General features: G+C 37.7%; 2 protein-coding genes across 8 annotated transcripts; one reads left to right on the plus strand and one right to left on the minus strand.

Annotated features, from left to right (window-relative positions):
• Window positions 1–1,121: 1,121 nt before the first annotated feature.
• On the minus strand, window positions 1,122–25,583 carry DHFR (dihydrofolate reductase). Of its 4 annotated transcripts, none has more exons than XM_067731138.1 (6): window positions 25,445–25,583; window positions 24,745–24,794; window positions 22,165–22,270; window positions 15,299–15,425; window positions 10,286–10,401; window positions 1,122–2,349 (listed from the first exon to the last, which is right to left on the minus strand). In XM_067731138.1, exons 2-6 carry the CDS (start codon window positions 24,767–24,769, stop codon window positions 2,271–2,273), a joined length of 453 nt encoding a protein of 150 aa, XP_067587239.1. In that variant the 5' UTR covers window positions 24,770–24,794; window positions 25,445–25,583; the 3' UTR covers window positions 1,122–2,270. The 4 variants fall into 4 exon arrangements, with proteins under 4 accessions (XP_067587239.1, XP_067587236.1, XP_067587237.1 ...); XM_067731135.1 differs by lacking the exon at window positions 25,445–25,583 and adding an exon at window positions 25,116–25,320; XM_067731136.1 differs by lacking the exon at window positions 25,445–25,583 and adding an exon at window positions 25,134–25,315.
• MSH3 (mutS homolog 3) lies at window positions 25,476–206,543 on the plus strand. 4 transcript variants are annotated; one of them, XM_067731131.1, is made up of 24 exons: window positions 25,476–25,715; window positions 26,933–27,053; window positions 38,183–38,403; window positions 42,409–42,615; window positions 44,250–44,366; window positions 44,767–44,884; window positions 46,520–46,665; window positions 56,556–56,722; window positions 83,667–83,779; window positions 86,391–86,505; window positions 92,139–92,223; window positions 94,657–94,766; window positions 113,091–113,223; window positions 126,988–127,175; window positions 127,905–128,073; window positions 133,622–133,686; window positions 136,085–136,201; window positions 141,647–141,754; window positions 147,488–147,599; window positions 172,233–172,390; window positions 191,484–191,670; window positions 196,487–196,616; window positions 203,287–203,458; window positions 205,793–206,543. In XM_067731131.1, exons 1-24 carry the CDS (start codon window positions 25,476–25,478, stop codon window positions 205,899–205,901), a joined length of 3,408 nt encoding a protein of 1,135 aa, XP_067587232.1. In that variant the 3' UTR covers window positions 205,902–206,543. The 4 variants fall into 4 exon arrangements, with proteins under 4 accessions (XP_067587232.1, XP_067587233.1, XP_067587235.1 ...); XM_067731132.1 differs by having other exon boundaries at window positions 83,667–83,773; XM_067731133.1 differs by lacking the exon at window positions 25,476–25,715 and adding an exon at window positions 25,822–25,896.
• The last annotated feature ends 52,863 nt before the right edge of the window (window positions 206,544–259,406 follow it).

The following is a 259,406-nucleotide window of genomic DNA, read 5'->3' on the forward strand; positions in this document are numbered from 1 at the left end:
TTAAGTATTGGAGAGAATGCCACATCTGATGTGTATGGATGGTACCTTGCTGTAGTTTCATTTATTTTTTAAAAATTTATTTATTTTTCTGTTTTTGGCTGCACTGGGTCTTCGCTGCTGCACGCAGGCTTTCTCTAGTTGTGGCGAGCGGGAGCTACTCTTCATTGCGGTGCATGGGCTTCTCATTGTGGTAGCTTCTTGTTGCGGAGCACGGGCTCTAGGCATGCAGGCTTCAGTAGTTGTGGCATGTGGGCTCAGTAATTGTGGCTCGTGGGCTCTAGAGCACAGGCTCATTAGTTGTGGTGCACAGGCTTAGCTGCTCCGAAGTATGTGGGATCTTCCTGGACCAGGGCTTGAACCCATGTCCCCTGCATTGGCAAGCAGATTCTTTTTTTTTTTCTGCAGTACGTGGGCCTCTCACTGTTGTGGCCTCTCCCGTTGCGGAGCACAGGCTCCGGATGCGCAGGCTCAGCGGCCATGGCTCATGGGCCTAGGCGCTCCACATCATGTGGGATCTTCCCGGACCGGGGCACAAACCCGTGTCCCCTGCATCGGCAGGCAGACTCTCAACCACTGCGCCACCAGGGGAGCCCCAAGCAGATTCTTAACCACTGTGCCGCCAGAGAAGCCCTTGCTGTAGTTTTAATTTGCATTTCCCCAATTACTAGTGGGAAGGTAAAACTTTTTATATATTTTTGGCCCCTTGAGTTTCCTCTTCTCTAAATGGCTTGTTTCTTTTTCTTAGCAGTATCTGATACCTATAAATTCTGGATACTAATAGTTTTCTGGTTATGTTCCTTGCAGAGAGCACCACTGTCTTCTTGTGGTTGTAAGTCTTAGTCAGTATTGATTCCTATTCTTCTGTGTGATCTGTTTTTTTCCCTCTATGGAAGATTTTCGGACATTTCTTTTTATTCCTGATGTTCTGTAACCTAATTTTACTGCTAAGAGTAAAGGGCTCAATTTATCATTTTAAGTAGTTTTTCATGAAAATAAGTACATAATGCTATAAAAAATCTAATCACAACAGACATACCTAACGCAGAAAATAACACTCCCAACTTTGATACTGTCAACAGTTTGCAGCACGCTTTTTCCCACACATGAACACTGATTAAACGTTTTGAGTATTATACACAATTTGCTTCTTTTATTTAGCAATTTTTGGCATTTTCCTGTCAGTACTTCATTCTTTTTAACTGCTGCAGATGTTACATTTTATAGACATATTGGTTAGTTATTTCTTATTAATCAACATTTGGGCTGTTTCTAAGTTTGAAAAAAAAAGTTGCAACAAATACTCTTGGGTCCATATCTTTGTTCAGGATTAATTTCTAGAAGTGGAAGTTCTGGGTCCAAACCCAGAATATTTTGAATTTTAATTGATATTGCTAACTTACACTCTAAAAAGATTGTACCAATTTATAAGGCAGAAAATGCTATTTTTTTTGGATACTTAATCTAAATCTTTGCTCACGTGATGGGTAAAACATGTTTTAATTTTCATTTTTTAATTCTGTGAAGTTTAGTTTCTAACTTACTAATTTTGGTTTCTAGCAATATTCATTCTCAATTTATTACCTCTTTGAATTTTTAATTTTAGATATTATGTTTGATATTAGATTCTTTTTTGTAAAGAGCAGCCAATTCTTGTTCTATCATTGTAACATCCCATGCAATCTCACTGAAGATCAGGAACAAAGTTTTTTAAGGTCTCAAACCTTCTCCTTTATCCACTGAAAAGGTAGTCTCGCACCTGCCTCTTTACTATCCCTGTGGAATATCCTGGATTTTTCAACTTACTGACTCCTAGTCTAAGTGAAGGGAATGTTTTTCAGAAGTGTGATATAAAGTAATTCACAGTCCCTCTTTTGATCTAATTTAAATAACTGAATGCTAGCTCTTCTGTTTATAATCCATTTCTGACCTTTGGACCCATCTACCTAGCTCCTAGCGCTATATATAGGCTCTGGTTTCAGCTCATGCTACCAGGGCACTTTCCTACTTTGGGCTGTCTTGGTAGATATTCTATCCTAGGCAGGTGCTGGTCACCTATTCTTGACTCTTGATGGGCATTCAGGAAGTTACAGCAAGAAATGTTTCACAGATGGTATCTGATACAGTCTAGTTAAGATTAATGGGGAATAAAAGTACTTTGCTTAGAAATAATTATCCATAGATCTAAAGTCAACAAAAGTCTCTACAACAAAAAATACATAATTTTGCTGGGGGAGGAGGAGGCTTGAAATAGATCAGAAAACACTTTCACATTAATTGTTCTTTTCATATACTTCAAATTTGTACTTAATGCCTTTCTCCTCCTGGACATCAGAAGGAACACCTGGATATCTGTAAAAGAAAAAGATGTATAATTAAATATTATGCAAATACACTACACATGCAAATAGTAAGAAAAATTTCAAACTACAGAAAGTTAGAAAATAAAAAGTATAATTCTTCCTTTCCTTCTAACTCCTAGTTTTTCTCCCCCAAACTAACCACTGTTAGCAGTTTCTCTTTTATGTTCCCACTCTTGTCACCCAGCTAATATGAAATTTCTTAAGAACTTTTTGCAAGTCTTACATATGTTATCAAATTCTTGTGTGAGCAAAGAAAAAATAAAACACAACCTTTAGCTGTTAGAGTGGAACTGAAGTTGTGTGTGGTGCATGGGGATTCTTTTTTTTTTTTTTTTTTGCCGTACGCGGGCCTCTCACTGTTGTGGCCTCTCCCGTTGCGGAGCACAGGCTCCAGATGCACAGGCTCAGCGGCCATGGCCACGGGCCCAGCTCCTCCGCGGCATGTGGGATCTTCCTGGACTGGGGCACGAACCCATGTCCCCTGCATCGGCAGGTGGACTCTCAACCACTGCGCCACCAGGGAAGCCCGGGGATTCTTGATTTGTTTAATCAGTGGACGCCACACTGCTCTAATTCCCCACTGTGTGGCTTATTTCATATCCTTTACTAGAATCACTGTTTATCTGATCTTTTCTACTCCTAACACTCACTTAGGTGTGTGTTTCCTTCAGCTTCTAAGTCAAAACCCAGGCCTTCCTTTGGGTATATACTTAGACGTGGGATTGCTGGATCACATGGTAGTTCTACTGTTAGTAATTTGAGGAAACATCATACTATTTTTCATAGTGGCTGCATCATTTTACATTCCTACCAACAATGTACAAGAGTGCCAATTTCTCCACATCCTCGCCAACACTTATCTTTTGTAGTGATATTTGCACTTCCATGTTTACTGCAGCATGATCCACAATAGCCAAGATATGGAAACTACAGTGACAGATGAATATATAAAGAAAATATGTATACATACAATGGAATATTATTCAGCCTTCAAAAAACAAGGCAGTCCTGCCATACGCAGCAACATGGATGAACTTGGAGGACGTTATGCTAAGTGGAATAAGTCAGTCACAGAAGGACAAATACTGCATGATTCTACTTATATGAGAAATCTACAATGGTCAAATTCATAGAAACAGAGAGTAGAAGGGTAGTTCACAGGGGTTGAGGGAAGGAGGAAACAGGGAGTAGCTGTTCAAACGGTATATAAAGTTTCAGCAAGATGAGCAAGTTCTGGAGATCTTCTGTGTAACGCTGGCCCTACAGTTTAAAATAGTATATTGTACACTTAAGCATTTGTTGAGAGTAGATCTCATGCTGTGTTCTTATGACAACAAAAAAAATTATTTTTCACTGAACACCACTGCCCGCCCCCAACAAAAAAAAACCCCAAACCCGGGTCTTCCACTGAAGGCTGTTCTGACCACTCTTGTCCACAACCCTAATCTTGGTGCACTTCTGTAGGCTTGTGCTGGCTGTATCCACTGTGCTGGAGGTGAGGGGTCAGGAAGACTTGCTTTAGTCAGGCTTGTGTTTGAACCTGGTTCTGCTGTGTGACACTTAGCTATCAATAAAAAGTCTTCATCCTTATAGAGAATTTAGCACTGTGCCTGATATATTAAGTGCTCTACAAATGTTACCCATTAATGATATTAGTTTGTTTTGTCCCCCTAACTATTTTCTAACCTCATCGTAGGCAGAGATAACATAGAAAACAAATTTAAGTCTCTTATGATACCCAACAGAATGCTGAGTAATAATAGGAATTAACCTTTTGTTGACCAATTAGAGATTATGCCATTTTGAAAAAATATATAATTAGAAACATGAAATAACAATAGCATAATAATAGGTAAGAAAAAAAAGGAGAATATATTTCAGAGGAAGAAGGTATGTTTGTATTTACTAACCATTTCCTAAGCTGTTTCTGTTCTACTGTTTTAGTAGCAATATAGTTTTTTCTCTGTTTAAAGAAATGATTTTACTAGGCCAACTTTAAACCACAATTTTACTTTCTTAGATGAGTCACCAAAAGCAACATTTACATTTGTGTGTGTGTGTAAAATTCTCAAGAGTATCAAGATTGTCAGCTAACAAGATAAAAGCAAAGTATCAAATCAAAGCTATTTCTAAAACCATGAATAATAATGATTTAGAAATAACTATGCTATGGGCTAGATATGCTCACTAGTCATGGTAATAATGTTTATTTTCTCTGTGAAACGAAAATTGAATTCTGCTTAAGATTAATTTTACTTTCCACAATATTCACATATTCAGTCTGTTTTAATAATGATAACTACCTCATAATCATAATTCCAAACTTTTCTGAAGAACAAACTGTCTAAGAGCAACCTTTGAACTCCAAGTTTAAGTCTAACAGGATTTGGAAATACCACCTATTTATTATGAACCACCCAGATAGATGGTCTTTTCTAGAATCTTCAAGCACTAAAGAAGCAAATGAATACAAATAATCATAAGATCTGAACTGACAAAGGAGCATGAGAATAATGCAGAGGTGATTTGATGGAAGGTCTAAAATAGAGGTAAACAGAGTTCCTGGAACAGGTATCCATAAGAACCAAATCATAACTAAAAATGATGACTCTATAGGAAGCACAAGCTCAGGAGGAGAGGGATCCACAAATAATATGGACAAATACACCAGGATCCTGTTGGACAGTCAAGAAATAATGGGAACAGAAGAGGAAACGTCAACCCATCTAAATCCTACTTCAAGTGTCTACTGGTGAGGGGCATCTGTCCCAGCTCTGGAGCCAATTACTGCCTCAAAGGCCTCTTCTGGTCTTTAATCCTATTTGACTACATGGTCACATGAAAGGTTGTTAACTAGAAGGAGAAGTCTGTTTGGGGCTCATTAAGTGGGAAAACTGCTGCTATAAAATATTTTGCTCTGATGGTTTGGTTGGATCCTAGTGTGAAATAGTCTGAGACAGAAAGACTTCTTCCAGGCAAGATGAATAAGGGCAGATTAATGGACAGGCTGGCATGGTGCTGTCAAAAAAAATGATTGCATTGACAATGACCCACTGGGAGAAAAAGGGAGACACAAAGTAAAACCATCTTACTTCATTAATATTCTGCTTTTAGACTTCTACCACTTGTGGCTTCATCTACATTTTAATTTATTCTCTTCTTGCTTCATAGTAGTCCTCTTTCATTTTTATTTCATTATACTGGTGCTTTTATTACCAGGAATTTTGGTGTTAATAAAAGATACTGTGTTTGAACTGAAACCTATGTAACCACAGAGGCCTAGGATAGGGATAATGGAAGACTAAACGAAGTGGGTAGCTGTGGGGAAAGAATGAAGGGGAGTAAAGAATGATCAGAACTCATTTCTGGACAGTAGGGAGCAATTCTAAGTTGCCCAATGTAGAGAGATTTGGAAAGAAAGCTCCAGAATTGAGCAGTGTTACAGATGTCCAGGGACAAAGCATATTCTCTTTGCTTCAGAGGTTTCCTTTTTCTCTATTTCATGAAAGATTTATACTGCTTCATATTTCCCTTATCCCTTAGGGGATTCCCTCCATCCCATGTTAAAGAGGCTGTTACTACGTTGCTACAGGCTTGAAAGTACAGATGACTATGACGTGCTGCAGTGGAAGAAAGGACTTTCTGTTTTCTTCCATAGCCTTGTTTAGAATGTCCATTTTGGAGCAATTTCTTTGAATTTTGGCTTTGGATAGCAATTTCCTATCTCAGTCTATTCACCATTAAAAATTTCTCAGACATTTAAAGAAGAATTAATACCAGTCCTTCACAAACTCTTCTAAAATGTAGAAGAGGAGAGAACACTTCCCAACTCATTCTGTGAGGCTAGCACTATCCTGATAGCAAAACTAGATGAAGACGTTACCAAAAAAACCCTACGGACCAATATACCAATATCCTTATGAATATAAATGTAAAAATCCTCAACAAAATATTAGCAAATGGAATTCAGCAACATATAAAAAGGATTATACATTACTACCAAGTAGGATTTATCTCAAAAATGCCAGATGGGTTTAACAGAAAAATCAACTGATGTCATATACCATATTGATAGCATATTAAGTATTAATTATATATTTTGTCTTATTAATGACAAAAACCACATGATTATCTCAAGAGACTCAAAAAAAAAGTATCTGACAAAACCCAATACTCCTTCATGATAAAAACACTCAATGAATAAGAAATAGAAGAGATCTTCCTCAGTGTGATAAAGGGCATGTATGAAAGACCCACAGCTAACATCGTATTTAATGGATGCTTTCTCTCTAAGATCAGGAACAAGACAAGGATGCCTGCTTTTGCCATTTCTATTGAACATCATACTGGAGGTTCTGGCCAGGACAATTAGGCAAGAAAAAGAAATAAACAACATCCAGATTAGAAAGGAAGAAGTAAAACTATCTCTATTTGCAAATGATATATTTGGTATCTAGAAAATCTGAAGGAATCCATTTACAATCAGAATAAATGAGTTCAGTGAGGTTACAGGATACAAGCTCCATAAACAAAAATCAATTGTATTTCTATATATTAGCAATGAACAATCTGAAAATAAAATTAAGAAACAATCTGATTTACAATAGTATCAAAAAGAACAAAATATTTAAGAATAAATTTAACAATGAAGTGCAAGGTTTGTACACTGAAAGCTACAAAACATTGCTGAAAGAAATTAAGATCTCAATAAGTTGAAAAGACATCAAATGTTCATGATTTGGCAGTTAATACTGATGTGATGGCAATACTCTCCAAAGTAATTTACAGATACAGGGCAATCTATCAAAATCCTAGCTTGCTTTTTGGCAGAAATTGACAAGCTGATCATAAAATTCATGTGGAAATGCAAGGAACATAGAGTAGTCAAAACAACAAAGAACAACAAAGTTGGAAGACTAGTACTTCCTGATCACAAAAGTTATTACACGGCTGCAGTAATCAAGACAGTGTGGTTCTGGCATAAAGATACACATGTAGATCAGTGGAATAGAACCGAGTGTCCAGAAATAAACCCTCACATTTATGGTCAATAGATTTTCCACAGAGGTGCTAAGACAATTCAGTTGGGGAAAAGAACAGTCTTTTCAACAAATAGTGCTAGGACAACTAGTGTGCTGCTTACCGAAGAATGAACTTGGACCTCTTCCTTATAGCATATATAAATTAAATCAAACAGATCATAGACTTAAGAGTTAAAACTATAAAACTCTTAGAAGAAAACACAGGAAAAAAATCTCTGTGAGCTTGGATTAGGTAATGGTTTCTTAGGTATGAAACCAAAAGGAAAATCGACAAAAGAAAAAAATAGAAAAATTGGACTACATAAAAATTAAAAACCTTTGTGCTGTAAATGATTAGGAAAAGTGAAAGTCAATCAGGAAAGTGAAAAGACAACTCAGATAATAGGAGAAAATATTTTCAACTCATATATCTGATAAAGGACTTGTACCAGAATATTCAAAGAACTCTTAAAACTCAGTAATAGAAAGATAAATAACCAAATTTTAAAAATGGGCAAAGGATGTGAATTGGTATTTTTCCAAAGAAGATACAGTATATAAATCTCAAATAAGCACCTGAAAAGATGTTCAACATCATTAGTCATTAGGGAAATGCAAATCAAAACCACAATGAGATACCACCTCATCCCTACTAGGATAGCTTATAACCAAAAAGGCAGACAATAACAAGTGTTGACAAGGATATAGAGAAACTGGAACCTTCGTATGTTGCTGGTGGGACTGTAAAATGGTACAGTCACGTTATCAAAAGTTCAGCAGTTCCTCAAAATGTTAAACCATATGACCCAGTGATTCTTCTCCCAGATTATACCCAAGAGGAATGAAAAATAAATCCCCACAAAAACTTGTACATGAATGTTCAAAACAGCATTACATTAACCAAAAAGTGGAAATAAATCAAATGTCTACTAATTGGTGAATGGATATATATAATGTAGTAAATCTATACAATGGAATTCTTTTTGGCATGAAGTACTGATACATATTACAACATGGATGACCTTGAAAACAGTATGCTAAGTGAAAGAAGCCAATTCCATGAAAGAAGCCAATTCCAAGAAGGACTTCATATTATATGATTCTGTTAACATGAAATATCCAGAATAAGCATATCTATAGAGATAGAAAATAGATTTAGTGGTTCCTAGAGCCAGCAGGGGAAGGGAATGGAGAGCGACTGCTAATGTGTACAGCGGTTCTTTTTGGATGGTGAAAATGTTCTGAACTTAAGATTGTGGTGATGGCTGCACAACTCTGAATATACTAAAACCATTGAATTATATACTTCGAATGGGTGAATGTTGAGATGTGTGAATCATTTCTCAGGAGATGTTAATATTTTCTTTTCTAAGAGTCAAAGAGCCAGAATTGTATTTGTTTTAAGTTATCAAGGATCTTGAAGGGTCATAGCTTTGGAAAGAGGTCTAATCGAGAGTGACAGGGTTTACAAAGGTATTTAATATGAAGCTGATTCACACAGTAATCTATTCTTTTTGTTAGTAGCAAAAAGAAAGGAAAGAAATGAGGGATAGCAGAGATCAATAGCCACATAATGTGAGAATCAGCCATCTAAGCGGTACAAGAGAAAATAAGGTGGGACAAAGAAACAGCTGATTTAAAAAAAAAAATATATATATATATGAAATCAATGTGATTTTTCTAAGTAGTCACCTTTGGAGACTATAAGCAAAAGCCTGTACTTTAGCTGTTTAGAAACTTTTTAGAGTTCTTAGAATTTCCAGTTTTCCTTAGACCTAGTTAAGAGCCCAAGAAAATCAGTCACCAACTTCATTTGACTTGAGACCATTACCTATATTACTCTGTAAAGTAATATACTTTATTCTAAAGCTTGGCCATCCATTTATTCAGACTTGGCTCTGAATGCTGCTTTTAGGAGGTATTTCCAAAATCAAACTTGCACTCAAAGAATGACTGTTTTCAACTGAGTGTTTGAAAGAATGTGTTAAGAGCTAGTCTAAAAGTGTTGATATAATTAATCTTCTACTCTGCATAGCCAACAGCTGAAAAGCGCTTTTAAACTAAAATGTTTTCAAAAGCAGACAGTTTCATGCTAAAATCAAAGTAAACTACAGAGTAAATCAAGTGTAACATCTTCTTCCACCTCCACCACTAAGTTAGTTCCTTCATCTTTCACCTGAACTACTGTAACTGGTCTCCCTGCTTCACTCTTGCCTCCTCCAGCCCATTGCCCATAAACAGAAGAGTATCACTCTCTATTCAGAACCCTCTAAACCTGCCCTGGGTCTGATCTCTCTTGGTCTCCCCCTCGCTCACAATGCCCACCATGGCTTTCAGGTTCAGGGAACACGCCAGGCTTCTTTCTGCCCTCAGTTCTCTGCGCTAGCTACTTCTGGTTTCTGGAATGCTCTCCTCAGCCCTTTGTGTGGCTGGCTTCTTGCCATTTAGATCTGGTGTAGACATCACTCTTCAGAGAGGACTTCTCAGACTACACAGTATCTACCACATCACAGTATTTCAATTTACCACACAGCGACTCTTTGGATGTTTATCTATTATTTGCCACCCTCCTCCTCTACTATAAACGATGTAATCTCCTGGAGAATAGTGACATCTTCTGTCTTGGTAAACACTGTATCCCCAATGCCTAAGACAAAGTCTGATGCTAAATAAGCACTGATCTTACAGAATGAACTAATGCCTATTCTCTAGATTTCAGTGAAGTCATTAAAACCTGAACATTCCCAAGTCTTCAACATTAAAACATATCCAAAAATTCCTATAGTTTTTGTCTATAAAACACATTGCTACTTCGAATTCAATCTGAAGAGACATTCTCTTTTCTATAATTCTTAAGCAGGAAAGCCAAAGGTGCTTCAGACCAATGAATAACATTTTACTTACTCTGGGATAAGTTTATATTTTTCCAAATCAATTTCTGGAAAAAATGTGTCACTTTCAAATTCCTGCATGATCCTTGTCACAAATAGTCTAAGATGGCCTGGCTTGTTCATGGCTTCCTTTGAAATAAAACAAAAGGCATCAATTTCCTTATTTATCTGTGTCAAAAGTTATAGAAACTCTAATATTTTTGCTTTAATTACATACTGAAGTTTGTACTAGGTATTAGAGACATGCTACATATCTTGTTACCTCCAAAGCATGCTATTTAATTATCCTATTCTTTAGTTTGGGACCCTGCAAAGTATGACTTAGTTGGGAATGGCCCTAATCATTTATCAATAATTACAAGGGTGAGTTCAAACATACTCTGGGCTCTAGTTTGCTTACATGAACTCTTTTTTTCATTTTAAGCATTCAATTTTGTCTTTTATCTTTGGTTGTTGTTTAAGAATTAAAAACCCCAAATTATCTAGTTACCCTTCACAGAAAAATTTACATATGTATATATGGATAGGATAGTAATTTCATGAGACCTTGACTAATGAAAATCCCAAGGACATGCTTAGTACATATACATAAAATTTAATGCCTCAGTTTCTCAGCAGATAGTTACAATGCTAGTAGGTAATTTATTCTGTCTTTTGTTGCTAATGATTGCATTTGGCATTATATTGTTAATGACTTTTCTATTACTGCCTATAGTACTATTGATAGTTTATACAGAAAAAAAACTGCCCTGGAACAAATATCTTAAAATTCGAATACAAAGTCAGGAGTCCCAACTGCAACTCTAAGAAAGCAATAACTCTTGATTTTGAAATAGCTTTTGAAACAAAACAAAAACACATATACATATAAATTCAACTGTGTGTAATCCTTAAAATTCCATACAAAGGGCATAGAACAAATTTTACTTTTTATTTTCAATCCTATGGCTTACATTAAATCATTTATTCTCTTGCCCCGATCAAATCAGTATTCTACCAATTCTTACTATACCAAAAATTAGAAAAATTGAAGGGACTAATCACAGCAGCATTTGAAGATCTGTATCAAAGTTAATGATATATGGCCCAACTTTTCTTTTTCTTTTTTTAACATCTTTATAGGAGTATAATTGCTTTACAATGCTGTGTTAGTTTCTGCTGTATAACAAAGTGAATCAGCTATACATATATATATACCCCCATATCTCCTCCCTCTTGCATCTTCCTCTCACCCTCCCTATCCCACTGCTCTAGGTGGACACAAAGCACCCAGCTGATCTCCCTGTGCTATGCGGCTGCTTCCCACTAGCTATCTATTTTACATTTGGTAGTGTATATATGTCCATGCCACTCTCTCACTTCGTCCCAGCTTACCATTCCCCCTCCCCGTGTCCTCAAGTCCATTCTCTACATCTGCGTCTTTATTCCGGTCCTGCTCCATGGTTCTTAAGAACCGTTTTTTTTTCTTTTTTAGATTCCATATAAATGTGTTAGCATATGTATTTCCTTATTTATTTTCATTTTGGATGATCTGTCCATTGGTGAAAGTGGGGTGTTAAAGTCCCCTACTGTTACTGTATTGTGTTGATTTCCCCTTTTATGCCTGTTAGCATTTGCCTTATGTATTGAGGTGTTCCTATGTTGGGTGCATAAATATTTACAATTGTCATAACTTCTTCATTGATTGATCCCTTGATCATTATGTAGTGTCCTTGTCTCTTTAATAGTCTTTATTTTAAAGTCTATTTTATCTGATATGAGAATTGCTACTCCAGCTTTCTTTTGATTTCCATTTGCATGGAATACCTTTTTCCATCCCCTTGCTATCATTCTGTATGTGTCCCTAGGTCTGAAGTGGGTCTCTTGTAGACAGCATATATACAGGTCTTGTTTTTGTTTCTATTCAGCCAGTCTGTCTTTTGGTTGGAGGATTTAATCCATTTACATTTAAGGTAGTCGTTGATATGTATATTCCTATTACCATTTACTTAACTGTTTTGGGTTTGTTTTCCTTCTCTTGTGTTTCCTGCCTAGAGAAGTTCCTTTAGCATTTGTTGTAAAGCTGGTTTGGTGGTGCTGAATTCTCTTAACTTTTGCTTGTCTGTAAAGGTTTTAATTTCTCCATTGAATCTGAATGAGATCCTTGGTGGGTAGAGTAATCTTGGTTGTAGGTTTTTCCCTTTCATCACTTTAAATATGTCCTGCCACTCCCTTCTGGCTTGCAGCTTCTGCTGAAAGATCAGCTGTTAACCTTATGGGGATTCCCTTCTATGTTATTTGTTGCTTTTCCCTTGCTGCTTTTAATATTTTTTCTTTGGATTTAATTTTTTTTTTTTTTTTTTTTTTTTTTGCTGTACGTGGGCCTCTCACTGTTGTGGCCTCTCCTGTTGCGGAGCACAGGCTCCAGATGCACAGGCTCAGTAGCCTTGGCTTACGGGCCCAGCCGCTCCGTGGCATGTTGGATCTTCCCGGATCGGGGCATGAACCCATGTCCCCTGCATCGGCAGGCGGACTCTCAACCACTGCGCCACCAGGGAAGTCCTTTGCATTTAATTTTTGATAGTCTGATTAATATGTGTCTTGGCGTGTTTCTCCTTGGATTTATCCAGTATGGGACTCTCTGCACTTCCTGGACTTGATTGACTATTTCCTTTCCCATGTTAGGGAAGTTTTCATCTCTTCAGATATTTTCTCAGACGCTTTCTTTTTCTCTTCTTCTTCTGGGACCCCTATAATTTGAATGTTGGTGCATTTAATGTTGTCCCAGAGGTCTGTGAGACTGTCAGTTCTTTTCATTCTTTTTTCTTTATTCTGCTCTGCAGTAGTTATTTCCACTATTTTATCTTCCAGGTCACTCATCTGTTCTTCTGCCTCAGTTATTCTGCTATTGATTCCTTTTAGAGAATTTTAAATTTCAATATTTGTGTTGTTCATCATTATTTGTTTGCTCTTTAATTCTTCTAGGTCCTTGTTAAATGTTTCTTGTATTTTTTCCATTCTATTTCCAAGATTTTGGATCATCTTTACTGTCATTACTCTGAATTCTTTTTCAGGTAGACTGCCTATTTCCTCTTCATTTGTTTGGTCTGGTGGGTTTTTACCTTGCTCCTTCATCTGCTGTATGTTTCTCTGTCTTTTCATTTTGCTTAACTTACTGTGTTTGCGGTCTCCTTTTCTCAGGCTGCAGGCTTATAGTTCCCATTGTTTTTGGTGTCTGTCCCCAGTGGCTAAGGTTGGTTCAGTGGGTTGTAGGCTTCCTGGTGGAGGGGACTGGTGCCTGTGTTCTGGTGGATGAGGCTGGATCTTGTCTTTCTAGTGGGCACGACCACGTCCAGTGGTGTATTTTGCAGTGTCTGTGAACTTATATGATTTTAGGCAGCCTCTCTGCTAATGGGTGGTGTCATGTTCCTGTCTTGCTAGTTGTTTGGCATAGGGTATCCTGCACTGTAGCCTGTTGGTCGTTGAGTTGAGCTGAGTCTTAGTGTTGAGTTGGAGATCTCTGGGAGAGCTATCGCCATTTGATATTACACGGGGCCGGGAGGTCTCTGGTAGACCAATGTCAGTCTCGGCTCTCCCACCTCAGAGGCTCTGGCCTGACTCCCGGCTGGAGCACCAAGACCCTGTCAGCCACACGGCTACTAGTGTTGGAATGCTCCTGCAGAGGCGGGGGGGGCAGCTGGGGCTCACTGCGGGGACAAGGACACTGGCAGCAGAAGTTCTGGGAAGTACTCCTTGGTGTGAGCCCTCCAAGAGTCCACCATTAGGCCCACCAAAGGGCCTGTAGGCTCCATTGCTGGTTTGCCCCAGGCCAAATAATCCTGGCCCACCTTTTCTGTACAGGGTCAGATGGTAAACATTTTAGGCTTTGTGGGCCATATGGTTTCTTACCTTTGTAGGCAAAAGCAGCCATAAACAACACTAAACCAATGGGCATGGTTGTGTTCCATTGAAACCTTATTTACAAAAACAGGCTGGTAGTCCCAAATGTTCTGTAAGTCAATGTGGTGTGAGGCGGATAATGCAAAAACCTACAGATTCTACTTCTTTATTATTTATATAAGTACAGATATATCAAATTATATAAATGTATTTAAGTACTTATATTGTTTAAAGAATACATTTTCAAGTGACTATGGTATTGAATCATTCAAATTGTGATCGGCACTCAGCAAAATAAACAACTTATTTTCTTAGAAATTCATTCTTGGCTGAAAAGATCAAAGGAAAATGTCCATTTTCCCCCTATTACAAATGGAGAATGTTAAAGATTGTAGAAACAGGAACCCAAGAAACAGAGTTTTTATAATGCCACCTAGGATCCTGGTATACTTCTTTCTAAAATAATTTGTGTTCATATATTATGACAAGCCACAAAGGGTAGGGGCTGATTTTTCCTCTCCATAAATGTAATCTTTCCTCAGTGTTATAAAAGAGTTATAAAATTCTATTTATTATCCTCAAAAATGTTTAAAGCTGGAAGTCATCTGGTATCAAGAAAAAGGAATATTTTCTATTTAACACAGTGTCTTCTCTTATGATACGAAATCATGGAACACTTTCCCCCTACCCTCACGTTATATGAAAATTGTTGAGGGCAAGTCTTGTGCTTTGAACAAGTTCACATACATCTAGTCAGTGTATCTCAACAGAGCCTTTCCTCAGTAAGGGACATAATATTTATCCTTGAGGAAAAGATGATAGCTTAGTGTATTTAGGCACATCCAGGGAGGAGAAGACAATGCAGTGCAAGTACAATTCTCAGGAAGGATTTAGAATGTTTTTAAAATTGGAAACATCAACTATTTTGAATTGAAAATAGACTGGTACAGACCTAAAAACTTACTTTTCATTTAGTTTGTATGATAGTATCAAAAAATGAATAGTGCAAATTGGCAATATGTCTAACTTCCAGGAGAAATAACGTGCTTCCTTTGCTCATGGCTTAATCTTTTAAAGTTGAGATGGCAGGGAAGCTGAAAGAAAGAGGGTAGACTATTTCCTTATAGTCACAGATAACGTTACTTACCTTATAAACAGAACTGCCTCCCACTATCCAGACCATGTCCACTGTATTTGTTAATTCTGGTTGCTCAATAAGTTTTAAGGCACCATCCAGACTTTTGGCAAGAAAATGAGCTCCCTGTGGAGGTTCCCTGAGATTACAAGAAAGAATTACACGTAATTTCTATAAACCCCATTCATACTAGTCAAATAATCTGACTAGGAGGCAGTAATTATAAAATTAAAAGCATCATAAATATGAAACCTTTCAATAAAAAGCATTTAACATCAGTATGGCCCATGGCCAATAATGCAACCCACATTTGTGTATGTATGGTCTACAATGAATGAAAAACAGAACCACTTGTGATACTGCATGATATTTGTGGTGGAAAAAAAATCACAACAGTAGTTGTTTCTGGAGGGATGGGGTAAAGATTCACTGGGAAGGGGCTTGAGGCAGCTTTCTGGGAGTGACAGTAATGTCCTATATCTTTGATATGGGGTTACATAGGTGCATATATTTGTTAAAATATAGCAAATGTACATGTAAGACTTGTACATTTCATTGTACATAATATTTATTTCAAAAGAAAAAACAGTAAAGTAATATTAAACTCTAGTTAATGAGATATATAATGAATTATTTAGGGGAAAATATACTAATGTCTGCAGTTTACTTGGAAAAGCATAAAAATAACAAGACTGATGGATGGTTGGATGGATGATAAAACAAGCATAGTATAAAATAATCTATGTGGTAGAATCTATGTTGTGGGTATACAGGTGTTTACTGTAAAATTCTTTCTATAGGCTTGACAGTCTTCAGATAAAATGTTGGAAAAAGAGTGATATGTTTGAGTGACTTTAGTTTGGAATGATATTCAAACTGTTAATAAGTGGTTACCTTTGGGGTGTGGGGAAAGGATTCTCATGTTTCAAACAATATAGAAATAAATGAATTATCAAAAAACGAGCATGTTATTACTTTTGTAATTAAAAATCCCAAAGGGGAAAAGTCAATTAATTTATTGTTTATATTGATTAGCTCAGTCTCTCCCAACCTCCAAAAATGTTATTTTGGTGAGAGTTTGTAATTCCCTTTATAAATGAAGAAACATGCAGAATTGGCTTTCAGAGTAATTAGACACAACAGAAATTACAATTCAATGTCAAGTTCTTAGACTGATGCTTTAAAAAAATAATGTAATTGCCTTTGAACTAGTAGTTCTAACAATGATTAACTAAGAGCTAATGGGGACTACTCATTCTCTTTGCTGCCTCCTTTCTCACCTTCTTGATATCTATTTGACTTACTTCGCTCTTTGTCATCTCTCAAGGAGTTAAGATAGCACAAAGAATGTATTTTGATTCAAAGCTGGAAGAAGACACGGAGACTAGGGTGAAGCTAAAGGAGCCAAGGGATCCCCAAAGGTATCAGGGCAGTTGCAGTGACTAGGATGGACCAGGCCATTCGAGGGGAGAACTGAATTTAGAAGAAACAGATTTGGAGTTGGGGGGAGAAGACAGTCTAGTTAATAAACCAAGTTTACAATGACTTTGAAAGAGTCAAGATGGTTTTAGTAACTGAGGATGTTTAAATCAGGACTGCTGACAGGAGTTAAGGTAGGATGTAAATTGGTGATTTAGGAACTGACATACAAGGAAAACCGGAAGAGGTATTCTAGAAGTAGGTGGATTACGGCAAAATGATTTAGAAGGTGGTATACGTGGTTGGTGTGGACTTCAAGGAAAGGGGACAATCTTTTTGTGAAGACTGTGGAACAATGGCTTGAGAATGATTCAAGGGATTAAGGTAAAGACTACTTCTTTGCCCTTTTGCAGTGAGTCTAAAAAGGAAAACAAAGAACAGATTAAGGATTTGTTTCAGATTTTAGATATAACAAAGACATGGAGGAAATGCTTCAGCACAGTATTGCTACTTAGTGGTATAGAAATGTTTCACAAGAAACACTTGACCCTAGATGGGCAGAAAATTAGCAAAAATTTGAGCCAATGGTTCATCAGCCTCTTCACAGCACAAATCCTAGAAACTAACACAATAAATACCATATGGCAAGCACTCAATATTGTTACTTATTTCATTGCTAAATTTTCTTTCTATAATTATCTCAATCCGATCCAGATTGGATTCCCTTACAAAGGACAGTTGGTATGTGGTAGCACACACACTCTACATCAAGAAGTGTGTGGCCATGCTTGATATTTTGCTCGTTACCCAGAATCTTGAATTCCCTGAGGGTTGGCATGAAGATTAAAAGAGATAATGCACATAGCAGGCACTCCAGTGATACTTCCATCCCTTTCCTTAAAAGCCCTATTCAAGGGAGGCTGCTTTCTACCTGATGGATAGCTGTATTACAAAGAAAATATCTAACATTTATTGAGTGCCTACTTGCTCTGACAAGTAGTAGGGTCAGGCAGTGCTTTATACTCATCATACCATTTAATGTTGCCAGCAGTCCCATGTAGGTACTATTATCCCTTTTTACGGATGAGGATGTTGAGGTTGAGGGATTAGGTTGCCAATAGTCACACAGCTAGGAAATGGTGGACCTAGGATTTGAGTTCCAGCAGCCTGACCTTGGGGCCTGAGGGGCACTTCTTATTCAGACAATAGGCTTTCAACTGGTGGTCATGGGCTACAAAGGTGTTAGATTCTGGTTCCCTCAGGCCTCAGATGGTGTGGCCTAGTTTAGGCAGAGCCCTCAGACCAGTGTTTTCCGGCCTTGAGCTGCCTCATTTGATTACTCTGGGGTATTATATAAACATTATCCTTTCCATTGTGCCTGATGAAAGAGGATGGCAGATAGAATTCTGCCCCAATTTCCCTGAAGACTGTTGGGAAAACAGTTAAAAAGAAAAACCCTAGGCTAGAATCACATCTTAACCAGAATTCAGAAGTATGTTCACTTTAAGACCTTTAATACTCAGTCTTTAAAAATGTGATTTCTAACTATTAAAAATTGATTCAAATATGCTTCATCCTCATAATTGAATACTATGCGGCCACTAAAAATATTTATAGAAATTAATCTTTTAATATATTGAGTGGGGAAAAGGCAGGTTACAAAGTGTTGTTATGTGGGATGATTCTATTTTTATAAACTGACTACAGACCATTTATTCCATGAAAATTCTGGAACCCCTACTTTGCTAGGAGATATGCCAGGTGCTTGAAATAGAGATTTAAAAAAAAAAGCACTTCCTGTACCAAAAAGATTGTGATGGCAGGCAAAGAAATAGCTCAGCAGTGCCCATAAAAGTGAAAAGGACATGCACTGGGGATGTGTGGAGGATGCTAGATGGGCACAGAGGTTGTGCATCATCTGGCTGGGGTGACAGGAAGAATTCTCTTTGGAGTCTGATCCCTTAGCTGAGTCTTGAAGGAGGTAAAAGTATGAGCAAAACACAGAAGTGACAGGCCACTATAAATATTATTGAGGCTTACATTAAGATTATTTAACACAAGAAAGCTCCAGGAAAACTGAGAGAAGAAAAGTAATCTGTGGTGAGGTTTAAAATACTAAAGGGCAGTATAATAGAGCAAGGTCCTGAGGACAGAAACAAAATGGAGTCTAGAATAAAACAGTGGAGGCGGGGGAAGGAATTGATTTTAAAAGCAGGGGATTTTTCTGTCTCAAGATTGAGGGAAGGAAGAACAAAGTGATACGTTAAGGTGGAAATAAGATCATGAGCCTGTCCATTGTGATCTCATTAATATTAATATTTTCAATAAGCTACAAAATTATGTAATTTTGGTAAAATAGCAAGGACTGGGGGAGTAGGACCTGATATCTGTAGGGTACCCTCTGTGTGCCAGAAATTTAACATATAAAATATTAATTAACCCTCAAAATCACCCTAAGAAGTTGTCATTAATCCCATTCAGTAGGTAAGAAAGTTGAGGTTCAGCAAGGCTCAAGGTTAATAGGTGCCAGAACAGGTATTAGAAGCCAGGTTGCTAAGTCTTTGCTACACCAAGTATGTGAGTGGTGGGGAGAGAACTGAAGCTTTATGAAGAGAAGAAAGTTTTAATCACTGTGGAGAATATGATAGCACGACCATAAAAAATTATTCTGCAATGAAATGTTAGACAACTTCATGGACTGAAGACAGTTTACAACATCTTATATCATGCAGGCAATTTTGGATTTTCTAAAGATGCTGCCAAAGCTGCAGCATTGCAGTAAAACTTCTTTATTTGGTTTTTGGTTCCAAAGACTTTAAAGCTTATTCATGTTGTAGCATATATCAGTACTTCATTCCTTTTATTGTGGAATAATATTGCATTGCATGGATGTAGCACATTTTGTTTATCCATTTATCAGCTGATGGACATTTGGGATGTTTCCACTTTTTGGCTACTATGAATGATGCTGCTATGAACATTTGTGTACAAGTTTTTATGTAATCATGTTTTCATTTCTCTTGGTTATATACCAAAGAGTGGAATTGCTGGGTCATATGATGATTCTATGTTTAACATTTTGAGAAAATGCCTGTTTTCCAAATGTGGCTGCATAATATTTCTTTTAAAGCCACAACTTGGTTGTCTAGAAAGCTTTAGAAAGGCATTTTTCCTATACCTTATTAAGGGAACAGTTATGCAAAATGACTAGTATCTGGCAGCAAATTTTTGGATTACTTTGAGGATTCAGTTTCTTTTTACATTGTGGGGTGGTGGTAAAAAATTGAATATCTCTAAAAGCTTGCATGAGCAAGAGATTTACATGTATATATCCCCCCCCTTTTATTTAGGACCTAGCAGTGCCTGGCACATAGCAGGTGCTCAGGATATGTGTGGAACTGACCAGCAAGTAGGGAAGCAGAAGGAAGGACAAAAAATAACTCTAATTTTTTTCTCTAACTGGTATCCCTATTTCCTTGGTGTGCTTGGTGATAAAGATTTTAAATTTTCTCTCTGCCTTAAAAAAAAAAAGTGAAATGCACCAACAAATGTTACATATAAATACATAAGAAACAACTGAATCCAATTACATACACCATAGGGGGGTCATAAAGAAGAAATAAGACTCATCATTTGAGGAGATATGCTGGCCCAACTGAACATCTACCCCACTGAGATTTCTTTATGTTTGTTTTAGCTCAAGCTGGCCATAAATAAACCTTAGTAGTATTCAAGAATATGTTATTAAAGAGTCTCTGGGAATGGCAATATGGTCGGTGAATTTGGATTCTATGAAGTAAAGATATAATCAGAATATCCTAGCAACCAGGAGAAAGAGAACAGCATGAAGATCGGGGCAGATGGCAAGATGCACATCAACATATTCCCCATCACCCAAAGGCAATCAGTGAAATATTCTGGTATACTTTCTTCCAGGTTTTTAACCTATACCATTCTAGGAGGAATTTAGGAGAAAATCTATATAAGCCTGAGTCCCCTTAGGCTACAGCTGTGTAGTGTTTTTCCTTCCGTGGTTGGATAGTCTTCAGGTGTTCACTTGCCTAGGCTATAGTACTGTTATTTAGACACTAATCTAGGTGTTGCTGTGAAGGTATTTTGCAGATGTGATTAAAGTTGATAATTAAATGACTTTTATCTGGGTGGACCTAATTCAAGGGGTTGAAAGGCCTTAAGAACAGATCTGAGGCTTCCTTGAAGAAGAAATTTCACCAGCGGGCAGCAGCTTCAGCCCCTTCTGCAGAGTTCCTCCCTGCCCTTCCTGATGGCCTGCCCTACAGGTATCCGGACTTGCCTACCCAGCCCCACAACTGTGGAATTCCTTGCAATAAAATTCTTTTATCTATCTATCTATCTTCTACTGGTTCTGCTGCTCTGGGTGAACCCTAATAATACACATGGGAAAGGAATACTATGACCACCGTTATTAAGCAAGCAGTGCCCCAGGATGCTGCATTTTTTGTGTGATTATATTATTAGTTTAAGAGAGAATAATTACCATGCCAGTCCTAAACCTTCCCTTATGGTATAATTCAGGCTCCCCTCTCCCCCCCCAACAGTAAACTCCTGCAAAACCCCTTGGGGTTCCAGAAGTTATTTTAGTGGGCTGGGACCAATGTAAAAAATAACAAAAAGAAACAAAATAGCAATCAGTTTGCACTACATGTAGAGTAAATGCCATGGAAGCCTTGGTGAAGGTAAAAGCACTGGAGTTGACTTGATGAAGAGTCTTAATGCTTTTACCTAAACTGCTTCCCCCTCCGCACCCTGCCAAGTCCCCAGGGCATTTCCAGGCATCCAGAACTATGTTACCTAATGTTAAATTGGTAAACAGGAAAATTCCTCCCCCAGGCCAACTAGAGACACTCCCTAGAATTCCTAGGAAATGCTTCCATTTCAAAACTTTGAAAATTTTAACCTTCAGATGCTGGGTAAAGAACAAAAGCACAAAATATTATTTGGCTGTTGTGGTAAACTAGAAATAACAGGGCACAAGACTAGGACCAGTTTTTAGCCCAATCCTAAAATTTACATCTTATTGCATTTAGGGCTAGGTACAGAGAGGGGATAACACTTAAGTTTGGCAAGTTCCATAATATATGTATTTTGATTTTACATGAAACTAGAAAAGTTTATTAAATTACATTATATAACTGATATTTAAGTCTACTGAATAATGGTTCAAGGAAACGTGCAAATCTATTATTACCATAGTTAGATTTAATGTAATTTGTCAAGGTGATGAAATCAGTCACTTGAGTAACAGAATAAGTTACTGTCATATGGCATAAATAACTGCTTATTTTCTGTAATCACCTTTATGATATTAAGTAGCTTCATCCATAGTTACATTCATACTATTTTATTTTGTCCTATACTGACCTCTACCATAAGAAACGGAACATGGTTTTCTTGTGGTGAATTTATGGTACAGTACTTACTTGAGTTCTCTACTGAGAACTATATTAATTCTGTCCTTTAATGGTCGATTCTTCTCTGGAATGGAGAACCAGGTTTTCCTACCCATAATCACCAAATTCTGTTTACCTGTAAAATCACACGCAAAAGATAAATATATTTTGGGAGTATACATATATATTTTTATATATTCATACATATATGCATAGATATGATTGTCGTAGGGACACCTAGTGGATCTGCTTTAAAAAATTAAAATTTAAAACAGCTTTATCAAAATTTACCATTTGTCATCCATTATCTAAGTCTAGTAACTGTTATTTCCTTTGGCTTTAGCCAACTTATAACCAATATATAGTTTTCATCAACTGTAGTCATGTATATTATAGTAGTTAAGAGCAAAGATTCTGGGTTGAAGTGCTCAAATTGAATGTATTCTGTCATCTACTAGGCGAGTCATGTTTATCTCCTGTGTCTTATTTTCCTTATCTATAAAACGGAGATAAAGGTAGTTCCTACTTGTAGAGTTGTTGTGGCGATTGAAGACTTACAATACTCAGCATCTAATATGTACTGTAATAACTGATATAACAGTATTATTCATATTTGCATACTTTATACATTTAGTCATTTTTTAAAAGACAGCTGCTTAATATTCCATGCAATTAGCTTAAAACATTATCAATTGTGCCTCTGTGCATCTAGTTCAAGTATAACGCTTCTATAAAAACTATACACATGTAAAGCTTCCATTTTTGTTTAATTACTTAGGAGAAAAAAACCCTTGGGAGTCAGGTATCTGGATCAAAGGAACATACTCATTTCTATGATTCTTGATATGTTCTGATAGACTATCCAAAGGAGTGCATGTATGTTTTCTTTTTTTAATGTAGTTTTGTTTTATTACTTTTTAAAGAAATTTATTTATTTAATTTATTTTTGGCTGCGTTGGGTATTCGTTGCTGTGCGTGGGCTTTCTCTAGTCGCGGTGAGTGGGGGCTACTCTTTGTTGCAGTGCACAGGCTTCTCATTGCGGTGGCTTCTCTTGTTGTGGAGCACGGGCTCCAGGCGCATGGGCTTCAGTAGTTGTGGCTTGCGGGATTCAGTAGTTGTGCTTCGCAGGCTCTACAGCGCAGGCTCAGTAGTTGTGGCGCATGAGCTTAGTTGCTCCGTGGCATGTGGGATCTTCCCGGACCAGGGATCGAACCCGTGTCCCCTGCATTGGCAGGCGGATTCTTAACCACTGTGCCACCAGGGAAGTCCCTGTATCTGTTTTCTTAAAGAATCATCATTAGTTTGATTTTATTTAAACAAAAACACTAAATTTACAAACTGCAAGTTGTAAGACTAAGCATTTTTCAGGTTTTGCTTCACTACTCTTACCAAATATTACCTCCAAGTGTTGGAAAAAAATTTTTTCCTCCAAGAACAAACAAAAAATCCCCTGTAATTCAGAGCACCCTTACACAATATGCACTATATTTTCAAAGACAGAGTTTTACGTGTTCAATAAGGAGATATCAACTATTAAAGATAATGGAGCTAATAGGTGAGGAATTCTGATGAGGAATATGGCACAGACCTAACCTAACAACTAAGGTAGAGATGATGAGTGAAGGACATAGGGAGGCGTTTAAAAAAAAAAAAAAGCCAAGACATCCTTGGTACCCTTTCATTCATTTATCCAAGTAATACTATATTTACTGAAAACCAGCGAACAGGTCAGGCATGGGATGCTCTTCCTATTAGCAGGCCATACTTGGGATTCATGTCACAATTCTGTAGTTGTGCTTCATTCACATGGTTCATGTCAATTTTTTAGCTTCAAGCTTTTGCCATCATGTCTCCAACTAGTGACTCAAGGGCCAAATTGAAGTACGTTTTATCTGTCCTGTTATAGTTATGCTGCATCTGCTCCTTTCTGATTTACTGTTTCCCTGTTTACTCTGCTATTCCTCCTCTAATGAATAAACACACATGTCTCTTAGGTTTTTTCTCCCTCATGCCCACATTCTTATCCTTGGTTATCCTCTTCTCTCCAGTGGCTCAATTCATCTAGTTCCCCGTGCCTGAAATTGTCCCGGATATACTACAAGCACTTTAAAATCATCATCATTACAGCTGCACACTATTCCCCACTCCTTTATTTTCCATGTCACCCAGACTCTCAAACTGAAAATCTGAGAGTTCATCTTTGATGCCTTCCTGCATCACCTTTAACTTTCTAATCTCCAAATTGAGTATCTTGTAACCGCTTTTTGGACTTTTGTCCTCTCCATTGCCATTCAGGCACTATCATCTCTTCCAGCAGCTATTTCAAAGGCCTGTTCTGGTTTCCTTTGCCAGCGCTAACCTCCACAGAAGCCTCTACCTAGCTTCCAATTTTGACCAATACCTGAGTTGTACGCACGCTCACATAAAATTTCAAAGAAATTAAAAAAAAAAAATGTTTAATGAATCTTGGGAACTGCATCCTCATTTATGTTAGGACAAAAGGTCCCAGACTAACATGAAAAACTTTTAATTTAAGTAAAATTTGCACTGGTAAGCTTCCTTAGGCAAGACCCTTCGCAAATTTGAATCACTTAAAAATCCCACATTACCTTCTACTGAAGAGGTTGTAGTCATTCTTTGGAAATACCTGTATTCATTCCTACAAGTTAGAGAAACACATGGAGTTACTCAGAATGGGATCCCGTGGGCTTCAGTTCTAACGCACCCGACAAACGGTGCGCTGGGGGGACCTCCAGGACTGGGACTTTGCTCTGGGGTAGGACGCGGGGGGAAAAGGCCTAGCGGGGCAGCTGGAGCGGGACGGAAATCAGTAACTAGCCGCCAGGCTCCTGACGCGGAAGGAAGTCTAAGCCTACCTCCCGCCAACTCAGGTCACGAGTCCGACCCCTTCTTTTCGCAGCGTCGACCCGGCCCGGCCCAGGTGCCCCGATTAAGCTCCGATCCAACACAATCGACCCACCTCCGGCCCAGCAGGTACCTGAGCGGGGGCCAGGGCAGATCCCCGTTCTTGCCGATGCCCATGTTCTGGGACACAGCGACAATGCAGTTTAGCGGACGAACCATGATAGCAGCAGAAAACACTTCCAAGATCGCACGTCACACTGACCACGGGGATTACCCGCCAGCTTGGCGCGAAATTTTGGCCACCCCGCCCCCTCAGTCCTATTTGTGCAGGCGAGACCCCGCCCTCGTCCCGCCCCCCGCCCCGGCGCACTGCAGGGTTGCGACGTGCTCGCGCCCGCAGACGCCCTGGGAACGGCGGCCGCGGGCTCGCGCTCCCAGCTCGACCTGCTGCCGGGCTGTGGCTGCGTGCTCCGCGATGTCGCGCCGGAAGCCGGTCTCTGGTGGCGCCGCTCCCGCCGGCCCAGGCCCTGCAAGGCAGGCGGTTTTGAGCAGATTCTTCCAGTCTACGGGAAGCCTGAAATCCACCTCCTCCGGAACGGGTACAGCCGAGAAGGCGGATCCTGACTCTGACTCCGCAGCGCCCCTAGCGGCCACTCTCCCGCCTCAGTTGCCGCCACACGTGGTGGGTTCGGTCCAGGGCGGGGCGGGGCCATCGGTGAGTGGGCGCGACCATACGGCCGGGGGCGGTGCTTGTGGGTGGAGCTGGACGAGGCGGGGACTGTGCGCGAGAATATGCGAGATGGCTGGGCCAGGCGGGAAAGGGGCGGGGCTCAAGAAGGAGAAAGAGGGAAGAGGCAGGGCAGCATCCGTCCTAGGTGCAGTTCAGACATTTTAGGGTAATATTACACTTGGGGTAATAGATTTGAGGCTAAGGTTACACCGGCTCTTAATGGCAGACCTCTCATTCTGATGCGGTTAGAGTCAAAGGATACATATTTTAATCTCCATTCTCTCCCCTCCACCCCGTTTTTTTTTCTGGATTGAGGGTTGAAGAGGAGCATTATTTATTATTTGTATGTGTTTGGTTAGCTGACTAGACGAAAACTGCCGTTAAATCTCTAGTTTTTAAGGCTGCAACAGCCTTGCTTAGTATTTCAAGCGTTTACGGGTCAAAGTCATGTGCAGTTCCCTGGTGACTGTACCCCTTGTAGTTCAGGTTATAAAGTCTGATACACAATTTGGGTGGATAAAGTTTCTTAAGATGATACAGATGTGATGGCTAGTTGTTGTATGCTTCCTGTTGCTTCAAAATCTTGTTCCCTTCATTTATGTTTCTTCCATAGATGATTGTTCCTCTCCTGTCTTTGTTTTTTGACCATAGCCTATATTTTCATGAATTCACCAAGATTTTATTTTATGCCTACCATTTAGAGGTTATTTGGTGAAGGACTTAAGTTTTTGACAGGTTTTCTGCCAGCATATAGTCCATAATCTTGTGGCATTTTCAGTGGTGAACATAAATCAAGTTTGAATGTGAAACAGTTAAATGACAATTAACATTTCAAAAATGATACTGTTTTAAATTATCTGTCTAAATTCAACTTTTCTAAATATTAGGTTTTTTTCTTAAAGGTATTCTATTTAACATAGGTAAGTAGGGTGATTCATAATCTGAGATAGGGGAAGACTGATCGAGTGAAGAAAAGTAGCAGCCTTGGTTCTAATTCTAGGAGGGCTTGAGGTGCTGAGGCTCATGACTTGCCAGTCTCCACCTTGTCTTTGAAGATGGTAAAACAGTTCACCCGTAACTCTAAACAGATGATTCTATGAAGGGTGGATGGCAAGAACTTTGCTGTCATTCAGAAGTAAGGTTTAAATTATTTTGCATACATCAAGTTTTGAGATTAGAGATAATATCATTTTCTAACATAGGTTGCAGAAATCGATAGGAGTAAGAAGAGACCACTGGAGAGTGATGGGCCTGTTAAAAAGAAAGCAAAGAAAGTCCAAGAAAAGGAAGAAGGAAGTGATTCAGTAATGTCTGGGAACGCTGGTGAGTTCTGGGGCAATTTTTCTTCATTCTTACAAGTAATGACTCTGATATTCTCACATTCTCCTGAGGGCAGAGGAGACTGTTGGAGTATTGGGCCATTTTTTCCTTTGTGGAGAAAGGTCTCCATTGTGCTTGAGTAGACTAGCCCCTTCATAAGGGGTGGTGTGGGTAAGAGGTTGGGGGAGTGGAGGTAAGAGATGGAGTTCTGCAATTTGGCTGTAGTTCTCCCAATTTTCTCTCTTATTCCCTCTAGCAAATTTTTGTCTTGATTATAAAAGTAAAACGTTCTTGTTATAAAAATTTCAAACAATACAGAAATGTAGAAGGTGGACAGTAAAAGACCTCATAATCTCTCCCTTTCAGTAAGGGCTACTGCTAATTTTTGGGGGTGCTGTACATTCTTCCAGGTTTTTCTGTTTATACACATCTATATGTACTCAAATAGACCCCAAAATAAGTTAACTAATAATAATATTTTATAAATTGTATTATACTATATATACTAATTTGCAACTGTTTTTTTCCACTTAGCAGAACATTTTAAACAATTTTCAATGTCAGGACATGTAGATCTACCCTGTCCTTTTTAATCATGGAGCTGCTTTTTCTGTATGCTAAAGGGTTTTGGGTAAAACCACTATTCCTGAGCTGTTGGACTTCTAGGGGAGGTATTGGATACAGATGGTTGAGCAGATTTTTCTCTAGTTTTTGGCCTCAGACAATTTGTGATAGGGGAGGACAGAAAATGCTTCTTTCTTCATTATCCCCAGGAATTTAGGTAAAGAAAACGAGACAAAACCAAAAAAAAAAAAAAAAAAAAAGTTTCTATTTAGTGGATCAAGAGGTAAAGTTTGGATTTAGGGTTAACATGAAAGCCTTAGTATGAAATAACTATAGAAATGGAGACGTATGGTTAAAGAGAAGGATAAATCTGATGATACCCTTTTTCTCCTCCTACCTGAAGGGGCCATGGCGAGAGGCATGACTTGACAGAATTTGCATTTTCTAGGGTTTCATTACTCTACATAGATCTGATCTATTCAGTTTTTCAGTAAATTCGTCAAGCTGTTAATGAACCCTCTGTTTGCCTGCCATTGCTGTACAGGTTTTTGTAGTTCTTTTATTCTTCCAAACAACCCTTGCTGTCCTCCAGTGATAGGTGAGGTTGAGGGTTACCACACTTAAGTAACTTTTCCAGGCACCCAGGGGAGCTGAGGTGGAAAAGGGGCAACAGACTTGGAATGTTTTGAAATAAGACCTTTGCTACTTGGTAAAAAATCACACTCAGGAAGAAGAAAGAGCTTTCCCCAGTCGAACGCTGGGTGATTGCTCCACCTCGGGTTTTTTTTTTTTTTTTAAGTAACAGATTATTAAGATATAATCACATGTTATACAATTCACCCTTTACCATGTACAATTCAATGACTTTCAGTATATTCACAGAATTGTGCAGCCCTCATTAAGTCAATTTTAGAGCATTTTCATCACCCTCAAAGGAAACTCAGTACCCAATAGCAGTCACTTCCCATTTTCCCCAAGCAGCGCCTCCCTCACCGACCTAAGCAGCCACGAATCTATTTTCTGTCTATAGATTTGTCTATTCTGAACATGTCATATAAATAGAATCATACAGTATGTGGCCTTTTTGTCTGATTTCTTTCACTTAGCCTAATGTTTCTAAGGTTCATCCATGTTGTAGCATGTATCAGTACCTCCTTCCTTTCAAAAGTTGTTTTGATTTGATTTCTTTTTATTGTGGTAAAGTACACAGAACATAAAATTTTCATCTTAACCATTTTTAAGTGTACAGTTCAATTAAGTGCATTCATAATTTTGTACAACCATTACCTCCATCCATCTCTAGAATTCTTTTTGTTTTGCAGAATTGAAACTCTATAGCCATTAAATAATAGCTCCACATTCCCTCCTCCCCCAGTCCCTGGCCATCAACATTCTACTTTCCATGATTTTGAGTACTCTAAATTACATCATTCCTTTTTATTGTTGAATAATATGCCATTATATGGATCCACTTCAGTTCTTAATTCTTCAATTTATAAGCTCATTTTTATACCTAGGATCCACAGGGGAAGGAAGCTTTTATACTCACAAGGAAACTTGATACATTTGAAAAGTGATTTAAATATGTGTTTTGAAAACAAATTGAATAATAATAAAAAGGTAAAACATACATTTGAAAAGAAATTCAAATATATATCTCTAAAAGAAGAGAAGTCACAGGAAACTAGGTAAAGTATATATTAGAAAAGTCCTATATTTAAGAAGAAAGGGAGTCATAGTATTCCTTGAAAGGTTCTTAACCTTTAACATTTGTGACATCAAGGTGTTTTTGGTGTTTTTTAATTATGGTGTTGATTTCCCTAATATGTCTTTTTTCCTCTGGCTGCTTTTACGATTTTGTATTTATCACTCGTTTGCCCACATTTGATTTTTTTTTTTTTAACATCTTTATTGGGGTATAATTGCTTTACAATGGTGTGTTAGTTTCTGCTTTATAACAAAGTGAATCAGTTATACATATACATATGTTCCCATATCTCTTCCCTCTTGCATCTTCCTCCCTCCCACCCTCCCAATCCCAGCCCTCCAGGCAGTCACAAAGCACCGAGCTGATCTCCCTGTGCCATGCGGCTGCTTCCCACTAGCTATCTACCTTACGTTTGGTAGTGTATATATGTCCATGCCTCTCTCTCGCTTTGTCACAGCTCACCCTTCCCCCTCCCCACATCCTCAAGTCCATTCTCCAGTAGGTCTGTGTCTTTATTCCTGTCTTAACCCTAGGTTCTTCATGACATTTTTTTCCCTTAAATTCCATATATATGTGTTAGCATACGGTGTTTGTCTTTCTCTTTCTGACTTACTTCACTTTGTATGACAGACTCTGAGTCTATCCACCTCATTACAAATAGCTCAATTTCGTTTCTTTTTATGGCTGAGTAATATTCTATTGTATATATGTGCCACATCTTCTTTATCCATTCATCTGATGATGGGCATTTAGGTTGTTTCCATCTCCGGGCTATTGTAAATAGAGCTGAAATGAACATTTTGGTACATGACTCTTTTTGAATTATGGTTTTCTCAGGGTATATGCCCAGTAGTGGGATTGCTGGGTCGTATGGTAGTTCTATTTGTAGTTTTTTAAGGAACCTCCATCCTGTTCTCCATAGTGGCTGTACCAATTCACATTCCCACCAGCAGTGCAGGAGTGTTCCCTTTTCTCCACACCCTCTCCAGCATTTATTGTTTCTAGATTTTTTGATGATGGCCATTCTGACTGGTGTGAGATGATATCTCATTGTAGTTTTGATTTGCATTTCCCTAATGATTAATGATGTTGAGCATTCTTTCATGTGTTTGTTGGCAATCTGTATATCTTCTTTGGAGAAATGTCTAGGTCTTCTGCCCATTTTTGGATTGGGTTGTTTGTTTTTTTGTTATTGAGCTGCATGAGCTGCTTGTAAATTTTGGAAATTAATCCTGTGTCAGTTGCTTCATTTGCAAATATTTTCTCCCATTCTGAGGGTTGTCTTTTGGTCTTGTTTATGGTTTCCTTTGCTTTGCAAAAGCTTTGAAGTTTCATTAGGTCCCATTTGCCACATTTGATTTTGATGAGCCTTAGTCTAGTATTTAAAAAAATTCTTATTTCTTCATTAATCTTTATCCTGTTTGGAGTTCATTTAAAGCTTCTTGGGTTCCATCAGTTTATAGTTTTCATCAAATTTGGAAGAATTTTTTGGCCACTTTTTTCTCAAAATTTTTTTCTGTCTCTTCCCTTTCTCTTCTTCTGAGAGTTTATTAATAGGGATGCTAGATTACTTAACATTATCCCTGAAATAAGGAAGCTCTTTTCATTTATTTTCCAGTATTATTTCCCCTTCTGCTTCATTTTGGATTGATTCTCCTGCTGTATTTTCAAGTTCAGTGATATTTTTTTCCAGTAGTATCTAATATGATATAAATTTAATTCAGTGAAATGTTCAGTTCAGATATTGTATATTTCATCTCTAGAAGTTCTGTATTGTTCTTTTTAAAAAACATCCCATTTTTCTATGTGAATTGTATTTCAGTAAAGCTGTTACCAAACAGAAACCTTCCATTCTGCTCCTCTTTATTTTTTCCTTTTCATTTTTCATTATATGGAACATGTTTATAATATGTGTTTTCATGTCCTTATATGCTAATTCTGTCATCTCTATCATTTCTGGTTTGGTACACCTTGACTGATTTTTCTACTTTTTGCATGTTTAGTAATTAATTATTTGGATTGTGTTTTGTATTTTTGTTTTTTAAATTTATTTATTTTTGGCTGCGTTGGGTCTTCATTGCTGCGTGTGGGCGCGGGGGCTACTCTTGCTTGCTGTGTGTGTGCTTCTCATTGCGGTGGCTTCTCTTGTTGCAAAGCACGGGCTCTGGGCACGTGGGCTTCAGTAGTTGTGGTGTGTGGGCTCAGTAGTTGTGACTCACGGGCTCTAGAACGCAGGCTCAGTAGTTGTGGTGCACGGGCTTCGTTGCTTCACAGCATGTGGGATCTTCCTGGACCAGGGATGGAACCCCTGTGCCCTGCATCGGCAGGTGGACTCCCAACCACTGCGCCACCAGGGAAGTCCTGATAATAAGTATTTTGAACTTTGTGTTGTCGTGTGCTGGGATTTGTGTTTCTTTAAAGAATGTTGAATTTTGTTCTGGCAAGTAGTTAAATTCCTTGTGGATCAGTTTGATCTTTTTAGGGATTGTTTTTAAGCTTTGGAAGAGAAGGTCTAGAGTAGCCCCGTTCTTAAGCCCTGACTTTTCTAGAGTTGGGAAAGGATGGATAGTTGCAATAGCACACCATTATATAGTATTTACACCATAAAGAGACAATACATGTTAATAATCTTTAGATTATAGACAATAGTAAAATGTAATAAAAGTTTTAGGAAGCAATGAGGCCTGAGTATTTATTACCTTTGTTTTTTGTTTTTTTTAAGTAGATAATTGGGGTAGGATTTTTTATTAATTAATTATTATTATTATTTATTTTTGCTGTGTTGGGTCTTCGTTTCTGTGCGAGGGCTTTCTTTAGTTGTGGTGAGCGGGGGCCACTCTTCATCGCGGTGCGCGGGCCTTTCACTATCGCGGCCTCTCTTGTTGCGGAGCACAGGCTCCAAACGCGCAGGCTCAGTATCTGTGGCTCACGGGCCTAGCTGCTCTGCAGCAGCATGTGGGATCCTCCCAGACCAGGGCTCGATCCTCCCAGACCAGGGCTTGAACCAGTGTCCCCAGCATTAGCAAGCAGATTCTCAACCACTGCACCACCAGGGAAGCCCTCTGTTACCTTTGTTTTTAATGTAATTCATTTAATTGTAAGTTTATATACTGTAACATAATAGCTGTGTTTTACAACTGGCTCACAAAGTTCTTGAAGATTTCACTTACCAGTATGAGCTGGCTCCCTTGTCTCTCTGTGTGGGCTAATTTTAGCTTCCTCATAGCAGTGGTGGCTGGTTTCCAAGAATGAGTATCTGTGAGAGAGAGCCAGACGGCCAGACGGAAGCTGTATTGTCTTTCACAGTCTAGCTTTGGAAGTTATATAGTGTCACTTCTGCCATACTCTGTTGGTTGAATTAGTTACAAAGGCCTGTGTGGGTTCAAGGGGAAGGAACATGGATTCCACCTTTCAGTGCAGGAGTGTCAGCATCACATAGGAAAAACATATGGGATGGAATATATATATGTCTGGCTACGTTTGGTAAATAAAATCTCCCCAGATTCAGACTTGACTTTTTGTTATTATTCTTACTTTAATTACAGATAACCAGTGTAGAACTCTGTCTCAAATGCATTTTGATAAATACAAATATCCATTATCTTAATACTATATAAATGTGGACTTTCCAAAATCAATTAAAGATATTATAAAATATAGCCAGAGTATATAAAAATAAGATACAATTTTTTAAAAAGACCCGGGAAATGTATCAGATATTATACCTTTAAACCATATGCAGGAAGTTCAAATTGAAATTTGACTTAAATTCATTTTTTCCAGTTTACCCTAGACCATTTTATAAAAGACATCGATTAATATTTATAATTATTACACACTGCAATTAATATCCTAACATAAAGCTGCTTAGTTATTTAAAATATTTTTTTAATTGACGTATAGTTGATTTACAATGTTGTGTTAGATTCCGGTGTACAGCAAAGTGATTCAGTCAGACATATATATTTTTTTTTTTGGATTTTTTTCCCTTATAGGTTATTACAAAATATTGAGTATAGTTCCCTTGCTATACAGTAGGTCCTCATTGTTTATCTGTTTTATATATAGTAGTTTGTATCTGCTAATCCCAAACTCCTAATTTATCCACACCGTGGCCCCCCCACCCCTGGCCTTTCCCCTTTGGTAACCATAAGTTTGTTTTCTAACACTGTGAATCTGTTTCTGTTTTTGTAAATAAGTTCATTTGTATCACATTTTAGATTCCACATATAAGTGATATCATATGATAAAAGATTTTGTCTGACTTACTTCGTATGATAATCTCTAGCTCCATCCATGTTGCTGCTAATGGCATTCTTTTTTTTTTTTTTTTATGGCTGAGTATAAAGCTACTTAGTTTTAGTGAAAAAATCAAAATTTTTCATGGAATCAAATATGCCATTCCCCAAATTCCCATTTTTGCATTCTGTAATGACTGCCTATTATACCGGGTAAAAAATTTTATCCAGCAAACTTTCCATTTTCATTTTATGCTCTTAAAAAAAGAATCACCTTTTGACGTTTAAAACAACATGCCCCAATTTGGAATGAATATTTAAAAACAAGGGCACTAAGATTAAAAAATAAGTCTTTTAAAAGAAGAAGTTCTGCCCTTTACCTGGGTTTCTGTTGTTAGACAAGATTTGAAACTGCCTCTTAAATCTATTTATTTTTCTTTTTAAGACTCTCCTCCTTGACTTGTGTCTTATTTTTATCTGCCTAAGCTTAAATATCTTCTTTTGAGCTTAAACCCTCGAAAACATTGGGTGTAATTTATCTTCTCAAAAGAGAATTCTTGAGACCCTGAGATCTATGAACATGGATTTGTTGATGTTTTTAATTCATTATAGATGTTTAACACATGTAGAGAATCATAAGCTTGATAAATTTCACAAACTGAAGTCACCTATATAACCATCACTTAGATCAAGAAACTATATTACTAGGACCCCCGGAAACCTCTCTGTGCTCCCTCCCACTGGCAACCCCTTCCCCCCACCAAGGATAACCACTATCCTGACTTCAGTATAGATTGGTTTTGCCTGAACATTGTGTTTAATTCAACTGATTTAAAATATGTTTGTAATATTCCAGAGGTTTTTCTTTTTTTCCTTTTTTTAAGATGAATTATTTTATCTGTAAAACAGATTCTTATACAGATTAAAAAAAATCTGTTTATAGTGGCACATATTTTTATTTCAGCATCTACTCTGCTTCCTTCTAGATTAAAATTCTTTATTTAAAATATGATAATTCTTCTACCTCCTTGATCCTTCATAACCTAGGCCTAGAGGAGGAAGCCTGAGTAGAGAAAGTAACTATTATGTATTTACATTTTATGGTACACAAAAAATTAAAGCTCAAACAGTGAAGGTGTTAATTCAGTGAAAGATTTTTACTGAGAAGTTTTTGGCCTATTTAACGTGTTGGGACAGCAACCGATGGCCTTATTTCTAGGGTATATCCTCTTAAGGGCTCAGAGACTTTAGTGATAATGCTGGCAAGTCTTAATCTCATATTGTGGCAATTTGATAGTTCATTTCATGGCATCTTCAGAAAAGGAAATAGTATAAGTGAGGTTTTAAGTATAGGAGCAGAATATGGAGGTTGTTAAGGTTTATTGGGGTACTGTTAAACTAAAACAGGAGAACAGCCAATTATTTTACCAGCAAAATGGATTTATCTGGGAGCAGGTAAGAACTGCAATTTAGGACATGCAACTATGGCAAACCACATGCAAGTTCAGCAAGGCAAAGGAGAGGAAACTCTTTTATAGAGGAGAAGAGGAATTTGGGAGGGTCATTGGAGGAAACTGGGAGTTCAAAGTATAGTGGCTTTTCTTTGGCTGAGTTGTGACAGTCTCTCATTGGTTGTACTGTTGCCAGGCAAGGAGAAAATCTTCCTCCTGCTGGTGGTAGTAAGCTAGTGTCACTTCTATAGGGGATGCAAGGTAAGTCTCTTCCTGTTGGGATCTGTATTGATGCTGGGTAGTATGTCCAGGAGAGCTCTCCCTGCTGGCCTCCCAACTCCATTTTAGGAGGTTTCCCTTTTAATTTTCATAGTACTCAGTTTTCCATGAGCCAGGTTTTGCACAGTAGTTACAGTCTTCCTCAAGGCCTAATTGAGGGACTGGTGCCTATATCTGTGTCCCTTCTCAGACATGAGGGTTTCGTAGCTCTTGGGGGCTTTGCACTTGAGAAGCCTTCCAATTTAGTTTTTTTCATTGAGGGCCTTATGAGGTGTTAGAATCTCTCTTAGGTATCTGTGAGGAAAGCAATGAAAGATTTTGGTTTTCCTGTGTAAGCTTCATTCTTCCCACAGATAACATGTTCATATTTCCCCCTGGTTTTCTTTTAGATGGCTCAAGATTTGATGGTCCTAGGAGCATTAAGAAAAAATTGTAATTTTGGGTAATCGCTTGTGTACCAGTTCTTTCTCTTATTTTAGAGTTCAGGAATCATAATGGCTTGATAGAAATGAACAAGTGTGGGACACCTTCTTTCCTAACTCTTGAGCTGTGGTGCACTCGTAGAAAGTCATTGTAGCCTAAGGATGAAAGATGGCTACACAGAAAAAGGAGAGAAAAAACTTTAAGAGATGTGGAAGGGTAGCAGAGAGGTTGTACAGAAGCATGGGCTCAATCCAGGATCTTTCTGAACCGACAAAAACCTTTCTGTATTGAGCATAACTCAAGGATGGAGCTTCAAGGTGGAATCTTCCTTGGCAGTGGTGAGAGTAGGGTAGGGTAGGGAAGGATGGAGCTTCAAGGTGGAATCTTCCTTGGCAGTGGTGAGAGTAGGGTAGGGTAGGGAAGGATGGTAAGGAGGAGGGCAAGAAACTGAACAATCAAGGGCTCTTACCACATGCACGCTAAGTCCTTGCTGCACATCCAGCTGAGCAAACCCTGAAGTTTGTGGAAATAAGGCCTAGACATGGAATTTTTTGAAATATGAACTTTACTGTTTACTTAAAAAAATAAATAATGGGAAGAAAAGAGCAGAGCGTTCACTAGCTAGAAGAGTCTCTGGCTACTTCACCTTAGTTTTTAACACTTCAGTTTTAGATATTCTTTTTTCACATGAGTGCAATTCTGAGACTTATACCCCACTCCCATCACGGGAAAGTTTTTTTGAATCGATAGGGGGAAGTCCTTATATAATATAAAAACTTACACTATATGTTTGAAGAGTGATTCAAGTATACATCCTGAAAAGGGGAGAATAACAGTAAACAAGATGAATATATACATTTGAAAAGAGATTTCAAATATACATTTTTCTAGCTACAAGGTTAACAGGAGACAGGATAAAGTATAGATCTAAAAAGAGGTTTGCATATTAATATGAAAATATTTCAACTTTTAGAAATGAACAAAACCCAACTCTTGCCCTCAGAGTGTTTTTGCTTTAATGGGAAAGTAAGAGATAATAAATGCAGTCCCAGTTTCTTTATATTAAATAATAATTACCTAATAGTATTGCTCTAAAGGGTGAAAAGATGTATTCTGGCATATAGTAGATACCCAGTACATGATAGTTTCCCTTATTTTATGGGTTGCTTGCTTATTAATAACTGCTAATTGGCAGAGTGTGATAAGTGCTGTAGAGAGATGCGATCTTGTTATAGGAACATAGAGAAAGAAAAGATGACTTTAAACTGGGAGAATTAGCAGAATTTCATGAAAAAGTAGTTTTGAGATGGGTCTGGACGAAGTGAGTACAATTTGCCATGTGGAAATTGGGGTCAAGGGCATTCTGGGGAGAAAGAATAGCATGAGCAAAGCTGTGGAGGCAGGAAGGCACATGTCCTGGGGGTGGTTTCCTTGGTGAATTCCTGGTGTCAGTATCTTTAGGTCTTTCCCATGGAGCTGGTCAGTTTCCCCAGTCCAGAGTCTTGTGAGCTCCTGCCTGGAGAGAGAACTCTGGCTGCCTGTGTTCTGGGAGCTGGTGAGAAGAGGCTGGTTTCTCCACATACAGTAAGCCTGTATTCCCATCATTCTTATGGCTCAGGCACAGTACTGCGTCTCACCTGTGCCTGTGTTGCCTTTTCCAGAGAAATCTCCAGTCTTCTTCTGAGGTAGAAGGAGGACAGTTACCCTTGAGTTTGGAGTGGGGTAGGGGTCTAGGGATTAAATTGTTTTGAACCAGTTCTGTTTATTTTAGAACCTCCCTTTTTTCCATTTCCAGAGCTACTGGTACCCTGATTCTTGAGCCATTTAATAAGCATTTTGTGTTCTAAGTAGGATTAGTTCCTGGTTTTATATATTACTGATTTAGGATTTAGCTTTCAGGTATGCTAAATTGGTTATTGCTTATCCATTTATCCTTCTAGCTTCAGATATTTTGTTTGCAGTTGTCACCTCTTCTTTTCTGTCTGCCCTGTTGTAGTTTTTGTTTTTTTTTTGAATCCTTTTCCCCCTTTTATTTTTTATTTATTTATTTATTTATTTTGCTGTACGTGGGCCTCACTGTTGTGGCTTCTCCCGTTGCGGAGCACGGGCTCCGGACGTGCAGGCTCAGCGGCCATGGCTCACGGGCCCAGCTGCTCCGCGGCATGTGGGATCTTCCTGGACCGGGGCATGAACCCGTGTCCCCTGCATTAGCAGGCGGACTCTCAACCACTGCGCCACCAGGGAAGCCCCTGTTGTAGTTTTTAATGGGGTTTCAGGACCAAGTGAAATTAGATCTATGTTTCAATATGCCATCTTCACCCTGAACCCGAGGTTTCTTTATTTCCTTATCACATTATAGTTAGATTCATTGCTTTAGTGAGAAGCTCCCTCTTTAAAAATCCTATGCTAATTATGAATTGACATAATGAGATAAAATACTATTGTTATATTTTCTTCTGACTTGCTAAGAGCCAAAGAAACACCTGAGGACCAGGATTGTTTTAAAGTCTCTGGAAAAATTGAAAGAATTCTGCTGCGATTCTGCCCTTCCTCAAAATAGAGTCCAGACAGAGTCTCTTCAGAAGAGATTTGCAGTTCTGCCAAAATGTACTGATTTTGATGATATCGATCTTCTACGTGCAAAGAATGCAGTTTCTTCTGAAGATTCCAAATCTCAAACTAGTCAAAAGGTATGTAACTCTTATATAGATGAATATCCAGTTACTTAGAACTGTAGGTTCTCACGTGCCATTAGGTTTGTGGGTTCACTCAGGGCACTGGTTCCCAAACTTGGCTGATCATCCAAATGAGCTGAGGGAGCTTTTGCTTTTTAGTTTTTTGTTTTTAAATTCCTGGAGATTGTGATTTACTATGTATTAAGGCAGGATGAATTAGTTTTATTAAAACAACAGAAAACCAAGAAAACCTCCCAGCAGATTCTGATATACAGCCTGGATTAGGAGCCACTGACTTGGGGGGATTCTTTATTAATAATTAATACAAGCACAGTTTCTTATAGTCCTCCTTATAGTTTCCATGATTAGTCTGGAAAATCACAGTGAATAATTTGTAGAGATGTTTTGAGGTTTTTAGTTGAAAGCTTGGCTGATATAATAAATTCAGAGTTTAACCAAACGTATATGGCTTCCTTACTTCTTCCACTGTTCGGTGATTATTAGTATTTTTCACCATTGCAAAATCAGGGAATTTAACTCTTGATCCATCATTGAAATCTATTATAAATCAGAATTAGTGGTTCTCAGCCCAGCTTTAAATTAGAATCACCTTACTGTCATAATTTTGTATGGTGACAGTTAGTTATTGGACTTATGATCACTTCATAATGTATTTGACTATCAGATCACTATGTTGTACACCTGAAACTAACGTAATATTGTATGTCAACTATACGTCAATAAAATAAAATACCGATAGTAAGAACCCTTCTTCAGAATCATGTTTAGTTAGTTTTCATGAAAAACTGGGCATGGATATCGTTTAAAAGCTCTCATTTTAATGTGTAGCCATGATCGAAAACCATGGAGTTAGAGAACTAGTTCTTTACTTTTTTTTATGAGTCATTTAAATCTAATGAAAACTATGGATTTGTTACTCAGAAAAATACTCAGACCAACACAATTTTGTATCTAATTTTCAGAAGTTCACACTCCTTCCCACAAAGTCCAGATTCATGAACTCCTCCTTCAGCCAGGCCGTAAGATCCATTGACTTATTTTACATCATCAGAAAAAAAGTTGCTTTGTTTTCATTTTTAATCTGTTTTTAGTACTTAGAAGCAGTTCACCTGAGTGTAGTGGTCATAAAGTATAGAGGTCAAAAAGTTTGTCTGTGTATGTTCACTTTATTAATTGGAGAATTTATCCTAGGGTCTCATGAGATTTACTGTTGGTTTATACATAAAATGACCAACTTGGCATTTCTGATTCACAGCACATTAGAAGTAACCAGTTAGAAGGGACACCGAGAAATAGGTCCTGAAAGTCCCATTTTATTATTCTCATCATCCTCAATTGTCAAGACAAAGTTAAATTGAGTTCAGAATGCTGTCTCTGGGAATATGAAAAAGAGTATATCTGAGAAATATTTTCACCCAAATGGTGGGGAAAAAAAGTTGCCTAATACTCAAGTATTCAGATTGACTTGTTTATTCATATCCCGTATGCTTAAAACTATTTGCTGGATTCCTACTTTCATTCCCTATATGAATAAGGTATAAAGTAAGAACTTTCTTTTTCCAGGAAATATATTTTTTTAAGTATTCATTAAGTTTTGCAATATGTGGTTTTCTTGAATTTTAGATAACAGTCATGGAAACGAAGTAGAAAATCCGTCATAATTAAAAGCAAATGCATTCTCCAACCTGGTATATTGACCCACTTTTCTCCTGCCCTACCTGTCCATACCTTACCAGATCTCATTGCTGATCTTTGGAGGTTTGCTTGGCTTCGCTATTCAGATAAACTGTGTCTCTACCTGCTATTCCAGCTAAGCTGAATTTTTTAAACCTTTAGCAACTGCAACTGTAAAGAACGTGTTTCTGGGCTTTCCTTGGACTGCGGTCCCCTCCCTGGGCCATATAAGACATTTCTCTTTCTCTCTTCTCTGCCTCTGCTGGTCACTAGTCTTTTAGGCCATATTTTTAATCTCAGGGGTAGCTGGTAAGTTTTTAGATGTTGGCAGTGACCCAGTGACAGTTAATTAGAAGCTGGATTTATCCTTTTGACAAAAATAATCAATAGTCAATCTAAGAAAGAAGTGAAAAATTTTATTTGAGCCAACCTGAGGATTATAACCCAGGAGGTAGTCTCTCAGAGAGCTCTGAGAACTGTTCCAAAGAAGTAAAGGGCGGGGAGGCCAGCATATGTGTGATTTTGGTAAAGGGGGTATGTGCACTCAAGCACACATCTCGGTAGAAGGTTGCTGCTAGTCACAAGGAACAGACATCTTAGTTAATGATTTTAGTGCTTTTCTAAGTATGGGATGATGCAAGAATCCAGGTTTATAAAAAAATTTCTCCTGAAAATATCTAACTATCTGAGGGCAAGTTTCACAAAGAGCCTCATCCTGATCTTCCTGAATTCCTTTCAGGGTGTAATATAGGTCAGCAACCACAGTAGCTAATGACTTCATTCTTGTAGAATTGGTTGATGGGCAAACAGTCTTTATTTTATAATCGGTTCCCTTTCGGTCTTAATTTCAACCAAGGTTTGGGAGGCATTTTGTGATCAATTTGTCCTATGGCGCTAGGAATACTCATTCTCAGGTCAGGCAAGGATTTTGTTGATAGGCCACCCACTGTGCTGTTCCTGGACTAGGCCCTGTTCACAGTAGCCGAGAGCCTCTGAACCACCTGTCTTATAGTCTGTTATGGTCTAGAAAACGATTCTCTCTTGTTGATTCTTCCCATATCTAGAGTTACACTATTAAAATCACTGATCATATAGGACTGTATATTTTGTCAATTGTTTTAAGTCACCTAATCATTAATTTTATTGGAGGCTCAGTCATACATTTGATAACGCAAGAAACAATTATATTATAAAATAGGCAGAATACAAGTAATACAGCTAGTAACGTTAATAAGGTCATAAGTAAGTATTTAAGCTAAGAAGACTTCCATTAGGTGCCCAGTGTCTCCCCAGGTCATCTGACCGGTATGTTATGCACCAATGGCTATCTTTAAGGGAAATGGTATGTTGGCATTGTATATAAAGTTCCCCATAGATGTCTGTGTGTACGAGGCGAGTGGGTGGGTCATCGTGACCCCTTAAAGGATTGAGAAAGAAATGTTAGTTTCCAAGGAGTTATAAGGCTGGCACCAGAAGGAGGAAAATTGATCTTCATGGTTGAGCAGGTATTTCTGCTAAACCTAAGCATAAGGCAGATAGATGCACAATGCACACTGAAGGGGAGGGAGGGGCCCAAAATGGGGAGAGAAAAATTTTATGTTTAGATTTTTCTTGCCTTTTCTTAAAATATGAATTTTTATGTCATCAATTGTACAGATTTGTTTCATTTGACCTTAATAAGTCTCAGAAGCAAGGAATTCGCTCTAAGCTGTGAACTGGATTTAATTATGGTTTTCATATAGACAGGTGGATATCAGGAATACTAATGTTGAAAATGTAACCTTGTGCTTTATGCTTTCCAAAAGCTGTTTCTCATCTCTCTTTACCAAACAAATTGTGATTCTTTCTTGGAATAAAGATTATGGAACATACTGTCTTTTAGACTGTACTTGGAAATTTAAACGTTAAGTGCAGGTTTAGCTGCTGGCATGCTTGTTGAAAGTGGTTTTGCCTTACCGCTGAGGGAGACAGATCGATGCCTGATGACTTTTTGTGCCTTATATATATCTGGAAATAAAGAAAAGAAAATGGTTAATTATAATTGGTTTAATGAAATCCAATTTAAAGAGAAGTATAGAAAGCTTTTTTAGTTTAGGCTTTCAAAATTTGCTCAAATAATTATACAGTAGTTTAGTTTGGCTCACTTTTTTAAGTCATTTACTTTGAGAAAATTCCAAACCTGCAAGAAAATATGCCTAATACATGATATACTCTTGTAAACTTTTCACTTGGATTCACCAATTATTAGCCTTGTGCCAAATTTACGTTCTGGAACTATTATTACAGTTAATACTTTTTAAACTATAAAAATCTTTCGGTTGCCAGGACAAGACACTCAGTCATTGTGGATCATCACATAGCAGTTGTGAAAACTTACAGAAGACTTCTGATTCTAAACCATCTAACAAACGGACCAAAAGCATCTACACCCCCTTAGAATTACAATACATAGAAATGAAGCAGCAGCAGAAAGATGCAATTTTGTGTGTGGAATGTGGATATAAGTATAGATTCTTTGGGGAAGATGCAGAGGTAAGTTGTTTTCTCAGACACTGTTTCCTGTTTTTTTGTCCAGCCTTAAATATTTTCCAGTGTTTTTATTTCATTTTCTGACCTCATGGAGAAGCTAATGTGATCAATTACCTTCAAAAATACTTTCATTTAAAGTAAAAACTAAAAATAGACACAAGCAAACTTGGTGGATGCTAGATTTGTGGGGAAGGAAGTGAGGGGTCCCTATTGGAATGTTCGTGCTTATTCTCCATGGTGCTGGCCCAGTACCTTTCATCCATCGAAAGTCAGTTGTGAATGAACCATAATCATGTGAGTATTCCTAATGAAGACTCAAGCAAGAAAAAGAAAATTGAGATGTACAGATATTCCTCTTTTTACCCTTAACTTATGAATTTTCATAGCCAGGAACATAGTTAAATCTCAGTGGAAGAGCACATTAACTCTGCCAGCCACCAACAAGTGTGTGAAGTCTTACAGGTCTCCGTATATCAGCTGTCTTGCTATCTTAGTCTAAGGTGGGTTTGTATTTAATTTGGGGTGTTTGATAATGGCCTAAGTTAAGAAGGTTAAAAGTAAATTTGAGCATTTAGGGGCAAGCTTAGGCTTGGTATTGCTGGTGGTGCTGTTGAAGTCACGAATGATTGTGATGATCTCTTAGTTTTAGGCCTGGTTGGATAGTACATCTTCAGAGAGTGATGAGGTGGCTCGTCTGCCACCTCATGAATGGGGAGTGGAGACCTGGCCAACTTTTGTTCTTCTAGTGTCCTAAGTCCTGTGGCTGGAAAGTGGTGTTCTCTAGTTCAGATGGCATGATGCTCTCTTTTGTGTCATGAAATTAGACTTTGAAACAGCATCCGCGTGTTTCCTGAGGACAGGAACCACGTGGTTGGCCTCTTATAGATGAAGGGGTGAAAGAAGTGCTGTTGTCTGCCCTTCTCTCTAGGTTGAGTGCTAAATTCAGCCTTGACCACAGTAAAGACTGATGTCTTCTTGCCCTGCAGTGATGAACTAATACAGTTCAGAGACAGGTGGTATAGGGGAGTGAGAGTGGAGGAATGACTCCAATTCCGTGGCCCCAGTGGGCAATATCTAAGCCCTGGGACTTTGTAGAAAAACGTAGGGAATCAGGTGGTGCTGCCTGATTCTGCATTCCTATCATTCATGCATCATTAAGTAGCTAACCAGACCAGGGGGTTCTTTTCTCACTTCCTCAAAGATGCCCTCTGTCCAAGGAGGTTCATCATGTATGTATACTCTGTGGTATCTCCTAATTTTCAGTTATTTGCATGTGCTAAGTAGCAAATTCTTATTCTACTTCAGTCTCATGGTCTCTGTGTTGTGCAGGGAAAGCTCAGCACTTTTAAGGTTTTGATAGATCTAAGCACATAAAAGAAAACCTGTCATATTTTTCTGAGTTGTTTATAAATATAGATGTTGGCTTTGCGGTTAGGCCATGGACGCTGTTAAAAAAAAGATAAAACCATAGGCTTGTACACAGTGAATGTCTTTTAAACTTTTTATTGACATACCGCACAGAGAAGTGCACAAATCCTAAATGTATACCTTGATGGATTTTTAACAAAGTGAACAAACACTGCACAGGGAATCTAGAAGTAGAAATTTATTGATATTTTCTTCTTAAATTTTTTTAGATTGCAGCCCGGGAGCTCAATATCTATTGCCATTTAGATCACAACTTTATGACAGCAAGCATACCTACTCACCGGCTGTTTGTTCACGTACGCCGCCTTGTGGCCAAGGGATATAAGGTCAGCTTTGGCTTCAACTTGTGGGAAAAGGGGATTAGAGTCTCTTCCAGAGAGGGAAATGTTTTCTAAGATGGTAGGCTATAACTGGTTTTGGAATTTGATATTTTGGAGAAGTTAAAATTTGTCATAATTATTGGCAGTATAGCTCCATGAGTTTTTAACATACTAGATATTTAGGGTAAAAAGTTTTTTCAACTCTGTGATGGAGGGTTTCATAGTGATTTATCCACACTTGCAAGGTCCTTGTGGTACTTATTACTTAAGCCCTACCTCTGGACATTGTGGACTAATTTGTTTATTTTAAATGTTTCAGAATTAACCTTTCAAAGTCTAGAATTAATGTTTTGTTAACAAATTTTCCATCGTATTTGATATGCAGTATTTCTTACTTTTGTTGAAGGTGGGAGTTGTGAAACAAACTGAAACAGCTGCGTTAAAAGCCATTGGGGACAGCAAAAGTTCACTCTTTTCCCGGAAATTGACTGCTCTTTATACAAAATCTACACTTATTGGAGAAGATATCCTTTTCAAATAGGAATTGTTTTTCTTAAATGTTACAAGGACTTTGTTTTAAATAGCATTTTTTAAAACTGTTCTTTGATTGGGTACCTTTTTGATGAGATGAGGCAGTATGGTTACCTTGACCTGTGATTCGTAAGGTACTGAAGAGAGAAGAGTTGATATTGGCTGGAAAGAAGCATTTTTCAAATGCCATAGTAAAAGGAGAGTTCACTGTATTTTAAGAGCAAGAAAAAAGAGAGCCTGATAAAAGATGATAGCAAGTTAGCAACTGATGTGAAATTGCATCTTTCCTAGGCCTTTGTGGGCAGTGGTTAGGTGCTTAGGGCTTACAAGCTCTTGTAGATCTTCCTAAGATGAGACCTAAAAAATAGCTTATTTACTTCAAAATGTGAAAAGAAAACTACCAAGTTAACACACAGTTAACTGCTTATAAAACATAATAGTAGGTCATCTTCATTAATTGTTAGCATCATAAGAATTTTATTACTTTTCAAAATGGATTGTAAGCTTTCTCACTTGCAAGAACCCTCAGTGTATATAATGATTGCCCCCCAGTTTATAGTCATTGATAAATTCAATGAGTTACTCGAAGCAAAATGATTTTAACAGCAAAGTCATAAAATTCTATCAATTATTTAAAAACCAAATAATTATATATCAAATATGATAAGGAAGCATTTTGTTTACTGTGGAATGGGGTCAGGTCTCTCAGAATAAAAGAATGTAGGGATAAGGTCTTAAATGATACTGTGTGAAGGTATTGCTGTTATGGTTTATTACAGATGTGCTTATTTAGACGCCTGCTTAGCTTCTACCGAAATTCTGAAGGCTGTTTTATTCCATTAATACCATGAATATGGAACGATTATCACTCAGAGTGGACCCCAGACCATTAATAGCTCTTTGTTGTTTTAAGCTGATCAGGCTGTAAGAACTTCGCAATTTTATTGTTTCTTTTGCCTGAACTTGAGTCTCTTTCTCAAAGCCTGCTTCTAAAACAGCACCCCTCCGTGCTTCTCTTTTGCTGCTGCTGTAGCTCTTATCTGCTGATGCCCAAAGTGGATGTTCCCAGACTGACTTTGTCCAAAATCAGCTTTCATCCCTGAGAATTTATGTAATGGACTTACTGCACACACACACACACGCGCACACACACACACACACACACACGTATGTATGTTTCTGTTTTCTTTTTTGGTTTTCTTTTCTCATATCTTTTAAAAATTCTCTTGCTATGTCTGAGAGCTGTTAGGTACTTTAACGGAGGAAAGTAATTTACACTATTTTAGTGTATCCATGCTTTGACTTGTGGAATTAAACATCATGAGATTGTTAAGGAGTCAAGGCTCAGCCTTATCCAAGTAAAGCAGAGGGTTAAACATTGGTGCTTCCACAGGATCTGAGGCATATCACAGGCCCTTTGGAAGTGAGAGGATAATAGTTGTCTGTTCTCATGAGTCTTATATCTTAGGGAAGATAAGTCATGTAACTATGATCAGAATAAATCAGAAGAGTAAATGCTGTATGGAAGAGTTTTGCATAAAGCAAAAATGCCCAGGAAAATGAACCATTATTTTAAGGGAGAAAAGCTAATGGGAATGTAGCATTTGTTTTTCTTTAATGATTATTACATGTAAATCCTTTAGTCAAGCTGGATGATGCTGTTAATGTCGATGAGATAATGACTGATACTTCTACCAGCTATCTTCTGTGTATCTGTGAAAATAAGGAAAATGTTAAAGACAAAAAAAAGGGGAACGTTTTCATTGGACTTGTGGTAAGTACTTTGTAGGTGAAGAATGAATGATAGGGACTTCCCTGGTGGCGCAGTGGTTAAGAATCCGCCTGCCAGTGCAGGGGACACAGGTTCAAGCCCTGATCCGCGAAGATCCCACATGCTGCGGAGCATCTAAGCCCGTGAGCCACAACTGTTGAGCCTGCGCTCTAGAGCCCACGAACCACAACTATTGAGCCTGTGCACCTAGAGCCTGTGCTCTGCAGCAAGAGAAGCCACCGCAATGAAAGGCCCGTGCACCACAACGAAGAGTAGCCCCCGCTCGCCACCACTAGAGAAAGCCAGCACACAGCAACGAAGATCCAACACAGCCAAAAATAAATAAATAAAATTTAAAAAAAGAACAAATGATAGATGTTCAAGGAATCTTTAAATATGTGTAATCATGTATGGTTTATAATGAGGCTATCTGATGGGTTGTGTCCTCAAGTAATTATACTAGAAAAATATTTTCCTCCCAATTTTATATGTTAAGTTACTAGTTATAATTTTCTCAGGTGGCTACTTGGCACTCTGTGCTATGGAGAGATCCAGATAGTTTCTGTCCATGGGCTCTAGCAGTTTAGGGTTGAAGATTGACCCAGTGACAGGCATGCATGTGGACAGTGTACAGATAGCAGAATAAAAGTCAACACATGCATGGATAACAAAGGGTTTTACAAATTTCCTCTAGGGATTTGAAGTTAAACACAAATGATTATGGGATTGTCATATCTAGTTTAGAGGAAAGTTTGAGAGTTAAAGGGAAATGATAGCTGGCTAGTACAAAACTCTTTTTAGTAAGGATTAGGAATATTTATAACCAGTCTTCCAGGTAAGTATAATTTGTGAATCATAGTTTTATTGATTTTGCCTTCTGGCAATTTGTGAGCAGATTTGCCCATTTATAGACTTACTTGGACTCTGCTTAAAATCTTAGGTTTAAGGACCCTTTGGAACTATTAGACTCCCTTGTTCTGTTAAGCACAAGTAGGATACTTTGCCTAATAATAACTCATTCTCTTTGTTTTTTGCAAACTTCTGCAACCAGCTACAATATCAACAAAAATTCTTACAACCCAAATGTCTCCAAAGTACCTTTTAATAACTCATTCTGACTGCATAACTTTGTGCTAACTTGACATTTGCTTAATCAGTAAGCCTTTCTCTCTGGACTTTGCATTACTGTTGGATGGCTCTAAATGATTTTTTTACCCTTGAGAAGCACTTTTTATCTAGCTGCAGGCAATTGAACCTACCTACAAATAGTAAGGTTACTTGCTTTTAAGCTTTATCAGATGTAATGTGCTATTTTATATTTACCTGGAACTCAATCTAAGGAGCAGAGCTGATAGTATACAACTCCTACTTTGTGCGGTTAGAAATATGCTCTGGCCTACTGCCAAAGTTAACCGTAGTGTATGAACTGGCATGCAAAAAAAAAAAAACCAAAGAAATGATAGTTTGCATCTCAGGCATTTTCTTGGGACCCATTCTTTACCTCACCAACCACTTTTGGGCTGATGACATCCAGAGGTCTGGTCCAGGCTGCACCTCTCTTGTGAGCTCCAGGCTCTTGCTTCCAACTCTTCATTGGACAAGGCACTCAAATTCAGTGTGGCTGAAACGGATCTCATCTTCCTTTACCCTGTTCTTGCTGGGTTTTTCCCTGTTGTGGTGAGTGTCACATGTTCCCCAGTCACTACCTAGGAGTCATCCTTTGGATACTGGTAGTTAGTCTGAAATCAAAGGCTTTTGTGTTGTAGTGCCACTGCCATCAGGCCCGCTACCGTCAGGCTGGGCAATGCACAGCTTTATACAGACTGACTATGGGTTTATCAGTGTTACATATCACACAGAGTAGTACATGTTGCAGGTTTTATGACATAGACCATTTCTCTGATTTAGAAAAGCAGAGGGGAATTTATCTGGCTGATAAATTTATTACTTGAACTTCTGTTAATAGCTTTTGTAAAAATTTGGTTGTAGATTGGGAGATAAACTTATATGTGTATGCTAATGTACTTACAGTCAAGCTATCTGGCCACTAGAGAAGGCCTCTGGACTAGAATTAAGGAACTTCCTTGAGCCAAAAATGAGTGATTTTTTAAAAAGTTATAGAATAATCAAGGAAAAAATGCATAAAACAGAAATTTACAGTGTAATATTGAGACAACCACCCAGGTTAGGAAATACAGCACTGCTCACAGAAGGGCCCCTTCCCTCTGGAGGTAACCATAATCCAGACTTTAAGGTAATAATTCCCTTGCTTTTAGATACAGTTTTACGTCCTTAAAAAGTATATAAATGTAAATATATTGTATGTATCCTTTTGGGTCTTGCTTCTTTGTTTACCATTTTGTACATGGGATTTATCAGATATTACATGTGTTACCTTAGTAGTTTTTTTGTTATCATTGCTACATTGTATTTCATTTTACAGTTTTTTTATTCTTGTGGATTCTTTCCAGTTTTTGCTTGTACAAAGGATACACTGTCAACCTTTTTGCACATGCCTTATACATGTGCCTGAGTTTCTCAAGAGTATATAGGTAGGGGAGGAGTTGCTGAGTTATAGGATGTGGATGTTTTCAGCTTTCTTAGAAAATGCCAGGCAGTTTTCTGGAGAGGCTGTGTCAGTTGACTTTCCACCAGCCATCCATGAGTGTAGGGACTGGTTGTTTTTCCTCCTGTTAGCTCATGCAGTCTGTTACTGGCCCCATGCCTTTCGTAATTGTCAGTAGTGAGTAAGAGTGTGGCTTGTGGAGTCAGACTATGTGAATCTTGCCTCCACCACTTTATTGCCCCTTGACCTTCAGTAAATTACTTAATCTTTTTCTTCTCTTCCAAACGATGATCTTTTCCAGGTTATCTTGGCTATTATTGGCTTGGGGTGATGGAGATGGCTTTTACTTATCATAGTTGTTTCCCTGGATAGACTATGTACATAGTGTTTATCAGAGTTTGTTATATTTGATTTTTTTTGCAAAAATTATACTTTTTTTTCCTTCAACGTTTTTATTGGAGTATAATTGCTCTACATTGGTGCGTTAGCTTCTGCTGTATAACAAAGTGAATCAGCTGTATGTATACATATATCCCCATATCCCCTCCCTCTTGCGTCTCCCTCCCACCCTCCCTATCCCACCCCTCTAGGTGGTCACAAAGCACCGAGCTGATCTCCCTGTGCTATGTGGCTGCTTCCCACTAGCTATCTGTTTTACATTTGGTAGTATATATATGTCCATGCCACTCCCTCACCTTGTCCCAGCCCACCCCTCCCTCTCCCCATGTCCTCAAGTACACTCTCCATGCCTACGTCGTTATTCCAGTCCTGCCCTTAGGTTCTTCAGAATCTTTTTTTTTTTTTTGGATTCCATATATATGTGTTAGCATACAGTGTTTATTTTTCTTTTTCTGACTTAGTTTACTCTGTATGACAGACTCTAGGTCCATCCACCTCACTACAAATAACTCAATTTCGTTTCTTTTTATGGCTGAGTAATATTCCATTGTATATATGTGCCACATCTTCTTTATCCATTCATCTATTGATGGACACTTAGGTTGCTTCCATGTCCTGGCTATTGTAAATAGTGCTGCAATGAACATTGTGGTACATGACTTTTTGAATTATGGTTTTCTCAGGGTATATGCCCAGTAGTGTTATTGCTAGGTCATATGGTAGTTCTATTTTTAGCTTTTTAAGGAACCTCCATACTGTTCTCCCTAGTGGCTGTATCAATTTACATTCCCACCAACAGTGCAAGAGGGTTCCCATTTTTCCACACCCTCTCCAGCATTTATTGTTTGTAGACTTTCTGATGATGGCCCTTCTGACCAGTGTGAGGTGATACCTCATTGTAGTTTTGATTTGCATTTCTCTAATGTTTAATGATGTTGAGCATCCTTTCATGTGTATGTTGGCAATCTGTATATCTTTGGAGAAATGTCTATTTAGGTCTTCTGCCCATTTTTGGATTGGGTTGTTTGCTTTTTTGATATTGAGCTGCATAAGCTGCTTGTATATTTTGGAGAGTAAACCTTTGTCAGTTGCTTCATTTGCAAATATTTTCTCCCATTCTGAGGGTTGTCTTTTTGTCTTGTTTATGGTTTCCTTTGCTGTGCAAAAGCTTTTAAGTTTCATTAGGTCCCATTTGTTTATTTTTGGTTTTGTTTCATTTCTCTAGGGGGTGGGTCAAAAAGGATCTTGCTGTGATTTATGTCATAGAGTGTTCTGCTTATGTTTTCCTCTAAGAGTTTTATAGTGTCTGGCCTTACATTTAGGTCTTTAATCCAGTTTGAGTTTATTTTTATGTACGGTGTTAGGGAGTGTTCTAATTTCATTCTTTACATGTAGCTGTCCAGTTTTCCCAGCACCACTTATTGAAAAGGCTGTCTTTTCTCCATCGTATATTCTTGCCTGCTTTATCAAAAATAAGGTGACCATAAGTGTGTGGGTTTATCTTTGGGCTTTCTGTCTTGTTCCATTGATCTATATTTCTGTTTTTATGCCAGTACCATACTGTCTTGATCACTGTAGCTTTGTAGTATAGTCTGAAGTCAAGGAGCCTGATTTCTCCATCTCCATTTTTCTTACTCAAGATTGCTTTGGCTATTTGGGGTCATTTTTGTTCTGGTTCTGTGAAAAATGCCATTGGTAGTTTGATAGGGACTGCACTAAATCTGTACATTGCTTTGGGTAGTATAGTCATTTTCACAATGTTGATTCTTCCAATCCAAGAGTAAATCTCCATCTGTTTGTATCATCTTTAATTTCTTTCATCAGTGTCTTACAGTTTTCTGCATACAGGTTTTTTGTCTCCTTGGATAGGTTTATTCCTAGGTATTTTATTTTTTTTTTGTTGCAATGGTAAATGGGAGTCTTTCCTTAATTTCTCTTTCAGATTTGTCATCATTAGTGTATAAGAATGCAAGAGATTTCTGTGCATTATTTTGTATCTGCTACTTTACCAGATTAATTGATTAGCTCTAGTAGTTTTCTGGTAGCATCTTTGGGATTCTCTATGTATAGTATCATGTCATCTGAAAACAGTGACAGTTTTACTTCTTTTCCAATTGGATTCCTTTTTTTGGTTTTCGTCTCTGATTGCTGTGGCTAAAACTTCCAAAACTGTGTTGAATAATAGTGGTGAGAGTGGGCAAGCTTGTCTTGTTCCTGATCTTAGAGGAAATGGTTTCAGTTTTTCACCATTGAGAACAAGGTTGGCTGTGGGTTTGTCATATATGGCCTTTATTATGTTGGGGTAAGTTCCCTCTATGCCTACTTTCTTGGAGGGTTTTTATCATAAGTGGGGTGTTGAATTTTGTCGAAAGCTTTCTCTGAATCTGTTGAGATGATCATATGGTTTTCTCCTTCAGTATGATAATATGGTTTATCACATTGATTGATTTGTGTATATTGAAGAATCCTTGTATTCCTGGGATAAACTCCACTTGATCAGGGTGTATGATCCTTTTAATGTGCTGTTGGATTCTGTTTGCTAGTATTTTGTTGAGGATTTTTGCATCTATCTTCGTCAGTGATAGATGGCCTGTAGTTTTCTTTCTTTGTGACATCTTTGTCTGGTTTTGGTATCAAGGTGATGGTGGCCTCGTAGAATGAGTTTGGGAGTGTTCCTCCCTCTGCTTTATTTTGGAAGAGTTTCAGAATGATAGGTGTTAAGTCTTCTCTAAATGTTTGCTAGAATTTGCCTGTGAAGCCATCTGGTCCCAGGCTTTCGTTTGTTGAAAGATTTTTAATCACAGTTTCCAATATCAGTGCTTGTGATTGGTCTGTTTATATTTTCTATTTTTTCCTGGTTCAGTATCGGAAGGTTGTGCTTTTCTAAGAATTTGTCCATTTCTTCCAGGTTGGCCATTTTATTGGCATAGAGTTGCTTGTAGTAATCTCTCATGATCCTTTGTATTTCTGCAGTGTCAGTTGTTACTTCTTTTTCATTTCTAATTCTGTTGATTTGAGTCTTCTCCCTTTTTTTCTTGATGAGTCTGGCTAATGGTTTATCAATTTTGTTTATCTTCTCAAAGAACCAGCTTTTAGTTTTATTGATCTTTGCTATTGTTTCCTTCATTTCTTTTTCATTTATTTCTGATCTGATCTTTATGATTTCTCTCCTTCTGCTAACCGTGGGGTTTTTTTTTGTTTTTCTTTCTCTAATTACTTTAGGTGTAAGGTTAGGTTGTTTATTCGAGATGTTTCTTGTTTCTTGAAGTAGTATTGTATTGCTATAAACTTCCCTCTTAGAACTGCTTTTGCTGCATCCCATAGCTTTTGGGTTGTCATGTTTTCATTGTCATTTGTTTCTAGGTATTTTTTGATTTCCTCTTTGATTTCTTGAGTGATCTCTTGGTTATTTAGTACTGTATTGTTTAGCCTCCATGTGTTTGTATTTTTTACAGTCTTTTGCCTGTAATTGATATCTAGTTTTATAGCATTGTGTTTGGAAAAGATAATTGATACAATTTCAATTTTCTTAAATTTATCAAGGCTTGATTTGTGACCCAAGATATGATCTATCGTGGAGAATGTTCTATGAGCACTTGAGAATAAAGTGTATTCTGTTGTTTTTGGATGGAATGTGCTATAAATATCATTTAAATCCATCTTGTTTAATGTGTCATTTAAAGCTTGTGTTTCCTTATTTATTTTCATTTTGGATGATCTGTCCATTGGTGAAAGTGGGGTGTTAAAGTGTTAAAGTGGGGTGATTGTGTTACTGTTGATTTCCCCTTTTATGACTGTTAACATATACAGCACCTTATATATTGAGGTGCTCCTATGTTGGGTGCATAAATATTTACAATTGTTATATCTTCTTGGATTGATCCCTTGATCATTATGTAGTGTCCTTCTTTGTCTCTTGTAATAGTCTTTATTTTTATTTATATATTCATTTATTATTTTTGGCTGTGTTGGGTCTTCGTTTCTGTGCGAGGCCTTTCTCTAGTTGCGGCAAGCGGGGGGCCACTCTTCATCGCGGTGTGTGGGCCTCTCACTGTCGCGGCCTCTCTTGTTGCGGAGCACAAGCTCCAGATGCGCAGGCTCAGTAGTTGTGGCTCACGGGCCTAGTTGCTCCGCGGCATGTGGGATCTTCCCAGACCGTGGCTCGAACCCATGTCCCCTACATTGGCAGGCAGATTCTCAACCACTGCGCCACCAGGGAAACCCAGTAGTCTTTATTTTAAAGTCTATTATATCTGATATGAGAATTTCTACTCCAGCTTTTTTTTGATTTCCATTTGCGTGGAATATCTTTTTCCATCCCCTCACTTTCAGTCTGTATATGTCCCTAGGTCTGAAGTCGGTCTCTTGAAGATAGCATATGTACAGGTCTTGTTTTTTTTATCCATTCAGCCAGTCTGTGTATTTTGGTTGGAGCATTTAGTCCATTTACATTTAAGGTAATTATTGATATGTATGTTCCTATTACCATTTTCTTAATTGTTTTGGGTTTGTTATTGTAGGTCTTTTCCTTCTCTTGTGTTTCCTGCCTAGAGAAGTTCCTTTAGCATTTGTTGTAAAGCAGATTTGGTAGTGCTGAATTCTCTTAGCTTTTGCTTGTCTGTAAAGGCTTTAATTTCTCTGTTGAACCTGAATGAGATCCCTGCTGGGTAGAGTAATCTTTTTCCTTTTCGTCAGTTTAAATATGTCCTGCCACTCCCTTCTGGCTTGCAGAGTTTCTGATGAAAGATCAACTGTTAACCTTATGGGGATTCCCTTGTATGTTATTTGTTGCTTTTCCCTTGCTGCTTTTAATATTTTTTCTTTGTATTTAATTTTTGATAGTTTGATTAATATGTGTCTTGGAGTGTTTCTCTTTGGATTTCTCCTGTATGGGACTCTCTGCGCTTCCTGGGCTTTATTGACTATTTCCTTTCCCATATTAAGGAAATTTTCAACTATAATCTCTTCAAATATTTTCTTAGTCCCTTTCTTTTTCTCTTCTTGTGGGACCCCTATAATTCAAATTATGGTGCGTTTAATGTTGTCCCAGAGGTCTCTGAGACTGTCCTCAGTTCTTTTCATTCTTTATTGTTCATTCTGCTCTGTGGTAGTTATTTCCACTATTTTGTCTTCCAGGTCACTTATCTGTTCTTCTGCCTGAATTATTCTGCTATTGATTCCTTCTAGAGAATTTTAAATTGCATTTTTTGTGGTGGTCATCATTGTTTGTTTGCTCTTTAGTTCTTCTAGGTCCTTGTTAAACGTTTCTTGTGTTTTCCTCATTCCTCATTCCTGATCCATTTCCAGGAGTTTGGATTATCTTTTCTATCATTGCTCTGAATTCTTTTTCAGGTAGACTCTGTATTTCCTCTTCATTTTTTTGCTCTGGTGGGTTTTTGCCTTGCTCCTTCACCTGCTGTGTATTTCTCTGTCTTCTCCTTTTGTTTAACTTACTGTGTTTGGGGTGTCCTTTTCCTAGTCTGCAGGTTCGTAGTTCCCGTTGTTTTTGGTGTCTGCCCCCATTGGGTAAGTTTGGTTGAGTGGGTTGTGTAGGCTTCCTGGTGGAGGGTACTGGTGCCTGTGTTCTGGTGGGCAGGACCACATCTGGTGGTGTGTTTTGGGGTGTCTGTGAACTTAGTATGAGTTTAGGCAGCCTCTCTGCTAATGGGTGGGGTCGTGTTTCTGTCTTGCTAGTTGTTTGGCATGGGGTGCCTAGCATTGGAGCTTGCTGGTTGTTGAGTGGAGCTGGGTCTTAGCGTTGAGATGGAGATCTCTGGGAGAGCTCTCACAGATTGATTTACATGGTGCTGGGAGGTCTCTGATGGACCAATGTCCTGAATTCGGCTCTCCCACGTCAGAGGCTCAGGCCTGACAGCCTGCTGGAGCACCCTGAACCATCAGCCACACGGCTGGAGAAGATGAGCTGTGAGTTGGGTGTCAGCCACTGCCCTGTTGTAGTTCTGTCTCAGCTGTCTCCAAAGTTCACCCAGATACATTGGGTTATTCCACCATTCCTCAGAACTTGCATATGCCAGTCTGGGATTTGTAGGTGTCTTCCTGTTACTCTTCATTGAAATACCTTGCATTGGTAGTGAGAGATATGCTAATAGTGTTAGTTCTCTTCAGTTCAGAGACTGGGACAGTCTGAGCCTTCATGTGGCCAAGTCAGGAGCAGCTGGCCAGCGGTCCCAAAGTGATAACATGTCAGATTCCAAGAAGGCTTTTGCAACTAGAGAAAGCCCGCATGCCGCAACGGAGACCCAATGCAGCCAAAAAAAATCTTTTTAACTAAAAAAACCAAAAGAATGTGACTCCAATAAAGAAATTAACATGCCAGAAAGAAAAGCTGTGTAGTGGATGCTGTGGTGAGCCACCCAGACCTCGCCTTCAGGACAGACACTCCCATCCCCCCTATATTTTTTATTTATTAATTTTATATATTGAAATAGTACCTTACTCCTACTGTGGTGGCCATGTTTCTAGAAACATATCACTTCTTACTCTCAGTATTGGCAGCCACTATTTGTACAGTACTTTATAGCTTAGAAGGTGTTCATTTATTTTCTGATTTGACCCTTACAATAACTCTGTGAGGGAAGTAGGCTGGTTTATCCCCAGTTACAGAGGATGACCCTGAGGCCCAGGAGGGTTTAATGACTTGTCACAGTCACTCAGTCCGGTGTGTTAGATCCAGGACTTAGTTGGACTCAGGGTGCCTCTCTAAAATCCCATCTAGCATAGTTTAGATTGGTGAGTCTGACTTCTTATTTAAGAGTCTTGGAAAGCAGACAGGTTTTCAAACATTTTAGAAATGCAAGTACATACTTGTGAGTGTCGTCTTTACTATTTCCACGTTTATTAATGCTGTGTCATAGTTACAATGGGGAAAATATATATATTTTCTGTGCCATTATATTTTTGTTTTTAGGGGGTGCAGCCCACCACAGGTGAGGTTGTGTTCGACAGTTTCCAGGACTCTGCTTCCCGTTCAGAGCTAGAAACTCGGATATTATGCCTGCAGCCAGTGGAGCTTCTGCTTCCATCAGACTTGTCAGAGCAAACAGAGATGCTCATCCACAGGACCACAGCTGTGAGGTGAGTTGGCACATTGCTGGAAAGTCATGTTGATTCTGAAACTTAGATCTGATTCCCAAACTGATAATAAAGTTGTTAAAAATGATTTTTCTTTATAAAAATATTTCATCAGTAGTAGTGGAAATTCCGAAAAAGAAAACCAAAATGACCCTTAATGTCACCTTAATGAAGGCTTTTAGAAGTTGCTCTTTTTAAAGGGGGTTATGATATTTAATGAAATTATTTGAAATTAAAGGGTTTATGATATTATTAAATGATATTATTTGGTAATTAATCTTCAGTTTCTGCAGGTAATCATTTCTTAGAAAGTTTATATAATTTTGGAAATGCCTTATTTGTGCTGCAAGTTTCAATTTGTGGCTGAGTCCACTAGTTAAATTTACTAGATCTCTGGTCACTCCTCTTATTTATGAGGCAGTGTGCTAGGCACGATGGCGTATGGAGGGAGAAGATGTGCTTGTGATATGTGTCTGGCAGAGTTCATAATCCAGCGGGAGAAGCAGATGTGTAGAGACCTAACTGGATTCCCAAAACATGATGTATTGCATGACAGACATGAAGGTGCCTAGGTGAGAAGATTCTGTACTGTTACCCAAGGAGTTTGGTGGGAGAAGAGACTGAAAAGGTGGGCTGGGGCCCGGGTGAAGAGGACTTTATATATTGAGGAATTTGGACTTTAGACCAGGCCGGAGAGCCCACGAAGATTTATATTTAATAGGTTGACAAATCAGTTGGAAAATCAAATTAATTGATTCAGTGAAGTTCTGTATGTTTCTTTGTTCTTCGAGTTAAATGTTCCTTTTTCATCTGACTTGAAATTCTTTCAAAGTAGCTTTCAAAATATGTTTTTCTGATTGTAACCCTAATCCATATTCATTTAGGAAAAGTTGAGAGTTAAAAAAACCCCATAAAAATAACAAGCTATAACTCAGAGATAACTACTGTTAAACATCTTGGTGTATTATTTCTGGGTATAATCATTTTTTGTTTATAAACTTTGATTCATGTTACAAAATCAGTTTTGTATTCTGTTTTTTTTAAAATTCCCCATGTATTTTTTTACTTTATTATGGAAAATTTCAAACGTATATGAAATTATACTGAATAGTTTAGTGAACCCCATGAATCCATCAACCAGCTTCAGTATTTCTCAACCAGCCAATCTCATTTCATCTATAACTCTACGCTCTCCATCCCTGGATTATTTATCTGAAGCAAATTCTAGAGAACATCATTGCATCTGCCAATATTTCAGTCAGTATTTATGAAGACAAGATGACTACATAACATTCAGTCATATAAGTGGATCATACAGTAATTTATCTATTCCCCTTTTGTTAGATTGTTTTCATTTTTTTCAGTATTACAAATATTGCTATGATGAATATCCATGCATAGAAATATTTGTGTGCATTTCTGATTATTTCCTTAAGCTAAATTCCTGAAAGTGGAATTAATTGGTTAGAGAGTATAAACATTTAGGAAACTCTTGATTGCTTGCTAGAGTTGGTAATATTAATTTATACTTCTACCACTGTAGTATAGGTAGGTTGTTTGAGCCCTTGCTAGTATGGGAAGTGATCACTGAAATAATTTCTGCCAATTGGATAGACGAAAAATTCTGCATGAATTCCCCTTATTTTGTTCTTAATCCTTTTCTGACAGTGTTCAAACTTGGATAATTAAAAGTCAGACAAGTAGACTTGATAAGGGATGCTGCCTTTGGAGGGCTAAAAAAGTTAATAAAATCTCTAAAGATTTTAAAGATAGTCTTCTAAAACTATATTTCCCATATTTTATATCTTTGATTTTGTTAATTTTCCTTCATACCTGAGTGTATATTTGATTAAATTAGATGTAATTGAGATTAAAATTGATCAGTTGAATCAACACTCATTTTTCTGATTTCCACTTATTTTTTAGCTTTCATTTATTTATTTTCATAATTTATGATTTATTTTTAGTAGAATACTATGATTCAAACCAGTACTACTGAACAACAGCTAGAAATGAAGACCACATTAAGATTTTGAAACAGCACATCATTTAGAAATCTTTCACACAAGATATAATGCTCAACAGACAAATGTATAAATTAATGTAGACAACTGGAAATTCTTCAGTTGGCATAGATTATCCCATTTTGGTGACAAACACTTTTTTAACTAGACAAAATATTTGAGACTATATTATCATATCTCATACCATGATTATTATTCATTCTCAGAAAATTGGATATATTCAATTCTAGCTACAGTATAATCACAGCATTCTAACTAGAAAGTCTTCTTTTTTTTTAACATCTTTATTGGAGTATAATTGCTTTACATTGTTGTGTTAGTTTCTGTTGTATAACAAAGTGAATCAGCTATATATATATACATAGATCCCCATATCTCCTCCCTCTTGCGTCTCCCTCCCACCCTCCCTATCCCACCCCTCTAGATGGTCACAACGCACTTATTTTTATAAAAAAATAAAGGCAAAATTCAATAAAACATTCCACAAAGACATTGCCAAAATGGAATTTTTTGGCTGGCAAGCCTGGGGATGTTCCTAAATGTTTACTCATCAAATGAGATTCAAAAGCCATTTGGCATACCAAAGATAGTTTGGGTGTCATATGTGGGTTTTACCAAATTTGATGACTGCCTTTGTCTTGTTTTATTTTGTACTTTTCTGGTTAGCATTGGGAGTATGTAATTTTTTCTGTGTGTACTAACCACATGTAATTTTTTATTTTATTCACATAATGGACTAAACACTCAACAGTTAATCCACATTTCTGTGTAGTCTAAAGCTGATCCATATCTAGGTGTAGAATGGAGCAGTAGAGATTCAAAAGTCAAACGGTCAAGCAGTGTGGCTCTTGTGACATAGGGTTTGGGTTCGAAAATTGGCTTTCCTCGTAGCGACTTTGGTTGAATTACTCAATTGTGTTGTCCTTCAGTTTCCTTTTCTGTAAAATAGAGAAAGTAAGCGTGTTTACCTCATAGGATTGCTGTGAGCATTAAATAAGTTAAAATAAAGGCAAAGTGCTTGAAACAGCACCCAGCATAAAAAGCTCTCTATAGATGGAAGCTGTTCTTTCTGTTATTCCCATCAGCCATTATCTCTCTGAATACTGCCTCTCCCCTCTGCTCCACTAGACCTCCTACTAGAAGTATGTTGGATCTTCATATTCTACTCTCTGTGCATGGCCCTTTACGGTGTCATCTCCCATCCACAGCTATGATTTTCATATGGTTTTTGGCCCTTGGGGATTTCCTTTTTTTTTTTTTTGAATCTCTTGAAAAAACATTTTTGATTATATATTAATTCACTATTTCTCTGTATTTTTAGTGTACTGCCTGGACCAATTAAGCCTCCATACTTAATGGTAGCATTCCATTATTTTTATGCTTAGAAATATCTCTCCTTATTCTGAAAACACTTACACAATTACTTATATTTTATTTTAGTCGATTTATTATTTTAAAAAAATTTTTACATTCAACTTCTAATTCACTTTTATTTTGCTTTACTGTGTGAAGTGTGGTCCTACCTTAATTTCTCCCTAAATGCTAGTGGGTCCACTTTAACATCCATACAATTTAGCTTTTATCAACCTGAGATACAGTTCCTAGCCTTGTTTAAAAGAAAAAAAAAGAAAAAGTTAGCAACGGGGATCGGGAATGCTTTTTTTTTTTTTTTGCGGTATGCGGGCCTCTCACTTGTTGTGGCCTCTCCCGTTGCGGAGCACAGGCTCCGGACGCGCAGGCTCAGCGGCCATGGCTCACGGGTCCAGCCGCTCCGCGGCATGTGGGATCTTCCCGTACCGGGGCACGAACCCATGTCCCCTGCATCGGCAGGCGGACTCTCAACCACTGCGCCACCAGGGAAGCCCGGGAATGCTTTTAATTAGGGTATGAAGAACAGAGCTTGCCAAAACTCTGTTCCATATTTACTACCAGTAAATAACATAGCATTGAATTTTCAAGGAGAAAAGTTTGTTTTGTGTTTCTGGTGGTATCTTCTTCTTTGTTTTAAATAGTGATGGGTAGGTTCTTGAGTCTCAGATTTAGAATTCCTTTTTTTTTCTTACACTATAAACCTGAAGTTAAAACCATCCGTTTTTGTCACTTAGTGGTTGATATTTTATTAATACTGAAGACATAATAGAGCTTTGTGAGAAAAGGCAGAATGTTTTGGAATTACAGAATATCCATTTTAAGTACGTATTAGGTTTTTTGTTTTGTTTTGTACTTTTTAACTTTGACCACAAGAGGTCTCCAAAGCATTTCATATACCATGGGTAACAATTGAAAGACTACGAAAAGCTTTACTTTTATTTGTCTAGATACAGAATTAATTTGTATTGTATGATAATTTAGAGTAAATAACTATTAGTCAAAGATAGTCCTAAGCTAAATTTATTCTTTCTCAATAATGATAAACTATCAATTTTTCTTCAGTGAATTATCTTTTATAGATAATTTATGTAAAATTTTATAGATCATTTATGTAAAGTGTGTTTATAGATTTCAGTTTGGTTCTTAGAAAATTAGTCTTACTATATTAATTGTTATCTTTTCCATTTGTTGTAAGAATGTATACATTCTTACATTCTCTATAGAGAGAAACAAAGGGAAAGTAATGATTTTAAGCACTGTATTAACTGCAGTTAAGATCACTTTAGCTTAGAGATGTTATATGTTTATAAAACTGGTCAAGGGCTTCCCTGGTGGCGCGGTGGTTGAGAGTCCGCCTGCCGGTGCAGGGCACACGGGTTCGTGCCCCGGTCCGGGAAGATCCCACGTGCCGCAGAGCGGCTGGGCCCGTGAGCCGTGGCCGCTGAGCCTGCGCGACCGGAGCCTGTGCTCCGCAACGGGAGAGGCCACAACAAGTGAGAGGCCCGCATACCGCAAAAAAAAAAAAAAAAAAAAAAAAAAAAAAAAAAAAAACTGGTCAAGAGGAAAGGTATAGAAAAAAATAAACAAATATTAATTAATATTTACTAGTTCTCAAAGAAACTGATTTTTGAGGCAAGTCAGATGAACAGAGCAGATGATGGTCAACTTTGAGTACAGAGAGGGAGAGCTTTCTGGGCCCTGACATAACCAAGGAAGGCCTGTTGGAGGAGGTTGGCTGGCATAGGGGCATTTGCAGGACAGGGGGCTTTGAATTGGTAGTGGGGAGGGAGGACAGTATGTTTGTGTGGAAACGACATGAACTCTGGGGCCCACAGGCTGGAAATAGTAGAGGAAGTGTGAAAACAGTGGGGAGACTTTTCTGATTGGAGGAGAACTTTCGTGCTGAGAGTTGGGGGAAGAGAGAGTCAAGGACATTAAAATCCAGCCAAGGGGTGTGGACTCCTAATGGAAGGCAGTTGGGTCTCTGGGCAAAGAATGGCATGATAAAAGAGAAGAGGCCTAGTGCGAGTGTTGAGATAAAAGAAATAAATAAACAGTTCCCATAAAAGAAAAAAGTGTACAGAGAAAAGGATAAGATCAAAGAATTTGGAGAATGTCAGTAGTTGGGAGTCGGAGGAAGAAGGATAGAAAGAAACATAAAGGGAGGAGATAAAGAGCCAGGTAGAGAACCAGGACAAGGTAGGGATATGTAGTTGTAGTCCATCTGTTGCAAATGATATGGTCAGTGGTGTGTATGAATTTTTTACAATATTAACTCTTAAAATTTTCTGAAGCTGCATGACATTTAGAAAATTATACTTGGCTAAAAACTAACCGTGACCAGTTGATACCATTTATCCATCTGGTGAGAAAGGATGTCTAGGTTCCCCCCTTGGCCTTTGCTAGCATGGGTGGAGTTGGACCACATTTTTTTACTGTGGTGTTTGGCTGGAGTAGAGTGGTTATTGTCTAAGAGTTTTCTGTCTTGCTTGGCTGCACCTTTCCTGGGTGTTTGGGGAGAGCAGGATTGTTGGACCTTTTTTGCCTGCTCCTGTTGGCCTTTCCCGATTGTCAGCTTCTTCACCTCCAAGGCTGGGATATATGTGGCAAAAGTAAACTCAGGGGACTCACCTCTAGGTCTTGAGTTCCCTGCTGGTCTGCTTTCTGTCTGCCTTTCAGAGTGTCTTCTGTTTGTTTTATGTATAATGTCCAGGGAATTGTACTCAGCAAGAGAAAGAGGGAAAAGTGTGTTTACTCTTCTTTCCCAGAGCAGAAGTGCTTCTAATCAAGATCTTATTTTAGAGATTGTTCTGAGTATGAATGAACTTTGCTTCCTTGATATTACTTTAATTTAATTAAAATAAAATTTAAAAAGCACTTGGATTATGTTGATAATCCAATGTGCAAATCTTTACTGTAGTTTTGTATGTGGGGTGAGTCTGACTCAGGGAAAAAGAAAACTCCGTTTTCAAATTTTTTATAATTTAAAACAGTTTAAAATTTGTTTTGGTATCACCTAAAGTTTAAGCATGTTAGAATATTTTTAAAAGCACAACCAATGGGGAAAGTCCTTCTTCCGTTCTTTGGTGAATTAACAATCTGAGCAGACAAAAAATAACCGTAGTGAAGTTTTACCAGTCCTCCATCAGAGTGCTGTCACGAGGATTAAGTCATATTAGCTTTTTATAAAGTTTCTCCTTTATTGCTTATTACCAAAAAAAAAAAATAAGTATTTAAGTTAAAATTCGAAAAGAATTGAAGGAAACTCAAAACCAAGTGAATTCAGAGAGCCTGGAGAAGGGCATAAATCAGGTGTAGAGTCTTAGGTCAAAAGAGGAGTGGCCCTGGAACAGGGAAGGTTGGGAGTCGGTGATTCTGAGCACTGGTGGAGCCGAGTCACACTTGGTTTACTTACTTGATAGAATTCCAAGCAGTTCACAAATAAATATTTTTTACTTTCATAGTTAAATATTTATTTAAGGTATATTAAAAATGTATAATTAGTGAATCAAACCTGTGATTTCATAAATTTTTATGGCATAGGAAGATTCTTAAGTTGGTATTTGTGTTGAAAAAACAGTGGGTTGGTTTACCAAAAACTACTGAGTTGTAGTAGTGATGTACTTGCAGATGTGGGAACATTCTTGAAGGTGGAGGGGGAATGCCTGAGGTAGGGGGAACATGCTGGAGCACACTTTAGGGGCAGCATATGTCATGTTTATCTGCTTCTTGTCATTTAAGTTCTGTATGAGTGTTAGAGCTAAATCCAGTATAAATGGGACCATTGCTTGAATGAAAAAAATCCAAACCAGAGTTTAAGAGAAATACAGGTGATGTATTTGAGGTCCAGAAAGGGCATTTAAGCTCCTTGGAGTTGGGCTCGTCTCCATTTTTTATAGTAGTTGACCTTTCTAATTGAGGTATTTTATTACACTTTCAAGTTTATTTTATTAATTTAGATAACTGGCAGTAAATTCTGATTGATGATTCTTTTCTTATCCCTAAGAAATATTTGTATTGATAGATGTTTGCAGTGGATTCTCACCTTTTGATCCATCCTCTGATTTGCACGTTATTATTCATCCATCCATTCATTCATTCATTCATTCTTAAAAATATTCATTGTGTGCCAAGCTTATTACTAGATGGTGAAGATACAAAAATGAGTAAGGTCGCTACCTTCCAGACTCTTACAGTCTACAGGGCTGGTAGTCATGAAAACGAACAGTTATAACAAAAGTGCCAAATGTTATGGTCTTATAGAGTCACTGGTAGCATAAGAACACGAAGCTTTGTCTGTGCATTTAAGCGAGGCTTCCCAGAAGAGTATGCCAGCGTTGAGACTCGAGAATGACAGCCAGGCTGATGGGGGTTTGAGAGAGCGTGGCTTTCTCAGGGAAAAGAAACTAGTTTGGTTGGCTGCCCTGCCAGGGTGAGTGTAGCAGCCTAAGGCAGGACAGATGTGGGGTTTGGAGAGAAAGATTGTATAAAGTGGAACTGAAAGAGAATCAAGGTTGGAACAGTGGAGAGAGAGCAATATTAAGGAGGGGTTGGATTAAGAGTCTCCTCAGAAAAAGGCAAAGAAGGGATGGCTCGTGGCAGAAACTGTGTCATAATAATCTTTTGTGTCCCCAGGACCTATTATAGTAGCTTGAATATAGTAGGTACTTAATAAATGCTTGATGAGTGAATGACTAAACAAGTAACTTTTGGAATAAGGAGAATAATGAATATTTCCTGTTTGTTTTTCTTAGGAAAAATGAATTGGATTTTATAAACATGAAGGGATTGTTGTAGTAGCTGGAAATTCGTACAGGATATATGATGGTAAATGTGTATTTAAATGGTATGAGGATAGCCAACTCATTTTGGGAAGACCATATTAATTTCCTATCATTTGACAGCAAATTTGACAGTTCCAACCTCATCTCTGGCACTTGAAACTTTTTCTACTGTGATGCTCATAGGAAATCTTTTTTTTGTTTTTTTCTCTTTCTGTTCTGTTTTTCTTATTTTCTTTATTCCTTGTTTCTAGAGTAGAAGATAAAAGGTAAAGTTGGCTCCTTTTTCCATTCTGTTTCATTCTGTTTATTAGGTAATAATTTTCACTTCACTATTTAGAAAATTCAAAATTAGAATATTGATTGTGGCAGTAGATATGGTAGTGGATTAAGTAGCAGAAATAAATCTAATACACAGTAGGAAAATGTGTCTCAAGGCAAACATTTAAAGAGGAAGTCTTAATATATTAAAAATCTGTTTTATATTGATTTCCTTTTAAAAATTATATTAATTCCTTCTCTGGTAGAAATGCCATTGTATTTTCAGTAGTTTTCTTGGTGCAGATAGTTTTTACATCTCTAGCTAGAACTTTTAATGGGTAGAACTTTAAAAAAAATTTATATATTTATTTATTTTTGGCTGCGTTGGGTCTTTGTTGCTGCACGCGGGCTTTCTCTAGTTGCAGAGAGTGGAGACTACTCTTCATTGCGGTGCGTGGGCGTCTCACTGCGGTGGCTTCTCTTGTTGCTGAGCACGGGCTCTAGACACGCGGGCTTCGGTAGTTGTGGCTCTCAGGCTCTAGAGCGCAGGCTCAGTAGTTGTGGCGCAAGGGCTTAGTTGCTCTGCGGCATGTGGGATCTTCCTGGACCAGGGCTCGAACCCGTGTCCCTGCATTGGCAGGCGGATTCTTAACCACTGTGCCACCAGGGAAGCCCTTAATGGGTAGCACTTTTAACTCATATATATGAAAATCCAGATTTTAAAACACAATAAATTAATAGATATTCTACAAGAGTGTTTGCTGTGTGGTTTATCTAAATAGTGAGCGTCTTTGTGCATTTTCATTGAGTGTAACTCCTCAGGAATATCTCTATTTTAAAAGAATAATGGGGTGTACATGTTATAGGTTTATTGATAGTAGTTGAATAGGAAAAAACAGAATTTGAGGAGTCTGGAGGAATGATTACTACAGAGAACTCCCAAGGTGGGGCCAGTCTACTTGAACAGAAAAGTTGGGAAGCAATTGTGTGAGATGTGCAGAATTGTTCTACTACTTTTACTTGATTTTTGTAAATCACCTGTTTGTTTGGGCTTGGAGATTTAATTTCATAAAGTCTCCTAATTAACTAAAACATTTTATTCTGAAGTTACATGATCACCAAGGTAATTAGTGGCAAAGCCCACTAGATCTCCAGTCCTATTTGATGTTGATAAGTCCACCTCCTGCCATCATTAAGATATAACCTAATAGCAGTATGAAGTACAAAAATCTCCATAATTGAACTCTTTAAAAAGGTAGCCATCTATCCTTAGAATCTCTTCAATTATTTTTCTTCCCTTTCCCTCTTCATAGTTCAAAGATTCATTTCACGTTCTTCCCTTCTAACAAAGCTTCCTTTCATTGTCTACCTTAAACCAAAACCTTGGTTCAAAGCGCACCCCGCCTCCCCACCAGGCTTGCTTATGTCGGAGCCTTTGTGGTCGCAGACTTATCCATTAGTCTTTTCAATGACTCCTTCCTGTCAAACCATTCTGCTGAAAGGAGATTTCTTAGTAATTTCCATTATTTTTGTTGATTACTCTGAAATTATTCCCTTATCTCTTATTTTCAGGCCAGGAAGTTCTTCTCCCTCCCATCCTCTTTTTGTGAATTCTTTTTAACCACTAACCCAAGTCTTCATCCCTAGAGCAATAAAAGTCTGTGAAGTCCTGGCTTGCCTTTTCCCTCTACCATTTTTCTTCTCTACCTCCCTTTCCCTCTTCCCTTCCTTACCCCTCCTCCCTTCACCTTTTTAAAGAAAATACCTGTCTAGCATTTGATTCAATATATAATTTGATTTAATATACATAATGCTGAGGTTGATGCCGTTTCTCCAGGCTTGCTTGGGAGCCCCTTCACACAACAGCAGCTCAGAAAACTCTGACAAGTTCTTAGGACTCTTTCCCTCAGCACCATCATGAGCTCTTTCTGTTACTTTGTACCTTCAGCTCTGATCCATTGGCCATGCTGAGCTGGGCTCTCCATCTCAAGGGAGTGGACATGGGCCCTGAACACACTGTACTAGATTGTGTACTAAATTGCCCCCAGCCCTAACAGGAAGGCTGGTGGAGAAAAGAATTCATGATGAGTGGATCTCTGTGTCTTCCCTGATGGCCATGTTGGACCCTGACCACACCACAGGGTTAGTCTTTACCTGGTGGGGCCATTGAGATCAGGAGAGTGCTGAGTATCACATGACATCTTTAAGATGGTTTGTGTCCAGCCAGGGAGGCCTGCACCTGACCCACCCATCAAGGCAGTGCTTTTTGAGCTGTGGTCACAAATCATTAGTGGACTATGAAAACAATATTATGGGTTGCAATTACCACTTAAAAAAAAGAAATACAATAGTGTGGAGTCAAAGATAGATGGGTGCGTTGTATGTAATAAGCTAAGTATTGTTGTATGAAGCTTTGTTTTGCCATTTGCTATACATCCTAATCATGATTTAACCCAAGAAAAAGTTGCTTCAAAGACAGATTGACTTCCGGTCATTCCTGTTAACAACAAATCAGGTAAGGTATACAAAACACATTAGCTAAATAATGTTTCCCTTTCCATTCAGCTTCATAAGCAGTTATTGTACAGTTACCCTGGATCTTCTTGAGATTAGAAGATCCATGACCTTTGCCCATTAAAGGCTACCAGTCTACTTGGAAAGCCAGCACCTATACAAATCGCTGCAGTACAAAGTAGATTATATAGTGTGTGTGATAGGAAAGCAAACTAAATACTGAGAGAGTACATGAGAGGGAGAGGATAATTCTGTGTAGAGCAACACTGCTCAGTAGAAATGTAATGTGAATCACATATGTAATTTAAAATTTTTGGTAGCCACATTAAAAAGTAAAAAGAAACAGGTGCAGTTAATCTTAATAATATACTTTAATTCAGTATATCCAAAATATCATTTCAACATATAACGGTTACATCCCTTTTTATATATTAAATCTTTACATTCCTTTTTACAAAGTTTTCGAAATCCAATGTGTATTTTACACTTACAGCACACTTCAATTCCAAGCAGCCCTATTTCAAGTGCTCAGTAGCTCCGTGTGATTAGTAGCTGCTGTATTAGACAAATGCAATTTTATGCAATGTAGGGAAGCATCATGCAAGAGAAGGCCTAGAAGGATAGGCAACACTTAACTAGACAGGTGTTGGGAAAATACATTGCACAACGAGAGAAAGGTTTAAACACAGATGAAATAAGGGTTTGTAGTGACTTCCCTGGGGGCTCAGTGGTTAAGAATCCGCCTGCCAATGCAGGGGACGCGGGTTCGAAGATCTGGGAAGATCCCACATGCCGCGGGTCAACTAAGCCCGTGCGCCACAACGACTGAGCCTGCTCTCTAGAGCCCGCGAGCCACAACTACTGAGCCCGTGTGCTGCAACTACTGAAGTCCACACACTCTAGGGCCTGTGTGCCGCAACAAGAGAAGCCACTGCAATGAGAAGCCCATGCACTGCAACGAAGAGTAGCCCCCGCTCGCTGCAACTAGAGAAAGCCCACATGCAGCAACGAAGACCCAGTGCAGCCAAAAAAAAAGAAATTCTAAAGAGTTTGTAAAAAATAGTGAAGCTCTTCCTATATACCAGGTATATTCCATGATGATTACTCATATTAACTCAGGTAATCTTCACAACAAATCTTTGAGGTAATTACTATTATTATATAGTAATTACTATGTAATTTATAAATTATAAATTTTTTATAGTGAGGAATCAGGCACAGGTGGTCTAGTAGCATGTATGCATATATGCATGTATCTGTCTTTCTGTCTCCAAAGATTACCTTGTCCCAAACCCAGGACCTGTGAATATATGAGGTTAAATGACAGAGGGGAAATAATGGAGCTACTCAGCTGATTTTAAGGTAGGGAGAGTACCCTGGATTATCCAGGTGGGCTCAATAACCACAAGTCCTTTAAATGTGGAAGGCAGGGGGGGGGGTCAGAAGAGTCAGAGTGATGTGCTGTGAGTGTGTGACCCACCCATTTTGGCTCAGAAGATGGAGGAAGAGGCTACAAGCCAAGAAACGTAGCCTGCCTCTAGAAACTGGAAAGGGCAAGGAACCAGATTCTCTTCCAGAGCCTTCAGAAAGGGAACACAGCCCTGTCAATACCCTGATTTCAGCCCAGTGAGACCAGTGTTAGAATTCTGACCTACAGAACTGTGAGATAATAAATGTGTGTTGTTCCAATAAGCCACTAAGTGACAGGTGTTTAATACTGTTGAGATATAATTTTTGCAAGTAAGAATGTAAAAACTAGTTTGCTTCTGACTAAAATATTGGGAGTTTGGAAGTATTTGATAAAGTGGTTACTGCCCTTTTTAAGCAATTCCTGGTTGCCAAGCCAGGCAGTCATTTAGGTATCGGTAAGGATACTTTACAGTCTTTATGTAACTTTTAACTCTCAACCCCAGGATATCACAGAGTTTACTTGTGGGTGATTAAATTGAGCAAGACAAGAGATTGCCCACCCATGGAGAATAAAATCCTATTTCTTCTCCCTTCTGGAGAACAGTGGGAACAGCCTGGCCTGTAGGTTGATTGTCATATTCTACCTCCTTCCCACCTACTTACTGCTACAGAGAGACACAGAACTTAGCCTCTCAACACATTCTGTCATTTTTCTGCAGAAGAAAGGGCTTCCTTAGGTTAGTTCCAAGGCCCTGTGAGCATAAAAGTATTTGCCTGTAAAAGGAGAGAAGCCTCTCTCTCCCTCCTTGTTTGCCTGTTTCCTTTCACTTTATCTTTCCCTCTGTACTGACAATGCAAAGATGTTACTTAAAGGGTATGTGTTTTATTCAGTTTTGCCATTACCCTGTATACTAAAATACTACCTTTGTCAAAATGCTGATGTTTTACAGTGCTCTGCAAATACATAGATAAAAAGCATTCTCTTTTTTTTTTTTAAAGAACAATTCCAGAGTTAAATACTGGCTGAATATTGGAAACAATAGTGGAATTCATTCGTCCCCCCCCCCCCCCGGGGCCTCGGTGATGTGAAGTGTTTATAGGTGTCTTTCCTCTAACCTCAGAAGTGGAAAACTTAGGCTTTTCGTGTGTGGTGCTGTCTTTGCCCCAAGAGCTTAGTGAGTGCAGCCCCATCTTCCAGAATTCTCTTTGTGGCTTAGGGAATGTGTATGATTTTCCTGCATTCCTTGTCGGAGGCTCTAGGCCACGCTAATTGCTCCTGAATGATGACAGTTGCCTGCTAAGCAATCCTTGTGTCTAAATCGTATTTTCACATATAAATAAAGAGGTGGTGATTTTGTTTTACAGATAGATTTTCACTTCCAGACTTTTCTATTTGATTGGACGTCTTTAAACAACAAGTTATGCAAGAAGGTTAAATTGATTGATTTTACAAGAGTTTGAGTTGAAAACCCATTGCTTAAGTAAGGTAGCACGAAGCCAGGAAGATGGCGCACTTTCTCCTGTCTAGTCCCTTGTCCCTTTCTCTGGGCTCTTGTTGCACTAGACTAATTGCTGTGTTCTAAACATGTCATGTACAATGAGAGATGACACAGGACAGTGGTCTGAGTACAGAGTCTGGGGCCAGACAACCTGTGTTTGAATCCTAGCTTCCTTGGTTTTTTGTTTTTGTTTTCGTTTTTTAGCTGTGGATCTTATTAACCTCTCTGTGGCTCTGTTTTCTTATGCAAAACCAGGTATATAATAATGGAACTTTTTCACAGAGTAGTAGTGGGGATTAAGATAGTTAATACATACAATGGGTTTAAAACAGTGCATAGAACATAGTAAGTGCTCAGTAGATATTAGCTCTTTTTTTCATTCTTCACTTGTTATTTTGCCATTCTTAAGCTATTCTTATGTGGTGTGGTGTGTTTTCTCCTCCTCTGTCTTCTAAAATAGTCTGTATTTTAACAGTCTTATTGCTTTTATGAAGCTGTCCTGCAATTTTCAGTTGGGATTCTAGCCTTGGCTGTACATTGAAATCACCTGTGTATTAAATACTGATGCCTGCGTTTTTGCTCTGTGCTGGATTTCGCTTGTAGTGGCTTGTGAGAATGGATGGTTATATTTCCATGGAATTTTCTTTCAGGTAAGCTTTGGTAGCTTAAAATCAGCCATGGTGAGAATATTTACACTCTTGAAATTGGCAGATACTACCACAGGCATTCTTTTCAATCTACTTGGTATTTTAGTGATTTGTTTATAAGCACCTCTAAATAGATACTGAGCCCTTTAGTAGGGTTGTGTTAGTTTGCTAGGACTGATGTAACAAAGTACCACAGACTGGGTGGCTTAAAAAACAGAAATTTATTGTTTTACACTTCTGGAGGCTAGAAATCCAAAATCAAGGTTCCAGCAGGGTTGGTTCCTTCTCAGGGCTGTGAGGGAAGGCTCTCCCAGGCCTCTCTCCTGGCTCATAGATGGCCATCTTCTTCCTATGTTTCTTTATGTAGTCTTCGTTTTGGGTGTGTGTCTGTGTCCAGATTTCCCCTTTTCTTAGGGACACCAGTCATATTGAACTAAAGCCCACCCTAATGACCTCACTTCAACTTGATGACCTCTGTAAGCACTCTGTCTTCAAAAAAGGTCACATTCTGAGGTACTGGAGGTTAGGAGTTCCACATAGGGATTTTAGGAGGACATAATTCAGCCCATAACACACACACAGCAAGGAACTCCTTTTTTCCATGTATTCCTGTAGTGAAGATTTGTTGAATTGAAAAGGAAACATCAGTTAGTTATTCATGTACTGTGAATTCCAGATCGTCAACTTGATTATTTTTTTTGAAGCAGCTGTTTCTTGGGATAATATCAGAGTTCGTTATTTGTAGAGAAAAATATCGGTTTAGGAAGATTGGTTATTTTAAGTTGTCTGAGGCAGGCTCGAGCTTGTTAATGAACTCAAAGGCATATGATCCGAGTGAAATGGTCTTGATTTTGTGTCTGTCACTGAGAGAATGCTTTTAATCATGCATGAAAAAAATGTTTGAGATGAATTTCCACTAAGCTGAGAATGTTTTAATGCTGATCATTCTCTTCAGGATTATATAAGACTCTCAGAAAAGTAGGATTTCTTTTGCTTTTTCTCGAGGGCATATAATGTCAGGTAAAGATTTTGTGATTTTTGTGATTAACAAAAATGTCTTTGAACCACAGGAAACGTAAATTATTTTGTAAAAATTTGCTTCGTGTTAGGATGATTGTGTGTATGTGAAATAGTGGATGACATTTAGACTATGATCATCTCAAAGCATATAAATATGGAATGTACTTTTTGAAGTTAAATGTTTTTCTTCAAAATGAGATACTTCTCTGCATCATTGCTTTTTGCTGAATAACTACTTGAATTAGAATCTTATTCCAAAAATGTATTTGAAATACACACTGGCACAGGAATTGGTTGGTCTAAATGTTCAGATTTTTTTAGTTATCCATTTTATACGCATCAGTGTACACATGTCAATCCCAATCTCCCAATTAATCACACCACCACCACCACCCTGCCGCTTTCCCCACTTGGTGTCCATACGTTTGTTCTCTACATCTGTGTCTCAATTTCTGCCCTGCAGACCGGTTCATCTGTACCAAAATGTTCAGATTTTTTAATAGAAAATTTTCAGCTATAAATTATATATGGCAAATATATAAAGCTTTAATTTTTTATTTTTTTGGAATAAAGCTTTAATTTTTAATCAACCTTAAGTATAATTTACATGCAATGCAATTTACACATTTTAAGTATATGAGTCAAATCAATTTTGATAAATATATGTATCAATATAACCACCACTCCAATTAAGATATAGAACATTTCCATCTTCCCGGAAAGTTCCCTGTGCCTCTTTGCAGTCATTTTTCTCCCCATGTCCACCTCCTACGCCAAACAAATACTGATCTGAGTCGACTGTTACAGAATTTCACATAGATGGAATTATTACAGTATGTACTCTTTCATGTCCAGCCCCTTTCAGCATAATGCCTGTGAAATTCACCCATGCTTTGAGTGTATCGGTAGTTTGTTCCTTTTTATTGTTCAGTAGAATTGCTACAAACTTGTTTATCCATTCACTTGCTGAACATTTGAGTTTTTGGTGCTGTGACTGATTGAACGTGTCAAAAGTGGTTTGCGAAGTTTCGTGCTGGTGATTTCTCGCTGGCTGTTGCTCCACCATTGGGTAGACCAGTTGAAGTTGATAGCGATCAAATTGAGACATTAATTGAGAACAGTCAATGTTATACCACACAGCAGATAGCTGACATAATCAAAATATCCAAATCAAGCATTGAAAATCATGTGCACCAGCTTGATTATGTTAATAGCTTTGATGTTTGGATTCCACATAAGTTAAGCGAAAAAAACGTTCTTGACCGTATTTCTACATGCAGTTCTCCACTTAAATGTAACGAAAACGTTTTGTTTTTAAAACAAATTGTGATGGGCAATGAAAAGTGGATACTGTACAATAATGTGGAAGAATGGAAGAGATTGTGGGGCAAGCGAAATGAACCACCAACAACCACACCAAAGGCCGGTCTTCATCCAAAGAAGGTGATGTATTTTGTATATCGTGGGATTGGAAGGGAGTCCTCTATTATGAGCTTCTTCCGGAAAACCAAACTATTAATTCCAACAAGTACTGCTCCCAATTAGACCAACTGAAAGCAGCACTCTATGAAAAGTGTCCAGAATTAGTCAACAGAAAACACGTCATCTTCCATCAGGATAATGCAAGACCACATGTTTCTTTGATGACCAGGCAAAAACTGTTACATATTGGCTGGAGAGTTCTGATTCATCCACCTTATTCACCAGACATTGCACCTTCAGATTTCCATTTATTTCTGTCTTTACAAAATTCTCTTAGTGGAAAAAAATTTTAATTCCCTGGAAGACTATAAAAGGCACCCGGAATAGTTCTTTGCTCAAAAAGATAAAAAGTTTTGGGAAGATGGAATTATGAAGTTGCCTGAAAAACGGCAGAAGTTAGTGGAACAAAACGGTGAATACGTTGTTCAATAAAGTTCTTGGTGAAAATGAAAAATGTCTTTTATTTTTACTTAAGAACTGAAGGAACTTTTTGGCCAACCCATAGATTCTTTTCCCATATGGGTCATTACAGAGTATTGAGTAGTATTCCCTGTGCTATACAGTAGGTCCTTATTAGTTATCTATTTTATATATAGTAGTGTGTACATGTCTAGGTAATTGGTTTTAGAGTTTAGTAACTTTTGTTAATTTTTCTAAAGGTAAACTTTAAAATTAACCTGTATCTTTTGTTTTGTCATCTTTGAAGACCACTATTTAAGTGACCTTTGAGTGACCGCTATTTAAGTGACCTTTTAAATGACCTTTGAGTGACTTATTTGAGTCACTCAAAGGTCAGAAGTAGGTGAGGTGCTGTTTTGGGGAGGGGTAGTGGTTTCTGAAATCCCACATTAGCTTTTCCTCATTTTCATCCTGTGCTCCCCTGGAGTGAAAAAGGTACCATTAGAGACATCTTGGTAGCTACTGAGAATATTTTTCATTGCTGATGTGTTCTTTCCTTTGTGCCTGTCCTGCCCAATTTCATCTATTCTAAAGCGCTCTCCCTTTTTTCCCTTTTCCTTTGAGCACATGACTATTCCTATCTTTCATTCTTAAGTAGCAATAATAATGTTAATAATAACAGCAATAACTAACACTATGTATTAGACACTATTCTAGGGGCTTTATAATATTTATTGACTGATTTAATCTTCACAAACCCACTGTGAGGGAGCTACTATTCTTTTAATACAGATTTCCAGGAAACTGAGGCAGAGAGCTGTTAAGTCTGGGGTTATCCAACTACTAAGTGGCAGAACTGGGATTTGATCCAGACTTCCTGGCTCTGAAGCATAGGCTCTGAACCACTCCATTATATGGCTTCTCAGTAAAAACACACAAAGAAGCAACCATTCCCTTCTTTCACCTCTGCTTCTGGACTTCAAAATAAGTAATGTTTTATAGCACAGTTGACATTATTTTGGTTAATATTCCATGAAACTTTCATTCCTTTATAATGCATATTACAGTTTGTATTTCTATCTCTGGCAGTAAAGTTCCTGACAAAAAGCATGTGTGCTTCAAACAAAGTAGCTTTATTTCTGAAGGTATTACTTTACAAACTGCAGTCCCACATGTCCAGTAGAAAGCACAGGCTCTCCTAGCATGTGGTTATTCTTCTGGGAAAACGTCTTAGAGGAGGTGAGTCTTGGCTGGCTTGTTAAATAAGTAAGAATATGTGCACAGGGCTGGGGGTATGGTATGTGGAGATGGGTGGCAAAAAGACCCAGGATTGGGATGGACTGAAAGATAAGAAAGGATGGAGGTTTTAAAATATTGTTCCAAGGGAGTTCATCCTTAGAGAAGATTTCCAGGGTCAGGGAAGAAGAGCTGGGAGGTTATGACTGTGTGCAGAAATGATGCCTTCTCTAGGCCCTTGGGCTTTCTGCCTCCATTCCCTCCCCCTTCCTTTTTCTCTTCCCCCTGGTTCCCCAAAGTTTGAGCACTCTAATCCTCTTAGTTTTCCTGACCTCATTGCAGATAGAAGTACTTCCCTGTCAGGTTAGCAATTTCCAGACAGATGAGCAATTTTTTTTTTTTTCCTTAAAGTAACAACTACTATAAAAGAAAAAGTAAAATCAAAAGCTAGAGAAAAGTTTAGAAAGACATGAGTTTACCTAGTGTAGACTTCTTACCTTAAGATAAGGTAAGATAAGATAAGACCTCCTGTCTTAGTCTTTTGAACAGCAGGCACAGCTGCCATTCGTGCAGGCCTTGGTTACTTCCTGGGCCTTAGGCCTCCTCTGTCTGAGGCCCCATGGAGTTTGCATAGTGAGTGAGGAGATTCTCAGTTCTTCTTCTGGCTCCCCAACAGGCCTGTCCTCTGGGGCTAGGTCCTAGTGTTTCCTTACTTCGGGTCTTTCTAACCCTGTGGGGGCTTGCCCTAAATCTGCTTTTAATTTCTACCCCCGGTGGTAACTTGTCTAAGGTCCCTTTATCTCTGCTTGGTGGGAAAGTGTGCAGTGGTAGCCGGGGGCTTCCTGGTCTCTACAGTCTCTGACTTGTACTCTGTCTCCCTCTTGGTTTGGTCGAAAGCAGGCTCACCAGCTGAAATCAAACTGGGTCTTTCTCACCTCAGTTCACTATTGCCCATCTGGCCGACAGTAGAGGTTGTCATCTTTCTAAGATGCTGCCTGTGTGATTGTGTCCAGTTCCTTCTCTGGACAGCAAAGACTCCTCTTTTGCTTTTTGAAAACTGTATACTTTATAGTGAGTTCTTATTGAATTTTTAAAAGTTAAAAATGAACATGTTGGCTCATGTAAGTGAAAAGCTTGAAAGTAGGCTGGAATTGGGCATGGCTGGATTTAGGGGCTCTTCTCCTTTGTCTCTCCCTCTGGCGTTTGCCCTCTTGCGTTCCACAAGGTAGCAGGAAGGTTGCAGCCATTCCGGTTTCCTGGACTCCTTAGCCTCCCAGGTTTAAGTCCAGGGAAGTGGACAAACATCTTCTCCTGGGAGCTCTTGTGTAAATCCTGTAATCCAATCTTTCCTTTTTCTTTCTCTCTTCCTTTTTTCTTTTTTAATTCCTAAGAAATCTGTGCCTATACCAAGTTCATAGGCGTATTCCTCCATATTTTTCTAGAAGCTTTATAGTTTTAGCTTTTTATTTATTTATTTATTTATTTATTTATGGCTGTGTTGGGTCTTCGTTTCTGTGCAAGGGCTTTTCTCTAGTTGCAGCAAGTGGGGGCCACTCTTCATTGCGGTTGCACGGGCCTCTCACTATCGCGGCCTCTCTTCTTGCGGAGCACAGGCTCCAGACGCATAGGCTCAGTGGTTGTGGCTCATGGGCCTAATTGCTCTGCGGCATGTGGGATCCTCCCAGACCAGAGCTCGAACCCGTGTCCCCTGCATTGGCAGGCAGACTCTCAACCACTGCGCCACCAGGGAAGCCCTCTTTCTCTCTTCTAAAGAAACAACTTTATTTTTTGAATAAGTAGTATATTCCAATGGTTCAAAAATCTAAAACTCTTGTAAGGATATGGGATGAAAAGCTTTTCTTCCATCTTGTCCTTTTTATCATTAAGTACCTCTCTTTGTCTTGTTATAATGCTTTTCGTCCTGAATTTTATCTTGCCTGATAAGAAAATCTCGTCCCATGCTTTCTTTTTATTTGCACTAGCCTAATATATTCATCTGGGCAATTTTTTTCCAGCTAACCTTTTCTTTCTAACCTTTCAGAATTACTTTAAGTTTTGCTCCTATTGGTAGTGTAGAAAGTTTTTCTTCTTCTTTTTAAAATAAATTTATTTATCTATCTATCTATCTATTTATTTATTTATGGCTGCTTTGGGTGTTCATTGCTGTGCGGGCTTTCTCTAGTTGCAAGAATGAGAGGCTACTCTTTTTTTTTTTAAGGTGTAAATCATATAATCAATCTCCCAAATTAAATGTTAGCAAAGAGAATCCATCAGTATACTAAAAAGGATAGATACAAGATAGCGTGATGCCTTAGCTGAAGAATATAAAAACAGTTCAACGTAAAGAAATCTAATAATATAACCCATCACATTAGTAAGGTAAAGGAGAAAAATGTATGATCATCTAGACAGATGTGAAAAGTATTTTGATAAAATTCAACATCCAGCATTCATCCATTATTAATTACAAGACAACACCAAAAATGACAGCAATGCTTCAGGAAACTTCTATACTGTGTAAGATTATACAACTGCAACAATAGCAAGCACTAATAATAGACCCAGAAAAGTCAGAAGAATAACAAGAATAGTTACTATGACCACTAGTATTCAGCATTAGGGGCTACTCTTCATTGTGGTGCACAGGCTTCTCATTGTGGTGGCTTCTCTTGTTGCGGAGCATGGGCTCTGGGTGTGCGGGCTTCAGTAGTTGTGGCTCATGGGCTCCAGAGTGCAGGTTCAGTATTTGTGGTGCACAGGCTTAGTTGCTCCGTGATACGTGGGATCTTCCCGGACCAGGGCTTGAACCTGTGTCCCCTGCATTGGCAGGCAGATTCTTAACCACGGTGCCACCAGGGAAGTCCCAGGTTTTCTTCTTTTGTAATCCAATCCGAGGTTAATTTTCTTTAAATAAGTGAGTTTAGCCCATTTACATTTGTCATTATGGTAGATATATTTGATATTAGTTTGTCCATATTCAGTTTTCTATTTTTATATCTTAAAGAATCTTCCACTATATGATCTGTTTTCTTTGCTGTTCTTCTGGGGTTATTCTGATATTTTCATTCTAGTGGTTGTCTTTATAATTTGACATAATGCCCTCAGTCTTCTAAGAAAGTGATGGTTCCCTATTGTAAGAAGTAATAAATTAATGAATTTCATCCTAATTCTGATATAGAGGCATTGTAACTATGTTACATAGTCTGTTTTAGTCAATCTCGATCTCTATTGCATTCTGTCCTCAGAGGAAAGAATTAATCACTCAGCAAGCTTGGAATCAATCCGTATTATTATTATCAATAAGGACACTGTCAGAAGAGGCCTTGGGTTTTCCTAGAGTAGATTGTCAGCCTTTAGCAAGGCTCTTTTTATCTATAAAAATTATAGTTTCAAAAGCCAGCATAGATCATAAATTGGTAAGTTGACATTTGGTCACAATTAAACATTATCAAAATCTTTGTAGGTAGTTTGCTACTCAGCACCAGAGAATCACCAATTTTATGTCCAAGTTGACATTACTGGGTCTAAAGTTCCCCCCTTTTTTAGTGTAGGTTCCACACTTGTTGAGAGTTTTATTGCCACTTAATTTTTCGAAAACAATATATTTGACAACACAGAGGCATGTAACATATGAAAAGGATTTTTTTAAATTAGAAATCTTGGGACTTCCCTGGTGGTCCAGTGCTAAAGAATCCACCTTACAATGCAGGGGACATGGGTTCGATCCCTGGTCAGGGAACTAAGATCCCACTCGCTGCAGGGCAACTAAGCCCGAGTGCTGCAACTACTGAGCTTGTGTGCCTCAACTAGAGAGCCCGCGCGCCACAAACTACAGAGGACACGTGCTCTGGAGCCTGCGCGCCACAACTAGAGAAGAGAAAACCTGCTGCCACAGCTAGAGAGAAGCCCTCACGCTGCAACGAAAGATCCCACATGCCTCAACGAAGGTCCCACGTGCCGCAACTAAGACCCAATGCTGCCAAAAATAAATAAATAAAAAATAAATCTTCAAAAAATAAAATAAAATTAGAAATCTTAAAACAGTCCAGCTTTGCATACCCCGTGTAGTGACTGAGACTCACATGCTGACATTAGTCCTCCCATCCAGTGCAGAAGGGCAGTTGCCACCCCAGGCCCACGGAGGAGGAGCATAGCCTCTGTTCAGTGTCTTTTCTGTTTAGAAGGCTTCAGCCTCTGGTCACAAAGAGCCTCTGTAGAGGGTGGGAAGGTGTTTTTTTTATAATTTTTTAACTCCTAGGTCAATTAGGGGACCATCGTTGACTTAATTTTTTGGTGAAAAGATATTTACTGCTCACCTCTAATAGAGCAGCTGAAAACATAGACTGTCTTTGGAGAAGATTTATATTTCCACTTTGTACTCTAGTCCTACAATGGCTGCCAGTATTTTTCGTGTAGATGAGTGTTTTCAGTCTGCAGTTTGCCTGCGAGTCACCCCGAAAACCCTGTTGAAATGAAAATACCCCCTCTCCTCCAGCTTCTTGCTGAATTCAGATGGAACACATTTGGGGTGTGGCATCTGTGCTTTTAATGTGTTGCAGGTGATTCTGATGCAGGTATTTCACAGGCTACAGTTTGAGGAAACCAAGATTGACAGTTCTCTGTTGAATATAGAAATTTTACTAAAATCTAGTTTGACAAAATTCTGGTTGGATATTACTCTCTATGTATACAGTGTTTCAAGTAGACTTTTGTTTCAAAGATACAGTGATTTGATTTTATCATAAAGAAATCTAGGAAAACAGATAAGAGATTTCACATATAACTCCAATCAGTTTGTGGAAAAAAATGTTTGCATAAGGATATTTTATATACAGATTGCAGAATGTTGAATTTAACACTCTTGTAATGCTTCCATGAACGCCTCAAGGGTAACTGACGAGTCCATTTTTATCAAAATTAATGTGTTTCTAAATTCTCATCTGCTTCTCAAACAAAATATTAGAACAGTAATTGAGTTACCAGCTGCCTCGTGTGTTCACTCTAGGGACTTGTACAAAAGCATTGTGGAACTCACCTAAGGTCATTCATTGCTTTTTGAGTTACTAAATAGCTTTGCAGTAGGCTTCTAAAAATCCAGGTATTAAGGGTGTCTACAGGAAGATAAAAATTGATAAGAGATTTGCAATAGTTAGTCTGATACTCTCTCCATTGGATTAAGGTGGAAAAATCCTCTTCAGCACTACAGATGGGAGAAAATCCTCCCTCTTAGATTTCTTCCTGAAGCAGCTTATGCCTGTCATAGTCTTGCAGTAGAACAGAAAAAGCCTTTGGAGCTAGGTATGCTATCACAGATTTTCTGGGGGAAAAGAAAAACACTAAGAAATCAAATTTATAACTTTATTTAAGCAACGCAGAACATCAGGACAAATATAATATATTCTAGGAATGCAAAGATCATTCAGCATCAGAAAATATGAATAATATCTTACCAGATTAAGTGAGAGGAAACAATATGATTATTTTAATACCTATAGAAAGAACATTAGCTAAGATTCAGTAATCCTTTATGACTAATTTTTTTTTATGTTTGCAAAAACTGGGAAACTTACCAAACCTCGGGCTAATAAGTCATTTATTCCAAAACCCATTAGTAAAAATCATATTTAAGAGTCAAAACTTTGGAAGCATTCCCATTAGTATCAGTAAGAAAACAAAGGATGGCTGTTAGCCTTACCTTTGTTCAACGCAGCCCTGAAGGTCTTAGCCAGTTGTGTACTGAAACAGGAAAAAGAAATGAAAAATAGAAATTTTCTTCTTGAAGATGATATTAATTCATGCATAGACAATACAGGAAAAAAGTGTTTAGCATTGTTGCTACATATAAAAATTTAGATTCGTGTACACCAGTGATAAGCTTTTAGTTAATGTAATAGAAGAAAAGATTCCCTTCACAGTAGTATTAATCTATAATATATCTAAGAGTGAGCACAACCAAAGATATATATAACATGGAGAAAATTACAGAACATTATTGTGAGATATAAAAGACATGAATAAATAGAGACATTATGCCATCTTTAACAATAGGATATCTTGATTTGTTAAGATATCATTTCTCTCTAAATTAATTCATTGCAAATCCAGTCAAAAGCCCAATAAGGTTTTTGTGAAACTTGACAAAATGAATCTAAAATTTCTAAAAAAATTCAAAAGCCCAAGAATAGCCAAGACAATCTTGAAAAGCAAGGTAGGGGCCTTGCCACAGATATTGATACCAAGCCATGGAAATTACAATACTGTGGTCCTGATACAGAGATAGACAAAAAGATCAGTGGAATAGGATAGAAGCCAGAAACAGGGTCACACATATGTAGAAATGTGGAGGCAGCAGTCTAAATTAGTAGGAAAAGATGGAATGTTTTATAATGGTGCTTTATCCTTAATTGAGAATCATATGGAAAATAAAAGTGTATTTCTACCTTCACACCATCCCCCAAAATAAATTCAGGTGAATTAAATTTGAAAAGCAAATCTTAAAAATTTACTCAAAAATAAGAAATAATTGAAAATTTAAAAACAGATACAAAGAAACGAAATTGAGCTATTTGTAGTGAGGTGGATGGACCTAGACACTGTCATACAGAGTGAAGTAAGTCAGAAAGAGAAAAACAAATACCGTATGCTAACACATATATATGGAATCTAAAAAAAAATAAAGGTTCTGAAGAACCTATGGGCAGGACAGGAATAAAGATGCAAACGTAGAGAATGGACTTGAGGACATGGTGAGGGGGAAGGGTTAGCTGGGACGAAGTGAGAGAGTGGCATTGACATACATAAACTACGAAATGTAAAATAGATAGCTAGTGGGAAGCAGCCGCATAGCACAGGGAGATCAGCTTGGTGCTTTGTGACCACCTAGAGGGGTGGGATAGGGAAGGGTGGGAGGGAGGAAAATGCAAGAGGGAAGGGATATGGGGATATATGTATACATATAGCTGATTCACTTTGTTATATAGCAGACACTAACACACTGTTGTAAAGCAATTATACTCCAATAAAGATATTAAAAAAAAATGTCCATCTTCATGTATAAATCTTAGAAATATAATTCTGAGTGCAAAAGCAAGTTGTAGAAGGATAGGTGTAATAGAGTACTGCCTATATGAAATTTAAAACATGAAATGGTACAGTGTATTGTGTAAAGATGCTAAAATATATTGTAAAGTATAAAAACATACATGGTGCTAATATACACCAAATTGAAGGTAGTGTTTACTTCTGAAGATGGTAGATGAATATGACTGAAGAGGGACGTGTGCAAGATACACCTGTATCTATAATTTTTTTTTAGATAAAAATATTCTAAAGCAACATGTGGCAAAATGTTAACATCAAGTGAATGTCCAATAGTAAAGAAATGGTGGAATAAATTATGGCTTTTACATACTATCAAATATTTTTCAGACATTAAAAAGAGTGAGTTGTAGCTAGGTTACTTTATATGGAGGGATTTCCAAGAGTTATTATTTAGTGAAGAAAAGAAGATGCAGGGAAGTTTGTATAAAGTCATCCCCATTTTATAAAACAATGCATGTATGAGTAGGTGTATATGACATACGTATGACCATATGAACATGAAAAAGATGAGGAAGCGTTCCTCCTAGGCTGTTAATGGGTTGGGAGTGAGGTGATTAGGAAAGGAGAGGAGGGGAGGGGAATGGGGAGTCAAGCAAACTAGAAAATGGAAGACAATGCACTACTAGCATGGATGATGATTTGATGATTTTGTTTATGTACTTACGTGATCATTTATGTATATACACACACACACATATGCATATTTTTTAAAAGTGTAGAACCACTTATAGAAACAGTGAGAGTTGACTTAAGGGGAATTTACTATATTTGACTGGAGGCTGTGGTAGAAGAAATGGACTTATTAGCATAGTGCCAACCAAAGATGCCACTTCAAAGAAATTAATGATGTATTCTGTTTCTAGTGGATTTAAACAATTGATGCAATTAAATTGATGCTTTTCCATTTTTCTCCCTTTTGTGTTTATTAAAGTAACTGACCTTAATTTTAATGAGTTCTTAATAACAATATATATAAAATACTCACAGTGTGCTAGGTGATATAAAATACTAGTAGTAAAAGTAATAATATTTTATGAAATGCAGCCTTTTGACCGGGAAACCTTAGCTCTTTGTCTCTTTTTTTTCAACTTGGGAGAGAATAAGGAATGAGTCTTATTTATTTTGGTCAGGTCAAGGCCTAAATACAGATAGTGCAAGATTATGGATAATTAATTTTTTAATTTTGCATTTTTTTCTTTCAGCATGCGGGATGACAGAATTCGAGTAGAAAGGATGGATAACATGTATTTTGAATACAGCCATGCTTTCCAAGAGGTTACAGAATTTTATGCAAAAGACATAGTTGACGGTAAAGGTAGATATTTTATACATGTTAGCCATGTGTCCTCAAATTTAACTGAGTTGAGATTTGGATAAAGGTGCAAGTTTGACTAAAACTCTAATGGAAACTAGATAGTTATTGATTAATAACTGGAAGTAGAGGGAAGAGTTCACTGTTATTGCACTCATCAGAAGCACAACTGCAGCTGCTTCTTTGTAATTATGCCCATTTAGTAACCTGATGTTTTTGGCATATTCATTGGAGTGTAACAAGTTAGTTACAGAAGAACCTTCCTTTTTGCTTCCTTTAAAAGATAGTCCATGATTTTCCTGCAATTTTATAAAATGTAAATCTCCTAATGAAGGCTAGCATTTCCAGAAATTGATGGCCAGAATTAAAATACCAGAACATTAGTGACAGGGTCTTAATATGTTGGATTACCATTGTTTGTCTAATTCACATTTTCTCAGCCAAGTATCTGTTTGATTTGGTCTGTACCCCTCATTCCTGCCAGTCCAGCTTATGCTAAGATCCAATTTTATCCCCTGTCACAAGCTGCAGAGCTTTCACTGTTAGACCAGCCTCCCCCAGCTCCCTCTTAGGCATCAATGTCTTGTTGGCATTTCTTTCCCCATTCCTTTTAATCTCATGGTGTCTTGGCCAAATTGAATCAGGCGTCTGAGAGTGTAACCCACTTATAATGGCAGTCCGAGATATCACCAAGGGATCATCATCTTATGTTCAACTAAAGACAAGACTAAGTCAGGAAACTATCATAAGCCACTCTTGGCATCAGATTCACTTAGAAGGATATAGGACAGAAAATCCAGTTTGCCGACAGGACGCTGTTCCTCTTAGTGGGAGGAGTCCTCAGCAGTCTGCAGCAGTCCACAGAGTCATTGGGCGCTTACAATCCCCTCCCACCTCTAGTGACTGCTCAGTTGCAAAGAAAGCAGACTTTCATCAGGGGGATGCAGGATCTGCCCTGGCTTAGAAGCCCCATGACCTATAGGAAACCTTATCTCTTGCTGGAATTTCTCCAAAGGACATGCCAAGTTTAAAGAGTCAGTGTACTCAAGGAAGGCCAAAATTCTGGAGTCAGGTATTTATAATTTCCCCTAGTTCAGATGCTGCAGTTTACTGATTTCAGGTCATTTTTACCATATGCAATGCTACCTCATAACACAATGGCACTTCATCTTTGTCAGGTTTCCTGGGGAACAGAGCTAGACAGTTAAAAGGTGAAATTCTCAGTTGAAGGGAAGAGTTTTGTTAACTCATCATTTACACCTTGGTTTTATAAAAAGCTATAGTTGAAAGTAATGTATTTTATATTGCAGATTTGTAGAGGATATCTTGTAATTTTTTCTAAAGGTTATAAATACCTACTGCAAAAAAAGTTAAAACATAGTTGTGTGTAAGGAAAAAAGTACAAGTCCTTCCCCTCAAATCCTTAAGAATTTTTTGATGTACAGATCTACACATAAACATACATATTTCTATGTATTTGTTTAATATAACTTGTATTTATTCTTTCAACTGATTTTTATTGAATGCCTATTTGAGGTATTTTACGTACTGTAAGGAATTAAACAGACAAAAATTCCTGCCCGTCTGGAGTTTACAGTCTAATAGGGGGAGGTGTACAATAAAATGGTGTTTAAAGGTGATGAGTACTATACAGAAAGGCAGGGAAGAGGTGAATTTTTAAGTAGAGCGGTGAGGGAAGGCCACACTGAGAATGTGGCAGTTGAACAAAGATTTGAACGAAGATTAAAGGAGTTAAGGGGGAAAACCACATGGACGTGTGAAGGAACAGTTTCAGGCAGAGACAACAGTAAGTACAACATATCTTAAGTGCTTGGTGTGTTTAAAGAACATCAAGGAGTCTGGGTGCTGGGACAGAGTAACTAAGAATATTAGGAGGTGTGCTCAGAGATGAAAGGAGATGGAAGGCAGGTTGTGTAGGGACTTGTAGACCCTTTACGAACTTGTGCTGCTTCTCTCAGTGAGTTGGGAAATGTTGGAGGATTTGTAAGCACAGTAATCCAGTTATGTGACGCACATTTTAAAAAGGATTCCTTTGGCTACTCTGTTAAGAATACCCTATAGGGCACAGGGATAGAGGTGGGAGACCAGATGGAAAGCTAATGGGAAAGTCATTCCCATTAGTAGGTGCATAATAATCTGGATGTACTGAAATTTATTTAAGTAATACCTTATTGATGTTCAATTAGGTTGTGTCTAATTTTTTAAGAGGGAAGAGATATGGGGATATATGTATATGTATAGCTGATTGACTTTGTTATAAAGCAGAAGCTACTAGAAAAGATGTTTCAACTCACTTTCTGGTATACACGTCTTTAACAAGCATTTTGGAGTATTTCTGGGTCAAAGGGGATGAGCATTTTACACTTTGAAAATAGTTGCTCTGTTGCTCTCCAAAAAAGGGTCATCCACCGTCAGAAAATGCCCTTCGTACCCTAAGTATTTGTAAACTTCTGTATTTTTCCAAAGGGTAATTTTGGGAGATAACGATCTAAATTATTATTTCAAAAATCATAAACTAAATTTTATTTAACTTAATGTTTGTTTTTAATAAGGAATAATAACTTTAATGAAGGTGTATATTCTGTTTTTTTAGGTTCTCAAAGTTTTTCTGGCATCATTAACTTGGAAAAGCCTGTGATTTGCTCTTTGGCTGCCATAATAAGATATCTGAAAGAATTTAACTTGGAAAAGGTGCTTTCCAAACCCAAGTAAGTGATTTATCAAAAATAAAAAAAGGGTGGTGGTATATTAAAAAACATTTCTTAAATTGAATTTGGTAAGTACTGTTGAATTGAATTTTGTTAAGTACTAGGAAAGAAGTTTACCTGCTCTGGATAGAATATTCTGGGGCAAGAATGAGCTGTGTGGTATTGTTGCTGAAGAATATTAAAAATATTAATTGACATAAATTAAAAGAAAGCTTAAGAATTCTGTCAATTTGTATTCATGATAGGTATTGAATGTATTATAGCGTTGACCACAACACCATAATATAACACTGTGCTTTATACTAATGCACAGTTAATTGAGAAGTAGTATTAAGAAGTGGTATTGAAAAGCATTCATAAAACTTCATCACCTTTCTTATTCTTGGTTTCAATTCTTATTTCACAGACCATAAAGTTGAAGATAAAGAGGACAGCTACTAACATAGACAGCTTTTTTAAAAAATTTTTTAACTTTTTTTACTTTTGGCTACACTGGGTATTTGTTGCTGCACTCGGGCTTTCTCTAGTTGTGGCGAGCAGGGGCTACTCTTCGTTGCAGTGCGCGGGCTTGTTGCGGAGCACGGACTCTAGGTGCACAGGCTTCAGTGGTTGTGGCGCATGGGTTCAGTAGTTGTGGCTCGCGAGCTGTAGAGTGCAGGCTCAGTAGTTGTGGCGCACGGGCTTAGTAGCTCCACGGCGTGTGGAATTTCCCGGACCAGGACTCGAACCCGTGTACCCTGCATTGGCAGGCGGATTCTTAACCACTACGCCACCAGGGAAGCCCCTTACAGACAGCTTTTTAAAAGAGTGATTAACTTTGTAGAGTTGAGAGATTTAAAAGCTGGCAATTGACATTCTAGGAAAATGCTAGTTTAAAGGCCAGTGGAATAAAAAAAGGGTAGCAGAATAATTTTCTTGCCTTTCCATATTCTACCTTCACTAGCCCCTTATCTTTGGCTCTGTGAAGAATTACCCTATATCATATAGATCCTGGATAAGTAAGCTACTTCCTCTTCTGCAGAGGTGGGGTGGACAGATAGGAGCTATCTCAGTAAAATGTCATTTAGTACCAAGATTGGGAAATCCTTGTCTATGTCTATTTTAATCCCACCCTGAAAGCAATACACTTCCAAGACTTCTACCCAATGCCCTAAGTATTTTGAGGTATTTCTACTCTCTTTAGTTGGAGAGCAAACTATTCTAAGCCCTATGTGAACCCTTGTTCGTCCTACTGTTTCTTGTGGTTCTTTCCCTGATCTCATGTGAGGTCCTCCGCATATTTTAGGATCAGTGCTTGGCCAAAGACTTTGATGGGACCCTTCTGCATCTCTCTGTATGCAGCTCTGTCGTCTCTGACATTCTGTCTCACAACTTCTACTTTCCTTGGTCTGTCCAAAGAGTTAGTCATAGTGTTTACCTCTTTTGTTTTTCTTCTCTCAGGGATCACAGTTCTATGCTGCCTGATGTCCAACTGCCTGAAAACAGTTTTAAATGTATATATATATGTATATATATATACACACACACATATATATAGTGTGTATGTATATATATATTTGTATAATTTTCTAGTTGTGGTTAAAGGACAGTACTCATGCATTTAATCTTTTACGAATGAAAGCAGAAGTGAGGTGCCATGATTGAACACCATAAAAAAACAACAGAAGAGGGAGATGTGTAAAGTAACATCAGCTATCCTAAAAAATGTCTGTGTTCTGAAACTTCTGGAAAACTAATTTTCACTTAAAAATTAGCAATGGGAAAAGAACCAAATTGGAATCCCATATAAAATTATAATAAAAAAGAACAAGGAGCAGGATAATGTCCTTACAGAAAGTGAACGCATGCCAGAAAGACATGCCCACAAATTATTATTGTTGTCTGAAATATTAATGAAGTATTTTCCCATGTTACTTGGAAGATTTCTCTGGAAGTTCACACAGGATGAATGCTAGCCAGGCATTGTTTATAAGGTTTATTTCAAAGCACATAAAATTTGTTTTTTTCCCAAAGGATAAATAATTTAGAATTGCTTGATCAGTGATCATATACTGTCGAATTCCTAAGGATGCTGGCAGATATAACCCTGACTTCAAAAGTATATATATAATTCCTAACTATAACCTACTAATTCAAAATGAGCTAAAAGGAAATGATGCTAAATGTGAAAGGACAAATGAGAATAGATGAGAAATAGGAAAGATTTGAAATGAGGTGATAGGATTTGAGAATGAACTATATATTAAAGAAAAAGATCAATTTAGGAATAAAGAGTAAACTAGAAGGAATACAAAAGTAAATAAATACAACAGAGATACTTTTAAGAGAAACAGAATTTGAAAAGAGAGATGCAAGAAAAGATTACCATGGCAAACCCGATGAGACAACTATCCTTAGGAAACCCTACATGCAAGCTTGACCCTTGACCGGCATCGGAGACCTTGCCTTTGGGGAGGGTTTCCAGCATTCTCTGGTAAGAATGGCTCACTGTGCCTAAACGGTTTCTGCAGACAGTATGGTTTATGCTGAACACCTACTTGTTTTCTGGGAGCTGGAATTTTGGTACACGGTGGGGAAGAGGTGCCTATGTGAATGCAGCCCCCAGTGAAAACCCTGGGTGCTGAGTCTCCAATGAGCTTCTCTGGTAGATATTTCACACATGTTGCCACAACTCACTGCTGGGGAAATTAAGTACATCTTGTGTGACTTTACCAGGAGAGGACTCTTGGAAGCTTGCCCTTGGTTTCCTCTGGACTTTGCCTTATGTACCTTTTCCCTTTTCTGATTTTGCTTTGTATCCTTTCACAGTAATAAATCATAGCTGTGGGTATGACTGTATGCTGAGTCCTGTGTAATCTCCTAGTGAATCGTTGGGGATCTGTTATACACCCTTCTTCTTATTTTCTTCTTTCATATGCATACTGGCAGCATTTAGGAATGCAAAGATATTTGTTTTAATTGCAAATAAATTAGAAGTGAATCTACAATAAAACTGAATTTTTGTCGTATGATACAATTTATAATTCATAAATTAACCATCAAAAGGTTAGACAAATGGTGAATGTATGAACTCTGAAAACTACATAGAGAACTATTCTCCACTATAAATTTCATATGTAATGTGGTAGGGTGTCTTTTTTTTTTTTGGTCTGTTTTCATTTTCAAATAATATTAATAGTATTTAAATAGAATCTTTGTAAGGGGTTGATCTTTCACATAAGGTCTACACCTTTGCTGCCTTTGTCTAAATCAGAAAGATTGGTTTTTGTTTTTGTTTTTGTTTTTTTTAAGTAGTATGGGAATGATGTAGAATCTTAAATTTCTTTGGCAATTTTCAGCAAGAACATTTTTCTCCCATTATAAAACTTGAGGGGATAAAAAGCATCCTTTGTATTATTGTTGTCTGAAATATTAATGAAGTATTTTCCCATGTTACTTGGAAGATTTCTCTGGAAGTTCACACAGGATGAATGCTAGCCAGGCATTGTTTATAAGGTTTATTTCAAAGCACATAAAATTTGGTTTTTTCCAAAAGGATAAATAATTTAGAATTGCTTGATCAGTGATCATATACTGTCGAATTCCTAAGGATGCTGGCAGATATAACCCTGACTTCAAAAGTATATATATAATTCCTAATGGAAATAGACACTGACAGAAGGAAATTTCTTTTGTATTTGTAAGGAAGAGTCAGAACTCCAGAGTACATTATCATCCAAACATATGGGAAACCTGAAGCATAGTTAGTTCTTACAGTTGCTTGGTAATTATCATTCCATAGGAATCAGTCTAACTTAATATTGCCCAGTGGTTGATCTCTTTTATTAAGATCAGTGCAGATGTCAATGCTGCTGAATTGTGGGTCCTTGATGCCAACTAAGCATCCTTCGAGAGTCTGTCTTATTAAGGTACTCAAGTGTTCATTAATCACCCCTAGGGTGTAGGTTAAACCTGTCAAGAACAGGGGAAGTAAATGACTTTTCTTTAAACACATAGGAACTGGTTAGATAGCAACTCAGAGTCCAGGCTAGCAATACTTCCAACTTGTATCTTTGACCATGAAGGTGTGTGAACATCTGTCAGCTGTACAGCAAATCACTGCCTAATTGTTTCTTCCTGAAAATAATGTTTTACATTTTATTACTGTCTCTGGGTGTTTCACATACATTTCTGGGCTTTATGACTCAAAGGAAACCAAACAAACCCAAACTGGCCTCCCCACAGAAAGATGGCAGACCTTTGCTGAGCATATACTTTCTGCTAGGGTCTGCAGGTGCTGCAAAATGTATAAGACACAGAGAACCCATGCCTCCAAGGAGCTTAGATCTATTAATGAGGATAGCAGAAGAAGATAAATTACTGTAATGCAAGGCAAATCAAGTTAACAGTTGTAAGAAGGAGAGAATGGCCTACACACACCTACTATCAGTGTTGGAGTTGCTTCCCTCTAAAAATCATTAACAAATCATCCTTTGGAAACTAGGTCAAACCTGTTGCAGGTAAATTACACTGCCAGGGGACAGTGTTCAGTTACTAGGCAACATTCCTAATATGCAGTAAGTTATTTCTTTTTCAGGGCTCTGGAACCTTAGTTGTGGGAGTCATCTAGAAGTGGAGGCATCTCTCAATGAGCACTGGCTCCTTGGGCTCTGATTTTAGGCTCTAGATTCCTGGATGAAAGCTTGCTTCTATAACTGGCTTAAGAAACTGGATTTTATTTACATCTTATTATGGCCATGATGAGTGGGGTTAGTTTTATGATGCAAACACTCATGCTTTCCTTCCAAATAGTTTAGTGACTTGCCGTTATTTTTCTTGCTTGGAAAAATGAGCCATCAAATCTGTAAGTGCTGTGGACAGAAATGTCAAAGGACTGGCTTATAAAGGAAATTAATTACTGGGTTAGTAATGCATTGATTAATATACTTTTTAACATGACAGGCTAATAAGGACAAAATTTGAATTGTGCATACATTTATTAATCACATTGAACTCAATAGTCAAGTTTATTTGAAATTTATTGAATTTTTAATCTAGTTTGGGATAGTTACAGGGACATATGGAGAATGTGAATTCTTTGAACTTAAGGAAGTAATTTCTACTTTTTCAGTTTTATACTCTACTAAAACATTAGCCACATTAATTTGTGGTCTTAATTATAGAGTAAATAACATTTGCACATACCAGAATGTTGATTAAAAGCTTTTAAAGTGTTTATCAGGATGATCTCATGCTAAAGAATAAGGAGGACGTTTTTAAGTATACTGACATATTTTTCTAGCAAATTGCATACCTTTTCCTGAAGAGACCACCACTTGCTCTGCCAATGATAAAAGACTATGTTTGGTTCTATTACTGGAAATATAAAAAAATTTAAAAATTGTTGGTACCATTACTTCCGTTTCTTGTTCTTGGTTTTTGGTGTGACAACAGCTGTCCTTTCACATCAGTTTACCTAACAGCGCCCAGTGTCGATAGAAGATACTCTCATAATGATGAATATTCTTTTTGGCTTTTTTGGGTTCGATTTCCTATCGCAGGAAATCATGTTACTTGAGTATTTCTAATGCCTAAATTAGTTTTTCTCTTTCTTTATGCACTTGCATCATGGCTCATATTTCATTCTTTTACAGGAATTTTAAACAGTTGTCAGGTGAAATGGAATTTATGACAATTAATGGAACAACATTAAGGAACCTGGAAATCCTTCAGAATCAGGTCAGGTAAACATAAGGCCTATTAGATTCAAAATGGTTTTGAAAAAAAATGTGGGATAAGGTAGCAGTCTGTTCTTAGGTATGCAGGTGAAAACAGTGTTGTCTTCAGCTGGCAGCTCTGCCTGACATCTACTGGTAACTGCAGTGCTCACTTTTTCTGAGGACCAAATACATGAAATACTTACTTGGGGGTTATGTTGGGAGCTATAGAGCTGTGCTTTTTAATGATTGAAGCAACACGTCCATCCTGATAATTTCTTTATCAAATATTTCTTTGGAAAGGCATCATCTTTGGAAATTAATGTAAAGTGGATTTTTTTGGTCTGCTTGGTTATGTTTTTTCTACATACTTTTAACTGATTGTTGAAATGTCTGCAGTCTTACTTCATTATCCAGCATATAAAGCAAGTTTCTCTGATACTCAGTTTGACTGTAAGATGCATAATATTTCACTTCGCAAACTTCCATCATTGTTTACTTGCCCTTTACTGATGAATGAGAAGGGTAATGAAGACATTAAAATTATTGCTTTCATGTATTAAACTATCACTTGGAAATGTGAGATATTATATTGTAAAACTAATGTTATTATAACATAAAGTCACAGAAAGAAAAAGCAGTTCCAAGTCATTTGAGTAAGTAGTGGAAAAGCTGAACCATCTGCTGTGAATCACTAGAACTGCTGTGAATTAAAGTAAATGCTGAATGTATTCTCCTGACTCCTGGATTTGTATATTGCTGTCTAGTTTCTCTCACTTGGTTTCTCCCTCTGCCAGGCTGTCCTTGTATACTGGAGTCAGCCTTCCTTTTATGCAATAACATTTTTATCATGTCATTCTGTCATCCGGAAGTTGAGTATATTTCCCGCAAGTCTTTCTCATCAACTCTGTAAACATCCCCGAGGTAGCAGACAAAAGGGCATTTCTGGGGTGAAGAAGAGCCCACAGTCAAAGCCTGCAGACACAGCCCTGGTATTCCAAGATTTCTTTACTTCTGCCACATCCTCCCTGTTCACATCCTTTACAGTGGAGTCAGTTCTGAAATCAAATTCCTAAGGCAAAAATCATCCGTCATCAGAATACCCTCTAAAATCCCTTTCTTTATCAGGACTTGGGCCCTTGTAGAAATAGAAGCTGAGAATTAGCATCTTCTGCTTGTCTTTGTGCTTGGGCTTTGTCCTCCTTTACCACAGAGCAATGGAAAGGGGTCATGAGGAGGGAGCTGGTTGCCAGGGAGAGCAAAGGTGTAACAGGACTCAGGTCTCCCCCAGCTCTCCCTCTCTTGTCTGAGCCTGCTTCTCCAATGATGCCAGGTAATTAGAGAATGAGTCCCCTCCACCGTACTCTTCCTGGGACCCTTTACTGTGGTCCAGGCAGTCGGGCTCTCGTCTCAGGAAGGGATGGTGCAGTCACTGATGTGGGTTCTCCTCATAGGTCTGCTCTGCCTGCCCAGCTCCTCAGGGAGCCTTCCATGACCACTGTAGTTTCTGTGTGTGCTCTGCTTTAAACTCCTAAGGCCTGGAGAGGTTATAGCACACTTTTTATAGTTGATTTCTGCCAGGTGGCATTGTGTCCTCATTAGGAGTCTTTTCTCCCACACTTGGATGTAAGTGCCCTGAGGGAGGGACCATGTCTTAATATACCTTTGCCACTTATTCTATTGAGCTCACAGAAGGTATTATGTAAGTACCTGCTCGTTGATTTGAAGGAAAAGGAAAGAGTAAAAAAAAAAAAAAAAAAAAAAACCAGGTGAAAACAACTTTGTGTTCCAAATAGAACTTAAACCTATTATTAGACATTTTGTACTACAGTGAAACCTTGGTAAAATTTAATACCATCTCTAGTTAATTGTAAAATTTTTTTAATGGCTTAACTTTAAAGTGGCAAAGCATAGATAAATTTTTGCTAAGGATTTAATAAAACAGACTAAAATCAAACCCTTCAGGGGTACAGTCCTAGAGTGCAGTACAGGTTCACTTCTCTCCTTAAACTTGTTCAGTGTTGTCATGAGAGTATCTGTCTTTAGAATGGCAACCCTTAGGTAGTGGGAGATACTGAACTGCCAGAGGAAAATGAAATTATCTTCACTGTGCTTTCCAAGGCAGGAAAGGATGCAGTTATATTTTTGAGATGTTTAGGACAAACATTTCAAAAGAGACTTCTCAATAATTTATTGTTAGTGAACTAAAAACTATACATAGACTGTATCTTTCTTGTGTAAAATATAAGTACTTTGTGTGTGTATATAAGGATGTGTGTATGTATACATTCATTCATCTGACATTAAATGAACACCTGTTTTGAGCTCTGTTTTATGCTAGGGCGTATCATTTAAAATTGGGGTCTATGGAATAATGAGGATGCATGAACAACTAGCAGTTTTGGTACAAATACAATCATCTAGTTAATAAACCTTGTTTTCTGGTCTTTTTTAGACTGATATGAAAACCAAAGGAAGTTTATTTTGGGTTTTAGACCATACTAAAACTTCATTTGGGAGACGGAAGTTAAAGAAGTGGGTGACCCAGCCACTCCTTAAACTAAGGTAAAAGGAATTGTCTTTTGTGTGTTTAATCTGAACACTGTTTTCAGTTGGGGAAGATTTTATTTTGTATCTGGCAATAGACTATTATCGGGAAGATTTTTTTCCTTGTCCCTAACAACGAGCCTGCTTTCAGTTGGAAGACATGGGGTCTGCCCGGAGAAAGTGAGTTAACCAGTTAGTTGGGGTCATCAGTAGCATAAGGGTGTAGGGGGAGAGAGGCTGGGGCGATGGGGCACTGCCTTTTGTTGAGGGCTTTGAAGGCTGGGTTGAGGAGCTGGTAGCCAGAGGAGGTTAATCCAGTGATTCTGCACATGGGAGTGATAGGATCAGAGCTGGCTTGTGTGTGGGAGCAGACAAAGTGGTCATGGGTGGGGAACAAGTTAGCAAGTTCACGGAGAGGTTCTGAGGACCTGAGCTAAAGAAGTAACAGTAGGAATCTGAAAGAGGGCTTAGATGTGAGATGTTTAAGAAGGTAGGATGAGTAAACTAGGTGTGCTTTCAGGAAGGTAGGTGAGTCTGGTGCCTAAAACACAGTGGTTTCCAAGCTTGTCTGCACGTTGGAATCACCTGGGTAGCTTTGAAATACTTAACGCCTGTATCCAGCCCCCAGATATTGTGATTTCAGTGGCCTCCAGTGTGGCCTGGGAGTTGGAATTTTTAAAAGCTCCCAGATGATTCTGACATGCAGATAGATTTGGGAGCTGTGACCTATGCCTGTCACATAGTAGGAGTCCAAATAATGTTGACTGACGGACTGAATGAATGAATGCTATTATTTATTGTGCTTTTACTATGTACCAGTATTTAATATTCAGAATCATCCTCTGAGGGTGGGTCCTTGAGATGAGTAAACAGATTCAGAGAGCTTCAGTAACTTGCTTGATGTTTCACAGCTGGTAGAGCCTAGATTTAAAATCAGCATTGAATCCATCTTGAACAGCTTCCCATATGGACGGACCAGAGAGAATGTAGTGCTGGTGCTGTTAGTGGGCTCTGTCAACTGAGTCAGTCCCACTAAGGCTGCAGCTCACCACCCCCTAGCCAGCCCACTGTGTTCTCACCGTTGCAGTGGTACAGTACCTCCTCACAGGGCTGCGGTAAGGAATAGAATGAGGCAGTAATCTTCACTGCCAGTTTTGAGCTCTTTATCATATAGCAAGCACTATGCTAGGGGCTTTACGTGCATCGTCTCTTAAACTGCACAGCAGCCTCACTAATGGCTGCATCTTATGCTGTGCTTAGTAAATAGCCATCTTTGGCAAAGGATAGCAGATGCTGTTACTGTTAGTCCTAAGCTTTAAGATACTGTTCTGATGATGATTGGTTACTAAATCACTTCACCTTTTAGTGGGTCATTACGGTTTCTTTTCTTGACCATAAAGACCTTCGGACAGGGGTAACTGACTAGGTAAAGAAGGAATTCTGAAAATGGAAGTATCTACTTTGGTTCAGTATTCAAACAAGATAAAGATACCTCATGGAGCAAAAGCAGACAAGATGGCTTTCTGTAGATAGTGTGCGGACAGCAATATAAGGGGTGTTGCCTTCTGGCTGATAGAAAGGCATCTAAAGCATCCACATTATTATTTTTATTTTATTTGGTTGGTTGAAATATTCAACAGAAACAGACTTGCTAGCAGACTTTTACATGCAAATTAAATTTTTTATTTCTGTTGTTAAATTTGTTTTGTATAAACAGGATTAATTTGAGATAAATTCAGTAGATCGTGTTGTATGCTCTTTGGGGGTTGATCATGTACTCTTTGGGACCCTCCTTTCCCAAAAAGGCTGAGAGAAGGTACTCCATGCATTGAACTCCAGTGCTTTCAAGTATGAACTTTAGACCAGCCTAAAACATATATAGCTGAAAACAGGCACACAAAACTTCTTCCTTTGCCATTTTTATTTTAAATCATAGTTTAAAAACTTTAAGCTTCCTAATCCATTAAAATTGAATTCAGGGACTTCCCTGGTGGTCCAGTGGTTAAGAATCTGCCTGCCAGTGCAGGGGATGAGGGTTCGATCCCTGGTCAGGGAACTGAGATCCCACATGCCATGGGGCTGAACTCGTGTGCCATAATTAGAGAGCCTGCATGCCACAACTACAAAGCCCATGCCCCACAACTAGAGAGAAGCCTGTGCACCACAACTAAGACCCGACACAGCCAAAAATAAATAAATAAATATTAATAAATAAAAATGTGCTTATAAAAAAAATTGACTTCAAAAGAATTCCAGTTATATCTTAATTGCACTTGCCATGTCTTCCAAACAAATGCCTAGAGAAAATCTTCAGCTGATTAGTCAGTAGTTCAGCTATATATTTATTGTTGTTGTTGTTTTAGTACTAACATTAGGTGCCATGCATCCAGGCTAATATTCTGTCTCTGACATAGGCAGCCAAAGGTTAGTTTAAAGCCTAGTTTTCGTCTATAGTGAGATCATACAGCAAATAATTGGTGACAAGGGAACTTAGCAAGCTATAAGGTGGATCTCCCAAAGTTCTTCAAGAGCCATTATTTGTCAGTCGTCCATGAATTCTCTTAAATCCTTTAGGATCTTTTTAACATTTTTAACCTATTTTAGCTTCCAGGGCAATCACACAGTTCATAAATTCAGGACCAAGTGTTTCAAGTTTCAGAGGATTTTCCACTCCCACTACTTTTTATTCTATAAAATGGCCTCTTTGGTGCAAATTTTTCTAGTGACTTTCTAGAAAGTACAAATGGCTTTTACCCTATACTTACTGATTCAAAGAATTCACTTGGGTTATTGAGGTCAGATGTTACTCTACTGAAACCACATTGGCTTTTATAAATAGGCTATGCTTTCTTATGTGTTGTGCCCCATACATTTTATCAGTTCTGTAATTTTAGGCAAGAAGATTCTTCAGTGTAGGTCTCTGGCTTCTTATAACCGAATGCCATGTTGGCAAGCCATTAGTCCTAAGACCTTTTAAAATTAAATTATATTGAATTCATTTTTTTCGAGATTCCATCTTTGAATTTCTTCTGCTTCTTTTAGTTGATATGGTCTTGTCAGTCTTTTATACATATACCATAGGTACTTTTTTGGTTTCCTCCACAAGCCCCAAAATGCAAATTCTGCTTGTATATAGTGACTGGTTGGGAGGGGGGAGGGGCAGAAAACTTTGAAAAATGTGGGATGAGTATCTAAAATGGTATTTTAGGCAAAATATTAATTTCCAAGGCAGATTTGGTCATCTCAGAAGAGTATTCAAGATTCAGTAACTTACCCTGTGTTTTGAAATATTAAGCAAAGGTAAGTTCTGAGTTTTCTCCGTGAGTACCTCTTCTTCTACCTGCACCTTAAGTGTTGATGTTACCCGTGGTTCTTTCCTGGGGCATCTTCTTACTTTCAACACTACTTAGGATCTTATCTGTGGCCATGGCTTCTCCTGTAACTCATGTGCAGATGACTTTGTCTCCATTATCTCCCGTAGCTCCAGACCCACACATCCACTAGCATGGCTCTGCCTCAGGAAATGTTCAACATGAGTATGCAGAACAAATTGGAAATAAGACATTTCCTTCAGTGAGATATTGATTTCTTGGAAATGCAGCTGTGTGTGTGTGTGTGTACATGTGTGTGCAGGTGTGCATACACACTTATAGAACAGCAGATTATTAACCACAAAGGGAACCTGAGAAATCAGTTCCTCCCCTTCTAGTGGATGAACTATTTTGATCAATGATGAAAACATTGTCTCTCTGCAAGAAGTAGTAGTATATCATCTTGCCTTTTTGTAAAATCACTTTTTATGAAAGGCACTCAGATGAAAGCCCTTTCATGAAAGACTTTTTATTAAGGAAACTAAGCATCTCCATGCCTCTGTGTTGCCCTTCTCTGTTTCTATCTGCATTACCCAAAGATGATTTTTTTAAAAATGTATATCTGATTATGTTTTGCTCCCTACTATTTACCGTTCTCACAGCACACTAAGGTGTGATATATTTCTGGACCTTTGTACAGTCTGTTCCCTTTTTCTAAAGTGGAAACTACTCATTTTTGTCTCCCTTACTTGCTGGCTGCTTCTTCAAAGTTTCCTTTGCTCACTGTTCATCTTCTCTGTATCTTTCAAATGTTGGAGTTCCTGAGGCCTGAACCTTAGGAGCTCAGCTTTCTTCCTTCCCTTATCCTTCCCTCCCCTTCTCTTCTCTCCAATGAACTTACCTATGCCCATGACCATAAATATCAAAATGTCAGTGATTCTCAAATTTGTATCTTTGGTCCTTACTCTCCTCTATTCTCCAGGCTTATATATTCAACTCAGGCTCCTAAACACATAGGTGTATCACAGGCATCTCAAACTTAACGTATTCAACCCTATTCCTCCTCCTGGTTCCCTGTCCCCTCCACCTAATGCGTTGCTTGGGCCAGAAACCTGGGAGTTACTCTGGACATTTCCTTTTGACAACCACATCCAATCTAATACTAAGTCCTATGCTTTTACCTCTAAAATATATCCAGAGACTGTGCATGTCTTGCCATCTTGACTGCAGTCAGTCCCACGTGGACTGCTGCAGTATCCTCCTAACTGATCTCTTTTTTGAAAATAAAAGCTGAATCATGTTACTCCCCTGCCTTAAACTCTTCATTGGCTTTCCATTGTGCTTCAAATAAAATTAGAATTCCTAAACATGGCTGTTTTGTCCGACTCTCCTCTGCATTCATGCATTCATTGTCGTCTGTTCACTCTGGCCTTCCTTTAGTTCCTGAGCATCCCAGAGCTTTTTCTCTTCTCATGGTCTCTGCATTTACTCGTCTCTCTACCTAAAATATTCTTTTCTTTCTCTTCAGTTTTTACACAGCTAACTGCTTTATTCTTTAGGTTTTACCTTAAAGTGTTAGTTCTTCAGAGAGCTTTTCTCTGACATCCTGATCTAAATTATGTTCTTCGTATTATTCTTGGATAGTGTATATAGGACTTACTATGATTGGTATTTGTTTATCAGTGTTTGTTTAATATCTGCCCGTCTCACTCAACTGTGTGTTTCATTTATAACAAGCAATTGATAAGTATTTTTCCCCTGTGCTCATTTTTCTACATTTGCACTTTTTAAACAAAATCTGTATTATTAGTGTCAAATACACATAATGTAAAATTTATCTTAATCATTTTTATGTGTACATGTCATTAAGTACAGTACATTCATTAAGTACATTTTAAGTGTATTAAATACGTTAGTATTGTGCAACCATCACCACAGTCCATCTTCAGAGCTCTTTTCATCTTGCAAAACTGAAACTCAGTACACGTTCATGAATAACTTCTCAGTACTCATTTCTCCTAAACTGGCAAACACCATGTTACTTTCTGTCTCTATGAAGTTGACTATTATAGGTATCTCATATAAGTGGAATAACACAAGGTTTGTATTTTTGTGACTATCTTACCACTTAGCATAATATCTTCAAGGTTCATTCATGTTGTAGCATATATCAGTATTCCTTTTTTTAAGTTGAGGTATAGTTGTATAGTAGATTCACAACATTATCACTGTGTTGTATACCTGAAACATATAATATTGTAAAACATAGTGATTGAATATTTTTATAGATTATATTCAATTTAAAGTTATTACAAAATAATGGCTATAATTCCGTTTGTACAATATATCCTTGTTTATTCTATACATAATAGTTTGTATCTCTTAATCTCATACCCCTATCTTGCCCCTCCACCTTTCCCTCTCCCCCTTGGTATCCACTAGTTTGTTCTCAATGTCTGTGGAGTCTATTTCTGTTTTGTTATATAAATTTGCTTGTTTTATTTTTTAAATTTCACATATAAGTTATAGAGTAGAATATTTGTCTTTCTCTTTCTGACTTATTTCACAAGCATAATACTCTCTAGGTCCATCCACATTCTTGCAAATGGCAGAATTTTATTCTTTTTTATGGCTGAAGAATATTCCATTGTATAAATATACTAGATCTTCTTTATCGATTCATCTATTGATGGACATTTAGGTTGCTTCCATTTCTTGGCTATTGTAAATAATTCTGCAATGAACATTGGGGTGTATGTATCTTTGTGAATTAGTGTTTTTGTTTTCTTTAGATATATACCCAGCAGGAGAATCGCTGGATCGTATGGTAGTTCTACTTTTAGTTTTTTGAGAAACCTCCATGCTCTTTTCCATAGTGGCTGCACCAATTTACAGTCTCGCCAACAGTGTATTAGGGTTCCCTTTTTCCATATCCTCTCCAGCATTTGTTATTTGTAGACCTTTTGATGATAACGATTTTGACAGGTGTGAGGTGATATCCCCTTGTACTTTTGATTTGCGTTTCTCTGGTGATGAGTGACGTTGTTCATCTTTTCATGCGTCTGTTGGCCATCTGTATATCTTCTTTGGAAAAATGTCTGTTCAGGTCTTCTGCCCACTTTGGAATCCGGTTGTTTTTATTTTATTTTTTTGATATTGAGCTGTATGAGCTGTTTTTATATTTTGGATATTAGCTCCTTATTGGTCATATCATTTGCAAATATTTTCTCCCGTTCAGTAGGTTGTCTTCTAATTTTGTTGATGGTTTCCTTTGCTGTGCGAAAGCTTTTAGGTTTAATTAGGCACCATTTGTTTATTTTTGCTTTTATTTCTTTTGCCTTAGGAGACAGATCCAAAACAATATTGCTACAATTTATGTCAAAGAGTGTTCTGCCTATGTCCTCTTTTAGGAGTTTTACGGTTTCAGGCCTTTCATTTAAGTCTTTAATCCATTTTGAGTTTATTTTTGCATATGGTGTGAGGAATGCTGTCATTTCATTGATTTACATATAACTGTTCAGTTTTCCCAGTACCACTTACTGAAGAAGCTGTCTTTTGTCCACTGTACATTCTTGCCTTCTTTGTCATAGATTAATTGACCATACGTACATTAATTGACCATGGGCTCTCTATTCTGTTCCATGGATCTATGTGTCTGCTTTCTGTGCCAATATCCTACTGTTTTGATTACTGTGGCTTTGTAGTATAGTCTGGTAAGTATTTATTGAATGGATAATGAAAAGAAAGTCCTTAAAGTCATTAAAGTCCTAACTCAGACTCCTCCTTTGAGAAGTCCTCCTTGTTCTCCTTCCTCCCGTTATAGAAAGTTATCTACTCTCAATTATGTCCTGTTTCTTACTACTTCACCCCAAACACACACATAGAATACACTGGCAGCTCATAGTACTTTGAATATAACAGATGATCAAGAAACTATGAACAAATGAATCCATTTGAAAATCTTAGGGTTCTCAGTAGGCTTTGAAAATAAAGACAAACCTATATAAGGGAAGTTTAATTTTCTGAGAAAAACTTCTTGATTGTAAAAGAACCTTAGAAGCAGTTTTCTTTCATGTGATTCCTTGTTTTAGTGCCACAGACTTGGTTCTGAGAAATCATTTCTTCTCTTTTAGTGGAATAATTGCTTGTTCAGGTGTGAAAACATTGTACTTAACAGTGGAAGAAATGGTGTGGCGACATCTTGCATTCTTGTCAAACCCCTAGTGGAATTAAAATAGATAGAAGTTGATCAGAGAAAGTCATGTGACTTAGTAAGGAAGCCAGGCTGGGTGACAGGAAGGGGCTATCATCCACCTCAGGCATAGCTAGTTTTAAGTATCATGTAAAAAGGTCTAGCTCGTAACTCTAAACCCATCTGAATCAGAATTTATTTGCTTAGAAATATTTGGGGTCAACGTGATTTTCATATGGCTCTTAAAGACCATACCTGTAGAATCTGAATTACATAATTGGTGATTTAGACAGTGTATTAGTTTACTATGGCTGCTGAAACAAAAGTACCACAAACTGGGTGGCTTAAATGGCATAAATTTGTCTCACAGTTCTGGAGGCTAGAAGTCCAAGATCAAAATGTCAGTGGGCCTGTGAGGGAGAATCTATTCAGTGTCTCTCTCTTAGCTTCTGGTGGTTTGCTGGCAATCTTGGGTGTTACTTGGCTTGGAGATGTGTTGTCTGTTATCTCTGCCTTTATGTTCACATAGTATTCTCCCTGTGTGCATTTCTCTTCATGTGGCATTCTTTTAATAAGAATAGAGTCAAATTGGATTAGGGGCCTACCCTATTCTAGTATGACCTCATCTTAACTAATTACATCTACAATAACCCTATTTTCAAGTAAGGTCACATTCTGAGGTACGGAGGTCTTCGACATATATTTTTGGGGGGACACAGTTCAATCCATAACAGATAGGCTCAGTTATTTCATATCTTTCCTCTTCTTGGCATGGGCAGATCAAATGTACACATCTCTGGAATGGAAACAAGTGTTTTGATGATTATTTAAATGTATCACACATTTATTCAATATCTGTAGTGAGATTGTAAAGAACACTGAATTTTGTAAATTGCAAACATTATGCAATTTTGCTCCTATAGTACAGTATTCTGAAAAATCTTTACTCTCCCTTACCTTTGAAAAACATTCTGGATTGTATCTGTCCAGGTGAAGGTATTTATGCAAAATGTTAGATTGATTTTAGGGATGAAAATGAGACATATTTTTTTAAAAAAAGAAAGGGAAATGTTTGGTAGAAAGGAGCAGACGTCCAAATCTAAGAGTTGAGGAAAGAAGAGTAGCCAAGGTGGGAAGAGGGAAGTGCTGAGGCTTGAGAGGTGAGGTCTGTTCCTCTGTAAACTAGTCTCTATGTGGGGGGAAGCAGAAGATGAAAACTCAAGAGGATCATATGAGTGGAAAGAAAATGGCAGAAAGGGAAACCAGGTCTAACTGGTGTTTCATCTGGTTTTTCAGCTGCATTTTTCATCTGTGTTATCTCTGTTCTTTCAACTATCCTCAGAGATGGTTACTGCTTCTATATTATAGATGAGAAAAACTGACACTCAGGTTCATTAACTGAGATCATCCAGCAAAGCGCATAGGGCTATGTCTGAAAGCACAGTTTTGGAGTTAATGAGACACTTGAGCTTGTTCTGATTCCCTCATTCAGTTGTGTCACTTGGGTCACGTTATGAACTTTTGTACACCTCAGTTTCTTTACCTGTAAAATGGGAATTGCATTACCTACCCCATAGTGGTGTTGTGAGGACCAAATAAGATGGTACATATAAAGGATTACTGTGGTTCCTGACATCAGTTGTGCAGTCAAGAAGATAGCTGTGAGCTTTGTGATACCAAAAAATTGTAAGCAACCTAGCTATTAGTAGGGGAATGGAAAAATAGTTATCTGGTCATACATTAGAATATCATATGGCAGTTAAAATGAATGACTCAAGTCTACATGTTTCAATGTGGATAAATCTCATAAAAACAATGTTATAAAAGAATACATAGAGCACAATAACCATTTATCTGAACTTTGTAACACATTTGTGTTGTTTAGGGGTTCAGACATAAGTGGTAGAAATATAAAAATAGGAAGTAGAAAGGATATTTACTAACATCAGGAAAATGGTCACTTCTGGGAAGGGAGGAAAGGGAAAGAAATACAGCTGGGGTAGTGTTTTATGTGTGTTTGCAATGTTTTATTCTTAAAAAGTAAATAATATAGAGAATATAATACATACATAAACACACACACACATATGAATTTTTTAAATGGTACTGCTACCACCCCTTCACCCCCATTCTGATCAGGTAAAAACGAGATTCAAACCCAAGCCCATCTCTCTGGAAAGCCCATGTTAGACTTGAGAGCATCTGTTTTCCACCACATCTTGTTTTAGAAAGATGGGAAGACAGTCATAAGATGACCTGGCTGGGGGGCTTCCAGTCGTGACAGGAAGGAGGCTGTGTGCCCATGATGTCAGTTGTCCAGTATCTGTCCTGGTCAGTTCTCCTGAATCTGGTACTTCCCTGTATTTTATCTTTTGCCTGTAGCTATAGTCAGAATCATGAGGAGAATTTTCAAGGACCACTGGTAAGGAGGTAGAGCCTTTGTGTGAGTCCCTTCTCACATGACGCAACCATTAGCATTTGAGGACTGTCATTGTATGTGATTGGGCTTGGATCACAGCCTTTCTCTTTTATTTAATACTTTAACTTGTCTGAGTCCTGGGAATTTAGGAAGCTCAACTTTCTGTTCTGATTGACCAAGTGCACATTAACACATAGTAGTATAAGATAGTTATTTTAAACTTATTTATTTATTTTTGGCTGTGTTGGGTCTTCGTTGCTGCTTGCGGGCTTTCTCTAGTTGCGGTGAGCGGGGGCTACTCTTTGTTGTGGTGCATGAGCTTCTCACTGCGTTGGCTTCTTTTGCTACAGAGCATGGACTCTGGGTGCACGGGCTTCATTAGTTGTGGCACGCAGGCTCAGTAGTTGTGGCTCGCAGGCTCTAGAGCACAGGCTCAGTAGTTGTGGTGCACGGGCTTAGTTGCTCCGTGGCATGTGGGATCTTCCCGGACCAGGGAGCAAACCCATGTCCCTTGCATTGGCAGGCAGATTCTTAGCCACTGTGGCACCAGGGAAGTCCCAGATAGTTATTATTAATTTTGTATTATTTAGTGTCAATGACAGTGTTCCTACTCTCAAGGAGTGTCTAATCTAATTTGGTCAAGGTGTAATCTAATGAGGAGAAGGAGATGCAAGTGATGGAAACTTTTTTTTTTTTTTTGATGGAAACTTTTATACCTGAAATAAAATGCTGTGACTCACTGTATAGCTCAATAACATAATTAGAACAAATGAAGAATACTTTTATAATTCAAATTAGATTTTTATAAAACTGCTTAAGAGCATTAAGCATGCTAAGTTTATTCTTGGCATTTAAATCACACCAATATTTAAGAAAATTGAAAATTGTTGGTTTTAAGAAATAGGTCCTTGACTAGATTTTTGTGTAATTTTCTAAAGTACATTTTAGTGATAGCTAATCTTCTTGAATAATTAAATGACTTTTATTTTGGTAAACCCATATGTTTCGAGTATTAATATTTGTATGTCTAATTTATAGCCCTGGCCTAAATGACAAAGTAATAGAATATTATATATTTGCTCCACTTAACATTTAGTTTATATTAGCAAAACTAAATGCCATTTTAACTCTGGAACTTCCTGAAATTAATTACACGAGGAGGCTCTGTTTATTCTTTGTGGTTTCCCATGTTCCATGAGCCTGCCAACAAATGTTCACCTGTGGTGACTCTGCTCTTACTCAGCCCAGTGAGACACACTACTTCTCATAAATGGGAAGGAAGAGTGGTGGGTGAAGCATAACTGGGAGCTGTGACTGATTGGTGTTGACCCCATGCCTCTTTTCCTTTGCTGTGTGGATGCGAGTGAGAGCAGAGAAGGGGACTGCTGCCACCAAGAAAAAAGTGACCCTAAATGCCTCTTACCCAAACGTCCGCCCTGTTATTGCATATGGATTAACCAGCATCTTTTGGGATGCAGTCTATTCAGGAACATTTAGCTGGTCTCTGCTTTGTACTATAGTTGCCAAGTTTCCAAGAATTCTTAACCACAGGCCCACCTTCACTCAGGTTTGTTATTTTAATTTGTTTTATCTCTGTGGTCTGGCAATTTCTAAGTTATGAAATTTATTTAAAATTGTCCCATTGTGCATTATGGTTCCTAGCGAAAGCAAATACAGGTCCTCCCTGAAGGGATACACTCTCATCTAGGCCTCCTAGGAATTTCAAAGAGCAAGTTCTGCTGTAAGCTCATAAACCGTAATTACAAAAGATGTGGAGAAACAAGTAATCATGAGTTGAGTCAGCAGAAATTATAAAACAGTAGACTTAGAATCCCAAGACCTTCAGATAAGGGGATTATAAAGATAAATATTGAACCACCAAGTTAAAAAAAATACAAAAGAGAATAAAAACATGAGCACAGAACAAAAATACCATCAAAAGAGATCAGGTTGATTTTTTAAGAAGAACTACATACAACTTTTAGAAATGGTGGGTGGGTTAGACCAGAATAGATGCAATATCTGAATTCCAAGATGATATCTGAAGAAATTACCTAGAGTGTAGCACAGAAAGATAGTGTGATCAGAGATAGAAGAGACTGAAAGACAAATCAGGTCTAACATAATCCTCATCAGATTTCCAGTAGAAGAAAATGAGAATAGGAAAAGAGAGACAGTATTCAAAGAGATAGAAGATGAGAGTTTCTCATATTTCATGAAAGATGTGACTCCTTAGGTTTAGAAAACACAATTGAATCAAAGTGCAATTGAAAACAAACAAGAATTCCACATTTTGCTAAATCATGATGAAACTACACATAACACTGAATCAGAGACAAAAATCCTATAGAGAGCAAAGAAAGATCACCTGTAAAGTAATGGAAATTATATAACTGATTTGATTTCTAATTTCTACCTGTTCTGTAATTCATCTGCTTTCTTTTGAATGTCTTTTGAATTTATTATTTTTTATCATTCAGCCCCACACCCCACAAAGCTTGGTAGTTTTTATGTCTCTTCCTGTTGTCTGTTGTTTCTATTGCTTCTTACTCATCTCATTTCTTTTTATGCTTGAATGCTGGTTATATTATTTAGAAATTTTATTTTTAAGAATAAAGTGAGAGAGCAGCACTATTTACAATAGACAAGACATGGAAACAACCCAAGTGCCCATCATCAGACAATTGGCTTAAGAAGATGTGGTATATATATATGCAATGGAATATTACTCAGCCGTTAAAAATGAGTGAAATAATGCCATTTGCAGCAATATGATTGGACCTAGAGAATATTATACTTAGTGAAAGTCAGAGAAAGACAAATACTATATGATATCACTTATATGTGGAATCTAAAGATAATACAAATAAATTTATATATAAAACAGAAACAGACTCACAGACACAGAAAACAAACTTATGGTTAACAAAGGGGAAGGGGAGGGAGGGAGGGAGGGACAAATTAGGAGTATGAGATTAACAGATACAGACTACTATACATAACAATAGATAAACTGTATAGCAAAGGGAATCATATTCAGTATCTTATGATAACTTATAATGGAATATAATCTGAAAAAAATGAAACACTTTGCTCTACATCTGAAACTAACACAATATGGTAAATCAACTATACTCCAATAAAAATAAATAAATAACATGAGAGCTAAGATGAAGGTGTCTTTTCCCAAAGAAGATTTTCATTTGCTCCTGCCAGATTCTCAGTGATACTTCCAGTCTGGAACATCTTAATCCAGGTTCAGCGTTTGACATGTTTCAGTTCATCCAAATGATGCTCACCTACTCTACAAGTTTACCCTTACTATGAGGCCAGCTTATTTTTACAGCAGATCCTTCTGGCATATCTTTTTAGTGCAAAAGTGGTTTTGACTGCTGGATTATTTCTTTGGGTTCTTGCTTTCTTTTAGATTTTAGTATAGTTTTTCCTTACCATTTTTTTAGTCCTTTGATGCTTTCATGAACGTGTTTTATGTTTTGTTTGGCTTTTTGAATTGTCCGCAGTGGGAGGGATGGTCTGAAAATACCCATTCCCATTATCATCAAAAACACAAATCATATTCATGCTCTTTTCAAAGACTCAGATTTGTGGCCTGAACCAATAATGGAAGGTAGCTGTCAGAAATTGTTCTGTTTAATATTCTGAAAAGGGTGAATTGTCTCTTGGTAAAATGATGCCTCATTTGAACATGAGTAATAAAAATCCTTAAAAACTTGGGTGATTTACAATTTGCAACAAAGTACATATTGAGAATAGCTCTTTAGAATGTAATTTCGTAAATAAAATAAACTCTTTCATGATCTATAAGATTTTGAGTGTGATATTTGCACTCTCCATCTTCTATTTTTGCAATTGGTGCTTTATAAGCACTCAGTAATTGTTCATTGAATGAATGAGTGAATAGTGTATGTGAAAGGCAAAGCTAGGTGGATTCAAATAATGATGGTTAGGCCCTAGGAGAAGGCCTGTGATTCATGTTTCTACCAGAAAGTTGTTTAGGTAGTTGGTTTAGCCATATCGCATGAGTAATGTGTTAATGTCTGAATTTAATTTACTCATTTTATATCATCTGTCTTTAGAGCTAACCTTTCAGTAAAAAATCAGAACAAACAGCAACAACGAAAAACCTCTCCCCAGTAGTTTACTTCTTTCCTCCCCAAATAACCTGATGTTAGAATTATAGAGGCATCTCCACAAATAGCAACCAGCAGGTACAGACTGATCACATGTCCTTACTATGGCAGTAGCTATAGGTGATACACTGTGTTTCTGAGTGACAGTCACATACAACAGATATTAACGTCATCACTCAGTTCATCTTCAAATGTGAAGGCCTCCAGCGACACCCACATTTACTCGTTGGATCTTTGGTGGTAAAGAAGAATATTTGTCATCCCCAGGACCTCAGATTCATTGTTTTTTTGTCATATGGAATGAAATGAATGACTCAGGTGTCCTCTTTTCATTTGTTTAGAATGTATCATGTGATAAGATCAGTTGTAGAATACCATAGGGCATCTTGGAATAATATCTTTATCCTCGTTTAATTGACAGTGCTATTTCCTGTTTTGTTGATCTCTCTCATTGACTGCACCAAAATAATTGTTTTCTGTTCTGGTGGTCTGACCTATTATTTTATTATGGTTATTTAGAAAGTCTTATACCTGTTAATTAAAGAACAGTTCTAAGATATACCATTTTATTTAAAAAACTTGATTAGAAGTCATTTTTCATTGATTTGCATTCTGCTTATAGGAGATAAAAGTGGAAGTATAGCTGCCCCAGTGATGAGAAATTCGTGGTGGTAAACAGTGCCTCACACCCTCTCCCCGTCTCCCCCTCTCCCTGCCCGTGTTAGACATCTGTAGTTGGTTATGGCATTCTTTCTCAATGTACCTACTAACCAATCTTAGTACAGTACTTCAGGTCACTACTACCAGTCAGATGTAGCACTTGAGATGCCAGAACTAGCTTTCCTTGTGTAATCCTTTCCTGTTCACTTTGCACAAAACACCTTTTTGCATATCTATGCCTAAAGGCTTGTCTACACATAGTTATTTCCAAGCTTATGTTTTGGATGCTGTTTCTCCCTCCCCTGAGCTGTTCTCTGTGATGCCTACCAAACAAATTTCATAACCAAATAAAGATCTCTGTAATAATAATGGTGGTAACAGCTAACATGTATTGAGTAGTTACTATGTACCAGGCAATGTGCTAAGTGCTTAATGTGTATTATTTCATTGAATTCTTGTAACAACTCTATGAGTTAGGGACCATTATTATTTCCATTTTATAGATGGAGAAAATAGGGCAAGTTTAAATTACTGGTAAATGGAAGAGCCTGGATTTGAACTGAGGTCATTTACGTTTTCAGCCCAAATTCTTAACCTCTGAGCTGTTACCTCCCTAACAAGTAAAGGCTGGGTTAATGTGAAAGTGATTCATAGTGAACAGGCTTTTGTCTGGGCTGTCACAAGGCTAAAAAAAGCTACTACCTTTCTATTTTCCAAGAAAGTATTTTTTTAAAAGTCTTTTGGAAGACTTCATAAATGTGATTTAGGTTTTTATTAACCTCTTTTGCTTTTATCTTTCCATATTTCAGACAACCTTTATAATTTTTGAGGGAGTAGCTATCTGGCTGTCTTTTATACATTCACAGATGGCATTATTTTATCTGTCCTCATACCATCTGCAGCATCAACTTAATCTATTTCAATTGGTGTCATCTTTCATTTGTGCAGGAGTGAGTTATTAAAATAAAACTTTATATTTGTATAGCATTTGGGGTAAACGTTGTGATAAAATAAATCAATGTTTTACCCTAACAATCTTATGCAAAGAAAATTTAATTTTTTATTTTTTCACCTCATCTTGATTTATTTTATATGTAGTCTTTGAAATTCAATTGAATCAAATTCAACAGCTACTTATTGAGCACGTATCATGATCTCAGAACTATGGGACTGAAGAAATGATCCCCATTCTCACCAAGCTTACTGTCTAGCAGTAAAGATAGTAGAGAAGTAAATACAGTTGTAAGTTCCACTATGGAAAGAAAACAGAGGGTTGTATGGAAAAGGATGGCAAAGGATGAAATATAGTCTAGTGAGTCTAGAAAGCCCTTTCAGAGGAAGGGTGAGAAGGAGTTTGCCAAAGTGGAAGCTGGTAGGCAGTAGGAAAGGGGAAAGGAGTCTTCAAGGCAGAGTGAGGAGCAGATGATAAAGCCCTGATGTCAGAGAACTTGGAGTGACCGTGATGTTGGGAGAAGTTCAGTCCAGCTGGAACTTAGAGTGAAAGGAAGAGAGTGACAGGTGATCTGAGACGAGACTTGTGAGGTAAGCAGGGATCAGTTGTCTGAAAGGTCAGTTAAGGATTCTGGATTTGAATCTAAGATTAATGGCAGGTGATTGATGAGCTTAAGGCAGAGGTATGGCATGAACAAGTTTGGGTTCTAGGAAGACCACTCAGGCTACAGTGTAGAGAATGGATTGGAAAAAGGGACAAAAGTGCGCATGGGGTGGAAAGTTAGGAGGCTGATTTGGTAGAACATTTCTCTTTGTGAGAAATGATTTTTACTTAGACTAGGGTAGTGGCAATAGACATGGAAAGAACTGAATAGATTTAAGAGGTCATCCCATTGAGAATGGAAGAATCAGCCTGTGTGTCTACAAAGCTCTGGCTTGTTCTACTTTGTCATGCTAAACCAAATGCCTGTTCTCCATAGCAGAGGATGAGCCAGAGACAAAATGGAACAAAAATGAGACCTGGGGACTTCCCTGGTGGTCCAGTGGTTAAGACTCTGGGCACCCAATGCAGTGGGCCTGGGTTTGATCCCTAGTCAGGGAACTAAAGATCCCGCATGCCGCAACTAAGACCTGGTGCAGCCAAATAAATAAATATATTTTTAAAAAATGAGACCTGAAGTTAGTATCTGTTTTGTGAATTCACAGGATAGTTATAAGGATAACAAAGATAAAAGCACTTAATTAATTGTGAAATACTCAATTTAATAGTTATCTAGGCAGGATTCTGATATAGGTTTGCCCTTCACATCAGCGTATATGATATCAACAGAACTTTGATAAATGTGTATTCAACAGCTGATGGCCCCATTTCCCCCCAAATGTCAGTTCATTCTTTCATTTGCTTGCTTGTTTGTTCATTCATTGATCCAAAAAGCATTTACTAAAGACCCGTTTTCTACTAGATATGTTTACTTATTTCAGTCTTTTCACATATGGCCATCATACCCAGTGTAGGCCTTTGATGTGTATAGGTGCTGGATGGGCCTTATCTCATTTAGCACACATTTAGTCAGGTTTCCATGTTGAGTTGACAGAGTCTCACCATTTCTCCCCAAGCGGCCCATCACTTTGGGTGTAGCCATTCATAAAATCCTGCAGCCTTGACCTCCCGTGTCTCCTGATGTTTTTCCTCTGCACTTTCCTTTTTGTTGTTTTGGCTGTGCTGTACGACACACGGGATCTTAGTTCCCTGACCAGGGATCGAAACCCGTGCCCCCTGCAGTGGAAGCGTGGAGTCTTAACCACTGGACCGCCAGGGAAGTCCCATCCTCTGCACTTTCTATTGCTGCTCCCAGTCTTTGCCCAGGCTCAGTGTGCCTAGTCCCATTTCAGTCAAACACTTGATCAATTCAACCACCACCACCAAGTATTCTCTCAAAAAAGTTGGTTAGCTGAAAGAATTGCTTTTTGATTGAGATGGTCCGTCCTTTCAGTCAGAGTAGAAAATTCATTTGCCCACCGTAGACCCATTTTATTAGCCAGGTAATACAAGCAATGGTAGCAAGTAAATTTTCAATCTCAGTGGTTTAAATACAATACAAGTTTATTTTTTGCTAATGAAACGTTCATTTGGTAGCAGATGTGGGAGTGGAGGGTTTTCTGCTCTACTCACACACCCATGCTGATGGAGTCAGCAGGTGAGGGGCTCACAGAATTGTCCTGGACTCAACATCCAGTTGGCAAAGGGGGAAAGAGTGAATGTGGAAGATCACAGGAGGTTTTATGGGCCAGGGCTAAAAGTGGTGTAATCATTCCTACCCACATTTCACTGGCTAGAACTTGGGTACACGGCCATACCTCACTGCAGGGGAGGCTGGGAAGTGTAGTCTGTGTGTTTGCTCTGGAGGAAGGAAAACTTAAGGAGCCAGTCTCTGCTGGCTAGTTAATGACTAGCCATCTAGTTAATGACTTCCCTTGTGTGGTACCTGCTCTTCGATTTCGATGATAAGGGGCAGAGAAGGGCCAGAGGTGTGGAGGAAGAGTCTCCTTTGTTCTTTTCTAAGTGGCTGCTCTCACAGTGCTGGGCATCAGAGTGGGAAATGTCTGCAGTCTGAGTTCCTAACATATCTGATAATTGCCATTACTCTGTTCTCACAGGGAGATAAATGCTCGACTTGATGCTGTATCTGAAGTTCTCCATTCAGAATCCAGTGTGTTTGGCCAGATAGAAAATCATCTACGTAAATTGCCTGACATCGAAAGAGGACTCTGTAGCATTTATCACAAAAAAGTAAGTGTGATAGAAATCGAATCTTTTAAAACTGATAATGTTCTTCAGCTTGAGGACACCAGGTGCTAATGGGAAACATCTCAGAGCTTTATTTTTATTTTATTTTGTAAAATCTTGCAGCTAACATGAGAGAATCCTTAGAGATTTTAATTGCACAAACTGAGATTATTCCAATTTTTGCATTGTAAATAGTAAAGTTTGCCCACTTTTGTTAACTATAGCAATACATAGAGGCCCTTCTGTTATAATACAGGATGTTCTCCTGTTTCAACCTCAAAGTATGGACCATCATCAAAATAGGAAATTTACTTAGACCATCTACTTTTAGAAAGAGATGCCTTATTTCTTTTGACCTCAGAACAACTTCTTATTTGACTTAACTGAAGGAGAAATCTGCTAGTAAAATATTTGTGGTGGTATTAATATGCAGACAAGTTTGGATATTGAGTGTAAGTAAAAAGCATTCCTTTGATTTTCATCACTTAAGCTTTACAGTTTAAGTCATAACAGTAACAAGTGAGGTTTGTTAGAGAAATAATTTGCTTTATCTTCAAAATGTGCCTAAAATTTTTAAAAATTATCAATTAGTTATATTTATCGTTGTTAATAAACTTTTTATAGTGTCTTACCTACTGCAGAAGTCACTCACATACATTAGACCCTTTGTTCCTTGTAAAAAAAAACTTCATGAGGTTGAGAAGGTTTAGCACCTTCTTACTGGTGGGAAATTATGTATATTGCTGTCTTTATATAATGCTACAACAGCTTGCATTACCTTGACTAAATGATGATGCTAAGAAGAGGGTTAGTAACTTATTACTAAGTGACAGAATTCATATTTAAATGAGGGTCCTTGATGGGGTTTTAGTGGCTTACATTTTTGGACATTACCATTTTTGATGTAGTAGCAGTTTTGAATACCACTGCATTTTTTTCCCTGGTTGTCCCTACATAAGCAAATTTTATTTTTTGCCCAAATGTAAACCCTTGCCAATTTAATAATTTTATTGTAGAACTTTTTTTATGTGCCCAAACTTTAGTTGTGACCAATTTTTCATGAGTCTTTACTTTTTTTAGGCCTTTTCCCCCACAAAGTTTTACTAGAATAATAACTACTGCTTCCAAGAATACTTGCAGCGCCCAAGAGGACTTACGTAACTGTTCCATATGCTTCGGCTACATTTGAAAAGAAAGAACAAGTTGAAATTGGGAAATACTAACCCCTAGGGAAAAAATGTGTGCATTGGTTAAGGGGTTTGCGGCATCTGTTGTACCATCGCTTGGTGCACTGTGTTGTTGTTTTGCTGCCAATACTAGAGGCTGCCCTGGTAGTTGAAAGTCTTATGGTTGACTCTTTTGAGGTTACAGAATGGATGTCAAACCATTTGTTATTTTGTTTTCGACCTTAACCCAGTGGCTGACAATCAGGGCTTATAACCGTTCATCAAGCAACAGATCTCCAAACACATTGCCTTCACTACTTGAAAGGATTCACTGACAGATGTTAGAGGTTTTTGTTTTTCTCAAAAGAAAATAGGAGCAAAGCTGAAAAAATTATCAATTGCTAATCAGAAGAGCTGAATCAAACTATCCATGGCATCAAAATGGATGCAGTGATTTCTATTATGCCTTCCTGCCTCTCTTTAAACTGTACTTTAATATTTGCATTTCATGAAGTTTGTGTACTTATAAAAGTTTAAAACTCTGGTAAATGTCAGAATCTAGTTCTTTTTTAAATTGAGGTATAATTGATAAACAACGTTATTTTAGTTTCAGGTATCAATATATAACATAAGGATTCAATGTGTGTGTGTGTGTGTGTGTGTATATATATATATATATATGTTGCAGAATGATCACAACAGTAAGTCTGGTTAACATCCTTTACCATTGCATACTTACAAAGTTTTTTTTGTTTTCTCTTGATGAGAACTTTTAAGGTCTACTCTTTTAGCAACTTACAAATACTTTTCGACCATCTTCACTCATTTTGCTCACACAACCACCCCCTGCAACCACTAACGTGTGCTCTGTATCTATGAATTTGGGTTTTCTGTTTTTGTTTTTGTTTTTAGATTCCACGTATGATGGAATATGATCCTTTTAAAGGTAACCAACAGGCAGAGTAGGAATGACTTTTTCAGACTATACTAAAGGGACTTGTGACTCACTCAGAAGCTGTTCCTTGTTGCTGTTTCAGTGTTTACACAAGAATGTGCCTAAAGATTGATTTGAAAAGCGAAGATTAGAAATGATTTGGTAACAGACCAACTTTAGGAAGTCTGAATGCTTTAAAGCCAATTTTTATAGATTAGTTAGCTGGCTCTTGGAACATACCATCAAACACATGTCTGTTCTTTATCATTAGATTACTCTAAATAAGCTTCTGCTGTATGCACCAAATGGTGAGTGATATCCTGGGTACAGATTGTGCCAATTATGTGAAATTCAGAAAATGGTAAGGAACACGGTTTGGATGTTGTGGAAGTGGTAGGCCTAGGCCATCTGGCTGTGTGGAAAGTGTCGTGGAATAGGCACAAATAGGTATTTTTATGTTGATAATAATAGAGGATACCAAGTGGGCCGACTCTTAAATAAAATAAGCATTTCTTTTGATAGTAAGACTTCAAATTTAAATCTTAGAAAATAGTGGTAGTCATAGGAATTCATATTAACTGCTCAATAACTATTTTGTAAGAAAATGATACATAAGTGCTAAGGGTGGTGAATACATTTAAAGGATTATAGCACTTAGTAAATGTTGAAAGGAGAGTGTTTCCAGAATTTTGTAGGCGAGAATAGTTTCATAGCTAGACTGGTAGAAGCCCAAAGCCATGTGTTCAGTATGGAGCTTAGGCTGGGGTTCTTCCAGTCCTGTGATGACCTGCCTCTGCACTTGGGCATGTGTTCTCAAGCTCTTCCACAGAGAAGGTTGCTGCCAGAAATGGGGTTGAACATGAGCGACTCCAGGAGCAACAGTTTTACCCTTATCCTCAGCTTTCTTGCAGCTCCATTGAGTCATTTTGCTTAAGAAGTTTGGGAGCAACCTGCCATGGGCACTTAGGACTTGATTGCAAGCACTTCTGGTTTTCACCTTGCTTCTGTTGCTGACTTAAACTTTATATCATACCTGAACGTGAACCATCAATCCCCTTTTTTGCTTATCAAATTACAATAATTACAAGACATTATTATTCAGAAATTCTATTGAAAATGTTAATTTTTGCTCTTTCATTAGCATGTACTATTAAATGACTCTAGGTCAATTCTAGGCTGTAAATTAATTCTAGGCTGCACATTTATACAAACAGTGCAGCTTCCTGTATGTATCTTTCCCAGCAAGCCATGGCCTTTCTGGAGAAAAGGTGCTTTATGATGCATTTTCAACTCAGCTTTTGTTCAGGTGGACCTAACTTCCTTTTTTTTCTTTTTGCGTAATTTACTTCATTCCTTGTAGTTAATTATTATCTTTCTAAATATGTTCTTATCATTCATCCATTTATACATATATGTGTATATATATGTGTGTGTGTATATATATATATATATACTATTTATGTTGTATACTTATCATTAACTCAAACTTACATTGTCCTCTCATCTCCAGATATTTATTTTCATCAAATATTCTGTTAATTTCATTTTCTTGAGCCTTCCTACCTGATCCAACCTGGACTGGTTGCCCTGCTATACCTGTTGAATAGCTGTCTTCTTAGATTCCCTTTATTTCCCTTGAACTGAATCTTCTGTTTTCTGTATTCCATAACTTCCTCTTGGTTTATTCCATCATTTTGGTAGAGTACGTTCTCTAGAAGCATCCTGAGAAAGGGCACTGGAAGTAAGTTTTGAAACATAGATGTCTGGAAATGTCTTTTTTCTTTTACTCTCACATTTGATTGGTAGTTTGGTTGGGTATAAAAATTCTAAGCTATAAATTATTTTCCTTCAGAATTTTGTGTTACTTCATTGTCTTCTTCAATAGCTTCTGCTATTGTTGTTAAACAGTCTGAAGTCATACTGGTTCCTGATTCTTTGTGTGACTTTTTGTTGTTGTTGTTCTTTTTTTCTCTCCTTCTGGAAACGGAAAATTCTCTCTGTCTCCAGTGTTTTAAAATTTCATGGTGATTTGCCATGATTTGGTTCTGTTTTAATTCATTGTATTGGGCCCTTTCAAGCTGGCAACCAAGTTCTGGGAAATTTTTCTGAATTATTATTATTATTATTATTTAAAGTTTGGAAGTACAATTATAAATTCAAAATTTTTTTTTTATTGAAGTATAGTTGATTTACAATGTGTTAATTTCTGCTGTACAACAAGGTGATTCAGATGTGTGTGTGTATGTATATATATACATATACACACATTCTTTTTTTAATGTATTCTTTTCCATTATGGTTTATCACAGGATAGTGAATATAGTTCTCTGTGCTATACAGTAGGACCTTGTTGTTTATCTGTTCCATATATAATAGCTTACATGTGTTAACCCCAACCTCCCACTCCACCCCTCCCCCAACCCCCTCCCTCTTGGCAACCACAAGTCTATTCTCTATGTCCATGAGTCTGTTTCTGTTTCATAGATAGGTTCATTTGTGTCATATTTTAGATTCCACATATAAGTGATAATCATATGGTATTTGTCTTTCTCTTTCTGACTTCCTTCACTTAGTATGATAATCTCTAAGTCCGTCCATGTTGCTGCAAATGGCATTATTTCATTCTTTTTTTATGGCTGAGTAGTAGTCCACTGTATATATGTAACACATCTCTGAATTATTTTTTGATGATTTCTTTCTTTCTGCAGCTCTATTATTTGAGTTGATTGAATCTTCTGGACTGATTATCGAACTTTCTTCTGTATTTCCATCTCTTTACACTTTTGCTTTACCTTCTTGGAAATTTTATCACGTTGATCTTCTGCCTCTTTTGTTGCATTTTTCATTTCTACTCTGATAGTTCAAGTTCTAAAAATTTTTGGTTGTTTTCTTATTCTCTGAATGTTTCTTTTTTAAAAAATATAACATGCCATTCTTACTTCATGATTCTCTGTTTATTTCAGTACTCTTATTTCAATATTCTCTGTTTAACTGAGGATATTGTTAACATTTTTTTTAGAAGATTTCTTCTACCTGTATAGGCTCTATTTCTTCTAGTATTTGTTGGTCCATTAATTGATTGTTTTAATTTTTGCATTTCATGTTAGAATTTTTAATCTGTCTGATCATTTTTAAAGAGTGGGGAACTAAAATGCCGATAGCAAGGTCTGTGTAGTTGAATGTGGCTTGCAAATTATGAGGTGAACTGTAGTGTGAACTCAATGGTCCACTTATTGGGGGAACTCCTGGTATATGGTACCTTTAGAATTTTCCTTTTGGGCTTGTGAGATTCCCCAGGGATCTTTCAGTTTTCTGACTGCTAATGTTCTGGGAGCTCAGTGGGGACAGCTGGGAATCTCAGCATTCAGTTTGTACTCATTCCTTTAATCCCTTGCTTTTGGTGGTACTCTCATCCTTCACTGTGCCTGAAGCTGGTACACACACCCTATGTTTTACCTTCTCCAGAGAAGAAAACTACAGTTGACCCTTGAACAGCGTGGGTTTGAACTGTGCGTGTCCTCTTATAGCAGATTTGTTTCAATAAATATGTACTACAGTACTACATGATCCATGGTTGGTTGAATCCATGGATGTAGAAACACAAATATGCAGGGCTGACTGTAAAGTTATGTTCAGATTTTTGACTGTGTGAAGGGTTGGCACCCCTAACCTCCACATTGTTCAAGGGTCAACTGTAGTCTTCTGTAGGGTAGGAAAATGGTGGTAGTTTAGTAGCATATAGAGGAATAGGGGATTGAGGGATTTAATTGCTGCTTAATTCACTTTCAACCAGTTGTTTTCTCCCCTCCCAACTCCCCTACTCCCCTACTCCCAGCTTCCACTTCCACTTTGTGCCACCAGTTCCTGAGTCTTAGGATTCTGGGTATAACTCAAGTGGGGTCCTACTTTTCCTCATAGCTGCTTAAGATTCAAATACCTTGAGGCTTCTAAGTCAATTACTGTTAGTCCATTTTCTTTGTAGCTTCTAAGGGATTGTTGCTGTTGTTTTTTCTCCTAATCTTGAGGTTTCATGACTTTTAAAACAATCTTGGTCTGTAGCTTCAAGACAGAGTGAAATTAGATGCACATGTTTAGCACATACTCTTTATCCCAAGCTCCAAAAGTAAAAATTATTCACGTTCGAAGATGGAGTAGAAGGACGTGTGCTCACTCCCTCTTGTGAGAGCACCGGAATTACAACTAACTGCTGAACAGTCATCGACAGAAAGGCACTGGAACTCACCAAAAAAGATACCCCACGTTCCAAAGACAAAGGAGAAACCGCAGTGAGACGGTAGAAGGGGTGCAATCACAGTAAAATCAAATCCCATTACTGCTGGGTGGACGATTCACAAACTGGAGAACGATTATACCACAGAAGTCCACCCACTGCAGTGAAGGTTCTGAGCCCCATGTCAGGCTTCCCAAGCTGGGGTCTGGCAATGGGAGGAGGAATCCCCAGAGAATTGGACTTTGAAGGCCAGTGGGATTTGATTGCAGGACTTCGACAGGACTGGGGGGAAACAGAGACTCCATTCTTGGAGGGCACATACAAAGTAGTGTGTGCACCAGGACCCAGGGGGAAGGAGCAGTGACCCCATAGGAGACTGAACCAGACCTACCTGCTAGTGTTGGAGGGTCTCCTGCAGAGGGGGGGGGGGGGTGGCTCACCGCCGGGAAAGGACACTGGTAGCAGAAGTTCTGGGAAGTACTCATTGGTGTGAGCCCTCCTGGAGTCTGCTATTAGCCCCACCAAAGAACCTGTAGCCTCCAGTGCTGGGTCACCTCAGGCCAAACAATCAACAGGGAGGGAACACAGGCCCACCCATCAGCAGGCAGGTGGATTAAAGTTTTACTGAGCTCTGCACACCAGAGCAACACTTAGCTCTACCCACTAGTCGCTCCCATCAGGAAGCTTGCACAGGCCTCTTAGATAGCCTCATGCACTAGAAGGAAGACAGCAGAAGCAAAAAGAGCTACAGTCCTGCAGCCCGCAGAACAAAAACTACAATCACAGAAAGACAGACAAAATGAAAAGGCAGAGGACTATGTACCAGATGAAAGAACAAGATAAAACCCCAGAAAAACAACTAAATGCAGTGGAGATAGGCAACTTTCCTGAAAAAGAATTCAGAATAATGATAGTGAAGATGAACCAGGACCTCGGAAAAAGAATGGAGGCAAAGATCGAGAAGATGCAAGAAATGTTTAACAAAGACCTAGAAGAATTAAAGAACAAACACCTAGAAGAATTAAAGAACAAACAAACAGAGATGAACAATACAATAACTGAAATGAAAAATACACTAGAAGGAATCAGTAGCAGAATAACTGAGGCAGAAGAACGTATAAGTGACCTGGAAGACAGAATGGTGGAATTCACTGCTGCAGAACAGAATAAAGAAAAAAGAAAGAAAAGAAATGAAGACAGCCTAAGAGACCTCTGGGACAACATTAAATGCACCAACATTCGCATCATAGGGGTCCCAGAAGGAGAAGAGAGAGAGAAAGGACCCGAGAAAATGTTTGAAGAGATTATAGTCGAAAACTTCCCTAACGTGGGAAAGGAAATAGCCACCCAAGTCCAGAAAGCACAGAGAGTCCCAGGTAGGATAAAACCAAGGAGAAACACACCGAGACACATAGTTATCAAATTGACAAAAATTAAAGAAAAAGAGAAATTATTAAAAGCAACAAAGGAAAAATAACACACAAGGGAACTCCCATAAGGTTAACAGCTGATTTCTCAGCAGAAACTCTGCAAGCCAGAAGGGAGTGGTACGATATATTTAAAATGATGAAAGTGAAGAACCTACAACCAAGATTATTGTACCTAGCAAGGAGCTCATTCAGATTTGATGGAGAAATCAAAAGCTTTACAGACAAGCAAAAGCTAAGAGAATTCAGCACCAACCACCAAACCAGCTCTACAACAAATGCTAAAGGAACATCTCTAAGCGGGAAACACAAGAGAAGAAAAGGACCTAAAAAACAAACCCAAAATAATTAAGGAAATGATAATAGGAACATACATGTCAATAATTACCTTAAATGTGAATGGATTAAATGCCCCAACCAAAAGACACAGATGGGCTAAATGGATACAAAAACAAGACCCATATATATGCTGTCTACAAGAGACCCACTTCAGACCTAGGGGCACATACAGACTGAAAGTGAGGGGATGGAAAAAGATATTCCATGCAAATGATAATCAAAGGAAACCTGAAGTAGCAGAACTCAGATAAAATAGACTTTAAAATCAACAGTATTACAAGACAAGGAAGGACACTACATAATTATCAAGGGATCAATCTAAGAAGACATAACAATTGTAAATATATATGCACCCAACAAAGGAGCACCTCAATACATAAGGCAAATGCTAACAGCTATAAAAGAGGAAATTGACAGTAACACAGTAATAGTGGGGGAATTTAACACCTCACTTACACCAATGGACAGATCATCCAGGCAGAAAATTAATAAGGAAATATAAGCTTTAAATGACACAATAGAACAGATAGATTTAATTGATATTTATAGGACGTTCCATCCGAAAACAGCAGATTACACTTTCTTCTCAAGTGCACACAGAACATTCTCCAGGATAGATCACATCATGGGTCACAAATCAAGCCTCAGTGAATTTAAGAAAATTGAAATCATATCAAGCATCTTTTCGGACCACAATACAATGAGATTACAGGTAAAAAACCGTGCAAAATGCAAACACATGGAGGCTAAACAATATGCTACTAAATAACCAAGATATCACTGAAGAAATCTAAGAGGAAATCAAAAAATACCTAGAGACAAATGACAATGGAAACACGACGATCCAAAACCTATGGGATGCAGCAAAAGCAGTTCTAATGGGGAAGTTTATAGCAATACAATCCTCTCTCAAGAAACAAGAAAAATTTCAAATAAAAAATCTAGGGCTTCCCTGGTGGCGCAGTGGTGGAAAGTCCGCCTGCCAAGGCAGGGGACGCGGGTTCGTGCCCCGGTCCGGGAGGATCCCGCGTGCCGCGGGGCGGCTGGGCCTGTGAGCCATGGCCGCTGGGCCTGCGCGTCTGGAGCCTGTGCTCCGCGACAGGAGAGGCCACAGCGGTGAGAGGGCCACATACCACCAAAAAAAAAAAAATCTAACTTTACACCTAAAGGAACTGGAGAAAGAAGAACAAAAACACCTCAAGTTAGTAGAAGGAAAGAAATCACAAAGATCAGAGCAGGAATAAATGAAATAGAGACAAAGAAAACAATAGCAAAGATCAATAAAACGAAAAGTTGGTTCTTTGAGAAGATAAACAAAATTGATAAACCATTAGCCATACTCATCAAGAAAAAGAGGGAGAGGACTAAATCAGTAAAATTAGAAATGAAAAAGAAGTCAAAACAGACACCTCAGAAATACAAAGCATCCTAAGAGACTACTGCAAGAAACTCTATGCCAATAAAATGGACAACCTGGAAGAAATGGACAAATTCTTAGAAAAGTATAATCTTCCAAGAGTGAACCAGGAAGAAATAGAAAATATAAACAGACCAATCACAAGTAATGAAATTGAAATTGTGATTAAAAATCTTCCAGCAAACAAAAGTCCAGGACCAGATGGCTTCACAGGTGAATTCTATCAAACATTTAGAGAAGAGCTAACACCCATCCTTCTCAAACTCGTCCAAAAAATTGCAGAGGAAGGAACACTCCCAAACTCTTTCTATGAGGCCACCATCATCCTGATACCAAAATCAGACAAAGGTACGACCAAAAAAAGAAAATTACACACCAATATCATTGATGAATATAGATGCAAAAATCCTCAATAAAATACTAGCAGACAGAATCCAACAACACTTTAAAAGGATCTACACCATGATCAGGTGGGATTTATCCCAGGAATGCAAGGCTTCTTCAATATATGCAAATTAATTAATGTCATACACCATATTAACAAATTGAAGGAGAAAAACCATATGATCATCTCAATAGATGCAGAAAAAGCTTTTGACAAAATTCAACACCATTTACGATAAAAACTCTCCAGAAAGTGGGCATAGAGGGAGCCTACGTCAACATAATAAAGGTCATATATGACAAACCCACAGCAAACATCATTCTCAATGGTGAAAAACTGAAAGCATTTCCTCTAGGATCAGGAACAATACAAGGATGTCCACTCTTGCCACTATTACTCAACATAGTTTTGGAAGTCCTACCCATGGCAATCAGAGAAGAAAAAGAAATAAAAGGACTACAAATTAGAAAAGAGGAAGTAAAACTGTCACTGTTTGCAGATGACATGATACTATACATAGAAAATCCTGAAGATGCCACCAGAAAACTACTAGAGCTAATCAATGAATTTGGTAAAGTTGCAGGATATAAAATTAATGCACAGAAATCTCTTGCATTCCTATACACTAACAATGAAAAATTTGAAAGAAAATTTAAGAAAACAATCCCATTCACCATTACAACAAGAAGAATAAAATAGGGCTTTCCTGGTGGCGCAGTGGTTGAGAGTCCGCCTGCCGATGCAGGGGACAAGGGTTCGTGCCCCAGTCCAGGAAGATCCCACATGCCGCGGAGCGGCTGGGCCCGTGAGCCATGGCTGCTGAGCCTGCGCGTCTGGAGCCTGTGTTCCACAACGGGAGAGGCCACAACAGTGAGAGGCCCGCGTACCGCAAAAAAAAAAAAAAAAAAAAAAGAATAAAATACCTAGGAATAAATCTATCTAAGGAGGTAAAAGGCCTGTATTCAGAAAACTGTAACACTGATGAAAGAAATCAAAGATGACACAAACAGATGGAGAAATATAGCATGTTCTTGGATTGGAAGAATCAATATTGTGAAAATTTGACTGTACTACTAAAAGCAATCCACAGATTCAGTGCAATCCCTATCAAAATACCAATGGTATTTTTCACAGAAGTAGAACAAAAAATCTTACAATTTGTATGGAAACACAAAAGACCCCGAATAGCCAAAGTGATCTTGAGAAAAAAACCGGAGCTGGAGGAATCAAACTCCCTGACTTCAGACTATACTACAAAGCTACAGTAATCAAGACAATATGGTACTGGCACAAAAACAGAAATATAGATCAATGGAACTGCATAGAAATCCCAGAGATAAACCCATGCACCTATGGTCAATTATCTCTGACAAAGGAGGCAAGGATATACAATGGAGAAAAAGACAGTCTCTTCAATAAGTGACACTGGGAAAACTGGACAGCTACATGTAAAACAATGAAATTAGAACACTTCACTAACACCATACACAAAAATAAACTCAAAATGGATTAAAACTTAAATGTAAGACCAGACACTATAAAACTCTTAGAGGAAAATGTGGGAAGAATACTCTGACATAAATCACAGCAAGATCTTTTTTGACCCACCTCCCAGAGTAATGGAAATAAAAACAAAAATAAACAAATGGGATATAATGAAACTTAAATTTTTTGCACTGCAAATGAAACTATAAACAAGATGAAAAGACAGCGCTCAGAATGGGAGAAAATATTTGCAAACAAATCAACGGACAAAGGATTAATCTCCAAAATATATAAACAGTTCATGCAGCTCAACATGAAAAAAATAAACAACCGAATCCAAAAATGGGTGGAAGACCTAAATAGACATTTCTCCAAATAAGACATACAGATGGCCAAGAGGCAATAAAAAGCTGCTCAACATCACTAATTATTAGAGAAATGCAAATCAAAGCTACAATGAGGTAACGCCTCACACTACTTAGAATGGACATCATCACAAAATCTACAAACAGTAAATGCTGGAGAGGGTGTGGAGAAAAGGGAACCCTCTTGCACTGTTGATGGGAATGTAAATTGATACAGCCACTATGGAGAACAGTGTGGAGGTTCCTTAAAAAACTAAAAATAGAATTACTATATTACCCAGCAATCCTACTACTGGGCATATACCCAGAGAAAACCATAATTCAAAAAGACACATGCACCCAAGTGTTCATTGCAGCACTATTTATAATGGCCAGGTCATGGACGCACCTAAATGCCCATCGATAGACAAATGGATAAAGAAGATATGGTACGTATATACAATGGAATATTACTCAGCCATAAAAAGAATGAAATTGGGTAATTTGTAGAGACGTGGATGGACCTGCACACTGTCATACAGGGTGAAGTAAGTCAGAAAGAGAAAAACAAATATTGTATATTAACGAATATATGTGGAATCTAGAAAAATGATACAGATAAAGAGTTTGCAATGCAGAAATAGAGACACAGATATAGAGAACAAATGTATGGACACCAAGGGGGGAAAGTGGTGGGGGCGCTGGTGGGGTGAATTGGAAGATTGGGTTTGACATACATACACTAATATGTATAAAATAACTAATAAGAGCATGATATATAGCACAGGGAACTCCACTTCACTGTACAGTAGAAAGTAACACAACATTGTAAAACAACTATACGCCCCTGAAAAAATTATTCACGTTCATGTTACAAAATTACAAGTGTATACAGGAGTGTAAAATAAAGAGTAAAAAGTCTCCCTTTACCACCCTCCTACATATCCACTACCCAGAGGTAACTAGAGAAAGTTACATGTGTACTTCCCAGAAATTTTCAATTTATACTTTTATTTCTGTAGAATAATATATATAGTTCAAAGAATCACAAATGATATTTTACTGTGTAAATACATATATGGTATATAGTGTAAACATATACTATGTATATTTAATATATGTTGAAACTACAGAGTTCCATATCAACCTGCACATCAGTATTTACAGATGTCTAAGTTTTTTAACTGTTTTATAGTATCACATTGAATGAGTTTTTCCTAATATCTCAATTGCTGGATACTTGTTTCTTATTCATCTTTTTAATATTATTACCAACAGTGCTACTGTAAAGATTTTCACTACTTGTGAAAAATAATTTTAGTTAAATCCTTTAAAGTGGAATTGTTTAGTCAAAGGGTATATACACTTTTTATTATAAATATATGCCAAATTGCTCTTCAAGAAAGTTACGCCTCTACTAGTAGTATATAAAAGTGTCATTTTCACACTCTATGTGACTTAGCTATTGTCATACTTTAAAATCTTTGACATTCTGATGAGTGAAAAATGCTATCTTGTCATTGTAATTTGCTTATCCTAATTATATGTGACATTAATCATGTGCTCATTGGACATTTTTTTCTATGAGCTTCATAGTCAGTTCGTTTAGCCACTATTCTTTGGATTATTCATCTTTTCCATGTCAATTTGTAAAACCTCATTATACTTGAGAGAATTTTGCCCTTTATCTCTTAAATGTTTTGCAGATATTTTCTCAGAATTATTCTTTTTATTTGCGACATTGTTTACTGTATTTTTGTTATATGGTCAACATATTTTAAAATGAAAAAATACTGAACAAGTATTGGCTTTCCTATCCTTGACTCAAATTATTTTCTTTATAGCTTGAAAATATTATCTTATAAAGTGCTTAAACTATTAACATTTAGGACATATCAACAAAAACTTTATTTCAATTAACTAATTTATACGGTAAATTAAAATTTTCTTTTATTCTGATTCTACCTTTAAAACGACCACTAACTATATTTCATTTTCACATATGTTATGCTATTTAGGAAAAATATTTCTATTTTCAGTGTTCTACGCAAGAGTTCTTCCTGATTGTCAAAACCCTGTATCACCTGAAGTCAGAATTTCAAGCACTAATACCTGCTGTTAATTCCCATGTTCAGTCAGAGTTGCTCCAGACATTTATTTCAAAAATTCCTGAACTCCTCAGTCCAGTGGAGCATTACTTAAAGATTCTCAATGAACAAGCTGCCAAGTAAGTAGCAGACCCTTAGTTCTTCCTTTCTAGCAGTGAAAGTAATGTATTTGCCATTTGATGTGTGGATACTTAAGCTTCTATAGAAGTAATGATAGAAGTTGCATGTAAAACTAGAAATGTGATCGGATACTAAAGGCTCTATATTACAGCTGGAAATAACACTTAGTGTTTAGGCAGTTCTGTCATACAGAACAAATGCGGTACTTCTCCAGGTATCAGGTGATGAAAAGGTAAAGTCCAGGCCGAGCAAGTAGTAGCAGTTTATTAATCCAAAAATAGATGGCAGATGGCATCTTGTGCTTATTTGCTAGATATCCAGAGATCCTCTGCTTTATATTCAGAAACTGTGGAAGGAAAGTTATCCTCTAAGGAGTAGTTGTTTTACAATTTATCCCACAAAGAACTCTATGTATAAGAAAAAAGATTTGGCAGTATTTACATTAGTGTTTATTTTCTGAATATACAACATGAAATGTTGAATTTCATCTCTTGGTTTCACCATGGCAAGCATGAACTTGCAAAATGAAAATAATGTTAGGGTAATTTTGTCTGTCTTCAAAGAAATTAAGAAACTCACCCATAAGTATTTAGTGGAAGAGCTGGAATTAAAATCTTGTTCTCCTGACTTCCTACCCTTTGGTCTTTCATTATGTTTTGAAAAATAATTGTTAATTGGTATAAGTAATATGCTTTAATATATGTATTTGCATTTTCTCATTTTTTTAGGATTGGGGATAAAACCGAATTATTCAAAGACCTTTCTCACTTCCCTTTAATAAAAAAGAGGAAGGACGAAATTCAGGAAGTTACTGACAAGATCCAAACACATTTGCAAGAAATACGAAAAATACTAAAAAATCCTTCTGCACAATATGTGACAGTATCAGGACAGGAGGTAGTATCAAACATACTTTTCTTTTACATTAGTTTTTCTCAATTGGAAAGGATATTTTAAAATGTAAATAAAAATCTGAGGATAGATGAAAGTATTATTGTTTTCTTTTTTTCAGATTTTCTGTTTTGTTTCTTGGAAATATATTGTAATAGCTTATTTTGATAAGAATTTTCTTTTAATAACAGTATTTGGTTTGCTTATTTACTTTAGTCTCGGTAAAACCATGGAACTTAATGTTACATGTATTTTAATATTATCTATTGAAATTGTAGAGAACCTTGACTATTGTAAATAATAACTTTCAAGACTTCATTTGCCCTAAATCCGGGAGAGAGAAGTTAGTCTTTTTCTCCCGGCCTGCAGATGATGAAATGATACAAACCGCCTAATGTAGTGAATAACCTACACTAATTGGATCACAAAGTGATTAAATGGCAGGGGTTCCTTTTGAAGCAGTATAGCTGCTGAAAGAACTGAAAAAAAAACTATAGCAAAAACCTACATTTAGTGGATCTTCCATAAGATTATGGTGCTGTCTAGAATGTGTTTTTTGGTATGTGTATTTCTGTTTAAAGTTTGATATTAATATCTGAAAGAGAACCAGGAATAAGTACACTTTTTAAAGTGTACTTGTATCTGTCGGTCATATTCTGAGTCTTGACGTGTTGCTACTTCTACATCTTATGTTTAATAAAATATAAAGATTCCAACTGAGGGGATCTGAAAAATTCTACTTTGTTAAAATAGCAAATTAGGGAATTTGTGAATAATTTCTATAGGATGAACATTTTATTCTGAATTTTTAAAAATAGATATTTTTCTAGTGGGGAAAAGTGTAATTTCAAATGTTTTTAAAATATTTGCACTGCTTTATCTATTTAGCCAAGTGTTGATTTGTTTGATTACTTGAAATAAATTCTACAGTAAATTATAATCTTTATTAAAATATTTATTAATGTAACAGACCAGTGATTAAGTCAGCCTGTCTTCTAGACAAAATTAAGATATTATACGAAGGCAGACATTTCATAATGCATTCCACATAGAGCTCTATATAACAGAAAAATGACTTCACCCTACATATACTTACTTCTCATTCTTCCCCTGAACAGGCAAATACCAAATACTTAATTGTATCTCTTGGTTTCACTATATAATTATGACCTTGCAAACTGACAAGTGATCTCAGTGCCACTGTTCTGTTCTATTTGTTGAAAATGAGATGATCAAAATTGCTTGATACATTAATAAAAGATGTTTAGTAGAAAAGTGGGGAAAGATGCCATTTCTACCACTTAAATGCTACATGACCATGGAAGAGTCACCTCTGTAGTGAGACTACTGTGAAGACCAATTGAGTTAAAATACATGAAAGTATTTTCTAATTGGAAAGCACTATGCATATATTATTCATATAATACTAATAATAGTAATATAGTTACCATTTGTCAAGCACTTGTTAATGTTCAGAATGGTGCTAAGTGCTTTGCATATATTATTAATCCTTGTAACAACACAAAAAGGGATTATTCCAGTTTTGCAGGAAAGAAAACTGAGACTTGGCATAGTATAGTGAGATAAGTTACCCAAGTTAGAAGCTCATTTCCAGCCCAGGTCTGCCTCCGATCTTTATACCATGTCGTTATTTCACTCAACTCACAAATATTAATACAAGAGATTATCAACATCATAGATGTTATTTGATAAAATCCAGACATTTTAGAGCTCATACTATTCAGACTTAAATAAAGCTCAAGGCTTTGGAAGACAGCCATGGATTCATTTGGCAGTTTTAAAGTAAAAATGGGGAAAACTGATTACGAATTCATAAGGGATAGTAGATTAGTTATTTTGTATCAGTATAGCATTGACATTTAAGAAAAAGCGCAGAGTGGAGATTAAGTAATTGGATTACAAAGGATTAACAAGGAAGGTAAATTATCTTATTATTTTTAACCTTTACTAAGTTAAGGTGATAAGTTTGAGGCAAGAAATTTCTTAGTTTTTAACAATAGGATGGATTCTTGTTGTTTTTTTTTTTAATCTGTAGAATCTTAATAGTACATCAATACAGAATCACTTTTATAACATTTTTTGGGAATTAGTGATTCTGTTCATTCGAACACCAAATGATAGTCAGCATTGTTATAATCAAATTCTGTTTAAACATTTGTACTGAAGTTATAAGCAAATTTAGAGATACTCAAAGGAATAAGAACAGACTCCATCAAATATGATTACCTCTGAGAAGTGAAGGAGGAGAGAAGGAAAACCCTTGTTTTATATATATGTGGTTCTTATTTTATACCCTTCGGTTCTGTCTGAAATTTTATTTCCATACATATAACTTTGTAATATATTTTTAAAAACCTGTTATAGCAGCCCTATGTGGTACATGGATCTTGTTAATATTAGTAAAAATAGACTGTCAAGTCAGTGTTACTTTTGGCACCATTCATTTTTTTCACCTTTGTTCCCAGTTTTTACGCGTTAGAATACTAAGCCTTATTGACTATGGTAAATTATTGTGTCTGACTCGGAGAGTATTGGTTTAGAAAATAGTGAAAGAAAGAAAATCCTGGAAAGAAAGTAATGAAAGCAGAAATTTACATAGCTTTACATAGTTAGTTCATTGCTTCTGTGGCAGTCTCTTTCATGTTTTATCTGTGGAGAGAATTGTTTCTTAACCTTGAATCAGATATGGAATAGGCATGGGATGATATTTAGACTTGAGGCAGTATTGATTAGTAGTTTTCTTAAGGAAAAGGAAAGAAATATTAGTGGAAAATCTGTAGAAACAATTTTATTAATTTGCAGCATATCCAAATATCTGCTTAGCAGGTTTAAGACGTAGAAAGCAATCTCTGTTATATTTTACATCTAAATAAAAAATATTTGCAAATTCCTAAGACATAGTGGGAAAGAAAGTGGGGAGAATAGGAATGGGTGAAGTGTGGCCTTGGAGAAAACGGAGAGCAGTTTCTGGAGTGTGATAAGAATTTAAGCAAACTTAACAATGATGCCAATCCAGTGATTCCACGGGCTGTAGATCGAGTAACAATATCTGACATTTAACCAGGACAGAACTGGATCCCAGCAGAAGAATATGAGGGTTTGTTACAATGAATCTGGACAGACTTCTAGCATCCGCACCTGAGAAACACAGTCACGAACTATAGAGTGAGGGAAGTTGCTATGAGAACTCTCTAAGATTTCTGAAATATATGTTAATTTCCAATTTTTGTTAGTTTCCTTTTCTTTAGTAATAAAGTCTCTAAACAAAAGGCCTGTCTTCTCATTCTTAGAATGTTCATGAAATAGAAAATTTCCTATTCCATAGCTAGTGTAGAACAGAAAAAAATTTGCTAGTTGAAGACAATTCTGAGGAGAAACACAGGCTGAAAAGATGACACACAGGACCAGCACCTGAGGAAGTGACTCCAGGGGTTTAACAAGCAGGAGGTCCACGTAGCTTTCCTGATTCTCACTCTGTTTTCCATCCTGTATTGGCTCTATAAATGGCTTGCTTGAGGAGCTGTGGTCCTTAGAATGGACCCTGGATACTTACAGATTGAACAGTTATGGTCCAAACTATTCCCAAGGTGCTCCAAAGGGCTGTGACCAGTGGCAGTTGGTAATGAGTATAAGGCATGGATCTGAATCCAGAGCTGCCATGCTGCAGAGTTATGGTGAATAACTTAAGTACACTATCCTAGCTGGCTGCCCAGAGACCTCACTGAGGCAGTTGTAGCTTCTTTTCAAAATTTCCACCATCCTTAGGCAGTAATTCCTATGGAGCTCTGTGTTACCATGTCCTTCCCAAATATTAGTGATCTAACGTGGTCCTCAATTTTGCTGTTTGCCTTTGACATAGCTCCCCCCACAGTTAATTTTTAAAAAGACCAATATGTTTTCTCATAGAACATTTCAAAATAATATTTAAGCAGAATTTTTTAGCCTACTCTTAAAGTGATTTCTCATCAGTGATATTTATTTTGTGAATTTTTTTCCTTAGTTACTTTTTTTTTTTTATCCAAGGGGACTTTTAAAGACTCTTCACTCTTAACTCTTTAACTGGATATATCAGATTTGAAATTGTATTAATTCCCTCTATAAAAGAGGACATCATTAGTTATAAAATCTTTGCTAAGGATGAAAATTCTTAAAATTAACCATTAATTCCTATTATAATTAATGTAAAAGCTACAATGTTTCTATTAATAGAAAAGTAAACTCAAAAGCTAGGCTGATACTTTTTTTTTTTTGGCTGTGTTGGGTCTTAGTTGCAGTTGCAGCACGCGGGCTCTTTGTTTTGGTGCGTGGGTTTCTCTCTAGTTTTGGAGCGTGGGTTTTCTCTCTAGTTGTGGCATGCGGGCTCCAGAGTGCATGAGCTCTGTAGTTTGCAGTGTGCGGGCTCTAGTTGAAGCACACGAGCTCAGTAGTTGTCACGCACGGGCTTAGTTGCCCCGCGGCATTTGGGATCTTAGTTCCCTGACCAGGGATCGAACCTGCATCCCCTGCATTAGAAGGCAAACTCTCCACCACTGGACCACCAGGGAAGTCCCAGGCTGATACTATTAATAATATGCCTATTATAAATACCTGAAATGTTGTAAAACATGTGACAAAGTTCCTGTAGCCATCTCAAAATTAGTGGCCGCCACAGAGCTTCTGGGTCCCATCCCATACAAAATAAGTGTATTTTTTATTTGTTTATTTATTTAAATAAAACATTAAGTTTCATTGCAATAATACAGGAAAGTGAACAGGAAGAAGAGATGATATATAACTAGTACTAAAAATGGAAGGTGTGATTGAAGTAGTGATTTCATTTACTTCCTGGATGATTTCAGAAAAGCTTGTAGAGTACAGTTGGATCTATAAAGATATGGTTCATATAAATGAAAACTTAAAGAAGACACTTGTGAAGAAATCTATTCCTCCCTTAATTGCTGAGGAAGTTAAGTGCTTTGTCTGAGTATACTTTTAGAGGACTTAGGTTTCTTGGATAAAAACTATTACGATGAATCCTCTTCTGTTCAGAATTAGGGACTGACCATATCTCAAGCTGATATAACATCTAATAATCAAATATTTTAAAATTTTGTGTACTTAGAAATTCAGTCTTATTACTGAGTAATAGAATTCTTAAGATAAGTGGGTAGTAATAAATGAAAAAGGTCATTAAAGAAAAATCACCATTCGTAGTATGAACATAACAGTGTTACAAACATTAAAGCGCCAAGTTATATCCTTTATCACAAACTTTTTGCTGAATACAAATTGTACTTTATCCCAAGTATTGAAACCCTAATTAATAATATTTGGTTGTGCGGACACATGTGAACTCTCCCAATAACAATACTGGATTTATTTTGAATGTTTAGATTAATATTTGCTAGACTATTATAGCACAGTTTTTTTTTTGAATTACAATCATTACATTTATTTTCAGCTATTATAGAACAATTTTGAGGAAGATTTAAAAGATTTAAAAATATAATGGTTAATCATTTAAATATCTAACCTTTATTTGTATTTATTTTAGTTTATGATTGAGGTAAAGAATTCTGCTGTATCTTGTATACCAACTGATTGGGTTAAGGTTGGAAGGTAAGTTTAAAAATACATGTTTTTTCTTATTAACGTGAATTATGACATGTGTTTACCTGCATGCTTCTGGTATGTTAATAACCACATCCTTGACATTAAAAGCAATTTTGGCCCTTCAGTTTCTTTATGGAACTTTAACTAGATGAATAATTATCTTAAACTCTTTTTATCCTGGATTTTAAAACATTTTTTCCAAAGGGTATCTTATTTGTGTACACTTTTCTTGTTTTGTGAACTACTGTTTTATTCTTATACCTCAGAGAACACTTTAAACACATGGAAAAAGAAAGTTGCAGAACCTTCAGTTATAAGATTAATTTGGTTGCTTGAACTTCTTGATGAATGCTATACCTGACATTTCTTTTAAGAAGCTGACATTTCATTTTGTGCCTCACTGAGCTTGCTTTCCATGGCACATAGTTATAATAGCTCTTTACATGTTCTTTTTTTTTTTTTAAGTTATATCATGAATTGATGAAAATAATCAGAAACAAAATTAGAGAACCGCGTTGAGACCCTGCCTTTTCTCCTTGGTTAGGCATTAATCCCCAAGAGGGGACTCTTTTAAAGAAGTGGTTTTATCGAAGTGTATTTCCTCTTGTGAGTAGCATCGTTTGTGAAATATTTATTACTACTGTTAATATGTTTGCATGAACTTGAGATGAAAATACTACATTTGCCTAAGATAGTAGAAGAGGGACTAGTAGCTGGTGATGGTATGAAGGAACTCTATGTTAAGAATGGAAGGAAATTTTAACATTATTTTGACATGATGTGTGAATGATTATGAATTTTAATTATTATTTTAATTAAAAAAGAAAACTATTTATTATCCATGGCCACTATCAAAGGATCCTGAAGGCACAGTCATGGGTTTCTTTACCCCTGATACCATCCTTTTTTTTCCTATGTTACCAGAAGCTATAATTGAATTTTGGGTATTATTGATTTTAGGGAATGTTTCCTCATTTTGCAGGCATTCTTTATCTGTTTTTGTCCTGTGCTACAGCTAATGAATGGTAATATGCTTTGTGAAGAGAAATTACTAGAAATCATGTTAGTGTATCTAGAACAATCACTAAAATGTCTCACTAAATGAGTTTTGTCAGAAGAGAACTATGATAAATATGTTTGCATAGAAATCTAGATGACATACTTTAAAAGCAATAAGCAAGGCATAAATCAGTGCCAGCGTCTTTTGAACATTTCAATGATGTAAATTGAATGAATAAATAAGACGGTATGGGGGAAGTTTCACTGTTATTTTTTATCTGTTGTTTAGCTATCAGAACCTTGACAGGAATAGGTTAGAATATCAAGTCAGATTTCTAATGTGAAAGGCTCACCTATAATCCAATAACTTGCCAAATTAAAGGTAATTGTGACAGCATGTTACAGGAGTGAGGGTGCAAACAAAGATCAGGATACACTTTGTCATCACCTGCCTATCACTCAATCTTAACCTTTTCTTCTTAAAGTTCCCATCATAGTAATAGCATCAATAGCAGTAATCACCACCACCATGGGACAACTCCTAACATTGAGTACTAATGACATAGGTACTCTGCTAAGCACTATCTGATCCTCTCAACTGTACCTATAAGGTAGATATTATTATTATCACTATTTGATAGATGAGGAAGGTTTTTAGTTTAGAGAAAGCCAGTTTTATTGGCCCAAAGTCACATAGCTAGCAAGTAAGTGGCAGAGTTGAAGCCTTGGTCTGGATTCTCTGACTGGGGACCCATAGCATCCCCCATTGTGTTCTGCAGCTTCTTGAGGAAGAAGCAGAGATGATATGCAAGCCCAGAAGAGGAGTACATGATATTTCTTCCCATCCAGGGTCACTGTGAATCTATAGTTAGATCATGAAGAACTCTTCTTTGACTGCTTCCTGAATTAATACATTGCTATTCTTTGTAATGCTTTTTTTTTTCACTGAAATACTTTAATCATACAAAAAAGTATAAAATATGAAAAATAATACCACCCTCACCAATATGTCCAACTCCCCGCTTTGTTAGGACTTCCTTTGTTATATTTGCGTCTGATCTTTTTTTAAAAAAGCAAGCATTTTCATTTAGTATAATTTAAAGAAAAAAGCTCTTTACTTATGAAACAGAAATTCTAAACTTTGACTTTGCCATATGGATATAACTTGAAATGAATTTTAAAAGCTTCCTGAACAAAGTCCTGTGAACTTCAAGTATTTTATTTACAGCAAAGATCTTTGGAGTCAGTAAAGTTCAGGATCATAATTGAAGAATGTTCTGTATTTACAGCTATTTGCTTTCAGCGCTTATCAGAGAACAATAACTACTTTAGTTTTCTGAAGTGATGGCATTACTGATTTCTTAGTAACCTTGATTTCCTATTTATGTTTTTTCTTCTCTTCCAGCACAAAAGCTGTGAGCCGCTTTCACTCTCCTTTTATTGTAGAAAATTACAGACATCTGAATCAGCTCCGGGAGCAGCTAGTCCTTGACTGCAGTGCTGAATGGCTTGATTTTCTAGAGTGAGTTTACAATGAAAAATATAATCTGACTTTTTGCTATGAGAAATAGACCGGAAAATCTTTCCATCAAAAAGAAAAGTAGAGATTACTGCTTGTGACCTGCCATAAAATAGTTGAGTACATGTGTTCTCTGATTTTATTTTTAATCCTTTGAAATGTAAGCTCATTTTAGTCTTTAGTAAGAAACCAAATATACTTTATTGTTACTGTACTAACATTTTGTTGCTAAGAATGTTTAGTAGTGTCACTTTGAAATTCTACCTTGGACTTTGTTTACTTTTCTTATATAAAGGCTTAACATTTTCAGAGTTGGACAAGTATGGGTTAGTTATTTTGTTTTTATCATTGCCATTTAATTTTTTTCTTATATTTTTACATCCTTTACATTTTCCCCCTAACTTTGTAATTTGAAAAATTTTACATCTGTGGGAAAATTGAAATGAAGATCTATATACCCTTCACCTAGGTTTATCAAGTGTTAACATTTTGCTACATTTGTTTTATATCTCTCTCATACACTTTTTTTTCCTGAAACGTTTTAAAGTAAGTTTTAGACAGTGTAATACTTCACACCTAAATACTTAAGCATACATCTTCTAAAAATAAGGACATTTTGCTTTGTAATCTTACATCATACCTAAGAAAAATTAATATTAATTTAAGAAATATTGAATTGCCTCAATTCCCCCTCCCCCCATATTTAATTTTTTAATTTTTTTTATTGAAGTAGAGTTGATTTACAATGCTGTGCCAATCTCTGCTTTACAGCAAAGTGACTCAGTTATACACATATAGACATTCTTTTTTCATATTCTTTTCCATTATGATTTATCACAGGATATTGAATATAGTTCTGTGTGCTATACAGTAGAACGTTGTTGTTTATCCATGCTGTATATAATAGTTTACATCTGCTAATCCCACACTCCTAGTCCTTTCCTCCCCCACCTCCCTCCACCTTGACAACAAGTCTGTTCTCTATGTCTGAGTCCTCCTCCCCCCATATTTAACAAAAACTTTCACATGTTGCATTTGGTTATTATGTTTCTTTAGTGTATTTGAATCTAGAATAGGCCCCTACCTTTTTGGATTTTTATGAGATTTTTTTTTTTTTTTGAAGAGTCCTGCCTTTGTCTTAAAGAATGTCTCATTCTGGATTTATTAATAGTCACGTGCTCATATTTAGTTTAATTTGCTCGTGTGCTGGTAAATGGTTAACAGCCAACTCTCTGGAAGAGTAGTAGTGTGTGTTTGATTTCTGTTGTGTCACTACTCCCACCTGGACTGATTGCAATCTCCTGCTGGACTGGATTGGGAAGAGATGTGCACAGCTGAGTTTCAAGAGTCAATGGGAGCTGGCTCCAGACCACCACACATCTAAGCACTTTATATATGTTGGCTCATTATTCCTCACAAGAACCCTATTAGTGAAATACTGTTATCATCCCCAATTTACAAATGGATAAAGTGAGATGCAGAAATGAAAAATAAGTTGCTCACAACAAGGGTAAGGATTGGAGCCCAGATGCAACCCAGGGTATCTGGTGGTAGGGTGTGTGCCCCTTACCATCAGGCTGTAGAGCCCACCCATGGTGAATCTATCCATGGGCATCAGTCTAAACAGAAATCTTTCTCTTTAAAAACTTGAACAGTATTCAGTGAAGTCTTCAGGGAGCTTTACTCCATTTAAATTAACCAATCTGACAAGTGGAAAAAAAGGAACAAAAAAGATAATATGTCAGTTTTTAAAAGGTAATAAATTGGTACCGTCTCTTGTTGCCCAGCAAAGTTTTGAATTATAGCATCAGAAAGAGATTTTGTTACCGACCAGGGTTTTTGGCCTCCTTAATCAAAAGAAATTGATCAGAGGCCAGACAAGAAGTTCAGGTAAGGCTTTATTGGGGCCCCTGCTGCAGCAGGGGGGAATGAGAACAAGCAACAGGTTCCCTTGCTCGCTCAGGGGGGCCAAGCTCGTTCCTTATACGGGGTGAGGGTAGGGGTGTGGCCAGGGGTCAGGCCGGAGGGGTGGCTTAGGTGGCTTGCCCACCCCTTAGGTGATGTTGTGAGCTGGGGGCGTGTGCAGCGCCCTGCTTTTGCTCCTGACCCCGTGCTTTTGCTTGGGGCTCTTCAAAAGTGACAGTTGGGTTTTTTGGTCTCTTTGTATCTTTTGTCCAGAATTTGCCCCAACTGGGCATGTGAGCAGTTAGTTTTGGTCCCATATAGTTCCTTTGTATTTTGTTGCTCGAGGAGAGGTTTGTCCAGGTGTATATCTTTGGAGAAGTGTGTGTGTGGGGGTGGGTGGGGGCGTGTGTATCGTCTCAAATATTAAGTGATTAATTCTGGATGATGAGGTTACTGGAAATTTAATGTACTTTGCAGATACATGATATCAAAAGTTTCTATAATATACATATATTACTTTCAAAATGAGAAAAATATGTTAAATTTTTTATCTTAAAAAAGAGTATTGGCTGAAATTTAGCTACAGCATTTGCAACTAGAGCCCCAACTTGAGAATAGCATTGATTGTTATGGCATACTGTTTACTGAGGTGCCAGATGGTGTGAATATAATGTCATTTCAGAAATGATTAACCTCATTGAACCTGACACCAGAGGATTGAATACCAGCTATACAAAGTGTTTTTGTCTCTTACTGAGATACTAACAGTTGTCCATTAGTCACATTACTTTTTATCAAAATATCGTAAGAAATCAAGGCTGTAACAAAGTCTGTGAATAGAACCCTCTCTCAAAAAACTGTCTCTTCTTTTGTGTTCTAGAAGATGGGCTGTGGATATTGAATAATCTCAACTGCAAATTCTTTAAAAATTGAATTATAATACCTCTCACACAGTCACTTGATTATTTTAGATATTCATTTGCAAATAAAAATATCCTCCTTTTTTATTAACTTCAGATATCATTGAGCAACATTTGATAGTAAACATATGATGGTAAACTGTCATAACAGCTTTAGAACACAAGTGTCTTAATCTTCTTCCCATGGACCCAGCAATATCTTTTGACCAGAAATTAAATCACAGTGTTTAGGTGAAGTTGTTTGGTGGCCTAGTGATAAAGTTGCACGTTGTTATGACATAAACCCAGTCTATCAGATTGTTATCTGAACTGCCCATTTTTCAGCTTGTCATTTTTCTAAGTATGAATGATCTCTTTGAAATTTGGCGAAGTGTAGCAAATAGACAAAGACCGAGAAGTCAAACAAGGCTTCTTAAGAATTATGAAGTTATGATGGTGATGTTTAAGGTTTATGATAGTTTTAAAATTTTTTTTCACGTGCCTTATTTATACAATTGACATGAAAAAGAACATTGTCATCCGTATCAAAATAATTACCTTCTCTCTCCTGCCTTTTTTGTTGTTAAACTGAAATGGTACTGACTGAGAGTTATGTTACTCATTTCAATCCCGGAAGTTAGAAGGTCATCAGGGACAGTTACCCTCAACCTAAGGCTGTTGGGTAGTGGCAAATTAGGGTTTTAGTAGCCTGGACAGGACTTGAGAAGAATGGAGTGAGAGTAGGAAAAAATTGGCTGCTTTTTTTTTTTTTTTTTAAGTGCCACAGGTACTTTGACACTCAGATCCAGAGAGGCAAGAGCAGAAACATCAAATGTGGCTGCTCTCTGGCAAAAGAGAGAGTGCCAGGATAGGAAGACCAGATGGGTCAGTAGTTAGAATTAGGGACAGAATCAGCCACAGTCCAAGGGATAGATGAGTGGTCAGATCTAAAATTGAAGCCAGACCAGAAATGACAAGGCCTGATCACGGGGCAACCACTCAGGAGTGTTACATCTGTGCATCACGTGGCATCTTCAAAACTGAGTTTTGTTTGTTTGTTTGTTTGTTTTTTGCGGTATGCGGGCCTCTCACTGCTGTGGCCTCTCCTGTTGTGGAGCAGAGGCTCCGGACGTGCAGGCTCAGCGGCCATGGCTCATGGGCCCAGCTGCTCTGCAGCATGTGGGATCTTCCTGGACCAGGGCACGAACCCATGTCCCCTGCTTCAGCAGGCGGACTCTCAACCACTGCACCACCAGGGAAGCCCAAGAGTCATTTTTAAGGTGAAAACTTTGTGCTCCTGTCTGATGGCAGGGGCCAGTCTCCTTTGTGCTTGGGATTTTGCACAGACTCCTAATACTGTTAGTGGGATTCATGTTGTTTGTTTTGATTAACTTTAATTCAGGGAGAAATTGATAAATTGTATTCATTATGCTCCATCTACTCAAAGAAGTTTAAAATATACTGTAATGTAAAGATATATTTTTCAGTTCACAAATTTTTCAATTGACAAAGTTAATGCAGAAATAAAACTGGATATTTAACGTGTCGTTTCTAGTATCTGAAAAAGTCATTTACATAGAATAATCTAATATTAATAAAAAATCAGAAATTACAGATTCTAAAAGATCAATACAGTATTATAGTAATAACTAATCACATAGTAGCTTAATCTGGATGTCATTTTCAAGCTAGGAAGCACTCTAAAAACCTTTGGATTTAAGAAGCAAACAGACTAAATCTCTGTTTCTGAAACCCATAGTACAATACAGAAATATTTTTTAAGAGAAGCATTCAGCATAACAGTCATCACTTTTGTGGGGACCTTCTTTAAAAGGGTATAAGGGACTCCTGTGACAAGAGATAATGGAATAATCTAAGCAAAAAAAAAAAACAAAGAGAAGGAAACCCCCTGGATACATTCCTATATTTTTTCTTGAATAAGTCTTTCAGTAAAGTCTTTTAAGCTTTTAGATCACCAGCTACTTAATTGGCCAAAGATTTGAGTCAATGGCAGACCTATCGAAAAACAAGTCTAAGGTTTAATTTCTGTATGGATTATTAATAAGACAACTGACGGTTACTGAAAAAAAGTACCTTTCTTCTTGCTTGCCTTCAATGAAATTCATTACAGTGTCAACTCTATGGGCTAGATGTTAAATAAGTAAATCAGATGGATTTGGGCTCTACCATCGAGAAGTTTCCAGTCAATGTGAGAGAAAGATAATAAGACTGTTATTCCTAGTTTGGATGATGCTGTGAAGGAGAAGCACAAAGGGAGGCTGACCCATTTGGCTAGTTCATGACATTATTTAAGCTAAATGAAAATGATCACTACATTAGTGTTCATTAGGTCTGAGTTGAGGTGTCATGGTCAGATGAAATGTGCAATAAGGTATTAATAGTAGACATCTTTTGTATAGAAACTTTTAAATATATATATTTCTTTCCAAGTGAAAGAAAAAGAAGCCTCAGTCAAGTTATTAAACAGAAAAGTAGTTCACTGTAATTTCCACCTTTCTTAACTGCTAGGTATGCCTGGTTATTTTGTTTATGCTCATCTAAGCTAACAAAGTGATTACTTATTGTGCAGCTTTTACAGGTCTAAGAAATCAATTTGCTCACCTTGTTGTTGTTGTTTCTGTAGGAACTTCAGTGAACATTATCACTCCTTGTGTAAAGCAGTACATCACCTAGCAACTGTTGACTGCATTTTCTCCTTGGCCAAGGTCGCTAAGCAAGGAGATTACTGCAGGTAATGTGTTTTTTCATTTCTCCCCTTTTCCAGTGCTTTAGAACAGATAGAATTATTCAATTAATTTCAGTGTTTTTATTGTAAGGTGTTAAAATTACTCAAATATGTTGAACTCTTGGTAAAGCTGAATGTCATACACATATAGCTTGATTTAAGAAATTCTTGCTGTACCATTGAGTGCAGTGAAAGCAGATATTCACTATAACTAGAGGGGAATGTTACATATTTCAATTTTTAGGTTTATGTGGGTGACATTTTCATAAAGGAGCAATCCTTTCATTTGTTAGCATTCACTGGAACACTTTATGATATGTTTAACTTTATAATTATAAAAGTCTCATTTAAATATCATCTAAATCAGATATGGGGGAGAGTTAAGGTATGATTCATTTTGAGGCAAATTGCACTCAGTTGCTCTTGCTGAAGTCCAAATCTTAAGCATCAGCTAAATCTTTGACTCAGTGCTCTATCCTCTAGGCCCACTGGGGCACAAGGGTCCTGCTTTCCTGACCCACTGGGGTGGCAGTCCTGTTCCTGTAGATTTGCTTGGCAAAGGTTGGGCCCCTAGGGCTCCAGGCCACCCAGCTGCCACGGTGGCTCTGTGCCTGGGCCCTGCCCATGAGATAGGTCTCTTTGGTGGCCCCACTTCTGCTGGTGCTCTGTGCCTGAGCTCACTCTAGCAGCTGCCCCAGACCGGAATTTTGCACTGGTGGCTCTCTGTGACTCCTGTGGGCATTGCCCTATCGGGGGCTCTCTGGGGTCTCTTTTATAAGAATACTAGCCCATTCTTGAGGGTTCTGCCCTTATGACCTAATCATCTCTTAGGGGCATAGTTTTGAATACCAGCCTGGTTTTTGACAACTGACTTTAAACAAGTTTCGTAACCTGTCTGATCCTCAGTTTCTGCATTGACGAAATAATACCTGCCTCTTAGAAATGTTGTGCAAATTAAATGTGATAAAGACATTATGAAACTTCTAAGCAGGACCAGGTAGATGATAAACACTTAATAAACAGCAATTGTTACTCACAGATGTTTATTCAAAAATCAGAAAGAATTAAGTATTGTAAAAGTTTTTTGTCTTTAATAAAAAATATCTGAGCCTAAGGGTTTTTAGTATGTTTCATACCTATAATAATTTATTTTTTAAAAATCATTTTCCGTTTTCTATCAATTTGCAATCTTGTCTGTCTCTTTGAACATGGTAAGCATAGTTATCTTAAAGTCTGTGTCTGATGATTCGAATATCTGTAGTCCTTGTGGGCCTGTTTCTATTGTCTGTTGTTTCTGTTCATTTTCATTCATGTATCTCCTTGAATGCCTGGTTATTTTGATTATCTTGTAGGCATTGTATTTGCAAAATCATTTGTAGAAATAATTTGATGTTATATTTCTTCTGAAAGAGTCACATCTCAATACACTAACGTCTGGCATCACTTAGTCCTTATCAGGGCTTGAGGTGATTCAGAGATTCAAAGGCTCAAATAGTCAAAGGTTCAAAGATTCAGAATCTGCATTTCTCACTTCATATGCACTCTTATGCCTGATGCGCAGCCTTTGGTATCTCAATCCAGATTAAAGCTGTCCATAGTGCTCAGTGTCAGCCGTTCCCTCAGTAATTGGCAAACAGTCTCCCTGACCCTCAGTTCTACCCCAGATCCTGCCCTGGTAATTCCTTGCTGTCCTGTTAGTTGTCAGGAGCCTTCAAGTAGCTGTTTTCTGTACTTTATCCAACCTCTTACTTGTCCTCAGTACGATTGTTCCAAACCACCTCTTCTATCAGTAAGACAATTTCAGAAATGTTGCACACTAAAATACTATTCTAATTGGATACTATATATTTTATATTAAGAAAAATCCACCTGAAAAATTTAAATGAAAAATCATGCCATAACCTTTAAGTAATATACTCAGTCTCTTTTTTAGCAGCCATAAAATTGAGTGTAAATAGCCATGAAATAGGAAACGTTTATCTAAAATACCTTTTAAACTAGTACTTAAGTATCTGAAGTTTATACTTTTTTTTCCTTAGATTTCCAACTTGTTTAAAGATTTCAGTGCATCTGAGTTATTGCAGTTAAAATTGATTATTTGGCTTCATAATTACAGTCTCTTCTTTCTAAATGCTATTAGGACACTTTATTCACTAGAGTCTAAATCTTTATGCAGAAGTTCTTATTCTAGGTCTTTCTATCCAATTCGTATTCTGGACATTATACTGTTTTATTAATATGGATTATGTTTTGTTTCTCTGGGGCATTTAAAGGAGAATGATGCAATTTTAAAAATATAAAATAAGTAAATTTGTTCAAGTTCAGTGTTTCATTCTTTTCAGGCAGAATCCAGATTTTCTCAGTTCTTTCTCTTCAGTGCCACAAAATGCCCTCAACATGATCTTCGTATCTTTCTTGCTGTAACTGTCCTGTCCTAGTATATCATCTCAGCTCTCTGAATAATCATTTGCTTCTTACTATACCAGGAAGTGTTTTGTCATTATGTAATTTTGATAGTAACAGAATAAGTCAGTGTAGATTTTAGAGCAGAAAAAATCAAATTTTTATTCTAAAGTGAAAACCTTCCTGGGAAATCATATCAATGTCATGAATATATGTTGATTTCACTTGGCAGAGCACTTAGAATTTTATTTTAAAACTGATATTGCTTATAGTTGGTTTCATCTTTTTTCTTTTACAGTAGATTCATAACCCATTTAGGTAAAAATTGTATTTTAAAATTATACCCTAAAATTCAAAAACTGTCCTTTTCTTGTAATTTTAAATGTCCTTTTCCAAAGGATGATTTCGAATTGTTTACTCAGAAGATACTTTAGTGACTTTCTTTGAGACATGTGAGTGTACATTCTTGGGGTTTTGTTAGCCAGATATATTTAAGAAGAATTTAAGTATTTATTTAGGAAAGTAGTATTTCTTGGTGTTTTGAGTAAGTTCAGAAATGTGCTTATATGTGAAAGTTCTGAGTCTAAGCACTTGAGGAGGTCATTGATAGGATGTTAAGATGAAAAAGACCAGCAAGTGGCCAAGAAATTGATGAAAAGACGTTCAACCTTAGGAATCAGTGATTGCAAATTAAAGCAATGAGGTCACACTGTTAAAAATTAGAAAGTTTGATAATACCAACTTTAGATAAGGGTATGAAAAGTCACCTTTCATATCCTGCTGGTAGGAGGGGAAATTGATACAGGTATCTCATCTGTTAACAAATATGCATACCCTATGATTTGGAAATTCTGCTTCAGGAATTTCCTCTGGCTTAGAGAAACACCTGGAAATATGCACATGCACACGTATATATGGGTGTTCATTGGAGCATTGTTTATAACAGTGAAAATCTAGGCAGTCTAAATGTTCAACAGTGGAGAACAGCTAACTTATTATTCAGCACCTTCCAAAGCATGCTGAAGTTCTGACAAGGAATGATCTGTCATCTTCTGTATTCCATGCCATCAGGGTTCACTGGACCTAATTTCAGCTTTGAGTTCTTTAAAGGTCTTCCAAAGAACAAAGAGACAATTTACCTTTTTTTTTTTTAAAGGAGAATAAAATTTATTCTGTCTTGCATTTACCAGATGGGTCCATTGGACCCTTTTATAAATCAAAGATTCATTTTGGGATCTTTAATGATTTTTATCTTGCTTATGTCTGGAATGCTTTACTATTTCATCATCCTAGGAATGATTTCATCACTGTTTATCAATTTTTCCCAGTATGCTGTAAAAGTCTAAAATAAGAAGGAAGCTGGAGAATGATGATGCAAAATTAAGATAGAAAGCACTGTCACGTCATTCTTCATTTTTCTCATTGTATTTTCTGAAGAGTTACATCATCTTTCAAGAAGGTATATAAGAAGATTGGAGATGCCACTCTTGTAGTTTGCTTCTAACTTTGAGGCTACACAGTTGAGAACTCAGAATTTTTCATTTCTCACCCATAATAGCAAAGAGAAAAAAACTGATGGGAGACATTTCATTGTTACTAGGTTATTCAAAAGATGAATGTGAAGGGAAAGATAGCAGTGCTCTAGATACTAATGATGGTGGTGAAATTTCTGGTGTAAACAAAATCTCAGATTATGAGTGTGTGGATAATAATATCCTAGGTGCACTGTCTCCAACTCAAGAATTAGTGTGTGAGTAATTTATTTGTGAGGGCAAAATGAAATGTAGTATTCTTATCCAGTTTGTTATTCCAAAGGAAACACACAGCATGCAATACTTAGTGACAAGAAACGGGACCATCCTGTTTTGCTAAAAGGACGTCTGGGAGTATTCTTTTATGATATTTGTGCGCTAAAATTTACTTGATGCTGTTTGCTGGTGGATAGGTGCTGAAGGCAGGAGATTGAAAGAAAATCGATGATATAAAATAAAAATACTCATTTGATTGATTATTCTAATTGTATTTATAAAGGTAAGTGCAAAAATGTTTTGCAGTTATGAAACAAGATGGCTTGTCTTCTCTTTTACAAAATTATGAGCTTTAAAAGATTTCAAAAAAATTCTTCAAACAGTGCATTTTTTTTTTCAAACAGTGCATTTTTGTTGCAAGTGGTAAAAGAATCAGAAATAATGATAAGCTAAAACCTATTAGAAATGTATTGAAATCTAGAATTAGTATTTATAAATGAATATGGTCCAGGTGCATGCATGACAGCTTATGAACAGTTATTTACATTCACAGTGTGTTGCCCATTCCAGGTATATATGCCTTCAAAACCAGGAAATAGAGAATAAAAATTTGAGATTTGCTGTATTTGAATTCTTACTAAAATTTGTCATGATTTTTTTCACTATTCTTTTATTTGCATTTCTACATATTACTTGTAAAATGACTTAGAAATACTTAAAAAATAAATGAAAGATTCCATTGGACCCATATGGTAAATGGTGAAATCTGCCTTTTATATGTATTGAGGAATATTAAGGGAGAAAAAAAGTAGTTGTGGAATGATATCTTACAGTATGATTTTTTTTTTTAAGAAGAAATCACAAAGCAATACAATCAGTGTATATAAACTTAAATGCAGAGAAGAAGGTTGGAAAGAGTAGACTCCAAACTGCTCTCAGTGGTAACCTCTGGGGAGGAGACTGAGAGAAGGACAGTGCTCACAAGAGCTTGGATAGATAAAGCTATAGATAAAAACAGAAAGATAAAACCTTAAAAATCAAAACCAGCAAAACAAACAAACATTTTTTATATCAAAAAAAGTGAAAGATACTAAAGACCATATAAAGATGTTTTAATTAAACAGAATATGAAACTTTTAGGTCCTTCTGTCCCCAAGTCCAACACACAATTTTTATTAATGTAATAATTAAATCTAGAAATAATTTTGCCTGATTTTCTTTATTTTGCTTATTACTAAAAATGATTTAAGTAGCAATGATCTGAACTGTAGTTTCTATTAATGAAAATATTTTAGAGAATAGTAGAAAAATAAAAAGGATCTCATAAAGGTAGTTACGGAGCTATCGTAAGACTCTGCTAAAGTTTGTGCTTCAGAGCACTATAATTATAATTGTCTTTCCAATTCTGATTCTGCAGTTGAAATTTAAGTTTTATACTCAAAGACATTCTGAACATATGTTCTTAAAGTCCATGTTTAAGGTTTTGTTGTGTGTCTGACAGACTGGCCACAAAAATTTTCATGCTCTTAGAGATTTTTTTAAAGCCTGTTTCCTTGCCTTGTAAATTGAAACATGCTTCTTTTCGCAGACCAACTCTACAAGAAGAAAGGAAAATCATAATAAAAAATGGCCGGCACCCTGTGATTGACGTGCTGCTGGGAGAACAGGGCCAGTATGTTCCCAATAGTACAAATTTGTTGGTAAGTACCACATCATGGCCAAAAATAAGTGAAAGATGATAACACTAATCTCAAACTTTTAAATACCAAATAATGTTTTAAAAATTTACACAAGTTTTACCTTAGGCTTTAAATCAACTAATCCTTGGCTGTAGTTTTATATTCACCACCAAATATGGAATCAGTGCTATTTCCAATGAAAGACTATCTATAGAGGGAACAATTTAGCAACTAAAGGATTAGCCTTAATTAGTTATCCTTGGTAATCCAGGGAAAATATTTTATATTTATAAATGCTCGCAGATGGTAATGGGGTAGAATCATGCCATGGTTTTGCAGATTCCTGTTGGTGTGTAGTATAGGCTTTGTCTTGTGCTCTACTGTTTTCAAACATTCTGTTAAAGAATCACAGATGCTTCAGCTGATTTCAATGATAAGAATTTTTGTTATATGGGCTAGAGTTCTCTTATACTACATTAATGATTTAAAATACTTATTCATTTAACACATACTGACTGAGTTCCTATTTAGCCCCAGGTAGTGAAGCAGAGTATTAGGACAGAGAGTGGGAAGCAAGACAGAAATACCCCTGCCCTTAGAGAGCTGGTGGTCTAGCAGAGAAGATAGTTTATTACAATACAGCTTGGTCAGGCTAGGGTACAGGAGACCAGGTGTCATGGAGCACGTAGTAGGTTGACCTAACCCAATGTAGGGGGAGCATTTGCGAAGTTTCCCAGGGATGAAATACTGACTGAAGAGAGTGAGTCACTGCAGGCCAGGGAAATGGAGAGGAGTATTCCAGGTCAGAAACCAGCATGGTAGAGTCTGGGAGTGAGGCAGGGTGGGTTCAGGGAACTGAAAGATGTTGAGGAAGGTTGGGACATAGAGTGTAAAGAAAAAAGTGTCAGAAATAAGGAAGAGGCCAATTTGTTTAAAGCCATGTTAAGGAATTTAGATTTTTTTTTTTCCCTAAAGGATTGAGAATACTAGCAAGAGAATGATTAAAGCTGGGGAAAAAAGTGAACTCTGTGTGTATGTGTGTGTGTGTGTGTGTTAGTGTGTTACATAGAATTACATTGTCAAAGATAAACAGAGCTGTATACTACCTCACACTAATTAAAGTGGCAAGGGTGGTTTTATTCAGTAATATTATTGCATAGGGAAAAGAGTCCAGCTTGAACTGAATTCAACTTCAGTTTGTACAGAGGTGACTGGGTGTCTTAAAGGGAAAATGAGGGAGTAGGGAGGAGTGGTGGGTGTGGGCAGGTTCAAGGAAGTGGGAACAGAAAAATTGAGAAAGGGGTTTGGTTAGTGTGAGACCCTTCTGCGTTTATTAACTGGCAACTGTTGCTAATACCCTCCCACAGGGACTGAGAAGGACAGTGAGAGTTATCTCCATGAATGTTTGCATTTCAATGAATGTTTGCATTTCAATGTTTGCATTTCACGCAGCTCTAGGTGGTAGAAGATTTACCTCTTAGAGGGGCAGAGAAAGGATTTATAATTGCAAGCTTTCTGAAGTAACTGCTCTAAGAGAAGGTTCGGGGTCTATCTGCCTATCACCACGTTTTGGCTGGAACAAGTACAAATTCTCTCTTGGCAGTGTTGTGCTTTTGTAGGCAGGCACTTTAAGGGGGACTGGGGTCATCCCAAGAATGCAGCCTTGAGCAGTTAGAAGCTCTGCTGGCTTTTGTTCTGGTCTCTTAGTGGGGAGGGTAAGTGAAGTCATTTGTGCTGAGAGGGTTGCAGTTGTTATAGGCCAAGGTTGGGGCCTAGTCAAGAAGAGGGCTCAGAGGAGCCTGACTAGAATTTAGTCAAGGAGGGAGTCTTTGTCAGCACAGAGGAAAATTATCTGGTGATGAGATGAAAGAATTAATATGTAGGGAATAGTTAAGTGAGAGAGATTGTATCAGAGAATGAGATGCCTGACTTCAAGATTTCAGAGGTAGTGTTCTGGGTGAGGGCAAGATTCTAGGTATGGCCATGGAAGGTGAGTAGCGGAAGTGGAGAAGGTCTTCGGAGATGAGGAGATCAGGGAACAGCATTTGAGAAAAAGGCAACCATATGCACATTGAAATCATCTAAAACAACAGGATTTGTAGTGGAAGGTGAAGGTGGTCCAGGTGTCAGAGATTGTGAGGGATGGAGACTGGTGACCTGGAGGTAGATGTAGATGCCTGTGGTGAAGACAAGCAGAGATGGTAAAGCCCTGAGGAAGCAGATATGGGAGAACGTTTGAACCCTGAGATACATGTGACAGGATGTGGCAAAAAGCTCATCCTTGAAATGAGAGGACTGCAGGGGAATAACAGCCAGCTTTCAGTCTAAGTCAGCGTATGAAGGAAATGTTAAGCAAGGAAGTTAGAAACATAGAACTATTGGGGAATTTTTCAGAGGATAGTGAGAAAATTGAAATGTAGGGGAGCAGTTGGAAATTAGGTCAGAGAAAGGAAGCCCAGGAGAGCAAGGGAGTTGGGAATATCACAGAGTATTCCATCTTGGGCTGTGAGCAAGGGTGACAGAGATATGAGCCTGGTGAATTTGGTTGACCACAAGGGTGGTGAGTGAAAGGAAATGCTTCAAATTACATCAAGTTTAACGATACATTCTGATATTGCCGACTAAAAAAATGCATGCACAGTGTGAGAGTTGTGAGTTGAGTTTTATGTGGGACAAAATGAGGACTATAGCCTGGGAGACAGCATTTCAGATAGCTCTGAGAAACTGCTCCAAAGAGGTGGGGGGAAAGGTCAGTGTTACATATGACTTTAGTGAAGGGGGTGTGTGTGGTGAAGTACACGTTTTCGCGGAGGCTTGCTGCTAGTCACAAGGAGCAGATGTCACTGTTAATGATTTTAGTGCTTTTCTAGATATGAGGAGATGCAAGAATTGGGCTCAAAATGTCCTCCTGAAAACGTCTAACTATCTGAAGGCCTGTTCTGCCAGTTTTTCCCAGAGCACAGAGTGCCTTATTCCTGATCTCCACCCTGAAATCCTTCCAGGGTGTGTTGAAGGTCAGCGGTTACAGTGGTTTGTGACTTAGTCCTTGTAGAGGCAGATGGCAAGTGGCAATTTTTCGTTGGCAATATCATCCAAAGACTTGTAGGAGTACATAACCAGATCCCCAGTGTCTGTAAACATGTTTATTCTCATTAGGGAATTTGTAAGTTACTTAATTTATCAAACCAAGTTAATAAGTACTTGGAAGTACTTATTACAGGAAGTCTCTGTGAACATAAGAATTTCTTTTTCAGTTTCCATAATACCAGTAGGGTGTTACTTTTCTTGAGAAAGTAATAGAGTTGTACCATATAGTACCTTGGTTTACTTATAAATCACTTGAAACATCATTTCCTGTTGTTATTCTCATCCCCCAAAACACCAATCAAGTATGTTATTCTTGACATTGAATTTGTTTTTTCCTTTTTTTATTCTTTTTTTCCCCCTCTTTTAAGTAACGTATTACACTATTTAAAAAAGCAAGATTTGAGAAACTAAATTAGCCTAATTACAGGAATGTTTCAAAGAAACGTTGAACTCTTACTTTTAAATTTTTACAAAATAAGTGGAGTGATTTATTCCAGCAAGCACCTCAGAATATTCCAGAATATTCATTTCTTTTACATATGCTTTTTCTAACTTGAGTAGGAGTTGATATAGAACTGTTGCTATGGTGAAGTGCATTCTTTTTTGCAGGGTATAAATTTCTATATAGGGATACTGTTGAAAAAGAACTTACTATGTAAAACTCAATTTTAAATATTTTATAGGTGTTAATTATAAAATACACTCTGAAAATAATTTCCTGAAAGTCAGGTGGCATCGTTGCTTTTGATAGTCATGTAATTTTAAGAAATGGTCTTTTGCACATGTAATTATACTTTTCTGGATTCTGTATTATATGAACTCATTGTAATGCTTCTAAACAAGCCAACTTACTGCCTGCTTTTCCTCAACCGGTTTTAAGAATACTCATTTTTTTTCACATTTCACAATCTTGCATTGATTTATGAATTTTTTACTAGCATTGTTTTATGAATATTTTATTCTTACAGATTTTGACACAGTTACTTTGTGTCAATATTGTACTTGATTTCAGGCTTACAAAGAAGAGACACAATACCGCTCTAATTTGGTGGGAGGTAGATCCAATTAAATTAACACTGATGGAGTACTTATAAAGGCTATGAGGGAACTAACGGATTATCCAGTAGAAAAATTGGCAACAGACTTCAACAGGCATTTCAAAGTACAGGATATCCGAATGGTCAATAAACAAACTGACATTTTTTTTTTAACCTGCTACATTGGATTTTCTGGCAGGAATATAACAAAGAATCAAATAGAAAGGAACTGTGACTTTGAGGTGCTTGTGGGACATTTGGTGGAGATCCCAAGGTGAAGGTGGATATAAAAGCCAGGAGAGAGGGCTGAGCTGGAGTTAGGGATTTAAGAATCATCACGATGCATGTACAGGGAGTTTAGATTCTGGGTCTGTCACTCAGGGAGATTGTATAAAAATGTAAAGAAGGCTGAAGAAAAAGCCCTCTCAGGCATGACATAGAGGAGTCATTTCACTGAAAGTGGGTTTAGCTGAACAGAATTTTTCAAGTATCTTTTAAATATATCCCTACCTAATTTTTAGCATTCAGTTATTGTTTCATCTGAACATCAAAAAAAATAGAAATACAAAACATTTTAAAAAACAAGGTGTATATTCCTTTTTATCCTTTAAGACCTGGCTCTGCCTCCTCTTCTAGGAAACCTTGTTTGACTTCTGCAAGCATAATTGAAAGGAATACGCTTTTAAACCCTCCCTTTTTGGTTCCCTTCCCTGACTCATTACATAATCTGAGTATTTGTAGACTTAGCAGCCACTGAATCTGCCCACCTCCAGTTTATTCTCCACTCTGCAGCCACAGGGCTTTTCCTAACCTGTCATATCACTCCCTTATTTGAATTAATGCTTAAAATTCCAGTCGTATAGTTCCCAACGTACTGCACCACTAAGGGACTTGGCAGATGGTCTTCCCTCTGCCTAGAATGTCATCTTCCCCCACACCGTCCGCACCCACCTCCCACACACCCACCTCCCACCCCACATGCCCTCCAGCTCCTGCTTTTCTTTAAGTCTGGTCCTGGTGTCACATCCCGCACTAAAGCTTCCCTACCAAAGCTGGGATGGGTACCCCTGTCACATACCCACAACACTCTGTATTTCTCCCCAGTTTAGTCTTTATGCCACTAAATTGTAATTGCCTTTTTTTGGTTTGTGGTTCCCAGTGGATTATAAGCTTGAAGAGAACAGGGACTTTGCTTCTCTGCTTTAGTTATAATCCTACTGTCAATCACGGCTCTCTGGCACGTAGCAGGCATCTAATCAGATTTGTTAAATAAGGATTAACTTGAAGTCTTGAGCAGTCTCCAAGTCTTACTCCAAATCTGTGCTTTTTTCTTCTTCACAAAATGTTATTTTTCAGGATGTTATATGGGAAGTTCACAACTTACACAGTAATTATACTGTAGAACTAGAAAGGGACATTAGGGATCATTTAGTGTAACCACCTCTTCATACTTGTGAGTAAACCAAGGCCCAGAAAGGGGAGTTGACTGCCAGGGGTTAAGTTGAATAGTCTTGAACTATTTCCCAAAACATGAAAGTATACTAAGGCAAGCCAGTGCTTTCCAACCTTTTTCACTTCGCAGCACACCAATAAAATGATGCTAGTGCTGGTACACTGGCATAAAACGAGAAGGAAAAGGTTGCTCAGAGCAAAAGGAGGTTGTCCTGGGAGCTCTGACTGCCCCAGCTCCACCTGCCACTTTGAGGGTCAGCATCTTGGAACACCTGTAACCTGTGAAGCAGACCAAGACAGTTTGCCAAAACATACTGTTACCAACCAGGGTTCTTAGCCTCCTTAATCAATAGAAATTGATAAGAGGCCAAACAAGAAATTCAGGCAAGGCTTTATTGGGGCCCCTGCCTCAGCAAGGAGGAGCGAGAACAAGCAACAGTTTCTCTGGCTCACTCAGGGAGGCCAAGCTGTTTCCTTATATGGGGTGAGGGTAGGGGGTGTGTCCAAGGGATGGGCTGGAGAGTGGCTTAGGGGGTTCGCCCACCCCTTTGGTGGTGCTGTATGCAGGGGGCATGCTCAGTACCCTGCTTTTGCTCCTGGCTCTTCAGAAGTGGCAGTTCGGTTTTTGGTCTCTTTGTATGTTGTTATCCAAAATTTACCCCAACTGCGCATTCATGCAGTTGTTTTTAGTCTCACATAGTTTCTTTGTATTTTGTTTCTCGAGGAGACGTTTGTCCAGGTGCAAGCACTGCAGCAAAGGGTCCCAGGTCCCAGCCTGTCTCAGTACTGCTTGGGAAACGCCACCATAACCCACAGAAGTCTCAGGATTGTTTACTTTTTAAACCAAATGACTTCGTAATGGATGGATTTTTTTATAGCAGTCCAAGGTGGAGTTTTTAGTTCGTGGTTTTTTTTTTTTAATATAAATAATATAACTTTACCTTTTGGGAGGGAGAAAGGGAAAAGTGTGGTTGGTGGCTTCTAAATTTGTAAGAGGGAGGAAAATGAGTCAAATACGCACAGCAGGAAGATTCCCAGGAAGTGCTCGAACCCTGTGGATCTCTGTCACCCAAGGGAAATCCACAGCCCAAGTATTCTAGAGTGGGGCAGGATGGTCACTAGAATCCTGGTCACAGTTTCTTACCCTGAGATCAAGAAGGTGCCTTAGAACCTACTACTATGTGGGCACATAGTAGGAGCTCACATATTTGTTACAAGAATGATACTTGAAACTAGTCAAGTTGAGGTAGTGTGGGAGGAGAGCAAAGACCACAAACTTTCCATTTCCTCTCTTCTCCCAGAACAAATACTCCCAGAAATGCTTGTTTTGTCTATATAAATGTTAAAAGTAAGAGTGATTACAATAATGTGCATACCCTGTTGACTTTGTACCTAATGACAAAGCAGAGCAACAATAATGCATACCATAAAATATGTTTGAGTTGTAAGCTTAATTTAATTCTATGGCCAGATTATTCTCATGATTCTGCTATAAATGTGTTTTCTTTTTAATCGAAGTTTAGTTGACTTACAGTATTTTATTAATTTCAGGTGTACAATATATTGATTCAGTATTTTTATAGATTATTCTCCATTTAAAGTTGTTACAAAATAATAGCTATATTTCCCTGTGCTATACAATATAGCCTTGTAGCTTATTTATTTTACACATAGTAATTTGTATCTCCTAATTCCCTACACCTATCTTGCCATTCCCCTGTTCCCTCTCCCCACTGGTAACCACTAGTTTGTTCTCTATATCTGTGAGTCAATTTCTATTCTATTATATTCCTTCGTTTGCTTTACTTTTTAGATTCCACATGTAAGTGGTAACATAAAATATTTGTCTTTGTCTGACTTATTTTTCTAAGTGTAATACTCTCTAGGTCCATCTACATTGTTATGAATGGCAGAATTTCATTCTTTTTTACGGCTTAGTGTTACTCCATTTTATATATATGTACCACATCTTCTTTATCCATTCATCTGTTGATGGACACTTAGGTCTCTTCCATATCTGGGCTATTGTAAATAATGCTGCTGTGAACATTGTGGTGCATGAATCTTTTCAAATTAGTGTTTTTTTGTTTTCTTCAGATGCATACCCAGCAGTGGAATTGCTGGATCATATGGTAGTTTTATTTTTAGTTTTTTGAGGAACCTCCATACTATTTTCCATAGTGACTACACCAATTTACACTCCCACCAACAGTGTAAATGGGTTGCCTTTTTCAGCATCCTCACCAATATTTTTTATTTGTAGACTTTTTGATGATAGCCATTCTGACAGCTGTGAGGTGATATCTCATTGTAGTTTTGATTTGCATTTCTCTAATGATTAGTGATGTTGAGCATCTTTTCATGTGCCTGTTGGCCATCTGTATATCTTCTTTGGAAAACTGTCTATTCAGGTCTTCTGCCCAATTTTTAATGCGGTTGTTTGTGTTTTTGATGCTGAGTTGTTTATATATTTTGTATATTAATTCCTTATTGATCATATCATTTGTAAATATTTTCTCCCATTCAGTAGGTTGTCTTTTTGTTTTGTTGATGGCTTTCTGTGCTGTGCAAAAGCTTTTAGGTTTAATTAGGTCCCATTTGTTTCTTTTGGCTTCTGTTTCTTTTGCCTTAGGAAACTGATCCCCAAAAATACTGCTATGATTTATGGAGTTTTATGATTTCAGATCTTTAATCCATTTTGAGTTTATTTTTATATATGTTGTCATAAAGTGTTACAATTTCATTCTTTTAAATGTAGTTGTTCAGTTTTCCCAGCACCACCTATTGAAGAGATTGTCTTTTCTCCATTGTATATTCTTGTCTCCTTTGTTGTAAATTAATTGATCATTAGTGTGTGGGTTTATTTCAGTGCTCTCCACTCTGTTCCATTGATCTTTGTGTCTGTTTTTGTGCCAGTACCATGCTGCGTTGATTACTGTAGCTTTGTAGTATTGTCTGAAGTCTGGGAGGGTGATACCTCCAGCTTTGTTCTCTTTTGTCAAGATTGCTTTGGCAACTAGGGGTCTTTTATGGTTCCATATAAATTTTAACGTTATTTGTTCTAGTTCTGTGAAAAATGTCATGGGTATTTTGATAGGAATTGCATTAAATCTGCAGATTGCTTTGGGTATTATGGACATTTTAACAATATTTTTTCCAGTCCATGAACACGGGATATCTTTCCATTTCTTTGTATCACCTTCATTTTCCTTCATTAATGTTTTATAGATTTCAGAGTATAGGTCTTTCACTTGGTTAGGTTTATTACTCGGTATTTTTTTTCTTTTTGATGCGATGTTAAATGGATTGTTTTCTTGCTTTTCTCTTTCTGATAATTCACTATTGGTGTATAGAAAAGCAACTGATTTGTTTATATTAGTCCTGTATCTTGCAACTTTACTGAATTCATTTATTAGTTTTAATAGTTTTTTGGTGGAGACTTTAGGGTTTTCTATGTATAGTATTATGTCATCTGCAAATAGTGACAGTTTTACTTATTTTCTTCCAATTTGGATGCCTTCTATTTGTTTTTCTTGTGTGATTGCTGTGGCTTGGTCTTCCAATATTATGTTAAATAGAAGTGGTGAGAATTGGCATCCTTGTCTTGTTCCTGATTTTAGAGGGTAAGCTTTTAGCTTTTCACTGTTGAGTATAATGTTAGCTGTGGGTTTATCATATATGGCCTTTATTATGTTGAGATATGTTCCCTATATACCTACTTCGAGAGTTTTTTATCATGAATGGATTTTGTCAAATGCTTTTTTTGTGTGTTTTGAGATGATCATGTGATTTTTATCCTTCCTTTTGTTAATGTGGTATATCACATTGATTTTGTGAATATTGATTCATCCTTAAGCCCCTGAAATAAATTCAACTTGATCATGGTGTATGACCCTTTTTATATATTGTTGGGTTTGGTTTGCTAATATTTTATTGAGGATTTTTGCATCTATATTCATCTTAGATATTGGCCTATAATTTTCTTTTCTTTTTTTGTAGTGTCTTTGATTTTGGTATCAGGGTAATGGTGGCCTCATAGAATGAATTTGGGAGTGTTCTGTCATCTTCAGTTTTTTTTGGAATAGTTTGAGAAAGATAGGTATTTGCTCTTCTGTGTATGTTTGGTAGAATTCCCCTTTGAAGCCATCTGGTCTGGACTTTTGTTCACTGAGAGGTTTTTTAAATTACAAATTCAATTTCACTACCAGTAATTATATGTTCAATTTCACTCCTAGTGATCATTTGTTCAGATTTCTTCTTGATTCAGTTTGGAAGGTTGTCTCCTTCCAGAAATTTGTCCGTTTCTTCTAGGTTGTCCATTTTGTTGGCATATAACTCTTCATAGTATTCTCCTATGATTTTTTGTATCTCTGTGATATCAATTATTATTTCTCTTCTTATTTATTTGGGCCTTCTCTCTTTTTTTTCCTTAATGAGGTTTATCAATTTTGTTTATCTTTTCAAAAAATCAGCTCTTGGTTTCATTGTTCTTTTCTATTTTGGGGAGGGTGGTTGTCTCTATTTTATTCATTTCCTCTCTGATCTGTATTATTTCCTTCCTTCTTGTGGCTTTGACCTTTGTTCTTCTTTTTCTAATTCCTTTAGATGGTAGGTTAGCTTGTTTCTGTAACATTTTTCTTGTTTCTTGAGGTAGGTGTGTATTGCCATAAACATACCTCTTGTAGCTGCTCTTGCTACATCCTATAGATTTTGGAGTGTTGCATTTCCATTTTCATTTGTCTCAAGGTATTTTCTGATTACCTCTTTGATTCCTTCATTGATCCATTGGTGTCTTAGTAGCATGTTGTTTAGTCTCTGTGTGTTTGTGTTTCTCCCATTTTTCTTCCTATAATTGATTTTTAGTTTCATATGGTTGTCATTGAGAAATGCTTGATATAATTTCTACCCTCTTAAGTTTGTTGAGGCTTATTTTATGGCCTAGCATGAGAACATTCCATGTGCAGTTGAAAAGAATGTGTATTCTACTGTTTTTGCATAGAATGTCCTGTAGACAGCTGGTCTAATGTGTCATTGGAGACCACTGTTTCCTAATTGATTTTCTGTCTGAATGATCTGTGCATCCATGTAAGTGGGTGTTAAGGTTCCCTACTATTATTATATTATTGTCAATTTCTCCTTTTATGTCTGTTAGTATTTGCTTTATATACTTAGGTGCTCCTCTATTAGGTTCATATATGTTAGTGAGTATTATAGCCTCTTCTTGTATTGATTCCTTTATCACTATATAATGCCCTTTTTTGTGTGTTTTGTTATAGACATTGTTTTAGAGTCTGTTTTGTCTGATATAAATATTGCTACCTCCACTTTCTTGTTGTTCTATTAGCATGAAATACCTTCTTCCCAACCTGACTTTCAGTCTGTGTGTTTCTTTAGCTCTGAAGTAAGTCTCCTGTAGGCAGCATATAGATGGGTCCTTTTTAAAAAAATCTCAGTAGCCACACTATGTCTTTTGACTGGAGCATTTAGTTCATTGACATTTAAATTGATTATTGATAGGTATGTACTTATTGGCATTGCCATTTTGTTACTTGTTTTCTGGTTGTTTTTGTAGTTCTTCTCTGTTCTTTTATTATTTTAGTTGCTTCCCTTTTGGCTTGATGATTTTTCTTTGTGGTATGCTTGTGTTCTTTTCTCTCTAGTTTTTGTTTACTTATTGTAGGTTTTTGATTTGTGGTTACCTTGGGATTTATTTATGTTGACCTATAACTATATCTACTTGTTTTAAATTGGTAGTCATTTAAGTTCAAACACATTCTAAAAGATGTGTTTGAACAATTTTTTACTCCCCTGTTAGAGGACAGTGGGAATGAAAAGTCCCACCCAGGGCTTCCCTGGTGGCGCAGTGGTTGAGAGTCCTCCTGTCGATGCAGGGGACACGGGTTCGTGCCCCGGTCCGGGAAGATCCCACATGCTGCAGAGCGGCTGGGCCCGTGAGCCATGGCCACTGAGCCTGTGCGTCCGGAGCCTGTGCTCCGCTACGGGAGAGGCCACAACAGTGAGAGGCCCGCATACCGCAAAAAAAAAAAAAAAAAGTCCCACCCAACTGAGAAGGCATCCTGAGACCAAACGATGAGGCAGGCAGCCCCATATAATCAATGTGTCAGTTTATTATAGGGTAACTTACTCACAGGGTGCAATTGGGATTGAGGAGACAGTGATAAGGAGGCATTCGTAGGTGCAGTCTGCACTGCCGAGGGACCATTGAGACAATTTTATAATTGACCTAGGGTGTGGGGGATAGGTGTTTGGAAACAGAATGTGCATTCCTAAATTAAATTTATGAATGGGTAACTAGTCTTGTGGGCACTAGGAATACATCAGTGAAGGTTTTCATCATTGTTTGGGGACTAACAGAGCATAGAGGCCACCTGATCCTAATTATTATTAAACAATATCTGTTAACTCAAAGCCCTTAACGACAGAGGAGTGATTTACTGCATAGTACAGTCCTGGGTAGTGTCAGTGGAAGGACAGGAGAGACTCTAAGGGCCCGAGATGGCATCAGTTAGCCTAACAGCTATATATCCCCTCTCCCACATTTTGTGTTTTTGATGTCATATTTTACATTTTCATGTTTATCCCTTTACGGTTGTTCATTGTAGTTATAGTTCCTTCTACAATTTTTTGTCTTTTAATCTCATGCTAACTTATTTGAGTGGTTGATCCTCAGCTTTTACCATATATTTGCCTTTACTACTGGGACTTTCCTTCTCTATAGATACTTACTCCATGTTATAGTCTCTTCCACTTAGAGAAGACCTTTGAACGTTCTTTTAGGGTAGGTTTAGTATTGATAAACTCTTAGTTTTTGCTTGTCTGAGAAGTTCTTTCTCTCTCCTTCAGTTCTAAATGATAATCTTGCTAGGTAGGTTATCCTAGTTTGCAGGTTTTTCTTTTTCAGCACTTTAAAAATATCATACCACTCCCTTCTGGCCTGCAAACTTTCTGCAGAAAAATCAGCTGATAACGTTATGAGGGTTCCCTTATATATGACTGTTTTTCTCTTGATGACTTTAGAATTCTCTCTTTAACTTTTGCCATTTTAATTATGGTATATCTTAGTGTGGGTCTATTTGGGTTCATCTTGTTTGGGAGTCTCTGTGCTTCCTATACCTGATTATCTGTTTCATTCTTCAGGTTCAGGAAGTTTTCAGCCATAATTTGATCAAATATACTTTTGACCCCTTTTTCTCTCTCTTCTCCTTCTGGGACCCCTATAATGCAAATGTTGGTTCGCTTGATGTTGTCTTAGAAGTCCCTTAAACAGTTCTCAGTTTTTAAATTTGTTTTTCTTTTTGTTCTTCTGATTGGGTGATTTCCATTATTCTATCTTCCAAATCAGTTGTGCATTCTTCTGTATCACCTAGTCTGCTATTAATTCCTTCTAGTATGTTTTTCATTTCAGTTATTCTTAAGTTCTGACTGGTTCTTTTTTATACTTTCTTGGTCCTTGTTACAATTCACACTGTGTTCCTCTATTCTTTTGCCTAATTCAGTTAGCATGCTTATTACTAATGCTTTAAATTCTTTATCTGGCAAATTACTTATTTCTGTTTCCTTAGTTGTTTTTTCAGAGGTTTTCTCTTGTTCTTTTGATTGAAACAAATTCCTTTGTCTTATTATTTTACTTAACTTTCTCTGTCTGTGTGAAATTAGGTGAAACAGTTACCTGTTGTGGTCTTGAAGGGGTATCCTTGTGTGGCAGTGACCTTATATAATCTGAATGTGCCCAGTGCCTTTGGTGGGAGAGCTAGATCTCACGTGAGCATGAGTCACATCTTTCCCCAGGGTGTGCTAGAAGCCATCACCTTGGTAGGCAATGGGATTGGAGGTGGAAGGCCCAGGGCCAGAGCCAAGTGAGAGCTGGAGCTTCTCCTCTGCTCTGTGGCCAACACCACCCTACTGGGGGCAGGGACAGGTCCCAAGGTGCAGGAGCAGAAGCCCTGAGAGTTGGGTCCAAGCTGGCTCCATTCCCTCAAAGTGTGTGCTCTTGCTCTCCCCACTCCCGGCACCAGTACCCTCGCCCCAGAAGGGAGCAGTGCTGGAGCAAGAGAGTCTGGGTGCGGGCTGTTGGCCTCAGCCACTGTCAGATCCTGAGACTGCTTCTGGTGTGCTGCCTCTGTAAGTGCCAGTAATGGCTGCCCCTGCCCTGTTCAGATGCTGTTCCCAGTCTGAGCCGCCTTTTTGCTTTACAACTGAGCACTCCCCTCGGCTGCTGCAGCTCTCACCCTAGTGTGGAACTGCGCCGTAGAGCAGGCAGGGCCATTGTGGGCACTTGGCCTAGATCTGGGCACGGGCTGTGGTGGTCCTGGCCACAGTCAAAGCCCAGGACCACTTCTGATGTGCTGTTTCTGTCAGCACCAGTAACGGCTGCTCTTACCCCATTCAGATGCCATTCCGGGTCTGGGCTGGCAGTCCCTTGCAAGTGAACATTCTCCTCAGCTGCAGCAGCGCTCACCCTAGCATGGAGCTGTGTCACAAAGCAGGTGGGGCCTGAGCGGGTGCTTGGTTCAGACTAGGGCATGTGCTGGAGTGGTCGCAGGAAACCTTCCAGAGTCCAGTGTAGTTTCAACTTGCTTTCTGCACCTTGTTTCAAGAGTAAGGAAGTTTGTGTGCACTCTTCGGGAACGTTGTCTAGGTTTCTTTCAGCCTTCCTGTTAGTCCCACTGGCTTTCTAACCAGCTAAGGGGACTCTTCTTCCCTGTGTTGGACCCCAGGGCTGGGGCGCCCAATATGTGGCCTGAACCGCTCACTCCCCAGGAAGGATCCCCCTTCTCTTCTATGTCCTTTCCCAGGGGCATAGGTCCTGACCTGATCGCTTCTCTTCCCTTCCTACCTGATTCTTTGTGGATCTTTCTTTTTGTTTATTTATTTTTGTTTAAAACAATATTTTTTATTGTAATGTAGTTGATTTACAGTGTTTCACGTATACAGCAAAGTGATTCAGTTATATATATATACGTATATGTATATATATTCTTTTTTGGATTATTTTTTGTAAAAGGTTATTAGAAGATACTGAAAATAGTTCCCTGTGCTATACAGTAGGTCCTTGTTTTTTATGTATTTTATATATAATAATGTGTATTTGTTAATCCCAAATTCCCAATTTATCCCCACCACCCCTTCCCCTTTGGAACTATAAGTTTGTTTTCTGCATCTATGAGTCTATTTCTGTTTTGTAAATAAGTTCATTTGTATCCTTGTTTTTGATTCTCTCTGTGGATCTTTCTTACAGCTTTGGTTGTACAAGAGTCTTTCTGCCAGTCTCCAGTTTATCCTCAGTGAGAATCACTATAAATGTGTTTTTCACATAGCATTATCATCATATATTGTTAATGATTGGAGGAAATATTAATGGCATTTGAATGTTATTTTCTATCATTTCTGTCTTCTCGTGCTCCTTTCTTCCTGGATCAACTGCTTTTTTTTTTTTTTCTAAATCAACAGTTTTTTTAAAACTCTTTTTTTAATTAATTTTTTTTTATTGGTGTATAGTGGATTAACTAATGTTGTGTTAGCTTCTGCTGTACAGCAAAGTGAGTCAGTTATACATACACATATATCCACTCTTCTAGATTCTATTTCCATACAGGTCCTTTCAGAGAATTGAATAGAGTTCCCTTGCTAGGTTCTTCTTCTTATTATTATTATTTATTCTATATATAGTAGTGTGTATATGTAGGTTCTTTTTTTTTAACATCTTTATTGGAGTATAATTGCTTTACAATGGTGTGTTCGTTTCTGCTTTATAACAAAGTGAATCAGTTAGACATATACATATGTTCCCATATCTCTTCCTTCTTGCATGTAGGTTCTTATTATTTATCTATTCTATATATAGTAGTGTGTATATGTCAATCCCAGTCTCCCAATTTATTGCCCCCCTTCCCCCACTGGGAACCACAAGTTTATTTTCTACATCTGTGACTCAACTTCTGTTTTGAAAATAGGTTCATTTGTACCATTTCTTTAGATTCCACATATAAGTGATATCATATGATATTTGTTTTTCTCTTTCTGACTTACTTCACTCTGACAGTCTCTAGGTCCATCCACATCTCTACAAATGACCCAATTTCTTTCCTTTTTATGGCTGAGTAATATTCCATTGTATATATGTACCACATCTTCTTTATCCATTCCTCCGTTGATGGACATTTAGGTTGCTTCCATGTCCTGGCTATTGTAAATGGTGCTGCAATGAACATTGGGGTGCATGCATCCTTTTCAATTATGGTTTCCTCTGGATATATGCCCAGGAATGGGATTGCTGGATCATATGGTAGCTCTTTTTTTAGTTTTTTAAGGAACCTCCATACTGTTCTCCATAGTGGCTGTATCAATTTACATTCCCACCAACAGTGCAAGAGGGTTCCCTTTTCTCCACACCCTCTCCATTGTTTGTAGATTTTTTGATGATGGTCATTCTGAACAGTGTGAAGTCATACCTCATTGTAGTTTTGATTTGCATTTCTCTAATGATTAGTGATGTTGAGCATCTTTTCATGTGCCTCTTCGCCATCTGTATGTCTTCTTTGGAGAAATGTCTGTTTAGATCTTCCACCCACTTTTTGATTGGGTTGGTTTTTTTTGATATTGAGCTGCATGAGCTCTTTGTATATTTTGGAGATAAATCCCTTGTCAGTTGCTTCGTTTGCAAATATTTTCTCCCATTCTCTGCGTTTTCTTTTTGTTTTGTTGATGATTTCCTTTGCTGTGCAAAAGCTTTTATTAGGTCCCATTCATTTATTTTTGTTTTTAATTTCGTTCACTCAGAGGTGGATCAAAAAAGATCTTTCGGGCTTCCCTGGTGGCGCAGTGGTTGAGAGTCCACCTGCCGATGCAGGGGACGCGGGTTCGTGCCCCGGTCCAGGAAGATCCCACATGCCGCGGAGCAGCTAGGCCCGTGAGCCATGGCCGCTGAGCCTGCGCGTCCAGAGCCTGTGCTCCGCAACGGGAGAGGCCACAACAGTGAGAGGCCCACGTACCGCAAAAAAAAAAAAAAAGATCTTTCTTCAATTTATGTCAGAGAGTGTTCTGCCTATGTTTTCCTCTAAGAGTTTTATAGTATCTGGTCTTACATATAGGTCTTTAATCCATTTTGAGTTTATTTTGTGTATGGTGTTAGAGAATGTTCTAATTTCATTTTTTTTTACACGTAGCTGTTCAGTTTTCTCAGCACCATTTATTGAAGAGACTGTCTTTTCTCCATTGTATATTCTTGCTTCCTTCACCATAGATTAAAAATATGGAACACTTCATGAATTTTCTTGTCAAGGGTAACTGCTTTTTAAAGTGTTCTGACCTGTGCAGAATGTTCCTCTTCTCTTTTCCTATCTCTTACTCATCTCCAGTGATTGAACTACTCAGCCTTCAAGACCCAAAATATGCTACTGCCTCCTTAGAGCCTTCCCCATCACTGTGGCCAGAAATAATTTCTTTCTATTCTAGCACTTTCTCTATTCCTTTTTTAAAAAATTCTTATCGTGTACTACTTTTTGGTACATGAGTGTAGTGAGAAAGTGCCTGACTGTGATGGGAGATGTAATTTCAAATCCTGCTCTGCTGTTAGTTTACTGTCATCTCAGATAGGCCACCATACTCGCTGGGTCTTGATTTCTTCATCTATAAAATGAAAGGGTTGGGCAGAGTAACAACTAGCTCTCAGTGGAACGTAAATTGGGAAGCATGTAGATGTTGGAAGGATTTGGACTTTTATCTTGGTATCTCACCATACAGCCTGTACTCCTCTCCAGCCTCATTCTCCCCCTTTCTGTTTGGAGTTTGCCTTGGGTTAAAAGTGCAGGGATTTGGCTGAGAGCTTGTCTGGATGAAGCTTTCACTGAGGAGTGTCTTACTGTAACGTGCCACTGATTGACGTTTTCAGGGAATAAAGCACTTTGATACCGTTGAACTTTTTCAGCAGTCTGCAGCTATTATAAAAGTAGTTCTACCATGATTCCTTTTTTTTTTTTTTCTCGGTACGCGGGCCTCTCACTGCCGCGGCCTCTCCCACTGCGGAGCACAGGCTCCGGACGCGCAGGCCCAGCGGCCATGGCTCACGGGCCCAGCCGCTCCGCGGCATGCGGGATCCTCCCGGACCGGGGCACGAACCCGTGTCCCCTGCATCGGCAGGCGGACTCTCAATCACTGCGCCACCAGGGAAGCCCTACCATGATTCTTTTTAAAGGATAGATGTCAACATCTGTACTTGTCAAGGAAGAAAGCAGTTTTTGCAGAAAATTAGGTGATACTCAAGTCTTGGAAATTAACATTGAACAATTTTATCTTTTTTTTTTTTTTTCTGCTATGCATCTCCTGACTTCAGGGATATTCTGACTGATCATCGCTGTAGTTTACCCAGTGAGAAATCCAAGGATGCTGGCTCTGAGCTAGAGCAGCACTCTCATTTAGTGGTGACTGTGATTTCTTGTCACTGAGTAGGGATTCCCTTTGAGACATCTGTCAGGGTGGTCTTCACTTAGCATCCCAGTTCTACTACTTAGTAGTTCTGCATTACTGGGCAAGGTAATAGTTAGCTTCCCCAAGCCTTTCTTTCCTCACCTGTAACATGAAAATACAGTGATACTAGTATTACCCCATGAGACTGTTATGAGAACTGGATGAGATGACGAATATAAAATCTTGAGCACAGTGCCTGGCACTTGTTGTCTATGATTTTCTTATGATACCTTGAAGTTTACCTTTTTTTTTTTATCTTTACCTCTTTTTTCTCCCAAAGAACATGGCATTAAATGTGGAACTTGATTAGCTATCTTAAAACTTACTGATTTAAATTCAGTGTTTTGACTCTTAGTACACAATACTAAGATCTTATGACATGCTTTCCAGACATTGCCAATACTAAGGTAAAAACTTTAAAGAATGAAATTCTAGCCTCTCCAAAGGTTCATCAGAGTAATAGATGCTATCCAGAAACAGTCCCCTTGGTGCAATACTTCACCTTTTGTTCCCTGTCATTCATCCATCCATCCACCCATCCATGTGTGGTTTCTTGAGAACTTGCTCTGTGCATGGCATCTTGCTTGATGCTATCACAGGTTTGGGCACTGTCTAGGCCAGTCCTGTTGGGTGCATTACTAGTAACTTTAGTAGGCTCCAGAGTGGGTAGTGGTTTTTTGCCAACTTTTGGCTTCTGGCTATTCTGTTAGAACGCTTACTCATCCAAACTGGTCTTCCAGATAGATTTAATGTATCTTTCATATCTGACACCCTTTGATGTGTGGTACCTCAAATACATATGATCCTCACTAAAAGATAGATAAACACATTAAATAGGTGAAATTCCTTGATCATGTATGTACTTGCTATGTCATCTTGGGAACTAGAGAGGAAAGGCAGTCACATATCCCTGACTAGTTTTACAGAGAGTACAAATGACTTTTTGAAATGTGAGTTCTGTATACTTTATAAACTTGGGTTATATATTAATCTTTTTGACCAATCTTTATAAAGTATTCACCTATAATTTCTTTTTTTTTTTTTTGCGGTACGCGGGCCTCTCACTGCTGTGGCCTCTCCCATTGCGGAGCAACAGGCTCCGGACGCGCAGGCTTAGCGGCCATGGCTCACAGGCCCAGCCGCTCCACGGCATGTGGGATCTTCCCGGACCGGGGCACAAACCCGTGTCCCCTGCATCGGCAGGCGGCCTCTCAACCACTGCGCCACCAGGAAAGCCCTAGATGTATCTTAATACTATATAAATATTTTCGTATATACTTAAAATTTACATAAATATGTGCCACTGAACCTATCTTATTGTATTCTACCTTGTAAATAATTGTTTTAATAATTGTACAAAGTAGATCTTTTCATTTTCCTAGTGACAGACAATTTCTATTTTTTGTCTATTACGAATACAAACAGTTATTAGAGTGAACAGCTTTATAAATGTCTTTTTGAGCGCTTGTGCATTTTCCTAGATTTCTGAAAGAGGAATTGCTGTGTCATATGTACCAGTATATGGACTCTTTAACATCAGTTAAAGCGTAAATATTTCCAAAATTCCTGTCCACATTCTTGCCAACATGCTATGTAAACAGACTTTTAAACTTTTTGATGGTATGATGAAAGTAAAAAGTTATTTCTTAAAATTATTCCTTCAAAAGTTTTCACTATGGATATTTCTTTATTTTTTCATATGAATGTAAGGAATAGGTCCCTTGAAAAATACTGCTGATTTCATTTTCCTTTCCCTGATTAACATGTTTTTGGCCTTTCATGTTTCTTTTTTTTTTATAAATATCATATTCATGTCCTTTGCCCATTTTTCCATTGTTTTGGTATTATTAATAAGTAGGAGTACTACTTCTTTGTTATATGCCTTTTCATTTTGTGTTTGATGACTGCTTTTAACAGCGGTTTTAAAAATTTAATCAAATGTATTAGTCTTTTCCTGTATGATTTATATTTTTGTGTTGCTTTTCCTGTCTTGTTCAGTAAATCATTCTCTACCTTCATGTCATTAAGTCGTTCTCCCATGTTTTCTTCTAAAAGTTTAAGATTTGCTTTTCACATTTCTTTCTTTCATCCATCTAGATTCGATTTAGGGACTCTGTGAGATTCAAGCCTAACTCAGTTATCATATGGATACCCAATTGTCCCACCATTGTTTATTGAACCATGGTATCTTTTTTGCTTATTTATAAAATAAGCAAAATACCAAGTGCCATGTATACGTTTGTGTCCGGGCTTTCTGTTACTGCTATGTTTACCTGTGCCTAAAGCAATATTGCACTTTTAATTACTATAGCTTTATTACAAAGTCTCCTCTCACAATTGTGGTTCTTCAAAATTGTATTGACTTTCCTTTGTTTTTTGTTTGTTTGTTTGTTTTTAATCTATCAAAGAAATTTCAAAATTAACTTCTGGAATTGTATTGCTTGGTAGATTAATTTGTGAGAATATATTCATTTCCTTTTTAAAATAACCTTTATTGAAATATACAGAATTATGCACAAATCATAAGTGTACAGCTTAGTGAATTTTCACAAAGTGTACCCATTTAAGTATCCCAAAACCAGGTTGAGAAGTAGAACAATAGAATGGAAATGAACACATTCTAAAAGCTCCACTTGTAGAGTATGAGAGGGCCTCCCAGCAGCTACCTCCCCCCTGAAAGTTAATCACTGTCCTAATATCTTTTACCAAAGAATAATAATTTTGGTTATTTTTGCTTGTTTTTGAGCCTTATATCAATAGAGACATACAATATATACTCTTTGTGTCTGGCTTCTTTGATTCAACATTGGTTTTATACAGTTCATCCATATTTTTTGCGTATTATTTATTTCCATTTTCATAGAGAATTTCATTGTATAAATACATGATAACTTTTCTGTTCTATTGATAAACATTTGAGTTACTTCCAATTTAGTACTATTATGAAAAGTATTACTGTGAACATTCTTTTACATTTTTTTTAATATACATCGTATACATTTCTGTTAGACATGTACCTAAGAGCAGAATTGTTCAGATATGTTTACTTTCAGCTTTAATAGATTCTGCCAAACAGTTTTCCAAACTAGTGTTCAGTTTACTTCCCCAGTAGCAGTATATAAAAATTCTAGTTGTTTTGCATCTTTGCCAAAGCTTAATACTGGCAGTTTTTGGTTTTAACTTTAGCCATTTAGTGAAATGATGTGGTCTCTCTGATTTGGTTTACATTTTCTTAATGATTTGAAGTAGAATGTCATCTTACTGGCCATTTGTGTTTTTTCTCTTGTCATTCATTAATTCATTACTTCATTCATTCATTCATTCACTTAGGCTGCATTGGGTCTTTAGTTGTGGCACTGCGAGGTCTTTGTTGTGGTCTGTGGGATCTTGCACTGCAGCACATGGGCTTCTGTCTAGTTGTGGCTTGCAGGTTTTCTCTCTGTAGTTGTGGCACATGGGCTCCAGAGCACGTGGGCTCCGTAGTTTGCGGCATGCAGGGCTCTCTGGTTGAGGCGCTCAACGAGCTCAGCAGTTGTGGCGCATGAGCTTAGTTGCCCCATGGCATGTGGGACCTTAGTTCTCCAACCAGGGATCGAACCCGCGTCCCCTGCATTGCAGAATGGATTCTTTACCACTGGACCGCCAGGGAAATCCCTCTCTTGTCATTTAAAAAAATTTTTTTCAGCCATATTTCTTGAGGTTGTCTTTCTTTTGATTTGTGGGAGTTCATTATGTATACTGTATTCAGGTCTTTGGGAAATAGTACATATATCTTTTATTCCATAATTTTTCATTCTCTTAATTACATCTTTTAATGAATAAAAGTTCTTAATTTTAATGTACTCTAATTTTCAGCGTTTTTCTTTACAGTTAATTGTGATTCATGATCAGCTTATGAAATCTTCGTCTACCCCCAAGGTCATATGTTATTGTCTAATAACCTTATAGTTTTTCCCTGTCTTTCAAATCTATAATCCACCTGGAATTGATTTTTATGATGTAACTTAAGAAATCAAGATTTAAAATTTTTCTATATGGATATCTTTTTGACTCAGCACTAGTTATTAAAAGGAACATCCTTTGTCCACTGTGCTACAGTGTCACTTTTGTTGTAAGTCAGGAAACTGTATACATGTCAGTCTGTTCTGGACTGTATTCTGTTCCACTGGTCTATTTGTGTCTGTGCCGGAATCACACCAGTTTAATTATTGTAGCATTACAATATTGAGCCTTCTAGTCTATGAACGTGGCGCTTTCTTTAATTTACTTAGGCCTTCTTTAATTTCTTTCAATAATGTTTTGTAGTTTTCTCTTTAGAAGTCTTGGTCATTTTGTTAGGTTTATTCCTAGGTATTTGATTTCTTTTGATACTATGGTAAATTATATCATTAAATTTTTAAAATTTGTAATTAATAGTTGCTAAAATGTAGAAATAAAGTTGGCATTTGAATACTGAACTTATGCCCAGAGCTCTTGCTCAATTCATTTGTCAATTCTAATAATTTTCATAGATTAATTTAGATTTTTCTGGAAACACAGTTTTTCCTGTATGTCATTATTCCTTTATGTAGGAATAATGACAGTTTCATAATTTCATCATTTTCTTTCCAATTCTTATACCTTTTATTTCCTTTTCCTGCAATTTTTTAAATGAATGGATATTGAATTTTATCAGATGCTTTCTGTGTATCATTGGAGAGCATCATGATTTCTGTATTCTGTTAATGTGGTGAATTACATTGATTGGCTTTTGAATATTAAACCAACCTTACATTCCTCAAAAATTCTAAATGGTTTGTATATCCTTGGATTGTCTTATTAATATTTTATTAAGGAGTCTTGCATATATTATATATTTATGGATGAAACTGACCTGTATTTTTTTTTTCTTGTAATGCTCTTGTCAGGTTTTGATGTCAAGATTATGTTGGCTTTCTGAAATGATTTGGGAAGAGTTCCCTCTTGTTCTCTTCTCTAGAAGAGTTTTTGTAAGATTGGTGCTATTTCTTTCTTATATGTTTACAAGAATTCAGTGGGGAAGTTATCTGGGTTTGGGGTTTTTCTTTTGGAAGGGCTTTTAATTACAGATTTAATTCTTCAATAGGTATAGGATTATTCAGATTTTCTATTTCTTGTGTAATTTCTGTCAATTTTAAAAAAGAAATCTGTTCATTTAATTTGAATTTTCAAAACATTTCATATGCCAAATGTTCATTTGTTTATAATAGGCTTATTATTTTTTAACATCTGTAGGAGAATTTTAAAAATTTTAATCATAAGTTTTATCATTCGACCTGTACCAAGTTTGTTTCCTTTGCTCTTACTGTGCTAGGCCCTTTCTGTTCCAAGAAACACAGATTCACTCAAGTTCCTTCAAGTAATGGAGATTCATGAGGCTCATTATAAAGCCATATGTAATCCTAAGAGAAAGGAATCACACAGGAAGAGCAAGATCTCTAGTATACCTTGGCTTTAGGGAGACTGGAAATGTATGGTTAATAAGGATATGGGATATCTTTAGAGATGGGAACAGGTTTACTTTTTAATACCTTTAATAGTAAGACTTTCTAATGCTTTACTCTAATGCCCCCATTATTTGCATGAAGTTTCTTATTTCCTCTTGGCTCTTCTGTATTTTTTCTTTCCCTGCCCTACCTTTTGGTTACTCATAACTTCTTACTCATGGTCCCCAGTGCCTTGTAGCCTCATTTTGTGTTTCTTTTCAACCTCTTCTCCAGTTTGACTGAACCTCTCCTTGGTTCTCGATTTCACCTCCCAAGAGATTAGTTGATTAGTTTCAGAAGACCGGTATGTGAAGCCACCTCTTAGGCTGTTGGTCAGTTACCGATTGGTTACTCTTGACCAGGCAGGTATTGCCAAGAGTGGTGGGTCCACATAGCATAGCACATGGATGCCTTAGGCTAACTCCTCTGTAGAGGGCTGCAGCTGGACAGTTTCTCTTAGGATGAGTCTATACATGGCAAGTGCTAGAATTAGTTAATACAGGTAAGTTCTAGAAATTAAATCATTGCAAGTGTTGCAGCTTTTCTCCCGTTTTCACTTATTCTGGTGAAATACCAGTGAGTAATTAAATCCTGATAAAACCAATATCTAGAATTTGGTATTATCCATCCCTTTAGCAGTTATCCCTCTTTAACTGAAAATATTCATGTGCTACCAACCCAGATTAGGGCTTTCTGCAATTAGATGTGTAATACCTATAATTTTAGTATGGACAAATGGAAATTGATAGATTTTAAATGTAAGTAATATAAAAAACAGACATAGGCAGATTAATGATTATTTAAAGAGAAAGCCATAGTATTTATCTCGTTTAGGTTGCTTCTTGTTATTTCCTTTTTTAAGTCCAGAAACAACCATGTGTGCTGCTAAGACTTCACTGTTCTGTAATAGCACAGGTCAAGTTGAAGACAAAGAGGTCCTCTTTCCTTTTGTGATACTTAATGGGTGACATATTTAAACACCACACCTTAATCTTTTGCCTAATGCATTCTCATTTATGGAATAAATTGTAACTATTACATAGAAGCCCCTCTAGTACAATAAGTGAAATTGCTTTTTAATTTTCTAGGGGGACTCAGAGAGAGTAATGATAATTACTGGACCAAACATGGGTGGAAAGAGCTCCTACATAAAGCAAGTTGCATTGATTACTATCATGGCTCAGATTGGCTCCTATGTTCCGGCAGAGGAAGCAACAGTTGGAATTGTGGATGGCATTTTCACAAGGTAAAAACATTAGTTCTATTTGAATATATTTCTGACAATAAATCAAGCCCACATCGTCACATGAATTTTCTTCTTACGTACATAGTTAGGTGAACAGATTTGCTATATAGGATTTTGCTATTTAGAATTTCGGAACTTAAAGAAATCATTTCATCATGAAATTAATATCAGAAGAGACCTAGGAGATCATTTTGTCTGGTCATTTTAAACTTGTTGTTAGTTACCGAGTTCTTTCTTAAAGGAAATTATTTGTAGAAGTTGAAAATTAAACAGATAAAAGCAGATCTGCTCTGCCTTAATCAGAGGTAGAAGGCTTGAACCTAAATGTCCATCGACAGATGAATGGATAAAGAAGGTGTGGTACATATATACAATGGAATATTACTCAACCGTAAAACAGAATGAAGTAATGCCATTTGCAGCAACATGTATGGACCTAGAAATTATCATATTAAATGAAGTAAGTCAGACAAAGACAAATATCATATATCACTTATATGTGGAATCTAAACAGTGATACAAATGAACTTATTTACAAAACAGAAACAGACTCACAGACTTAGAAAACAAACTTATGGTTACCAAAGGGGAAAGGTGGAGGGAGGGATAAATTAGGAGGTTAGGATTAACATATACACATTACTATATATAAAATAGATAAACAACAAGGACCTACTGGACAGCACAGGGAACTCTATTCAATACTCTGTAATAACCTATATGGGAAAAGAATCTGAAAAAGAATAGATATATGTATATGTATAACTAAATCACTTTGCTATACACCTAAAACTAACACAACATTGTAAATCAACTATACTGCAATATAAAATAAAATTTTTCTTAATTTCAAAAAAAAAGAGGTAGAAGGCTTGGAGACTTGGCTTCTAGGCTCTATAAAGCAGTCTGCAACCTAGTCTACCCTCCTTATTTTTATAGGTCGGGAACTGACAACAGACTGGAAAAGGCACTGGCCCAAGATAATTTAATTCATATTCTTTTTTGCTCTAAGGACATAACATGCAACTGGCTAAGATTTACCCTCAACCTTTAAACCTAAATTGCATGCCATATTAGGAATATAGGTGAAATATCGTGGTCTCACCAATTAGGATTCATAGTTTAATCTATTTACTCAGATTTATCAGTTCTTAAAATATTATTTATACTTCTTATACTTACATTTTTAGAAAAAGGTAAATATAGTCTATAGTGTATAGTCAAAGTATATGTGTAGAGTGTCTGATTTATTTTCCTGCTTATTTAATATTTGACCCTTGAACACATCAGAATATATCACATGCTAAGGTTCATGCAGTTGAGTAGACATTAAAACACTTTAAGGCTTGGGTTTTAATCAGAGAATGAACAAAGCAAAGCAACCTAAATTCTGTTGGGTTGGCTAAAAGGTTTGTTCCTTTTTTACCGTAAGATGGCTCTAGTAGTTCTTAGCTGTCTTTAACTTCATTTGAAACAATTTTGTTAGATTTTATTGTGACAGCTGTCACATCAGCATGCATTTAAAAAAAACATCAAAATTGGTGAATTTTTGTGTAGCCATTTTAATATTGAAGATGGAAGAAGAAAGCAACATTTTCAGTGTATTATGCTTTATTATTTCAAGGAAGGTAAAAAGGCAACTGAAACGCAAAAAAAGATTTTGCATGTATGGAGAGGGTGCTGTGACTGATCAAATGTGTCAAAAGTGGGTTGTGAAGTTTTGTTGTGGAGATTTCTTGCTGGACAATGCTCCACGGTCAGGTAGACCAGTAGAAGTTGATAGCGATCAAATCAAGACATTCAATGAGAACAATCAACATTATACCACGTTGAGATACCCGGGAGATACCAGGAGATACCAACATACTCAAAATATCCAAATCAAGCATTGAAAATCATGTGCACCAGCTTGGTTATGTTAATCGCTTTGATGTTTGGGTTCCACATAAGTTAAGTGAAAAAAACCTTCTTGACTGTATTTCCACGTCCAATTCTCTACTGAAACGTAATGAAAATGTTGTGTTTTTAAAACAAGTTGTGACGGGCAATGAAAAGTGGATATTGTACAATCATGTGGAATGCAAGAGATCGTGGGGCAAGTGAAATGAACCACTACCAACCACACCAAAGGCTGGTCTTCATCCAAAGAAGGTGATATATTGTGTGCATCGTGGGATTGGAAGGGAGTCCTCTATTATGAGCTCCTTCTGGAAAACCAAACGATTAATTCCAACAAGTACTGCTCCCATTTAGACCAACTGAAAGCAGCACTTTATGAAAAGTGTCCATAATTAGTCAACAGAAAATGCATTGTCTTCCATCAGGATAACGCAAGATCACATGTTTCTTTGATGACCAGGCAAAGACTATTACAGCTTGGCCGGGAAGTTCTAATTCATCCACCGTATTCATGAGACACTGCACCTTCAGATTTACATTTATTTCAGTCTTTACAAAATTCTCTTAAAGGAAAAAATTTCAATTCCCTGGAAGACTGTAAACAATTCTTTGCTCAAAAAGATAAAAATTTTTGGGAAGATGGAATTATGAAGTTGCCTGAAAAATGGCAGAAGGTAGTGGAACAAAACAGTAAATATGTTGTTCAATAAAGTTCTTGGTGAGGGCTTCCCAGGTGGCGCAGTGGTTGGGAGTCCACCTGCCAGTGCAGGGGACACGGGTTCAGGCCCTGGTCCAGGAGGATCCCACATGCTGCAGAGCGGCTGGGCCCGTGCGCCACAGCTGCTGGGCCTGCACTCTAGAGCCCGTGCTCCACAACAAAAGAAGCCACCGCAGTGAGAGACCCGCGCATTGCAATGAAGAGTAGCTTGCACCCGCGTACAGCAACGGAGACCTAATGCAGCCAAAAATAAGTAAATAAAATTTAAAAACAAAAAGTTCTTGGTGAAAATGAAAAATGTGTCTTTTCTTTTGACTTAAAGACCAAAGACGCTTTTTGGACAACCCAATATTTGATGCCATATCACCAAACAGATGTTATTTTGATCTCCATATATTTGTAAATGAACTCAATATAATAAATTTTAAAAATATTTCTTTAGTTTTTAACATTGTAATTAATTTTCTATTTCCTAAGAAAAAATACTAGGTATTTTATTTTGGTTACATTATTAGGAGGAGTGACAAGAGAAATTTCATCAATAGAAAAAAGATAAAAGGAAGAGAAAAATAAAAAGAAAGAGAAAAAATATCTTGGGCAATGTAAGGTAATTTGTCTGGAAGAGAATCTTGTTAGCAGAGTATCAGGAATGTTTTTAGATACAAGTAATAGAAAAGAAAATAAGGGTTTACTTTTCTCATTTAACAAGGAAGCTTGAAGTAGGTGACCACTTCTGATGTTTCAGTGGCTCTGCAGTTTTGTTGTCTTCTCCTCATAGTTGCAATATAGTTGCTGTGACTCCAGACATCACATTGATATTCATATGAGGAAAAAGGGAAAAGGAATGCAAAAGCTTCTCCTTTTTTTTCAGGAAATCAGTACCTTTTCAGAAGCCTCCCAGAAAACTTTCACTTACATTTCGCTAACCAGCGCTGTGTCTCATGGCCATAATTACAAGCGAAACAAAGTATGAATTTGATTTTATCCAGCTTTTATAATGGAGCTAGGCAAGGGACAGGTGTTCAGGAATGGATTTATTGGTAACCAGAAAATAATTTCTGCCACAAGGAATGAATTCAATGATAATAACAATAACTAACCTTTGTAATGATAACATATTTATAATATTAGTATAATAAAATTTTTACCAATGTATAGAACCTGTTCTATGTATATAAAATATTTATATAAAGTATATTCGGTGAGAGCAAATATAAGCCTTCTGGAAAAGGACAAAGTGCATTAATTCAGCAAATTTGGATCTTTATCCATTCATTTTCATTTGTTCATTCATCCAACATATACTAACTTGGCATCTAACATATGACAAGCACTCAGAATACAAAGCAATCATAGTGTCTGTTCCCATGAAGTTTACCTGATGGAGAAGATCAGCATAAACCAAAAACTTGTATAAAGAAATGTAAAGTTGCAGCTGTGACAAGTCTACAAAGGCTAGGTATATGAGGCTGTGGCAGCCTGTGGTGCTGGGACCTGATCTGCTCAGGAACGTCAGGAGAAGGCTTCCTTTAGCAAGTGATGTGTAATCTGAAGGAGGCGTTAACTAATCAAAGGAAAGAAGAGCATTTCAGACCAAGAAAGCAGCATGCGCAAATGTTCTTTCACATTAAAAAAACCATAGTGAGACAACAGCTGAAGGGTGGCCCTCTAGGGGAGCAAGATTCTCCATGAAGCTGAAGACAATAGGTAAGGGCAAGTTATACAAAGTGTAGGCCGTGTTAGGAGTTTGTGTAAAAGCCATGGGAAACCATTGAAGGGTTTTAAGCAGGGCTTGGTATGATCACATCTACATTGGCTGAAATGCAGAGAATGTTTGGAGGAAGGACACAGTTGATCAGTGCAGTCTTATCAGTAGGCCCTTGCGGTGGCCTTGGTGAGAGGTATCAGTAGTTTGGACTGGGTTGTAGTGTTAGTTTAAATGGAAAGGAGTTGTATTTGAAAGGTAATAAATAACAGGAAATAAATCAACAGGATTTGGTGATAGATGGGATATGAGGCTGAGATAAATGGAGTTTTCAGCGATGACAGTGCTTTGTGCATCTGGGTGGAGAATGCCGGCATTTACTGGAAGAGAGTGATTTTTTTTTCCTTGGATCCTGACTTTATTTTTGGTTTTTTGATTTACAATGTTGTGTTAGTTTCAGGCGTACAGCAAAGTGATTCAGTTATACATATATTCATTCTTTTTCAGATTCTTTACCCATGTAGGTTATTACAGAATATTCAATAGGACCTATACAGTAGGTCCTTGCTGGTTATCTATTTTATATATAGTAGTGTGTATATGTTAATCACAAGCTCCTAATTTATCCCTCCCCCACTCATTTCCCCTTTGGTAACCATAAATTTGTTTTTGAAATCTGTGAGTGTTTCTGTTTTGTAAATAAGTTATTTGTATCATTTTTAAAAATTAGATTCCACATATGAGTGATATCATATACTTGTCTTTGACTTATTTCACTTAGTATGCTAATCTCTAGGTCCATCTATGTTGCTGCAAATGGCATTATTTGGTTCTTTTTTATGGCTGAGTATTGACTTGGTTTTTGTATGTAGTAGGTAGCAATACTCTGAGACCATAGGGAAGCTGTCATGTAGTCAGTTGGATATAAAGTTTGAGTTCACAGGGAGAGATGAAAGGTAACAATATAGATTTGTTGTGAGACATCTTTGTATAAGTGGGAAGTGAGATCCTGGGTGTGGATGAGATCATGTTGGCAGAGAGTAAATATAGTGAAGAAGATAATGTTCCAAGGCTGAGCCTTAGAACTGCCAACATGTCATGGCTGAGTAAGAAGATAAGCTTGAAAAACCAACAGAGAAGGAGTACCCAGAGAGGCAGGGGAAAACCAGGACAGCCCAGTGTCATGGGGGCACGGGGAAAAGTGCTTCAAGGAGGAAGGAAGTGGTCCACAGCGCTGAAAGACTGAATGAGATGAAGCCTGAAAAGTCCACCTTGGTTTTAGCAAAATGGATATGACTAGTGACCTTTGCAAGAGCTGTTATGGTGGAGTGGTGGGGCCTCACTCCAGTTAAAGAGGGTTAGAGAGTAAGTGAGAGGTTAGGATATAGAGTTTGTAGGTGACCCTGGAGCAGATTGGCTGGGAAGACAGGGTTAGAGATCCAATAAGGGACTTGTTTTATTTTTGAGTGGTAGACTTGAACATGTTTAAGAGGGGTATCCAGTGGAATATGTTATGTCCATGAATTTATGATTCTAAAAAAATGCATCAGTCACCTTAGAGGATATTAGAATGAATTCATGATACTTAAAACAAAAAATCACTAGTCACTTTGGAGAATAAAAATTGAAAAATAAAGGGGAAGAATCATGCAGCTACCATGCCTTTCCAAAAATATTATGAGAAGAATTTTCTCTTTATGGAAGTGTTCCAGCTAACAGAGAAGGAATAGTAGTATTAGAATATCACCCCTCTCTTTTTTTGCAATCCCTAATGTAGTTATAGATCTAGGCAATAATTAGAAATGGCTGCTCACGTCATGAAAAGAGAGACGACCAGACATTTGGCCAAAGTTTGTAACACAAGCTATGAAGTCTGTGCAAACAAATCAAACCTTAATCTATTTGAATATCTAGATCTATCTGAAACACAGAGAGATATTGATCTTTTATACTTCAGGATTTTTTTGTGGGGGAAGGGCTGCACTGGGTCTTAGCTGCGGCACACGGGATCTTTGTTGCGGCGTGCAGGATCTTTTTAGTTGCGGCATGCAGGATCTTTTTAGTTGCGGCATGCAGACTTCTTAGTTGCGGCATGCATGCGGGATCTAGTTCCCTGACCAGGGATCGAACCTGGGCCCCCTGCATTGGGAGCGCAGTCTTACCCACTGGACCACCAGGGAAGTCCCTATACTGCAAGATTGGTCACAACCTTAAAACATTAATTAGCAAAGAATCATTTCAGTCAGTTAAAGGATATAAAGATATAAACACTGAAATCTGGGACACTCTCTTATGCTTTACCATTTAAGTAGCTGTTGTTTCATGGACCTTAAGGTCATGTTTATAAAAGCAGTCTGCCATGGGCCCTGAGTGTCCCTGCATGTCCCTACTGAGTACACCAAGAAAGCCCCTGATTGCTCCCTACCTGGGCATTTGTCAGGGTTGGGCTTGCAGCAAGCAGTCTCGAGGGAAGAGGTAATAACATCTCCCCACAAAGAGGAAGCGTGCTTCTTTTTGTTGTACACGTAGTGAATCCTCAAGTTCAGTTTTCTGCCTTGTAATACAACCCACTGCATGCACAGCATCCGTGGTGAGCCCTTTGCCTTGCCCTTACGGGACTTGACAGCTGATGCAAACCAATATGGGTAAAAGTCCTTTGTTTCTGATTCAGGGTTTTCATGTCTTTTGCTAGCATCTGTGAAACCATATTGGCTTAACTTGATATAAATAGGGTAAAATCCCAGACTTTGCCCAGTTCTGCATGGGTCAGTAGGATTCTCTTATCTCTTGCTAATAATAAGTGCTACTAAAATGTGAGTAGATAGGTTATATGTGGGAAAGGATGGAAGCTTTAGAGCCAGAAAGGTCAGGTCTCAATACAAATTCACCAATTTCCTGACTGTGTGCTAGTTACTTCATTCGTCTAGAGCCTTGAAAGAAGTATGGTGTCATGGAATTTAAAAAAAAAAAAAAAAAAAAGTATTATAGTTGGGTACAAATCCCACTTTTTCTACTTAACTATCTGACCTTTGGCGAATTACTTGACTTCTCAATGTCTCAGTTTTTTCATCTATAAAATGGAGATAATACTGCTTAATCACAGATTATTGTGGGAATTAAGTACATGAAGTGCCTGGTATGTAATAGGTACTCAATAAATTTGAGTTTTGTTCCTTCTTCTAGAGTCTGTGTCATTAGTATTTTGGATTTAAAAGTCTGTCTTCATATATATGTTAGTATAGTACTCCTTTTCTAAACTTAGCCTCAGGTCTCACATCTATAAAACAAAAAGTTTGATAATACCAGGTTTTGAGAATAATTTTTGAAGGGTGTGAAATCACTACGAATTGCTGGTCTTAGCTGTCATCCTTGAAAGAAGTTAACCAAATATTCCGCACTTTAAACCTTGCCAACACCAAATTCATTGTTTCAGTATAGTAGCATTCATTCTGAGTTAACTCCTGCAAACACATTAGTTTATTCATCTACTTGGGGATACATTTTATAGTTACCTGGTCCTGATGGGCCAATCCAGAAGTAGTATCACATGAAAGAATATTCTTATTACAACACATGAAAAAGAGCTGGTTATGAAACTTGGCATTCAGTGTGATTCCACTTTTGTATGACAAATTGTATATGTAAATATATGCAGAGAAAACCATCTATATAGAAGGCTGCATTCCAAAATATTGTAAAAGATATAGGATTATGGTGACTTTTCTTTAGTTTGGCTTATGAACATTTTCAAAATTCTGAAATAAACAGGTAACAAAAGTACTCCCCTGCCCAAAAAATGTTAAGGGTTATATCAGTCAAAATGAGATGTTTCATAGGCGTCTAATGAAATGCATATATGGTCATTGTCTGGGAATACTTTTTTCCTGGACAGACTTCTCTTCCCTACTCAGTAGCATGGAATTTGGGGTTCTAAGCTTTAAACCTTCCCAAGAGCATATCAGACTTTATTTTTCCGAAGTTGTAACCCAGCCTGTAAGTAGCCCTAGTTCTTCCTCCTTTAGGAATTGATGGCTTTCTGTCAGATCAGTATGCAAGACTGGTGTTTTTAATTTTCATAACAGAAACATTGCCCTTTGCACATTTAACATCTTTGATTTTTTTAACCCTTAATGTACATTGGATTTTTTTTTAATGGAGCTTTTAAAGTATATTGAAACCTGGACCCTGCCCTCAGAGGTTCTAAGTTGGCCTGGGGCAGGGTTTGGGAATTTGAATTTTACATGTGTCCAGGTGGTTTTGAAATGTGGGCAAGGCTGAGAAGCATTTCCCCAAGCCCTTGCTGGAGAGCTCAGTTATTTAATTCTAAAAGTAAGAGAAGCTTATTATGAAAACTGTTTACGGTGTAGTAGGGTATTAAGTGAAATGTTTCCTTCTCTACAGGTCAGCATCTATTTATGGTTTTTCATTTAACTTTCCACAAGGTTAGAGGTGTACATAAGTCTTCTCTCTTACGTGGTCTTATACTAAGCATTATTATCATGTAGCTTGCTTTTATTTCCTAACCTGGGGGAAACTGAATTCCCCTGTCAGTTCTTACAGATTAGTCTCACACTTTTATTGTCTGTGGTGTGTCTGCTATGCAGAGGTTCCCTGAACTCTTTAACCTCTGAGACCTCCATCTGGGATGCACTGCTCTAGTAGAAGAACCCTGTTCCTTGTCCATTCCCCCTGTCCTCGCCTTCTCTTCCTATTACCATTGGAAAGGAGTCTATATGGACCACATTCAGTTATATCCCTAGGATTTTAAATTTTTACTAGGATATGGTTTAATATTATAACCTCATATTTTTCATTTATTATGAAATTATTCAGACATATTACAGTCCCCTTGTAGCTTCCAACCTACTAAAGAAATAAAGCATTGCAAATCCAACTGAACCCATAACCCTCCCTGGTCCTGTTCCCCTCCACCCCATCCAGAGTAACCCTTTTTGACTCTGGTTTTTATCTCATGAGTTTCTCTATATTTTTACTACATAGATATGTTTTGAAATAATATATGGAATTATTTGGTATGCTTTTAAACTTTATGTTTGGTATGCTTTTAAGCATCATTCTTCTGCAAGTGGCTTTTTCCCCCTCAATGTTATATTTATGAACTTCATCCATATGGATGCATATAATTCTAGTTCACTCATTTTTCTCTAATTATGATAGTCCATTGTATGCATGTACCATAGTTTATCCATTTTTCTTGATTAATATCTAATATGATTCAAATTTGTTGCAAATATCAACAGTGCTGATACCTGTCTTACACACATCTAGTACACGTGTGAGTTTTCTGATTCTGGGCTTTACCTAGGAGTGGGACTGTAGAGTGTAAGGAATGTGCATCTTTCTTGTTCTTCAAGGAACATGGACCAGTTTAGAATCCCACCAGCAGTGTGTAAAAGTTTGTCCCTATGATTTAAATTAATTAGAACAAGAAATACCCATTTGATATGTTTCTATATAGTCTCAAAAATTGGTCATAAGGGCATTTTCATTTCTATTAATATGTTTTACATGAAGTACCATCTGATAAATGACATTTTATTAATGCTAAGGAATTTTTTTCTCTCCATGTGCGTGCTGTGCCTGTTTATAAAGAGATTTGAAGCACTTTATTGGCCTTCCCTGACAAACTGCCAGGCCTCATGTTTTCAGCCAATGGCTGCTCCCCCTTTAATTCCTTTTTGTCTTGACTGCCAAGAGGTTAAGAGCTAAATTTGAGGCGCAAGTGTAGAAACAAATTTGGTTTAATTTTCCCCATCTCTTCTTATATGGGAGTATTTCTCCATGAGTATTTCTCTAGCATGATTCTTAGAACAGCTGCATCAGAATCAGAGATGCTTGTTAAAAATGCTGCTTTCTAAGGCCTGTCACAGACCTATTATATTGGAATCTTCAGCGTGAGACCCTAAAATTAGCATTTTAAAAGCTCATGCTAAACTTGCTGTCTCAAATTTGAGCATCTACTATATGGCTTGTAATCTTACTTTCATATTCATTGTAACTCTTCTGTTATAAATATTTTGTTATTCTAAATCACTTCAGATCCTTTTTTGCGCTCAATGGAAAAAATATTAAAATCTAACAGATGTGTGCATAAAATTTGGCTCCAAACTTGGTCTTTTTTTTTTTGTTCATGCCGCGTGGCATGCGGGATCTTAGTTCCCCAGCCAGGGATCGAATTCGTGCCCCGTGCAGTGGAAGCATGGAGTCCTAACCACTGGACTGCCAAGGAATTCCCAAACTTTATCTTTAAATTGGTTATTTTTGCATTATTAATTGGACATTTACAACACTAGGTTTAAATTCATGTTTTCCATAAATATTCATTGAGTGCCTACTATGTGGTGTGTGCTGTGCCGTAAGAAGAATAAATAAATGCATGAAAAGCTATAAACAGGAGGCTTTGGGAGTCTTTTCCTGGATGTTGTAACCTCATGAACCTTTCTCTGAATAAGAAGGATTTTTTAAAAGTAGAATTTTGGCAAACATATACATTTGGCCCTAATTGGTGATATATGTACTCATTGGTGAAATATTATATTTCTAGACACATATTTCCAAGGATTATTAACATCTTTGAGTGCATCACTCAATTAAGATCTGTTTCTTATTATCCTGATAAGTGCAAACTTAAACCTCATTCAACTTTTTGGACTCAGTATTTAAGTTTTAGAAAAGCGATGAATTATTAAGTCTGGTTGAAAAAAAACAACAAAACAATTGGCTTCTCTCAGCATAATTTATTTCTATTTATGTCAATTAAATGTTGGTAGAAAGGGGTATTTACATTAAGTGGCCTCTGGTTAATAATTTTCATGCCACCCTCCCCACGTAAACTCTTTCTTATGGTCCCCAGCTTCAGGAATGCTTTGTACTCAGAATCGCACCATTGTGTTTACTTTGAGAGAGAATTGGAAGGTAATAGGTCTTCAAATGCTTAAATTAAATTATCTTAAATGTTTGCTTTTGGCTGTGTGGATGATAACTGGTTTGTTTGCTGAATTTAGTTTAATTCAGCACATATTGATTGAGTACCTACTGTGGAGTATTTTTACTCTGTTAAAATATATGTATACTTCTTGGACAGAAGGAAAATATCTTGACTGAGTACATGTCTTCTAGTTGGTGGTAAATACCAGCACTAAAAACCACATTATATTTTACGAAATGAGTGGGCTGTTGAGAATTTTATTGGCAACAGAAATGTTGCCTTGTGAGTGCCTCTCTGGTTTATTTAGCTCCTGTAGCTGTGTCTGCCAAACAGGAGATATCTCACTTCATCTTTTTGATGGGAAGTGGTCGTATGAATTTAATGCTTCAAAGTCACCTGAGGGTTTGGTTTCGTTTAGTTTTAAGTGCAGATTCCAGGCATGTCCCTGGAATGTAGATTCCCTGGAGATACAGTTGTTATCGGTATGATGAAGGAGACTCCTGGACCTCGTAATTAAGAACTCGTGCTTAGGTCTTCCCATTTTTGATTGGGCTGTTTGCTGTTTTTATATTTTGGAAATTAATCCCTTGTCAGTTGCATCATTTGCAAATATTTTCTCCCATTCTGTAGGTTGTCTTTTCATTTTGTTTACAGTTTCCTTTGGTGTGCAAAATCTTTTAAGTTTAATTAGGTCTCATTTGTTTATTTTTGTTTTTATTACTCTAGGAGACAGATACAAAAAAATTACTCTAGGAGACAGATACAAAAAAATATTGCTATAATATACATCAAAGAGCTTTTTGCCTATATTTTCCTCTAGGAGTTTTATAGTATCTGGTCCTACATTTAGGTCTTTAATCCATTTTGAGTTTGTTTTTGTGTATGGTGTTAGAGAATGGACAGTTAGTTTTTGGAGCACCACTTATTGAAGAGACTGTCTTTTCTCCATTGTATATTCTTACCTCCTTTGTTGTAGATTAATTGACCATAGGTACATGGGTTTACTTCTGGGCTTTCTATCCTGTTCCACTGATTTGTATGTCTGTTTTTGTGCCAGTACCATACTGTTTTGATTACTATAGCTTTGCAGTATAGTCTGAGGTCAGGGAGCCTGATTCTTTCAGCTGCATTTTTCTTTCTCAAGATTGTTTTGGCTATTCAGGGTCTTTTGTGTTTCCATACAAATTTTTAAATTTTTGTTCTAGTTTTGTGGAAAATGCCCTTGGTAATTTGATAGGGATTGCATTGAATCTGTAGACATTTCTCCAAGGAAGACATCCAGATGGCCAACAGGCACATGGAAAAATGCTCAACATCGCTAATTATTAGAGAAATGGATATCAAAACTACAGTGAGGTATCATCTCACTCCAGTCAGAAGGGCCATCATCAAAAAGTCTATAAATAATAAATGCTAGAAAGGGTGTGGAGAAAAAGAAACCCTCCTACACTGTTGGTGGGAATGTAAGTTGGTACAGCTACTATGGAGAACAGTTTGGATGTTCTTTAAAAAACTAAAAATAGGGTTGCCATATCATCCAGCAGTCCCACTCCTGGGCATATATCTGGAGAAAACTATAATTCAAAAAGATACATGCACCCCAGTGTTCATTGCAGCACTGTTTACAGTATCCAAGACATGGAAGCAACCTAAATGTCCTTTGACAGATGACTGAATAAAGAGGATGTGGTGTGTGTGTGTGTGTGTGTGTGTGTGTGTGTGTATGTGTATACATACACAATGGAATATTACTCAGCCATAGAAAAGAATGATATAATGCCATTTGCAGCAACATGGATGGACCTAGAGATTATCATGCTAAGTGAAGTAAGTCAGACAGAGAAAGAAAAATATCATATGATATCCTTTATATGTGGAATCTTCAAAAAAAAAAAAAAAAGGTTCAATTGAACTTACTTACAAAGCAGAAATAGCCCCACAGACATAGAAAGCAAACTTATGGCTATCAAAGGGGAAAGGGGGGGTGATAAATTAGGAGGTTGGGATTAATATATACACACTACTGTTTATAAAATAGATAACCAACAGGTACCTACCGTATAGTACAGGGAATTGTATGCAATATTTTGTAATAACCTATAAGTGAAAAGAATCTGAAAAAGAATATATACACACACACACATATATTTACATATATATAACTGAATCACTGTGCTGTACACCTGAAACTAATATGACATTGTAAATCAACTATACTTCAACTGAAAAAAATATTTTTAAAAAAAGAACCTCTGCAAGTGACTCAGAAACATATCCAGGTTTAGGAGCTATTACTTAGTTTCAACACTTGACATTTTACAGAAGGAAAAGCAGAAAGAGAGACTGTGATTTGCTCAAGCTCATAGTGTGAGTTCAGTTATAAGAATGCCTCCTCTGGTTGTGTAGCGTTTCCCTGTACTGAACTTATTAATTAATCTGGTTAGTCTTTTCCCTCATGACTGATTTATCCTTGCTTTGATGGCCTTAATTATTGTGTTGTTTCACAGAAAATAGTTAAGAAATAGTTAACTATTTTCCTTTGACTTTCTTGGGACTATGCCACTGAATAGACAAGTAGATGTGTTGGGGAATGATTTGCCCAGTCAGCACACTGTGGGTTTCCTTTGATAGGAAAACACCTGTGTCCTTATGTGGCCTGCATGTGCTTTGTAGGTGGTTCTAGTGAACATGGTTTCATGTGAGCCAATACAAGTTTGGCATTTTCCTGGATTGCTGCCTTGATTTTCAGCTATGTTTCCATTGACACTGAAAGATTGTTGTAGTGTTTTTTTGCTTGGTTATATTTGCAGTTCACTGTAATAGCTGTTATAAATTGACTTTAAATACCATAGTGTGATCTGATTGCAGCTGTTAGTAGAAACAATTACCCTAGATAAAGAAATCTTTTTCATTATCTATTATAATAATTTCATTGCTGCTAATGAGGTGTTTTTGATATTGGTAGAAGAAAGCTGGTTATTTATCTTGCTAATTGCAGTCATTTTGCCTTGTCTTAACACAATGGTACAGTAGAGTATAAAGTGTTTTAAATGTATCAATAGAGTATAAAGTGTTTTAAATGTACTGTGATTTTTAAAATAACATTTGTTTTTCTAATGATACTGTAAAGCTTATTCATTGTGCAAAATTTAAAACTATAGAAAAGCTCAAAAAGGAAAAAAATTTAAATCACCTGTAATTCCACTACCTGGAAATCGTCCTTTAGGTGTATGGCCTTCCAGGCTTTTAAAAAATGCACATGTGTAGTGATAAATTATTTGTGACTTCATTCCATTGCTGGGTTAATGTTTATGTGTAAATGTGATACAGATCTACTACTTCACATTTTTTTATACCTTTTAAATACCATGCTGTATCTACACATCTTTCAATATTTGGTATTCTTTTGAAGCCTTTTTTCTCTTCTTAGACTTTAACTTTTTTATTCTTCCTTACACCATCCTTCTTAAGTTAGAGTACTTTGCTATTCAGGAGATTATTTCCTTCTATAAAAATTACATAATATGCAAAAAAAACCCAAGCTAAAACACCCATACTGTACAGAATTCTGCAAAGTTTTTAGCGAAATGAAGTGAGTAGAACATCTTCAATTCCAAAAAGAAGGCAAAATTAGCTAATATAAAAGCCCTCCTATACAAAACACTTAGAGGACAAATAGAGTATGATTTCACTTATCTGAGGAACTAGAAGAGGCAGATTCATAGAGGCAGAGGCTGAGGGGAGAGAAGAACAGGGAGTTATTTTTTGATGGGTTATTTTGAGATGATGAAAAAGTTCTGCTAATGGATAGTAGTGATGACTGCACAACATTGTGAATGTGCTTAATACCACTGAATTATACACCTGAAAAGTGTTAAAATGGTAAATTTTACGTGTGCCACAACTACTGAGCCTGCGTGCCATAACTACTGAAGCCCGCGTGCCTCGAGCCTGTGCTCCACAACAAGAGAAGAAGCCCGCGCACCGCAACGAAGAGTAGCCCCAGCTCGCCACAACTAGAGAAAGCACAGCAGCGAAGACCCAACACAGCCAAAATTAAATAAATAAATAATTTTTAAAAATGGTAAATTTTAGTTATATATATGTAAAATATATGTACTTATATATTATTTTAAAAGCACTTAAAGTATGTCCAAAAAAATCCTGATGCAGTACAATAATCATTTCCTCTAGTTAACAGTTTTCATATTTAAGCTCCAATTACTTATCATTCGATATAAAGAATCCTTTTTTCCACCTGTTAATTTCAGAATTTCTCCCTCATGCTAGCATTTTCCTTTCATAAGGCCCAAAGATTGTGGTTTGAAGGGACAGAGCCCCACCCTATTTGCTATAATTTAGAAACATCTAGAATGTTATCTCAAAATATCAAGACCTCATAAAAACAAACCCTTGTTCAAATTTTCATGAAAGTGTTCTTGATTTTAGAAACTGATTCAAAAAAGTAGTAATTTCTTTTCTCCATTAATGCTTTATTAAGCTTTGTTGACCTATATAAGGGTTAGACGAGGAGGGAGTAGGGGATTAGAAAGATTAGTCAGCCGCCACTCCTAAAAATATCAGAGTGATTTTTTTTTCCTTAATCACGTATCTGTAACCTGTCAGAGCAAACTTACTCTGAGATGAAACCTAAAGAATGCATTTTCCATTTTTCCCTGCATTTGAATACAAATACAGGCAGAATGATAATAATGACATATGTTCTGAATTCCTTAAATCTCTAACATATTTTAACATTTGAAAAATTTCAGAATCATTGTCCAGTAGGATGTGTTGTAAATGCTTGTTGGATTAGTAGAAAATTACAGACCTTTTGTTAATGGTGTTATACCCTGCCTTATTTCCAAAACTTATTTTAGACAGTTTACTGGGATATATACAATAGAGCAGGACAACAAGAAAGTAAAATGGTATTCAAAGATCAAGGACAAGTAAGGATAGAAACCTAAGATAAAGTCAGTGTTGCTATTTGTCATTATAAGGTGCTATCCAGTTGTTTCCTAGTAACCAAGACCAAAAGGAAAATGGATTTATTGATAAAATTCTGTGTCCATCAGAATCATATAAAATCTTTATATTGCTGAAATTTATTGGAAAAATAAATTTAAGAAGAGGAATTCCTTAAAGGAAATTTCTTAAGAGAAGTTAACAGAAAAAAAAAAAAAAAAAATATATATATATATATATATATTTTTTTTTTTTTTTTTTTTTTTTGCAGTATGCGGGCCTCTCACTGCTGTGGCCTCTCCCGTTGCGGAGCACAGGCTCCGGACGCGCAGGCTCAGCGGCCATGGCTCACGGGTCCAGCCGCTCCGCGGCATGTGGGATCTTCCCGTACCGGGGCACGAACCCTTGTCCCCTGCATCGGCAGGTGGACTCTCAACCACTGCGCCACCAGGGAAGCCCCAGAAAATATTTTTATCAATAAACGGTTCCCACAGTTACAAACACATACTTCCCCAGTGGCCTCAGTGACTGGTTAAGGCGCCACCATTTCTTTAGTGTCTGCTGGGCAGCATTGCTACTTTATCATCAGGTGCTATGGAAAAATAGAATTGTGAAAAAATGTTTTGGCTCCTATAATGGAGTGGCTTTCAAACTGTTCTACAGGGTGTTAGGAATCCCACAGCGGCCCCTCTAGAAGGGAAGCGAGGCCTCAGTGCTGGGTTCTTGACCAAATCAGTGTTCCTTTGATCTCATTGGCAGAGTGAGTTTCTTTGTAAAATTTCATGTGAACAAAGGATTTAACAGGTAAAAGGTATTTGAAAACTACTGGTCTAATAGTAGAGTTGGGACCATTGTTTAATAAAAATACACCCAAGATCCCCTGAAATCTGGCCTGACCTCCTTAAGGACAGAAACCCTGTAATACCATAAGACACATTGGTGCCGTGGCGTTTTGCTGCACACATGTTTTGATGCCATGTATATAAAGCCATCCACCCACCTGTCTAGAGATTAAATTTCATCTAGACTGCTTGGTATGTGTATGGTTTCTATTTTTACATTCAACTTTTAAATTCATATACATTGATTTTGGAATATGGTGTAAGTAGGGACACATTTTTGTTGTCGTTTTTTTTTTTTTTTCCTGAAAGAACCAATTAGCTACCATCTTTTTTTATTGATTGATCATTCAGCCTTCCCTCCTGTTTTGAAATCTCACCTTAGAATGTCTTTCCCCAAAGCATTCTACAATTCCTGCAGTTCCCAGTGAGACCACTCTGTTACCGTAGTATTTCTAGAAAGCACTTAAGTATACGTAAACTGTTTCATTAAAATCTTAGCCAGTGCTTGCTTGTTTTTCTAACTCTTGAATCAAAGATACCCCCCCCCAGATATTTGCCTTATCAGAGCTATTTTATTATCAGCGAAAGATATGTTCTTTTTGTCAGTTCACAACCTGTCAGGAATAAAATCAAACATTGTTAAGTGAGAATCAAACATTATGGTTCTGAAGAATTCAGAGTGGTTGCAGAGATAGGAAAGTGTAATATTCTTGCTTTGTGGAAGGGAACATATTAGTAAAGTAAACATTGAAAATTGAGGTAAATAACAGGATTTAAACTTTGAAAAAGTAACCAGAATGCTCCTGAGTTAGCAACATTTCAGAAATTATGTTTTGTAGTTATCGATTTTAAAGGAGACGGACTCGACAGCACTATCACCTCCATCATAGATGTAGTTAATTACAGTTTCTAAATGCCACTGATTAGTGGAGCAGTTCTCCTAAGGTGCCACCAGTCTTTGGAAGTTGAGGTGGTGGGCATTATACTCCATTGTTCCTGCCCAGTACATGGCTCCAGCCACAGGATAGTTAAGGCTCGGTTTTACCATGAGTTTTTCCAGAAATAAGAGACATATTATGCTGCTGTAGGTCACATGTGAACTGTTGTAGGAAAACTAAATTGATGAAGGTATTTTGCTGAGAAAATAGTCACCAGCGTCCACAAAGCTGGCTAGTGGGTCAGAGTCTGAATTCTAGGTTTTGCTGCAAACTACATGACGTGGAGTGCAAATACCTAATTTTTCCCCCCAGATTTTTTTTTACATTCCCCCAAATGTGTTCTGTAAACCATTATTGTCAGAAGGTGCTCCAGAAGTTTCAAGGGTCCATGGTTAAATGAGTTAGAAATGCTGTGTACTAGATCAGGTGTAAGAAATGCACAATATGTAGTAGAATATTAAAGGCTCTAAGAAGTCTTACAGGAAAGAGCCCTTACAACTTTTGAACCTGTTTCTTGACATCTCTAAGAACACTGTTCCATGAAGTCCACTTTAGGAACCTGTATTAGGTGTCTGAGGTTATTTAAACCTCCATAATTCTAGTTCTAGTAAAAAAAAGAAAAGAAAAGTTTTATTTCAACATGGTACTTTAATTTGTAATATCGGTGTGGAATCTTCTTCAGGAAACACTGGAAAAAGCCTTTGATTGTACAGCATCCTAGTACTCAAGGATTTTGCACACAGTGATACAGAGAAGCGTTGTTTTCCCCTGTGAGTACTAAAACCTTGATTTGAAATGATTGGTCAGAAAGAGGCTGAGTCAGAGGTTTCCCTGCTTTTCAAGAGCTCTGTCCAGTACCTCAGGTTCTACCCAGAATGTTTCTATAAGGTGCCATTTGATGTTAGACACTCTTTATATCCAACATATTTTCTTTTAATACAATTTCAGCTGTTATTGGCTCAAAGTACATAGACCCCTGTAGGGATCTTTTATAGTTATTGCTCAGAAAATAATGTCTGGCTTCCTAATAATGAAGTTCAGAGGAAAATCAGGATTTTGTCATCTTGTTTGTAGGATGGGGGCTGCAGATAACATATGTAAAGGACAGAGTACATTTATGGAAGAACTGGCTGACACAGCAGAAATAATAAGAAAAGCAACATCACAGTCTTTGGTTATCTTGGATGAATTGGGAAGAGGGACAAGCACCCATGATGGAATCGCCATTGCTTATGCTACACTTGAGCATTTTATTAGAGATGTAAGTATCTTGCATACCTTTTTGTACAGGAATGGTGCATACTATACAGATTGTTTTCCTGACCTCAGTTTCAAAATATTCAATATTATCCTGCAGTTGATCCTGTTCCTGCAATTGATCATTCAAATGCTATATATGGAACTCAGGTAGATTGGCCCTAAGTAACGTTTGTAGTTCTTTGATGTGTCTTGCTTTCTTTTGCTGAGGCAGAATAAACCTGGTCAGTAGGAGAAAGGCCTCCTTGGCAATATTTCCACCTAGAACTGTATCTTACTCTCCTTGGCAAACTAAATCAAGAGCAGGGCCCATCACCTGCAACCCAATCCTTGAGAAAAGAACCAAATAAGAGATAGTGCCATTTTTGCCCTGTGAAATACTTTTTTCAACAATATCCTAGAAGGTCTCCTTATAAGACCTTTGATCTGATCTTTCGGTGTCTCTATCTTAGTAACACCTTCAGTGCATGTGTCTTTTTTTTTTTTTAGAGTTCATTTCTTTTTTTTTTTGGCTGCATTGGGTCTTTGTTGCTGTGCGTGGGCTTTCTCTAGTTGTGGCGAGCGGGGGCTACTCTCTTGCAGTGCGTGGGCTTCTCATTGCGGTGGCTTCTCTTGTTGCGGAGCACAGGCTTTAGGCACGCGGGCTTCAGTAGTTGTGGCTTGCGGACTCTGGAGCACAGGATCAGTAGTTGAGGTGCACGGGCTTGGTTGCTCCACGGCACGTGGGATTTTCCCGACCAGGGATCAAACCCATGTCCCCTGCATTGGCAGGTGGATTCTTAACCACTGCGCCACCAGGGAAGTCCCAGAGTTCGTTTCTAAGCATCTGAATGTGAACTTTTGTTTGTGTCAAACTTTGCACCTCCGTCATCTCCATCAAACTGTCCCCTTTATTAACTGTCTCTGGTTTTGTTCATTTTGATCTCTCCTTTTTTTCTCTCACCTTAGCACCTGCGCCTGAACCTTGTCTCTTCTTTGGTTTTTCTTTTTCTATTTTGTTCTCTACTTTTTAACTTTTCTTTGTCTCTGTGTCTTCCTTCCATTTTCATTTCTTTCTTTCTTCCTTAAATAGCCAATAAAAGCACATTTTTGCTCGTATTTCTTTGCAAAAATAAAATCCCCTTTTCTTTAAAGTTTTGTGGCCCTCAGTTTTTTGTTTAAACGTTTAGTTAGATTACATAGTTAATGATGACATATTTTCTGTTTTAAAATAAATACTTTTTACTTTTAAAGAAATTCTGTATTTTCAAAAAGATATAGCTCAGGAACTTTTCTTTAATCATTGTAGAAACTACAGGTTCAGTATAGTTCTATATCTGCCTCCAAAACACACTTTTTAAACATCATTTAAGAATACTACTCATGCAAGAGGGAGGAGATATGGGAATATATGTATATGTATAGCTGATTCACTTTGTTATAAAGCAGAAACTAACACACCATTGTAAAGAAATTATACTCCAATAAAGATGTTAAAAAAAAAAAGGATACTACTCAGCTGTAAAAAAAAATGGAATTTTGCCATTTGCAGCAACATGGATGGGCATTATGCTAAGTGAAATAGGTCAGACAGAGAAAAACAAATACTGTATGATATCACTTATGTGGAATCAAAAAATACAACAAAGTAGTGAATATAACAAAAAAGAAGCAGACTCACATATACAGAGAGCAAACTAGTGGGGAGAAGGAAGCAGGGAGGGGCTTTTTAGGGGTAAGGGGAGAAAGGGTTATTATGGGGATATATGAAATCATGTGCGTGACACTTCGGAAAATTGTAAAGCACTACAGAATTTAAAGAATCTTTAATTTAATAAAAACTAGATTAATTAAGACATTCCTTTGTTTTGAGCCTTCAGGAACAAATTATGACAGAGCTGAATCTGTCAACTTCGAGTTTCCTTTAATTGTATCTACTCTATAGCAGTGTATCAGTTACTATGACTGCATAACAAAATACCCTGAAACTTGGTGGCTTAAAATAACAATAATCATTTATTGTCTCTCAGAGTATCTGGAGGTGAGAAATTTGGGAGCAGCCTGGCTGGGTGGTTTTGGCCCAGGGCCTCTTCTGAGGTTGCAGTCAAGTTATCACCCAGGGCTACAGGATCCTCTTCCAACGTGGCTCACGCACGTGGCTGGCAAGTTGGTGCTGGCGATTGGCCAGGGCCCTCAGTTTCTTTCGCTGTGGGCCTCTCCATGGGCTGCTTGAGTATCCTTACAGAGTGGCATCTGGCTTCCCCCAGAGGAGGCATTCCAAGAGGCCAAGGTAGAAGCAGCAGTGCATTTTATTTTGCCATCATGTTGTTGAGTACACAGGGCCAGCCCTGATCAGTGTGGAAGAGGCCACTCAAGAGCATGAGCATTGGGAAGCGAAGATCTCTGGGGCCATGTTGGAGGCTGGCTGCCAAAAGCAGTTTGTCGCAATTTCAAAGAGTCATTTAAGAACCTTCAGGAACAAATTAGGACAGAATTGAATTTGTCACTTATGTTTTCATTGCTTCTGTAGCAGTTTTTGTATATTTTAAATGTTGATGAAGAAAGTGTTAGTTTTAGATAAAGTTTACTTTGGAGTTAAGTCATTGAAGAGGCTTCTTCAGGAACAAGAGTCCCTAACTTTTTTATGGATGAAAATCTTTATTTTTCATGATGTCTTTTGATTGCTGGGATGGGGAAGAGAGGAAAAGGAGGAGTCAGGGAGGCTACGTGTTGCTGCTGCAGGGTGAAAATGGCCTTGAGGGGGACAGTGGTGTAACCCAAACCCTTAGGTCTTCCAGCTAGAAATGCCCGTCAGCTCAGGGAAGGGACACTGGGGAGACAGCTGGTCCTAAGATATTTCAGGGCAGATTTTAAGAGCAACTTGTCAAAGAAATTCTGCCTTAATAGGTTTATTTGTAATTGTTTTTAGAGAAAAGACATATGTTCTGACTTTTAATAAGGCGAATAGCAGATGAATCAAAACTGGAGTTCTTCAATTTGATTACCCTCTGCTGCTAATGTTTAGACCAAGATTTGGTGTTAACTTCCCTTAAGATAGGGATTTCTAGAACACATATAACTGTGCTTTAAAACATTGCTAATTAAGTAATCCACAAGTCTGTATTGATACTAACAACACAAAAATAAATTTTAAAATGGTGAGGGTAGGGAGGAAGAAGGGAAAGCTCTACTTTACAAAATTCCAGCTAATAGAGAAAGCTTTGTTTTGTTTTGTTTTTTAACATCTTTATTGGGGTATAATTGCTTTACAATGGTGTGTTAGTTTCTGCTTTATAACAAAGTGAATCAGTTATACATATACATATGTTCCCATATCTCTTCCCTCTTGAGTCTCCCTCCCTGCCACCCTCCCTATCCCAACCCTCCAGGCAGTCACAAAGCACCGGGCCGATGTCCCTGTGCCATGCGGCTGCTTCCCACTAGCTATCTACCTTACGTTTGTTAGTGTGTACATGTCCATGACTCTCTCTCGCCCTGTCACAGCTCACCCTTCCCCCTCCCCATATCCTCAAGTCCGTTCTCCAGTAGGTCTGTGTCTTTATTCCTGTCTTACCCCTAGGTTCTTCATGACATTTTTTTCTCTTCTTAAATTCCATATATATGTGTTAGCATACAGTATTTGTCTTTTTCTTTCTGACTTACTTCACTCTGTATGACAGACTCTAGGTCTATCCACCTCATTACAAATAGCTCAATTTCGTTTCTTTTTATGGCTGAGTAATATTCCATTGTATATATGTGCCACATCTTCTTTATCCATTCATCCGATGATGGGCACTTAGGTTGTTTCCATCTACGGGCTATTGTAAATAGAGCTGAAATGAACATTTTGGTACATGACTCTCTTTGAATTTTGGTTTTCTCAGGGTATATGCCCAGTAATCGGCATTTATTAACTACCAGAATAATAACTGATTCAGGCAATGATGATCAACAGATAGTAAAACCTTTGGATGCAAGATTGTTGGAGAAAATGATATTCACACAGTTTCAAAGTATCACCCCCCAAGTTATTTATTAATTACAAAGGAGAGAGGTGTCAGTACAGTGAAGGAATCTTCTGGGCACACACTTAAACCAAATAATCAGCTTTAGCATTCCCAATAATAGATCAGACTGACATCATGTACCTCCTGATGTGATATGCTGAAAAGGGTATGTCACCTACCTATATATGTAATATTGCTGGTAATAAGTTTTAATCTGAATTGAATGAGGCAAATCCAAATTGAGGGAGATTATGCAAAACAGCCCTCCTGGATACTTCAAAAATTTTAAAGACATAGAAGTGAAAAAAGAGAAGTCTGGGAACTGTTCTAGATTAATGGGAACTAAAGAGGCATGACTAAGTGTACCACATGAGTCTTGATTTTTTTTTTTAATATAAAGAAATTTCTGAAGAACATTATTGGGACAGTAAGGGAAATTCATGGACTATATATTAGTAAATAGTGCTATATCATTGTTAAGCTTCTTGAGTGTAATAATTTTATTCTGGTTATATAGGAGAATATTTTTGTTCTCAGAAGATAGAATCTTAAGTATTTAGGGACCAAGTGTCATGATGTCTACAATTCTCAAATGGTTCAGGAAAAAAAGTGTGTGTGTGTGTGTGTGTGTGTGTAGAGGGGGAGGGAGGAAGAAAGGGGAAATATGGCAAAATATTAACAAATGGTTGTTTAGATAAAGAATACATGAGTGTTCATTGTACTTGTCTTGAAGCTTTTATGAAGGTTTGAAATTTTTCAAAATAAAGTTGGAGAAAAGTTTAAATTAAAATTTAAAAATAAAATAACTTTCATTGTGTCTCACTGCTTTAGGTGAAATCCTTAACCCTCTTTGTTACCCATTATCCACCAGTCTGTGAATTAGAAAAAAGTTACTCACAACAGGTGGGGAATTATCACATGGGATTCTTGGTCAACGAGGATGAAAGCAAACAGGACCCAGGTATGAATTGTTCTTGCAGTAAGTACAACTAGAATTCTGTTGGTTTTCATAATTTATAACTTGAAGTTCATAGGAGCATGAACTTATTGCTTATTAATCATGAAAGCTGTGAATGTTGATTGTAATTGACATTTGTCCAAATTCATTTTCTCTAAGCTTAGGGTCAGATAGAATTTGCATTTATCCTCACCATGTCTGAATCCTTCTCTGGCCCTCCTTATCTCATTTTTCTACAAGAAGAAAGTGGGGTGAGGGGGTCATTTAGGTTTTATTCTTAGATCCATCTCAGAAAAGATGCCCTAACAGTCAAGTGTATTAGTTATCTTTAAAAATACTCAGTACATTTCCCCAAATATCATTTAGCATTAATAACTTACTAAGAGCAATACTCTATACTGGCCATACATGTTATCTTAATTTGACAAGGAAAGTGAATCTCAGGTAAAGTGGGTTCCCCATGTCAGCCACCTGGGTGGGGGCTGAACTGAGCCTAGAATCCATGTCCTCTGCCTGCAGGTTCTCTTCTGCTCTGCTAGAAATGGTATATGGGAGCTACAGTATTTTTCCTAGCCTTCTGCTTACTACTCATGTCACAGAAATGAAACATTTCGTGAAAAAGTACATCATTAGCCAATAGAAAAAAATTCAAGTGCTGTAAGTAATATAGTAGATTTTAGCTTTTTTTTTTCCCCCTGTTCAATAATAATTTTTTTTTTTTTTTTTTTTTTTTTGCGGTACACGGGCCTCTCACTGTTGTGGCCTCTCCCGTTGCGGAGCACAGGCTCCGGACGCGCAGGCTCAGCGGCCATGGCTCACAGGCCCAGCTGCTCTGCGGCATGTGGGATCTTCCTGGACCGGGGCACGAACCTGTGTCCCCTGCATCGGCAGGCGGACTCTCAACCACTGTGCCACCAGGGAAGCCCAATAATAATATTTTTAAGCTGTGGGCCAGTGATGGCTTATGCAGTTGGTGTGCTACAATGGAAAATCCATTATCAAAGATACTCCAGAGTCCAAATTTTATTTTGGAAAAGTAATAAGTAAGGATGGACCTGAAAAAGATATCAGGCAACTGGCCCAAATAAAACAAAGCACTGGACCTAAGATAAATGTAATGTTAGGCAGTCCTGGCCTTTCACCACCATGCGGTCTTGAAAAACACATCATAAATTCTCTCATGGAAGCAGTTTTGTATCTATTCATCTGCATCCAAAGTGACAGGAGGAGCTTATAAGCTAAAATCCAATGGGATAAACAAAACAGAGTTCACTAGCAGGGAAGGGTCAGTGGTAAGTGTTTGATGTGAACTGACTACTAACCCAGACCCTTACATCTTAAGTGTTTTGGCATTTTATTTTATTGATTTAGATTTTTATTCATGAACATAATTTTTAAAAACTAAATAAAGCTAAAGACTCATGCTAACAGGCAGTGGTCCCCTGCTTCCATCCTTTTATTACTCCACGGCCCCTCCCCATCCCAGTCCCAAGGCAACTGCTTTTGACTCTTTCATCCATTTCTTCCATAGTTCTAAATACTGTGCTTATTTTCCTATCTCTTGGTTCATCAACCTGACACAATATTTACTGACTTCTGTTAAATGAGGGTCTTCCGCCCTCCCTTCCCCTTCCTCCTGGTATAATAGTTTCACATTTTTTCCGTTTCATTCACATTCATTGTTTTCACTATTACTGCCAGTAGGTATTGCTTACTCATGAGCCAAGTATGTTTTCTTTCTTGTACAACATTTTTCTTGAAGGTAATAATTGTTTTCATTCTTTCATTGTTTTATTTGAGTCTATTGTTGAAAATTCCTGTATCCTCCAATAGCTTTGCAAAACACCTCTCTAGACAGTTTTCCACATGACTGAACCTGTTGGTTCCAGTTTTCCCCACTGGTGTCATTCTTCCTGGAGCCCTTTGTCCTCCTGCTCATCTGAACTGGTTGTTTCCTAGGCCTGCTGCCCAGATGTTGCTGTCATCCTAGGAAGTCTATTAACCTCTCCTCTGTGCATTGGATTGCACGTAACAGAACACTTGGGCTCACACCAGCTCAGACGATGAGGATACATATAATCTCGTATTACAGGAACCTCAGGAAGGGTGGGCTTCAGCTCGTCTTCTATGCAGTTCTCCAGGCTTTGTCTTCCTGCCCTGCTGGTTTCATCATCAGACTAGCAGCAAGATGGCTGCAGCTCTTTTGGGCATCGCATCCAGAATTGACGATGTCGGAAGGAAGAAGAGGGACCAGCTTTTCCTGTGACTCTTTCTTAGGAGCAAGGGAACTTTTCTTAGATACCCACTAGCTTCTCCTCAGTGTCCTATCTTATTTTCAGGATTGAATCACATGATCATTCTTAAACCAATTCCTAGAAGTAAGAATGGAAGGGATAACTTTGATCAGCCTAGACTAATTGGGGTCAACATTTGGAGCTGGATATGAGGACACTGCTCCCTGAGATAAATGGTCAGGGAGTTAATTCCTTTATAAATCAGGGTTTTCTTAGAGGTGGAATAGATTTTGGATAGGCTACTAATAATATCAACTAAAGAAGGTAAAGTTTTTAAGATTTTGCATGAATGAAAATGTCTCCCTACCTTCACACTTGATTTATAATTTAGCTAGGGCTAGAATTTTAGGTTGAAAATAATTTTCACTCAGAAACTTGAAGCATTCCTCCATTGCCTGCTTACTTCCAATATTATCCCTGACTGTATCTGTGCTTCATCCTTTACCTCTGACCTAATTCCTCTTCTGTCTAGATTAGAGGCCATTGGTCATCAGTAAAACGCCCCAGTGACCTTCTGGGTGACTTCCAAGATACTATGCTTATCTATTTCCTTTGGTGTGGTAGATAAAGCAATGGACCAGCAGTAAGAAGCCTGCGTTTTAGTCTCTTCCAGTCCATAAGATGTTGGAAAAATCTCCTAACCTCATCCATCTCTAAATTTTTATGAATCTATCCTAAAAGTGACTTCAGAAACTGTTTGATCAGCACACATCTCTTTAATACCTGTCTAGAGGAGTTTTGCTTTAAAACAGTTTTGCTAAGTTTCCCTGTAACAAACAGAAACTTGAATGATTACTTTCACTGACTCTAAGCAGTGTCAGATAAGCTTTTCAGTAATACCTGTTTAAGAAATTGGTCATAGCTTACAAGTAGGGTCCTCACTAAGAACTTTTATTTGAAGCTGTAAAGAAATGAGTCATTTTACCATCTGCTCTGCGACCTGGCTCTCTCCACCTCCATGTTTCCTTTGTACACGCACACACGCCTCCCTCTCTCTTTCTCTCTCTTTTCTCCCTCTTCTTCCCTCTCTCTCCCATGGAAGAGTGGTGAAAGATAGTCTTGAAGTAGAACGTAACTATAAAAATAGCTCCTTCAGGTGATTATGGAAGAGTGGTTACATTATTTACCTTGATGCTGTAAGAACTACCATAATTAGTACTAAAGTAGAGACCAGCATATGATGACAAATTCAGCAGTTGTTTGTACTGAGTTATGTTAATGAGATTTTTGGGAGCAATATCATATTTTATATAATTTAACTATATTTAAGAAACATTTCTTAGCCAGCTATATTATATATACTACATCTTATATGTATATAAAGCAAAAAAAAAGGAAAAAGCCGTCAGCAAAGCAGTGTTTAAATGAGGGGGTTTTGTGGCATTTAGTAGGCTTTCAGAAAAGGATGGATGGATGGATGGATGGATGGGTGGATGGATGGATGGATGGGTGGATGGATGGGTAGATGGATAGGTGGATAATGAATGGATAGATGGACTGACAGATGAATTAATCTCTTTTTTAGAAAGGTCAGTGTGGAGGCTAGATTATAGAGGAGAGGCTGGAGGTGGAGAAATCAGTTAGGACTAACCCAGTTGAAGTGATAAAGGCAATACTTGTCTTTGAGATGAAAAGAATTGGCTTTTTTGATACGCCACTGCTGTTCACTTCAGTTTGGGTCTTGTGAGCATTGAAAGGTAACAAAAAACTATCCAGGTTAGCAGGTACTGGTTTCTACCTGCTTCTTTCCTAGTCTTTTCCCACCCACTTTGTCACCTGTTCTTTGTGTTCCTTAAGTTTTATTTGGAGGCAAAAGGTATTCTTAGTGCTTTGTAATGTGAGTTTTAGTCTACGTATTTCTGAGAGTGTCAGCCTTCTTTTCACCTCCCACCTCTAGCACCCACCCTTAGAAAGGTATTATTTGTCTGTTGCTGAATTCTTAGAGGAGATTAAAGAAAATTCCATTATCCTTTTTCTCCGTTGTGTTCAGTCTTTTGGCTTTTTAGCTTTTAGCTGGATAAAAGAATAAAGCATACACATTTATCCAATGAAATAATATATGAGAAAAGCTCCTGATAAACTTATAATAAGTATACTAGGGTCTCAGAAGTCATTGTGAATCTGGTTCATCTTGGACATTTTTGCAATACCGTGCAATTATATTGAATTTTGTAATACAAGCTGCATAATCCCGAGCTGCTTTAGGTTTATCAAAGATTAAACTGTATGCAGCTGTTGGGGAAGAATTTGTTCTCTACCCTTCTTGGTTCTTTGGCTGGTCTAATAATCAAATTAACATAAGACAGATTAACAGGAGAAAACCAAATTTAATTATGTGTCTACGGGGGCCTCATAAGAATATGAGGGCAAGTCAGGCAGTTGAGGCTTCTTTGCCATCCTGAGCTAAGGAATGGGATAGGAGACTGGGCATCAAAGGGGAGGACGGTAATTCACAGGGAAATAAGAAAAACAGATATTTGGTAATTAGATGTTTGTCTTGCCCTATACATAGGTCATTCAGATAAACGTTATCTGTGGTAACAGTCTGTCTCTGAGCCAGGGCCCCCCCTACCTCCATCTAAATTCTTTCAGGCCGTTGAAGGGGGAGCTAAAAAGCCTTTCCTGAGCCTGTGGGGCCTCCCCTGTCTTCAGCCCCAGACACTCTGCACGCCAGAGTGGCACATCTTGGGAAGGCTTGTTCTGAATCCCTTCACAGTCTTGTCTTTGTCTTATTGTACTTCATCACATCCCAATTCTTTAGAAGTTTTAACTTCATGTATATGTACTGTGTGGTAGACTGTTCCCCAGGAAGCAGATTCTGAGGTTTACATGCCGGAGTTTATTGGGGAGTGCTCTCACGATCAACGCTGGGTTACAGTTATAAGGCTTCAGCCCACGCTGCAGAGAGCTCTGACGGGGGTTGGTCCTTCAGAGTTACCTCAACTTCGGGTGAGAGAGCCAGGCCTTATACCTTTTATTAGTTATCTACTGTTGCGTAATAAATTACCCCCCAAAACATAGCAGCTTAGCACAGCAAATATTTATTATCTCATAATTTCTGTGGAGCAGGAATCCAGGGGCAGCTCAGCTGAACACCTCTGCCTCACAGTCTCTCACAGGCTACATCATGGTATCGGCCAGGGCAGCAGTCGCTTCAGGGTTTGACTGGGGCAATCCACTTCCCAGCCCACTCACATGCTGTTGGCAGACCTCAGAATAGCCACTTCCAAGTTCACTCACGTGGCTGTTGGTAGGCTTCCAGGCCCTCACTGACTTGTTGGCCAGAGACATCAGTTTCTTTCCATGGGACCTCCATAGGGCAGCCCACAATATGACCACTGGCTTCCCTCAGAGCAGACAAGCCAGAAAGAAAGTGAGAGTGCCCAAGACAGGCCACAGTCTTTCATGATGTAATCTCAAAAGTGACATGCCATAATTTTTGTCATATTCTATTCATTAGAAGCAAGTCCTTTGAACCAGCACACACTCAAGGAGAGGGAGTGACACAAGGGCTTGAACACTAGGAGGCAGGGAACTTTGGTGGCCATCTTAGAGGCTGCCTGCAAACCCCCATAGCAACCAGTCACTGGACGCAGGTTTCCCAAGATGGGACGCGACCTTGGGTGAAGCAGTTCTCTTCAGCTGAGGACGTTCCCAAAGAGAACACACCGCTGAGCGTTGCAGGCTTAACAGCCTTCCTGACAGTTGGGGCAGTAAACCCTTCAGTCCTGAGTGGGATTTGGGTGGTACCAGACAGCATCCACTTCAATATGTGTAGCTCTTAGTTAATAGGATGTTTAATAAGCCAGAATTTCTCGGTCTTGTTATTTAAACTGTGCAACATGTAATATTTCCTTATCTGTTTTTGTGGTTTTGTTTCTAGCACTCTTAGAAACATCTTTTATATATGTTAATTTACAGAGTGTATTACAAGACTGGTGCATATATTCTTCCACTGGAAAACACTTTTTTTTTTAAATCTATTTTTAAAGGAGAAATTGTATTGTACCATGTATCAGAATCACTCTTTTTTTGATATAGAAGGTCAGTGGAAATTTTTCAGCAAACAGCATAAAACTAAATACTTCTTAGCTTACAATGAGTAATTGTTAAAAACCATTTTAACTGAGCTAAAAGATAGATTCTAAATGCAAAAGCATTTTCAAAGCAGTATTTACCCTTTTCTAGATATGTAGTATTGATAAAAGGAGCTAACAAGGGATTAGGAACAATGGATTTCTTTTTCAGATTATAAATTTTAATTGAATAAAGTTATAAGAATTGTATGTTGTCTTTAATCCTCTAATTTCTTTCAACTTTCAAGCATGGTTTTCTTTCTCTCTCTCTCTCTCTCTCTCTCTTTTAACTCTATTTTTTAGGTGAAGAAGACCAGGTTCCTGATTTTGTCACCTTTCTTTATCAAATAACCAGAGGAGTTGCAGCAAGGAGTTATGGACTCAATGTGGCTAAACTAGCAGATGTTCCTGGAGAAATTTTAAAGAAAGCAGCTAGCAAATCAAAAGAGCTGGAAGGATTAGTAAATATGAAAAGGTCAGAATGATTGTGCTGCATTTTTTGATTTATAATGAAATCTTCCAAGTTGTCCCAGGAAGAGGATTGTCCTGTAAATGAACATCAGAACTTCCTTCAAGTGTCTCTTCAAGTATTGTGAAACATTTAATTACAATAAAATGAAAACAGCTCTTACCAAAGCTCACGTGAATTCACTCATGCCTCTCTAGTCAGGTCTTTATTAAGTTGATAAATTGGTCCTTTTAATCATTTTTCTAAAGAATTAACTCCTTAATATGTACCAACACATTCGTTGCCTAAAATATTCGTTTATGCAAAAAATTACTAATGGAAACCTCAATATATAAAATGTTTAGAGTACTTCTTTTATTCATATATTGCATTCAGATATGCAGTAGTTGCATTCAGAAATGAAGAATTCTGTCAGGACAGGAATGAAAATAATAATATCACATAACTAGGTGATTAGAGTCAGTATCCACACGTCACTTACTTTGTGGATTTGTTTGTGACAAAGTTTTCATTCTAACCGACTTCTCCATCATCTAGGAACGCTTTTGTGAATGCACTCACTTTTTACCCTGGATAGCCAGCAAGTATATAGTCAGTATATATACTAATCTTCATATAAACTTGAGACATACTTTGGAAGGAAGATATTCCTAGGAAAATATCATACTAATAAATAATAAATTATAGCCTTTTTTCCCCAAATATAAGATTATATTATAAAACAACATAAGCTCCTCACCTACCTCCTACCCCACTCCTTCTCTGCTTGGAGAGTCTGATCGGCCTGGGGCAGGACATGATTGCCCTGGTCCATAACCATATGACCAGGAGTGAACAGGCTGTTAGTCCAATAGAACATCTTGGCTGACCACTATACTGTAAGAATATGTTTTAGTTCTGGAAATCATCCCCTATTTAAATATTGAGATCTTAACACCTAATATTAGTTAAGCACTTGCCAACTTGTATACTGACGTACAGTTGTGCAACCAACTTCTCTTTCTCCTCTTCCTGCCTCTGTGGTTCTGCCTTGCACTCCACACTTTGCAGTGGTAAATGGTGGTGAACCAGGTCCAAAGTGCTGGAATACTATAAAAGACATGTCGTTTCCTCTGTTGACTTTCTCTTCTGGATCCTTTCCTCAATGCCAAGTTAGAAACAAATGTTATAATCAGTGACCGCTTGTTTCTAGTTATTTGTAACATAATAGATTAACATAAAATTTTTCTAGAGAGAAAAGTAATCATCTGTGAGAGTTTAAAAATAAGCTTAGCCCGTAGTTCTTTGGGCTGATTTAAATCCTCTCTTGTTGTCTTCTTATTTTTCTTTTTCCCTAAAGAAACTAGAATAAAACTTTACTACAAAAGATACATAAGCACGATGGTGATAAAATATGAGAGTTTATACATGTTGCTGCTATATAGCCTATAAAGCAAGAGCAGTGAAATTCACAGGTTATTTATAAATATTTTAACTCTTCCGACTAATGTATGACATTTTGAAATCTAGAAAGTTATCTTAAAAAGACAGAATTATAGAAAGAGGCTGCACTGGGATGGAATCTGATGATTTATCAGGATACACTGCATTTATTGTTTTTCCTTTTCACTAAAAGCGCCTGTCACATCGATTCCATTGGCGAGATCAAAGAAAGCAAACTGAATCCAGTGCATTCATGTGGGTTTGGTAATAGCTAATATTTATTGAATGCTTGCTGTGTGCACCAGCAAGTCTGGGCAGTCAGTCCTTTGCAGCAGCCTAGACACTGTGCCAGTTACTGTTCTTATTGCTTTACATACATTAACTCATTCCTTACGACAGCCTTGTGAGATAGGTACTGCTGTCATCCCCATGTTATAGTTGGGGAAAATGAGGCCAGGTGGGGGTAGGAAGCTGACCAGGAAACCAGGGTCACGCAGCTAGTTGGTGCTGGAGCAGTGATTGGAACTCATATACTCCCTCTTCAGACCCTAAGTAGGTCTCTGTTATGTTGGCATTTTACTCTTTCCATAGCCTGCATTATATTATTAAATCAATTTTACTTTTCATCCTGTGAGCACACATAGCCTCTGGCTGAGTTAGAAGAGGGAGGAAGCTGGGCTTTCCCCTCCCCGGAGTCAGAGAGCTGATCCACAGCTTTGGTCTCTTGATTATAATAGCAGCACTGAAAAACTTGTTTCTCAGGAAGGCTGATGCTTCCTGACATAGCTTCCCAACCACAGCTTCCCAATCACCTTGCCTGTGAGTCTAATGTTACAGACTTTTCATAGCTTTCCATGAAATGTACTGGCCTCTAACAATTTCATTTATAAAAGAAATAGTATTTTATTTTCTCTCCAGGAAAAGGCTAAAGTGTTTTGCGAAGTTATGGACGATAAATGATGCAAATGGTTTGCAAAAGTGGATGGATGAGTTCAAACTGGAAGAAATTACAGACTTCTCTTCCTGATGAAAATGAAGACTGCGTTTTGGAACCAAAAAATAAAGAATTAAAAATACCAACTGTATAAAACAACTCTCTAGTAACAACCCATCTTTGTGTGACCTGAGCATAAAACCTGACCGTGGTATATTCCTTTTAGAAACAGGGAGGCCTTTTGTGTAGAAAGTCTGTTTCAGGTTCCTGCCATCCTTTTAAAAGTATAAACACTTTTGAATATTAAGATTTCTATCATGTCATTAGAAAATCTCATGGATGGTAAGATTCAAATAAAATCAGAAACTTCTAAGTAAAACCTGGAGTGGTAGAATATATAGTTCATGAACTTTTAGAGTGATATAAAAATTTAATGCATAATTTTATTTGTTTCAGTTCAGATAATTTGCAGCTGGTTGAAATGTCTTGCAGGAATATACATTTTCATTCGAACTAAAATAATTTTATAATGCCGCCAGTTTATTCACTGTAAGCATAAGAATTTTTGAAGAGAAATAGAAGGTATTATCAGGCTTTTAGAAACTAGAGCACAGAAAGAGTAAGGTCATATGAAATTTGAAAAGCTAAATATTGTCATAGTTTTAAGCAATTTGAAGGTTGTTGGATTAAATTATTTGTCATTCATTCAAGTAATAAACATGTGATGAATACTTGCTATAATATATGATTTTTTTTCATGTTGAATTTGGGGGTTCTCAACTATTTGGGACATTTGTTACTTTTTAGGTTTAATTGTGGAACCAAGGTTGCTGCCTCTCCCAAGTACACAGAACTGAGCTTTCCCATTTTGGACCTTTCTGCTAATTGATGTAGCAAATGTATGGTCTTCCCGGTATTGAACCTTATAGCCATGTTGATTCATAACAATGCTACCTCCCTGCATGTTTAGGGTGACAGTGCTCAGCTTTGTCCCTGAGCTTTTTATAGCACTTACAACCTGGCTTCTCATATCTATTCTTTTTGTTTCTAAATATATGATCTTGCACAAAGGCTTTCCATCCTGTTTCCCACTCGGTTTTCATTCCTACTCAGTGAAATGCCTTCACTTGATGGCCACATTTCTAATTTCTTCTTTAGATTCTTTCTTTCTTTTTTTTTTTTTTTTTAGCTGCACTGCGCAGCTTGCGGGATCTTAGTTCCCCGACCAGGGATGGAACCTGTGCCCCTTGCAGTGGAAGTGCGGAGTCTTAACCACTGGACCGCCAGGGAAGGTCCCTTTAGATCATTTCTTACAATGGCCCTAACAGTGAGCCCTGGACACAGTCAATTAAGTCTCCCCAAGTTGATGACGAGCGGTTGGTTGCTATACTTTTGGGTCACTCACGCTTTAGCCCTGTGATTCCCCACCTTTATGGAGTTAGAATATGATGTAGTCTGATTCCTCCATCCTTCCAGAAATATTAACATACAGTGAAATTCTCAAACATATCTCCAAATAGAATTAGTTGGGATTTACTCTTTAAATTTTAAAAATAACACTTTTTAAGCAATGTTTCAATACTCCATAAGACCATAAATGTTTTATATTAACAGAGGTAGTGCTGTAACCTTACTGGCAGGCCAGCAGAAAACGGAGATGAATCCAGGAATGTCACGCTCATGCCTGAGGGAGCTGCAGGGACCAGCAATCACAGGTCATATCCAAGTGGATAGTTGGGGCTATCTCTGGCTTGCCCAGGCCAGTGTCAACATTCAAGCAGGTAAGAGTTTCAGGAGCAGTGTGTCCAGGGAGTGACGGTCCACAGTGTCTGGCAAGTGACAATGTGGAATATTACAAGGTAGATTCTCTAACATAAAGCAGGATATCAGCCAGCCAGCCAATTTGCAGGAGGTCAGGCCTGCTCCAAGTTTGGAAGAAGATCAGCATTGCCAAACTGCAATTCTAAGTGAGGCTCCTTCCCAGCCAGGGTGCTGAGGTGTTGAAGGGAAAGTTGTGTCAGAGTCCTAGACATGAAGATTGCACACATGCCATGGAGATTGGCAGGAAAGATGCCATTGATTGGGTATGTACTCCAGGTATCACACTTAAGGAGTGCTGCAATTCTAATATTAGATATAATGTCTTTGAGATCCTGATTTGATTTCCTTTAGTTATATACCTGGAAGTGGGATTGCTGGATGATATGGTAGTTCTATTTTTTATTTCTTGAGCAACCTCCATACTGTTTTCCATAAGGGCTGTACCAATTTACAGTCTCACCAACAGGGTACAAGGGTTCCCTTTTCTCCACACATTCACCAACACTTGTTACTGCTTGTCTTTTTGATAATAGCCATCCAAAGGGGTGTGAGCTGATATCTCGTTGTGGTTTTATTTGCATTTCTCTGATGATTGTAGTCAGTTCTATAACGTTTTTATCACCCTAAAATCTGTTCTCATTAGCAGTTACTCTCCATTCCTCCCCCAAATCCCCAGTCCTAGACAGTCACTAACCTGCTTTCTGTCTCTATAGATTTGCTATTTTGGACATTTCATATGAATGGAATTATACAATATGTGGTCCTTGGTGTCTGGCTTCTTTCATTTAGCTTACTGTTTTCAAGGTTCATCCATGTTGTAGCAGGTAGCAGTACTTCATTCTTTTTCATTACTGAAAACTATTCCATTACATGTATATACCACATTTTGTTGATCCGTTCATCAGCTGATACACATTTGGTCTCTTTCCATTTTTTGGCTATGATGAATAGTTCTACTGTGAACATTTATGTACAGATTTTTATGTGGCAAGCCACAAGATTTTTTTTTTTAATTTTATTTATTTATTTATGGCTGTGTTGGGTCTTCATTTCTGTGCGAGGGCTTTCTCTAGTTGCGGCAAGTGGGGGCCACTCTTCAACGCGGTGCACGGGGCCTCTCACTATCGCGGCCTCTCTTGTTGCGGAGGAGCACAGGCTCCAGACGCGCAGGCTCAGTAATTGTGGCTCACGGGCCTAGTTGCTCAGCGGCATGTGGGATCTTCCCAGACCAAGGCTCGAACCAGTGTCCCCTGCATTGGCAGGCAGATTCTCAACCACTGCGCCACCAGGGAAGCCCCCACAAGATTTTTTTTTAGAGCTCCCCCCGATAATTCTAAAGTGCAGTCTGGTTTGTGAACCACTAGTCTCATAGATTACAAGTGACTAAACAATACTTTTCATTGGATTGACAGTCATTTGGTTTCTCTCCTCTGTTTAATCTATCATTTAGACAAAGCATGGCATACTGTAGAACCCCAATAAATATTTGTTGAAATAGAAAAGAAAAACCAAACCCTTTCATATTAGAAATCCAACGAAATGACTCTTCGTTTCATAATCAAGATACTATTTCACTAGGGATTCAAGATCCATGTAGAAGTATACTATATCTTAAAACAAAAAAATTAAAATTTCTTCTGCCAATTTGTCCAAGTTAGAGCCTGTTGTCTTGGTGGTAGTGGTAAGGTAGCTGGTGAAATAGTGCTCACTGCATGAATTCCAGAGTAAAGACTAGATTGAATCCAATGTGGTCTACAAATTATTGTAGAGCTTTACTAAGTTCCAAGATCAGTATTAATTACTGCTGTGCCAAGTAATTATAAAAGTGTCATTTGATGTTTCACGCTAAGAACATGGGTGGAGAGCAAAAAGAAATTGGATTAATACCATCTGCGGTTTTTAACTTTGTAATTACCATCAATTCCTCTTTGGAACATTGTGGTTAGTATAGATTATTATCGTTAGGTTTATTAATGTTCAAAGAGGTATTACCATTAGCGAGATATCCATTCTGGTTTGCCTGGGATGAATCTGGGACATTCTGGTCTACACCTGTTTTCCTGGTGTACTTGTTAAGAGCCTCTTTCACTCAAAAGTGTCCTGTTCTGAATAATAAATTACGTGGTTACCCTAGTTTTAGGTGCTAATTCATGGACACACTTACCGACTTGACGGATTTTTAATGTCGTCTTTAAAAATTGATTTTTTTAACCCACTGTATGAACTGCTTTTTATCTGAACGATCTGCCAGTTGTTTTTTGCTTGTTTATAATAAATGCTTTACATTGTGGCATTTAGAAACTACCACTCTGGTAATTGGCATGTTAGGGCTTTACTACCTAATCTGTTTTTGAGACTAAATCCCCAGAGATAACTTTGTCATCGGCCTCGTCTCCATGAAGATGGTGAAGAGTGTGCACCTATATGATCATGAGACACATAGCAGGGCTGTCGTCTGGCAGAAATAATTATTGATCTCAGGACGAAGAACCCTTTTCTCTAGTTGTTTTGTCCTTTGCTCAAATCATCTTTTCATTGCCTTTGACTGTATCCTTTTTCTTTTTAACATTCAGAACAGTCATTTTATTTTCTACATCAGAAATATTATGTGCCATTTTAACCTCCTTTTCAGGCTCATGCTCCTTTTTTTTAAAACCTTACTTCCATGAAGCTCCTTCATTGGATGTAGGGATGTCCCGCCCTCTATCAGAATCACCTAAGGAGGTTTTATTCTATTTTATTTTTTAAAATTTTATTGAAGTATAGTTGATTTACAATGTTATGTTAATTTCTGCTGTACAGCGAAACGATTCAGTTATACATATTTATATTCTTTTTCATATTCTTTTCCATTATGGTTTATCACAGGATATTGAATATAGTTCCCTGTGCTACACAGTAGGACCTTGTTGTTTATCCATCCTATATATAATAGTTTGCATCTGCTAATCCCAAACTCCCATCCTTCCCTCCCCTATCCCTCCCTCCCCCTTGGCAACCTCAAGTCTATTCTCTTTATCTGTGAGTCTATTTCTGTTTCATAGATATGTTCATTTGTGTCGTATTTTAGATTCCACATATAAGTGATATCATATGGTATCTGTCTGTCTCTTTCTGACTTAACTTTGCTTGGTATGATAATCTCTAGGTCCATCCATGTTGCTGCAGATGACATTGTTTCATTCTTTTTTAAGGCTGAGTAATATTCTGTTGTGTATATATACATATATATATATATACACACACACACACAGACAGACACATATATATATACACAATTATACACACACACACACATACACATACACACCACATCTTCTTTGTCCATTCATCGATGGACATTCAGGTTGTTTCCATGTCTTGGCTATTTTAAATAGTACTATTGTGAACATAGGGGTGTATGTATCTTTTTAAATTATAGTTTTGTCTGGATATATGCCCAGGAGTGGGATTGCTGGATCATATGGTAACTCTATTTTTAGTTTTCTGAGGAACCTCGATACTGTTTTCCAATAGTGCCTGTACCAGTTTACACTCCCACCAACAGTGTAGGAGGGTTCCCATTTCTCCACACTTCCTCCAGCATTTATTATTTGTAGACATTTTGATGATGGCCATTCTGACTGGTGTGAGGTGGTACCTCATTGTAGTTTCAGAATCACCTAAGGAGGTTTTAAATACAGATTTCTAGGCCTCACTTTAGCTCTGCTGAATCTGAGTCTTTGAGGTTGGTACACAAGAATATCAGTCAATGTTACTTTTTGTCCTCATCTCTTCTTCCCATTTTCTCTCTCCTTTCCTTTTCTCACTTCTCCCTACATGATTAGTCGTCTTATCTCCAAAGAGATTTGCTAAAACTCATATTCCTCGGATCATAACACTTCTCCAGGATTCTGTCTGGTTCAGTAACTCTGGTATGGAACCCAGGGAACTTTTTTTTTTTTGGATAGACTTTATTTTTTAGAGCAGTTTTAGGTTCACAGCAGAATTGAGGAGAAACTACAGAGACTTCCCGTGTACCCTCTGCCCACACAAGCACAGCCTCCACCACTGTCAGCATCCCCCACTAGAGCAGTACATTTGTCACAATCGATGACCCTTCATTGTCACATCATTATCACTCAAAGCCCGTGGTATATATACTAGGGTTCATTCTTGGCATTGTACATTATATGGATTTGGACAAGTGTTTAGTGGCACGTAGCCACCATTATCGTATCATATAAAATAGTTTCACTGCCCTAAAAATCCTCTAACTGCTTATTCATCCCTTTTTCTTCTCTAACCCCTGGTAACCACTGCTCTTTTTACCACCTTTGTTTTACAGTTTTGTCTTTTCCATTGCCTCTGTCATTTAGTTGGGATCATGCAGTATGTAGCCTTTTCAGATTGGCTCCTTTCACCTAGTAATATGTGTTTGTTTCCTCCATGTCTTTTCATGGCTTGATAGCTCATATTTTTAGCACTGAATAATATTTCATTGTCTGTTTTTATTACAGTTTATCCATTCAACTTACAAAGGACCTTGTAATTGCTTCCAAGTTTTGGTAATTACGAATAAAGCTGCTATAAATATCTGTGTGCAAGTTTTTGTGCGGACACAGTTTTGGGTAAATACCAAGGAGTGTGATTGCTGGGTTGTATGGTAAGAGTAAGTTTAGTTTTGTAAAAAGTTGCCAAACTCTCTTCCGAAATGACTGTGCCGTTTTGCATTCCCACCAGCAATGAAGGAGAGTTCCTGGTGTTCCACATCCTCACCAGCATTTGGTGTTCTCAGTATTTTGGATTTGGGCCATTCTAATAGGTGTGTAGGTTTATTGTGATTTTAATTTGCAATTCCCTAGTGACATACGATGCTAAGCATCTTTTCATATGCTTATTTGCCATATGTATCAATATATCTTTGGTAAGCTGTCTGTATAGGCCTTCTGCCTGTTTTTTTAATTGCAAGGTTCATTTTCTTATTGTTGCATTTTAAGAATTCTTTGTATTTTTTTAATAACAGTCCTTTATCAGATGTGTCTTTTGCAGGTATTTTCTCCCAGTCTATGGCTTGTTTTCTCATTCTCTTGACAGTGTCTTTTGCAGAGAGAAGTTTTTTTAAATTTTGATGAAATCCAGCTTATCAACTATTTCTTTCATGGATCGTGCCTTTGGTGTTATATCTAAACAGTCATTGCCATACCCAAGGTCATCTAGATCTTCTCTGTTATCCTTTAAGAGATTTATAGTTTTGCATTTTACATGTAGGTCTGTGATCCATTCTGAGTTAATTTTTGTGACAAGTGTAAGGTCTGTATCCAGATTCATTTTTTAAAATAGACTTTATTTTTAGAGGAGTTTTTGGTTCACAGCAAAATTGAGTGGAAAGTACCAAGAGGAAAGTTTATTTTTGAAATGAGTCTCATAAGTGATCTTGATGCAGATAGTTAAAGAATTGAGTTATGAGAAGCATGGTCATAATGCCTTCAAATTCTTATTCATAAGAAGTCAGTTCTGCAAATAATGGTGGGCCTTTAATTTCTCCAAACTCCTTGCATTTCTTTGTAACAGAATATTAGGCAAAAGAAACACATAAAGTTGCATTTTTGTGTTATGAAACTTAAAGGAGTGTCCATAAAGAGCATGCATGATGCCTCAAACTGTTCGTAAGCTCTCTGATATAATGGTACTTTATATTCTAAGTAACATTCCAGCCAATGTAGAGCATAATCAGGAAAGGAGATAATGAAAATCTTTCCAAGCATCAGCTCTGCTTCATGACCTTGAGCACTATAATTTTCTAGTGAACAGTAGCTTTGATATTATTAGTACACAAGCTAAGTTCTAAAATATTCTTTCACTGTAGGCACAAAAACAAGATGACCTTAGAAAAGAGTTGTTGATGGAACCAAAAATAAACTCTCACTTTGTAAGCAACAGGCTTACAGGTCCCTGTGTAAATTAATGCTGGTCAGCAGTGGTTTAACAAACCTTCAGTATTAGAAGCTCCAGAACAATCACTCCTATGTCAGATAGAAACCTTGAGTGAGGTTTGAATAAAAAAGTTATTGAGTTAGTGTTCTCTTGCAGTGAGAAAATGCAATTCCTTATTTATAGGAAGGAGCAAGTTGAAAATGTAACTTTTCTACGGAGGAAAGTACCAGAGACTTCAAGGCATCTTATTTAAATGTAAAAACTACATTTATTAGTAGCAGGTGAGTGTAGGTAGCCAATTGCAAGACATCTTACTATATTCAATTTAGCTACTGGCCTCAAAACAGAAGAAATAAAATGTTACGTAAATGTCTAACCACAGTTAAGATATTTTTTCGACTAAAATGATTCCTTCAGAACAGCAATTTATCATAAATTCATTGATCTGTGTTTAAGTGAATAACTGCAAACTTAGTTAATAGTGATAGATTCTATTTTAAGTTGCAAGAACAGAAAGACACTAGAGGATACATTGAAAGTAAGGAAAAGAGAAACAGCAGCCTAACTTGGGCTTATGGAAGAGGAGAAATTTGAATGATTTTCAGAATATAGCATATACAGTTCTATTTCTGTTGTTTAGTTATTTCATCAGCAACAGGGTTCGTTTTCTCCCTATGTGGCAGCTGTTCCACCATTGTAGTGAATCAGCTTTTCTCTGTTTTTGCTGCCTCTGCCATTACTGACTTTGTACTCTGTTTCTCTTTTTTTTCTGGCCTCTGCATTTCCGTCACTTATGCTTACTACCTTCTCTCCAGGGGTCTCTGTTTCTGCCCCCACTACCATTTTCTTACTTCCTTTTTTCTTCAGATGCCCTAAGAAGGCAGACTTGATTGGTTCAGTTTATCATGGTTGTTCCTGTTGGGTAGCTTGTCTTGGGCCACCACATGAGCAGCTGGTTGGCCTGGAGAGTAGCAACCCCAAGATCAAGCATCTACTCTGCTTAGTCAGTTCTGTCCAGAATGGCAGCTTCACTTTACCCAGCTTCACTTTACTATGAGCTTGGCAGCAACTTTGGGCACCAGTACAAGTGATTGATCTGATTTCATGAAAGTGCTGGAGGTTTGTGCAATATGTGAATACACTGGAAATCAGCCTTCTAGAAACAAAAAACCTCACTGGTTCAGCCTGGTTGGAGGAGTATTCCGACATACTCATCTGAATTAGTGAAATACCTGAAGTACAGAACATTTTGCACTATCTGTTTATAGATTCAGTAACATCTTAAAATTGAAAAGGAGACTATAACTAAAGGAAAGATAAAAATATCTGATCAGAAATACCATATGGTATCATTTATATGTGGAATCTAAAATATACTAATGAACTTATTTAAGAAACAGAAACAGACTCACAGACATAGAAAACAAACTTATGGTTACCAAAGGGGAAAGGGGGTGGGGGAGGGATAAATTAGGAGTTTGGGATTAGCAGATATAAGCTACTATATATAAAATAAACAACAAGGTCCTACTGTATAGCACAGGGAACTATAATATCCTATAATAAACCATAATGGAAAAGAATATGAAAAAGAATATATATATGCATATGTATATGTGTTTTTTATATATATATATAGAACTGAATCACTTTGCTGTACATCAGAAACTAATCCCACATTGCAAATCAACTATACTTCAATAAAAATAAACAAATACATATGTATAAAGTAGATGACTAATAAGAACCTGCTGTATAAAAAATAAATTAAATAAAATTTAAAATAAATAAATGTATAACTAAAAATATCTGGTAGGTATGGAGAAACATAAGTGTTTTCATTACTACACAATAAACTTGATGAAATGTTAGTGTGTTCATGAAGAGTTAAGATCTTTAAATGATGAATCCAGAGTTAATGTTGAAATGTATATAGCATGACATGGAAAAGCTTTTTACATTTCTTCGGGAACGGAATAAAACTAGATACTGGTGGGAATACATGTACTAATGATAATGGCAGATCCTTATACTCTTAAGGTATTTAGGATTAAATCTCTGTTGAATGGGTTATAGAAAGAAATCCTGATGAAATACAAATAGGAGTGTGTTCTCTCCTTAGTAAATAAAAACCCTCTCAAATCCCATGACTCTAGCAGGCAGCCTAAAGATACTTCTGGATAAAAATATAAGGAAAATATGACAGTGAGTCTAGTACTTTTTGGTTCCTAACTGAGTTCTAAATTTCTGTGCCCTGCCATTTAGTATCTTCAAACAAGTCATATAAAATATCTCTGGAACTTGATTTTCTCCTCTGTAAAATTTTAATCAGTATAGTAACAAGTGACTCACTTAGCTTATTCGTAGGATTGTTCTAAGGGTCAAGTAGAAATGCATAAGGAAGAGCTCTATAATTATAACATGCCTGATAAATATCAAATACTGTTACAAATGACATGCTTGTTGTTTTGAGTATGACTGATAGAGATGACTAAATGGCCCAAGTTAGAAATCCCACAATACTGGCATTGAATGTATTATGAACATACCTGGGGAGACTTAATTCAGTCTAATTTTGGATAGCCTCTAAAATAGTTTTAAAACTTCTCTCACCCAGAATCAGGAGATTCAAACACAAATTGTTTCTATGAGAAATCCTCAAGGATTTTTTCCTGGGGCAAGGTTCCGAATTCTTTCATTGCTTTGAATAGGGTTGTGACAGTCCTAGAGCCTACTGAAAGCAAATGAAGGGTAGATATGGAATTTCCTTCATTGAGAAAATTCTTAAGTTTTCTAACTCCCCTTTTACTCTCCCCTCCCTTTGTTTTCCTCTAGCAAGAGACTGGTTTATCCATTTTCTAACTCCTTATGATGATAATTAATATTGTTTGAGTGATTATGCTAAGCACTGAGCTGAGTGCTTTAGATATTTCCTATTTAACCTTTGTAACAACCTCTGAGGTAATATCTCCATTTTTCAAATAAGGAAATACAGGCTTGGAGGGGAACTAAGTAACTTGCCTGTAATCATACATAACTGAGTTCTGAGCACTGAGTTAAAGAGTCAATATTCAAACAAAGGCAGTTGAGCCCAAAGTCCTCATATTTAATAATGATACTTGTATGTTAACATTTTACAGCTATGAATTTTCCTCTAAATACAGCTTTAGGTATAATCCCATAAATTTTGATATTTTCATTGTAGTTAATTTCCAAACATGATATAAGTGCAGTTTTTATTTCTTCTTTGGTCTAAAGTTGAGACAGTTTTAAAATCATCAAGTAGTTGGGGTTGTTTTGGCCAAGTTCTTAGTTGCAGACAATACCTTTCCTTTGCAGTTCACAAAAGATAATTACTAGACACCAGATGTTCTACTATAACTGCTGCAGAGAAACCACATTCCAAGACAAAACCTGCCTGAGGAGGCATGTGATCTTCACTTTACAAAGTCAATTCTGCTAAGTCTCACACAACTATGTCTTGTTGGCGAAAGGTAGTCCATACATAACTTTAGCTTCAAGGGAATGGGAGAAATCCCTTTGGTCTTTGGCCTTCCAGCTCTTTTCTAGAGGAGGAAATACGACAGATGAGTTGAAGTTATATTGATTGAGCCAACCTGCAGCATCTGCTTTTGTTATTAATTCTGAGGGGTTTTTATCATCATGGTCTGAAAATATCAGTTTGAACTGAGTGGGTCTATTTATATGAGGATGTTTTTAAATAAATATATTGGAAAATTTTTGGAGATTTGTGGCAATTTGAAAAAACTTATAAATCAAGTAGCCTAGAGATATTGAAAAAGTAAGAAAAAGGGATGTTATCCATGTATAAAATATATGCAGACACTAGTCTATTTTATCATTTATTACCATAAAATGTACACAAATCTACTATAAAAAGTTAAAATTTACCAAAATTTAGACATGCAAACACAGGCCATATGGCACCATCTGCAGATGAGAGAAATGTAAGCAAACATAAAGATGCAGTATTAAGTCATAATTGCATAAAATTAACTGTAGTACATACTACTATAATAATTTTGTAGCCACCTCCTGTAGCTGTTGCAGTGAGCTCAAGAGTTGTGAGTATCCACTTAAAATGCTGTGTGACGCTAGTCGTCTCTGTGTGAGCAGTTTGTTTCTCCAGTAAATTGTGTGTCACAGTAAAAAGTGATCTCTTGTGGTTCTTGCATGTTTTTTACCTTGTTTAATGCAATACCACAAACTTTGAAAAACACCATGGGACCATACAAAGTGCTGTTAGTGACACTGGAAGTGCTCACAAGAAGCAGAGAAAAGTCATGACATTACAAGAAAAAGTTGAATTGCTTGGTATGTATTATAGATTGAGGTCTGCAGCTGTGGTTACCTGCCATTTCAAGATAAATGAGTTCAGGGTAAGACACACTGTAAAAAAAAGAAAAGGAAATTCATGAAGCCGTTAGTGCAGCTACACCAGAAGACACAAAAACCTTGCACTTTTTGCAAAATACATTTTTAGCTCGTATTGAAAATGCAGCTTTTATGTGGGTGCAGGATTGCTATAAAAAAGGCATATCTATAGACTAATATGATTTGAGAAAAAGTGGAGTCATTATATGCCAAGTTAAAGCAAAAGGAATGTAAAGGATCTAAAACTGGAGAATTTAATACCAGCAAGGGCTGATTTGGTAGTTACAGAGGTTTGGCTTAAAAAATGTCAAGTAACAGGAGAAGCAGCTTCTGTTGACCAAGAGGCAGAAGACAAGTTCCCAGATGCCATTATGAAAATTATTAAGGAGAAATGATATCTGCCTGAACAGGTGTTTAATGCAGATGAAAGTGCCTTATTCTGGGGGAAATAAATTCCACCAAGAGCACTTATTAGTAAGGAAGAGGAGCGTGCGGCAGGATTTAAGGCAGGAAGAGATAGGCTAACTACTGTTTTGTGAAAATACAGTCAGGTTTATGACCAAGACTGCCCTTACCTATAAAGCTGCTGACCCCTGGACCTTAATGGGCAAAGATAAACAAGAGCTGTCAGTCTTTTGGTTGTGCAACAAGAAGACCTGGACAACAGAACACTTTTTGTGGATTGATTCCAACAATGCTCTGTCCCTGAAGTCAGGAAATACCTTGCCAGTAAAGGACTGCCTTTTAAAGTTCTTTTCATATTGGAAAATGTCCTTGGCCACCCAGAACCCCATGAGTTCAATACTGAAGACATCAAAGTGATCTGCTTGCCCCCAAACACATCTCTAACTCAGCCTCTAGATTAGGGGGTCATAAGGACCTTTAAGACTCATTATGCATGGTCCTCTATGGAAAGAATTGTCAGTGCTATGGAAGAGAACCCAGATACAGAAAACATCATGAAAGTCTGAAGTGATTACACCATTGAAGATGCCATCATAGTTAGAGAAAAAGCTGTGAAAGCCATGAAGCCCAAAGCAATAAATTCCTGCTGGAGAAAACTGTCCAGATGTTTGCATGACCTCACAGGTTTTACAACAAAGACAGTCAAGGAAATCATGAAAGAGATTGTGGATATGGCAAAAAAAAAAAAAAAAAAAAAAAAAAGATGGAGGGTGAAGTGTTTCAAGATATGAACCTTGGAAAAATTCAAGAGCTGGTAGACAGCAAACTAGAGAAATGAACAGAAGACAACCTGATGGAGATGGGTGCTTCCAAACCAGTGCCAGATGATGAGGAAGATGATGTAGAGGAAGCAGCGCCACAAAACATATTGACATTAGACAATCTGGCAGAAGAGTTTTGATTATACAAGACTGCTTTTGACTTCTTTCACGACACAGACCCTTCTATGATATGGACACTGAAACAAAAGCAAATGGTGGAAAAAGGATTGGTGTTGTATAGAAACATTCTTTAGATGCATGAGAAAGCAAAAAAGTCAGACAGATTACTGTGTGTTTCCATGAAGTTACACTGAATGCGCTTGCCTCTCCTGCCTCCTTTTCCACCTGTGCCACCCCTCAGACAGCAAGACAAAGCCCTCCTCTTCTTCCTCTCCTCAGCCTACTCAATGTGAAGATGACAAGGATGAAGACCTTTATGATGACTCACCTCCACTTAATGAATAGTAAGGAATCATTGTGCCATGCAGTTAATAAACTTATCTGTTGTGTATGTTTGTGTATCTTTGTGTGGAAATCTAGTAACTACGGCAAGAATTATATGAGATGTTTTTGTGTCATCATGATCATCTTCACTGCCTAAATATTCATGTTGTAGAACACCGTGTGCAAGACTTGCATTGAAGCGGATAGCCTCTCTTTCCATAGGCATAAGGTGAGTGATATTTAATATAAAATTAATAATGTGTTAGCTTTCTTACTGTTTTATAACTTTGCTGTCAAAAAAAATTACCATACAGTATTCCTCTCTTTTGTAACTGAAGAAACCGCATATCAGACTATCATCACAAGTAAGTGGTTTTTTAAAAAAATTATAGTTGATTTACAGTATTAGTTTCAGGCATATAACATAGTGGTTTGTTGTTTTTGTAGATTATACTCCACTTAAAGTTATTACAGGGACTTCCCAGGCAGTCCAGTTGTTGAGCTTCTGTGCTTCCAACATAGGGGACATTGGTTGGATCTGTGGTCAGGGAACTAGGATCCCACATGCTGCATGGTGTGGCCAAAAAGTAAAGTTACTACAGAATAATGGCTTTATTTCCCTGTACTGTACAATATATCCCTGTTGCTTATTTGTTTTTTACATAGTAGTTTGTATCACTTAATCCCCTACCCGTATCTTGTTCCTCCCCGCTTCCCTGTCCCCACTGGTAGCCACTAGTTTGTTCCTGTATCTGTGAGTCTGTTTTGTTATATTCATTCGTTTTATTTTTTAGATTCCACATACAAGTGATAACATAGAGTATTTGTCTTCCTGTGACTTATTTTACTAAGCATAATACCCTCTAGGTCCATGCACGTTGTTGCAAACGGCAGGATATCATTCTTTTTCTAATGGCTGCGTAGTATTCCATTTTTTATATATATCACATCTTCTTTATCCATTCATCTGTTGGTGGACACTTAGTTTGCTTCCATATCTTGGCTATTATAAATAATGCTGTTATGAACATTGGAGTGCATGTATCTTTTTGAATTAGTGTTTTCGTTTTCTTTGGATATATTCCCAGGAGTGGAGTTACTGGGTCATAATGGTAGTTCTATTTTTAGTTTCTTGAGAAGACACCTTACTGTTTTCCATAGTGGCTGTACCAATTTACATTCCCACCAAAAGTATATAGGGCCCCCTTTTTTCCACTTCCTTTCCAACACTTGTTATTTGCAGACTTTGATGATAGCAATTCTGACTAGGTTTGAAGTGACATTCATTGTGGTTTTGATTTGCATTTCTCTGATGATTAGCGATGTTGAGCATCTTTTCATGTCCCTGTTGGCCATATGTATATCTTCTTTGGAAAAATGTCTATTCAGATCCTCTTCCCATTTTTTAGTTTTTTTTTTTTATATTGAGTTGTATGAGCTGTTTATGTATTTTGGATATTAACCCCTTATTGGCTGCATCATTTGCAAATATTTTCTTCCAATCAGTAGGTTGTCTTTTCGTTTTGTCGATGGTGTCCTATGCTGTGCAAAAGTTTTTAAGTTTAATTAGGTCCCATTTGTTTATTTTTGCTTTTGTTTCTTTTGCGTTAGGAGACAGATCTAAAAAAAGATATTGCTACTATTTATGTCAAAGAGTGTTCTGCCTATGTTCTCTTTTAGGACTTGTATGGCTTCAGGTCTTACGTTTAGGTCTTTAAAAAAGTAAGTGTGGGGCTTCCCTGGTGGTGCAGTGGTTGAGAGTCCGCCTGCCGATGCAGGGACACAGGTTCGTGCCCTGCTCCAGGAGGATCCCACATGCCACGGAGTGGCTAGGCCCGTGAGCCATGGCCGCTGAGCCTGTGCGTCCAGAGACTGTGCTCCACAACGGGAGAGGCCACAACAGTGAGAGGCCCGTGTACTGAAAAAAAAAAAACAGGAAGTGTATGTGTGTGGTTTGTTTTTTTGTTTGTTTTAATGTAGCAGTGTTTCCAGTACTGTATTATGAATATGATTGTAAGCTGTATGCCATAAAAATTTTATGATCATTCATTAGTGTATAGGCTAGGCTACTGTGAAGCAATTGTATCAGTTACACTAGGCTACCATAAAATAATCATATTGCTGCTTCCTCATTATCAATGCATGATTGTTACATCTGTAAATAAATGTGAATTTCTCTTTAACATTTTCTTTTCATTTTTCATGTCTAGTGTTAGTAATACATGTAGCATCTATAGTGTTTTGTATCATATAAGACAACATTGATATAGGTACTGACAGATGACTCATCTTGTAAGCAGATGTAAACTTATAGTATCAATAAATACAATACAGTACTGTAAATGTATTTTCTCTTCCTTATGATTTTCTTAGTAACATTTTCTTTTCTGTAGCTCACTTTATTGTAAGAATGCAGTATATAATACATATACCATGCAGAATATGTGCTAATTGGCTGTTTATTTTATCAGTACGGTTTCCAGTCAACAGTAGGCTATGAGGAGTTTAGTTTTGGGGAAGTCAAAAGTTATATGTGAATTTTCAACTGCCTGGGGTGACAGTGCCCATAACCCTTGCATTGTTCAAGGGTCAATTGTATTTAGCTTTTCTTCAAAGAATTATAAAAATCATAGTCTAGGGGCTTCCCTCGTGGCACAGTGGTTGAGAGTCCGCCTGCCGATGCAGGGGACACGGATTCGTGCCCGGGTCCGGGAAGATCCCACATGCCGCGGAGTGGCTGGACCCTGAGCCTGCGTGTCCGGAGCCTGTGCTCCGCAACGGGAGAGGCCACAACAGTGAGAGGCCTGCGTACCGCAAAAAAAAAAAAAAAAAAAATTATAGTCTATTTGGTATCTACACTTGCCACGTATGTTTGTATTTATCTCTTTCTTTAAGTGAAAATAATGCTTATCTCCAGCTTTTTCATACCAAAACTTTTCTATGAGTTCTTTATTGTAATGCAGCAGCTTAGTTAGATTATAGTTTAACAATATTTTTTACAAAGGTTTCATTGGTTATTGTATTTCCTGAATTCTTGCATATATGGACATAGTTTATTTTGCACGTATAAATGAATGGAAGCTTGGCTTTTTAGGATCTCATTGTTTCATTCAAGCACCATAGACTTTGCATCCTTGCCTTTTGGTATCTAATGTTGCTGAAGAAGAATATGCAGTCAGCCTTATTTTCCTTTAGGATGACATTTTTCCTGTGCATAGATACTTGTATGATTTTTTCTTTATCCTTGAAGTTCATCAGTATAACCAGAATTTGTTTCATTAATGACCATATTCTATTATTTTTTTAAACATGTTGATCCCTTTCATTCTGCATGTTCCAGCTTTCCTTTCACATGGAAAATTTTTCTTCTATATATTTGAGCATATTTTTTTTTGTTTCATGCCCTGTTATCTTCTTTAGAAAACTCAGTTACCATATGTTGACTCTTTATCGTTTTCTGTATGGTTACTCATTTAATAATAACGTTCAAATCTGTATCCTCATCTATTATTTCTTATCCTCCATTACTATCCCCTTCTCTTTACTTTTGTTTTTTCAGATGCTAAGACAGCATAGGACACATTTTCCCCTAAAAGTTTATCAAATTGTCTGGAGGAATTCTTCAGATGTATATTCTGCTTTTATCTTTTTGTGTTATAACCCTTTTCTTAATTATAAAAATTATTTTTGCATGGATCATATACAATTTTTTTTATCTTCGAATTGAGGCAATTCTATGTAGAACTCCTCTTTGCCCAATATAATAAAAGTAATAATGCTTCTGCCTTTTTCTTTATGTTTTCATCCTATAATCTTTATGCAATCATTCAATTATGTTCCGGGCAGGCAGGCAGGGAGGAGTGACATTAGGCAGCAAGAAATCAGCCAACCCACTTCAGGTATGCTGTCTCCAAATATATAATCACATAGTTATTGCATCTTCCATCACTATCTAGTTTGGGGTCTATCTAGTTTGGCATAACGGGGAGAGGATTCTAACAATCCCAGATTTCTCATGTCCATCTCACTTCAGAGTGCAGGACAGTGTGAGGTCCTGCCTCTCGCAAGCCGTTTGTTTGGAAAGTCTGGTCTTACCTATTTCTGTACAGTCATCTTTGTTCTGGTAGAGCTAGTTTCATCATCTCCTCACCTTCCTCCCTGGTTAGGAAACCAGATAGGGGGAAATAAAAATGACATGGCTGACAGACAAAATCATATATATATATATATATATATACACACACACACATATATATCAAGTACAGAAAGAAACAAAACCAATATATGTTGTTAGAAGGGCTCCCATGGAAAAGGACAATAGGGGCTTCTGTAGTGATGATAATATTCTTTCTTGAGATGATGCTAGTTACATGGGTGTGTTTATTTAATTCATTTTGTGTGTGTAGTATACTTCAGTAAGAAAGTTTTGTTTTTAATAATATGCTGAAAGGTCATTCTTCAAATGCTTCACTGTAGGCTGGTGTGAAGGTGTGTGCTTACTACCCCTGCTGTGTTTATCCACACCCTCAATCTAGCTATATCCAATGTAAGCATTGTTGAGAGGGCTCACCATATTTTCCCCTCCCTCCCTACACCTGTATCCTTGAGATAAGACTAGATGTATGTCAAATTTCTGCATCCTCCTTCAGTTTTTTTAATCCCAATTTTACTGTATTTGACAAACATTCTTCAGAGTCTATTCAATGGGATTATGGCTGCACTGATTTCATTATAGATATTTCCTTCTTCACGTTTGGCCCTGTTTGTTATTTCTGGGTATCAGAGGGGAAAAAATAGATTTACGCATTTTATGTTCCTCTCATGTTTCCTGGAACTTTAATCTTTCCTCTTTTTAAAATGATGAATATTGGCACAATTTTGACCCTAAACCAAATCATAGACGTCCTGCTTGGGATCAGCTCATTTTTTAAAAACAAAAAGTAAATCACTATTCCTTCTGAAGAATCCTTTAAATATATATCTAATGCACATGGTTTCTGAGGCTATTAGTTGTGTTCTGAGAAGAACTTTGCTTAAGAATTCCTTGTTAGTTCTCTGCTGCCTCTTTGTAGCTGCATCTTGCCCTGGTGGAGCAGCACATAGAACTGTTTCTTTGTGTAAAACATGCCACTAATTACTGTAGTCTTATGCATTTTAACGATTGTTGTGCTTTGTACTAAAGCTCTGAGGTATACTTGTTGTGAAGGTTGAGTCAAAATGAAGTAGAGGTATAGTAGTTTCCAATGACCAAAGCAAAGAAGAAAACTCAAGGATGAGAAAATCTGTCTTTGAAGCTCATACTCTGTTTGGGTTGTGATTGATTTTTTTTGTGCTCTATTGGTAATATTTTAACAATGTCTAATATTTATAATTAATAATATTAGACACAACTTATAATATTCATATCAACAGTTGTAAGATAGATGATAAAACATCTGACTACTCTCATGCTTATTTCCCCAAATATTCCATTTCCCTGATTAAGGAATAATATCAAGTCCCTTAAAAAATAAAAATGAGTGCAGACTTTAATTTCCACTTAAGGTGCAGTAAGCACACTCCTTTTTGTCTTACCTGTGATTAGCAGAATAACTGAGGCAGAAGAACAGATAAGCGACCTGGAAGATAGAATAGTGGAAATAACTGCTGCAGAACAGAATAAAAAAAAAAAAAAAAGAATGAACAGAATTTAGGATAGCCTCAGAGACTTTTGAGACAACATTAAATGCACCAACATTCAAATTATAGTGGTCTCAGAAGAAGAAGAGAAAAAGAAAGGGTCTGACAAAATATTTGAAGAGATTATAGTCAAAAACTTCCCTAACATGGGAAAAAAATAGTCAATCAAGTCCAGGAAGCACAGAGAGTACCATACAGGATAAATCTAAGGAGAAACATGACAAGACACATATTAAACTATCAAAAATTGAGTACAAAGAAAAATATTAAAAGCAGCAAGGGAAAAGCAACAAATAACTTACAATGGAATCCCCATAAGGTTAACAGCTGATCTTTCAGCAGAAACTCTGCAAGCCAGAAGGGAGTGGCAGGACATATTTAAAGTGATGAAAGGGAAAATCCTATAACCAAGATTACTCTACCCAACAAGGATCTCATTCAGATTCAACAGAGAAAGTAAAACCTTTACAGACAAGCAGAACTTAAGAGAATTCAGCACCACCAAACCAGCTTTACAAACAAATGCTAAAGGAACTTCTCTAGGCAGGAAACACAAGAGAAGGAAAAGGCCTACAAAAACAAACCAAAAACAAGAAAATAGTAATAAGAACATACCTATTGATCATTACCTTACATGTAAATGGATTAAATGCTCCAAACAAAGGATACAGACTGGCTGTATGGATAAAAAAAAAGACTCATATATATGCTGTCTACAAGAGACCCATTTCAGACCTAGGGACACATACAGACTGAAAGTGAGGGGATGGAAAAAGATATTCCATGCAAATGGAAATCGAAAGCTGGAGTAGCAATACTCATATCAGACAAAATAGACGTTAAAATAAAGACTATTACAAGAGACAAAGAAGGACACTACATAATGATCAAGGGATCTATCCAAGAAGAAGACATGACAATTGTAAATATTTATGCAGCCTACATAGGAGCACCTCAATACATAAGGCAAATGCTAACAGCCATAAAAGGGGAAATCAACAGTAACAATAATAGTAGGGGACTTTAACACCCCACTTTCACCAATGGACAGATCATCCAAAATGAAAATAAATAAACACAAGCTTTAAATAACACATTAGACCAGGTGGAATTAATTGATATTTAAGGCCATTCCATCCAACAACAACAGAATGCACTTTCTTCTCAAGTACACATGGACAACTCTGCAGGATAGATCATATCTTGGGTCAATTTACCCATGAAGCCTTGGTAAATTTAAGAAAATTGAAATTGTATCAAGTATCTTTTCCAACCACAACGCAATGAGACTAGATATCAATCACAGGAAAAAAACTGTAACAAATACAAACACATGGAGGCTAAACAATATGCTACTAAATAAGCAAGAGATCACTCAAGAAATCAAAGGAAATCAAAAAATACCTAGAAACAAATGACAGTAAAAACACAATGACCCAAGACCTATGGGATGCAGGAAAAGCAGTTCTAAGAGGGAAGATTATAATAATACAATCCTACCTCAAGAAACAAGAAACATATCAAATAAACAACCTAAACTTACACCTAAAGCAATAGGGAAAGAAGAACAAAACAAATCAAAAACAAACAAAATCTTAGTTAGCACAAGGAAAGAAATATAAAGATCAGATGAGATATAAATGAAAAAGAAATGAAGGAAACAATAGCAAAGATCAATAAAACTAAAAGCTGTTTCTTTGACAAGATAAACAAAATTGATAAACCATAAGCCAGACTCATCAAGAAAAAAATGGAAAAGTCTCAAATCAACAGAATTAGAAATGAAGAAGGAGAAGTAACAACTGACACTACAGAAATACAAAGGATCCTGAGAGATTACTACAAGCAACTCTATGCCAATAAAATGGACAACCTGGAAGAAATGGACAAATTCTTAGGAAAGCACAAGCTTCCGAGACTGAACCAGGAAGAAATAGAAAATATAAACAGACCAATCACAAGCACTGAAATTAAACTGTGATTAAAAATCTTCCAACAAACAAAAGCCCAGGACCAGAGGGCTTCGCAGGCAAATTCTATCAAATATTTAGAGAAGAGCTAACACCTATCCTTCTCAAACTCTTCCAGAATATAGCAGAGGGAGGAACACTCCCAAACTCATTCTACAAGGCCACCATCACCCTGATACCAAAACTAGACAAAGATGTCACAAAAAAAGAAAACTACAGGCCAATATCACTGATGAACATAGATGCAAAAATCCTCAACAAAATACTAGCAAACAGAATCCAACAGCACATTAAAAGGATCATACACCATGATCAAGTGGGGTTTATCCCAGGAATGCAAGGATTCTCCAGTATACACAAGTCATTCAATGTGATACACCATCTTAACAAATTGAAAGATAAAAACAATATGATAATAGATGCAGAAAAAGCTTTTGACAAAATTCAACACCCATTTATGATAAAAACTCTCCAGAAAGTGGGCATAGAGTGAACCTACCTCAACATAATAAAGGCCATATATGACAAACTCACAGCCAACATCATTCTCAATGGTGAAAAATTGAAACCATTTCCTCTAAGATCAGGAAGAAGACAAGGCTGCCCACTGTCACCACTATTATTCAACATAGCTTTGGAAGTTTTAGCCACAGCAATCAGGGAAGAAAAAGAAATAAAAGCAATCCAAATCAGAAAAGCAGTAAAATTGTCACTGTTTGCAAATGACATGATACTATACATAGAGAATCCTAAAGATGCTACCAGAAAACTACTAGAGCTAATCAATGAATTTGGTAAAGTAGCAGGATACAAAATCAATGCACAGAAATCTCTTGCATTCCTATACACTAACAGCGAAGAATCTGCATGAGAAATTAAGGCAACAATCCCTTTTACCATTACAACAAAAAGTTAAAAATACCTAGATATAAACCTACCTAAGGAGACCAAAGACCTGTATGCAGAAAACTATAAGACACTGATGAAAAAAGTCAAAGATGATACAAACAGATGGAGAGATACACCATGTTCCTGGATTGGAAGAGTCAACATTGTGAAAATGACTATACTACCCAAAGCAACTTACAGATTCAATGCAATCCCTATCAAACTACCAACACATTTTTCACAGAACTGGAACAATAAGTTTCACAATTTGTATGGAATCACAAAAGACCCTGAATAGCCAAAGCAATATTGAGAAAGAAAAACGGAGCAGGATGAACCAGGCTTCCTGACTTCAGACTATACTACAGAACTACAGTAATCGAGACAGTATGGTACTGACACAAAAACAGAAATATAGATCAATAGAACAGGATAGAAAGCCCAGGGATAAACCCACGCACATATAGTCACCTTATCTCTGACAAAGGAGGCAAGAATATACAGCCCCTGCAATAAGTGGTGCTGGGAAAACTGGACAGCTACATGTAAAAGAATGAAATTAGAACACTCCCTAACACCATACACAAAAATAAACTCAAAATGGGTTAAAGACCTAAATGTAAGACCAGACACTATCAAACTCTTAGAGGAAAACATAGAACATTCTATGACATAAATCACAGCAAGATCCTTTTTGACCCACCTACTAGAGAAATGGAGATAAAAACAAAATTAAAAAGTGGGGCCTAATGAAACTTAAAAGTTTTGCACAGCAAAGGAAATCATAAACAAGAAAAGACAACCCTCAGAATGGGAGAAAATATTTGCAAAGGAAACAACTGACAAAGGATTAATCGCTAAAATATACAAGCAGCTCATGTAGTTCAATATCAAAAAAACAAACAAACAAATCCAAAAATGGGCAGAAGACTTGAATAGACATTTATCCAAAGAAGATATACAGATTGCCAACAAACACATGAAAGAATGCTTAATATCATTAATCATTAGAGAAATGCAAATCAAAACTACAATGAGATATCATCTCAAACTGGTCAGAATGGCCATCATCAAAAAATCTAGAAACAATAAATGCTGGAGAGGGTGTGGAGAAAAGGGAACACTTGCACGGTTGGTGGGAATGTAAATTGATACAGCCACTATGGAGGACAGTATGGAGGTTCCTTAAAAAACTACAAATAGAACTACCATGTGACCCAGCAATCCCACTACTGGGCATATACCCTGAGAAAACCATAATTCAAAAAGAGTCATGTACAAAAATGTTCATTGCAGCTCTATTTACAGTAGCCAGGACATGGAAGCAACCTAAGTGTCCATCAACAGATGAATGGTTAAAGAAGATGTGGCACATATATACAATGGAATATTACTCAGCCATAAAAAGAAACGAAATTGAGTTATTTGTAGTGAGGTGGATGGACCTAGAGTCTGTCATACAGAGTGAAGTAAGTCAGAAAGAGAAAGACAAATACTGTATGCTAATATATGGAATCTAAGAAAAAAAAAAAGGTCATGAAGTACCTAGTGGTAAGATGGGAATAAAGACACAGACCTACTAGGGCATGGACTTGAGGATATGGGGAAGGGGAAGGGGAAGCTGTGAGAAAGTGAGAGGGTGGCATGGACATATATACACTACCAAATGTAAAATAGATAGCTAGTTGGAAGCAGCCGCATAGCACAAGGAGATCAGCTCGGTGCTTTGTGACCACCTAGAGGTGTGGGATAGGAAGGGTGGGAGGGAGGGAGACGCAAGAGGGAAGAGATATGGGAACGTATGTATATGTATAACTGATTCACTTTGTTATAAAGCAGAAACTAACACACCATTGTAAAGCAATTATACTCCAATAAAGATGTTAAAAAAAATAAAAAGTAAAAACAAAAAAACCACAAAGAAAAAAAAGAGTCATGTACCACAATGTTCATTGCAGCACTACTTACAATAACCAAGATATGGAAGCAGCCTAAGTGTCCATCGACAGATGAATGGATAAAGAAGATGTTGCACATATATACAATGGAATATTACTCAGCCATAAAAAGGAATGAAATTGAGTTATTTGTAGTGAAGTGGATGGACTTAGAATCTGTCATACAGAGTGAAGTCAGAAAGAGAAAAACAAATACCATATACTAACACATATATATGGAATTTTTTAAAAAAGGTTCTGATGAACCTAGGGACAGGACAGGAATAAACATGCAGATGTAGAGAATGGACTTGAGGACAGTGGGGGTGGGAAGGGGAAGCTGGGACGAAGTGAGAGAGTAGCATTGACATATATACACTACTAAATGTAAAACAGATAGCTAGTGGGAAGCAGCCGCATAGCACAGGGAGATCAGCTCGGTGCTTTGTGACCACCTAGATAGGTGGGATAGGGAGGGTGAGAGGGAGATGCAAGAGGGAGGGGATATGGGGATATATGTATATATATAGCTGATTCACTTTGTTATACAGCAGAAACTAACACACCATTGTAAAGCAATTTTCCTCCAATAAAGATGTAAAAAAAAATGAGATCCAATAAAATGTGTATACACATTAAATAAATAAATGAATAAATACATTAATAATTTAAAAATTTATTATTACAAAATCAATTGATGTAATCCACCATATTAACAGACTAAAGCATAAAAACCATATGATCATATCAATCGATGTAGAAAATGCACTTGAAAATATTCAACATCCATTCTTTATTTAAAAAAACAAAAGAAAACAAACTGGGAATACAAGATCCTTAAGTTGATGCAGGGGAAAAAAAAAACAAACAACTTACTGCTAACATCATTCCTAATGGTGAAGGACCAAATACTTTTCCCTAAGATTGGGAAAAAGGCAAGAATATCTGTTCTCAGCATTTCTATTTAGCATCATAAGTTCTGGCCAGTTTAATAAGACAAGAGACAGAAATAAGAAGCATGCAAGTTGGAAAGGAGAAAACAAAAGTTAATTCAGAAACAATATGATTGTCTATGTAGAAAATCCACAGGAGTGTATAAAAAAGCTCCTAGAACTAATTAGTCAGTTTAGCTGCAGGATACACAGTTGACATAAAAATCAAGCACATTGCTGTATACTAGCCATTAGCAATTGAAAGATGAAATTTAAAAAGAAGTACCATTTACATAGTTCCCCCCAAATAAAATACTTTTAAGTCTAACAAGATATCTGCAGAATCTGTATGTCGAAAATTAGAAACATTGATTAAATAAATCAAAGAAGACCTAAATAAATGAAGAGATACTACTCATGGATTTGGACATTCAGTATAATTAAGATGTCAATTCTCCCAAATTGATCTATAATTAATGAATTCTAACCCAAATCTCAGCAGATTTTTTTTGTAGATATAGACAAGCTTGTTTTAATATTTGTATGAAAAGGCAAAACAACTTTGAAAAAGAAAAAACAAGTTGAAAGACTCATCTTACTTGATTTTAAGACTCAAAAAGTACAGTAATCAAAACAGTGACATTTGCAAAAGGATAACTGCATAGATCAGAGGAATAGAATAGACTAAGTCCAGAAATAAACCCACACAAAATGGTCAATTGATTTTTGACAAAGAAGAAAGGCAGTTCCCTGGAGAAAATATAATCTTAGATGTTAGAACTACTGGACATCCATGTGCAAAAAAAAAAAAATGACCCTGACCTCTACTATACTCCTTGTACAAAAATTAACTCAAAATTTACTGTAGACCTAAATGTAAATGTAAAACTATACAATTACTAGAAGAAAACATAGGAGAAAAATCTTCATGACTTTGGATTAGGCAAAGAGTTTTTAGATATGACATCAAATACAATACAATTTAAAAATGGACCTTCATCAAAATTTTTTAAAAAACACTTTTTTTTAACATCTTTATTGAAGTATAATTGCTTTACACTGTTGTGTTAGTTTCTGCTGTATAACAAGGTGAATCAGCTATATGTATACATATATCCCCATATCCCCTCCCTCTTGCATCTCCCTCCCACCCTCCCTATCCCACCCCTCTAGGTGGCCATAAAGCACCAAGCTCATCTCCCTGTGCTTTGCAGCTTCTCCCCAGTAGCAATCTGTTTTACATTTGGTATTGTATATATGTCAATGCCACTCTCTCACTTCATCCCAGCTTACCCTTCCCCCTCCCAGGTCCTCAAGACCACTCTATACATCTGCATGTTTATTCTTGTCCTGCCCCTAAGTTCTTCATATCCTTTTTTTTTTTTTAGATTCCATATATATGTGTTAGCATACTGTATTTGTTTTTCTCTTTCTGACTTACTTCAGTCTGTGTGACAGACTCTAGTTCCACCCACCTCACTACAAATAACTCAATTTTGTTTCTTTTTATGGCTGAGTAACATTCCATTGTTTATATGTGCCACATCTTTATCCATTCATCTGTCGATGGACACTTAGGTTGCTTCCATGTCCTGGCTATTGCAAATAGTGCTGCAATGAACATTGTGGTACATGACTCTTTTTGAGTTATGGTTTTCTCAGGGTATATGCCCAGTAGTGGGATTGCTGGGTCATATGGTAGTTCTATTTGTAGTTTTTTAAGGAACCTCCATACTGTCCTCCATAGTGGCTGTATCAATTTACATTCCCACCAACAGTGCAAGAGGGTTCCCTTTTCTCCACACCCTCTACAGCATTTATTGTTTGTAGATTTTTTTGGTGATGGCCATTCTGACTGGTGTGAGGTAATGCCTCATTGTAGTTTTGATTTGCATTTCTCTAATGATTAGTGACATTGAGCATCCTTTCATGTATTTGTTGGCAATCTGTTTATCTTCTTTGGATAAATGTCTATTCAAGTCTTCTGCCCATTTTTGGATTGGGTTGGGTTTTTTATTTGATATTGAGCTGCGTGAGCTGCTTGTATATTTTGGCAATTAATCCTTTGTCAGTTACTTCCTTTGCAAATATTTTCTCCCATTCTGAGGGTTGTCTTTTCCTCTTGTTTATGGTTTCATTTGCTGTGCAAAACTTTTAAGTTTCATTAGGTCCCATTTGTTTATTTTTATTTCCATTTCTCTAGGAGGTGTGTCAAAAAGGATCTTGCTGTGATTTATGTCATAGAATGTTCTGCCTATGTTTTCCTCTAAGAGTTTTATAGTGTCTGGTCTTACATTTAGGTCTTTAATCCATTTTGAGTTTATTTTTGTGTATGGTGTTAAGGAGTGTTCTAATTTCATTCTTTTACATGTAGCTGTCCAGTTTTCCCAGCACCACTTATTGCAGGGGCTGTCTTTTCTCCATTGTGTATTCTTGCCTCCTTTGTCAAAGATAAGGTGAGCAAAGATACGCAGCAGTGAGAGGCCCGCGTACCGCAAAAGAAAAAAAAAAAAAGAATCCTTGCATTCCTGGGATAAACCCCACTTGATCAGGGTGTGTGATCCTTTTAATGTGCTGTTGGATTCTGTTTGCTAGTATTTTGTTGAGGATTTTTGCATCTATGTTCATCAGTGATATTGGCCTGTAGTTTTCTTTTTTTGTGACATCTTTGTCTGGTTTTGGTATCAGGGTGATGGTGGCCTCGTAGAATGTGTTTGGGAGTGTTCCTCCCTCTGCTATATTTTGGAAGAGTTTGAGAAGGATAGGTGTTAGCTCTTCTCTAAATATTTGATAGAATTCGCCTGTGAAGCCCTCTGGTCCTGGGCTTTTGTTTGTTGGAAGATTTTTAAACACAGTTTAATTTCAGTGCTTGTGATTGGTCTGTTTATATTTTCTATTTCTTCCTGGCTCAGTCTCGGAAGCTTGTGCTTTCCTAAGAATTTGTCCATTTCTTCCAGGTTGTCCATTTTACTGGCATAGTGTTGTTTATAGTAATCTCTCAGGATCCTTTGTATTTCTGTAGTGTCAGTTGTTACTTCTCCTTCTTCATTTCTAATTCTGTTGATTTGAGTCTTCTCTCTTTTTTCTTGATGAGTCTGGCTAATGGTTTATCAATTTCGTTTATCTTCTCAAGGAACCAGCTTTTAGTTTTATTGATCTTTGCTATCGTTTCCTTCATTTCTTTTTCATTTATTTCTGGTCTGATCTTTATAGTTTCTTTCCTTCTGCTAATTTTGGGGGGTTTTTTGTTCTTCTTTCTCTATTGCTTTAGGTGTAAGTTTAGGTTGTTTATTTGAGATTTTTTCTTATTTCTTGAGGTAGGCTTGTATTGCTATAAACTTCCCTCTTAGAACTGCTTTTGCTGAATCTCATAGGTTTTGGGTCATCGTGTTTTCATTTTCATTTGTTTGTAGGTATTTTTTTATTTCCTCTTTGATTTCTTCTAGTGATCTCTTGGTTATTTAGTAACATATAAAACATAACTTTTGACCTGCAAAATACACTGTTAAGAGAATGAAATGTCAGCTATATACTGGGAAAAATATTTGCAAATTCCATATCAAACAAAGGACTCATAACCATAATATATAAAGGACTCTCAAAACAGCAATAAGGAAACAATTCAGTACCTGAATTGCCAACAGATTTTAACAGACTGGTCACCAAAGAAGAGAACTGAATGGGAAATAAGCACATAAAATGATGTGCAACACCATTAGGTATTATAGAAATGTAAATTAAAGCCACAGTAAGATACCACTGCACACCTATTAGAGTGTCTTAAAACACACACACAAAACCAAATGCTGGTGAGAATATGGAGCAACTGGATTTCTTATACTTTGCTAGTAGGAAGCCACTTTAGAACAGTTTGGCAATTCTATTAAAGTTAAATATGCATTTGCCATGTGATTTAACATTCCTACTCTTAGTTATTTACCCTAGAGAAACAAAAACTTGTATCCACACAAAAACTTAGACATGAATGTTTATAACAGCATTATTCATTATGGCCCATTACTGGGAACAATCCAAATGTCTTACAGCTGGCAGCTGGATAAACAAACTATGACAGTTCCATACAATGGAATACTTTGCAGGAAGGAAAAGGAACAAATGATTGATACAAACAACATGGGTAAATCTCTCATGTATTATTCTGACTGAAAGAAGCCAGTTCCAAAAGGTTACATACTCATGATTTTACTTATGTGACATTCTGGAAAAGACAAACTATAGGGAGGAAGAACAGATTAATGATTGCTTGGGATTAGCATTGGAGGAGGGTAGAATGTAACAAGAGAAATTTCAGGGAGTTCTGTATCCTTATTGTGTTTGTGATTACACAAACCTGTGCATATACTGAAGCACATAGAACTGTACCTCAAGAGTACATCTAACTGTGTGTAAATTAAAAGACAAAACAATATTTAAAAACAATGCAGATCATTTTAAAATACATTATCATCTATGTCAGTTTAAAAATTAATAGTCTTTAAAATGAAGGAAATTCTGACACATGCTGCAACATGGTTGAACCTTAAGGACACTATGCTAAATGAAATAAGCTAGTTATAAGATGACAAATACTGTATGATTCTACTTATATGAAGCACCTAGAATAGTCAAATTCATAGAAACAGAAAATAGAGTAGTGGTTTAGAGGATGGAGTAATGGAGAGTTACTGTTAAATGGGTACAGAGCTTCTGTTTGGGGTGATAAAAAGTTCTGGAAAAGGATGGTGGTGATATTTGCAGAAAAATATGACTGTACTTAATGCCACTAAATTATTCACTTAAAATGGTAAATTTTATGTATATTTTAGACACACACACAAAGTTAATAGATCACATAATATCGCTTTTCTGTAGGTCTTGACTGAGAAATACTAGGGGAAAATGCCTTACGTATGCCCAATTCACGTTAATTTTGAGTTCTTTAGAGAACAAAGAAGTTAATCTATTAACTGTTTCCAAAAAATCGTATATAATTTCTGTATAATATGTTGCCGTAGAACTTTGTTAATTGCAAAATAAGTTAAAATAAGCTCTCAGGGCAAAAACTTGCTTTAACTGCTTCTGCAAAACCCTAGGCAACAAGAAAAGCAATGTTTCTTCCCATAATTAAGTACAGAGAAATCACAGATAGTTACATAATTGCCCTGATTCTCATCCTGCGGATACAGGAGCGGAATGAGAAGGAAACTCTCTCTGGAAGAGAGTTGCTTTGCAAGAACTTTATCAGGCTATGTCCTGGGAGGACTAGAATAGAACTTTAGAGAGTGTGGGATTTGTCCCCAGTATCAACAAACTTCTCAACAATAAAATATGCTTTTTCCAACTTGGCCATATCTGAACTGTGAAAGATTAGGCTATTGTGGTTGTGTCAGAACTATTTCTTGAGCCAACCTAATTCTAGATTTAAAAGAGAGAGAGAGAGAGAGAACATGAGGTGTTAGGAGGACAGTTAAAAATCTTTTCTGCACTCAGAATGAATTAAAGCTAAGGGGAAAAGGGGAGATGGAGCTCAGGAAACGGAACTGTTTATGGGTGTTTTAAATTATTTTTTATATGGTTGCATTATTCTATTGAAAAAAATTAAACAACAAATGCTGTTGTACATTTACTTGGTTCTTCAGGTGGCTTATCATAGGATAAATGGCAAGGACTGTCTTTAATGGTAACAGAAACATTCAAACTAGATTGTTGTTTAAAAAAAGCTTAATGCTGAGTCACAAATGTGCATGACCACATTGAAGTGGATAACGGGTAAATGACACATCCACCCTTTTGGTAGATTGCATTATCATTCAAAATACTTGTTGCCCTTCCCTGAGATCACCTTCCTGCAGGAGGATAATACTCTCTGGCTGTTGAACTCAGGCATGACCAAATGATTTCCTTTAGGTAATAAATTATGAGCAGAAATGACATGTGTCACTTTGGAGCAGAAACATTAAGAACGAGCATCTTGTTCGCCATGTCTTTTATTCCTCTGCTGTAAAGCCAGCAGCATTCCAGATAAGAGCTGCTCTGTGAGCCTTGGTCTATGAGTGGAGCAGACCCATGATAGACATGTAACGTGAGTGAGAAATCAACTTCTGTTTACTTGGGGTTGTTTGTTCCTGCAGCATTACTTAGCCTATCCTGATCTTTGCATGTTTCCATCCACACCACAGCAGCAGCATAAACGTTTATGTAGTCTGTATAACATTTTGCTTATGCTTTTTATTTACCTATTTATCCTTTCCTAAAGGACAAGTTTGTATAATTTCTTCTTCCTTCTTTGATAGCAGAATCCCAACTTCATTCTAGCTGCAATGTACCCAACTAATAGTTTGATTAGTCTAAGCCAATCATAGCAACTCTGTTCCTCCTTGAGAGTAAGTGGTCTAGGGATGAGCATCTGATCTAGTTCTGAACGATGAGATTTAAGGGGAATCTGCCAGAGAATTCAGGAGATTCTTTTCCTTTCTGATAAAAGGAGCATGCAAAGAGAAAGTTTTTTTGTCCACTTTTCTCCACTTGTAGCTTTGCAAGCTGTAATGTAAGAATGTGATGCCTGGAACTATGACCATGAGAGCAGTGAAATCAAGGATAGAAAGAGCTGGAGTCTTCAATGACACAACTGAACCATCAAATCAACCTTAGGACTGCCTGCCTAGACTTCTTAGTGAACTATTCATCCTTATAGTTTAAGCTATAAGTCTGATTTTTCTGTTCCTTGCTGCCAAAAGCATCCTAACTGATGCAACACATGTGGACAAAGCATTGTTCACTTGGTCCGTTTCACAATTCATCTTCTTTATGACTACCCTAGATAGGCCTTAGGTTTACCAGTTCTTTTTTAAAAAGTACAATGGAAGTTAAAGGTATTTGGGGATTTTACTTAATTTGGCCATCCTAGCGCAGCTCTAGCCTTCATGAAGTCCTGTTTGGTATAGGCACTGAACGAAGCTCTCAGCTCCCTGTGGACTTTTGGTGTGGAGTCCTGTATCTCTAGGTAGTCCCAGAAGCTACCTGGGCCTTGGTTATTTCCCCAATGGGGACAACAAGTTTTTCAACCACCAAACCCCAATATGAGGTTTCTCCAATGAAAGATAGTCAAGCCAGAAAAGCTGCCAATGCCATTGTCTTGATCTCTCTATGTTATATTGTATCCTAAAGCTGCAAGTAAATGTGTGAGGAGGGACCCATGGCTTCAGCCTCAAAGAGTACTCTGTGGGTCATTCCTCTGAAGCAAGACTATTCCCCCACTGCCAGCCGCTGTCTCAAGCGACTGCAACCACCACAGGGTAGATCATGGGTTTAGGCAAGCAGGCCTGCCTTTCGATGCTCAACGTAAGCTTTGTCTTTTTATAGTTTCTTGGAACAACCTCCATTTTGGCATTCTGTTATCATGCAGTATTTCCAGATGTTTCTTGTTTTTATTCTAGTTTTCTATTTCGCAAACCATGTTTTATTATTTTTAATCCTTATGTCTGTGTTTGTAGATCCTCGAAAAGGTCTCAGAAATCTGATCATTCATTAATTTTTCTAGGTATCGTTTTCTTTGTTGTCATAGCTGAGTGTGGCTTCTGGACATGATGTAGGAGCGTTACTTTAATTTCAGGTTTCTGGAAACACATAACAAATATCTCAATTGTTCTCGTGCTACTTTCCTTTTATCTCTGTTTTATACGTATTTCATCTTTGCCAAAAATGTTGTTTTAATATTTGGTGTCTCTCTTTATTGCCTATGCTACCATGTAATTCTTTTCTCCTTGTAAATAAGAGAGAAATATACAAAATTTGTCTCGTACAGTTATTTAAATCAATCCTGGTAGCTATTTTGAAAAATTCCACTAAGAGCAGTTAAATTGCTATTAAACCAATAGTTTTTGGGTTTTTTTTTTCCTGAATGGTCCAAGTTCATAATCATCACAATAACTATCTCTTTTAGTTTGTATTTTCCTATTTTAATTTGCTTAGTATAGATAGTAATTGACTATATTTGCAATTTTTCTCCACTTTTTATGCCCTCCATTTTATAGATAGGTTGATTGCCCTTAGGTCGTTTTGTTGCTACTTGGCACCTGTGAATTCTTAGCATTCTTTCTTAGATTTATGCCCTTAATCAGAAAAGCTTCATTAAAAAATCTGTTTGTATACATTGTACCATAAAATTTTCTTTGGATAGACTAACGCACCCAGTTCTCAAGGAGTTTAATGACTATTTCACCTTGTTGATTTATTGTGGGGTTTTTTTTTGTTGTTTCTGGAGAATTTCCATTCTTCCATCAGCTCACAGAAACCTTGAAACATCTGTGCTTGGGAGAACAGTGGTCACATAGAAATGAAAAACACATTTAGCTGCTTTGTTGCTGCATATCGTGTGGCAAATTAAAAGTCATAGGCCCTTGACATTCCAGACAGCCAATGGTGTACAAATGGCTTGTTTTCTAATCATCTATATATCAGCTTGTTATTTGAAATGCATTTCCCCATGGAAACAAGGTTAAGAGGGGCACTTAAGTTTCTAGGTTAGTTCATAAAAGCCTATTTCACCCAAAATATAACTAAAATCCTATAGATTACAATAAGTAAGAGCAGAATATTGTTGTAATATTGGTAAGTCTTACATAGCCAGAAAAGCGATACAGTTGAATAAGAAAGAAGTTTTCAAAACATATGTTGAATGCTGATTGTCAAGGTAAAACAGATTTAACTAGATGGGAATATAATTGGCAGGGGTGTTAGGAGGGCAGTGGGGATATGAAATAGGCGGGGAGCCCATTTCAGCACAGCCTGGAGGGAAGGGGCTGTTTTGCAAGGTGGATGTTAGAAACTATAGGAAGTGAAGCAAAGGGAAAGGGTAGATGATTTGGCAGCAATTTCGCTCAGATAAATTCCATGGTTTCAAAGAGTAAATCATAAGGGATAATTTGAGAAATGTCCAGAAGTTTCAATTCAGATCTATTTTTTTCACAATAAAAAAGCTATTTTATATTTGTTATAATGTGTGATTACGAATTGTCTAGTGTATTTGGAGGGACAGAGTTGGAGAGTGCTAGCTAAGTAACTGGATCCCCAGGAATGAAGAACAAAGTGGCTCCCCATGCAGGGCGGGTAGGGAAACTGACACAAACTGACAACTTGCTCACCCCTTTCTCAGCTTCCTTGAATTGCATTTATTTTTATTGAGATAGCCTTATTTTCACTTATTATCCTTATTTCAAGGTGTTCTTGACATTTGTTGTAAAAGTATTTAAAGTAATGCACATCCACCCAGTCCCTACACCCTGGAAAGATAGCCCCACCACACGTAGTTCCCTTAAAGGACCAGAGGAGCAGAGGGGTTAACAGCATAGACTCTGGAGTCAGAACATCTGGATTTGAATCCTGACTCAAAGGACACAGTCCTTTCCTAGCTGTGTTGTGTGACTTTGGGCAAGTTACTTAACTTCTCTGGGCCCTAATTCTTTATATGTAAAATGGCATAATAATAGCACATAGGTCACTGGGTTACTTTAAAAATTGAGTGGGTAATGTATGTGAAGCTCTTTGAAAAATGCTTGCCTCTAAGCAGTGTTAGCTTTAAAAAGCAAAACAAAACAAAATACAACTTTAAAAAATTCCTGCCCCAGTTACTTATAGTTGCCGAAAACAATAGCAAATGTTTCTGAGGACATATTCATTTGCCTTCAGAAACATTCTAGTAGGGCTTCCCTGGTGGCGCAGTGGTTGAGAGTCCGCCTGTTGATACAGGGGACACGGGTTCGTGCCCCGGTCCGGGAAGATCCCACATGCCGCGGAGCGGCTGGGCCCATGAGCCATGGTCACTGAGCCTGCGCGTCCGGAGCCTGTGCTCCGCAACGGGAGAGGCCACAACAGTGAGAGGCCCACGTACAGCTAAAAAAAAAAAAAAAAAAGAAAAAGAAACATTCTAGTAAATGCCTGGGATCATGGAAATAGTTAGAAGCTGGCTTAGCTCCTTGGGCTCAGACCACCCCCAGCACCCACCCATCTGAGGAGCTCTAAGTCTGTCACATCTGAATCTGGTTCACTTGAGGTCCTTAACCAGGCTAAACTTGTTCGTTACACTTTGGTATAGCAACGTTAGGAACTGCATACATACATGCTCTCAGTCTTCCTACTCAAAGATGGTGATGATTTTTATCTGTTTGTGGATGTAGCTAAATTTCTTTTAAGTGGGTCATGGAATTTTCTTTTAAGTGGATCATAGAATTTTCCCTTTCTTCTTTGGATGCCTTCCCTCTAGCAGAGTTTATCTGGACCAAAAAAATGTCTCTCTAGCCAGATAAGGCCCCACACAAGCCAGTGATGTAACCAAAGTTCATCCGTGGGGCATTTCCCACCTGTTTTAACCCCCAGTTAGAGCCCTGTTGCCACACACGCTCCATAACCACCGTCATCCTAAACTCTGTCTTAAGAAAAATCTATATTTGAACTTACTTTAAACAGGTGAATGTTAGAGGCCAAACACACAGCTCCCTACCTCTGAAAAACCTGCCTGTTTCTTGCTTGTCTCCCATGGAAGGCCTGCCCTACTTCCTCTCTTTCTGCACTGACATAAAATATGCCACTGATTCCAGAGGGATTTTTGAGGGAGAGTCACCATTAATGAAGCGGATACCAAATAAAATTTTTTTTCATCATAGTTGGGGAAAGAGGAAAAGGTAGAAAAAAAAACAAGCACAACAAAATAGTGGGGGAACCAAAGCAGAAAAGGCATGAGAGAGAGAAAGGGACTGATTGGGAATAAAGAAGAGAGTTAGCTACATTAGTGACTGGAGTCATGAGAAGCAAGTTGAATAGGATTTAGGAAAGAAGCATCTACTGGCCGATTTAGGAAGTCAGGTAGGGAGGGTTACTGAAAAGCCTTAGTCATCAGCACACTGAGGTGACAGCATGCTCAGTCAGACTGGGGGTGCAGCAGAGGTATTAAGTCAATAGAGAATACAACCCAAATTGTTGGGGCAGGCTCTGGCCACTTAAGCCAATTGGGCAAAGGTCAGCACCATGGATAGTCCCAAAGGATGATTACTGCATGGACTCTGGAAAGAAGCAAAATGAACCCTAGGTATTTGGAGATAGACTGAAGTTTATTTTTTTAGCTTTGCCCCTAAGACCAAAGCCTTCTTGTCTGTCTATGTTAAAAAAACAACAGAACATTTGTTGAGTACCTACTCTTTGCCAGGCATACTTGCTAGTGCTGGAGAATGACAAAGGAATAAGATAAAGCTCTCTGCCCTCAAGAAGCTTACTATCCCCTGGATAAATTAGAAATTTTAAAAAACAACAATAATGATAGGTAATTTTTATGGATCAATTACCATGTGCCAAACATAATACTAATTTCTATAGATACATTATTTATCTAAATAATAAAAGCTAAAAAAATAAACTTCAGTCTATCTACAAATATCTAGGGTTCATTTTGCTTCTCAGCAACCTTATGCAAGAGGCATTATTATCATTATGTTATAAATGAGGAATCTGAGGCACAAAGAATTTAAGAAGCTTTACGTCACATTGTCTATACTAAACAAAGCCAGAATTTAAACCCAGACATTCTGACTTCAGTGTCCCTACTTTTAATTACCATACTACACTGTCTACATGTCACAGGAATACCATGTAATAATGCCACCTATGGCAGAGATATACATAAAGTATAGGAGGAACATATGGGAGATGCACTTGAGCCAAAACTGGAGTTGGGGGACTTCCCTGGTGGTCCAGTGGTTAAGACTCTACGATCCCAATGCAGGGGGCATGGGTTCAATCCTTGGTCAGGGAACTAGATCCCACATACTGCAACTAAGACACCGCATGCCACAACTAAAGATCCCGTGTGCCACAACAAAGATCCTGTGTGCCACAACCAAGACCTGGCGCAGCCAAATAAACAAATAAACATTTTATTTTAAATTTTATTTATTTTACCTATTTATTTTTGGCTGTGTTGGGTCTTTGTTGCTGAGTATGGGCTTTCTCTAGTCGCAGCAAGGGGAGCTACTCTTCATTGCAGTGCACAGGCTTCTCATTGAGGTGGCTTCTCTTGTTACGGAGCACAGGCTCTAGGCACGTGGGCTTCAGTAGTTGTGGCACACGGGCTCAGTAGTTGTGGCACATGGGCTTAGTTGCTCTGTGGCATGTGGGATCTTCCTGAACTAGGGATGGAACCCGTATCCCCTGCAGTGGCAGGCGGATTCTTAACCACTGTACCACCAGGGAAGTCCCTAAATAAATATATTTTTAAAAAATGGGGTTGGGAACACGGAGAAATTCAGGGAAGTCATCTAGCAGACGTGGCATCCAACTGAAGAACGAGGAGAAATCAGTCATGGAGAATGACATGAAGCAGAAGGCACAGCTTATCTCATAGGACCAGGCCTATTAGAGGTGTAAGGAGACATCAACTGTCCCCTCCATTCCTCAGATTCTAAATGGTGGATAAAGGACCTAAACGAGCACCAAAGGATGAGCCTTACCTAATTCCTTCCAAAGTACAGGACTTCCTGGTGGAGGTCTGGAAAATACAGACAGAACAGAGAGAATGAGAGATAAGCCGTGCTGCTTTTGCTTTCCTGTCCCTCAGTCAAAAAAGAGTTGAGATTTCAGGTTAGTTTCTGGATACAAGATATCAATATTCAATAAGAAATACCTTTGCTACTAAAAAATCCTCAACAAAATATTGGAAAAATAAATTCAATAATATGTAAGAAGGAAAATATTTCATGACCAAGATGGGTAATGAAGTAATGATGCAGAGTGTATTTTTATGTGCTTATTAGCCATTTGTATAACTTCTTTGGAAAAAAAGTCTGTTCAAATCCTTTGCTCACTTTTTAATTGAGTTGTCCTTTTATTGTTCAGTTGTAAGTGTTCTTCATATAGTCTGGACACTAGCTCCTTATCAGATATAAAATTTTATATAATAAAGAATTGGCCTAGCCTTTGTCCCCGGTTCCTGGGAGGTAACCTCTAAACCCTTAGAGTTTCCCAGCGATAGCAGTGTCTTTATTATTCATGGTGGGCCCCTCAGACCATACCAGTTACACATTCAAGTTTAGAGATATTATAAATCATATTTAAATGACAATGGTTTGTGATCAGTAAATACTGTAGGTTCAACACAGTCCCTCAAAGCAATGTTAAATAAACAAGGAGACCATTAGACTGAGCTGGTTCTAAAACCATAGTAGCCCACATAAGCAAACCAAAACATAAGCAGGTAAATTCTTCAAGATTAAGAAATTGAGACCTAAGGACAACCAATCACACATCCTCAACTAGGCTTTCCCAAATACAAATGCTTAAGTCATTGCCAATCAAATAATCCCCTTGCTTTGCTTCCTCTTCTTCTGTATAAAAGTCTTTCCCCTGGCTCCTGTTGATGGAGCACTGCCAACCACTTCCAGTTTGGCCCTGCCGATTAAAATAATTTTTTGCTCAAGTAAACTTTAAAAATTTTGATATGCCTCAGTTTATTTATTTATTTTATTTTAAATTTTATTTATTTATTTATTTTTGGCTGCATTGGGTCTTCGTTGCTGTGTGTGGGCTTTCTCTAGTTGCTGCAAGCGGGGGCTACTCTTCACTGCAGTGCGCGGGCTTCTCATTGCTGTGGCTTCTCTTGTTGCGGAGCATGGGCTCTAGGCACATGGGCTTCAGTAGTTGTGGCACGTGGGCTCAGTATTTGTGGCACATGGGCTTCAGTAGTTGTGGCTCGCGGGCTCTAGAGCACAGGCTCAGTAGTTGTGGTGCACAGGCTTAGTTGCTCTGTGGCATGAGGGATCTTCCCAGACCAGGGATCAAACCCGTGTCCCCTGCATTGGCAGGTAGATTCTTAACCACTGCACCACGAGGGAAGTCCCTGCCTCAGTTTATTTTTAACAGTTCCCCTTTATATCTCAAAGACAGTTTTGGTCACCTCTTAACCTTCTCAATCCAGGCAAAATAACTCAAATTCTAAAGGCTTTCAATTTCTTTAATAATTCTCTTGTACTTTTTTCCCAGTGCTCAGATGATCACATCCTGTTAAATTATAAAAATGGGCTCTAAATTCATGTTATGTAGTAATTCCTTAGTATAGTATGTTATGAGACATAAAATATGCCCCTTTTTCACATAAGTAATACATTGTTTGGGTTATAGGTGCAGTTAGCCAGTAGCATAAGTAGAAAGCATGTATACTTGACCTTTTGTTAGCTTCTTAGATAGTTAATATTTCAACAACAATCAGTTGTCTCTATAAAAAATAAAACCTGTTTGTATGGAGAACAGGATGACTTTACTGGGTTTAGAAGGACAGCACTTTCCACCTGTACTGATATGTAAAATTGTCCTCTTTGCTCTGAAGTGTCTTGTTTCTTTCAGTCTCTTGATCAACACAATATTGTTTTGAACAGTGAGTCTTCTGGGTACAAAAGGAGAAACTGTCAGTTTAGGTGCAATCAGACTGAAGATTACAATGGATTTGTGTAACTTTGCCAGTACTTTGACTTTAATTCTTCTTTCCTCTCAAATATTAATGAAACTAAAATAAAAATATAGCAACAAACTGGCTAAAAGAAAAGCCAGCCATTCATGATTAACATTTCTAAGGGATCACTGTAGAACTATAGCAATGCAGAGGAATTTAAATTTGTTCAGGAACTCTTTATTATTAATTAGTTATTCCTAGATAAGAGAAGATTACTAGTGATTTCTATTCTGTGCATTATATTTGTGGTAATATCTACTTTTGTTTGTTTTTATAATGAATCTACCTTTCTGGTGATTTTTTATTGTGGTAAAATATACTGACCATGTAAATTTATAATTATAAAAATTGAACTGTTTCCATTTTAGAATAATTGAAACGAAGATCGATGGAAGAATCTTTGCTGTCATTTGCATGAAGACAAGTTCATGTGAGTTATAATGGAGTAAACATACACATTCTACTGAAGAAATGATTTAGTTGCTATGCTTTTAAAAATATGTGTATGAAATAGTGTTTTGAGCCCTTGCTAAATGGCCATATGCTCTCTCACTCCCCACTTATGTCATCCTGGGCTCGTCACTCAACCTTGAAGGATGTCAGCATCCTAGTCTACAAAATGGAACAATCCTTACTTTGTCATGAGGGTTACAGCTCTTGGTAGTAGTGACATATAGAAGATACTAAAAAAAAAATGGAGCTACTTTATTCTGACTGGGCAAAACCAAATGTTTTGTTTATTTACTTATATGGTCTAACATAGATTTCATATACTTATATGATCCCATGTAGAATTTCTTCCAACACTTTGAATTCTGGACAGTATATCTTCCTATATTTAATGTTTCCACATGGTCAGAGCCTTCAGGTTTCCTAGATATTTCTTTTCTTCAGAGGTTCTTGACCACTGTTTTGTAAAGAAAAGAAGTTAAGATGTAACTTTAATGCCATTGAGGTGTTCATTCAGCACAGATTTACAGTGACATATCTAAGTTGTACATTGGTCCAGTTTGCATGGAGGGAATATCCAGCTCCCAAATGGTGGCTTGTCTGTCATGGGGCTGCCCAGTGCCTGGTTCTTCTGACTCCTGCCTGAGGCTGGAAGGTTTGAGCATCACCAGACCCAGAACTAGAGCAGGCATGGGCGGAGTGCTTGGGCCATTCTGCCAGAAGGTGAGGAGGCTATTGACTTTCTTGGAAAGAGGTGATAGGCAGCAACATGTGAGAGGAAGATGAATAACAGCCAAGTAAAGGGTCAACCCACACATATTAATTATATGTAAGGTCCTGGTACTAGCTGCTTAGGGAACCACAAAAGACAATGTCCCACCCTTCAAGGAACTTAGTCAAGATGGACATTAGGGGTCAGGTACATGAATTAATCAGAGTTAATATTAACATTAAAGATCCCGGAAGGCAGCCTGTGAATACAGTTACACTGCTAGGGTGATCCAGAGGGAAGGGTACTGTGGGCTGGAGGGATGTACAAAGGCTGCACAGAAAGGTTGGAATTGGACGGATAGTAGAAATTAAACAGCCAGAGGAGAGCCATGGCATGAGAGCCGGAGGGTCAGAGAGTGTTTGCGTAGGGATGTCAGATATTTTGTGAGAGGAAGCAGTGGGGTATGAGTCAACAGGGATGTTCGGAGTGCATGGCTTTGTTTGTATAAATCTTGGGACCTCAGTTTGCTCATCTTCCTGAGAGGATGGAGCGTTTGCTTCTTACACTCCTTACAGTTCCGACCCTCTACGATCCTGAGCGCTGAGCTGAGGAAAACAACTTGCTTGAAAAAAGGGGATCTATTGGCTCTAGTAACTGAGGAGGATGAGAGTGGACCTAGGGAGGCTCTGTTAGGACTTACTCTGCCTCCTGTCCCTCCACCTTGGAGCAGGTATGATGCAGCGGCTGAGATTCTGGGCGCTTCTCAGACGGCCTGGGTTCACTCAGCTCTCCCTGTTACTAGCTGTGCCTCAGCTTTTTTTTTTTTTTTTTTTTTTTGCGGTACACGGGCCTCTCACTGTTGTGGCCTCTCTCGTTGCGGAGCACAGGCTCCGGAAGCGCAGCCTCAGCGGCCATGGCTCACCGGCCCAGCAGCTCCGCGGCATGCGGGATCCTCCCGGACCGGGGCACGAACCCGCGTCCCCTGCATCGGCAGGCGGACTCTCAACCACTGTGCCACCAGAGAAACCCTGTGCCTCAGCTTTATCGTCTGACAAATGAGGATGAAAATAACAGCACCTACCTCCCAGGCTTCTTGTGTGACAGAGCTTAGGATGGTGCTGGTGAATAATGAGGACTTAATAAATGTGACCCATTAGCTTTATCTCTTTGGCTGACTCCCTCAGGTTCCAACTACATAGAGGCATCTTCTATACAGAGAGGGGGCAGTGGCTGCTGGTTCCATACCCCATCTTTTTGATCCAGCCTTACAGCTGAGAGGTAGGGACGCTGTGATTGGCTGCCCTAGAATCATATGAGGGACCCAGGGAGAAGCCTGGGGTGCGTCAGAATAGAGTTCTAGGTAGACAAGTTGTGGTCTGCTACCCACACATCTGATCTCACGACTAACTTCACAGAGGAGCAAAGCACACATTCTACAGTTTTGGGTGAGGACACCAAGGTACCAAAAACTTAAGAGGTTCATGGGAAAGTGATGCAGCCAAGAATCCACCCAAGCCTGTCACTCCACATCTCTTTTTGCTCTATTTCACTGTTATAACCAAATCTCAAACTACTCTATTACCATAAAGTAAAGGCTGCCTTCCATTTCCCCTGGCGATGTTTTCACTATGAATGGAGGTTGCCTCATAGTCAACACAACATATATTTATGGAGCGCCTTCTGCATGCAGAGTGCCAAACGCTCTCAGGGAAGTCAAAGCACAAAGATGAGTGAAACATGGCTGCTGTGCATGCAGGATTTTTAAATACAGTGGAGAAGACAGCACCCCTGAAACTTGAATACAGTGTAGCTTTTGAAAAGAACAGATCAGTGGATCCAAAGTTATTTATTTATTTATTTTTTAAACTGGAAGTTGGAAGGTAGAGGACAACTTTTGTTGTCAGTTTCTTATTTTGCTAAGGATATACATTTTTTAAACATACTGTCAACAGTAACTATCATTTATATAAAAGTGATATTTTAATTCCTAAAATAGGAAGGGCAAAATTTTCAGAATAAAAGACAGGCCTTTAAATTTTAATGAATGTAGTTGTACTACACACTTACTACATTGTTCTTACTTTTCTCATTTCACAGAGAACAGTGAGACTTTGTAAACCAATGTTTAGAGAAACATGGTCTAGATGACTTCCTAAATGTCTTTTCTGTAAGATGACATATAGGCACACTTAGATATTTTTTGAAATGAAAGTCTGCAAAAAATATGAGGAAGTACTGTTGTTTTATTTTGTTGCCCAAGCAGTGTCCCGCCCGTTGCCCTAATGGGAATATTCCAGTGATCCTGGCCTCAGTGGGCAATGGCTCTTTAGGATGAACTTAGAATGGTGCCACTGCTGGAACCAGATGTGGCCCAGGAGAGGTTTAGCAGCTTCCTGTGGCCTCAGTCCAAAGTTAACCACAGAAGTGCCTTTGATAAAGGACTTTGAAAAATAATATTTTTTCTTTTTCTTGACCATTTTGACAATTTAGAGTCGAAAATGCTCAAGGGATAATGTTACTGTGGTCATATAGCAAAGTTAGCAATAAAGTTCCCAAGGGGGTTTCAGTGACTGGAAACCAAAGAATTTCCCAACGTCTCAGCAACTGTTCATCTGTGCTAGTCCTAATCAGCAAAACTCTCTTTCCAAATGCACCGAAGTCCACCCATCTGACCCTGTACAAGTCTAGTTTTTTTCACATCTTCATTTCAAAGCAATTTCAATATTAATTTTTGTTCTTAAAAATATAGCAGGGACTTCCCTGGTGGTCCAGTGGTTAAGACTTCCTGCTCCCAATGTAGGGGGCCCGGGTTTGATCCCTGGTCAGGGAACTAGATCCCACATGCCTCAACTAAAGAGCCCACACAAGGCAACAAAGATCCTGTGTGCCACAACTAAGACCTGGTGCAGCCAAATAAATAAATAAATACATACATACATACATATATATATATATATATGTATATATGTATATATATATATATGTGTACGTATAGCAATATTCCTTGCCATTAAGACAATTGAATATATTTTAAAAGTTGCCATGATCTTTCAAGTTAATTCCTGCAGTGATCTGACAAGCTACAGTAATGGCATAGGAAATAAAACCAGGAGATCATGAGCTAAAATTCAGCCTCTTAACTCCAAAAATGTCATCGTCAAAGTCATCAGAGTTGTGGCAATTTCTCAATTTCTCATTTTTCCTCAGATGCTATGTATTTATTTAATTTTGATTGGAGTATGGTTGCTTTACAATGTTGTGTTAGCCTCCACTGCACAACAAAATGAATCAGCCATACACATACAGATATCCCCTCCCTTTCAGACTGCCCTCCCATTTAGGTCACCACAGTGCATTAGGTAGAGTTCCCTGTGCTACACAGTATGTTCCCATCAGTTCTCTATTTTATACATAATATCAATAATGTATATGTGTCAATCCCAGTCTCCCAATTCCTCCCACCCCACCTCTTTCCCCCTTGGTATCCATACATTTGTTCTCTACGTCTGTGTCTCTATTTCTGCTTTGCAACTAAGATCATCTGTACCATTTTCCTAGATTCCACATATATACGTTATTATATGATATTTGCTTTTCTCTTTCTGACTTACTTCACTCTGTATGACAGTCTCTAGGTCCATCCACCTCACTACAAATAACTCAATTTCATTTCTTTTTATGGCTGAGTAATATTCCATTGTATATATGTACCATATCTTCTTTATCTATTCCTCTGTCGATGGACACTTAGGTTGCTTCCATGTCCTGGCTATTGTAAATAGTGCTTCAGTGAACACTGGGGTGCATGTGTCTTTTTGAATTATGGTTTTCTCAGGGTATATGCCTAGTAGTGGGATTGCTGGGTGATATGGGAGTTCTCTTTTTAGTTTTTGTTTTTGTTTTTTTGCGGTATGTGGGCCTCTCACTGCTGTGGCCTCTCCCGTTGCGGAGCACAGGCTCCGGATGCACAGGCTCAGGGGCCATGGCTCACGGGCCCAGCCGCTCTGCGGCATGTGGGATCTTCCCAGACCGGGGCACGAACCCGTGTCCCTGCATCGGCAGGCGGACTCTCAACCACTGCGCCACCGGGGAAGCCCTGTTTTTAGTTTTTTAAGGAACCTCCATACTGTTCTCCATAGTGGCTGTGTCAATTTACATTCCCACCAACAGAGTAGGAAGGTTCCGTTTTCTGCACACCCTCTCCGGCATTTATTGTTTGTAGATTTTTTGATGATGGCCATTCTGACCAGTGTAAGGTGATACCTCACTACATTTTTGATTTGCATTTCTCTGAGAATTAGTGATGTTGAGCATCTTTACATGTGTTTCTTGGCCATCTGTATGTCTTCTTTGGGGAAATGTCTATTTAGGTCTTCCACCCATTTTTTGACTGGGTTGTTTGTGTTTATGATATTGAGCTGTATGAGCTGCTTGTATATTTTGGAGATTAATCCTTTGTCAGTTGCTTCATTTGCAAATATTTTCTCCCATTCTGAGGGTTGTCTTTTCATCTTGTTTATGGTTTCCTTTGCTGTGCAAAAGCTTTTAAGTTTAATTAGGTCTCATTTGTTTATTTTTGTTTTAATTTTCATTACTTTAGAAGGCAGGTCAAAAAAGATGTTGCTGTGATTTATGTCAAAGCGTGTTCTGCCTGTTTTCCTCTAAGAGTTTTATAGTGTCCGGTCTTACATTTAGGTCTTTAATCCATTTTGAGATTATGTTTGTGTATGGTGTTAGGGAGTGTTCTAATTTCATTCTTTTGCATGTACCTGTCCAGTTTTCCCAGCACCACTTATGGAAGAGGCTGTCTTTTCTCCATTGTATATTTTTGCCTCCTTTGTAATAGATTAGGTGACCATAGGTTTATCTCTTCCTCAGATGCTATTTATTTTTTTTTAATTTATTTTATTGAAGTATAGTTGATTTACAATGTTGTATTACTTTCTACTCTACAGCAAAGTGATTCAGTAATATATATATATATATATATATATATATATATATATATATATATATATATATATATACACACACACACACACATACTTTTTCATAATCTTTTCCGTTATGGTTTATCAGAGGATATTGAATATAGTTCCCTATGCTATACAGTAGGACTTTGTTGTCTACCCATTCTATGTATAATAGTTTGCATCAGATGCTATTTAAAAATAAGGTTTTAAGTATCCCAAGGATATTTTGTCTTCTAAAGGCAATTTATTTTATTTTTTTTTTATTTTTTATTTTTTTTTTTTTGCGGTACATGGGCCTCTCACTGTTGTGGCCTTTCCCGTTGCAGAGCACAGGCTCTGGACGCGCAGGCTCAGCGGCCATGGCTCACGGGCCCAGCCACTCCGCGGCATATGGGATCTTCCCAGACCAGGGCACGAACCCGTGTCCCCTGCATCAGCAAGTGGACTCTCAACCGCTGCGCCACCAGGGAAGCGCCATAAAGGCAATTTATAATCCCACGTCCTTGTTCTCTTCCACAATTACAGTGGTTGCCAATTTGTATTTGAGATTAAAATAACACAAAATAGACGTACTCTGTAAATGAAAATTTACTACGCTTACCAACAGGAGCTAATTTTGTCATAAATAATAATTACAGCAGTAGATATCAGCAACTATAATACCATGAGAGTCATATAAATAAATAAACCCATTGACAGTTAACTTCACACAACTCATGCAAACAAAGGCAAATGAAAGCAAATGAAAATGCACATATAACACTGTGTAAAAACTCTCAGGCTTGAATCTTCTGAAGTTTCCTCTTGCCAGCCTAGGGTATATGGATTTCTGAGCTTTCCTTTCTAATCTCTATGGTTCACGTTGCCTTCTTAATAGAAATATCGCAGAATTTATAGACCTAGTGAAGACCTAGAGGCTGCTGCTACATAGAACTGTACAATTTTAGAAGATGAATGTGCATTTCACGCCTAATTTTCACATTTGATTCTAGCACTAAAGGAGAACAGAGCTATAATTTGTATGAAATCTGAATCCTACAAGAGAAAATGAAATGTTCTCCTGTGCTCACTGCCAGGCAATATTCCTGGCTCCAAGGGCTAGCTGGGGGCAGTGCCAGATGGTCCTTCCCAGGAAATTGAGCTTATCCCCAGCATAGGAAATCCAGATGACTCTTTCCCACAGGAAATGCTTTATTGTCCATTACCATAAACTTTGTGAGAAATAAAAGAATGAGGGTGGCAATAGCTGAAGATTGATCAAAGGAAGGAAGCTGTTAAATAATTCAGGCTTCTGCTGATTTCTTGGCATTTTGGCAAAGACCGGGGATTGTGGTCTTAAAACAATAGGGTAGAATTATTACGTGGGTAAGAATAATAATAGCTAACTAATGAATACATACTATGTCCCTAGCACTGTATTAAAAATATGCATACCTTAGTCTTTACAACAACCCTATGAGGTTAGTTCATTATCATCATCATCCCTACTTACAGATGTGGAAATCAGTAGACACATTTCCACTGGATTCTGAAGTACCAGCTCATAGAGTTCCCCAAAGTCTTACTTTTGATGAATAGCAGAGCCAGGATTTGAATTCTGATCTGTTCGACTTAGAGTCTGATACTATGCATTACAGTATCATGACGTCCCCCAGCATTTATATGAAACAATACTGCCTCAGACGTGCTATCTTTTGAGGGTTAGAAGGCTCCATCGTGCTTTGCCTTTCTCAGATAACATTGTCAGGGAGCTTCTCTATCTTGCTTCTTGCCCCCCAGATCCTTACTGTTGTGTCTCATCCAGGTCTGTCTTCCTTAGTTCAAATTACATATGCTCTGGTTTCTGATAAAAGTCGGATTATGTCCATTGATCATTTAAAGAAATGGCTTCAGTGGTGACATTTATCTTCTGTTAAAAGAGCCTTTTAAGTTTCATGCTGCTGTGGATCGGCCACAGCTAAGCCTGGAAAAAAGTAAAACCTAAAGTAAACCGAACCCTATAAATTCTGTTGTTATTTGGACAACTGGGGACTTCCCTGGCAGTCCAGTGGTTAAGACTCCATGCTTCCAATGTAGGGGGCGTGGCTTCAATCCCTGGTTGGTCCGCATGCTGTGACATGCGGCCAAAAAAAAAATAAAAAATAAAGCAGGCTTTACAGGCTAGGACTATTTGGACAATTGAGTTCTTATATAAATTCTGAAAGGTGAAAGGCAGGGTCATATTTATACTATTGTTCAATATACAGCCTGGAACCCACAGGAGAGATGTGACCATGAGCTCCTTCAAGCCACCTTTCTTCTCGTTTGAACCTTTCCCTAGCAAAACTCCTCCTCTCCGATGGCCAAAGTCAGGTGCCTCACCTTCTTTATGTTCTGAGACCTATGGCTTCAGGTGAACTTTTTTTTTTTTTTTTTTCCGGTACGCGGGCCTCTCACTGTTGTGGCCTCTCCCGTTGCGGAGCACAGGCTCTGGATGCGCAGGCTCAGAGGCCATGGCTCACGGGCCTAGCTGCTCTGCGGCATGTGGGATCTTCCCGGACCGGGGCACAAACCCGTGTCCCCTGCATGGACAGGCGGACTCTCAACCACTGCGCCACCAGGGAAGCCCCCAGGTGAACTTTTAAAGGTGCCCTAGAGTTAAAAATAAGAATGAAAAGATTAACTACAGCTAATATGCATAATGTACTTAGTATGCCAGGCTAAGCGATGTAAGTGATCATTAACTACCCTTTAAAGGACGTCCTAGGGTCCTGAGTGGTTAATTCCCTTGGGTTATTCACTTAGCCAGCAAGTGGCAGATTTGGGATTTGAACATTGAACCTTGAACACGAGGGTTTTTTTTCCGTCAGAATCCGTGTGTCTGTAAGTTACCAAACACTGTCTGTCTGGGCGGGTCCCTGTGCAATACCTTGCAGGGAAATTAGATCTATTATCAGCTATGATCGCTCTTCAAAACGTCCACAATATGACTAGTAAGATAAAATATAAAATGGGAGTTACTGACCTCCAAAAAAGTACTATTTCAAGAGATGTTGCCTGCAATACATATTGGTCGTCAACTACATCTTACCAATTCTAATTGCCATGGGAGTTCAGAGGAGGCTAAGGGAGTATAGGGTTAGAGTAGGGGCCTCAGGGCAGAGGTGGGGCTTAGTTGGCCTGCGGAAAAGATCAGATTTCCCAGTTTTCCCAGATGGTGGACTTTTCCAGGTGAGAGCAGGGCCAACCCTAAGGGTTAGGGCAGGTGAGCACAGTGTGCTGGACACAGATTGGACTAGAAAGACCCTCGCAGGGCAGTTTAAGGAACTTAGATATTATTCTCCAGCCTACAAGGAACCACTGAAGGTTCTGATCAGGAGATGGATGCAAACAAAATGATTCATTTGCTCAATCACTTAACAGAGGGTGGAACAGGACAATTGCTGATATTTATCATGTGTGTAGCTGCCCAACATGTTTTTTTAAAAAAACTTAATTAATTAATTAATTTTTGGCTGTGTTGGGTCTTCACTTCTGTGCGAGGGCTTCCTCTAGTTGCGGCGAGTGGGAGCCACTCTTCATCGCGGTACGCAGACCTCTCACTGTCGCAGCCTCTCTTGTTGCGGAGCACAAGCTCCAGACACTCAGGCTCCGTAGTTGTGGCTCACGGGCTTAGTTGCTCCGCGGCATGTGGGATCTTTCCAGACCAGGGCTCGAACCCGTGTCCCCTGCATTGGCAGGCAGATTCTCAACCACTGCGCCACCAGGGAAGCCCCCAACCATGTATTTTTAAGTAAACATTTTTGTTGAAATATAATGCACATACAGAAAAGTGCACACATCAAAGCATACAGCTCTTTAAATTTTTATAACATGAAAAAACTGTGTAACTGGCAACTACATCACAATTTAGAAAACAGCCATCACCCAGAAGGCTCCCTTCTATACCCACCCAGTTAATAATTTCCCAAAGGTCACCACTATTCTGATTTCTATCACCATACATTAGTTTTGCCTGCTCTTTAATTAATACATAAATGGGATAATATACTGCATACTCTTTAGTGTTAGACTTTTTTCTCAACATAATGAGAAATTTTGTGAGGACTATCCATGCTGTTTCTTGTAGCCATACTTCATTCATTTCACTGCTGTATATTATTCCACCGTATGAATATACCTCAGTTTGTATTTCTGATAGCGAAGGGCAGTTGGGTTGTTTCCAGTGTCGGGCTATCACGAATGATGCTGGCACGAACATTCGTATACCCAGCATCTTTTTCAAACCCAGGTTATGAGTTTCGTCTCCCCAAAGTAGAAATCAGAACTCAATTATCCACTTCCCTGGCAGCACTGGCATGTGACTTCGGCTCCACCAGTTAGACATACCTACCCATGACTTCAGGTAAGGAGAAAACCATGAGGAAGCAGCTGGCAAGAGTGGTGGAGAGTGACCAAGAGACTCTGCCCTTCCAGGGACAGAGTGGCAGTGGTGATGCCCTGTGGACGACACCTGCGAGGCCAGCACCAGATGTGGCATGTCTCACCTTGAGGCAGTCCTGGGAGGTCTGCAGCTATTGTTCCTGGCTCCATGCCCCAAACTTTGAAGCCTCGTTCTCTTACCAGGATTCTCTGAACCTCTTTATTAAAATCCTATTTTGTGGGCTTCCCTGGTGGCGCAGTGGTTGAGAGTTCGCCTGCCTATGCTGGGGACATGGGTTCGTGCCCTGGTCCAGGAGGATCCCACATGCCGCGGAGCGGCTGGGCCCGTGAGCCATGGCCGCTGAGCCTGCACGACCGGAGCCTGTGCTCCGCAACGGGAGAGGCCACAGCAGTGAGAGGCCCGCGTACTGCAAAAAAAAAAAAAAAATCCTATTTTGCTTAAAGAACCTAGAGTGCGTTCTATTACTCATGAAGAGAAGTACTATTAGAACAAGACTAGATAAGCCTCATTTGACTAGTATGGGAACAGGAGATGTAATGTCCCTTTTACAAATATGCACAAGTCCATAGAGTCAGACTGCCTGAGTTCAAATTCTGTATGATTCATGAGCTCTGTGTCCTTGGGTTAGTTACTCAACCTCTCTGTGCCTAAATTTCTTCATTGTAAAATAGTGGTGATAATAAAATGCAGGTCAAAATGTTGCGGTGAGGATTAAGTGAGTTAATTTACGAAAAAGACATGGACTGACACCGAGCACATAGTAAATGTGTTTGCTGCTATTACTATTACCTGTGACACTACCATGCCCCTGGGCTTTTTCAGATGAAAACTTACTTTGCAGGAAAATGCCAGCTAGGACTAAATGACTCACCTGAGCAGGGTTATCTGCACAGCAGGAATCTCCAGTATGTTTATTTTTTATTTTATTTTTTTTAAACATCTTTATTGGAGTATATTTGCTTTACAATGGTGTATTAGTTTCTGCTGTATAACAAAGTGAATCAGCTATACATGTACATGTATCCCCATTTCTCCTCCATCTTGCGTCTCCCTCCCACCCTCCCTATCCTACCCCTCTAGGTGGTCACAAAGCACCGAGCTGATCTCCCTGTGCTATGCAGCTACTTCCCACTAGCTATCTATTTTACATTTGGTAGTGTTTATATGTCCACGCCACTCTCTCACTTCGTCCCAGCTTACCCTTCCCCCTCCCCGTGTCCTCAAGTCCATTCTCTACATCTGCATCTTTATTCCTGTCCTGCCCCTAGGTTCTTCAGAACCTTTTTTTTTTTTTTAGATTCCATATATATGCGTTAGCATACGGTATTTGTTTTTCTTTCTGACTTACTTCACTCTGTATGACAGACTCTAGGTCCATCCACCTCACTACAAATAACTCAAATTTCGTTTCTTTTTATGGCGAGTAATATTCCATTGTATATATGTGCCACATCTTCTTTATCCATTCATCTGTTCATGGACACTTAGGTTGCTTCCATGTCCTGGCTATTGTAAATAGAGCTGCAGTGAACATTGTGGTACGTGGCTCTTTTTGAATTATGGTTTTCTCAGGGTATATGCCCAGTAGTGGGATTGCTGGGTCATATAGTAGTTCTATTTTTAGTTTTTTAAGGAACCTCCATACTGTTCTCCATAGTGGCTGTATCAATTTATATTCCCACCAACAGTACAAGAGGGTTCCCTTTTCTCCACACCCTCTCCAGCATTTATTGTTTGTAGATTTTTTGATGATGGCCATTCTGACCGGTGTGAGGTGATACCTCATTGTGGTTTTGATTTGCATTTCTCTAATTATTAGTGTTGAGTATCCTTTCATGTGTTTGTTGGCAATCTGTATGTCTTCTTTGGAGAAATGTCTCTTTCGGTCTTCTGCCCATTTTTGGATTGGGTTGTTTGTGTTTTTGATATTGAGCTGCGTGAGCTGCTTGTATATTTTGGAGATTAATCCTTTGTCAGTTGATAATCTCAATAGATGCAGAAAAAGCTTTTGACAAAATTCAACACCCATTTATGATAAAAACCCTGCAGAAAGTAGGCATAGAGGGAACTTACCTCAACATAATAAAGGCCATATATGACAAACCCACAGCCAGCATCATTCTCAATGGTGAAAAACTGAAACGATTTCCCCTAAGATCAGGAAGAAGACAAGGTTGCCCACTCTCACCACTATTATTCAACATAGTTTTGGAAGTCTTAGCCACAGCAATCAGAGAAGAAAAAGAAATAAAAGGAATCCAAATCAGAAAAGAAGTAAAACTGTCACTGTTTGCAGATGACATGATACTATACATAGAGAATCCTAAAGATGCTACCAGAAAACTACTAGAGCTAATCAATGAATTTGGTAAAGTTGCAGGATACAAAATTAATGCACAGAAATCTCTTGCATTCCTATACACTAATGATGAAAAATCTGAAAGAGAAATTAAGGAAACACTCCCATTTACCACTGCAACAAAAAGAATAAAATACCCAGGAATAAACCTACCTAGGGAGACAAAAGGCCTGTATGCAGAAAACTATAAGACACTGATGAAAGAAATTAAAGATGATACCAACAGATGGAGAGATATTCCTGGATTGGAAGAATCAACATTGTGAAAATGACTCTACTACCCAAAGGAATCCAGTATGTTCAGTTCAAAAGAATGGAGAGAGGTAGCCACAGTGGTCAAAGCAGCTGGGTAGAGATGCCCTTGACTGAGGCTTGCAAGTCTCACTTCCAGAGTGCTAAAGGCTCACCCTGCTCGTCATCACTCTCTTCTCTTTATTTCTGCCCTCCTCAAACTCCAGTACCTGTTTTCTCTACATGAAATCAAGTGTGTGTGTGTGTGTGTGTGTGTGTGTGTGTGTGTGTGCATGCGTGTGTCCCCGCCAGGCTCTGGGTCTTACATTACCATCTAGAGTCCGTACTTTTCCATTGAAGCCTCATTGTTTTTTAGTAATTTCTAAATCTAGAGAGGAGACCTCCTTTGTGGGACGCAGAGGCTTGCTCAGTAGATTTTCACCTCTTGGGCAGGGATGCCCTCATTTTGTGGGGTAGGTGGGGTTGCAATATGGTAAGCCAGAGAAAGCATCAGAGACTCCTTCCTAAGAGCCAGGGTGCCCCACAGCAGGGATTGCCACTGTCAGGGCAAGTCCTACCATGTGACAAATCTGAACAAGGGTCTGGGTCTGGGATATGGGGCAGAAGTGTACACTCCCTTCTCTGAGTTCTTCCCTTGGAAGTAGTCCAACTGCCCTGACTCAGATGGGGTAGCAATTGAGCAGTGAGTATAACCCTCTTGGGGGACCAGGACTGTCCCTCCTTCACACAT

Source organism: Pseudorca crassidens, chromosome 3 (assembly GCF_039906515.1).
Source record: "Pseudorca crassidens isolate mPseCra1 chromosome 3, mPseCra1.hap1, whole genome shotgun sequence".
Classification (NCBI taxonomy): Eukaryota; Metazoa; Chordata; class Mammalia; order Artiodactyla; family Delphinidae; genus Pseudorca; species Pseudorca crassidens.

Bases quoted from the DNA above. Each gene is read 5' to 3' on its own strand.
- DHFR (XM_067731135.1), bottom strand. From the start codon at position 25,219: ATGGTTCGTCCGCTAAACTGCATTGTCGCTGTGTCCCAGAACATGGGC. The intron at 15,426-22,164 runs GTAAGTACTGTA...TTGTAATCTCAG, and splicing joins GTTCTCAGTAGAGAACTCAA to GGAACCTCCACAGGGAGCTC. The intron at 2,350-10,285 runs GTAAGTAAAATG...TTTCTTTTACAG, and splicing joins AAATATAAACTTATCCCAGA to ATATCCAGGTGTTCCTTCTG.
- MSH3 (XM_067731131.1), top strand. From the start codon at position 25,476: ATGTCGCGCCGGAAGCCGGTCTCTGGTGGCGCCGCTCCCGCCGGCCCA. The intron at 86,506-92,138 runs GTAAGTGATTTA...ATTCTTTTACAG, and splicing joins AAGGTGCTTTCCAAACCCAA to GAATTTTAAACAGTTGTCAG. The intron at 147,600-172,232 runs GTAAGTACCACA...TTAATTTTCTAG, and splicing joins CCAATAGTACAAATTTGTTG to GGGGACTCAGAGAGAGTAAT.